Source organism: Cygnus atratus, chromosome 5 (assembly GCF_013377495.2).
Source record: "Cygnus atratus isolate AKBS03 ecotype Queensland, Australia chromosome 5, CAtr_DNAZoo_HiC_assembly, whole genome shotgun sequence".
In the NCBI taxonomy this organism is placed as follows: domain Eukaryota; kingdom Metazoa; phylum Chordata; class Aves; order Anseriformes; family Anatidae; genus Cygnus; species Cygnus atratus.
In genome coordinates, this window is record NC_066366.1 from 551,538 (window position 1) to 795,330 (window position 243,793).

The 243,793-nt window shown below is 40.0% G+C and overlaps 3 protein-coding genes across 13 annotated transcripts in view; all 3 read right to left on the reverse strand.

Moving 5' to 3' along the window:
• The window catches only part of TEAD1 (TEA domain transcription factor 1), a 168,425-nt gene extending 156,639 nt beyond the window's left edge, over positions 1-11,786 (reverse strand). For 8 of the 11 annotated variants that reach the window (XM_035550317.2, XM_035550314.2, XM_035550312.2 and 5 more), the window contains exons 1-2: positions 11,527-11,786; positions 10,776-10,913 (exon numbers count right to left, since the gene is read on the reverse strand). The gene's annotated coding sequence lies outside the window, so the exon portion shown is untranslated. Of the gene's footprint in view, positions 1-10,766; positions 10,914-11,526 lie in introns of all 11 variants that reach the window. The other 3 variants (XM_035550315.2, XM_035550306.2, XM_035550309.2) reach the window with 1 other exon arrangement.
• A 29,936-nt stretch (positions 11,787-41,722) lies between these two features.
• Positions 41,723-108,799, reverse strand: PARVA (parvin alpha). Its single transcript, XM_035550456.2, has 13 exons — positions 108,585-108,799; positions 66,762-66,851; positions 66,592-66,662; positions 65,852-65,954; positions 63,471-63,611; positions 61,386-61,501; positions 55,880-55,938; positions 54,822-54,841; positions 53,405-53,466; positions 52,662-52,730; positions 50,727-50,828; positions 49,861-49,933; positions 41,723-46,775 (listed from the first exon to the last, which is right to left on the reverse strand). Exons 2-13 carry the CDS (start codon positions 66,766-66,768, stop codon positions 46,699-46,701), a joined length of 900 nt encoding a protein of 299 aa, XP_035406349.2. The 5' UTR covers positions 66,769-66,851; positions 108,585-108,799; the 3' UTR covers positions 41,723-46,698.
• Positions 108,800-113,963: 5,164 nt separating this feature from the next.
• On the reverse strand, positions 113,964-238,662 carry MICAL2 (microtubule associated monooxygenase, calponin and LIM domain containing 2). Its single transcript, XM_050710802.1, is given in 36 exon segments — positions 113,964-117,292; positions 118,200-118,273; positions 119,165-119,264; positions 124,042-124,135; positions 126,008-126,100; positions 128,549-128,662; positions 130,229-130,446; positions 134,080-135,427; positions 137,645-137,742; positions 142,764-142,838; positions 144,816-144,988; positions 147,504-147,647; positions 148,612-148,759; positions 164,860-165,235; positions 165,471-165,559; positions 166,632-166,818; positions 168,777-168,884; positions 175,269-175,400; positions 176,017-176,118; positions 179,354-179,503; positions 180,085-180,156; positions 184,222-184,334; positions 184,734-184,933; positions 187,124-187,271; positions 187,364-187,454; positions 187,684-187,810; positions 189,014-189,129; positions 189,926-190,183; positions 191,812-191,850; positions 191,852-191,913; positions 192,792-192,947; positions 194,596-194,697; positions 195,809-195,925; positions 196,610-196,817; positions 215,555-215,911; positions 238,549-238,662. Coding segments are annotated over 35 exon segments (6,081 nt in total). The 5' UTR covers positions 215,819-215,911; positions 238,549-238,662; the 3' UTR covers positions 113,964-117,107.
• Positions 238,663-243,793: the final 5,131 nt, after the last annotated feature.

Sequence of the window (243,793 nt, forward strand, 5' to 3'; positions counted from 1 at the left end):
AAACACTGTGCCCATTTAAATGAAGAGCTCTGTATTTGTTTTTAACCAATACACTACTTATACAATTTAAGCAACATTGTCAAAACTCGCTTTCTAACGCATCATCTAACTAGTTCATTGCTCTCAATACTTGTGTTCCCAGTTTGTGAACAGAATTTTTTGGAGGAAGAACGAAAAGAATAGTTAAAGAAGACAGGTTTGGCTTTTAGGTACTGCTAGTTAATTAGAGAGTTAAATTAACCAAATAGTAAGTACAAGATACCAAACTATCTTTCATAATATTTAAGAAAAACATAAAGGACTGAATACTTTCCAGATGTAAGGCATTAAGATCAACATTGTACCAAACCTGAATCTGGCCTAGTTAGCACAAGAAGGTAAATAGTACATCCTCTTGAACAGATGTTGCAGAGCACAGGCACTCCACATTTAAAGAGACAGATTCTGCAGCCAACAATGCTTCACTGACATAGAGACAACCAATGTGTCCTTGATTATGAGGAGGCAAACAGTTTTCACTACAAAAAAGGAGACTGAAAAACAAATCATGTGTTTTTATTTTACAAGTTCCAAGCTTGGGTTGGTTTTTTTTCAAGCCCTTTTGGAGCGCTGAAACAGAATAAAAATAGTTTGTTTCACAAGCATAAAACAAAGTAGCTGCTAAATAAACATTTAAAATTTACTCCTATGTGTTCAGTTTTCATTGTCATTGCTATTCAGGAGTTGGATTATATCACTAAAATAACGTCACTTTTTCTGGTAAACTTATTAGATGGGTATTGTCAAAGAATTGTGCGACAGAGTGTTCCCTCTATTTCACATTCTGAATATCACTGATGGAAAATGTATTGCAGCACAGAATGTAGTATATGCCAATATATCCTGACATTCAAATCAAGAGCACAAATTACAAACAGTTTCAGCAAATTGACTTGAGTGCCTTTGTTCCTCAGACATACATCTTCCTATTGCTTACAAAAGCAGCATATACTAACCACTAACACTGCTATAGCCAGTACTGGGAAAGGAAGTTATTGAAGCCTGGATTTCCTGCTTTCAGTTGTAGCCAAGAACTGTGAGGCTTGTAGTGGTTTCAGGAACTGACTCATCTAATGATTCATGGAGAAGATACTGGTTTTAATATGCTTCTGATCATGAGACTCAAACTTCAAAAACATTGATGCTTAATTTTTATTTTAAAGCTTAAAAAGTACATAAATCAAGGAAACAAATATTGTCATGGGACACACTGGCTAATAATTATAAATGCATTTTACTATGCACTTTTTTTTTTTTTTTAAAAAAAGGATGTTAAAATTCCTGGAAATTCATTTCAAGAGAATGTTGACAATGAATTCAACCCACCGACAAAAGAACAACAAGCACTCCTGTTACAATCCTGATACACCTAAACTTTAAGTGGGAGACAGGTGAAATATCAATTGCATTTTTAGTTATATCTTTTGGTACACATGTATCTACTGCTATGTACTCATCAAGGAATCCTAGAGCTGCTATTGTTAATGTACCCGGTTTCCTTAACTATGTAAAAAAAAAAAGTATCATCAGAAGATCAGCTGCTAAGAATGCATCTGGATGTTTGAAACAAGAAAGTTTTGTTTCGGGGTGACTGGAGCTGTAGGGGTCAAGCTTAAAGCAATGACTAACACACCGGATCTTAAGCACTCAAACACCAGTGTTATTTTCTAATTCAGAATTCACAACCAGCCATTTTTACACATCTAGTTCTTCCAGAAGGAAGCATGCCCTCCAGTGCATCAAAACACTTTTTGCCCACAACACAAATCTCATCTGTATGCTGTAACTTGAACTGCCAGGCTCTTGTGCCTAAAAACGTAGCTTGAGATGGAAGCTTAATTCTGCTAAACTCACGTATGGAAAAGTACTGGTTTACTTTTTAATTTTTGAACTGCAATGTGCAGCTATTCACATGGTATGTGCAGTTTGCATGCTGCGGGGGTGTGAAACAGTCGCACTTCTATATTTCACCATGTGCACAACTAGTACAAAAAAAAAAGAAAACAAAATACATGTTGCTTGGAAAAAAATTAAAAAGAAGCAAAAAAGCAGTTAAAACAGTTGACAAGAAAAGGCCAAAGTGCGCTCAGTGGCTGGCAGTCATTTTATGGCTATAGTCCTACAGCAGATTTACTTAGATGACGTCAGTGGCTCCAATCCAGCTTTTCTTTGGTAGCATTTACCACTTGCCTCTTGAAGCCTCCACTATGCTACAGAGCAGTAGACCATAATCAAAATTCCCTTTGTGAAATAGAGTTTACCTCAGGGCACAGAGGCATTGCTAGCTGAATTGCAGGCTCTTCACCCTGTACTGCATGCCCAGAAATAAATAACCTACAATACTGTACTTTCCTTAATACAGAAGGACCATTAAAAGCAGCTTGCTACCTAAAAAAGGGTTCTTTAATTTGTTTCCTAAATCTCAGAGGCCAGAATATTAGTTGATTTTCCAAGCAACCAAAAACTATGATAATTCTATTATACTTTGGACTTCTTTGTATTGTTTTTAGAGATTTTAGAAGATCAAGGTCTTTATGGGTCATTGTTTCACCAACAAAAAATATTATTAACATTAAAATCTAAGTTGAATTGCTATAGGAAGCTGCTTATTTTAAATCTGTTTTTATAAATATGCCCCTTCAACTGCTTATCTACAAGTGCTCAGTAAGCATACAGTAAATATGCCAAGAAGCAGAGAAAGAAATTACTATGCATAAATAATAGTACATGTAAAGAAAAAAAATGCACATTATTTGGAGCTATGAATTTCCAGTCACAGAACAATGACAGGAACCAATGAAAGGCTAGGAAAGCAGAAATCAGCAAAAAACTTCACAGGCTCTGGAGTTTAACCAATATATTTATATATATTTTTATATATATATATAAAAGACATATGAAAGATGCACTTTACTGTATCAAATAGGTGTAAATTTGTTATGTTTTAATGGCCCCATCAGTCCAAAGATCTCCATACTCAGTAGGTATAGGTGATAACTAGATAATCTAGTGGGCTGAAAATTGCCTCTCACTGTTAAAACGTTTAGGAATAACTTACATGGAAGATGTGCAAATGCCTCACAGAGAACTGTAAGTCTCAATACCTCTCCTTTCCCTGCCTCTTTGCTTTCTCCCTCACCACCACCACCCCAAACACATTAAAGTGAAAAATTACAGGTCTAATCTGCAATAAGGCAGAAGACAAAAATATGCTACTATCATCCAACTGTCCCTGTGTATAAGACATACTGTGGACCTGAACTCTAAATCTGAATTTAAGAGAGATTTAAAATTTGAGGTGATCCCCAAACCAACTCTAAGTAGACAAATGCTAGCACATCCTGTCCTTGCAGAGTAACTACAAACCTCTGTTAGCAGCCTGAGATGCCAAGCCACAGGCAGAAAAGCTTTCTTGTTTTCTGCAGGTGACCATGGTGGTCGGGCAGGGACATAACCTCTTGCTTCATTGCCCATCTGGTTGGCCTCTGGATGCTGTTCCAGTTCCTGGCAGTTTCAGTGCAATTCACCTACAGCTGGATGCGCTTCAGTGTGGCATTAACGAACAGCCACGGTTCCAGACTGTCAAATTACTTGCTTCCAAAAGAATGGGAGAAAAATTTTCTTCTCTTTGACCTCCTTTCATTACCAAAAAGTGGTGTCAACAAACAGAGTCAGAAGATGACTGTAAACTTCTTTGAGAGACAGTCTGGCCCTCTTATTGGTCATCAAGGACCCCGGACATGAAAGTCATTATACAAGCACAAGTGGCTTTTTCTTTCTAATAGCCAGGGTGAGAAAGCAGCCTTGAGACTAGTATGGCCAAAGAGACGTGACAGCAAGACCATGTCCATGAGCAACAGCAAGAAGAGGAGCTGGCAAGATGGCTAGCAAAAGGAGGAGAACAAAGCTACCACAACCTGAAAGAAGGCAAGCATAATCTGGGGATGCCCAAAAGCATACTAACTAACTAATGTAACTAACTGCATACCCGAGAAAAGAGGGAAGTCCAGGCAACCAAAGACGGACTGTGGTGCCCTGTAAGGAACAGCAAGATGGAGCCTGTAGGGCAGACAAATAGGAATGTGCAGCAAGGTCAGAGAGCAACACAGACAGACCCAACCCTAAGGACATCGCTGTGGCATTGAACAGAAGACTGTATTTATGTTTTGAGATTTTTCTTGTAACAAAATAATTATGGCCAAAGGGAGGGGAGAAGAGGAAAGAAAAAAAAAATGAGGAACACCCATTCAGTCTTTGAGTTTTCTAAAAGGCTTTCAGTTGATTACAGAATAAATAGAGAAAAAAAAAAAAGATTAGCTGGCAACAGATACAGGTATACAATTCTTCTTAAAGACTAATACGTTGAAAGAATAAAGTAAAATTTTGGATGTGGAAAATGAAACTGTTTACAGAGTTTTGCCTTTTATCTTAAACCGTAAAGCAGCTCTAGGACAAGAAGTGCATATGCATGGTGGTAGATTAAATATGAGTAAGATTTCCTTTGTCATTAATAAATGTTTGTCTCCAAACACTATATATTTTAATTGAGATACACATAACAGAGACTTTAATCCATTAAACCTTTATGAATTTACCTTTTCTTCCAAAGCCTGTTCTGACATTTTCTCCCCTCAAAACCAAAATGTCATTCCTGAATTATAATCTCCCAACAGAAAGACAACCACGTAAAAAAACATGCCAGCTAATTGCAAAAATAAGCACTATTGTTCAGAGTACCATGAGGTGAATGAAAGGAAAGGGATTCCACCAAGGGAATAACTGTGATGTCTATAATGTTAAGGAATAACTTGGCACCAAAAATACCCAAGGCCATACTGGTTGGTGATTCAAACACGAAGCGTATCAAAACGCTACTGATAAGCTAAATTAACAGATAGTTTATCTGAAGCATATACCAGCCATATGGTGCCACAACTTCTGTTGCCTGTTGCTGGCATAACAATAGGCTACTGCAGTCTTAGACTGGAAGCACTATTTGACAAACTGTCAACAGCATTTTTTTTTTTCTGCAGAGCTCTAGGGCAATGGCGCACTCATCTATTTGCATTTTTTTTAAACAGGTGAACAAAGAGTAAACCAGATGTCAACTTTAGAAATCGAGCTGTCTGGTTTGGGAGATTTAACAGAGGCAGGCATACTGCTACAGCTCAAATCTAGACAATGAGCTTTTCTAAAACGCTCTGGCCTAGGGGAGTGGCTATTTAAAACACTTGGCTTCTTTTATTTCAGTACTATGGAAGTGAATTCTGCTCCTAAGTGCCAGCTCAGATGAAGTCATTTTGTTTCACTGGGGCTTTCTTCGCATTTTAGAAATGTAGCATGTACTGTAGTAAAAGAAAAAACAAGTATGAAAAAAAATCTGATTTTTTTTCAGCTAGAAGCTGGGTAACACAGGAAAGAAAAAAAAACTAACAATTTGAGAATACACCAAAAAAAAAAAGTGAAAGGATAATTCAAGTGCTAGTTAAGTTATTTTCCCTTCATTTAAAAATAGAAATAGAAACAACTTTCAAAAGCTTTAGAAAGAATGGGTATTTACATCCCCCTCAAACTCCATGAAGATAAGGTGTGAATACTGACAGATAAGGAAGATTTACAGCAGAGCTTTTAATACGTTACAGAAACACAATCGGTTAATACCAAAGGAATCATGAGAATTTTCTTCTTGCTTTATTTTAGAAAAAATGAAATCTTGGTTACTTACATAGTATTTGAGGAAAAGTCTCTTCATAACGATACAGTAATCTACTTAATTAATCATTTCAAAAATTGACAGAATACAAACTTCTGTCAATGGATATATAGTAGATCTTTCTATGATACTCAATTTTGCAAATGTGTTTTTAGTTGTGTTCTGCAGGAGTGTGAAAGACATAATGAGAAAAAATAGATAGTTCTAATAATCTGTTCTGCTTTGATAGGCAGTTATGGGAACATATTTATTTTCTGACTTATACCCAGCTAAGTATGTAGCATTTTTAGATTATCTTTTCAAATTGTTCTTGAACATTCTCAGTTAAAAAAAAAAAAACTCCTTTCATGTTAAGTTGAGATTGCACTTGAACTCCTTCCAAAAGCCAGAGCTGTACTGAATTATGATAATTAGAAAGCTGTGCACATAAAAGGCAGCACAGTCGATGCATTTAAAAAAGTTCATGCCAGAGAATATAAGTTCAATATGTTCTCACATAATTAACATTTCCCATCATTAGCAGCAGTTTTTCAGTTTACGTATCTGTAAAAACAACAGCACTCGTCATTGTTTTAGATTCCCAGTCAATAGCATTTTAATAGTTTTACACATAATCCTAAACTTGCCTTCCTTTCCCCCTTCCAGCACACTGTGATTTCACATTCTACCTTCTGACCTGCTAACAAATAAACTTGCATTTTGTGCTCATATGCTTCTGCTGCTGCACAGGCTGATTCAAAAGTTCGCTGAAGAACTAATACAAGCTAGAAATCTAAGAAGGCCATTTAGAAAGGTACAACGGGATGCAGAGGGAGTAATCACGCTGTTCAAGTAAACAGTTACTAGAAGACAAAGAAGAAAAAGTTGTAGGTGATACCTTCTACTGGACAGGCGCCAAATTAAAATGGGCTTCCTCCAAGGAACCCAGACACAAGCTGGAGACTGGGAAATGGGACTGCAGCCCTGCACCAACCAGGCAAGCATCTATAAACCCTTTACACACTCTGCGGATTTTCATCGCATTCTTGATGCTTGTACAAAAATTCATCTAACAAATAAGGGCATGTAGCACATGACGGGTTGCTTTCTGAGACATTCATAGGCTTCCTGTGCAAAATGAGTCAAATTAGTTGTTCAGAACCAGGTTTTGACACTGGCTTGTTACCTCCTTTCTCTCCCCTCCACTCTCTCATTCCCTGTGTTTTAAAATTAATATAATTCAGTTGGAACTTTACTAACCAGATACAGCATAAAAGTTGCTGAATCCGCATCAACAGAGAGAGGGATTTTGGCTGTACCAGCAATAAGACAAAACTCACGACAGCATCAGGTTTTCAAACAAAAAACCAAGAGGTTTGGGCTATTAAATTAGAAAAGTCCTAATTGAATTTTATGTGACAAATCTAAGCAGATTTGGAGTCAGTGCTTCAAAGGATTTAAGTCTGCAACTTTTCACTAGCTTATGTTTTGGAAATGAGTGATCTTTAAAACCAAACACAAAATTATTCCAGGAAATATTATTCCATCCTTGTTCCACTTGCAAAAATCAAAAGGAGTTTTGTGCAAGAACAGAGAGCAAGATATGGTCATAAAGTGGAAATTTATTGCAGAGATTTTTCTTCTAAAAATGTGTCTTCAGGGTGGCAGCTTAGAGCCAGCTGGCTTTATAATAAATAATGCCATTAATCCGTTCATATATCACAGGATACAATTTAAATTATACAGTACTCGTATAAACTGCCACAAAACCTCTAACAGCAGTTTCTTTCAGAGAGATGATTTACCTCTTGTAGGTTCTAAGATTTTGTTGAGACTCAATTTTATTTTTTTTAATTAGTAAATGAGTGTAATTTAGGAATATAAAGCATTCCTACCTGAGGCAAGCACTAATGGCAAGGTGCTTCACGGTGACAAAACAGGTAATTAAATCTCAAATCCCAGAAATAAGTAGCTACTATTTCTCTCATGGCTAAACCAGGTCACTCTGATGAGGGATTAAGATTTCAAAATCATGTTTAAGGGGCCAATATGCACCCTCATTGCAGCCAACTTCATACAGAAACACTCTATGAAGTCAATGGAATTAACCTGAACCTACAACATATTTAGAAAAAAGCAGTCAGCAGTCAGAATAAGAGCCCAAAACTGGAATGAGCGATCAACTTTTAATAGAAATTTGCCTCCAAGTTTTAGCTAGATCATAAGCAAAGCAGAAAGGAAGTCCACTTACAAAAATTTGAAAAAGCATGCATATCAAATATAATATTCTTTATAATCAAAGATGCAGAATAGTACCCACATACTTCTTTGGGCACCAAATGTCGTACTAAACATATATATAAAGCATATGCTGTAAATACCTTAGTATTTGATCCAGCAATGTTTATTCATATGAGTCATCCTAGTCACTTTAAACTGAGGATTGGATCTAGCAAATCTTTTCTTCTTAAGTGAAATCATTTCAGAAAGACAAGGTGAGTTTTTAAACCATCAGTATATGGGAAGATAAAATAAATATTAACTTCAAGAAAAAATAATAGATTAAAAAAAAGTGATATGCATGTGTGTATATGCAGTCAGAAACCATGCATCCAAAATGCGATGTTTGAAGATAATCTCACAGATAAACATCCAGAACTGTACAGAAGATCTTCAGTTTTGGAAAGAATCTTAGGCACCTTCCAATAAAGTCAGATTACTTCTACGAAAATTCTTCCAACAGTGTAACCATCATACTATATGGATTGCAAACTGACAGCTATGCCATGATACACAACTACATGTTTTTACCTTTCACTTTTTATAAAGTAAAATATGCCAGAATTTCTCTGTAGCTCAAGAAGTCTTTATTACACTAGATCTACTGTATCTTTAAAGTTTGCTTACAGTATTATCTACAAGGTTAGTTTAAAAAGGAAGAAGGAAGAATTCTTTATTCCTCTGCATGTGACTTAACTGAGCTTAACTTTTTCAGGCATGGACAAACAAAGCCTAAAAACCACTTCAGCAATATACAAAACCACTACACCATCCAGCAACAACAACAACAAAAAAAACGATAGTTACAAATTACACTAAACATGTTACACACATGCTCACAGGTCTCCACACATAACAATACACTATCATTTCTCAGCTGGAAACTCACGGCGGGTCTAGTTCCTAATTAAGTTTCTGTTGTTCTTTTTTATCTGTTTAATTAAACTCCTTTAAGCAGAGTCTGTCTCTACTAAGACTCATGTCAAATCAAAATTTTTCCTCTGCTTCACTGCTCGCATACATCCCCCACTCAGCACTACGAAACTGTACAGAATATAAAACCGTAATTCAAATCTCAAGAGCTGTTGCTACACTCACCTGGGTACAGAAGCTAATGATATTTACTTCACCAAAGCAGCCTATGTAAAATTGATGCTCAAAATACACCTAGCACATGTTTAGCAATAAAGTATTTTCCAAAGGTATTTTTAGATTACTAAGAAGAAAAACTGAAATAAGTCATTCGCATCCAAAATTTCTGCTTGGTCAACTGATAAAATCCTGCATTTCTTTGCTGTAGGTTTATCCTACTGGTACAGAAAACACATCATGACCCAAGTAAAAATCAGTGCAATGTGAAAAGACATGTTTTAGCACCAATATAAAAAATAAATACATCTCAAAAAAGTTTGCTTTTAATCAAAAATATTTCTAAAAGTTGATTTTAAAAAGTCACGAGTTTAAAATGTGACCCACTTATAAAACCTTCAGTTTCATGATTTAAGAACATTCACTGGATTAATCCCTGCCTTTCTATTCCCAAATAAAGTACGTGCACATATATACAGATACACTCACACACAAACATGCAAGCTCCCCTCTGCTCCCCGAGAAGTAATTTAATACACAGGTCTATGTCATTTTTGATAGCACCATCTTACCATCTACAATCTAATATCCCTGTAATGGTATTTCCCAACTATTTATAGAGACAGAATACATCATATGTTACAGACACACATTCCCACTCTAGGGTTATACGAAGAATCCTACATAATTTTAAATTAAGTCCTAATGTAATTATAATCACTTTTGTTTTCATATTCAACTGCAGGTAGCACTTTGTTATTTATATGAATTTTCCCATAAGAGGCATTCCCACAGAGATTTCCATATTAGATGTGCTGCATAATAATTGAACATTCGGCTAGAGAAAACAGGATTTTAATCGTACGGCTCCCAACTTTGCCATGATCTAGTTTAGATATCTCTGGAAAACCGCTAACTAGCAATACCATGTTTCCAAACTTTATCAGCATTGAGGGAAAGCAAACAGGCTTCTGTTAGACAGGAATACAGCCATATAGCTACATTTTTTCCCTGAGGCTCTGCCAATTCGGCTTACGTTTCTTATATATATAACGTTTTACGTCAGAAAATGCCAGTACAACCTGACATTTCTTGGCCTTTCTTTCCCAGATAGTGTTTGACAATGAACAGTTAAAAAATATTGGGAGCCATTTACGTTCAGGAAATGCAGAGCAGAACTATTCCCTAACTTTCCAGCACTTCTGGAGGTCACTTTTCATTTCTCCATATCAAAGGCAGGCACTTGTTTCTAATAAGTTAACAACTCTCCCGAGAAGCATGGGTGGCTGGCATTTCATTGTTTCATAAATATTTTTATACTGTAACACCGTTCAACTTAAAACAGATTTCAAGAGGAGAAAAATCATGACTAGGATTATGCCTAACTGAGGCAGGAGCACAAACTTTTCTACTTGGTGAGAACAGAGAGGTTTTCTCTCTCGTTTTATTTCTTTTAGTCGTTTTTGCTCAGCTGTTTGGAGGGGACTGTATTGTTTAATTTTTGCTACAAAAGCTGCCCTAACTTTTTCCCTCCCCCTTGAAAGTGTACTTCCTTTGAAACCGCTCCTTCTGTGAACAAAGGCTGCCACCGGCCCTCCGCATCAGCACTGTGGACATCTGTAGATTAGATCTCTGTAAAACGCTAGGGAAAAAGAAAAAAACCTACAGTTCCTACCGAATGGAAGTTTTCCACGGACAATCTCTTCGGTGGTGGTGTAACTGCGACTTTGTCTTTTTTGGATACAGTGTTTCTGGTGACTCCCGAAAATTTTCCACTTCAATGTGCAATTAACCACCAGCAGCAGCAGCAGCTCTGGAGAAGGAGAAGAAGCAGCGAAAAAGGACATTCCTTCCTTCATCTTTCAGCGGGAAACGAGAGAGGGGGAGGAAAGCGGAGCCCGGGGCAGCGCCGGGCGCGGGGCGCAGGCAGGCCGGGCCGCTCGGCAGCGCGCACCGCCGAGGGATGGCTCCGCGGGGCTGCGAGCGGCTCCGGCGAGCCTGGGGCTGCTCCCAACTTCGCGCTTCCCCGTGGCAAAAATGTGAAAAACGCCAGGGCTCGGTGCGTGTGCGCGCGTGTGTGAGGGAGTGCGGGCGGGCGTGAGGAGTGCGCGTGTGAGTGTGTGCGCGCCAGTGTGTGCGCGCCCGGCTGCAGCGCAGTGACTCAGGCAACTAAGTGCGAGCAGCGGCAGCGAGGGGGAGCGGAGCGGCGCGGGGCGGGCAGCGGCCGCCTGTTGCGGCTCCGGCCGCGGCCCCGCGGCGGCAGGAACTCCGCCGAACAACTTCTCCCCCCGCCGCGGCCCCTCGCCCGCCGGCCCCGGCACCTGCGGGGGCGCCGGCCTCTCGGGCCGACCCCTGCCGGGACCGGCCCCCGGCTCCCCTCCCCGCCACACAAAGCGCCGTCGTGCGCGCCCGCGGCCGCCTCTTACCTCCGCGCTGCGGCCCCCCCTCCGCGCACCGCCAGCGCTCCGCACTCTGACGGCAAACTTCGCCCGCCGCCCCCGGGCCGCCCCAGCTATTTACGGCCCCGCGCCTATTTTTAATCGGCCGCCCAACTATTTATACCGCGCCGGGAGCTTGCCGCAGGCCGGCGGACGGAGCCCTCGGAGGATGAGTTGCTGCCCGGCCGGCGGCGGGGCGGGCCGGGCTCCCGGCCGGGCTGCGCGGCGCCAGCGATGCGAGGAATGCGCGGAATGAGGGGAGGAATGAAATGAACGCGGGAGCGGGGCGGCCGCGGGGCGGAGCGCGGCCCGCCGCCCCCTGCGACCGCGGGCGGGCGGGCGGGACGGCGGGCGGGGCCTCCGCGCCGCGCTGACCTCATAGGGGAGCCCGCGGCGGGGGGGGTGCGGTAGCGGCCGGGCCGGGGGCCGCAGGCCTGCGCGGTGGGGGTTACCGCGCCGCGCACTGGGTTGGCAGGGGGTGTGCAACGTTGAGCGATGGCGCGTGCGGTGCTCTTTAACGGCTGCAGCGGGGTTTCCAGTGTTCAGCAGTGGGGCCGCAACGGGGGGCTCAGTGCTCTGCAGCAGAGTTGCAGTGGGGTGTTGCAATAAGGGCCTGCGATGAGCCGCGGGAGCTGGCCGTGCTCTGGGCCCCTGTGGGTGGGGGGCTCCCACGCACGGCCACGACTGCAGAGTCCCGCACGGCCAAACCCCTGCCAGTCCCTGGCAAGGCAGGCCTGTGCCAGACGGCCACCTGTGGCACCCCTGGGCCCATCAGAGCCCTGAGCAGGGGGAGAGCAGGAGAGCTTTGTACACATCACAATCCAAATCGATGTGGACACAGCATGGCCTGGGAGCCCAAAGGGCTTGACATTTCTCACAAAACTGGCCCCAGCTTAGGGTTTCATGCTGCAAGTTTTGCACCGCTTGAGTTGTGAGCCTAAGTGCTGTTAGCCTATTTTACCCTTCTTGCATCTGACAAACCATTCCGCAGAAACACTCCCGAGCATTATTACAGGGCACATCTCCTTCAGCTAACAATTTCTTACCTTATGGAAATAATCACAGTGCAGGCACAGCTGTTGTGCTTGTGAAAACTTGTATTTGCATAAGCAAAAGGGATAACTGGACATCTCAGTGCCTGTTCGTCAAATAAATTGCCTATTTTGATGTGCAAACATACATTTCTATCCACCTTTGAAAGTTTGCCCAGCAGGGCTCCCACTTTTGGAGATGTCAGGAAAATCACATTACAACCTCAGAAGCACCCTATGTTGGGTGCCTATCAGACAGCATTACACATCATGTGTAACCTCACAACACGTTTGGATGGGGGCTGGCAGAATTCACAATAAGTACCCTGTATATTGCTTGTGTATGACATTACGAAAAGATGCCAAGTGTGTCTCTGAAAATACTGGAAACATGCCCTTCTTTGTGCTTCCCCAGTACCAATCTCATAGGGTAGCCATCCTGATAACAGCCGCCATTTTAGCCCATGACTGACTGTTGAAAACAAGTCGCTTAAATCTCACGTTGCAGTTCACATAGAGGCTGCAATTGTTTTTGTTTTTTTTTTTCACCTTTGTGGACCAGGCACTGAGAGTGTGTGATGGGCAGTGCCCAGATGATGGAATGTCCCCACTGATCACACTAATGCTATCTAATCTATTCAAACTCAACCCTACACAAACAGCATGAAACAACTAATAATATCAAATTGAGCCAAAGTTTGAGAAAGAGTTGGCCAAAGGATTGGAAAAATGGGAGAAGGAATATATTTTAGGATATTTTTCCCTCCACCATTCCACACTGGCTGAAAAAATTTCTTTTTGAAAGCAGGCTACAAGGAACCCCCTCACACACACACAAATTTGTTTTTTTCTTCCCCTTCTCCTTTTCAAACTGCTCCAATACTATTGTCTAGTAAGTGTCTAAGTGCCTGCATAATTTGTGAAATTCAACCACTGTGCAGATGTCTATACTAAAGCCATAATCTTTTGAGTGCACCCAAAGTTTACCAACTCTTTTCCAATGCTGGAGCAGAAAAAAACAGGGAAAAACATTGCCTCCTGAGCTGTATACCATCGATTTTTAACTATATGTCAGTGGACTTAAAACTCATTCTACTATGTTCATTGTATGTACAGAAATGTGGAACCACTTTATGTGAATGGGGCATTTTTTTTCCATGAGGCTTGTAGAGAAAGTGCCAAGAATACCGACTCTAGTTTTTATGCCTGTGCAGGGCCCAAAAAGTATCATAGCTCTGTGCACAGGGAGGTAGAATGGCAACTTTTTGGACAATGAATAAATAGTTTGAAAACTTCTTACCTACAGTAGCTCTCACAAATGACAGAGATGAAAAAATTGTGGGATTATGCTCTCCTAATGGAAAAAAACAAAACAAAAAAAAACACTGTTTCTACACCCATGGTTGTGGATAAACATAAATGAAACTTAAACCAGTTTGTAGCTGTTTGCCTGTAACTGCAGACCAACAGCTCAGTACCTCTTTTGCCACTCAGACCTTTCAAGAAGAATAATTAAATTTACCTGCTGCCTGCACATTTTGTTAACTGCAAGCAGCAGGGAAAGCTCACAAAATTCTGATTATGTCTCAGACTCAAATTCTGTACACTGATATTCTTCACAGGCAGGGAGGTGCTCAGGGAAGACTAGGGGTCTTCCATTAACACAGTGTTCATCCACCATCCAGTTTCCAACTCAAGGCAGAAATCCTGTCCTGACAGCATTTTGCTCACAGGTAACTATGGTGATTAAACTACAAAAACTGAGGCCAAGGTGGACAGCAAAGTAATATGGTGACTAAATCATGACATTTGTTGAGCGTAGGCTCACTGTCAGCCAGTGAGCTCCAGAAAAAAAAAAAAAAAAAAAAAAAAAGGCTTCTGAAAACTGAGAAAGGGAAACTCTGACAAGTATTGATCTTTCTTGCAAGAGGCTCATATATCCTATGGGCTGTGATGTCATACCTTATCATACCATACCAGACTGACAAACTTAAAAAAATACAGTATTGTCCAGCCCCTGCCTTCGTGCAAGCGTAGGCTTCTTTGGAGGCTCTGTGGATGAAGGAGGAAGGGACACTGGAGGCACATTCACACACAGTGTGCTTGCTCTGATGAGCTGCCTGCTCGGTGTTTATTGATCAATGGCTTCATCAGGCACACAGGTGCGCTGAGAATTAGAAAAGCTGAAGTAAACAAAGGGACATGGGGACAAGTCTGGACAGGGGTTTTTCCTAAGGACAAATGCTTATCTCGGCTAGAAAGGAGAATTAAAAGTGTGGAATAGGGGAACATAGACTAAGACAGAGAAAGCATGAGATTCAAGAGGACACCAATCAAAAGACTTCAAGGAGAAAGGCTGAATAAAGAGAAGAGACACAGAAAAGATGAGAGAAGGGAGTGTGAGAGAAATATTTATTACTGAAGGAAGGCAGGAAGGATAAAAAGAAAGTAAAAATAAAAAGGATAAAATGGAGAAAGGGAAACCTGCAGAAATAAAGGAATAAATAGGACAGAAAGAACAGCTGAGGGGAAAGCCCTTGGAGAACAAGGCTGACTGTAGTTAGGAGAAGAAAAACAAGTAGCAGAAATAGGAGATGGCAGTGAGGAAATGGGAGTAGTTTAACAATGGACGGAATAAGGTAAGGAAGGGTAGAATATGCAATTAGAGAATAAAGGTCTGTAGTACTACCAAGTTTTGCAATTGTCAGTAAAATATTTGAGTGCAAGTCCTATTGAGAGTTGGGAGGAGACAAGTGTGAACATACTTAGAGATAAGATGGAGGCTACATTGCAGCATACATATAGGAACCACTTTTACTTCATTAATGAGACCACTGATAGTGGAGGTCATTAGGGAGCCTAACAGAAGAGTTGTAGTTCCCTTCCTCTTTGCCATTAGTTAGTTGTGCTGGGTTCAGGACATATAACTTACATTTCTCATCCCAGCCACCCAGATGATGCTTTTAAGTCTCCAAGAGATGAAATAGTATCCAAAGTTACAGGGTTAACAGAGTAGTTTACTTATTCCTGGAGTAATTAATTGGCAGGTGAAAACAAGATGGACTTTGCAAACATTGGATCCAAAGCCCATTTTGGACTTGGAATGAACATCAGAGTTTGACAATGCTTGGATACAGCATTTTGGTTACAAGCACTGAAATAATTTTAAAACTTTGTATTTGGATTGCAGTTCAGGTTAGGAAAACTGCTAATCTCAGGAAATGCTTAAAAGCAGCACATAGATTTGGGTTAATCTATAGTGTGCAAGGAATTAAATACCCAAGTCAGTGCGTTGTTGAACATGCCAACAAAAATACTATGGGTAAGCTGTAATGTAATGGAAAAGAGCTCTCCATATTACAAATCTAGCTGTTGAGCTTTGTAAAGCAGCACAGTGTAAAGAATGAAAACAAATAACAGTTTAATAATGAATTACAATAATTGAGTCAAGAGGAAGCCAGGACATGGACTACAGTTTCAGAGCCCAACTGAGTTAAAATAGTACAGAGAGTGGAAATATATAATTTCAGACAGTTCTGGTTGCTTATTTCTAAAGGTGAACTGAGACCTTTTTAAAATTGCATGACCAGAGTCCAGGGCTGTCTATTTCTTCCATTGATGAAATCACTAACATCAAAATGGTGTGGCTCTTGTCCTGCTTTAGAGCAAACAGTATAAGCACAGCAGCCTATTCCTTCTACTGATAGCAATAATTCTTAGCGCCACTGATTGAAACAAATTACTGTGAATACCAGTTGGGTGGCTGGGCTTTTAAAAAATAATTTGCACTACAAATTTTGTAGTGTTACAGGCATTTCCTGGTGGGGAAAAAGAGAAAAATCCTATTCAAATTCCCATGGAATCTCTTTTTCTTGATTCATCAAAATTTCAGGTTTCTGAGCACTTCTTAGCCTACTTAATATGTAAATGGCCTATTTTATTCCTTCTCTTGACCTTGCCCCAGGTTTCTAATGGTATTTAGATGCTTGAAGATAGGCGTAGGTGGTTTTTATCCTTCACTGTACCTAAGTGTCTAATTCCCTTTGATTTCAATGTTTTTAGGTGGGTAAATATTCTGGGAAATCTCAATACTTATCCAGACAACCTAAATAATACTAGTAATAGTAATAACAAAATAATAATAATAATGGTAATAACAACAACAATAAAAGGCACCTTAATATTTATCCTAACCACCTAAGTACTTTTAGAGGTTTCCTTTGGATGATGCTCAAAATCTACATCTAAGGAATATTTCAAAGCACTTAAAAGCACCACCTGCTGTGAGATAGCACAAGGCTATTCACAAACATTCGTTTATCTCACCAAAACGACTCCACAGGTGACTTCTACAGGGAGAGGAGGGAGCCAGACTTCCTTCTTTCAAAAATGAATGATTTCTAAGTAGGACTTCTCCCATCACCAAGATGGACACACAAACACCATTCCTGACAACAGTTTGTCCCACCACACCCCACGGCAGCCCAACCAGACCTTTCCTACCTGTGTATGGCTTGGAAGCTCCTTTCACAGACAGGACTTGCCCTTGTCCCCTGTGATGTTACTGCTTCCAAATTATCTCGTGGCCATCTTGCCATCAATTCAAAGGGTCCCACAGCTCCAGCTGCCATAGGTCTGGCCTGGGCATCTGTCCACGCTATTTGTATGGAAAGAAGCATGTTGTGTGATGGTATAGTTATTAGTCAGCCTGACATTTCCTATTATACTCATTTGAGTATAAGGTAATGCATTCCTTCTTGCAACTAATCCTTGAAGGCCAAGCTTACATGGCTTTTCAGTAAGAATTTTACAAAGAGTAATTCGTAGTTGGTTGGGTAATGAAAGAAAAAATTACCTAAAGCTGCTGGGAAATCATAAATGGTGCATGGGTACATAGTTAGATGAGAACTACTGAATGAAGTTTCTGGAATGGTCATTACAGAATTTGTAGTAGTAAATATCACCATGTAAATCCCGACCTTTCCTCATCCTTCCCAGGGGAACCACAAATACTTTTTATCTAGCCTGTATTTAGGAAGACAGTTTTGGAAACAGGAGAAGAAAAAGTCACCTGGAGATGAGGAGCCACTGAGGCTAGCGAGTGCTCTAGTCTGCTCAGAATAGCAACCCCATTGTTAATTTTAATAAAGGACAGTCTTTTCTCTCACTGCTTTTTCTCTACTGTGTTTCAGCAATGACAAACAGTAACTGAACTGACAGTGTTAGTTATCTGAAATTAAAACAACTGTTTAACACTTAAAATTCAGAGTTTTGCAGCTTTGCAAGGTCCAGCGGATGAACTGGCTGCCATGAAGCTTAATCCTGATTGCAAATGCTCTCTTTGTTCTGGGTTTTCTGCTCATATGCCCATGACGCATTATGTCCCACAGAGAGCCAGTCAGGAAGCATTGCCAGTGTCTGAAGTGCTCTGTGGAAATGGCAGACCACCTCACACAGTTGTCCTGCAAGAAGAGAAACGCCTTCCAAAGGTGGGGGAAAAAAAAGTGCACTAGTTTCATTTCATAACTGCACAGACTTAATAAATGGACAGTGACAACAGCAAGTCAGCCTAGTAGTCAGTGAATGCACAGCTTAGGGCTGTGTGCTGCACAACACACAGGGCACACACTCTGCCCATGGTGGGTGTGATAGGTAAGCAGGACATGCAAGTAAATCTGAAATGCAGGTCCTCTAAATGGCCACTAAATAATTGTGTAGAAGCATGTCAAACAATGAGATGATGTAATAGACAAATGCTTATCATCAATGTAGAGAATCCTAACCTCATTTCACATGTGATTTCATCTTAGGTGACTTCACAAATGTAATTACTCTACCACCTGCACAGCTTTGTATGTTTTATGTGCTTCTTTTACCCCCCAAATCCTGAAGAAATTAGCTAATTTGTTATTCTTCTTGATCAGTCCCAGGTGGATAGTGTCTGTCAGCATTTCCTGATTTACATAACACTTATCATGTTCAAGGCACTTTATAAACACTAAGCAGTTGATCTTCACACCACTGCTGTGTCCTAAGCATTAGTACTTCCTTTTTACTGACTGGAAATTGTTACAGGAAGTCAAAGCAATCCTCACAGTAGCTAAAGTAACACCAGAACTCAGTACCATCCATTATTTTAACTGCTCCTTACACCTCTAGCACATCATACTTTCCTGATGCAAACACATCTACCACACTACCCTTCACTATTTCTTTTTTTCTTTCCCAATGCATGGGAAAAGACAGGTACCTGAGATTAAGATTCACCACAGGAAAATTTGGGATATGTAGAACTAGCTAAAAGTGAAATCCTTAGGAAAGAGTTAGAGGTCTGCCCCATCAGCATGAAGACACTTTGTTTGGCATAGCAGGAGGTATCCTCCTCCTGCAATTCAAGCCCTGGTTACCTCCACAGAGGGTACTTCTGTTGCTGCTTTTCAAAGTTACAGCTGGCCTTCCTGCTTTACAGTGACTAGAGGAGGAAGGTAGCACTGCTGTTCATTGCCCTTCCCTAGTATAAAGGTATATAAGCTTTAGTGCTTCTCATCAAGGCTGAAGGAATTTGTGTTTAATGTCCTCCTCTGAGATAAACACACTCCTCCAAGTCCCACAGAGAAAGCACTGCCTAGCAGGAGGTGTCTCTGATGCAGAGAAGGGGATTCTCCTTCAGAAGTATTCATTGCATTTTACTGTACTCCTTACAGAAAAAAACATTGGGTCAGTTCTAGCTTTTCTGGGAAAGATGCTACTGGAGGTAGCCCGCAGAACTGGGAACTGAAACAGCACACAGTCTCTCATTCCCACAAGACCAGGAGCACGGACACCAGTATACCTTTTCAGAGAAGTGAGATTCATCATTTTTGTGGCCTCAGTGTAGCCCAAGCAAAATTTTTGTTGGCTTCATCTGAACTGGAATTAGCCATTAAGGCCTCTCTACCTTACAGCTCCTGCTCATTCTGCTCCTGTTTGCAATAAAAGAAATGAAAGCTGAAAATGGGCCAGAGGAAATGGGAAATATCTAAAGCCAGTTGGTAGGGCCACCTGCTCAGGAGTGTTCACTGACTTTTGTATCAGGCATGCAGGTTCCTTCTGACTATGCATTATAGCAAAATGATAGGGAAAATAAACTTGTGTGGGATCAAGTTTTTATTAACATACATATATTAACAACCTACATATATTAAATATTGTCCATACCTTTTTGGTTTTCTCTTCTCTGGGTGACTGTTGACTAACCTGTAGGTGTCTCAAGAAATCAGGTCAGTGGAAAACCACAAGTAAAAATGTTTGAGACATGGGTTTGTTCTGTTACCCACGTTTGAAGGGAATGAGATATTAGCTACATTTCATTCAATAATTAGCTCAGACGCACAAGCCAGATACAGTGACATAGCAACGCAATGCATATCAGCAGAACTATGACTGCTCAGTTATGTCAGAGCTCTTCATAGCATATATGTGAATCCTACATAAAGAAATAAGGCATCTAGGCTCCAATACTGAGAAGGAAGTTTACTCCTGCCTACCAAGCTTTTAATCTCCAGAAACATGAAAGGAGACATTATAATGTGACAAAGGAATGACTTCGTGGCACGTGTTGTGCTTCTATGGCACCACTATTAACAACTGATGGCTTAAGTTATTGGTCAGGAGAGTTAAACTATTAAAAGGCTAATTTACATCTCTTTCTTCACTGTGTGACTCAAACCAGTTTTGCAATCTGTTACAGGTTAACTAGCCAGGGTTAGGCAGGGTGGGGCCTGTAGCAGATTGCAAAACTGGTTTATTCAATTCACAGAGTGAGAAAAAAATCCCTAAAATAGGCATTCTAGAAGAAGACTGGATACCTTCCTGTCAATTATGGCACATCATGCAACAAAACAGATTTTCAGGCCCCTCAGCTTTTGCTGCTGCACAGAGTGAGACACCGCATGCAGGTCACATGCAGTCAAAGGCCACCCAGTATTGTGCTGCAGCTGAAGAGCATGCCTTTCTTTTAGCCTAGGGCAATGCTCAGAGGCACACCCTCACCTGCAGCCTCTCTCCTCACCTCCATAACTCTGTGCCAAGTGCAGCTGCTTAATAGATCACAGATCAGACCAACCAGCTGCTTCAAGCATATGGGGTCGTGGAGGAGGGGAGGCTGGAGGGCTGCTCTTCAAATGGGTGACATGCAGGCCTGGAGCTGTCCGGAGATCAACAAGTGATTTCAAGTCAGGAAGCAAAGGCAAAGAGCTGGACTGTTTTCAGCAAAAGAGAAAGGGAATGCAGTCTGCTGTCTCCTGCAGAGCTTTGCTCTTTTTGAGATGGTAGGATGAAATGCAGATGATGAGAGTTGCAGGCAAACCTCGTGGGGTAGGGCTTGTACAACTTCACCGTGGACATGTCACTACTAGACAAGGTGGTGACACGGGTGTATCTGAAAGCCCTCTTTAGATGGTAAGCTGCGGAAGGTGGAATACAGAAAGCACTGGAAAAAACTATTAAATTCTGTCAAAAGGCTATTTTATTAAACTGTTAAAACTTGACAGATGGTTTCAGAATCTTGTACCCTCTCTTGTCATCAGTGCACAATTCTTTTTATTGCTTCCAGATAATTCATATTTTGGCACTGTGCAGCACTATCAGAGAAGGGATGGAACATATGATCTACTTTTCTTTATGCAGCCTTTATCATCATTGTCCTTGAGAGTTTTCCTAGACTACAGCCATAGAAAGATCATCAGAAACCAAGTGCCTCACTTCAGCTTACATTAGTGGACCCTTCATATTGCTCTGGCAATATAAAAAGGTCTTAAAGTTTACGTTAAACCTAATGGGAATCTCACTTTAGCAACCCTTTATGTTGTCATGGCAGTGTAAATTTGTCCCTATATAAATGTAACAGAGCCATGTTCTGAATCTTTATGTTATTTTGCATTATACTGGTGAGACCAACTGGGGAGACACAGGAGCTTCCCTTCAGTGGAAGTTTTTGAGAAGCTAAGATAGACATGTCAGGGTGGTCTGGGAGTATTTGATCCTGCCTCAGTGCAGGGTTAGACTGAATGATCTTCTGAAAGCTCTCACAGTTCTGCAGTTCTAACGGGCTATGTTTCCTAAAGACATTTTCTTTGTGTGTCAGTCAGTGTAGTCTAGCCTTATCCCCAGAACATTACTCCAGCTCTTTGCAAAAGCTATCAGTTTACCCGTCATTGTAGTGAAAATTAAAAAACTACATTCCTGAAATTGGCCTGTTTCCCAACAACATACCAAAGAAAAGCAAACAGAAAAGGTATCATGGATGATTTAGTTAAGTTTGCTTCTTTTGTTTATGCTACAGTGTAAAAATATATTCCCTCCTTGTTCTTCCAAACTGAATTGTTAACTGTGACTCAAAGGACATTCAACTATTTTGCTTTTTAAAAACATAACTAAAATTGCCCTCTTTCATCTTTAAGTTCCTCCAAACTGTTTCATGTCCTGCTCTCTCTAGATGGAAGGCTATTTTTCCCCCCTCAAATACATCAGTTTTAAAATGAAGCTGCTACCCTGGTTTCTGAGCACAGTAGACCCTATTTGTTTCTCAGCAACAACAGTTGGGAAGGGACCTTCATGATTCCTCTCCCCGAACCTCCAGATTTAAGGGTTATAACATCTAGAACCAAAAGTAACGTTCATGTCAAGTCTTCATCCACAGCCCTCCTGTCCCTTTCTCCATGGAAGTGGCTAATTTCAAACCAAAATTCTTTGAATTTCTTCATTCTGCTCTACAGAATAGGCATGTGAATACCTTCACGGCAACCTACAGTGCAGCAGAGAGCCAAGAAAGCAATTTGGCTTGGGTAACAAAAGTCACTTCACTGTTGTTCCACAAAGCTGCTGCACTGCAGGGTAACTAGCCCATGTGGTATTTTGGATTGCTGTGGCTGGGCTGCCTGTGGTACTCAAACAAGCTCTGTCATCCCCTGCAAGCTTGGGTACCTCTACAGTGCCATTGTAGCCCTGCTACCAAGTTTGAGTGATGAAAAAGAAACTTCAGTTTGCATGTGCATTAATGGCATGCTTTTGTAGTGTCACATTCATGACAGGGACGACAGCCCCAAAGGAACTGGACTAGAGCTAGTATTTCCCTTTCCCAGAGTCAGTGAAACAGCTGTTGGTCAGAGCTGCGGTCTGGCTGACTGGTGTAACGAGGGCCTGCAGTCCATAATTTTGCACTGTGTATTTCCTCCCTAAGGAGTCGCATGGCTGGTTTAATGAAATCACACACAAAAAGGTCTTAGTGAATTTCTTAGTATATATCAGAAGAAAACTCAGATAACCTAATTGTGAAATATGCTACTGTGGCCTGCAGAAACCTGGGCTTTATTTCTGGCTTTTGACCAGTCCGAGGACTGACTTCAAACAAATCTTTTAACCCCTTTGTGTTTCAATTCCCCTCACCTGTACAAGAGGGATGCACACCCCTCCTTGCTAATACTATGTGCTGGTGCGGGCTGAGCACATTCTGGGAGCAAGGCTGGGCAAGCCTGTCCTGCTGCTGACCTCCAGCACCTGTTCTCTGGATAACTCTAGAGCTTCAGCTCCTGTGGCAGCCAACTAAGGACCTTTACCAGCACTCTACTCACTAAACAAACATGTCTTTTTATTATGTTGTTATTATTGCAGTTGGTTGACAGAAACCCCATAAAACTTGATGTTGTAAAAAATAATAAAAGCATTTAACATTACAGAAAAGTGATTTTGATACTAAGCACCAAGTTGGCCTGACCTAACAGCATAGCATCACACATAACAAAGCTACCAATGCTCCTTCCATTCAACAAGAGGCTTAGGACACTCTGGCCAGACTCCTTGGATCCCAACATCCCCTCGCCACACACCTTCCAGGAGAAACCCTCAGCGGACCGTTCATCTGCTTTCACTGGAGCTACTTCAGTAGCTTTAAAAGTGGCTCTGGGCTGTGCTGCTCAACTCCAAGTCAGAAGTTGCACTTGATATGGCAAGGGACTCTTTACTCCCTTCCACAAACTCATGCTCTGGACCACGAGAATACCTAGCGGCAACACGGATGTCCCCAGCCTCTGTCCCTATAATGGCTCTATCTGTTCAATCAGTGCAAGCCATTTTGCAAGCTGAGCTCCTAACTTTTAAAATGCTGTGTTGCGTTTGATCTGCAGTTATTTCTTACCTTGGGAAAATCTTTTATAGCATGTAAAATGTTTTGAAAATTAGCAATTTTGTGGGGCAATACAAATTTGCATTTGAGATACTTTAAAATAAATACTTAAGAAAAATATAAATGTTATGTAAAGTTTATTTTATCTTAACTTTTATGACTCTGGATGTCAGGACAGCTGTATTAACTGAATAAAATATATTTTTCAGGGTTAGAAATATATAGCCATCTGTTCAGCTCATAACATGTGTTAATGGGTATCTCAAATTTCAATTCAAGAAATAACCGTCTTAATAAATAACATAACAGCGGGAAACCTGGGTTAACTAATGGAGACCTAGCCATAATGGTACTACATCTGTGTAAGTTAGTCATTACAGAAATATTCAAGTACAAAGTACTTGGTTTAAATGGGATCTTTAGCTAAAAAAAAACATCAGAAAACTGCATTTCCTGGAAGTTTGGGACTATGACTAGGAAGACACCCTAGCCAAAAGATTTCCATCTTTATGCTGACACTCTGATACATTTTACAGAGATGAGATCTTTACTAACAATGTACACACCCAAGCCTCATAAATTTCTCCTAAGGACTTGGTGTGCCAGAGATGACCCTTACAGGTAACTTCAGACCTGCCTGGATTTGAAGTTCAGACTGCTAGCTCTAGAGAAGGAAAACCACCCATGCAAAATGCCTTAGTTAAGACCACCATTAAATTAATCTCCAGTTGTGCAGCCCTTGTAGGACAGCATCCTACTTAAACAGTCTCACTCCAGATAATGGTCAGCTCTGAATTTAATCTGAAAGGTGAGTTACTACTGGACGATAGTACGTTATATTTTCATGTTATCCATAAAGAAAGACAAATTACAAAATAAAGTAAAAGTTTGATCTTTTCATTTCCTTTCTGCTCCAAAATAACAGGCAGTGTAAAAGGCTGTAACTCTAGGTCTTTGCTTGCCAAGATGATGGAAATGTCACCCTCAAGCAGATGGTACTCCTGATGCAGAAGGTCACAGACTTGGAAATTCATTTAAACAGCCCAAAACAAAACCAAGGGAATGACAGGGATAGTCCATTATTATCTTCGAATATTCAAAGGAGGGATGAGGATGCATAGCAAAGAAAAAAAGAAAAAAAAATACCTGTTTTTCCTTGGGTTACCTATAGAAAATGCATTAGATTTTTTTTTTATTTTTTTTTTTAAACAAGAACTAGAGGGGAACATAAACCACCAAATGAAATCATGGTCAGATCCTTGGAATTGAGGAAGATGAGGATCTTATCTGAGTATGAGAAACCACAGAGGATGAAGCATTGCCATAATCAATGATCCTTCACTGGAAGGAAGGAAGGAAGGAAGGAAGGAAGGAAGGAAGGAAGGAAGGAAGGAAGGAAGGATGGATTTTCCACTGCAGGGACACATTCCACTCCCCCACCAACTAACTGGATGCTGGAGCATTCTAGTTGATACTGTTCCTGGTTCGGCCCTGAATTTAAAGACTGAGAAACACAGACACCACTTGATGTCCTCCTCTCCCATCTCCAGCTATCTTTCAACTGAAGGCTTTTAGCAGAATATTTAGAAGACTGGCTCTTCCAGCTCAGCAGACTCGTGAAATCTGATCCTTTGTGGCTATAAAGGGGCAGATGTCATATGCAGAAATTACAAGAGAAGGTTTTATTGTGTGTGTGTGTGTGAAAAGTTGTACTTCTCAGGAGTTAGAGGACTAACACTGCAGAAGTTATAAGAATATGACTGATTTCATAAAGAACATTCACAGGAACTAATTAGGGGGTAACTTATTAATCAAGAAACCTCCAAGTTATGAATGAACTGTCAGTTGCTGTGCCAAGTAACTTGTATCAACAATTATAGTCATAAATGTTCCGGTTAAGAGCACACTTAACAGGACCCTTTCACGGGCTGTGCAGTCTCTGTCACAGGAACAATTTAGTGTTTACTTTGTTTGTGCCAGCTACAGAAGGGCCTGGAAGATCTGTGATCTCTATTCAACTGTGACATGAACATGCACACACCCAATCTTTGCTATTCATTAATAAATTCCCTCCCCAACATTTTAGCTCTTAAGGCTGTGGACAAAATGTAATTCAAGCATATTTTGAAACAGCAAGATCTGAGTTTTCAGAGAGCCTAATAAAATGCTTGTGAAGTGCCCTATTCATATTAATCAGTACCTTCATGGGTCTCACAGTCATGGAACTGATAATTTTTCAACAACATTAAAATTCATTGAATTTTTCATTTGGGCTTTGCCACAGTCAGAAGATATTTTACTTTTTCTCTATATTCTGATGGAATCTCTCAGCAGCTACTTCTATCCCAGCACCCTTCCCTACAAGCAGGAAATCTGTGGGATTATGGTACATCACTCCCACTCTTTCCACTCAGGTAGCTGCATAACTCACCTTTGGCTCAGCCCCTGGTAGTGTGGCCATGCTGAAATTACACCAATAATCTGGATCCCACACCAAAGCTACATCCCCCAGCACCCACATTATGCCTGTGTGTCTTTAAGCTTGCTAATGTATTGGTATTATCACATGACAAATTGACAAACCATCTACCTATGAAAGGCAAAATCAATCAGTATGTTGTATTTTTTCATGAACTCCTTATCACTAGCACAACTCACGAATATCTAAGCAGCTTTAAACAGCTGCACACAAGAGCATGCAAATCTCAAATGCTTTCAAAAATGCACAGCTCCAAACACAGACATGATTCCTGCACAAATAGTCTTGCATAGATTATCAGCAGGATTTGATAATTCTTGCAGACAATAAAAAACATGGAATTGGACTGGAAAGAACAGCTTTCCACCTTAATTTTAAAATACAGTAAAAAGCATTTTTATCTTCCATTCTTGGCTCTCTTTCCCAGATTGCATTTTAAAACTGTACCTTGCTAGGAATCACAAGAAAATAAAAGAGAGGAGAGGAGAGGAGAGGAGAGGAGAGGAGAGGAGAGGAGAGGAGAGGAGAGGAGAGGAGAGGAGAGGAGAGGAGAGGAGACGGAGAGGAGAGGAGAGGAGACGGGAGGGGAGGGGAGGGGAGGGGAGGGGAGGGAAGGGCAGGGAAGGGCAGGGAAGGGCAGGGAAGGGCAGGGAAGGGAAGGGAAGGGAAGGGAAGGGAAGGGAAGGGAAGGGAAGGGAAGGGAAGGGAAGGGAAGGGAAGGGAAGGGAAGGGAAGGGGCATACACTCACCTTACGGCTTCCTAAAAAAATAAACTAGCTATTCATGTGATATTTCCTACATGGTAATATTCAAGGGCTTCCAAAACGTGATTAAAATATTATGAACTGCTTTTATGAGAGCTGAAGTCATGCAAGGAGATTTATACAGGCCATTGCAACCTTCCTATCAACTGTAACTTTGCTTAAGGCTACTGTTTATGCTTTCAGAAAATACTGGAGATATTTAAGGTCCACGGCACCAGAGAAAAAGCAAAGGGCAAAAGGCATCTGTCATGGTACATAGAAAATGAATCCTTCTGGCAAATCCTGCCCAGCCCCAGATTAATATGGATTTACAATTAACATCATCAGTGAATCAAGCAGCATTGTAATTGTTTTTGCAGCTATTCCAAAACTTTCTTCTGCACAGACATAACCTAATTCTAACTTAGTGTGACAGAACAGCTTGACACATTTGTTATCTAAAGACCACTTCAGCCAAAGAACATAATGAAAAAGCATGGGAACTTGACTCAGGAGCAAAGGCTCTTCTTTAATACTTGTTCAAAAAAAAAAAAAAAAAAAGCCTCTCCCCACTACATCCCTCATTATTTTTTATTCTTGAAACTCTAATTTTGCCCCAAGGACTGCTTCAAAAATACATTCTCTTTGATAGGATTGCTTAATACTGCTCTGTCAAGTAGGATTAGAGCCGTCTGAAGGAAAGAACATATTTCTTATTCATTTTCATGACTAATTAGTAAAAATGACTTTTGGAAACCTCAGCTGTAGAAGTATCACTCACCTCTTCTTAACAGTGGGGATTAATAAGCGGCGTGCACTGCTGCTTGATGACCAATGAAGCGGGGGGGGGGGGGGGGGGGGGGCAGCTATGGCTGCAGCCTTCATGCAGCAGCTCAGGTCCCACACGTGACAGGAGCAAAGCTGGCAGACTCTACTCAGCTCATTACTACAGTATCAAAGGCCTACTACAGTGAATAGCCTGCTACAGGAGAATAACCAAGAGTAACCCTGTTCTGGAGTCATTCTTTCAAGTAGTCTTTAGGGAGAAAGATTTGAGTGAATGTTCTGCTTATGTACCACTTGAGGGTGGTGAATAAACCTGTGCCCCAACTTCTGGAAGTAAAATGACAGGAAGATGAGCTGGAACAGAGTAGACATGGCAAAGATTCATGTCACAGAACAAATCTCATGTCCTTCCTTCTCCATGCTATGGCCAGGCAGAGCGAGTCTTATAAATATTCTGCTAAAAGCCTTTAAGTTTCTTCCCTTAAGCTCAATGAATTTGTAGAGACACACAAAGTAAACAGAATGTCCCTGAATCACAATAAGCACTTGGAAGTTGCTTCCATAGTTTGTTCAGTTATGGAGTTTAAGAAAAAACAACTATCACTAAGTGTGGTACAACATTCTCACTGTGTATTACACCATCAATACATGATGGTATTGCTGCTTGTAACCATTTCCAGTAAGGCTGACACAAGATAAAATCATAACCAAGGATCTATAGTCCTCACTAATCAAAAGCAGGATTGTTGTTGACATGCAAACAAAATAATGACTCAGACCTTAAAAATCCCCGATGTTCCTACATTTTTTATTTTATTTTTTTTTTAATGCACAAGACTTTATTTAGAGTTCTTTACATAGGTCCAAGAGTATGGATGGGACATTGCATTTGCTACAGTTGATTTGCTTGAGTGTTTTTATAGTCTGGTACCTAAAACTGTCTTCTCTTCTACATGATGTAGAAAAAACTGGCTTTGGGAAAGAACGTAAGATCAAACTGAAATGAACTTCCCAGCAAAGGCACAAGGGGGTTTTCTGCCAGCTGAGCCCTGCTGGAATGGCTGGGCTTCAAACAGCCTCCCAGATGTCCCACTGAGCCAAGAGGCCACAAACATTCTCCTGACTTCCTCTGAAAACTGCATCTCTAACTTCACAGTAGAGCAAGTAATAAAATCCACTCCTCTATGGCAAAATGGGACCTGATCATATATTTCTATTGTTTATTTCTCTTTTCTGAAGCTCTGTCCTGAAAAATGTCTTCTGAGCTTGATAATAATATTGGTTCTGCTTGATAATATTTCAGGACTTTTGCAAAAACCCCTCAACTAGAGCTGAGCTGTGAAAACCCTAATTTTTCCAAAAATGCAGCAGAGTATGATGTGCTGCCATGTCCACCAATTGTGAATAAGATTTTTCACCAGCTATACAGATTGATTTAATACTGCTGCAACTATGAGACTCTGAAAAGCACAATGGGACCTTCAGGACTCTGCAAGCCTCCATGATGCTTCAAGAGGAACACTCTATGTCCAGATTTCTCTCTTAGCACTAAATCCACCACAACAGGCCTAACAGAATCTGTGACAGCTTCAGAGCAATTCTGTTCCTGAACCAAAGTGCTGGCTCCAAGAAGGTGAGAGCTTGAACCACTGACAGGAAGGGGACAGGAGTTATTCCCTGATTTCAACATGCACAGCCATGACCACATCTGCAGACCAAGCATAGGGCAGAGCATCAGGCATAGATGCTACACATACCCCCATACCCAACGTGTTCAGCAGAAGAGTCCCTTCACCTGTCTTGCTTCATCAGTGTTTTGGAACAGCAGTGAGATGAGAAACACTGAGCTTGGGAGAGAGGTGGCTTTAAGGATATTTCTAGGCAGGCCTTTAAAGCCCTTTTCTTAGCCATGCCTCCGTGGATGTCAGTGAAGACTACTCTGAACAGTCAGTCATAATCATCCTTCCCAGGGTCAATTCAACAGATTGCAGGAAGAAGGGACTCAGCTCCAGATTCTTCTCAGAGCTGCACAAGTTTCCAAGGCTGAAAGGCAGCATTTTACCTTTCCCCAAAATACTGGAGCTACTCTGAAGAGGTTACTGCATAAACCCTTTGCTAACCTGCCAGCATAGAGCAAAAGAACATCCATCAAGGCCGATGTCAGTAACCTCATCTCATAGGGCTCTCTGGAAGAGCCAGCACCAGTGGAAATGTGGCTTGCTTTGCTCTGTTTGGTTGCACACTCACTGTGGATCACGCGAATGACTCTGACCTTACTGCTGTGGGAGCACAACTGGCTTCCTTCAAGCTCGCTGCTTAATTCCTCTGTATTAAGGCAGAGGGTAGCCCTCCCTCTTGACAGATATGCTGTTGTCATGAGGCTGCTGTGGTGCAGGATAGTTGTGCTGTCTAGGGGGCTGTTGGCAGGTCCTGGTTCTCCACGTGTGTATTAGACTAACACGGGTGCACGTGGAGGGTGATGAAAGGGCAAGGATTTTGCAGAACACCTTATGAATGTCATGAGGAGTTAAATGTTAGTTTGTGGAAATTCAGAGGGTTTGTAGTCCATAGATGCTAAAGGGACAATCTAGAGGTCTATGAAGGAATGAAGGCTTAGTCCTCCCCAATATTTGGGCACCTACAAACTTACTAGCAGGCATTAGGCCTTTGAGGATGTAGGACAACAGTTCAGATTCATTTAGTCCAGTGCCCACCACAGTCCTAATGCTTCAAGTTTCTGGTTGACTAAGCCCCAGAACAAGGCAGTAAGGAATGCCTCGCATTAGCAATCAGGTGGATGTACCTGACAAGTCCAAGTAAATTAACCATGGTCATTGTAGAAACAGAGTGATAATTTAAAGAAAAAAAGTCATCTTATTGCCACTGACATGGTTCAACGCCTTCACTATCATCTGTATTTCATTTCTGAAGTCACAAGTGGTCCTAACTGATGAACATAACCAATCAAATACTTCTCAGAATATTTCACTGATAATAATGTATCTGTCTGGTTTGTTGCTGCAGCCAGAAGCAGATCTGTATAAGACTAATAATACAATGAATGGGTGGTACCAAATAAAGTTACAATGGTAATTAAAGACACAGATAGATTTAGCTGTGTAGGTTTGGTTATTAATCTTCCAGGTAAGAGGCAGTTAAACTTCTGTATTTTGAATTTGATTTTGGTTTACAATGGAATGAATTTGAAAGTTCCATTGGTGGTGTTTATCAAAAAACTTCCAGTCTGAAGCACATGATTAGCATAGGGCAAATGTTCTACATTGATATGCATTTGTGATTACATCAAAGATTTTCTTTAAATCAAGATGCATTCATGCCCACACATTCTCTATCTAGCCAATGAGAACCAGTCCTGTGGAGTCAGGTAAGCCACTTTGAGCTATCACATAGCAGAAAAGTTTAATCTGCATTACAGCAAACTGCCAGGCTTTAGCAAAAAGCAGTTCTATCATGATGCATCCTGAACTACAGATACACCTCAGATGATCTCTACAGATGTCAAATCGCGAGTAGTCTTGATTCGGATATCCCATCTGTTCAAAAGTCTACCACATTTCTTCAGATCTTTGGGTCCATTAAAAAAAAAAATCTCTTTTGTTGCCTCTTTTCCCCTCCTCGTCCTTCTCCTCCAACATATCTCCTTTGGCATGTAATGCCCACAAATGAGTTTGGGACAGCTTTTACGAAGGAATCCAATACTGAATGCTGTTCTGACTCACCATAAAAATAATATTCCTCTCCCCTCCTTGCATGGTAGCGTGCACTCTTTATTTTGTAATGCAAAAGTCCTGAGCCAAATTCATCCCTAATGTAACTCTGCTGAAATAGATGAAATGATTCCAATGATTGGTTTGTCTCTCAGTTTGAATATCCAAAAAGCTCCTCATCCAGCATAAAGTAGAAACTTGGTATACACTTCAGTGTGTCAGGCAGCCTAGTTATTGCAGCACTGTATTTGCTTTTGAATAGGTTTATTAACCATATCCGTGTTACCTCAAATCTGGATATTGCATTTGCTATACCAAGAAAATTAGTTTTACTACTCGAGACAGTGAGTGCTGAGGCAGCTGAGGTTCAGCATATGATAATAGTATGACTGTCCTCATTTAAAGAGATAGTCAAACCTCTAATAAATTTTTTGTTTTTAAAAATTTCCTCTAGTAAAATACATGTAACTACCATGTACTATTGCCATCTAGTGGAAAGGTAAGTAAGAACACAGGTTTCCTTCAATTTAATAGTTCAGACTTGCTACCCATGATGATCATTGATGATTATTTTAGGTAACTTGTAAAACCTCTAGAAGGCATGCTGTAAAGTCCATACATCTCTCAATTCCCTGCTCTCAGGGAAATCAACAGCTTCCCATCTAATTTATCTCTTGGTATGGTAAAAAGAAGTGTTTGATTTCTGTTAACAATCTTACTGATACAGTATGTTTCTTCAGAAACAGAGGAAACTTAGTTTGTCTTCTTATCTTTGACTAAATATAACATTCACTAAATTGAAATATAGCATGATATAGCATGTTAGTGGATCGTATAATCATAAACATGTATTTCAGAGACAATTGCTGTGAAAGGGCAGCACAGCAGAAACAGAAATAATTCTGTATTAATGCATCTTCTCCTTGCCTTGTCTAAAACATAAAATTAACACAGCTTTTTGCAATTAAAAGCATATGCAAGATTTGGGCAGGCTGGCAGATTAAGCATTAAATTGAGGAGCCTCTACACAAAAACTCTGGTCAGGCTAAAAGACTTATTTCTTGTAGCCATTTGTTTAATGAGCTTACATCTGCTGTAACATTCAAAGAAGTCAGTAGAGCTCAAGTGTTTGACAGCTGCTCCTAAAAAAAAGAAAAAAGAGGATGCGCTTTGCTCATCTTCCTCACAGACTTTAGATAAGAATGAGAAATGTTGCAGAGATCCCCTGGAAAGCCTCAAAGGCAAAATACATGATATCTAGATTTACTAGATTCCTGATCATTTACAGTTCACCCTAAAACTCCCACACATTTGTTTCTTAATGTCCCTCATGCTTCGTTAAACCTCACTGCAGCAATGTTCCCATAGGAATGTGGCCACTTGCCAGACTCTCTCATGAACATTTCATTAATCTTCTTGGCTCTCATACAAACTACAAAACATTATTTGTTAGCAATTTAACTGTTTTGCTTCCAAATGTGCCAGAAATGTGATCTTTGCTATGCTTTCATTCAAGAAAACATGTGGATAATTATATAGTAAATGAAATGAATTTTTTTTTTTTTTTTTTTTTTTTTTTTACATTTAGCAAGACACAATGCCAAGAAAGGTAAGCTGATTATATCGTGTTTCTGGAATTAATTCTCATGCTATCCTAAACCTCCAAATCATTCTGAAATGTTAAGATCTAACTCACATTTAGTAAAATACATTTTATGTACAGGTTTCTTTTAATATATTACACTATGATCTCTGAACTCTTTAATTATCCAGACCACATAATCTGCGTACTTCAGATAATAACTTAAGAGAAAATGCCAAACATTTCTATTTTCTGGCAGTCTGGCCTGATCCAGGTCCAGTGATGTTGAGAAAAGACTATCACTAGCTTTGCAATAAATATGAAGAGTCAGCATGTAATGCTTTGAAATCACACAACTTACTAGGGAGTAGGAAAACAATGATTTATAGAAACACAACTTCATCCTCTGCAGAGCAGGGAGGACTTAATTCTAAATATACTGATACACAACTTTTATTTCACAAGAGAAAGCTTCTGAGCGGTGTCAGTGCCTAAAGCTGTCCTCAGGTGCATACAGCACTAATAGTAAAGAAGCAGATTTTATCAATCCATTTGGGCTTAAAAGAAAACAGCATCATATGGAGAGACATGCAGATGCAACTCAGCTTCATGTGAGACGTGCGATCTCTTCATTTTCCAATTTTGCAGCATATGCAAATAATAACCATAATTAATATATACCAATTCCATGTTGGTGGGTTTTGGCATCTAATCTTTAAATTCAGTCAAGTCCTCAAATCCCATTTTCACATTGCAACAATGTGATTATTTTCAACAATGTGCTTCCACGGCACTGTATGCAAAGTGGTATGCATGTGCAACTCTGGGCTGAAATGAAAAGTAAAGAGTGAATAACAACTGTAACAATTTAAAAGGAGAGGATCACAGAACTAAAGTGAGGGGAATGAACAACAGCACATTTAGAGGTCTTTCTGTTTTCTCTTCTGACTTCTGTAAATGCACAGAAGAAACCAAAACACTTGGGATGTATCCAAACTCAGGCACTTTTGAGGTTTTCCCAGCACTCTTCTGCACTCTTCTTCAGCACTCTTCTTAATATTGTTCTGCAATGTAATGGGCAGAGAAATGTTCTCCATATTGTGCAGTCACTAAATTGCAGTCTGGGTGAACAGACACGTATTTGACCAGCAATGAATGAAGCAATGGCCACAGGTTGTTTGCTGGGTCAAAATTTGTATTTTTTTTTCTTAGAACAACCCTTAGATGAGAGGAAAAGGTTTTGTAAATTTATATTGCAGAATATGCTGGATTCTGGCAAAACCTGACGGATAAAACCTCACTGATTGTGGCAAAACCTGACTTGATTCATTCAATCCTACCTTTTACAATCATAGCAGAGAAAGAGTGGGTCTGTGTTTCAAGTGTGTTCACAGAACATGAGGGTGAGAATAGAAATAAGATCTATCAGCTTTTGTGTGCAATAAGATAAATCATTCAAAGCTTTTAATATTGCTTGGAGAAAAGTAACAGGAATGACATGGTGCTTAAGATCATTTGGGAAATAGTTTTTTGGTGAAACAATGGCATGATTAGTTAGTTACATAATTTCAATAACTTGGATGCTGGGTTGATCAAAAACATAACCAGGAAGATGGAGCACCAAAAAGATGAGGTAGGTCATAAGGTATGGTCAGATGATGGAGGGTTTGGGAACTGGGCATTTCTGGAGGGTTAAAGTAGGTAGGAAAAAGTTGGTGGAAAGGCTCATATAAAATTTCATGACAGTCAGTGAAGGAGGAAATAACCAATGGAGGGTGCAAGACACCCAGGAAAGTATCTGTTGTTCTTTGACAGAGATGAGAGCTGATGCAGCTCTTCTAGCATTGGGCTGCACGCACTCAGCTACAGTGTTTCAAGAGTTAAAACTAGTTCAGAGACAAGCACATATGTAATTTGCCATTTGGAATGAGCATTCCCAATTTAGCTTTCAACTGGTGGCAAATCCGAGTCATAGAGTGAGATGCCAAATATTAATTTAGGCAAAGCTATACTACTATATAGTCTTGGAAGCTGTATGACTAGAAGTCAATAGAGTATAACTGACCTAATTTCTTATTTTCATTTCATAACTAAAAACAACTCAAGGGAACCCTGAACACAGAAACTTGCTCAACCCACACCATAATTGGACTGTTTGATTGAACTAGCTGGTTGGCTAAAATTGAATCCTAATTAAAATGTAAGACTTCTTTTCCAAGTGGCAAAGCTCTTCTCCCTGTAATTCTTGAGTCCATCCGAGAATTACAGTGTAAAGAGAAGACCAGACCATGCACAGTGTCAGATAGCCTCTGTTGTTCCCCCCAAGTTATAAATAAATATAGGATACTTACAATGCTCTGTACTAGACAAAGCCAAGATCAAGGTCAAGTGTCACAGTCCTCCCTGAAAAGAATTGCAGCATGCAACGTAATCCTACATACTCTAGCAATATGTAGTCTAAATAGAAACGAACCGGACAGCACTGGATTGCGGGTGGTGGAACTGTACCAGACACTGGGAATTTTATGTTAATTAAGAAATGCTGATTAATAGAGAATGGGAAGTTTTAATAAGCCAGCAATAAAAGAGAAATTGTGTTTAAATTACAGGCATGTCTTGATTCCCTGGAACAAATCTTATGATTTTTTATTGTGGGAATTCACCTAACGGAAAATTTTGCCAGACTTAAGCCAGCATGTTTTCTGTTGGTGTTACTCACTGTGGTTTAACTCCCTATTCCTGAGGTCTGTCTGGGTAGCTGGGCCATTGGGAAAGGGGACTAAAAAGTAGCAGAAGTTACAGTCTCAATGCCAAAACTACTGGGTAAAGTTGACTCATACTAGAGGACGGAAGAGAGGATCAGAAGACTTCTGGACCTTAAGTCTCAAGGTATGTGCAAAAGACCTAGCAACACAAGATAGTCGAGCTTATTTCCTGAAAGTGCTCAGAAGGACAGCCAAGGGTCTGCTAGCAAAGGGAATAATACTACAGGGGCTGGGACTATAGTGCCCAAGCGAGATCCATCCTGTTTCTTACATCAGGGTACAATTGCATTCAGCTTCTTCCTGCTTCCAGTAGTACAACTATACATAACTTCCTTAACCACAAAGTGAGGGAGAGTCCTGGATCTTTTCTGTTACTGAGTGCACACAGCAACAAGGATATCCTGAGATTTTCATGCAGGTTTCCTTGTAGGTATATTACCCAAAGGAGGTACACCTGACTGAGAGAAACTTGGCCATTATTATCCTATATTCACATTGTGCTCTGCATCCTGGTGGATCATACAAGACTTCGTCTACAAATTACATAAAGCAGCTCTGTTCAATGGGGGAACATTATTATATGCATAAAACAGCTATCCATCCAGTTTTGGTAACCGGACCTCAAACAATATGGACATAGAAAATCTACCATCTCCAATGAAGAATGAAAAGCAAGGTCTAGTTATCAGCAATGGAATTACAAAAATTAACACTCGAAACTTTCAACTGAGGAATATGTATGTTCTGAAAAGCAGGGTAACTGTTCAAAACATCAGTAGCCAAGTCTGTGCCCTAAATCTGCCTACTACCAACTTGGTAACTTCCCATAGTGATCTGAAAGTGTGTACTGTAGCAAATTTACTGCCAGACTGTCTTTCTTGCACAGGGTGAAAACATCCCTGCAAGACAGAAGAATCTCTGATCTGGACATAGAGCTCTGGCTAAATGAAACTGAGTCTGATACGTGCCTCAAATTTCTTTGCTTTGATGGAAGTCCTAATGTCACCACTTAGGCAATGAGAAGCCCGGTTAGGGCTTTATCAGGACTAACTGGCGGCAGGCAGAGTTGAAGGCATATCTTGATTAAGTGCTCTAAGCAACTGGAATTAAACTGTGAGACTGCAGAGTCTAGGAAGTAGTGGTCCACATGCCAAGTTTTCATTTCAGAGCCACTCGAACTAAGCCCCTTTTAAAAATCTGACTTTTTCCCTCCAGCTCTTTTCTTCATGCTACAAGTAAACCCATGGAACCTGCCAAAGTAGAAAACTAACTTAATAGTCACAGGACAGTTGGTAGCACATGGAGCATACTCCTGATTAATTTATCTGTCTAGGTTATCTTATGGCCAGCTGCCCCACCCTTATTGTGTTACATAAGGATTCTGCAAACTATAGTGTTCACACAAAGATATTTCTTTCTCTTCCCCTTACCCTCTGCTTTTATTCTGAGTTTACTTCTTTAGAGATAGATAGTGTTCTTGTGGGAAGGCTCCACCAGGTACCTGTGCGCCCGCTTCTCGTTTGCATTAAGAGTTCCTACAGTGACACGAAGAAGTTTAGTGTTAAGTAAGATTCAGGCCTTGATTTCTGTGAGGGTCAGACAGGCGTGGGCTATTGTTAATGTGATTTTTTTATTATTATTATTTCTTTAAAATTGCGTAAATACAGTTTGTACTGCTTCTGTTTTGACAGGCTGTACTCAGTAGGGGCTCAGATTACCCTCTCTGCAATTTACACATGAGAAGTTTATTTGGGTTTGGTATTGCTCTGTTAAGAGAAGGCACAGTGATTCAAATACAAGTACTGATAGGGATCCTGAGCTATTCAACCTTTACATTTGAGAGATAGAGGAAAAAAGTTCCCAGATAGCAAAATTATGAAAATCACAAAGGGAAATGCCATCTAATATTGCACTTTTGGGCTCCTCTGCTGAAAATACAACAACCACAAAAATGTTTTCCACTCATCAGAATCAAGACTAGGTCTAATTTTCCAATGTGTTAAAATTGTGCATTTCTTTTTTTTTTTTTTTGTTCTCTTATAGTTTACATGGTAAAAAAACAAACCAGATTAATTACAATATTTTAACAGTCTGTCAAATAAGGCACTTCTGTTGCTTATTTATTGACGTAATGCATTCATGGGCATCTCTTTCTGTAGTATTATCTCATAAAAATACACATGTAAGTTTAGTACAAACCATAAAAATGTATTGTAGACTTCAGCTAATCTGGTATCTTTCATTTGCAAGAAAGATTTGGGTGGAGGCCAAGTTAATTAAAACCAGAATAGAAATGTGTTCTATTCATGAGTCATATACCTCTGACTCACAATAGAGTCTGTGCAGCTAATGGGTTAATTTGTCCTGATAACACAGAAAAAATGAAGCTAGAGGTTATGACACTGTTTGAACTGAGTGCTGGTTTCAGGCAGTAGATGTAGAAGGTTTTTATGCAATTACAGATACAGATCTGCTCTAATGATGTTGTTTCTGTCTATTCAAGTGCCACTGCAAACTGTTCAGAAAGATCTGGAGGTCTGGAAGGCTTAGAAATCCAGGATTGACACCTTCCTTACTTTATTACTGTAACAATATACACGTTAAAGTGTTTGAGCTACTACCACATAGACAAAAGTCTAACTCACACATATGGAACTTGTAATGCTGTAAATCACCTCCTAGATGATGGCCCTGCAGTATTTTCATGGGCCAAATTCCTCCCCAAGCAACCTAACAAATGCACATACTTATTTGCTTCAGTGGCTTGATGCTGAGCACCTAGATATGTTTACCACATGCAGTGTGGTAATCTTTTAAGCCTTTGTAACACCTCTTGTCCCTTTTTTCCTAAGGACTGGCATTCCACACAAGCCTCATTAGTAACTTTCTAGCTCCCTGTTTTACACCACAACATAAAGACACACACTAGGTACTGAAAGAGGAACTTGATTCCTAATCCATACCTATCATAATCTTCTGTGTAAAGTACATTTATAGCTTTCCACCTCCCACATTCCTGCAAGACTGTGAGCTTTTCAAGTTGAGGACTCTATCACAGCATACGTTCACAGAACTGCTAGTGCAACAGACCCTGAAGGCATGGATATGAAACAAACAGCAAGCACACCTGAGTTATATCTGCCTAAAACTTAGTGCCAAGGTTGAAAGTAGACAGCAGCATTCTGCTACTCTGCAACAGATTTAGTTATCTGATCTCCAAGGGCCTCACAAGACAAGACATAAATTATCCTAGTTTTTCAACCCTCATGCAGGTGAAACTCTTAATGAATACAACACTGGACAAGAAGCATATATCTTTTATGAGCTAATTTACGAAGTGGCTGTCAGGGATCCTTTGAGGAAAGCAGGCCTTGAAGGTAATGGTTTTGAGGGGGTAATTACATAGGATAGTGCTTGGATGTGAAGACGATATAATGCAGGCCTTGGTGTAAATGAGACTGGGTCTTCCCACGGTGGTATGGATATTTACCCATTTCTAGGTAAAGCAGACTCGAAGAAACCACAGAGGACTTTTTTCACATATTTGAAGTTAATTCAGTATTTTCCTGAACTGGGGCTAAAGCCTTCAGCACCTTCCAAATTTCAGACTGTGCACAGGAATATAACATACTCACCCCTTACCTAGGTGTTGTCATCCAATACAAATAAATAAATGTTACATAAAAACAAACAAAAAAGGTTCTGGTCACAGTGATTTCACCCTACCCTTACCCCTTGGACATAATTTAATAGTTCTCATCTGTACGACTAATATAATAGTTATAAGTTTGGCATGTGATCCAATTGACTAATCATTCAGAGACATAACTACAGTCAGTACCATTCATTCCTCCCAGTATCACAAGTCCTAAGCACTGAATAGTGCTGATTAGTCACAGCTGAAGACTTTAGAGCCCCAACATGCTTGTTTAGTATTAATTATTTTCACTGAATTGGAATAGTGCAAACATCCAAGAAGAAGAAATAGTTAAAAGATGTTTTCAGGCTTGTACCCTATAAAATTAAACCGAACCAAGTAGGAAACAGTCTGTGCGGTCTGCCACAACATGGAGATCTCAGAAGGAAAGCAGAAGATGCTCTCCCTTGTTTCCTTCCCCAGTTAATGTAAGTGGCATGGCCCTAGGCAGATTTTCAGCTCCACACACAGAATACAGGCACCAAGGTTGCGATTCTGGAAAATCTATTCAAACACCACCTTCCCCTGAAGGCGTCTACATTTTTATTTGAAAATTTCCTAGCATTTTATGCTTGCACATGTTCAGAGCTGACCCAATCTCAATGGGACTGAGTAGTTCTAGTTTTAATCTAAATGGAATCCAAAAATGAGATGCAGCACTCAATACAATACTTGCATTCAGAGAAGGCCCAAGAAACCTTAACTGACTTGACAGACAAAATGCAGTCATGTCTGTCAATTTCCTTAAACACAGCTTGTAGATGAGGGAAGCAGGGGATGAAACTACTTGCTTTGGTGAGGAAATGCACACCTAACTCAGGCTGCAGGTTGTGCAGGGTAGCAGTATCTTCACTTGGGGCTGTTTTGCACACAAAATAACAGCAGAGTCTTGTATAAAAACTCAGCAGTAACTTTCCATTGAAACAGACATGACGTTAGTTCTGGTCCCTCTTCAGAATATTTCAGTATTCTAGCACCCTTTAATAGTTTAAAATACAGGGGTAAGCTTTAGAGGAGGCTCCGAAGATATATTCTTCCCTCAAAACCTTTTCCACCTTTTCAACATAACCACCAGTTATGCTCCTTCTTCTGCTCTTTTTCCCTCTTTCAGTTAATGTGGAATTATTTTATATATAAAGGTGCAACTGCAGCTTGGAAGTGAACAATGCCCTGCCAACAACACTAAAAAAAGTTTATCACCTTAAATTCATATTGCAGGTTACAGTACTCTTCTAAAGAGAAGAAATGACTCCCGTGGGTGCAGAAAGGCATTGAAATCCATGTCTTTCACTTTCTAGGTGATTAACAATGAAGAAATTGAGGTAGCTAGACCATCACCTTTTTATTGTACTGCAATATATGACTGCAAGTCTACTTGCTCTTCAGGACAAAACCCATAAAATTTGCAACAAAACTTGGGACAAAAGCTGGAAGTGCATATGGTGGGGCTTAAGACTGTGGATCCAAAGCAGATATACTTCTTTCCAGCTCTGAGTAATAGTGCTGGGATTGAAGAATGGCATTAAAACTCACCCTGTCCTTAGTGCTCCCTGTTGATTAGGCAGCTCTGCTTGGTAGTTTCAGCTTTACAAACAGACTAAAGATCAAACACCTGCTTCTGGATTCATTCCAGTAATTCAGTGGCTAAAAACGTTGATCTGTAACACTTTAGATGCCTATAGTTTTGACTGGTTCCAAGTTCTGCACTGAAGCTCCTGCATTAAAGGATCACAACAAAAACAAGTTTATAAAAAATTGATGTAAAATCTTCCTAGATGCAGTTATTTTTTGAAATGGGCAGTTTAATTTTGATAATTTTAACATTTCACTAACATTTTCTTAAATTTTAAATAACAAAACTACCCTGAAGAAAATTGTATTATAACCAGCTGAAAAATCCTCCCTAAGGAGCTCAACATAGCAATATTAAAGCAAAGGCATGCTTTGCCATTTTGAGTCAAATACAAAATTTTCCTGACCTGCTGCTGTTAATCATTTTGAGCATATGCTTACATGTCCGTTTCTGCCAACCCACTTTCAGCTGTCACCAGCCCCCACAGAAAATAATAAACACCGAGTACACCCACAAGGAAGTAACTGAGAATGGCTTAGATGCATAGAGAGGTCTGGAAGTTCTGAGAACATAAAACCATACGGCCTTCCTAGCTTTTTTCATATATGTCATACTTTGGCCCAACAACAACATACAGTGTTGAATTTCAGGTGCAAATTTTATTGTGGATCATAACAAAAGTTTCAGAAGAAAAAACAAAGGAAAAATCAGCAGTGGAGTGTCACTTACTTACAGAGTACGTAAAAGAGATTCTGTGAAAGCTACTAACTCTGGAGTTGAAAACAACAGCTTAATTTAAACTAAGCATTATTTTCAGATACACACCTTAAGAAGTGAATTTTGCAAATATTGTTTTTTCTTGAATTTGATCTTAAGATTTGGAAGCAAATATTTAAATGACACATTGCTGCTGTGTAGCACTGAACTATTAAACAGAAAAAAAATTCATTATTACTAAAAGAAATAGGCACACAGAAAATATTGTCAAAATACGTTAACATTAGCCCTAGTAAATGTCAAATGACTCAAAAAATCTTTGGAATATCTGTGGTTGTTGAGGTATGCAAAATTTTTTGGAATTTTGATGTTACTATCTCAATTTTTCCTGTGATACAATAAAAATCATACTTAAAACTAATTATAACTTCCTACAGTTGATTTCGTCTGCCTTTACTTGTACTTTAAAGAGAAAATCCACATTCATTCTCATAGTAAAATGGCAAAGGTAACACTACAGAAAATCCTGCAAGAGGTCTTTCAAGGCACTGTTCTCTTTTTGGGTGTTTGGCATACACACAGGCCATGCATGGTGGCTGTTATGCTGGGAAGACAAGAACAACATAACCTAGACCTAAAGCTAGTATATAGTGTATTAAATACCATAGGTATCTTTCTCTAATGAAATGAAACTCATCACTTCTAAAAGCCATTCTGCTTTACAATATTGTGAATTGCAGTAAGGTATCTGCAAAATTAAGCTAAGATAGGAATTTAAAAACATACTTCATGAAAATGAGTACGGAAAAAGGTCAACCAGGTATCATTTATGTCAATCAATATAGTTTGCCTGAATGCAAACCATTCCCAAATACTGTAACCCTCTGTAAAAAAGGAACAAATGCTCTCTTCATCTAATAGCACTGATTTACGTGCCAACAAGCAACTTGGTCCACTGTCAACAGAAATAGATGAGGACCTTATCCAGCACTTGCTGGTCCACTTGAGCTCCTTAACTATGTAGCTGCAAGAGCTACTGCTCCCCCTGTAATAGGGAAATATCTACTGACTAAGAGATGTGAAGAACTACATATCCTGCAGTCAGCTCATTCAATAGGAGACTCAGTGAGTCCATACTTCATCAGAAACACAGAGCACTACAATTGGGCCTGATGTGTGTGTCTCAGGTAAAATCAAAAGGATTTCTTTGATACCTTCTTCTAGGGCCTGTTCTTTATGGCAAATAAAAGCCAGTCAGCTTAGAAAGAAACATGGAAGGAGCTGATCTTAAGATATTAGGATTTTAGATAATTATTTTGACATCTTTTTGATATACTAAGAATCTGTAGCTCCTCTCTGAAAAACTAATTTCTGTGTGGTTGACAGAGCATAAAAGAATCCATCAATAGGGAGTTGTTGCCCGTCTCTAAACACAAAACAAACCCAGCTACCATACTACTGCGATGGCAAATAGATGGATTAGAAGTAAGGGAAACACAGAAAAATGTTCTTTTGGCAGTTTCATAATGCCCCATGAACAGAAATGTTTACTGTCTTTCAGTTCCTCATATCAGGCTAACAACTTCCTGGTTTTCAAGGGTCTCAGCAACCTGTGGGCCTTCAGATGACAGAACACTACAGACACAATGGCCAGGTGCATGAGACCCAGATACCACCATGAGATCTTAAAGGCAGCCCAAAGTGCTGAGATAGCACCCTCAAGATCAGTGGCTTCCTCTGGAGTCAGAGAAACAGGCTTCTCCAGGTGACTGTTCATATCTTACATGGGCTAAATCCATCGATTTGGATCTATTTAAGCATTTAAAGTCATTATAAATAAGACCAGGATTGACCTAAAACTTAAACAACTTCTATCCTAACATAAATTGTGAAAGCAATTCTGTAGTCATTTGTACATTGACATACATACTGTGTAATGACAATACAAGCATCATAGGTGTGAGCAGAATTTGGCCCAACTAATGTAACATTTTAGTTCCCTGCAGGAAGGCGCTGGCCTACACTGATTGCTGAAGAGCCAACTACCTACAGTAGTATTCTATATTTCTATAATATTCTGTATCAAAGCAATAAATATTAGATATAATCTGTATATTAGATTTCATATTTATTTGATAGCTATTTAAATCTATACTGTCAAAATATAAGCAGTGAGCCACTCCTACCTGGCAGCATACACTATTTGTGTGAATGTGTTAAAACTATCACATGGGCCTATATTTACACAGGGCACTCTTGATTATATAGCACTTATAATTTACGTAAATTCTTACTATAGGACAGATATTTGTGTAGCGGTTGGATGTTGTTTAAATGTTTCCATGATTCTGCATAATTGCATTTCAGCATGAGCATTTCACAATTCTGTGTTAGTTTTAAGTTTTTTACAGGTGGAAAATTGAGTCTAAGAGACTTCAAAATCTCCAATACTGTTACACCAATATAACACAGAAACACGTTTTCAAGTCCAAGCAAAAAACAGTTTCACTGTTCCTAACCTTTTTCTTTTGCATACATAAATCTCCTCTTTAAAGAAAGTGCACTCCTGGAAACCAGGACAATCAAAATATTTTGGCATTGCTAAGACTTTAAAGAGTGTTGTTTCAGCTGAGGAGGATCTGCAGAAAAAAACATCATATATTTGTTAATGAACTACTACAATTACTATAATCTAAGTCTGCAAATGGAAAACTTACATGTCAGACATTGAAATAGGCTGAAATTGCTGCTGGTATACATGAGAAGCTCCATCTCATTTTGCTCAAAAAATACTTGGTTAACTCCTATTGTGCAGCTTCTCAGAACGATCAGTAATATTAAAGATATAAAGCAAACGTTCATTTTGACAAAGGTCCAGTTATTTACCTATCATAAAAGGCAAATAATCATTTTCTGTACCTCTAACTTCAGAAACTCAGTTAAAAAAACATAGAGGTAAACAAATATTTTAATGAAAATATTTAGAAGGTATGTGACAGTAAGATATCAACTTCTGAGTTCAGAGAATATCCTGATATTATCCTTTGAATTAAGTAATGACTTTTCTTTGCAAAAGTTGGTATTTCCTTATTGAGATTTATTTATTTACAGAAAAATTTCTGTAGCCCTCCAGCAGAAGTCAATATCATCTTGATATTTAACATAGTTGATGTTCACCAAAGACAGAATGTAATTGCTTCTCTTCCCTTTATGCTAATGTTGCACTGGAAAGCACTAATTAAAAATAGAAGCCCTAAAAACTGAAAAATATGTTATGCTTTGTATGATAAGTAACATACAGCTGTTACATACTGTTCTTGCCAGCACTACATTTCTTCAGACCAACAGTCTTAAGAGCTGACAGACTTCCTTTCCCTTTCACCTATACTAGTTTTGCCATAATTGGATGACTATTGAAAAGTCTCTCTCCTGCACTAAGCAGTCCAAAGACTTCTAAACAGTAGGCCAATAATTTCTGCCTAAGGATTTTTTTCCTTACTCTGTAACCCACGATCCCAAGAATCTTTGATTGCATTGAAACGCTTCTCTTAAAAAGGTATCTAAAACTAACATTAAGACTTCTAACAAATGATTAATTTACTCCTCAGCTTATACCAGTGCGGGTTTTAATGATTTATACTCATGCCAGGCAGTCTCTACAGATTCTTCATGGAAACATAACTGGTGCTTGACAGCAGTCTAAGGGAAGAATCAATTCCCATTTGTCTTTTATGTCTGTTAAAAATAAAACTAAAACCAAACAGGTAACAGCTTACATTTGGTCATGATTAGAAAAAAATATTCTTTATAGCCATATAAAATGACCAAAAAAATCTTACACTGTAACAGAATCTTTGCAGATGGGAGTAGTTTTGACCTAAAAACAGTGCTTTTATATCTGAAAGGCTACAGGAATGTTTCTGGAAAATATATATTATTCTTTATGTTGGACATTAAGCAGCAAAATACATTAATCATAAATTCAATCAAAGGAACAGATTCTAAATCTTCTTTAGCAATAAATTTAGATTTAAAACCTGGGAATCCTGTGTTCCAACAATTAAAAGAAAAACAAGTCATTCTTTTACTTTCTAATACTATGCTAATAATACAAATAATATAGGGAAACTGTATTATACAGGTGTGCTATGCTGAAATGCGTACTTTAGGAAAAAAAAAAGAGAGGAAGAGAAAGATCTCTTCCTTGAACAAAACTAAGTGAACAAGCTGCAAAGTGTATTTGGTGGAATGTTCAATACATATTTAAAGCAGAGTATCACATTATAGTAAGTCTGAAAGAATAAGTAGCAACTTCAGTTTGTACCCATAAAATTCAAACCTAACTAAATAAATTAATCAGATTAAGTGCTTGAGAAAGTCTGTTCTTTTTAGCTGTGATGTGAACAGTATTTTACTGTTTCTCCCCATGCATATGTCTCATAATTAGAATGCAACCATCTTACCATGGAGAGTAAATATCCTTCCCCTCCCCAGATTAGAAAAGATATATGTAAAAACGTTAAAATAGATGCTTCATACAGAAACTTCCTATGTTTGACTTCAAAGTCTAACCTGAACTAAAGTTACTAAATCTTCTTTCATTGCTGTTCCACCTATTACAAAACAGTGTAATGATGCAGTTATTATTGAGACATAGATTCTCTGAGAAGATAACCAAGTACATTCCTTGAAACTTCTTTTCATAATTTGTATTAGTTTTACACAGCCTTAGCTTTAAACCTGCTATGAAAATAGATGTGTGAGAATAGTCAATTAAAGATTCTTCAGATAAATGGTTTAACTCCTTTTAGGACAAAGATACAGAGAAATACTGATGAAAAATATGCTAGTTATGACGCTTTCTTTGTTAAGACTCCTTTACGTCCCAAATTAATTCTTCACTCCACGTTCCTGTATTTGGTAAACAAGTTGTATAGTACTCTTAGTGTAGACTTCAAGTCACAATTTACAATATCTAGAAAAAAGACAAGGAAAAAACTATTAGTAACTTTATAAGCCAAAACATTTTCAGAAGAAGTGCCCCTTCTCTATTTCCTCTCTTTGCTCAGATTCATATCCATAAACATTAGAATCACAAAGATAGTAAAAAAGAGTAGAAATATAAGCAAATAACATGTAAACTGTCAACTCAAAAATAATTTTCTCAACCACTTTCAGTTAGGGAAATAAATGGCTAATGCTCATGATGTAGAAATGCAACCAAATTGTAAAGGCCCATGAGACAACTTTTACATAGTATCACATATACTGACGACTGAATCTTCCGTTAGTTGTAGCCAAAAAGTAACAACCTCAAAAATAAATAAATAAATAAAATAAATAAATAAAATAAAAAAAAAAACAGGCAAGAACAAATTGAACTTTTCTGTAGGGATTTTGCAGGTCTTGGCCCATACTGGGTTGCAACTTCCTTTATTAGGTCTAATTTTGGCAAGATAATTAGATGCAAGGTTAAAATCTGAAAATTTCCAAAGGATCTAAAAAGCTAGGTATACAAGTGCCCCTTGAAGACTTTTCTGAAAATGCTTTAGGTTAGCTGATGTACATGGCTGAATCAGTTGTTAGACGCTCAACATCTAAAGTAAATTATTTATGTGAAACAAAAAGCTAATGAATACCTGCTGTTTCCAAGGGAAGTTGTTGAGAAAGTCAATATTATTTCACAAGAAATCTATAAAACAAACTGACATGTACTACTATAGCAGTCTACATTAGTGCTTCAAGGGATATTCAACCTCAAATAGGAACTTAGAATTGCCCATCAGAAAGGCCCCATCTCTTTCTGTTGACTGTATAGGAACTCAATCTCCTAACTTTGGTCCTTGGGATTGGCCATGAAGGCAGAGGGCAGATGGTGTGCATACTCCCACTGTTCTCAAAGCCTCCAAGTAAACCTAGTAAATCGTGTATGTAATCACCAGGTGGTTTTGTCGGTTTTGCCATTATATTTATCTATACTGATGCTTCTCACAGATTGCAAAGGGGTTGTACTTTGAACAATACATCCAGTCACAGCTATGCATGGTGTCCTGAAGTATGCTAACTGAAGGGCTAAAGATATTAGCAACATGGCACACTGACACCTATGGACAAAGTGAAAACAACCAAACCTAGATTTAATGATTAAATTATGCATGAAACAATGGTTTTGTGACTCTTAATAAACCAGATCAAAAATGCTTACTATAAAATGAAGAGAAAATGTTAAAAGCTACAGGAAGGGCATGTTGCCCCACAACACCGTGTTACACTCTGTATGTAACACTGTATATATCTCAGGAAGTTTCCTCTGTGATGCCAACAGCAAGCTGCATAACACCTTCATTTACTAATACAGAACTTCAAATGAATGAAGAGAAATTGACAGGTATTTGCCAAGTCACCATAAAATTCCACCACCACAACAGAATTCCACAGAAAGGTCCACACTAAAAAGCAGTGTGCTCACAGAGGAAGATGAGTTATTTCCATTGCTAATTGTGTTTGACTAACATAAAACATTTTACTGGTTGAAATTTTCAAAGAGAGAAACTTAAGTTTGGCTTTGATGTACATGTTTCAAGAAGTAATCTGAAAAAGCTCAAACTGCAAAGGAATTTGTTATAGACTCAGTAGATTAATGTTCTGGCAATTTTTAAAGTAAAAGGTCATGGAAAGCTTTTTAAAACCCTTTCAATTATATTGCAAACAAGCCAAATAAACTGTTGACCCCATAAAAATCATTGGTTTTCATACTCATTTACTTAACCACATTCTTTTTTCCACTAAATATGTTTTTCATATTCTGAAGCACTTTTCAGCATTTTTTTTCCTCAAGAACCTCAAAGAAACAGTGTAGGAATTTAAAGAGTATTTAGTATACACTTCTGGGGTAAGATCCTTTTCAATACTCTTTTGCTCACTGGAAATTTTAAGTGTGGGCATTGTGCCCAATGTAACAACACATAAAACAGATGTGTTTTTCCATTCACATTGGGCAGGAAGTTTCATATTAAGTATTTCAGTAATTGCACAAGAAATGTCTTAAATATGCTGAAATATCCTTATGGCTTGATTTATACTGGAAAAATTAGCCGTCCCCTAGAGCAATAAATACCTGAAAAATTAAATGCCATAAGAATTTTAAACCTCCATGGGGAGTAAGGAATCACAAGTACTCTCTGTTTTACTTGGATCCCCAGATTTCACTATTTCCCCCTTCTCTTTTTGACTTTTTCAAACATAAAAATTTGTGAGACAGTCACCACTGGTGTAGTTAAGCATGATTGTGGATAAGAGTTCAAGCAATCAATAGAAGTGAAAAAATAGGCTGAGTAAGTCCAGATTAAATGCACAAGCAGCATAGGCTTACTCCTGAGACAATTTTTGTGTGCGCGTGCCTACTGCTGTTAAGATGGAACACATACAGTGAATCAAGAGTCTTATATCCAGCCTGAAAAGTTGGATTTAAACCTTGCATTTATATGACTGAGGAGGAGTGGAATCCTGGTCCTGCTAATGTCAGCAACAAAACCTTCACTGAAGACATGCTTTACTTTCAGTTTCTAGCTCTAAATCTGATTTAAAATATGCATGATTAGGTCCTGCACTCAAAGACAGTTAAATGAACATTTGAAATTTTTCTTCCACAACATCTATATCTTTTAAGAAAATCTTGTAAGTTACACTGGAATACTTGAAGTTTAGTATAAAGATGTGGGACAGGGGAAAATGGAGCAATTGGAGCAATTCATATTTGCAAGTGACACCGTTCACAATTACGTTCTTCTTCTTTCATTGCATATCTGAATACTACTGCATGTGTTTGGTCAAGCAAATCTTACCCTGGTCACTCAAGAAATCAAGCCTAGCAACATTTGAACAAGTGTATCTATCAGTCACATAAAATGCAGCACTACCTGAGCACTTCAAAATGCATATTGCCTCTCTCTCTTGTATTACCATTTGAACCTTAATTTATTCATATCACAACCTCATGAGAAAAGGTCTGGATCCAACTCAAAGTTTTAGAGAGATACCACGAAAAGTAGAATAGATACCTTCTGGTCTTGGCTTTGGTTTTTCCAATCCACTATCTTGCATTAGCTCAAATGCAAAGGATACATTGAGGACCTAGTAATGTAATATAAGAAGTCATTATGATGATCTATAAACAGTATACTATAAATGGTCCAAAAAAAAAAAAAAAGATGCTTGGAAGGGGAAAAAAATAAAAATCAGGGCTCCATATATCAATCCAGACAATCCATTGTTTTTTTGTTTGTTTGTTTGTTTGTTTTTTCCTGTGTGGTGATGGTGGTTTCAAAAATACAGAAATAATTGAAAAATAACATCTGAACTAATATTTCACATAGAAAAAAAAAAAACTTAAAATAAGAATAACCCAACTCCCCCAAGTTTAAAAATTAGAACGTGATGGCTCATGTAGTGCTTGTCTTGAACAGACATTGGAATTGCTTGGATAGCAACAGACACTGCAGTAACGGTTGGTCTTAAAATGATGCATAGTACATATATGCCTTCATGCTTCCAAAAAACATTAAACCTTTGAAATGTCAAATTCTTTGATTTTTAGACTCAAAAAATCAGTTCTGTCATCAATTCAAGTGTGTAATTCTTTACACAATTAATGGACAGTAAGTCTGGCTCAATGACAGCATCACACAATGGTTGCCAAAATTAGTTAATATTTGCTAGACACACCATCATTAATATAATTTTCCCTTTTATTCTGAATAAGCATTAACACAGAGATCTGAAAAATGCCTGGAAATGGTTACAAGTATAGCCCTCTTCTGATTTCAGCTATTTACATGAGGCCTATGCAGGAAAGTTTGTATTGTCCTTGTACTACTAGACATTTTTTTTTCCTGTTAAAAACAAAGAAATAAAGAAATATAATTACCTTTTGTTCAAAACTATCAGGAGTCAAGAAAAAGCTGTGGAGAGGAACAAAATAGCCTTCTAGGAGACCCATTAGCAGGACTAAATACACACCATCTGCAAACTGTAGAAAAGATATTTCTCAATATATTTTCTGAATACACATGCAGAATAAAGTTCCTGGAGAGAGCAGTGGTCAGTGGCTTTGATCTATGCCTTTGCTTTTCATTCTGCTGGTTCCAGGCTATCAGAAAAGACACCTCTCAAGCTATCAAATGGCACGCACTCCCTGTGCAGAAGGAAGCAGAATGAAGGTGCAATCTCATGACCACACAGAAATTCAGTTTGTTGAAGGAAATAAAGGAACAAAGAATCATCATCTATGTTTCGCAAGTTTGTGTGAATCTAATTTTCAGTGTATGCAATTACATATAGAAGATAACTAATTGATATGATACATGTTCATATCAATCTAAAAATTAGTAACATCTCTAAGACTTTGTTAAAGGCATCTCACTCTTAACCTTGTAGCATCAGGTCTATCAGTGCACTGAGATATTCTCATAATCAAAAAAAAAAAAGCACCCTTTAAAAAAAAAAAAGATGGAGAGCAACATTTTGCTCAGTCAGATAATGACAGGACAAGGGGGAATGGTTTTAAACAAGAGGGGTGATTTAGATTAGAGGTTAGGAGGAAATTCTTCACCCAGAGGGTGGTGAGGCACTGGAACAAGTTGCTCAGAGAAGCTGTGGATGCCCCATCCCTGGAGGGGTTCAAGGCCAGGTTGGATGGGGGCCTGGACAACCTGATTTATTGGGTGGCATCCCTGCCCATGGCAGGGGGGATGGAACTAGATGACCTTTAAGGTCCCTTCCAACACGAGTCATTCTGTGATTGGATAATTAGTGATGGACTTGGTGGTGTTATGCTGACAGTTGAACTTGATGATCTCAAGTGTCTTTTCCAACCTAAATGATTCTATGATTTGGCCTTCCTGAGGTAGCTCATTTTCTCTCAACTGATAGAAATAGTCTCTCATCTTAGAGAATGTTGCTTCGGATACACACTTAAGGTGTTTCTCAGCACATTTAAATAATACATTTTTTTTTCCAAAAATAGACAATGCAATATGCAGGCACAGTGACATCTTTCTGAAAGCCCTTACACATTCTTTCCATCTAAATCTCAATTTTACCTTTGAAAAAATCTCTATCAGAATGATAGCTATTCAAATTAACCCTGTTCATAATAACATGAAACATGACATAAAATAAACCCTGTCTTGAAAACACCATTTTTTCTGATAGTGTGGACAGCATCCTTCCTGTCTGACCTTGTAATTTTCTTATGGTAACTGCTGCAATTGTTCATATAGGAATTTTTTAAAACCACAGAATAAAATTTTTCTTTTAGCTTCTTTCCACCCAATTTAGCAGCTTAGAACAAGAAAGCAGACTGTGTACCACATTATTTCTGTGGTGCAATCAAGCCTGCAGACCAGCTGTACAGCTGCCTATACACTTGAGCAGCTTTAGTCTCAAGGATGTATCTCACTAAATAGTCATTGCAATCCTATGGGATTACTGGCTTGTGTAAAGGTAGGCAGGAAACAACCGTTCAGCTTGAAATTGTATCAAACCAAGCAGACAGAGCCTGACCAAAACAAGCACAGGTTCTCCTAACAGCACTTACCAGCACCCAAGAGGTAGCATCTGCTAAATAATTTTTATGCTAATGAAAGTAAAAAACCGCTCTAAGAGAAATTTAGCTGCCCTTATGATTTCTATGCTTAATTGTTGAGGGTTTTACTCATATGAACATATTTAAAATTGAAGGGCTTCCCAGTGAAGAGAGTCCTATCAATAACAGGTCAATGGAATTTGTGAATAAAGATGGAGTCATAGCGCATAACAGTGCAAGCATCCCTCCCCTTCAAAATAGGCTATAAAATCCTACCTGGGTCTCCAGTTCAGTGACCTCCAAATTCAATTTATTGAGATGCTTGTTCACAAATGTGATGAGAGTCTGAAATGTGAAAATAGTTTAGTGAAGGTCTATACAGTAGGGCAGCAGTTCCATGCATGGAATGAACTCCACTCAGAACAGAACTTGCATGAGCAAAGAGACTGCAATACAGTATTTTTTTAAGTTTTAAAACTGAAATACTACATTAAAAAAATCTGTTGTTGTTTTTTCTTGTTTTTTAAGAATGATGAACAGAAATAAAGCAAACATGATGTATATAAATAAAAAATTCACTGTTTTGTAACAGAGATGATAATAATTCAAAAAAACTTGTGGCAGAGTGTAGGGAAGTGGGTAATTGGACTCGACTCAAATCAGACAGCAACCAAAATACTCTAGGTCAGACCCCTGGCAGTTGTAAACTGTATAACTCTTTGGCATCAGTGAACTAAATCAACCCAGTTGAGTTTTAATCATCATATACTTTGTGAGAACTCCTTTTCGATGAAAACTTTGATAACTGTATCTTTTTCTGCATTCCAAAGTTAATTTCAGGCTGCTAAATATTTACAAAAACTAACATTATATTCATGAATTTGTATTTTTATTTTCAGCGTAAAGCTTAGTGGTATTTAATGTATACAAACTACGTCAATGTTATATGCACGCACATGCAACATATACTCACACAAGCATGCAGATACATATGTATTTTAAAAATAAATACTTCTAACCTTTTTTACTACATTGAGCTTGTCTGGAGCATGGTCAAATAAAGTGTCAAATGCATCTCTTTCTGAAAAAAAAATAATCAGAGATGTTAATGTACTTAGCAGCAGTTGTCCAGATGCAGGATAAACACTTACTAAAGCACATACTTATTTAAGACAAGAGTCAGCAAAATGTTTCAATATAGTCTCTTTGTATTCCAAGTACCATATATTTCGCATATTTCTCTCTTGCTCTAAGTTGCTATTATTTAGGGAAAGCATCGTTTTCAAGTATGACTCGGATTAGCTAACAACCTGTTTCTCAAAAATGAGCAAAGGGTGGAATACATATACATAAAACCCTGAACAGCCAGATACTGGGAGTTAGGTAACCAACTTATTTTGTTCAGAAGAACATGAGTTTACTTCTGGAGTCACATCTACAGAGGAAAATTTTCCACAGGGGCCACAATATGTATGTATCACTCAGCGGATTGCATTGTGGAGTGCTACGCTGTATTAACCACCTCAGGCAAGCTTACGATTATACAGCTGCAAAACAATCTTTCTTATAAATGTTTTTGGACCATTCTGATAATGCAATTTAGTACACGATTAGTAGGACAGGCAACCTAGGGCAGAATGACTGCAACAGTACTGCGGTTACCTTCTGAAGGTGAAAAAATTAAAAAAATAACCTTTTCAGAGAAATTTCCATTTGGACAATCTGAGTGATAGAGAACGACTCCAGAAAAAGCTGCATTCATATTCCTCAATGAAAACTGCTAAAGTACATCCAAAGGTTATTTGTAGAAGGATGACTTTAAAGGAAGTAAGACTGCACTGGGATATCATGGGAAAAATGTCATGCATGTAGCTTTTTAACTCAGCAGTAAAGCAATCGTTGAAACAATATAAGAAGCAAATGCTAAGTTCTTGGTGGGACTCCACTTAAACTCCTCATATGTGTTTTCTGTTGGCCAGGCGTTTGGCCAGTCTCAATACTAATCATGAAACATTCCAGGCAAAGGAACCTGCTGAATAACAACCCAAAGTCAGTAAAGTGTAAGTAGGTAACATATGCAAGAATGCCAACAAGCACAACAGTTGGTTTACCGTAAGACATCATTTCATATTACGCTGTGAGCTTATGACCATTAATACCATTACAGTAATGCTCTGGATGTTAAACCATAAAGCATCTGCAAATTAACATGTGCTGAAAAGTACTGAAATGCGTTTTAAAGATGGTCAGACTGATTTTAATGCTTTTCTCCCTTTGTTACCTGTCACAACAGTCTGTGGCACATATATTCATATATTTGCCAGGTCAGTTATAAATTCTCTACTTCCTTGCAGTTTGATCAAAATGACCACCCGCTGCAAAACTAATGTCTACTCTGGATGCCTTAAGAAAAAGTTAACAATCAAATGAACTTACCGTGCCTTCCTGAAAATGCCCTATGGAAAAAAAAAAGTTATATATATAATTCTCTTGCAGACATTGTCCTGCAAAATAAAACAGCATATGTGGCCAGATCTTCAGCTTGGTGAAAACTGGAGGAGATTCATGGAATTAAGAAAACCTTCATTAAGTTACTCCAGATGAGACTCCAGATTTAGTCTGGAGACCATCAGCATAATATCTCCTGGCTTCACAAAAGTTTCATGGAAAGGCCAGATCTCAGGTTTCCTACTGCCGAACCAAATCAGCACACCTTGCCAGTGAAGAATACTTTTTCATGTTAATTTTCTGAAAACTTTCCCTTTGCTTTAAAGATGCATTTGTCACATCAGCTGCAATACAAATTGCAGCCAGAACAATACTTGGACTACCTTATTAAGAAGTACAACATTTTGCTCTAGTTGATCCCTCATATAAATATTACACAAAAAATCCATAAAGGTTAATGAAATCATTAGTCTGGATTCTCTCCAATCTGTAAGAAACTAGGATATTCTATGATTGCTTTCTGTTGGTTTGGAATAACTTTTCTGTTACAAATGGCTTGATGAGATGACATGTACAGGGCTTACTACTGTCACTTTACATCCCCGAAGTCCAAACAACTAAAAAATAGTCATATTGCACTCCTTTTTGACAGAATCAAGTTGTTCTTTATCAAATAAATACCAACATAAAAGAGATATATCTTTCTTGTTTGTTTGAAGGCATTCTGAATACAATAATAAGAAATGCAATAAATGAAGAAATAAATAATAATAAATATAAAATATAGACATTTTGAATATCTTCACTCTGTCTTCTCTTTTATCCTGGTCTCCTGCTTTTAGTCCCCTAGCTCTGAATTTCCACATCCTTTTGTATTTTTAGATGCATGTTTGTAGCTCTTGCAAGGACTGAAATACAATCACTGGCTGATGCATCATCTTCCTTGGAACCCCAATACCAAAATCTAAATATCAGCAAATGGTTGAATTTCTGAGACACATCTGTGTTCAATTACTGAATTACTGGCAAAAGTGGTGTTGACATACTCAGTGTTACCAGTTATTTCCTCTTGGATTTGACGAGACTGGAGGATTCCTTCTCGTTTCTGGAAAAAATAAAAAAGTGACATTTTTCTCAGTAAAGTTTAATGCTTAGGGTACAGTAAAAATGTATTTGTGATATTTGATTTGTATAAACATAATTAGATATGAAATCTACAAAATAAGAACTTTTTAAAACAAACTTAGAGTAATGTATTATTTCTCCTTTCGAGTATTTCAAAAAACTCTCTTGTACAGTAACAAGAAACTTGAAACTCCACCTGTAGAAGGAAGTATTTCTTTTCCTTTCTTCATTGTTCTTAACTCACTTTTCTTTTAAGGGCCCCAATTCAGCAAGATATTTGAAACACCTAAACACATATGCAAGTCTTTTAGTAGATGTGTATCCTGGTGAGTTGAATTATTATTTCAACGAATATTGTGGCAGAGGGTGCCCATGCTTCATCTTTGGTGAAATCTTGCTCCTAGGCTACCCGTTCTTTCTGCCCTGTTCATACACTTTTTTTTTTAAAAAGGTTAGTGTTTTCCTTTTCTGACTTCTCTCAACACAAAGGGCTCTCTTTGCTTGTGATGGAAAACCAAAATGTAGGATAATCTGTTCACTGCATGCTCCAAACCCTGGCCATCTTTATGTTAACATATGCATTAGCTCCAATGCTCTTCCAATGCAAGAAGCCCTTCATACATGGTGGTTAGCAGCCTGTGCATAGAAGTTGTGCACAAAATGGCAGAAGCCAACTCAAATGGTTGCAATTTGAGTCACAAAACGAAGGAGTTGAAAAGTGTGACATTGTTTCCAGGATGAAGATTACAGTCATATGGTGGTGGTATACATACCACACATATGTTTTGCCTCACTTCGTGTTCTTTCTGTTAATTCTATTCACTGGAATTATTAAAATTTTGCAATACAAAAAGAAATGCCAAGCAAATGCTGACGGCTGCATATAAAGTCTAGACATTAGGCAATTATTCATGATTCTTCACTCCCTGTCACACAAGGAAATGAGAAAAATAAATTTATTGTGGTCCTAGACTTGCACTCCATGTAGAAAAGAGAAAAGCAGAATAGCATTTTGGAAGAGTCCTTCATGGCACGTGAACTGCAGCTACTGTTCTTCCCTGCTTTGGAGAAGATAATACATCCCTCACCAGAGGCAGTCCTGGGCGTATGAAGCGCTGAGAATTTGGCCAGGCTTGTGTCAATTACTTCAAAACTGCATTAATAAAATATATATAAGGATCAAGCTTACTTTCAGCAAGAAAGTCACACATAGCATCCTCTCAGTTACTTCAGAGTGGCACTTAGAACAATCCGAATTGTCCTTTTAGACAGATGACAGTTTCAGGGGGGTTTCTTGATATTTTTTAAAGCCCTGTTACTAATTATCTTGCATATAGTTAAAACACTTTCAGGGAGAAGCTCTAAACATTATAAAGACAGAGTGGTGTCCTGTGTGTTACATACTGAACAGAGCATAGATCAGCTGCTGATGCCCCTTCTGCCATATGTCTTGAAAGTCTGAAGAAAATTTGCATCATTTAGGGCTATCTTCATCTCCAGGTTGTACAGACAATAAATAAGCATTTGTACTTGAAGTTAGTGTCTAGTTCAAGTTAAAATTACACTCTGGCTTTTTTTTTTTTTCCCCTCTTAGCTGCGGGGTGAAGGGAAGATTTTATTCCTTGATGGTGATTCTGATGTGCCAATAATGCATTCTGGAGCAAAAGCCCTATCACTCCACTCTCCTAGAGGGGCTGAGCATCACAGCAATGGCAATTGTATTTCTCAGTGCTCAGTCTGCTGATACAGGGAAGAAAAAGGCTTCTAATACTCTACCTTCACTCTGCAAATGTGCAACATGGCCTAAAACATTCTCTAGTATCAACATAAAACATATTTCACTTTTTGATAAACTGATATTAATATGAATAGGAATTCTGAACCTCTATCCTGTTGTTGACAAAAATGGAATTTCCACATTACCCAAACACAACATGCATCTGCTGGACACCAGCATGTGTCAAGACAGGCTTTCCTATGCTTTGTACTTGTAAGATGACTGGTGAAAATGTCCCAACAACATGAATCAAGCTCAGAAATACTAGTCTAAGTACCTTCTCTATGCAGGCTGCTTCCCATACATCTTTTTCACTTTTTAAAACTCTTAAACTCAAAATTGACCCTAACACTGATGTCACTTGTTGTGAAGTTGTTTTAAACTTGACAGAGAATGACACGATATTCCCCAAAATAAAAAGAAATGCTAGTGAGGAGTGAAAGACTGCTCAGCAAAGTTCCATAAAGATAAAAGGGGCTAGAACTGAAATAACAAATGATAAAAATGAACAACTACTATTTGAAACATACTGAGAAATAAGGCATGAATTCAAAGATTCCCTGTTAAATGGAAAACCTGGACACACATTCCAGTGACCACAGAAGACTTTATTTGGATAGGCTTAGCATTTTGCTCCCTCATAGCTGAAAGACTGCACTAAAGGCCAAGATCGTCCTAATCACTTATTTTAATTTGGCAACTATTCCTAGAATGACAAAAAGAAAAAGAAAAATCTGAAAGCTGGGTAGCATGTCTAGACATGGAAAGGGTCTCTTCACCTCTGTTTGCATCAACTGTACATCATCAGTTTTCTATAACTGAAGGCCAACTGCTTAGTTTCCCACACAAAGTCCCACTTGGAAAATCTTCCCGATGTTTGAACGGGTTTTCCCTCTGTACTGTTGCTATGCATTTAATCTGGTGGACCGTGTTTTATAACTGCCCCACCAAGACGAAATGCAGAACCATTCTGGAGCCTGACACCATTTGTCATAGGTTCAAAAAAAGATTTCCTGGGAACCTGCAGGCTGAGTCTGAATCATTTCTGAGCATTTTCAGAGAGGCTGTGGGACCAATGCTATCAGATTAAGCTTGTAAAATAGACCTTCCTCTGCTCCCATTATTTTCCTAGCTTTCCTTTACAGTGGTTTGTGCACCCAAGAACTGATTTCCCCAATATTCAGAATATATTGAAGCCACCCTGACTGCTCCGCCATTGCAACTTTACATTCTCTGACTTAGAGCTCTTGCACAAAATCTGTCATTTAACCATTTGAGGATGGCAAAATAGAAAATGAAGAATAAAAGCGACAAAAATGACAGCAAGATCCAGCTCTCCACAGAAACCCTCTCTTGTTTCAGTAGAAAAGACCAAACAAAGCCTGGGCTTTGCTCAAACTTATTCATTCTATCAGTATGGAAGGAAAGAAAAGCAATGTAGCAAAACAGCTACAAAAGGTCCAAGTACCACAATTTTTCTTAAACAGCTTAACACACAGATTTCATAGTACTCTCATCGCTAACAGCTTTTGTACAAAACAGCCAAAGAAAACAAGCTTTCATAAGAACTGTGCTGATCACCTGTTGGGCATCAGCACATTTTTTATTTCAGAAATATCTTTGTATTTCAGTAAACTACGCTCAGCCAACACAGCAAACATTTTTGGCATTTCTAGACCTAACAAAATCATAATATAAATTAAGGCAGACTTCCTTAAAGAATTCCTCAAAATTATTTCTTCTGTTACTTTTCTTTCTCTACCACTCCCTTTCTCAACTGTATAGAACAGAATTTAAAACCAGCTACCAGAGTCTGTTGAGCTTCCCTAGGCATGACCTTACTTTACAGAATGGGTGAGGGTTTAAAACATCAGGTGTGAAAGTTTGAACACTAAATTAGGCTTTAGGTTTTTGACTAAAAGTTTCATTGAGATCAAAGGGTATACGATGAATAATAAAGAACCAATCCCACAGGATATGAAAGACGGATTTAAAAAAATAAAAATAAAAAAATACCCTTCATTAAAAAAATGAAAAATGTCTTAAGTACAATTATAGCAAGAATACTAGCCCTCACCCTTTGTTAATGGGAATCAGCATAGCCTTGGAGTTCCACTGATTGGCTTTCATCACGGACTGGGTCTGCAGGGCGAAATCTTCAACAACATAACTTGGATTTTATTCTGGTACAACTGCTTTCTCTGCAATCCACTGGCGCCTGAGCTACAGCTGTGTAGCTAAGAGGCAAAGCACTGAGCCAGATTCTCCCACTACTTATTGTTTTTAAATTGGTTTATCTCTACTGACTTCAGTGGATTTGCTGTTGAACTACATTAGCCTATTAAACAAGAGGAGAATTACGTCCATTGATTTCAATGGGAATTTTGTCTGGACATATAGAGAGAGAGCAGAATGCAAGATCTGGTTCTTTATTTAAGGACTGTGTTATTGTCCTTTTTTAGTTTCTTATTCCGAAGATGCCCTGACTGCTGCCCCCTTTCTTTCTTAAGCTGGTTTTGGTAGAACTTTGACATAAACCAGTGTAATTAATAATTAAAAATATCTAAAGGAAACTGTTTGAGAATTATGTTCCTCTATAGTCTTAGAGGCATAACTGCAGATATTCTGGGGTTATCTCTCATGCTCTGAAACCCACGAAGTAAAATATGACAGTCAGTGAATTGATTATCAGATGTCACTGATACATGTACCAGAAACTCTCCTTCAAATTTCTCCCCAAATTACAAAACTCGTCTGCTGTGAATGCAGTAAGAAGTGGTTACTTTCTCAGATCTTGCCCACATTTTCAGTCACGCAAAAATTGAGTAACAGCTCTTTGCACAAGATACTTAGGGATAACATCAGTTAAAAATATAAATAGTGACAGTTACAGGGTGAAACAGAAAAGCAAAATTAGTTGGAGAAAAAGAAAAGCAAATTAATTGGGAAGAGGCCAAACAAGATAGAGCAAGCACAAGTCCAACAAAGTAATATAATAAACAGAGTAACATGAAGAATTTGGATGGACGTGGCTCTAATAAGGAGACTCACTGACAAAAAAATTTAGTTGTAGGGGTTTTTTGCATGCTTATGAGAAAGCTAACACTGTAATCAGAATAAATTAGCATGCACAAGGCTGAAAAAGAATATTTAGTCACCTAACGTGAATCTGAATGTAATAAACAGTGACAATTCATCATTCAGTGCCAAGAATGATTTGAATCTCTACACAAGTGAGAAGACTGTCAAAAATGGGAAAAATAGTAACTCAAGAGATGTATTGAGAGATAAGAAAATGCATTCCAACAATAATAATGCTTCATATATTTTTCATGTCACAGTCTGGACACTTCACAATCAAAATATGATATTCTGAACCACAGCTCAATCTGGCAAAGCATTTCTGCCTTTTTCTGGTTGTAGCATTGTCAGCAGAGAAGACGCACGTGTGTTTCTTGTCAGCCAAGGAGAGAGACACCTGTGTGTCCAGACAGAAACTCTAGAAGTCTTTTTCAAAAAAAAACCAACAAAACCAACAACAAAAAAACACCAACACCCAAAACAAAACAAACAAACAAAAAACCCACCATCAACAAAAAACCTCAGTCAATTTCTCAACGCTGCCAGAAGCTGTTTAATAACTCTCTTACCTGCACAACAACAACCTGAATGGACACGTGATCTGGGAGTCTGATTGGTGCTCGAAAATACTGTGATAATGCAACCAGAAGATGAAGTATTGCTACAAGACTTTTAGCATGAACAGCTGAAATAGATATTAAAAGCACAAGTTACAAACTGCAAGCAACTAGGGCACATATTTTTACTTTTTAGATTGTAGGGATTATACGACTCTCCTCCTCTTGCCACCTGGAGCCAGGGGCACTTTTAAGGCACCTCTCCTTTATTTGTCTCCTCCTGCTCAACAGGCCACGTGATAGCTGCCCAGTCAGTAATATACATCAGCACCAAAACACTAGTTTTTGCAATATATCTGGATGCCACAGGCTTCATGGAAACCTACAGTTAAACCAAAAGCCAGATTTCGTGTACAACAGCTTAAGTGATGTCTATGCATTTTCCTTGCCTTTCTTTTTATTCCCTTTATTTCAATAAGGATTTATGGACTATCAGAAAGATATTTTTGTATTCATAGCATGCACTTATTCATTTTTAAGTTTCACAAAGTCTGCAGGATGATAAACGAGCCTGTTTTGGCAGAAGCCTTACGCAATAACTTACTAAACTCAATGACTCAAACATTCCTCATGAAGTTGTTATAGTTCTTGTTATTGAAGCCTTTTCACAGCAGGTTTCATATGGGTAGTTAACACTAACACGACTTACAAGATATCAAAAGCTGTACTGTAGGAAATTTTTAATCAAGTATCAAACTACTGGCATCAAAATGAATCCTAATTCTAATTCTTATTACTTTTTTTCTTTTTTTTTGATTTTGCACTCATAGCCTTCCGCAGAGTAGTATTCCAAAACAACCTTTGATAGCTACAGTACAGCGAATTTTACGTATGAACTAACCAATAACAACTACCTTACTTCACTGTACAGCAGAATCAGATTCACTAACATATCCTTCCTCGTTATCGTCCACTGCAAGCCTCGACTATGCAGTAGAGATTTCTCCACCTATCCATACATATAAAATGTGACATCACTGTCAAATTTTTCTGGGGTGCCACTGGTAGGAAAGGAGGTGCCTTAACAGAATGCTAAAAAGATGTCTGTCTGCCTAGCATCAATGTGCGCTACAGCTGGCTCCAGCTGCTGCAGCCTATCTTTACTTTAGCTCTAAAAAACGTGCAAAACATTAAATGAAAACTAGAAGTTAAATTATCAGGCTGCTCCAAACACCCTGCATCCAGCTGTGTAACAGAAAATGAAAAAAAAAAAAAAAAAGGGGGGGGTGGGGGGGAGGTTGGAGAGAGAAGGATGCAGGAAACTCAGTGGGGCCATACAAAAGCAAAAGTCAGTGATGCCTAATGTTCATTCTCCCTCCCTGGAACTATTTTTATCCCTATCGTAGATTTGTTGTGGACAGAACATAAGACACAAAACAGCTCAGCTCAGGACAGGTATAGGAACTGCTATATACTGTTCCAGGTATTCACCAGGGCAAAATGATTCTAGATACCAAACTTAAAACAGATCAAGAGGCCTGATTTTCTATAACTGTTGATAACCTGCTTTCTGCAACACATATCCATTAAAATGTCTTGTGCTGGTCATTTCTATGTAGATATTATGATGTTCATTTCTAATGAAATAGAACAGGAGGGGACAGTCCTAATCTTGATGAGGGTTTTGTAATCAAAATCAGTGGCTCAGATTTAGTCTTAAACAATCAGAAATATTAATATCTATGTTGTACATCTTAAACAAATGCAGAGTCCGTGAACCTAACTCTCCTTCAGCCTAGCTACTACATTTATGTACGTACTTACCCCTTTCAGGAAACCAATTTATTAACAGAAAACTTAAGCTGTTTTGCATATGGACTTAAAAGTTTATTTAAATTGGAGATTGAGCAGCAGGAAAAAGGGCAGAGTGTACTGTATGTGTTCACCCTTTTCTTTACCTCCTACTGAAGAGCAGCTCCTACCATAAATACTAGGTTTCAGCTCTCCCATAGCATCGGATATTTCCATATTCCAGATTGCAACTACAAACTCTCAGCTGCCAACTAATGGGAACAGCATACAAAACAAGCAACTTACAGTCAACGTTCCACTTAATGCTTCTTGGCGGGAGTTTAAGGGTTTCATTGATCTTCTCAAGCACTGTCTGTAGCTTCTGTTTCTGAGCAATTTCAGATTGAGTAACTTCAGCAACATTCAGCTTCTCACTTTCAAGTTTCTCTGAAGTGATAATAGAAGTAAAAACAGCTAGTCCATGAGGGACATCCATGAGGAACACAAAAACATTGCATGCAGCCAGTTGTACATTCAAGAGATATCAGACTTCCTGTTTTTAAAATAGAAAGCTTTTGCTTCCAGAACCACTTTCCTGTGCTCTTCTGAACTTCTAAAGACACAGTCCTTTATTTCCTCATTGCCAAGGGGAAGGCCAAATATTAATTAATTCCACAATACAGGCTAATAAAAGTTTGTTGCAAATCCCTTTACAGAACATCAGACTGAGAGGTAAGACCCATTACTTCTATTGTTACCGGATAAAGAGTATTCTGTGTGTAACTGACTTGCACAGCAGACAATTAAACCTAGGAGAGACAGATACCAACTTTAAGAAGATCTGTGTCATCAGTCCAAGCCTCATTGGCTTTTCGAGATGTACAAAATTTACCTGGCTCACTTGTGATAGAATTGAACTGGCACCATACTCACAGAGGTGAAAGAAGCAATCAAGAAATCTGAAGAAATATTTCTGGAGGAATGAAAGCAACTAAAACCTTGAGCAATTGATTTCTATGTAATCATAGCCCTTTTCTGCACTCAAAATTTGCAGTAAGTTTTGAATTATTTTACAAATTTTTTGTTAATAATTAGTAGAGATTGCTAGGCTTATATAAACTCAGCCTAGATTGCTTTAACCAGATTTCAGAAAAATCGATAAAAGTCTGGCGTGAACTGTATCTACACAGTAGCATGTAATGGTTTAGATAGATCAATTGAAAAGTAGATCTTTTTTAAACTACAGAAAATGTGAGCATGAAAAAGGTTTCAGTTAACTGAAGACAGATTCAGATGTGCAACAAGAAAACACGTAACCTATTTGCACACAGAAAGGGAAGTATGTGATGTTTGCAATGACTCAGGAGGACACACCCTGCTCCATGGATTTAACAGAGGTGTAAGAAGAGAAACAAGCTCCATTATAAAGAGTATAAAAGACATTGCCACTGTTCCGTAAAACTGTCAGGAAACTCATAACCATTAATTAGGAAATAACGAAAATTTGGTGATAAAAGTTTCCTCACAACAACACAGAGACAAAATGCTTGGTCACCTATCAATTTTCTTCTAGAAAATAATATATTATCAAGTTTGGTAAAAGTTGACCTTGCTCTCACTGATGTCAACTGAATTATCTTCCCAAAGACAGTGACTCTGGGCTATCAGTCTATGTATCTTGCCTAAAAAGCTGTTATTTCTATGGATTTCTTGCGTCTCCACAGAATTCAGTCTGTGCAGTCTCACAAGACCAAAGCCTTACATATCATAGACCCGATCCATAAGAAATTAAGGATAATGGAAAGGATTCCACTGAAATTAGTAAGTGCTGGATCAGTATATACATATTTAGAGTCAGGCTGTATCAGCTATGCATTGGGGTGGGGGTGGGGAGGGGGGTGTTAGGTGAAGTCACCGAAGGTCTGCCTACGGGAATCAAATTCCTTCATTCCACCACCATATATCCAATAGCTTAACCATTCATAGAAGGGAATAGTCTACGTAGTCTTTATTAGAAGTGCTCACATGATGTTTCAAGATTCATTTAAGATACTGAAAAGAAATTTACTGGAGACTTTACGAGCTGTAATAACTAAGAAAGTGGCTTCTAAGCCAACAGTTAAAAAACCACATGCCAGCTCTGCATTAGTAGTTTCTTTTCTCTGTTTCTCAACTGAAGTTCAGTCTGTGGTCCATTGGGTATCATTACCTCAGTAATGTTAAAAGACAGACATCAAATCAGAAAGAAATTCCAACTTTCCAGAGGAACTCCAAGATGTGAATAAACTACAGTATGGAACCAGCACAGATTAAAAACATCCACCATTGTACTGAAAATACCCTTGCTTTTAAACTTACTTTCCACTTGTAACATGGTTAAGTTTTGTACAGCACATATGCAGATAATAAAATCAGAGTGAATGTTGTTGCCAAGACAAGAACCCCAGCACTCTCTAGCACCCCAGGTAGGCTTTATGCTGTTCTCATCAACTACAGAGCACCACACATTGCACTGTGGCTATAAGGACTGTGCATACAGCCTATTGCTCAAGGGTCTCGTAATACAATGCTATTTTTATATCACTTAGTGGCATAACTGTAAGATGATACCAAGGCTCCTAAGTAGGAACAAGTGAACCACTTACTGACAAAGTGTCCCGACACCATGCATATATATTTTTTCTTACCAAATAATTTCTGCAATACTTGTCCATCATACAGGTCTTCAGCTAAGTCTTTCACAATAATCCTCTCTCCTACCAACACATCATTAATCCAGTCAATTAATACCTATACAGGAAACATAAATTTGGCAGAATTATACACTATTCATTTGCAATTTAAAACACGTCATTTTGTACAATGCTGAAAATATTTAGCAGAAGGAATACCGAAGCTGCAATGCCTCAAAATACAATCAGTCTGAAATCCCATCAGAAGAAAATAAGGAGGACTCAGGAAGGACTTGTCTGAGGTGGCTGCATCTATATACCACAAGGTCTAGACGAATGTAAGATTGAAGCATTGCTTTCTGAGGTGAAATCTGTCATTTGATTTCAGTGGTATTTTAACATTTTATTGCGTAGCTAAAGGTTTTGAAGCTGATTCTAATGAAGCTTCCTCCTGTAAGTTGTAACCCCAAGAATTACAAAGACTATGAAGGAGGTCAATGTGATTTTACACTGCAGGGTGCGATAGGAATAAGAATCAGAACTCAGGATTTTAATTCAAATCATTAGTTTTTTTGTGCCTTGTCTAGAGAAAGAGACCCCAAAAACTGACCGGCACAGTTCACTGGGATATATGCACCACGTAGTTTCATTTAATTAATATCTAAACAAAGCTTTGAAGCATGCAAATGAAAGAGGCAGGGACAGCATTAAAAATAGTTTCACTTTCAAAAAAGTGTTTACATGCTTTCCATTACCTTCATTAGTTCTTGTAATTTTGGGTCATTTCTTGAATTTGGATCAACCATTGTTCGGACTTCATTTTCCTCTGGAAGGTTTAAAAGGAAGATATTAGAAGCTATTACAGGCATGACACTTTATTTTACATCGAGCTTTTATGTTGAGATGTAAAATTGTTGTGAATTACCTAGCATAGTGTCCTCAGGGTCTAGTTCGAATGGAATCGGACTGAGAGGTAAGTTAATGGCATTTATTCCTTCTTCCTGTAATTCAGATACTAGGAAATAAAAAAGAAGAGCTTGGTCAAATTTCAATTCAATTTTACTTTTACTATTTCACTAAAAGTAGTATTAATTGTATTAATTTCTTTATGAGAACATGAGTCTATTAGATAAGCCACTGGGTGTAATTACAGCAATAAAATACAGCTAACAAAAATGGGAGGCCCAGACAACAAAACTTCACTTGTTCAAGCAGCATGGATAATGGTACTGGAATCAATGTAATTTCCTCAAAGCTTTTTCAGGAAAAGGCCCACTGTCCTCAAATTTTAAATGCCTCGCTTGCATTTTAATGGCCCTGACATTTTAACACTAATGAATCATTTTAGATGAGGGAAATGATTATTGCTCTCAGCTATGTCACCCTTGCTCTGAAGGTGCTTCAAGTTTAGCTACTTAAGAAGAGCCAGGTCTGGCTATATATCCACACGTGAGCTGCCAGGCTGAATATCTATTTAGGACTGAAGGTGCAGTCACAGCTCGTTGCTCCAGGCACACAGCTCCCTCCATTGCTCAGGTCAGAGACCAACTAGAGCAAACTTGTGCCCTCAGGCTTTCTTTTGCAGAAACCACAGCAACAGGACACAGGGGGAAGATGATGAACCCTCAATAGTACTGCCTTAGTGTGGAGTCCAGACACAGGTTGGGAAAGAACCTGGACCTAGGAACGAGGAAGTAAACCAAAATCCCAGTTTGGACACCGCCCACAACTGCCAGGAAATATGGATGAGTTCTTATGCAGCCAAACTCCCTTAATGCTGCAAAAATCAATGCCTTCATGATGCATGCTCTGAGGACATAGGAACAGAGAGATCCAGAGAAGTAATCCTACCACTAGTTCTTCACTGTAATCTGTTTTGGACCTGGTACAGTTCAGAGCAACTTCATTCATGCCTCTCGGTGACCCAATCTTTAACGGGTTTCAAAAAAAACATTCCTTCACTACCCAAAAATGTCTCTAGAACAGAAGATAGTAAAATCAAACAAGTCAATACCCTGATCCAATACACTGCATAGCACCACTCATGGAGGGTGCCCACTTTGGTGATCAGTCAAGATTGCTTCTACTTTGTAACCAAGGAGTCAGTGCAAATTTGACTTACAGAACCAGGAAAGAGGTTCACTGTCTTCTGAATGACACATAACTCAAGTTGCTTTGACCACTCATTTTGCAGTATACAGGTCTCTTCAATAGAACTGGTTGCTAGTATAGCTGATTCAGTCTGAGTTTAAACTTCCTACATGTGTCCTAAAGATTCAGGTGGCTGTACAACCGCCTCTTGACATGAACTAAAATACACTATTAATGTGCAGATGAAGATTCACTAACATTTCAGTTTTGAAAATGACACACACACACACAAAGGTTTGGAGAAAACAGAAAAGTAGAAAATAACAGTAGAGATCCTATGTTTTGTTCCTGGCCCCAAGACTGCCTAATAAGTAAGCTTTTGGAAAATGGATTTACCTCTCTGCCTTAACATCTTGTGTGCAATAAGTATAGATAAATTTCACATGAATGTTGCAATAATTAGTTAGATGGTGTGATAACAGTACTTAAAACTTTCCAAATTTTTTCTACACTTTGTGAAATGTTTTGTGCTCTGCCAGATGAAATGCCTATGTGCACTTCAGGAGTCTCTGCAGCTGTATTCAGGCATCTGTGTAAGACTCATAGCAGTAATGGCTGTTAGAATGCTTATTACTTTTAATAATATGAAAATAACAAAAAAATCCACTACCTTCAAAACTAAGACAGTTGCTTCACACATTCACCCTGCTTGTGCATATCTAAAATGCAAATACTGAGCAGCTCTAAGAAGTAATAAAATAATGTTGACAATAATAGTCCCCTAGATTGTTGTATATCCTCTAAAACTGAAGGCTGAGAGCAATGGACCAAATTAATCCTTCGTGTAACTCCATAGAGTTCTGAAGAGCTATAGCAAGGATGAATTTGGTCTAACATGTACAATCTCAGAACTGTTTACACTTCATGGCAATTTTTTGAAGTACTAGCACTCCTTGGAGAAAAACATGATTGGTTTTATTAACTACTTTGATTTTTTTTTTCATTTTGGTTCAAAATTGTTAGGTACATAAGAACATCAGTAGATAGAAAACCTCCAGGTGGAGGTCTTTCTGTTCTGAAATGTTTAGTTCATGAAGGACAACTGCACAAAGGTTCCCTAGGCAGAAAGCTTTTTTTCACATTGATCCCCAGAGGGAGCATAGTAAATAAAAGCCTTTCAAGCCAGCTGGCTCCACAGAGTTCTCCTATCCCAAATGGCTGGATGCTCTCCTTGGGCAAGAGCCTGGAGGAAGGAGACATGTTTTCCTGGTGCAGGACTGTGGAGGAAGTTTGTGGCCCCTCTCTCCAGGAGAAGAACCACTGGCACAGCTCACTGGCACTTCTCCAAGGAGACTGAGCAGACCTTTCAGGGCTGAATGTTTTGTAAGGCATTCTTTACAAGGTGATCACCCACTGAAAGCCCCTATTTTTGTCCTCCAACATGTACAACTACTACATTCTACTTCTAATAACGTGACCTTCGTCATATAATCAGAGTTTCTGATAATAAACAAAAAACCCCATGTCTTTGCATGAAAAGGGAATATAAAATACAAATAAAATTGTAATAAATACATAGGGGACTCTAATACATTGATCTGTTCTAGAATGCATTGCAAGTGCTGCACGTATGGTACATACAAGTACTGCTTCGCAGTACACAGGGATGCACAATTGGTGGACTTGTTCCCCTGAGATGCTCACCCTGATTGCAAATTTCTTGTGCCTGCCTGTGCTATATGCAGAACCTACCCAACCCAGTGCCAGATGATGAAAGATCCCAGGTAGATTGTTTGCCAAACAAACAGGACAGTGATACTCCCAGCTCTTCTCCTCAGACGCTGCCTTCTGCAGTGCACAACACATGCCCGAGGCTGCCATTAGTGCTGCAAGAAAGACCCCTCCTGCCCTCCCACCCCGTGCAAGCAGAAAACATGATGGAGAAACTCCGACCCCAAGAGCATCTTTTTGATTTCTTCCCCAATACTGAAAAGACTTACCACAGATTAAGAGCACTACTAAAAGAAGCAGGTAAGAACGCATGCGTTATATTAAGTTGTACGTAATGGGAGAGAAAAAGTATTATGTAACGCAACCTTTCTTTCTAAGAATTTCCATCAAAAAATTCCATGACAAACCACTATTATACACTTAGGTGTTTATAGAGGAACCACAAAAATGCAACTAAGGTTACAAGATTGCATAACGCAGTTTCAGCAGAAGAATCAAATTTTCAGCTGTTTTTCATTAGTTTTAATTATTTTCATCAAAATCACTTAATTTACTATTTTAATCATCTCATTTTTTGAAATACTTTGACAAGTACTTAGAGCCTCAGCAAGACTTCCTCTCTGAGTCTTACAGCGCAAAGACTCAGACCCAGAAGGGAGGAGGGGACACAGCTACAGTGGTTCATCTTGACCACACCAGTCACCAGGAGCCAAACCAGCACAGGGGGACATGGGGCAGCTCTTCTGAAGGAGAGCACCCACAGGGCTGTCCACTTGACATCAGGTCTGCTTGGCCACCACATGACCCCAGCAATCAGGGGTGACAGTGCTCTTCTGTTCTCACTTGCCCTGCGGCCCACATGCAGCCCAGTGCATCAGCTACCTTGGGACCAGCTGTGCTACTTAGACTGGCATGATTAGGGGCTTTATATTTGTGGACCTGAGAGGAAAATCCACTCTTTCTTTTCTTTTTTTTTTTTTTTTTTTTTTAAATGACAGTGCTCAGTGGTTGTACTTTTAAAGCAAGACCCTTAAAAGCAAGGGATTACTCAAGGCTCAGACAAATCTCTGTGGACTGGCAATGGTGAAGGTCCCAGTTTTAACTCTGGATAAGGAATGGACACTTTTCTTCTAAGACTTCTGATTAACTTCCACGTGCCAAATCTGTTATGATGTAATCAAGCACAACTCCACTGCTATCAGCTGTCAACAGACTTCCTCATGTCATGCCAGCACCAAATTTGGCCCCAGAGCTGGGGAGCCCACAAGCTTATATCAACAGCAACTACAGCAGCTATTTTAAGCTGGATAGAGTTCTTACTGTTTTAGATGCGCTAGGATTACAAGGTCATAAACCTATGCTATCAAATCCACACGGGTGCTCTGAGCCAGACTTTGCCCTTTGATGCATGCATCCAACTGCCATTGAAACCCTTGGAAGCTGAGCACATCTGAAAGTGGAGTACTGCCCATATGGTTTAAATTGGCTTAATTCCTCTAGTACATGCAGCCTGTTGCTCCACATTGCATTTATTAGACAGTTTCATTTGGGTTTTTTACTTGTTTATTTTGTGTGCTGAAGGCTTTTTGCTGCCCTGTTTAGTATTCAGGGCTTAATGTTATTCTGATTTGAATAAAAAACGTATTATTTAACTGAGCTCAGAAATGCCACATCACCCAATGCACTCTGTGGTTTAGATGTATTTTAGCATATCTGCCCAAAGAATCATAAAATAAATACAGCAAGATGTACTGTTAAATGGCTGAAGCACTTGGAGGAGAGACCATGTCTTTCTCGTTAATTGATTCCGTACTTGTAAAACTAAAATTACTCAAGTTCTGCAACACTAACGGATCGATTCTGAAAGTTTGGGATTACCTAGAATTGAACACTAATGTTGAGGGAGCCCAGTGCCATAGGACTTCTAACCTCAATCTTTAAAAATAACAAAAAAAGAGATTTAAATATATGCATATACACCACATAACTACATTAATCCCCACTTCTGCAGATCTTTAATTGCCTTTTTTTTTTTTTTTTTTAATATAAAGGTTTTCCATTCAAGGTCTTGTCTGCCATTTTTAAGATTGTAAATAGTTTTTTTCTTTTTTTTTTTTGTTTGGGGGGGGGGGGGGGTGGAGCTGAGGTTTGTTGGCATTCACATTACTCCAGGAATATAAGTTTCACATAAAAAGTCAAAGGACAAACTACCTGATGTCGTAAACTACTATGGCAGACTAACTATAAGTGCAGTGTCTCTATCTTAAGCCACTTTTTGCTGGAACAAGCACAACTTGGAAGGCCAGCTACAGACATCACATTGCCAGAGTAACACTGGATATTTGTATATATACACCCACATTCAAACATGCATGCACATGCTACATACATTTATGTGGCCAGAAATAACAGCCAGTTTAGAAACATGCTGATTTGCAATAGGAATTATCTTTGCTGCTCTTGTTCAGAGTGATCTGCTCAATTATAGTTGAGCAAAATTTAGATGAATTGGTTTTGGTTTCATATTCTCTTCACTGGGTACAAGTTTCTGATAAATGCTCATGACCTTGATGCCCTGCTTTTGTAACCACTTGTGCGGAAGAGCAGATTTACTTCTACTGACTTGAGAGTCTGCAACACAGACCTGTGTAAAAGAGTTTATCTGCACAAATTTCCATGGATTTATCCTTTTTACACTAACTCACTGGCTCAGTGTGATTCCTATTCCCCCTCAACATACTCCACTTTTATACCCTGATATAATTCCAACAGAGTAATTCTGACTCTGTACAGGTAAATATGAGAAGAGATCCAAATTACCTGAGATGGTCAGAGAGAAAAAAAGACAGTGACAACATTTTCAGAAAGTCCAAGTTTAAGCTTTTACAGAATGATACTGTTTTTTCAAGCAAACTTATGCAATTGCTTTCTGGACCATCCGAAATGTTATTTTCTAATGTCTGTGTGTGTGCATCTTATAAATCCACAAAGGGAAAAGAAAATATTAATCTAAAATGGTACTGCCTAATTTTCTTGAATACATAATTCATCCAATATGGATTTTGGCAGCTCAGCTTTAACTCCGAAACAAAAGAAATCCACACAAAAGACGATAAATCTGCATTACACATGGTACTAAAATGATCCAATTGATTTATAGATGTTTACAAGTTTGCAGAGTGTGACACAACGTCCACCAGAAATTCAATATTCACAGCACAAAACATCATAAACATATGTCTGCAACTACAAAGGGACCTTTTTATGTGGGGATCATTGTTAAAATTGTCTTCAGAACATAAACCTTAAGTTGTAAATGCTACTCCCCATTTATTCTCCAAGACATAACAAATGAGGAAAGAAAAGCAGAGATATGTTTGTAATTGAAAATGTTTCTCAGGAAATGATCTGTACAGGAACATCATTCTCATTCCATTAACTGCTGACTCCAAGCCAACCATTTGTAAAAGTAAATAAATATGCAAACTGGCTGACAACAATGTGCCTGCCTTTAATGTTACTGCATTAGTACCCCATCTCCAAAAAAGAATCTATTTTCTTTTCTCATTTCTCCATTAAACCAAACACAGAATATACACAAAAAGAATGGGAGAAATGCTCTTCACAAAAAAGAATGGGAGAAATGATACAATTTAATTTTCATGTGTGCAACACAAATTAAATGCTTATTGCCCTGAACTTCCCTGAAAGTCCAAAGCAGCTCCAAAGTACTTCAGTGCCTACTTTGCTACACCTTTCTTTTTTCCAATTAGCAGGAAAAACACCCTCCATAGACTGACAGATCTCTGGTCTGAGTAGGTAAAAAAACAACAGAATAGGGAGTTAACCCAATCCTTTTAAAGAGTACATGTGATTTTCTGTGCTTCGTCACAAGTAGCTTCCTCAAGCCTTACGTGCTTTCATATTTCATTTAGGATGAAAGTTCTTTCTCAGAATTTTCCTGCAGTTTCTAACAAGTGGTGTGGTGTTAAGCTAAAGCAGATGCCGGTCATTCCATTCATTCCTTCAACACATCCTCACAAAACATCTTTTAAAATACATAAGCAGCATCTGCAGATGTTTTGTAACGACTCTCCCCCTATAGAAGTGTTTTAAATAGGGCTGAAAAAAAACCACAAGACTGCACTGCGAACAAAGGCAGACAGGAGTTCAAATAACTCTGCTTTTCCCCCACTGAAGAATAAACCATGCCTATGAGAAACGCTGCGACTGTTCCAAGCTCTTAGCAGTACATGCTGTGCTAGATCTGATCCCTGCCTGAAAACTCCTAAACAGTCTCAGATACATTTGTAGGGTCCTTGATACCTGCAAGTTGTTACCTGGTCTGCACCCTGTAACCCTAAATACATTTTTTTAAATTGAAACAAGTCCTTTGACACCTATGACTTCCAATTTATTGAGATACTGCACATCTCAAAACTATACAAGGTGGTTGGGGTTATATAAAGACAGAAGGGAGCATGTTTGTACCCTCCACACCAAGTCAAGTCATTGGTCTATCTTGAGTTATAATAAATCTGCAGCTAGCAACATCCAGAAAAGAGTCAGAGTCCCCCTAACCAAAGGGAGGGTATTGTTCATCCTGTAAATTCACCAGCTTGCTGCAACAGTTTTTTCAAACTATGGTGGAGCAGAGAAACTGATTTTATAGGACTGACTGTTGCCTCGTTCTCTCAATCACCAACCAGCTAATAGAGTAGCTCTTCCAACATCAACAAGAGGCGCTCATGCAGAAAAGACAAAACCAAAGATCTGTTCCAAGAAGTCTTTCCCAGCTCGACAAGTTCTAGCTATTCCTAAGAGAAAACCCAAAAATAGTCCTTAGGAATGTAAGGGCACACTAGTACCAAGCTGAGGATTTCCTGAATTTCTTCTTGTGTGTGTAAGCCTCGTTTTTGAGGGAGAAAAAAGTGTCAGACCCATAGCATCTCAATAACCTAGATGACTACTTTTTCTTGGAAGAATTAAAAAAAAAAAAAAAAAAAAAAGACTACATTCACTGGAAAGTTGAAGTTCCTTTTCAAGGACTGAGAGCTAGTTTACTTATCACACATAGCCATAATTTTCAAGCTGTAATTCCTACAACTGCTTGCATTTTAATATAAACATCTGGTCATCTTCAATGAATGACTTTGTGACAAAGGATCAAAATATTTGTAGTAAGTGGCCAGGTATTTCTATATCACAGAATGAAAACAAAACAAAACACACACACCTTGATTTCTTCTAAGAGTTTCTTGTGCTTCGCAATCTTTCTTCAGTGTCAAATTCAAAGGTAAAGTTTGAGCGTGATACCAAGGCAGGACAAGTAGAAGCAAACACAAAGAAGATGGGATAAGAGTGACCCAAAGAAATTAAAATTTTAATGGATACTAAAATGTAGATTTATTACATTTTTGTGTAATTTGTAGCTTGCAGTCCATGCTTGGCTACCTTCTGCATCAATCCTGAACATCTAATGGTGGTTCTCAGATTCAGTGCAAATGAGAATTGAAGTGTGGGATCTAATTCATTTCCTCCATTCTAAAAGTTTTCAATTTTCTGCTATATTTAATATTTGTGCCTAATGCACAGATGGTTTCTAAAAGTCTATGCAGCGTGTCCTAGGAAATTCAAGTTTCTTGTCAAGGACAGAATCAGGATCTAATTTGGGAATAGGGCTCTAAAGACAGGCCTTCAATGTGAAAATAGTAAGCTGTAGCTTTGACTGAATCAACAGAAATACTGCTACATTCATAAAAAAAATGGACTGGATTTGATGGAGTGCAGAAAAATGAAACCTTAAAATGAAACCTTAAAATGACAGAATTATATCTGATAGCATATACTGAAGAGTGAAGCGCCTCTTGGGGTTCTCTCGACCAGTGTGGAGGTTGGTGTGCATTGACAGCAGAAAAACTTTAGGCTTGGACTGCTACAGAAAAGACTACAGAAAAGGTAAAGTTGTTTCTGCATCCTTATTTCATTTCAGTGTACATCATCAAGATTGGATCCTTCAGGTGATCCCTTTGACATGCAGCAGCTCTGATGTCTTGACAGTCCCTGAGAAGGCGGAAGTCCTTTGACGACCTTGGTCAGCTTGCCAAGCATTTCACCTGACTGCATTTTAAGAGAATACCACAGCCAACAGTGGTGTGATCAATAGCATGGTTGTGGCATTCTCCTAAAATGTAGATACACAAAAGTGCAAGATAATGATGCAAGACAAGATTTTGGTAGCACAAACTGGAAGTTACATTTGGCTTAGGAAAGCACACGTAGTTAGTTCTCCATTTGCACAGGAAATCAACCAACTCCCACAGTCTAGGTTCAATTCCCTTACTCTGAATTAATCAGCTGAATATCCCACCAAGAGAGGAAAATAGCATTATTCCTATTGTACAGCGTGGAAAGCAATGCACTTCTAGATTAAGGGATACACGTCTCCTTTCTAAAGGCACAAATTGCACTCGTAAAATGGAAGCTAGGCACTTAGAAACACAGCCTTAAAAACCCGTCTATAATGTTACAGGAGGCCAGAAGCAGAATGGACACTAATACCCACACCTCTTGATTCCCAAAGCCATGCTGTAGCAATGAAGTCATCCTTCCTTTCATAAAACCAGCAGTAATGATTTTCATCCAGCCTCGGCCTTGCCCTTCAAGGGCACTGCCTGGTACCCTCCTGTGCATTCCTGATCCTGCTCATTTCCTTATAAAACTCAAACAGCTGCTCCAACTTCCAAAAGCTCCATCTTAAAACAAAAACAAAAAGCAAAACCTTACTGACCTACTCATCTAATTATGGTGTTCACATGTTTCTTATCACAAAATGAGATGCAAGAGATGTAAGCACCAGCACTGCAAGGGTAAACCCACAGCTTTGAACTGCACATGCAGTGAAATCATCTACTTGCTACCACCTGTCAAGCACTGGCAGACAAGAGAAACACATCTATGTAGTGTTCCTACCTGTGAAATGTATTCCATGGATCCCTGGCACTACCAGGTTATCAAATTTCAACATGCAAAACCTTCATACCAGTAGTAGCTCTGGCACAGCATTTCCCATGTTGCATGTGAACACAGGAAAAAAATGCAATTCAGGTACCCAAATAACCTTATATGGATTTTCCTTTATAGCACCAACACATTTCCCATAAATACCGTGCAGCCTTCAGTTGTTGATGTCATAAATGATCTTATGTTACTATCCCTATTAAGAAGTGTTTATTTTTTTATGAAAATAAAATTTTCAGTTTTATGAAAATAAAATTTTCATTTTACTAAGCATGAATATTAAACTCACCTAGTGCATGGCACAGCCCATTTGAAAATTCCTATCTCAAACATGCTTTCGACTACAAATGACAATTTTCCCTGGGTGGAAATTCAGCTGATAAAAATCACTATTTTCACACTGAATCCAGTAATACTTAAGGACTGAATTTGTACCAAACTGAATAGAAATGCATATTCACATAAAATACCACTAGGATGAAAGAGTTAATTAAATTACTCTCATATTGCAGAAATATTTTCAGAGAATAGCATTCAAAATGAACAAAACACTATTTTCTTCCTATACTACCCAGGAAAAGCGAAGTCTGACAAGGGCAAGAAGATGATAAACTCACAGTCGTCTATTCAAAATATTACAAAACATAAACAACTATCATTAGCAAAAATACAAAGTCAGAAGTAATACTCCCTACGTATCACAGAAACAAAGAAAAAATAATTAACTGAGTCGGGTCTAGTCTCCTACCTTTAGGGCAAAATGCTCCACAGCCCATCCTAGGGCTGCCAGGCCACCCTCATAGTGCATCAGAAGGAGAACTGCAGTCTTTCAGGTGTTTGAAGCCCCTTGCTCTGCAGGCCCCTTTGCTGCTGCTCTTCAGAGAAGCTGTTTTAGCTTTAGAGACTGTTTTCTAACAGAATGGTCCAAGCAAATCACAACTCTCAGCTCAGAGCATCGCTTCAGAACAAGTGGCTGACTGCCTATATAATTTAATATGATGCCACATGAGACTCATAGACCATCTGCAAAAGAAGCTAAATCTGCTTTTTGCAGCTTGGTAAGTTGCATTCTGAGTGCTGGGATGCAGCTCTGTGTGCTTTTGTTATCTATCATATAACTGAACAAAATGATCAAATGGCATGTATAAAGCACACGTTTTTACCAATCTCGTAGTCAGCTTCTACTGTAGATAACTCGTTATTTACAATTCCCCTTAAAGCACAGGAAAGGTCTGGGCACACAGATGACAATATTGGAAGTGATTTATTTATTTTTTTGAAACAAAGGCTGGTTGAAGACTGAATTCAACAAGAGGTACAGAATCCCTGAAGCCTGTTGTTAGAATTGAGATACGTGCATGAGGTGAGCAAATTTGGGTCCCGATCACAGTACTCTTTTCTCTATAAATACTTCCCTACTAAACACCAAATGATTGGGAGAACTCAAATGGAAGGAGATTAAGCTCTAAAACGGACAAAAACATATGAAAGAACTGGAGGAAAGGATAAGCACAAGCTATTGAAAGAATAATAAACTACTGGTAAGAGATGAACTCGTTTATGGGCTATGAATCCTTCCAAAGAGGGACAACAATCAAAAGACAATCTAGAGCAATTACTTACTGAGGATAAAAATCAAATTGCTATGAAGTGGTCTACAAACTAAAACTTTTCGGAAGCTGTGAAATGGTTAAGTGTCTGTTTCAAACTAGAGCCTAGATGAGGAAAGTGACACATCCTGGCTCACTTGTAAACAGCAGAAAGTGGTTACCTTTCTAGTTGCCCGCTTCACTTAAAATACCAGTTGCAAAAGGCAAGTATGGAGAATCATGAGATACTTAATCATCCAGGGTTATTCAGCTGTGCTAGACAACAATGCTTCCCCTGGTTTCATTTCACACATGATCCCCCGAAAGAAAAAAAAATAAAATAAAAAAAAGATACTGAGCTCTCATCAGGGTCCTGAAACCCCACTCACTGCCAGTTCTGGAGAGTCTCCAATACACATTGATCTGCAGTTACCGGGTCACTCCTAAAAGTGACTTTCCCTCGCCAACAGCCCTATTTTATGTTGTAGTAGTTATGTACTACTCACAAGTAGTAATGGGGCTTCCCACTCCGACTCCTGGAGTCCCATTGCTTTTCAGCACTGGGAAACTGGATTGCTGAACTGCTGAATAACAACAGCATTCAATTACAGGACAATACAGAGCTGGCAGTTCTTTACCAAGCTTTTCTTCTCCTAATTTCTGAATAGAATCCTAAGTATCCCACATGCCTCCCAGGCAGGATTGCCATAATAAAGTAAGTACAGTAAGGAAAAGCAAGTTCCACTTGAAACCATCAAGAAGGATGCTGAAGATATTAATATCTGTGTAAAAAAAATCACAGACTCTGAACCAACAGCAACCTGCATCATCTATTAAACCTATTTCATAAGTGACTAATTATAAAGTGACACTTTTTTGCATCCACAAAAATAGCTATTTTTTCAAAAATAGTAAATGAAAGTTGTCTTTTTTACAAAGAGTTTTTGTACCTACAGTAGTAGCCAAAATACCATGCCCATGTAACTTGTTTTAATAGGTATAGTTTCAATAGGGTAAGAAAGCTCTGAATTAGCTAAAGGAAAGCTGCTTTCTCAAAGGTCATAACCTGGTGAGAAGTTGACAATAGCAGGTCTGAAGCGCACAGTTTGGGGACAGGAACACTGAGGAGAGGGATTTCTGATCACACTCTCCACAATCCATTTTCACTTGCCACAAAACATAAATCCAAGTGGGACTTAATTTCTAACTCCCATAATCTAACGATAACAACAGCAGCAACACAATCATCATTCCGAAAGTCTGTGCCTCCCCATTCCCTTAGCAGAGATCACTGCAGAGAAAAACAGCACATTGGTAAGATGCTTTGGGCCTAGCATTTCCCAAACTGCTCCTAAGGGTTCACTTTCAACCCCACAATTTTCAGCCTTGTAAAACCAGAAGTATAGCCAGGGAGGACTGAAGTCTTTTTCAAGTGGTTTTGGCCATCAATACAGGAAACAATTCAAAGGCAACATGACACTGATAGCTTAATTTGTGAAAATGGATAAATACCATATCTGCCACATAGCACATTAACCCATGTAACAAATAAATACAGAAATAGCACTGCAATGCTTGGTTAAAAGGTTTTGGTTCACAGAGGAGGAAATTTAATTAAAGCATGTAATGTCAATTACTGTCGTTTGTAATTTTATTTTGCTTCCCTAGAAACAATACAGATGCAGGATTCTAAAGCTACCTGAATGTTTGATGCAAATGGGATAAAATTATCTAGCTTCTGAGAAAATCCAGACAGTAGTAGGAAAAAAATGCATTTTTACCTAACCTCATTCATGTATCTTCTTCAAAGTGTTGATTACATGAGGACTGACATGCCTCCAATTTAAACATATAAGCCAACAACCCTGACTGAAACAAGACTTATGTCTAAAAAATTGTGTTAAGTCATCAGAAAGGTTGGGAGGGAAGCGGTGGCCTAATTCTCAGCTCCTGTAAATGGGCACAGCCTTACTGAAGCCAACAGAAGAGCATTGATTGATATCAGAAGAGAATTTGTCTTACTGTTTTTACTGATTGATTTTAATAGGAAAATTACAAGAACAGATCCTTAATGCTTGTGTCTCTTTCACTCTGCTCTGTGCAAAAGTGACAGAGACCTAGGAGCTATGTAGATGACTCCAAGTATCTCACCACCACAGTAATAAACATTGCCAAACCTCTTCTCAGTCCCTTTTCTCCTTTGCCATACGCAATGTGCTGAAGTGTCAGCATCCACTTCTGTTTTTATACAAGCTGCTTTTCAGCAGTAAAGCTCAGGGCTACACAGCAGTATGTTACCTATACCATATTCTCTTGAAGTTAGGAAAAAGTATGAGAAAAGGATGAATGAAACTTACTGTTGGTGAAACATTAGATTTATTTCGACCTTGCAGAATATCATCTGAGCTACCACTAGCATCAGCAGGAGAATATCCACTGTAAAGACCTCCAAGCCATTTTCCTTTAAGTAGTACCACATCTAAATATGGCAAGCATGCCACCATTCAAAATCCTAGTTTCCTCAATAGTGTAGTACTACAGTAAAATGGTGATTAGAATTACAGGAAAGAGCTAACAAAAGAAAGAGGAAAGCAATCAGATACTTTAATATGTCTCCAAATGATACACATAAATTGTGTCTATCAGGTTTCCCCAGGCTATTTTAGGAGCACGCAGAACACAAAATGATGCAGATTCATTACAAAAGTCTAAATCTAATCTACTTGAATTTAAAATGCCAGGAATCACGTACACGAAGGATGAGAAGGCAGAACTCATATGTATAACAACATAAGCAGAAAGAAGAGTCCTACAAACTGGGCGTCACATAAAACGCTCAGTTACCGAGAAATTATGGTTCAGATCTCTTGCAGTGCCAAACTCTATCAGTGTGTAACTCCAGCGAGGGAAATGATGTCTCCAAACAGGCTTTCTGCCTTCCCCAGTCCTCACTAAGATGATATCAGGCTGGCACCTGGGACTTCGGGGGTGGCTTTGGGGTATGAGTGACACTGTTTTGTCATTGAAGGTCTCTAAGGTCTGCTACGATGTTTGAAATCCAGCTACTGAACTCTCTGAAATATTCTTTGATTTTCACAATCCACTTACATGAGGACACATACGATATAAAACTTTTTGCATGCTAGGTCGATGTTTCACTATGCTGAGGAAATCCTCTGCTGTTCCAACAGGCCTGGTTTAAGGTCCCTCCACATCACTTTCACAACCAGCACAAAACCCTACAAAACAAAGCCAAGAAGCTGCCCTAGGACAAACAGCCCTCTTTACCAGGGCTAAAATCCAGAAATGATTCTCTCCAAAACAGACTGTGTAATGCAGAGGGGTGTGGAGGGTGAGGGGGTAAATATCTGAGTTGTATCTTTAGATGTGCAAATTATCAAACCTGTGTTCCTCCCAGATAACATATGGGAACACCAGAAAATGTCTTTCAAAAGGGCCAAGTCCAGCTAGACCTAGGTGACAACTGCAAAAAATTAGACTATTGATAAAAACAAAATACCATTGACATGACACAGTTCACCTATATTATAACTAATAAACAGATTAAAATATTCTGACAAGATCCCTGTGGGATAACAGCTCCCCCAGTATGTTACCATTATTTATAATGCACCTTTGCCTGGTGAGTGTTAGTAAGATTTTTTCTTTAACACACTGGAAAAAGAGAATGATGTTATAGCTATAAATATAGACATTTCTTTATACCTTGTATCATAAACAAAACCCTTACTACAAATGTGTGCAAAGAAAATCTGATTATTTGGAAGGCTCAGTAAGACAGCCTCTCTAAGAGGTTTCATTCCCTGCCATCAAATCAGGTTTTACTCAGGTCTAAAACTTTCACCTGGAGCCAGACTCGCTAACTGTTATATGCTCACATTTTAAACCAAATGCTGGAATTACTTTCCTTTCATTTTCTGTGTAAATTATGCTGGATTGAAATTTGAACTCAACAACGCTACTGAAAACAGAGAAAAGACTTCAAAGTCAGCAAAATTTCAGCACACAAAGCTCTTATGTAAATCATAACTCCTGCTGACTTCTCTCATGACACAAAAATATTACTCAGCAAGAGTAAAGGCAGCAGAATTAGCTACTGAATAGTTTGCTCAGTGTTACAATATAGCGTTCCCAGTGAAAAACTAGTGAACTGATTTACAAGGATGTCCAAAATCAGCTCAAAACTTGTGCCAGAGCACGGAAAAAAATCCTTATTTATAGACCTGCATATTAACGACCCACTTTCTTTCTCTTGTCTCTGCCTTCCATTTAAGTCTTCACATTACTTGAGTTGGATTTCCTTTAGGTCTGGGTCCTGTTCACTAAACTGCATTAATACACCAATTCCATTTCGTGATCTCCTTTTCTAGAACGTTGCCAAGCTGGCAATGTTTCCTGTGAGACTACTTTCCCTGACATGCAGTAAGCTATTTATTGACACACCACTGTTCCCATGCTGTTCTGCACCTAAGCAGTGAACTGGATAGCAGTTCCATATGTTGGAGCTGTTACACTTCTATAGAAAATTGTATTACTTTGGGTAAATAAAAAGCTAGGAGCAGCAGGAAAAATATAAAAATGAAGCCGAATTTGTTTCATCCTGCCTCCATCAGCAAATTTGGTCTATGACCTCTGCACATGAGTCATGCAAGCACTTTAAAACTTGCAGTGATTTATCTTTTCAGGATAGGAAGTTCAAGGCTTACATTTCTATTCCCCAACCATACATTATTTTTCTCCATACACAATTTCTTGATAATTATCTATGAACTAAAATACATAGGCATCTTTTTTGCCTAATTTGTGGTGCAAATTAACCCAAACCATTCATCTCAATAACCAGTCTCTGTGTTCTTGGCAGAATATAGCTGATGTGTAGGTTATTCCTGGAACCATACTAGATAGATGCTGTCATCATAGTTTTAGCCATGGAAACAGGCTTCTACCAGGCATTGTTTGTGAAAAAGGAAATTCCCGGCATATCTATCAGAAACAACTAGTAGTACAGTACACCACTTTATAAATAAAAGTATCTAAATTTTATGCAGCGCTCATAATTTTTAATACAGACCACAGATGTTCTACAAATCAAGTAACGCTTGTTTGAGCACAGGGCTCTTGTCCCACTGCAAAAGCACATTCTCTATTCAGTCCCTCTGCAGCATGGCTCCTCTCCTCCAGTCCTACATTCATAAACAGATGAAGAGCAACAAGTCAAAATACCATATAGGCACCAGCAAAACAAAGATCTCCTCATCCATCACATGCATATAAACTACTGAATTTCACTCTCAGTACCCTAACTTTCAATTAGCTTTGCAGATGAGTGTATCTTGTTAGCATATACCCCACCATTTGGTACTGTCCTGGCAGTCAACACCACTGCCTCACTTCACTGAGACAATCCCAGATCAAGCAGAATTGTTTCTGGACTTCTGCAGGCCATTACAGAACTGCATGAAGGCATTTGTGAGATGTCTCCAAGAATTCACAGTGCTTCCATTATGTGGGCATACTCTGGAACGGTGAGATAAAAGGTAACTCTACAGCCCACTGTCAGAACTTGGTATTTCTTATACGTATTTGAAATCTGAATTTTAATCCAAGAATGTCAGTGTTCAAAGCACACGGTCCATTTGAGGAGCAATGTGACAGTCAGCACTTGGGAGACACTTCCCTGTGTGGTCTTACTGGGCTCCTACTTGAATTCATAGTCTGCTTTGAAGAGACTACTTTTCAGTTTCTGTACACATTATCAGTTGGGGTGTCAGGTCCACAAACCTGTGTTTTCTGTGTTCTATTTGACCTCTACCATAACACTTGAAAAACAAGATTAAGAGGAAGACCTCATAGTAAAGGATAAAAATCAAGCTACTATATCAAGATCTGTCATGTTGACTGTGACCTCTTCTTTTAGATTACCCTCTAGGGACCATGTTAGGAATTACTGTAGTGGTTATAGCTGCAACTGACTAAGCACTCATTGCTTCCTGAAAAATTTAACAAATAATCTCTTCAGTGAGAGAAGATATTAAAAATAAATAAATAAAATCTATCACTACAGCTAAATTCTATAGGGGCTATATGTTCTCAGCATATGCCCCTAGGATATTTTATGACAACAAAATCAAACTGTCTACCATCTAAGTCCTGACTGTATGGGGTGCCACTGTTCTTCCCTTGTTCTCTCTTCAGATGGCCCTGCCTACATAACAAGAACGTTTCCCATCTTACTTCTCCAGAGTACTAACAGCGATCAATATTTCTGGTTTATCTAATGGGCAGTCTCTGGGCTCTTGCAAACCACTTGTTGGCAGCTTAATCTAGATGGAAATCTGTGTTCATCCTCAGTCTTGCTTTAAAACTCCTTTCTGAAATGTACAGACTTTAACCATCTGAGTATTTCTTTCTAGTCTGAATGAGTTAAAATGCAGGTGAGAATCCCCTGCTGAATCAATGATCAGCTCAAGCACAAAACCTAATCCCTCTGACAGATCTGGACTCAGTTTTAGAACTCTACTACAAAATATTACATCTGTGAACGAATTAATCTTAGTTTTCTTCTGTTAGCTCTCCGGATATAACCAGGGAACTGAAAGCTTCTGTTTTTCTTCAAATATGTCCATTTTCATTAGTACTACAGAGCATGTCAGGCAAACGCTGCCCTTCATTACTTGTGCAGACCAACTGCAATTAACAAGTATGTTATAGTAGCCAGGATGGTGTCTAAAGCCTTTTTCCATAGCTGTGCTTGCTCTGTAGCGTTAACAGGAAGAAGGTAAAAACCTTGCATTTGTCACAGAGGTAAGCATCTGTTGACTCCAGGCACAAACAAGGGTCAACAAATCTCTGCTGTTAAAGAACTACAGTGGCATTACAAGCCTCATGATATCACTCTCACATAGATAATGGTCATTATCACTGTTTTATGGATAACAAAACAGACAGAAACGAGAATTTGCCTGCACCCTCAGAACAGAACCAGGATCAGCACTCCAGGGCTGCTGGCTCCCAAACACAAACTTAGTCCACTTCAGCACCAGTCAGCCCCCGCCCCTGCCTGAATAAGCTTCACCAACATGCCATGGCACCACTTTCATCTCACCCCCTTTACCCTGATGCAAGCTGGATGCCTCCTGAACACGCCTGTCACCTTGTCCATCTGTCCATCGCCCCCACCCCTTGTTTGTTGTCACCTTTCCACTTTCCCACCCCAGTGCTGCTGCTGCCACTTCCTCCCCACCTGCGCTTTTGTGGCTCGCCCTTCTCCACCATACAACCAAAGGCACAGAGCCAGAACTGGTATGTCCAACAAATCTCCTTTTCCAGAAGGTCCCACAGGGAGCAGAACCAGAAATTAAAGAGCAAAAAACAGTGCCCTGTGCTGCCAATTCAATTTATCGGATTTTGAATGTAGGTATTAAAAAATATTAAAAGGGCTATTAAGTCTCTCATGCCCCACTTAGTGGCACCTTAAATTGAACAAACTTCCTGCCTTAGAAGCCTATTTACTCCTCAAAAGGAAGACACGGTGACCACTGACTTTACGTTAGCAATGACACAGGTTGTGTGGTCCTCAGTGTAATCTCAAGCTTCCTGTGATTCCTCTAAAATATCTTTTCCTGACCATTTTTTTTTTAAAGTATTAAAAAAAAGTATTCAAAAGACAACTTGCTTAGTCTATGCTTCTAGAAACCAGTGCTGTCAGAATTAGGTTCAAAAGCACTGCACTGGCAAGAGAAATACACTTAGATTGATCAAGGCTTCAATGAAGGCTTCTCGTAATAAAGTGAAGATGTCACCTTTAACAGTAAGAGCAATCTACCATTTTGTTGAAGAGTACCCCCAGTTAGCCCATTTTCATGAACAAACAGGAGATTTCCAGTTTCTGGGCCCTCACACAGTAAACCTGTTGGTTTATAATTACTACTCTCTTTGCTTTGCCAGGGCAGGGGGAAAAGGGCAGGTGAGATGTTGTGCGCTACCACAGTAGCACCTGCATGCAAATGCAGAGATATCAGCTTAGGGTCTCCGAAGGGAGCCACTTGCTCTAAGTAAATGCTGTTTGACAGCAGCTCCTAATAAGAGGAAGGAAATGAGGGAGAGAAAGACAACTGATAGGAGACAAAAGGACTTTACAAAACAGGGCTTTATTGCTTTTTGTTTGTAGCATTTTCTCTTTGTTCTGTGTAAGCGCTGAACCTTCCAATTCCAGATACTGCACGAAAGAGATACCTGTCTAAGAAAGTTTATTTCAATCTGGAACTGTCTTGCAAGATGCCTCACAGACTCAGCAGTCCATTATTAGGAGTAACAATGAACTACCTCTAATTAATTTGGCACAGCCTTTGCTTCTGATAACAATCAAATCAATATTAATGGGGAGTTTGTGCTCTCTCATTACAGCTCAAAATGGGTACCAATCTTCTCAGGAAGATTTTTGGACAGTAAACTGTGTTTGAGGTCAGTGTAGTTGGCTTCTTCCCACCCACCCCCTATTTTTTAAACAGGGTGGAAAAAATATATAATGATGTGCTATTTAGTACCTGGATAAAAATCTACATTCAGGCTGCCTACAATGAAAAACTGAAACCAGTTCAATAGGAAGAAATCTCAGGCTAAGAAAATAAAGATTTTAGTAGCTCACAGAGCTCAAATTAAACACTTAAATAGGTAACACTAGATATTTCTCATGCTGCCTCACATTTCTCTATTTATTTTTATCTGCAGGATCAGGCATGTTAGAGAGGGAGGCCTGGTAAGAATTGCCTCAGCCATCATTCTTGGTTACTTACATCTGTGGTCAATTTTCCACACTTTCTTCCATAAAAGGTAAACGAGGCACTGTACTTGCAACAGGATAATCTAAACAATATGAACAATGTTACTGTTAAAGACCATCTGGCTCATCAAGCACAGCTCCAGACTTTTAACTCCTTGAATAAAGTGTGGAACCCTGCAGTGTATTTTTCTTTTTTTTTTTTTTTATCTAAAAATCATTTTTAAAACAATAAAAGTAGAGCTCCTGCAGACACATGGGATCCGGAGCTCAGGGAAAATTTATTTTCTTTTTTTTATCCCTCTTGTATCCTACATATGCTGCAATCCAGGCTAGAGACAAACATTCGGATATCACATTTTTCTACAAAAAAAGCTCTCTTAAGTTTTCTGCAAGAAACTTCTGTGTCTAGCTGGTATGTGTGGGGTTGCATTTCAGATGGGAGACAAGAGGGTTAAGTATTTCATAATTCACTTCAACTTAATGGCCTGATCCTGCCACTTCTTAAAAGGTAACAAAAGTCAAAGAAGGGTCACCAGAAATTAAAAGAAAGAAAAAAAAAATGTGGGAGGGGTAAGGGCGAATGCAACCAAAGAAGGCTTTTAATTGTGCACAATTTCTTATCTGGTAGATAAATTAACAAGTGGCTGGTCCTGGGGAAAAAAAAATGTTAAAGCAATGCAGGAACAAAATATCCTGGAAGAAGGCAAGCTGGCAGAGAGAAAACTTAGTCCTCCACAAAGACTAAAGCACAGAGAAAGCAGGGGCAAGGAAGTGCTGGAGCTGACTGTACACAGGGTACCAGGAAGCTGGGTCATGGCTGTGTGCCTCAGTTTCACCCAGCCCAGGAGGGCACTGCCAGGACTCACTTCAGCTCTGGGAAGCACCCTGAAACATCGAGAAGCCACGTGCCCGGTGCCTTGGAGCAGAACAGCTCCACAGACACATAGGAGTTAAATATCCATACACATTTAAAAGTCTACACACTTCAAAATGCACTTTTTCAAACTGAACAACAGCTGGAATTAAATTTTGTCATCAGTCTTTGTTCAGTTTTCTCTCAGCTCTAGCTCTGCAATTACCGTGCATGGGGTGGGTTAAACAGCTCTGCAGCCCCCCATTGCTGGGCTCTAACAGAGGGCAGGGCTTTGGCCCTCAAGAGTTTTTTTCCCCTTCCAAAGAAGTTTTAGTGGCTTTATTAAAACAAAAATTAAAACATAACTGTTTTCTTGAAATACTTTAATGCTTTTTATTTGATTTCTAAAAATATCTTTAGAAGGCAAAACAAAGAGAATGAAATAGAGCATAGTTGTTTTCCTTTTAGGGTAAACGACACAAAAATTAATTTTCATATTCATTGGTTCCTTGCTTTAAATTCTGCATCTTGCTTTAACCAGAAACATGACCCTATCTGGTTTCTAGGTAAAGCGCCCACATGACTGAACCTTCCCCTACAGTCAAAGTTCTTCCAGCCACTCCCAGAAACATGTGCCCACAACCTTTTTTCAGTCAGAGTACTCTAATTTGGATCTAATTTTCATTGAAGCTATTTTATCATAAGCCCCCTGCAATATGTACTGACATACATATGCTAAATTCTTAGCTTAAAAAATGTTTTTAAAATGCAGTCAGAGCTTTTTCTTTTTTTATTCTTAAAGAAAACGTATTTAAAATATGATCATGACTCATCATTTAAAAAAAAATCTTTGTTACAGTAAGCAAGATAGGTCAGGCAGTTTTATGATTAATAGGGTCAAAAAGCTAGAATTCATATTTAAAACTTCAGCTGCTTATACTGAAACAATTAACCCTCTAGTAAGCACCAACTATACACCAACCAAAAAAACAAAAGTAAAATTTCAGAGAGAAGCAGATTTATACAGCAAAACAGTTACTCTGGTTCCCTAAAAAAAAAAAAAAAAAAAGAAAGTGAAAAAAAATCTCTTTATTGATCAAGAGGTTTTCTGGGCATAACTTTTCCAAAATAAACCTTGCTTTTAAGCGTGATATGTTAGAGTGCAACATGGATATAAGACATGTCTTAATGGCTATTCTGCTGCAAAACTGCCTGTTTTCTTTTGTACCAACTCTAAAACCCTTTCTCACTACTAAAGCTAATACTAGGATTTCAAAAAAAAGAAAACAGAACTCATTTGATCAACAAGGAATCTCCTGTCAAAACCTCCGTATGTCAGTGATAACATCAGTTACAAAAGCATCTACCAATTATACACTACCTCTGAGGAAAAAAAAAAACATTTTAAAATTCTTTTTCTGCTAACTTGACTGAGAACTCATGATAGTAAGCATGAAATGCAGCTCATGATAGTAAGCATGAAATGCACTGTAACTAACTACTGGACTTTAATTAGGAGCATTCCACAGGAATACTACTAACACGTGCTGCGTGGTAAGCGTATATGTGCTAACACTGTTCTGCAAAGCCTTAAATTACAAACTTCAATGCATTAAGTTTAAATCTAGTAGATACTGGCACCAATTGCTGGGATTACAACTTTCAACTAAATCTAGAAGTAGATTACTGGATTTCGAACCATTTCTTTAAGCCACACCTGTCTGCTAATCCTCCCACCACATTCACACTCAAGCCTTAAAATTTTTCATCTAGAAAGCTCACATGGACTTTCAAATGGAATTCTCAGCATCGCTCCTTTTCACCTATCTGGAAACTGAGGCACACCACAATCAAGTATCCAAATCTAATGCAGAAACTTGTGCCATTAAATGACCACTGTTTTGAAAGAGGTAATCAAACCTTGTTCCCAAACTTGTTGCTCATTCTCACTCCCACATGCTCATCATTTCTTGCACAAGCATTCACAGGTCCTTATGGCAAATTACATCAGGAAAGAGTTTCAGATTAAAACTAGCCAACCAATCAAGAAAAAAGGTTACTTTTAACTTACGTCAGTTCCCTGATCCCAGTCATTCCAGTCACACAAACACCTGAGTTGGAGCAAGGCAGGGGACATCTCAGGATCTACAATCAGACAGGGAGACTCCATCTTTCAGTCTGAGTGTAAGATTAATGTAACTATAACAGGATGAAAGTGGTCCTGCTTTCTAATGTCCTGCTGTGCACATGAAATCACACATCCTCAGGACCCTCAGGATCCTTCAGTAGAGAAGGTGAACAGGGAATGAGCACTTGAAAAACAATATTCAAAAAGATTACAACCAACATCAACAGATGGATCTTCAAAAAGCTCATGGTAAAACTGAGAAACTCCTTACGCAGCCCACTGAAGGTGTCAAAAACTTCATGCAGTTAAATGCCAGTTGGGAAAATTCACCCAAGAAAAGTATTTGGAGAGAGTTTTAGTAAATGTACATACAAAGAGTTGCCAATGACAAATTGTTGGAGGCTGGCAAAGCATTCTGAAGAGCCATCACGTGTTTCCCCTCTGCTCATACTCCTCTCCAGCTCTACCTCTCTGAACAGTAAGTGCTGAGCTACTTTGGCCTTTGTTAACCCATTTTTATGTTAACTACAGAGACAATTGTTATTTTTAAAAAATCCTAATTAAGTGAAATATTAAATTAACAAAAGGAATCAAAATCTAACATTTCTATTTAGATGACAGCCATCAGAAAAGTGCCAGATAATTATACTCATTGGTGTAATTCAGCTTTTCTTTCGAGACCTGGAACAGTAAGATTTCTCTGGAGCCTTTTCCTTCTCTAATGGAACACCCCAGCGGTATACCTGCCTTCTGGTCAGAGGGAATAGAAACCATTCTGGGTCCATACATGTGAATTAATACAGTTGAGTCTGTAGCCATTATTTAGGAGCATGCTCTAGGTGGGCACATCTCAGGTAGGGATTTTCAGAGCCAAATAGTATACTTAGCAGCAGAATGTTTGAGTAAGTGCAGCAAAATTCTCTAGTTGGCTTTCAAATATCTGTCATAATGTTTGCACCTAATTGAAGAAGAAAGAAAGAAGGAAAAAAAAAAGAAAAAAAAACAGAAATTGTTTCCTCCACATCCAGGTCTATTCTCTATTTGAAAAAGCGGGTAATTGCTGTTCTGAATTATGTTAAGCTTACTCATACTAAATCTCACCAAGAAACATCTGACCAACTTTGTATGAATTTTATATGGTAGTATACGCAAGTTTTCGTAAAACCTTATTCCCATGCTCCAGGCCAAGCCAGTGCTGAAGAGCTGCATGGCTGCTCTGCAAGGTGGAAATGCAGTGGAGACAAAGGGAGAACTTAGACGTGCGCTTTTACACCTGGAGTACTGTGTCCCGTCCTGGGCCTCCCAGTACAAGAGAGAGCCCAGCAAAGGGCCACTAAGATGAAGAATAGCCTGGAGCACCTCTCATATGAAGAAAGGCTGAGGGAACTGGGACTGTTTAGCCTAGAAAAGAGAAGGCTCAGGGGAAACATCTGAAGGCATACTGTAATAAGGTTCGAGCCAAACTCTTCTCAGTGGTGTTCACTGGCAGGACAAGAAGCAGTGGGTGCAAACACGGAAGGTGTTCTGTCTGAACATAACGAAATGCTTGTCTACTGTGAGGGTGACCAAGCACTGGCATAGGTTGTCCAGAGGAGTTGTGAAGGCTCCATCAAAAGCCATGGAGACCTGATCCTGGACAGTCTCTTCCAACCTCACCCATTCTGTGTTTCTGTGACTTCAAGTACACAGTAGCTCAGCAGGGATGCTGGCATGAACAATTGCGAATGAACGGAGACATCACCTACCTCCTGTTACACTGCCTGTATAAGCCCAAAGTCCCAAGGCCCACAGTGATTCTCCAACTCTGAAATGCTCATGTGGTTCAGCTACTGATAGAAATTGGAGAGCAGTACAGTCACTGCAGGAATAAAGAACTGAGCAAAGAATTCACCAGGCTATCCATGCCCTCAGCCATTATTTACATGAACAGACATCAAGTAAAATATCTCACATTAAGGAAATCTAAGCCATATACAAGAACACTTTTTTGTTTCTTGAATTCCTACAAAGAGTTAGATTCATTTAGAATCCTGTTACTAAGTAAGAGTGGTGTTGCACAAATATGGTCTGGGCATATTTGTTACATGGTGACAAAATATAGAGCACAATAATATGGAGCACAAATATGCTCTGGGAATATGATTTGTTAAAAATAGAAACTATTAAAATTATTTCTTTTTCTCTTTCCTCTTACCTAATGTTTGATATATTTCGTTAAGCATGTGAAAATCCTTATACACACCACAAAGTAAATGACATGGCTCCTTTAAGAAGAAAGCATGAAACTAACATAGATCACTTCCGAATAAGAAGCAATCCTCTCCTTTTGTGGAGATTGAAGTTACAAAAACGAGTGGCCCACACTCTATAGTAACTGCTGTGAAGCAAAAAATAAAAATGCTCATGTTGCTGCTTCCTCTGCAAAGGTGTCAATGATGGTAACGACAATGCACACGACACTTCTAAAGCCTGGTAAACTAAAAGACAAGAAGGACTCTGCTAAACATAGAATCCACTATAGTGTCTGGATGAAACAAATGAAGAAAGCTTCTGTAGCTGATTGTGCTGTCTCTAGATTTTGGCATTCATTATTTAAGTTCAATGGAAACAGTTCAGCCTTGATGTAGACTGACTCATCCACTTTAACTTCCAATTTCCTGCAAACGATCCATTAGTTTTTGGCAAGTTTCAAACCGCACAGTACTTCCATGAAAATGGCAGTTCTCAAACTCCTCTGGTTTCTACAATGCCTTTTGTAGAGTTTTAATAAAGGCAGAATTTGAAGATACTCATGTCCTTACAAAACAGAATGTTATTCTTACCTGAAGGTGTCCAGCACACTATCATCAAGGGCAAATTAATAACTTTGTTCCTAAATGTTCTCTTCAAATGTACTTGTTGGGACAAATCCTACTGGGCTATGCTATACTCTGCGTAGGAAACAGTGGGCATTTATTAGAGATCAGAAGCTGGGTTTAAATGTGTTAAATTTTATCTGACCAAGAAAACCTAAAAATACTCGCTTACCTTCACTTCTTCAAAAAGTGCAGTGTGTACTCTTGCACTTCTCTGGGTTTACAATGGCTGAAGTGAGCCACATAATAAGCAAATGTTACTTTCGTTGTATGCAACTTCAACTGTTTTTAAGTTTACCATTCCCTCCAAGAATTTTGTCACCAAGTGGTATCTGAACTATCTCAGTAATTCAAAATGGAAAATAACTGTGGTATCTCCAATGCCACCATTTGGTAATCATAGATGAATGTGGTCTAGTAAATGGTGACTAGTGAAATTCTTCTTCTTCTATCCCCAGGATATAATTATTTAAAAATGAGAAAGGAGAGTAAATCATTAATGTATATATGTGAAAACAGCTTTCAAAGTACTCAGTAGGATTCCAAATCCGTAGGTGCTCTGTTTCAGCTGATATAGTAGAAAAGCTTTTCCCCCTAAAATTGTTTTACTGAATTTGTACACCTTGCAGCGTGTCGGGCTGGAGTTTTGTGTTTATCCATGCTCTAAGGATGCTACAGCAAACAGCAGCACGGATTTCCTCACCTCAGCATATCGTATCTTGATCTACACATGGCAATCATAAACAGGTTGCAGTTTCCATGTTCATTCAGTTCCCTAGCCCTCTCTCCTGGGACTGTCAGCAAGCGCAGATAATTAACTGATATTTGCAAGATAAGATATCTTCAAGACAAGATATCTTCATAAGAACTATCCTGATCTCATGCACAAAATTTTACTTAAGTGATACAGCCATCACATATGAATGGATTTTTGGCTGCTATGGGAATGTTCAGATGCGACAAACCAGGCAAGATGGTCTACTAGCAAAAAAGTTTTACAGAATACAAGAAAGCTCCAGAATGTTTTGAAAAGCTTGTTTTTACATGTTTAAAAGTACCTTGGCATTAGACTAGCTGGGGATTGTGGGAACATAAGTATCTTTTTAGGCACCTAGATCCAGTATGCATTTGGGTGTTCAGAAGATACCTACCAGCTCTACAGGTGCCTGTATCTCAGCTCGTAAAGTCCACCAGACATCTAATTCCCTAGTGCTGGACGTGAAGACAGCTACTGAATTCAGACAGACAAACCTGTTTCAGAAAACAGGTGTTTGTTTGCTGGCCTTCTATCTCAAGCTAGTCTTTGCACAAGTATTTCCACTGTAAACAAGGCATGCAAAGAAGATGACAGACCAAAATTAAAATAATTACTACCTACTGCAGAGGGTTTCCTTACTTTCTGCACAAGCAAGGTGGTACTGGATATTTCAGAGCAATGCTAGTTTTCCTTATTTTCCTAGTACGCAGGTTACTATTGTTCAGTTCAGAAAGACCTCTCTACTATCTTGCTGAAATCACTGGGAAGCATCCCCAAAGACTTGTTAAATACTCAAACAACTAACATAACCTAACCCCTTCCTTCCTTTTGGGGGGTGGTGGAGGTAGACTCTAATTTACATATTTTGAAAACATCTCATTTCTTGCAGCTATGCTTAAGGTTCATTGTATCTGACGGATCACCTTCACTCTTTGTACGACATTTTCAAGCCTTCATGTAGCATGTACCTGTCCTTAAGCTCTGTGCTCTCTGGGTTGATCCATATATGCACCTCTTTAAGCACATGAATAGTTTCTTATCTGCTTGACTTGTCTACTTGAACACTTATTGTTAAGCAATGAATTAAGTGGTTTATCAGACTGATCCCAAGTGCTTAACAACTGAACAGCATGAATTTTTACTTGGTTGAGTAAAAACTTTTCCCAGAGCTTCATCTCTATCCATGCTAGCTGCCTACACAGCAATCTACTTTCCTGACAAAAGAATAAAATACAGACGTTCTTATCTCTCTGATAACTCTTTTTGTTAATGATACTGGAGGCCACTGGTTTGAACTGGGGATCAAAATGAAACAGAGCTGGTATACTAGTCATCTAGGGGTTAAGCTAATTTGTTAGTGCCCTTGCTGTTTCTTGCCATCAGCCACTGTGCATCCACTCTTCAAATTCTGAAAAGAACACCAACCTTTAATCTGTGGTATTAGTTCCTTTGACAAAATGGAAGATTATGTCTTTTTCCCACAAGCCTGCATGCAAAGCTTAGCCAGCTTCCATCTGGTCTGGCTAATTAAATGTAAGTTAACATTAAGTTAAGAGCCAGCTCCAGCCCACAGACCTTCTATTCTGTGACTGCAGATTTATTAATTGGCCAAACTATCTGAGTATTTAATTCCAATTTTTGATTGCTTCTATTTTCTTTACTGTCTCATGAAAACAGGGAAATGTTTTTGAAGCCATATTTGCATAATTTCAACTCAGAAACACAAAACACGAAGACATGCTAATAAGATTCTGAGCAGCCATAAAATTGTCATTTTTTTTCTCCTCTATTTGACATGTTAATAAAGCACTGTCATAACAGTGTGAAGGATCTGCCTATTATGCACAAGACCTGGAATCACTGGAGCTGTACACTTTTAAGCTGGCTGTGACCCACAATCTGGCCCTATATGTACTAAAACTAGGGGTAGTTGTTGTATTCCTTATTCAGTCAAAGCCTTCTTTGACCCTACGGGGCGTTCTGACTGAATGAAGAACACGGGTTTAGATCTAGTACGGGGAGTTACTAATTGTATTCATGCCCACAGTTAACTTTTAGTAAAATTAATTTGGAAAATTGAAAACACAGAGAAACTAGTAATTCAAAATGATGTTTTGCACTATCTTATTTTTAATATTAACTCTAGGTAGTAAAAGTAATTCTAGGTAACCTCTGTTGGTGTATTTAACATCAGGTTTTAGAGAGGAAAACTACAAACTTTAAAACTTTTAAAATAAATAATACAGCAAAGTTAGATTCACGAATTTGTTTTAAGACCTGACATTACTTCAAGAAAGATTGTTTTTAAGTAAAACAGCTTAAACCTCTTAACCAAATCCTCCTCCTTTTTAATAGAGGCAAGAAGCTAATTATAAAGCAACTTTTTTTTATATATTAATCTAATATAATGCCTGCTGCAGCAATATATAAAGCAAATTAATATATATATAACCCAGAAATCTCCTGCCTAGTTCACACAAAAAAAAACTTATACACAAGATGAGCTTGTTTTAAAAAAGAAAAAGATACACTTAAAATTTCAGTTTTGTATAAAAATCTAACCATATCAAGACATGCAATTGAGACTTAAAAAACAACACTATAAAAACAAACAAACAAAACTAAAACTAACCACTGAAACTGGGAGGGAAGACTGCTCTGTTTCCATTTCTTAACCTGCAGAATATCACATAAGCAAATCGACTCACTTAATCTTTTCCTGCCTCAGTTTCTCCATGCAGACAAGCAGGGATAAAACAAGCATTTCCTCCTTCCTGTTGTCATTCAAAAATTCTCCACTGTTTAGAAAGGCTCAGACAAAAACATTCTATATAAGTACAGACTGTCAGGAGCTATTATTATGCTGGAAACAAAAATGGCAAAATAATTCACTTCTAAGAGACTCTGAAAACAAAAATGCTGTTGTTACAGAATGCAACACCAACAAGGGACATAAGATATTTTTGATTAAGTTTGGTCATAATATGGGATTTCTAATCAACTTATTCTGCTCTCTCCCTCACCCATCAGATTTTAATGACCTGCTTGCTAAGAATCTCTCTCATGAAGCTTTGAATCTCTGCTTTATCCTCTGCCTAGCTTATTTTACATTTCTGTTCCACAACTGTACACACCAGCTCTCTTTTCTCTGTAGTTCAGCCCTGGAACAATGGTCTTTACATCATTGTTGTTACCTTTTACTCGGACAAAAGCACCTTAGCTCAAAATGGCTGATAAAGTCCACTGGTTTAACTAGTTCAAAAATGAAATACGAGAAGGAAAATGCAATCTAAATTCAGTAGTCCTACCCTAGGGCTAGACACGGTCTTCTTCCAAAGACCCGTTAAGATTCAGATCATATACAAAACAGCAGACCTGCAGTACAGCGAAATGCTGAGCTCGGTCCTGCCCCTTGGAGCTGGCTGCTATGAACCATTCGCAGCAGTTACTCGCTCGCGCCAGCTTTCCTCGTGAACTGGAGCCACCTTGTGCCCTGCAGCGCACCTGCACCCTGATGTCCGCCTAGGAAAATGCTTATTTACAAAACATGCTGGCATCCTGTGCATGAGACAACTCTCCAAGAATATTCATTCAGATTCTATATAAATTGTTTCATTTGGAGGTAACTGCTTCAAGTCAGTTAAACATCAACAAAATAATAAAGATGTAAATCAGCTGCATGCTATTTTTTTTTTCCAATCCAACACTGCAATAAGTTTTTAAGAAGTCTGCAAGACAGTAAGTCACCTTAAACACTCAGGGTATAAAGAGGACCACCACCACTATCTTCCAGTTTATTATCCGTTTTTACCTATAATTCAGAATTACAACAAAGCGGTGACAAGAATCTGAGACCTTGAACTGTTTTGTTGCGTTTTATTTTGCAGTAAAACTATAAACTCTCATCCTCCACAGTAATGAATTTGAGTATCTGAGTGCACAGCATACAGCCTTTAAATGCTTACAAGTACTACAGTTCAGATTTGGCCTCTAGCCAGAAAATTCAAATCCAGCTTTGAAACATCCCCAAAACTCGCAGTTGATTTTTTTTTTTTTTATCTACAAAATAGGGATCCCATGCATCAAATAGATCTGGCCTTATTTCCAGAGGCTACTGGGACTGCATTCTGACTCGAGGCCAAATCTACCATATTCACGTTCTTATATTCTACTTCTAATAGGATCAATATCAAAAATGTTGAGGGTATGAGAGTACTAAGATGATACATATTTCCTTCCCTTCTTAAAGTGAGGATAAGTTTTCCTATTCCGAGTGGGGAGGACGGACGTGATCACACCTTCTTGTAAAATTAATACACATCATTTAAATGCCTGAGATCTGACATTTCTTCTTAAGCCTGAAAGCAAAGGCCACACAAAAGCCTGAACTACATAGTTACAACAAAAACTGTTCTTTTACCATTCTTCTTCTTCAGGCACTCTGACGACAAGTTAGGCATATCATCTTTCGAATCCAGTACTGCAATACATTATACTGCATTTACGCTGAGCACTCTGACATTATCATTATCTTCTTTTGTGCCCAACAGCAACTGCAGCTCCTGTAATGCCATTATTGTAATTAAGAACAATCTGAACCATTGACAGCATTGCCTCGTTTGCTCTAGAATCCCCTGCGCATTAGTGTTCTTCTAAACCAATATTTCACTATTAATAGTTTGCTGCTTTAGAACCGCCTACGGTTACAAGAAAAAAAAATTATTACGCCTTAGCCTAACTCAATGGTTGAAGAAGAAGCTTGTTAAGAAAAGATAAATGAAAGGCTCTACGCTGGCAAACTGTTACGCTTTTCTTTACACACATTGAAAATGGATTCACACCCTGCCAACCTATTCAGGCTGTTACCCAGGTGAGGAAGCTTATTTTGGCTTGCTTCAAAAGGGCCACCTGTACAAATACAAAAGAAAACATCTCTCTCTTCTCCTGCTAAATGTACCCAAAGTACTTCTCTGCCTAAACTCTCCCTTTCATTAATCCAGCTCACAGTTGGGTAAGTAGGGCACAGCAATTTAGACATTCTTGTCTGAGTAATTCTGCCCTTAACACCCACATTTGCTGCACACGCGGTCTGTAGGCTGCCTGTACTCTTGTCCACCTATTAGCCAAGTGTGACGCCTGCTTGTTTGCTGAGCCCCAAGGTGGTCTACCATGGCCCTCTGATTGTTCAGTACTCAAGTCTTAGCCTGTGTACAATTCCAGGGAAACAATCAGTCGTGAGCTCAAGTAGTGCAGACATAACTGGCAGCACCATGCTGGCACAACGACATGCAACTGTTAGGAGCTAGGGTCGGGAAGCCTATGGCCAGGCATCGAGAAGCACCTCATATTGCTCCTCTGGGGTAAATGAGAAGCTGGAGCATGAAGTCTTGGCATAAAAGAAACCAGCAGTCATTACCTGCACACTATCTAAGGTGTACCACTATAAGAGGTCTGTGTTGAAGTCTATCTATTGAACATCACTGGTAACATGGAGCTCCACAGATTTTTATTAGACCTGAACACAGGAAAGCACTAGCTGCTATCTCCAAAGGAGAAAAACACACACAAAAGTATTTCACAGCTCCCTTTCTCCATCCCATTCCTAGCATAGTTAACTACACCTGTATTAAGTGTTTGCTTGTGCACTGGTGCAGACACGGAAGCCAGGAGGCCAGCTCTAATTAGAGCACTTAGAAGTTCTCTTACCCCCCTGGCAGGCAAAAGAGATACAAGTACTGTATGCTACTTCAGTACAAATACCAGAGCTGTGGGGATTAATTTTTCGGATTGTGAGTATGCATTCTACTAACAAGTAAAAGCACCCTGTACTTAAGAAACATTCAAGAAACAATAATATTTAGACTACATTTAGGATTTGGGATGCTTTCAAAGCTTTTGCACCACCAGATTCTCTTTTTGTGTCTGGGAAATCTTTACCGGTCAGGAGATGGGCAGCTACTCCTCACTCTGTACTCTGTTCAGTCTCTGTTCAGAGCCTTTGAGGGGAAGCACCGGTCACTGACAGTTTCTGCACCCCCTCTCAATTCCCTTTTTCCAGGTGGAACTTCGCAGGTTTCACTACAAGGGAAGGTTAATCTCACCCACCCCTGGGTCAGTGCCACAGACCACTCTGCCAGGCCACACAAAGGGGAGAAGACAGAACCAGCTCTAAGCTAAGCAGAAATCAGAGAAGCCAAAAGGACTTAAACATGGCTACAACTACCAAGAATGGCTCGCAGAAATATTCTAGGAATTTTCCGTTGCAAAAATAATCTAGAAAAACAGTATCAGCAGGATATTTGTCAATAATATGTTGGTTAATACAAACAGTAATAAGGAGTTGTAAAGAGAAATGAAAAGACAAAGAAAAGCAATATTGCTAGCTTATAACCACCATGTTCTCCTGAATTTTATATTAATTCCACATATACGATAAGAATGTTTTACGGCACCACATGAAATTATTTCACATGGACTACTACAAAACTAGAAGGAAAGCAGAACATTTGGGAGACTATTGAGCCTTCTTACTTAACCCTGCAAATCTTTAATATTTTGAGTAAGATCATCACTTGGTTGAACAGTGGCACAGCCTAGAGCCAGGTGCAGGATTAGGGTGAACAGATGGTGGCTAATCTTCGTAATACAGCTCTGCCAATACAACTCACTTTTGACCAGTCACATCCCTGTTTTTCTTTTTCTTTTTTTTTTTTTTTTCTGGTCCTTGGTTTTCTCTGGCCTGAGCACAGGTTGTCAAGGGATAGTTGCATGGTAGGCTAAGGATTCGCATAAGGCTGCTGATTTGATTTTGCTGTTGGTCCAAGACATCTTTTGTTTGTATTTCAGTCCAGTCACCAATGTGAATTAACTCACTGGCTCACTCAACACAACATACACGCCCAATCCCAAGAGGGCTAAGGATATTAAAACCAAGAAATGTTATCTATTAAGAAGAATTAGCACAGCAAACATAAAATGTATGACAATACTTACAAAGGGAAGGGCTCTAAGAGCCTTTCATAGAGCTACATAGCGAAGAGCAGCAGGTTAGAAGTCTTTCACTCCCTTATGCAGCAACATACTCAAAGAAGCACGGGAGCTTATACAAGCTGGAGAAGGCACAAGGAATACACAGAGAGCACTCTAAGTCTCAGCCCCACCCCATCCTGCATTTAGAAGAACTGTGTGTGAAGCTGGAAAGTACTGCAAAATAGCCTGCCTTCCAGCTCATCCTCTCTCATGCAAAATGGCATCACACTGCTTCCAGCACAAGGGAAAGCAACAGTGCTTTAGCTACACCTCAAACATTGCTTTTGTAAAGACTCACTTTATAAGGAACCGTGCCCCTACATCTACTTCAATCTTTTTTACCTTTCATCTAGATAATTGGCATGCATCTAGTCAACTACAGCAGAGACTGAAAAGAACTGACAGAGGATGCTGTCACCATGCCTTTGCCACACCTGGCCAGTTAGAGGCACCAGCTTGGTGAACCAGACCAGTCCCACTTCACTCAGTTTAGATCCTGAACCATCCAATATCCAATACCATCCTGAATCTTTAGACGATCTCCAGAGATCCCTTCCAGCCTCAACCATTTAGTGAGGCTGCAGCCTCTATGCCAGCATGGTCCAACTGGCAGCTCGTGGCCCACCACCCCTTCTCCACAGATGGGAAGCAGCTGCTGCAGAAATAAGCACTGCCAACACACTGAGCACCCCCTGCCATACCTGCTCACAGCACCCTGAAGAGCTCAGCAGTGACTGCTGCTGCGACCACAGCAGTGCAAGGCGAAGGGGGTGCCAAAGAAAGGAGGGGAATGGAGAGGCACAGCCACAGGGGCAGATCCTCTCCCTCCCGCTGCCCTGTGGCCCCATCCCTCTTCTCAGCCCCGCATCAGCCTGGTGCTCCCAGCAGAGAGCAGCTGCTTTCCTCAGCCAGTCCCTGATCTGCTCCCCTCAACAACCCCCATCCTCTAACCTCTTAAGTGCAGATTTAGTTTTATCCTGTATGAAACCTACAGAATTGCAGAGAATTAAGAAACTGCTGAAATGGAGAAAATAAAGGAAATGCAAGGCGTATTTCTGTAGCAGCTAACTCACCCACATAATCTAAGTCAAATGCAAATAGAGAGTTCAGTAGCTGGATGCCCACGTGCAGGTATTCCGAGAACAACTCAATTAGTGGCCATACTGGGTCAGCACAGCAGATCAAAACCCAGGGTCCTGGTCCCTGGCAGTTGCCAGAAAGGGATTCTAAACAACACAAACAGGAAAAGGCAAACCAACAGACCTTTCCGTTGGTATACCTTCCTGATATTCAGGGATTTTATGATTAGGTTTTAACGATTTCTGAATCTGAAATGTCTACCATGGCCCATGTGATTTGCATGTAGGCCAGTGCAGACATTTTTTTCTTTTGTTTAGAATCCACCTAATACCATTTCTGTCCCTCCCTACCCCCCAAAAAATATACATTTCTGGCATCCAAACCATCCTGACAAAGTGAGTTCAAGAGTCACACACGGCATAAGCAAAAATCCTGTGTCACTTTAGTTATTTCAAAAGCAGCTGGCACAACTTAATGATTGAGGGTGCAACAGGCAGGAGAGCCAGGCTCTGCATCCTCTTCACGCACACACACGCACGTCACCTGCTGCATGCACAGGTCCTCCCAGCTCCAGCCGGACACTGCCAGGTTGGTGGTGCTGTGTCAGTCTCAGCACTGTCAGTGCATTTTACATAGCCGATGTTTTGCAGACCTTTGTGATCTAACCCCTTCACTGATGTTTGCACTTGCTAGGGAATACTCGCCTACGGATAAGCTCAGTTCTGCCAGGATAGCAATGCCTCTGGACATAGACTCAATAACCTCTCTAGCAAAAATGCAGGTATCTGGGGGACACAAATTCATACTTTGAAAGCTGTAGGTGATGCATATGGATCAAGCATAATTGGATTGGGCCCTACACGAATATCTGGTTAAAGCAATGACATTTTTTAGAACAACTTGGGGATTATCTGTCACTTCCGAATGCGTTTCTGAATCTCAGAGGTAATATTTCCACATCTTTCTCTGAACCTCCCATAGCCTATTAAAAAAAAAAAAAAAAAAAAAAAAAAAAAAATCCGAGTCTCTTGAAACCAAAACCAAAGAAAAAGCCCTAGATAAAACAAAATTCCCAGTGAAATCACGACAAGTCCTTGCACAACTGAAATGCCAGAACTGTTGAGATGCAGATTATAAGAGGAAAAAAGCTAGAAAAATATGCAAGATATACAGATAAAGAACTCTAGGTCGTAAATTATTGTGCATAAGGGCTCTTTCCACAGATTGTAGAAGTATAGTGCCTGAAATAATAAGACCTGGCCGTCAATTTAGCCACGTATGAACAGTAACAAATGCTTGACAGTGTCTTACAGATAACAACTAACTGTGCTGATTAGTTTCTGTTTCTTGCAGAGAGCAGTGCTTGTGGAAAGAGGAGGCCTAAGAGGCAGGAAGGCAAGAGAGAGGCAGACCCAAAAGGTACCAGAGGCTACTGCAGTTGCTCTTGCACCTGCACAAACCCAGCAGAGTCCTGTGTGGCTGGTGACAAACAGCTTCCAGCGTGTCAGGGCTGTCACACATACAGGCCCATCTGGAGGGCTACTACTATGGCAGCACAAGTAACAGTTGGGTTTTCTGTCTACACTGACAGAGGCGTTTCAGAGGTCGCTGACCTTCCTTTCTACCGAGCAAGCCCTTCAGCCATCAGAGCAGAGGCCTCCCAGATAGCCCCTGACAATCTGGTTTCAAAAGATGGAAACAAACACCCAGTGCTCTCCTCCTGAGTAGTTTCTTCCTTTCTTTCTTTTTCTTTCTGAGTACTGCGGATGTGCTTTGAAACGCTCACAGCAATGGAACGACAACCAACAAGCCGGTCAGTCTTCCCTCCATTTTTCTTTCTGCTCCCTATGTTCCTCCCACTTAATAAAAATATTTCATCTGCTTTACAAAATTTGTTCCAAGGCAATAATTATTTCAAGGGCGGTACTAATAGGTTTGTCCAGAATCAGCTACACAGCTGGCTACCATGCCTGTGGCAGTACAGCCAAGGACGCAGAAATATGTAGCACAGTGTAAGGGGAAAGAAGATTATAAGCACATTTCAGTTGCTATGCACTAAGGTTGGAAGTAAAAGCACATTATGTCAGACATCAAAAACAACAGCTATTCTGATGGCACAAGAAAGACTAGGGTTGGTGTACTGATATGCTGCAGTAAAAATGGGAAGTTCAAAAGTACTGATAGAAGAGTGATGATAAAGCCTTCCCCGTGCCATTTCTTCCTCAAAGAAAATACTACATGCCTCTCTGAAGCAGCAGGATGAAATTAGCACACAGTAGCCCATTTTCTTTATTTGTGCTATTCATATCAATTTATATCAATTTTCTTTATTTGTGCTATTTCTATCAATTAATATTGATATTAACAAGCATGACAGTACAACATATCAGTTCTTCCAATCTGCAATTTAAATACAGAATCAAATGAGAGCAGCAGCAAAGAAACACCTACAAAGCACTTAAACTCTCTCTCAAAGCATCTCTCACACAAGAAACAAAGAGATGAGCAAAAGAAGTTTACTGATATAAAAGTACCAGTACTACTCAAAAGAAGTCACTAAAACAGGTCCAAAGAAAATAATTCAAATATCTCCGTTAAAATTCTGCAGAATACTTCTTGTGTGCTAGGAAATAGATTTATTTGATATTTAAGCACCCATAGCTAGATCAAGGCATGACCTCTTTGTTAGCAAGTCACAAGGCATTTTAATCATGGATTCCAGAAAGACAAAATTTTTACTTAGAGTACCTCTAAAGCTCTAACACCCTATGCCTAGTCTTAATTTGCATGTTTAATTTGTTCAAATTTTGTATTATTCTTTAAAACAAAGATTAAGAAATTGAAGAATACTATCAAGAAATAGCAAAGGCTACAGTATTTTTACACCGTTAACATACTTGTCCCCTAGGCACACAGAAAAATACAGACTACTGTGACCTCACATACCAAAATGAAATCAAAACAAAACATACAAAAGAAGAAATATCCTAAGTGGAAGCTAGAAGAAAATTCATTCCTTCTCCTGCCCATCAATGCCAAATAAACTAGGAAGAAGAGCAGTAAAATTACTGAAATTGATGTCATATCAATTGGAAAATTGACTGAGCCCATACAATAAGCAGTAATTGCTCTCTCTGTACGCAATTCATGGGCCCAAGCTGTCTGTTTCCCATCTGCTCCTATGCAATTTAAGCAATTCTGAACTTTGCTCTCCATTCCTGAATGTATCACGGATTTATTAGCATGTCAGGGGCCAATTCTTAAGATTCTCTACTAAGGTAAGCTATTATAAAGAGTGAAATTTCTGCGCCTGTAATTGCCAAACCAGGAAAATTCAGGGAGGACAATCACACATGACCTCACTGAACCTGTCATGTAAAATTCATAAGATAACATAACACACACCTGCACATCTAAAAAATTAGGTCATTCTGTTCTCTCCTTGCAACTGTACAAAGATACGCTTAATACACAATACAAACTACTATACGGGGCTTACAAAAAATTGTAATTTGTGGTTGGTTCTGGCTAACACAGTGAGCTCCATCCCACACCTTACCTCCTGCTAGGTAAGGACTGGGATCCTTCAGAGGTCTGTACGATGTGGCTCAGTCTTCAAATGTTTTTCAGGAATGAAAGGGACAGAATCTCACTATAAACTACAAACCATTTTTGCATACAACAGTTCAGCTGTAAACAGGTCATCAAACATTGCAGTAGTATCTCAGCAATTTTTCATAAGACAAAAATCATTAAAATTCCAAACACAGTTAATCATTTGTAATTTTCATTACTTAAACAAAATTTAAATACATTCTAAAGTTGCAGCTGCTCACACTCTTACAGGAAAGACTGAGCTACAATGTTCTCATTCTTGAATTACAGCAGTGGAGATGAGATACTGTAAATGAAAGTCAAGCTAAGACCTTAGAAGGCAAGATGATATGAGCAAATGTAACCTCCAAATTTTAGATTTTATTAAATATTCTATAATGTTTAATTAAAATGCACTTTATTTTACATCTTAATGTACAACTAACATCTGCTTATATCATCTGTGGTATCTCAAGTAGTGGTATCTCAGGTTTTGGTCAACAACTTGTACTGCGTTATCAGAGAATTTATTTCACTTGTCTAGAATATGTTCATCTCTGACATTGGTGAAATACTTACCACTGCCAAGAACTTTGAAGTTCATAAAGAAATGCTTGCTATATAAAGAAATACTACTACAGAAAATCCTTTTTATATTGCATTATTACCTACTTTGCTACATTTGAAACTATGCAGACTTTGCTCTCTATAGTCTGCATTACTCCTCACCATGTCACTTCAGATCTTAATGGATTTGATTCAGTGAAGCATTTCAGGCACTCTCTCTGTTGTTGCAAAATATAAAAAATATGATTTTGACAGTGATTAAAAAGCCTGTTGATGGCACAAATGCAAAAACTATATACCTATCATATATCATCTACAACAATTAACTACATATATAGCACAGATAGTGCTAAAATGTATTAGTATACTCCCTACAACAGATAAAACATTTTTGCATTTTTTTTTTTCCAAATGTCTACAACTTTAATATTTTTTAATACATTGTGTGTGTTAACAGCTTAATAACCACATATGTGCCTGTGACCAAGACCTGCCTCTGTGGCGAGCCAGTCATTAGAAAGTTCAATTAAAGCAGGAAAACCAAAGAATGTTGTCTAGATCAACAAGCAATCTGACCTCCTATATGAAGTCCACGGTTTGACTTCAAAGGCACCTGAAGCCCTACAAACTGTGGCAGCACAACTTAAAATGGAACCCATGTGTGTCATAGCCTACAAGAAATGAGGGGGTCTCATGAACAGTTTGCAAATCTGTATTTAATTCTAGTGGAGGAAAAGTTAGGAAGCATGAATAGGACAAGCTTCTCAGGAACGATTCAAAGCCATCTGAATCTACTAAAAGCAAACAAACAAAAAAAAAAGGACAATAGCATGGTATCAATCTCACTAGTATATGTGCTTCCACTGAAGAAATGAGACAATTAAATATATGTGGAAATAAAACAGATATTATTAAATTATAAAATACTTTTTCTTCCATCAGCAAATAAACTCCTCACAAAGTTAAAAAAATAATTTTCCAAACTACTGTTAGCTTCGAATAAACGTTAGAAAATTGTGAAACACAAACGACAAGGACAACACCAATGTCATTCCAACTTTTTAAAAGGGCAAATATTAACACAATGAGATAATAAAATAGCAAGTGCAGGTTTTAATCTATAAATTTAATATGGACAGAGAACTTCTGAGAAGAAATACAATTTCACATAATACATCTTTTTTGTAAGATTACAAGACTGTGGATAAAAGTAACTGTGATGTCTCTAACAACTTCCTGGAAAGATATAACTTAATGCTATCTTTCACTGAGGAAAGAGCCTTGTTTAATATTAATACCACGTATACAAAATTAACTACAAATAGGCTAAATTAAAGATCTCTAAACATACCTACAATATGGCCTCACCACAGATTTTCTTCTATTTCAGTGCCACTAATATTCATCAACACTAAAAGGATAACATAAGAAAGTGGACAGCTAATGTAGTTTGCCACCATTTACCATTTTATCAACTTAGTCCATCCACAAAAAACAGAAAAAGCCAAATAATGTGAACAGTCATGCAAAATGCATCTCAGAGGGAAGACACGGTAGTTGCAGAGTAAGGGGCTGTACTGTCCACAGAGGTATCATCCTTGTCTGCAGCATAGGTGCTGCTCTGAAATACCGTGCCTGAAGCAAGGATCTGTTGAGCATAACACCCTGCTCGCTTGCAAGCGAGGAACTTGCAAACTTGAATAACTGTTTAGAAGCGACTGCTACTTTGGTATCTTATTTAAATTAACATCAGCTGTGAAAATGATGGATGAGTAACACTAAATTCCAATTCTCTGTCTCATGGGATTTTAAACAGGCAGATTCAGAAGGGGGTGGATATTAATTCACATGTATTAATTCACAAATAACCAAACCAGTTGCTCAGTGTTCTTCAGAGCTCCACGATGGTAAGGCAGAGATTTTCAGCACAGCATAGTAATTATCAGATCTAATTTTAACCTTTAAAGGAATGAGTACTATTACATGCTGTGTCTGTTACACTGTTTTCAGAGCAGCATGTTTAGAGCATGCTGTACGCCAACATAAACCAACACCTTGCAAGTCACTGACGGTACACACATCAAGTTTTGGGTGTTTTTTGCACAACTTATAAAGCACGTACTCCCGGCGGGCCCCGAGGCGTGCAGCGTCCACAATCAGGTCAAGCCCCAGGCCCGCAGGCCCTGCAGGCCGCCATGGCCCTCGCCCCGCCGCCGCGCTTCACCCACGGCGGGGAAACGCTCCGCTCCTCCAGCCCGGGCACCCCCGGCCGCTCTGCCCTGCCCCTGTCCCGCGCTACGAGCTCGACACTGCCGGCGCTCGTTGGGACCGAGCCCCGCAGCCCCCCGAGCCCTCCCAGCCCGCAGCGGGAGGAAGGGAGGCGTCAGCCGGCCGGCGCCCGCCCGCGCTCCCGCGGCTCCCCTCCGTGACGCGCTGGCACTGGGACTCGGCCCCGGGGCCTCCGCCCGGTCGCGGCGGAGCCTGGGGGCGAGGCGCGCTCCTCCCTTCGCCGCCCGCCTAGCCCCCCCGTGTCCTCCCCCAGTCAGCCCCTTCCTCCCGCTCCCCGGAGTTCTTTCCTCTCCCCCCGTCTCCTCCCCCCCCCCCCCATTTTAAGGTAACTCCCAGGAAACGTGCACGCCCGTGATTTTTACCTTCTTTAGCTTTTTTCCTCCTCGCCAGCGTGCCGCCGAGCTTGCCAGGAAGGAGTCATCTTTCTTTCGGGACGGGGGCGATTTCGGAGTGGGGGACTTAGGGGAAGAAGGGGACTTCTGGGGGGAAGCTGCCATGACGGCCCGGCCAGTGCTCGGGGATGAAGGAGACGGGTCCAAGGCCCCGATGCCGTGGGAGGCTGCTCCCGGCTCTGAACGGAAGCGGAATTATTTCAAGCATTTGAGGCAGCTCCTGCTCCGCTCTCCCGCTCCTGCCCTGCCTCCCGCCCGCCCTCCCGCTCGCTCGCTCGGCGCCCGTCGGGGAGGGCCCGCTCCCCTCACACGGCGCCCGCCGACAACCGCCTGAGCGCAACGGCCGCTCGCGCCCAAAGAGCCCTGGCGCCCCACGGCCGCCCGCGCCCAGAGATGACCCCGGGCCCTCTCGCCCTTAGCGGTCCCACTCGGGGGGTTCAGGCCTGGCGACCTCATTTTACCAGCCTGTTGGGGATGGCCAGGGGTACACTGAGGTGTGGGACAGGGCCTCTCCCCACAGTCCAAACTGTCCTCACACCACCTCGCAGACGAGTTGGTCACCAACTTAGGCTGCTCTGGCAAACGCACCCATGTATGTGACCTCACATGTGGAAACCATGGGTTAGCATGGATGCCAAAAGTTAAGCGCAAGTGCAGATGTTTCCACACTGTGTGATCAACACTGATGGAGAAGAACTCATGAAGGAATCAAGTGCCACCAAATGGTTTTGTGCAACTTCAAGCTAACACATGCAGTTCAGTCTTGAGCACATGCTGCAAAGCAGGCTGTAGGTTACCACTACATCTGTCATCAGAGGAAGAAGACATGATGATGTCCATTTCTACACAGAAAAACAACAACAACAAACAGTTGTAGTGAGACCATTAAAGAAAGCAGTGGGAAAGAAAGATGACCTAGCACAACAGATTGCCTATACCAATCCTTTTATTTGCAGATGGGTAGCTTAAGAGAGAGGCATCTTTAAAACAGGTAATTTGCTCCAACTGGTAGCTAGTTCATGAGGCATCCAGGAACAGCATTAATGTCATCTGGATGCACTACTTTCCCTTACCACTTAATCACTCGATTAACAATTCAGGCAAAAAGCCACACACACTTCATGCAAATATCTAGCTATCCATTAGGCATAATAAGTGAAATGAAATTATCGTGAGGATATTTCTAAATCAGCTAATAATTGTTGTGTTTTTACAAGCTGGTAACATTGGTTAGCTGATGAGGGGTAGACATCAATGAGTATTTGTTGTATGCAGTTAGTATATGCCTTGGGGAAAAACTTTATTCGTCTGTACAGACATCAGTTAAAAGCAGGAATGAACCCAAGCCACTACCACTCTCATGTTTCCTTGCATTTGCACTGGCTCAAAGCAATGACTGCATCTCTGGACTGTTGTCTCTAGAACACTCACCGAATTTCACACATTACTCTCTTTTTACAGATATGCTACTCACATACTGTATGGATTAGGATATGAACAGTTTTGAACATTTTTAAAGAAAATAATATAAATAAAAAGATTTTTAAGAATATGTTAAAAGAAAGAGAAACCAACATGTCAAGTAATTTGTTAGATGCATGTGAATCTGTCGCATTTACAAATAGAGATAAAAAAACAAATCTCCATTTGGACCCAAATGAATACACACAAATGTCAATATAGGGTTTTGTGGACACAGCAGGAGAGAGAGCATTTTGGCAAGCATGAGTGTGCTTGCTTTTGTACCACTAAATTTTGTGTTAAAGACAGAAAGAACAAACCAGACACACATGAACAGGAACGGGAGCTGGGCTGCACAGCACAGGAAGGTCAGAATTCAACATGAGCTTGCCAGGTCTCACACAAAATAAAAAGACCTAACATCTTTCTTTTACTGTTTCCTATTTCATTACTCTCGGCATATGTAAATTAGATGTCAAATGCAATACTACTTATTTAATAGCCCCATGAGCTATGGGTAAATGCTTGGCATCACAAGGAGAAAGTACATTTCAAATGAAATTTAATGTTTAAAATCAACTCTATCAGATCTGGAAACATGAACACTGCATGCCTTAAGTAATAATGCTAAGGGATCAGAAAAAGAGACAGCCCTAAGTTTACTTTTTTTTTTTTTTAATGGGTTCCTTTCTGAGTTTATTTGCAGTTCTCTTAGATATAATATTGCAAGGTTTTTCCACTTACGATGATTCTCTTTGAGGACAGTTACAACATTTTTTTTTAATGTATCTTTAATTTAGAACTACATATGATACTTTTTCTTTTGATCTGGGAATATATGTGGACATATAATCTTCAATTAATATTGCATTCAGCACAAAGGTTCTTATAGATATGCATGAAGTCTAACTTATGGCAGACATGGGAATGTTGATTTTAAATATCCAACTCATCTTTAAATAGTATTTTAACCACAAATAAAAGCTGCAGTAATATGAATTTAGTGGGGATTTTCGTTTGGCTAGGTTTTTGTTCTGCTTCCCATGTGGCAGTTGGATACTTTCATAACCATGCTCTGTGATACCATGCATAGGACACGACAGCATCAGGCTGCCATTCAGGCTGGCCCTGCTGCATCTGGCACATAGGAATCTGGAGCAGACCACAAGGGCTCTCACCGTGCTCCCTGTCAGCACCTCATTCTTACAGATGAGCCAGCCAGTAGCTTAAATTAATTGTATTCTGATCACATACATGCTATTTCCAGACAATAAAAGAAGGCTAAATCACTATACTTTAAATGCATTTTAATTCACCTGCATATCTGTCTATGTACACCTGTTTTTTATTTCTTTCACTACAGGACTCAGAATGATCAGGAACAGAATCTTGTTTCTGACTGAGGTGGAAGAGACAGGATACATAATAAAAATACCCACGATGGGCTAGGTGGCTAGGACAAGAAAAAGCACTGTGTCAGCTGAAAGGATACTATACACTCATCATCTGAAATGGCTGTCTCACAGGAGAGAGGTCAGCGCTGATGTTGTATGTGGTTTTTGAAAGTACTCGTCTTTTTTTTTTTTTAAATAATGAACACACAGGCTTAAGCCAAGCTGGTTAAGGCCATGCAGTAAATTGTTTGTTTGTCTTGGAGTTCAACATTTGTCTCCTAAGTGTACGTCCGCACTAACCTTTTAACTGCTTGGTCATTTTTGGTCATTTCAACAGTGGAAGTGGTATTTTCAAAAATGCTCTAGTGACCTAATACTCTTCCTCTAATTGCTTACAGCCAAACTCTTCACTGACTTCAGGAAGAACAGAACTAGACCAAAGTCTACCCTTTTTATTTTTTTTACATAGTAAAAATTCCGGCTATCTACTGACCTGCCAATTCTACACAGTTAACTACTGAACATGCCCACCCTCCCCCTCGGCCCTGAGTAATAGTTAACAGCATTTTAAAAGAGGCTGCTTAGAAGCATAACAAAAGATACTGTATTATATACAACTATGGAGATTAATTATTTGTAAAGTTTCAAAGGAAATAAAGTGGTTTTGAAACTTCTCAGCAAGATAAGAATATCATCCTGGCATTTAATGCTTCTGGCAACCTCTGGTTCTGTCAATCAGTTACCTATAAATACAAGTCCAAGTTTATATGCACTTACATCTGACCTTGTTGAGACAGTTTTAGAAAAAATCAGTATCATGAATTTTTCTTAATGAGCATCACTTGTACCACACACTTGTGCCTGTAATTTTGTACATCTGTTACAGAAATATTCCAGCAAGAACATTGCTGGCATGCAGTGCCACCACATCTCTTTCAGTAGTTGATTGGAACCAGCAGAAGAAACTACCTGGAAAAAAAAAAAAAAAAAAAAAGTTCATAAATTCTGGGGGCAAAAAGAAATCCAGTAAATATCCTACACATTACAAGGTATTTGCAAAGATGTAGGTTCATGAGATGCAGCTGCTGTGAAGACTGAGGGGATAGCACTCCCCAGCTAACATGATAAATCCATTGTGCTGGGCTATGTAAATAACTGTATGATCCATGCAATACTCAGCAGAGAAAGCCTTGGGCCTTCTTAACAGTAACAAAACTTTAAAAGATATACAGAATCTCCAATCTACTAAACCACATCCTGGTATGTGCTTAAGCGGAAAATAAAACAGTATTTCTCTGGAAAAAGACTGCTAAACTAAAGTGAAAATTTTATTGGAAATCACATAATCCTTAAGCTAAAAAGCAAAGATTTCAAGGCACAAGTCCTCAAAGTTTGTTGCATGGGCCCAGAGAAAGCTGTCCAAATAGCCCAAAAATGTGAGGCATTCCTTTACCTTGAGAGCAAACAGATTGATCTTGAGGCAAATAATGGCTTACAAAATCATTTCCCTGAACTTCCTGTCCAATTAGCTTTCTTTAGACCTATAATCTTTTGAAGAGGGGACAGAGGGAGATGAATATCAGTAAATTCCTTTACTGAGGGCATTTCTACCCACTTCCTGCTCTGGGCCAGCAGGGCCCCCCAGCTGATGACCTGCTGACTGAAAAGTCAATGTGTCTGTAAGGTTTTAAACACAGATAAAAGTTTGATGTATTATTTCCAATAACCCAGCAAGTAGGTAATTCCTGTGCAGTCCTGAGAACTTACAAGTGGTATCATCAGAGGAGTGACTGCCATACCTGTCTGCCTCTCAGGCACACAGGATTGAAGGGAAAGGACGTGACAAAAGAAGAAAAACCTCAGTTCAAATGTGCCAAAAATTACCTTGAGCTCTGAAGAGAAGCTGCCATCTGTCTGTCATCTTACGAGGAGGGAACTATCTATCAGTTCAGAGTCACTGAGCAGAGGACAACAGTACAGATGCCAATATAAGCTGAACTCTTGCCTATCTGCTTCTCTCATCTCGAGCAACACACTGTCTTGCTCTGTAAGGCTCTCCCACTGGCAGAAAGCAACAGAACAAGAAGACCTAACATAAGTAAAGTTAAGATTTAAGTTAAGATTTTGATCACCAATTCTCAGTGATCCAGTCAGGGCCACTTTTCCTTCAAGTCTTCATAGGCTGTTATTGTTTGTATGTCATACCTTAAGAAATTAGGTTGTCAATTCCTGTGGAAGAATGTAAGGAAGTCATTGATCTTATGGATTTCACACCTTGTGTTAGAGTTGAATACTGTCTAGCTTCAGGGTGTCATTATTTCTAAACTATAAAACGCATCTGTGAACTGCAAGACAGTGTAATTTACTTACCAGTATATGAATTAAGAAACTGATACTTCTTCTTACCCACAGATTTTTCTTAGACACACGTTATTACACTGTAAATACCAAGGGAGGGAAATTACTATGGAAATGACTCAGGGACTTCAGAGAGTGAGATACAATTTTATTTCTTCAAATACAAAATTGCTCACATCTAGTCCATTTAGACACGGCCAATACGTTCCAGCACATCACATTATACCCAACAATGACAGTGCCAAGGACTGAAAAAAAAAATCCATAAATCCATTATACGTTAGTGAGTCAATTTAAAGAAAAGATTGAGCAGCAAGAGCACTCATAACCAAACACTCTTAAATACATTTGTAATACAAGTCAGCCATATTAAATTGACCTGTGAACAGTGCACATAACTTCTTTTTCTTTTTCCTCCTTTACTCTCACAGTACATGAAGATCTGCTTTAAGTTGCTGAAGAGGTTTGTTTTTTTTTTTGTTTGTTTGTTTTTTGTTTTTTGTTTTTTTTAAATCGCCTGCATAGTTAATTTTTGGATCTAATCTTGTGAGGTACATGGTATCAGTCAGGGTAATGGTAGCCTGGCAGGTTTTTACACGCAGGAGCAGATACACGAGACTTGCAGTTGTGGGTGGAGCGTGTTATGGCATGCAGAAAAGTAACTTTTTAGTAAATAATATTTTTGAGGTCCATAAAATGCTGATGGCTCTCAGCTCCTGTTGACTTTAATATTCTCAACTCTCAATGGCCAAACAAGGATCTGCTATAAGGTGAAGTCACAGGGCCTGTCTACAACGTGGAGTGGCCTGAACCTGGGCACTTGCAGTGTGGCACCTTACCTGGGCGAGAGGATCAGACTTTGGCAGAGGATCTGCCCCTCAGGACAAGGTGCTTCATGTTCCTCTGAGGCTGCCCTTCCTCCTGCTTTCTGTACAGCAGCAACAGGAGGATGAATGGGCTTTTCTGAGAGTAACAGTGAGGTGAAAAAAATAATCCTTGATTGAAAAAACTGAGGGCTTCTGTGCTGAATTACCATCCTGTGCAAAGCACTAAGAAAAATGTTTGCTTTAAAACTTTAAAAAATTATGTTGAAAGTACTATGACTCTCAGTTTTCTACAGAGAACAACGATGGATGATCTAGACAGTATTAATCTACTGGACTACATGAGGCTTCTGGGAACAGTGATAAAATCCAGAAATTTTCTCCACAAAACTGGAAATGCTAGCAGATTTCAACAGAGAAAATTTAAATATTTATTGCTGTCCTTCTTGCTTCTACTTTGCGTCAATCTTAAGTAATAGAGTTGGTTTAAAAATCACTCACTGCAATCCATCTCAACAAAAAAATGTAACCTGAAGATCAAAGTATGCTCAGCATATGAATGACAGAAGGAAAAAAAAACTGATAGTAATTTTGAAATATATTCAGGGATTCTGCTATTTCTTTCCAATATGAAAGACCAATTATATTGCTAAGGTCCTATAAGTTATATTGTAAGGGTATCCCACTAAGATATTGCTGTTTAAATCTTAATTCATATTTTATACTAATAATTACCAAATTGATAAAGCTATCTAGTCTACTATGCAGACCTTTACCTATAAATAACTGTTAGAAATACACTTTTATTTATGGAAATTGCAGACAACATCCAAACTAGAAAATGTAATGAGATGCTTGTCCTCATTAAACCAGCTAATAAATAAGTATAAATACATAAATATTGCAGAACAATAGTATGTTCCTTGCACCAATAGAGGTATATTGTAAATCTGTGGTCAATAGTAAAATCTTTCTTTTAATTTTAAAAAGGATATTTTAAATTTCTTACAACACAGAAAAAAAAAAATCATTCATAAATTATTGTGACAGGATTCAGTGTGTCTGTTACCCTACAAGTAGCTACCAAGAGTTTTTTTTAGCTTTTTTTTTTTTTTGTAACAAGAATGCTTGTAGCTTTGGCTGCAAGACAGAAAACTCTTGCAAATAAGCACCATTTGTGAAATAATGAGAACACCAAATCTTAGTCAAAGCATAAGGTAAAATGATATTCAAGAATAAACAGACTTTCAGTTTCTCCTTGTGTTTTTTTTTTCAGTTTGAAAATGTAGTGCATCATACATACAGTTGGGAATGTTACCAATCTTAAATGGCACAATTATCTCAGATTTAAGAAAGTACTTAAAAGTATGCTGAATACTAATGAGAATTTCTGCACATTTGCTATGCCAATGTCTATACATGCATGTACAAAAAAAGATAGCAGATACCTCCTTTAAGCAAAAAATCTCCATGTATACTTTCGAGCAGCAATATAAATGTAATTTAAATATACTCACAGCATTTTCTATTAAATGTTTCCATTACAAAACAATATTTTTTGTAAATGTTTTGATGAATTATTCTAAGGGAGATTTGTAACTGCTACACTACTCATGACACCCTATGATACTATTTGTGATATATTTTATGAAACAACTGTAAAATCTACCCTATAGATGCTAATCAGGTCTGGATTTTAAAATTATCATTCAGCATATTTTAGAAAAGATCTTTATCTGTGCCATATAAAAGCTATTTTGAGCCTATAACAGTTTTAAGGATAAGTCACCCATTTGATGATCCCTTACCATTTTACAAAATGCAGGGATTTAATATTGTTTCAACATCTTGTTCAAAAATACACAGTATTCTAAAAGTTAGAAATACCTGGAAAATTAATTTCTGACATTGCATTTACAATAGTTTTAATGAGTGCTTATACGTAGTTATTAGTCAGAAGACCCTTCCTCCACCAGAAATAAAAACTAATTATTTATTATTAAACGTAATTTTATACAAGAAGCTTGCTTTTTGGCCTTTAAATAGTTCATCATTGCTTGGCTGTGCCAAAATATTCCCAAAACCACATACAGAGTCAGACAAACAGATGGAAAGTAATGCCATCTCAAAAATACTGGATGATGTCATCATGTTTCTCAGGAACTCTATTCTCAGCATTAAAATAAAATTCCAAGAAAACATCAGAGCTCTGATTTCCCTTTTACAGACCATGATGCCCATCACACAGGTAAATCCAGTCCCATTCTTTATTCTTGCGACCCTTGAAGCTGACAGTGAAGTGACTCACTCTAGTGTAAGCAAAGAAACTGCTTAAGATAACAAGATGACTTTTCCCAAATAAGCTGACTTCAAATTTGAATTCCCTCATAATTCACAAGATAGTACCTCTGTGATTATGAATATTGCTGAAATCATGTTTATTTACATATGGCTGTTTAAATCCCACTCAGCTGATAGCCTCTAGATAAGATAATACTTTCAAAGTGCCGATCTTCTGCTTTTTCTTTCACTCTCTGCTCCTCTAAGGCAGACACAAGTTTGTCCCTTTCTTCAACCACTTTCATCATCTCAGTAAAAATTTCATCCTCCTCATTTAGATCCATCTCATCTTTAAGGCTGTCTAAAAGATCACAAAACAAGAGGTTAGAATCTAGATCACTATGTTGATATGCTTTGCATTTTAACTGTTGGTGTGCAGCATGAGTTAATATTAGTCATCAAGAAATGAAGACAATGGCAGTTAATATTTTCCATGTTTGGGTTCAGGGAAAATTTATCCTGCATTTGGGCCATTTAAGGTTGCCCACTAAGGCTCCTAAATTCTATAGTAGAACTTTTAGCAAAGCTTAGGCTGTGGAATTAGTAGTAAGAGCACTACATACTTACAAAAACATTTATAAATGTTGCCTAAACATTACACCATAATTAAAATGTTATATGGCAGAAAGCACCTTACTATATCAGGAAATAAACTGTAAGGTAACATTTATGTTGGATTTTAAATTGAATTTATAAAATTTTAAAAGCTCAATTGCGAAATGCAGAATCTGTAAGAAAATTTAAAGCCTTCTGCCTGCATTCCTACTCCCCACACTCCATTTTCTAATAGTGAATGAAAGGACAAACCCAAACTGTAATCCAAAGTACATAAAAGCAGTTCCAAAGTACTGCAGTAACTGGTAGCATCACAGTTAACTTAACCTCTCTTGCATTTAGGTGGTTGAAGAAATTACTTTCTGTAGCTGCCCGTCATCATGTTAGCTGGATGCTGCTGCAGGCACAGCACAATCAGGGGCGTTAGGTGTGCTTCTGATGCAATCCAGTGTAAAATTGGGCAGGTTAGCTCAGCTGTCTTCATTCTAAGTCAGGTGAGAAGATCTTACAAGTTGGATGTTGCTGGCTGAGCTGCACTCGTAGAAGAGCACAGGAGGAAGAACATCAGCCACTCTGCTCCTCAGAGCAAGGAGGCACTCACATGGACACAGTCTATGGCTGTAGGCTGGAACATGCTCCCTGCTTTGACTTACCATCAACAGCCATCTTCTCTCTCAGCTTTTGTTCCAGCCTGCTTTGGTGGTCTTCCAGTTCTAGTTCTTGGGCTCTGGATACAATAAAAATTACATTAAAGAATATATATATATATATTTACTAAAGACATATGTGTATTAGTATTATTTCAACCAAGACTGTGTATTGTTTATCCAGTAAGTTTCTCCTAATTGGCAGTCAAAGCTAAAAGCTTAGTCTCTGCACAGCAATGCCAGAAGCACCAATACCACCTTTTGTATTATGTATTGGATTAAGCTTCCTCTTACATCACAACACCTGGGGCTTTGACCAGCTGTGCCTTGTTGGTGGCACTCACAACAAGATTCTGGACGGGCCTGAACCCTCCCATAAACTAAGAGCCCTGCCAGAAGTGAGTAACGACTGTTGCAGCTCTAATCACCTTCCCACATTGACCAGAGATAGTGGAGAAAATATCTGGGAGTCAGCTAGGCCTATCTGCTGAGCCTGTTTCAGACAAAGCAAGGTGAGACAACTACAACCACAAACAGTGGCACTTGAGACAGCTCTTTACTGTCTTGGTGTATATACTTTTTCATCTCTGTAGTGAATTCCTTGATCTTTTCTCCTATGTCCAATGAAAACTAAGATAAGCTTGTCAGACTATTTTTCTTCCACAGGACGAAGTGCCCAAGTGTTCATTAGGCCTACATAATTAGACCCACACTACATAAAGGCAGAACACCCATTTGCTGTAGTGGTTTAGAGTATCCTATAGGATTGAAATAATTGAACCACTGTGTGAGGGAACGACGAGGAGGGCTCAGCTGAAAATCTGTGATCAAAACAGACTGCAGCTACTGCGGATACATTTATTCTATGACAGTTTCAAACTCCATCACACGGAAGGGTGGGTAGATGTCATGTGAGTACAAGTTCCTGTCTCCCCATTGCTTCTGTAGTACTAATGCTCATTCTTACTTACACAATCAAAAGCTCAGACTCGTAACGCATTAATTTATTCTTCTCCAGGACCAGCTCAAACCACTCATGTAGCATCTGAGTTTCATCCTGCGTACCTGAATCTGTTAAAAATAGGAGAGTTGAATATGCATTACTGAGTTTCCTTCCAATGCTTTTGCCACTTAAGGTCACTTTAAATAGTCCTCATTTATAAGGCTAGGTGAGCTCAAATGCAGATTTTTTTCTTCTCTGTGCAACTAATAACAGTAACATCAAACATAACATTCCTGTTTATGTTGTTATGCTGTAGTTTATTGCAGTTAAAGATGCATTAGCTTTAAAAGCACTATTGCTTTGGAAGTTAGCTTTTTTTCTTTCAAATATATATATATGTATATATATATTTTTTAAATATAGTCACTCACTCTCTTTTAGTTCTGCCTTTGAAAACATAGTTTCTTTGTTGACAGTGGACTCCAGAACTATATTTAGAAATGGATATCCCACTAACACAGTCAGATTTGGGATATACTTGCTGCAGATATCAGCCTAGTCCCTGCTTCCAGTGGGCGTCACATGCACAATCTAATCCACTAGAGATGTACATTCCTTTGCCAACTGGCCTCTAAATCTGTATTTGTTTTAATCGGCAGGAAAGGTTGTGGTACGCAAAAAATCTATTATTTTGGGGTAGCTTTGGAACAACTGGGGTTAGGGCATCACTGCTAGACATTGTACAGATACATAATGAGATGGTTTCTCTCCCAAAGAGTTCACAGCCTGAGTCCATTTTGCTAAAGAGAAGGACGAATTCCTCTTTCACCAGGTAAGGGCCTTTATTGCTCTAAAACAGAGCCTGTACAAAATCTTTGGCAATGAAGAACCCCTGGGTGTTTTTCAGTGGCAGGTCAGAGTGTGTTAAAGGGTTTGTGCCCTTTCACATGACCCTTCCCAAACATCCTCGTTCAGGTCCATCCCATATGCTTGCAGTGAGTGTTTGTTGCATCAACAGGATGTAGTTACTGGAGTGACTTCCCTACCTACCTTAATCAAAAATGGATTCTTGATTACATATTGCTCTACTTTTCTTTTGCAAACCTGTGAATGTGTAAGCTCGTTTTACCAGCTGTATTCCTCAATCAAGCTAGTCAAGAGAATATCTAAGCCCAATGATATTCCTAAACAAGTTGAAGCTGTCCACTTTCTCAAGTGGACACAGTTATGGATTTTTCTCACAGTTTTTAACATGCAACTTACTTCATGCTTTCCATCATTTTTTTTCACAAAACAAAAGCACTCAGCCACCCTTCAATGTGACCCCAGTACTGATGCAGAATTACAGTCAGGCACTGTCATCTCAGAGAGCCCAGGTCTCCTCCTGCCAGCAATAGAAGTGCGTGGGCCCCTGAGCCGAGGACGGGAGTCATGGTGACTTGTACACTGTTTGGTGATTTCCCATTGGGATTTGCTTTGTTACTGTGAAACAGGAGGGTAAAGCAGCAGGAGACAAAAAGAGCAAAGAAATCTTGGTCTTATTTCTGAATGATTCCAATAAAGCTTGGCCGTAAGGGATGTGTTCCTAAGGGATCTTACAGGTCAGCAAGTGGTGATAAAAATGTCTTCTCAAAGTGACTGCGAGAGCACATCTGGCTGGGACGTGTCAATGGTAGCTTGTCACAGATTCAGCACAGGGATATAGCGGTAGTATTCAGAGCCTTTGGTCTTCACATGTCGTCATCAGAAATTATCATCTGGAACTGATTTGTCATAGAGTCATTAAAAAATTTGCTATTGCAGGAATGTGCATGTCCTGCACATACAGAGGTGACTATTCCCTGTTTGCTGTTGTCTTGATTAGGCAAAAAAAATATATAATTTTTAAACATTTCCTCTTTACACTTTAAAACCTCTCTCTCTCTAATAAAAGACAGTGTATCGTAACTTGACTGAGGTACACAAACAGGAATGTGCTTGGCAAAAATGTCACTCAGTGGAAGCTGAAATAAAGATAGCCTTTGTTTTCTTACTTGTTCATCTCACAGAACACTCCCCTAGTGTTCCCAGGGGCATTTTTCCTTGAGCTTTTCAAATGTGTCATAATAACACTGTTAATAGTTATTTGAGTCTGATGGACTGCTTTATGCCTTCCAAGGGCAAAACAAGCCACTGAAGCGTTTGGCGTAAGGTAGTAAGACAAATATTTTTTAAATATTAAAGGAAAAACCATTTGAGAGTCTGTTTTGTGAGCTATGCTGGCTTTTTGTTACAGCATTACTAAAGCAAAACTTTCCTTCTGGTTGGCCCAAATCTCTTGTAACCAAAATCCCACTTGAAAGTTCAATGTTCTAATTACATCATAGCTATTTCTATATTAATCACTTCTGAGGGAAAGACAGGCTGTAATGAGCTTTCACTGTCAAACTTTCATTCCACAGAGCAACGCTATGCTATCCCTATGTACAGCAGTTACACAGTAAGGGGGACCCTGAGAGTTTGCTCCGCCTTAGGAACTTCTAAACCTCATGTTCCTTATTCATGAAAGTTGTCAGCTGTCATCTTTGGACTCCGTCGGAAATTCTGAGAAACCCTGCATATGATGCTTATAAATCAAAAACTACCCACAAGATGTACAGAAGTTTGTTCACCTTCCAAAACACACACGTGTATACTTATTTTGTTCTCTCAACACAGAGTTTCTTCTTCACCACTATTCTTCATGATTTGTTTAGTCAACTGATAGGTTATGCTAATTTCAGTGGAAAACACCTTAGGAGATTTTTATTTCTGTATCTTCTTGTAGGCATATCATCTCTATAAGCCTCCACAAAAGTCAATGGAAAACAAAGCAGTTGTACATTAATGATTTATTATTTGGTATTTAGAATCAAAATAAAGGGCCATGAAAAAATATTCATAGAACTGATATTATTTCTTTTTTTTTTTTTCCAAATGCATTAATTGTTGTCACTACAATTAGAAGATCATCAAAGCCTCATTTTGCTCATCAGTCTTCATGGCAGTTGTTTCACACCCATGCACGTTCTCTTCTAATTCAGCTGAGGAGCTAATGAATAATTCCCCCTAACAAAGGGGCCATTCATCCCCTGCTTACAGAATTATTAGAGGAGAGTTGCGCAAATGTCACTGAAGACTAGTGTTTGCAGGCCTGTCTCTAAATTTGGTTATTCACAACCTTTCCAGCTCAATATTATTGCTGAACCATGATCGTTTTCTAATTACCTTAATAATACCTATTAAACCACTTGAATTACATAAGCACAGACCTACTTAAATACAACTTAACCTAATAAACACTGGTCATTCATTAAACAATAACACCCATTATTTTTAAGAAGGTTGAATGGAACATTATACTCACTGATTCTTGCATTATTACATGTGTGTTGTTACAAGCAACAAAGCACACATGTTTTGTTTGGGAAACTTACGGCTTCATGCTTTTGCACCATAAGAGTTATTGAGACACAGTAACATCCTACATTTCAGTAGCTGCCCTATTTGTAACTGGCCACCTACATGCAAACAATCAACAGGGAGAAAAAATAGTACTTTCACCTTAATGAGGACAATCCAATTACTAAGGATGGGAAGAGAATGAGAAGCATCAATCTCTTGGCAGACAGCCTTCTTTAGGAAATGCGATTGTCAAAACAGCAAAAACAAGAAGTAGCTCTAGACCATTTATCCTGGTATTCTGCATCTATCCCATGAACTAGAAATCTCTTGCCCCCCATATTTTTCATGTCTTCATAAACCAGCCACCTGTAAAGAAAAAAGCTAAAACACCAGATCCTCAGTCTCTTTAGGACACTTTCTCATAGGTGGTAAAGTGGGTGTTATTTGATAAATCATGTTTTCATTTAAGGAAAAAAAAATGATGCTAGCCTTTTAAATAACATTTGAAATACATTACTGCTATTAGTTATAGGAAATCTGTTAATAAACGTAGAAGGTTGGACAAACACTCTGTTGTTAAACTGGTTAGTTTGGTGTTAGAATAAGAGTGATAACTGCTAAGAAATATGGCATTAAAACAGCCAGCATGTAGAGATTTTGCTGGGTTGCCTAGCTAAGATGACAAGATCAGGTGCCAAAACATGCCTATGTTTGCAGTGTTGTGCAACTGCCTGTCTCAAAAGCACGAGGTTCAGCTTTCTAAAGCAGGGGTAAATAAAGAGACATTTGCAATAGGTCTGTTGGTTCCCCAGAACCCTTTTGGCACGGAAACATATGCTCCTCTGAAGTCCCTCACACACACAGGCCTTTCCCTCACCCCCTTTGTCCTGTTCCATCCTGCTGCAGGAGGTCTCCCCAGCTTCACCCCACCAGCACTGGGAGGACGCTGTGAACCAGGGTGTTGGCACAGTTGGTTCAGGTGAGTGAAAGCTTTGTCCCAATTTGCAGCCAGGACAACATCCCTGCTCCATTCCACCCATCCAGGCGGTGGGAATGCAGGCTGCTATTGCTATATCATGGCCATCACCCTAATCAGATTAATAGCATTTCACACACTGGGAGAAGTCATTAAGGACTCTGTTACTAGGCATGGTAACTGAAACACAGCTCCTGGGAACCGTATTGGTTCCCTCCCAAAGATGAAATTAAGCTCAATTTTTAAAAAATGGGGTGTGGGGGAGAGAAATGCAGATTCAATAGCATGGCAACTACTTCCAAATCTGTGACAATCAACAGAATTTTATAATGTTCAGCCTAAGGGTTCTTGAACTAACAGAGTTTGAGGAAAAGGGTAAACAAGGATTTTTGTCGTTCCAATCACTTTTTCATTTCACATTTTGCACTGAACTCTTTCTATGACAATGATAAAACTCCTCTTATTAAAAAACAAAAACCACCACCAACAAGCACTGTGTCATCTACCTGATTCTCCTCTGAGTTCCCTCTCCAGTTTAACACCAAAAATCTCCAGTGCTCTCTGTCTTTCCTCCAGTTCTTCTAGTTGCCGCTGGACTGCCTGAAAAATTATAAGGTTATAAAAGCTGCAGACATAGTTTAAAAATTCAGCGACAAAAGATGGCCTCAGTGGTTAGAGAAAGAGCTTGAAAAGGTCTCTGAGGAGTCAAGAGATCTGCAAACTCATTGAGTGTATTAGGCACATAAGCAATTTAATAATTCTACTAGGTATCTATCCACATTTTTGTGTGGATAAGATCTCAGGTACTAAAAGAATGTCAATTTTTCTGAACTCTAGTCTTCCCACTATTGAATGGGAGATAATACCATTTCTGTGTCTTGCAAGGTGTGAAAACTGAACACCTTACACTTCCAGAGGTGCATATTCTAAGACGCTACAAGAATAAACCTCACATAAATATTCAAGGCTTACAGCTAGAAATCTTTGCTAGCTATTTTTTTTGCCCATAGGTTTTTGCTGTTTGTTGTGCTCTTATATTTCACAAGCTTTTGACACAGGCAGGAAAGGGTCCAGTAACTAAGAAGTGACAATCCAGTGGCACAGAAACGACATCTAGATTCAGTGACTCATTCCCTTTGGCATAAGATTTTTTAGAAGTGCCTTATAGATAATGGGCATGAAATGCCTTTAGAAGATTGAATCATCAAATGTAGATGCTCAGCAGTTTCCACTTCAGGCTGTGGTAGGGCATTCCTAATCATACCTTCAGAACAGCCTAACAGACAAGAAAGATTGTTCAAAAAGTTTGGATTTGATTGTTTCCACAAAGCAGTAAAAGAAGAGAATTTTACATCATTTACATTGCTCAGAATAAAAACAAAAATGTTAAGTGTTTTTTTTCTTTGGATTAGGTACACGTTTTTTTCTGTCACTGATTTTATAGAAATTGCTAGATATTAGCATTTCTACTGTCTGGTTCAAACAAAAAGTTCTATCCTTTTCAGTAATATATTTTGCCAAAGGAGTGATGTCTACATAAACAGATATTTCAATTTCACATCTGAAAAACAACTCAATAGCTTTCTTTTTTAAATTTAGTATTAGTACAGAAATAGCAAATAGAAGCTCCATCCAAAACTATCCACCTGCCATAGTAATACAACAGAGGATGATGGACAACTTTGCCTTCAAAAAACATTTATTAGCCAAAAATACCCTTGCTATTTATTTTATTGCACGGGAAAACACACACAAAGTTAAACATCACATTGGAAACAGTGCAGACAACCCAAAATCATCAGTTGATTTCTTTGGAAAGACAAAACTCTACTCTGCAGTCCCTATGGCATTCATGCTGCAATGCAGAGACTGAGCTAGTTCTGATCACATTAGCTCAGGTATTATTAGCAGCTGAGAAGGAACAAGACAGAAATCAGTATGGGGTAAATTTTTTCTTGGGTTCAGATCAAGATGCTCTTTCAGGATTTTTCAAGGATCAGGGCCCTACATAAAGTGAAGTGACTTTGCAACATTGAAAAACAAAATGGTTCACTTTCACTTTTATGGCAGAGAGGACAAAAGCCATCATTCTATTTTGCCAGTGTCCTGTAGTACACAGGGGTGATAGCACAGCTTCTTGCATTCTCAGGGGATGATATTTCCCTTTTCTCTCTCTTTCCCTAATGATCAATGTGTTCTACTGCTATTGTCAGTCACTACTTCTCTTGGTCTTGCGTTTATGCATAATTACAAAATTGTGACTATCTACTGGGGCACACTTGGATTTGTCACACACAAAGATGCAAGGCCCTGCCACAAGCATCTTACTGCACCTGACATTTTGGGTGGATTTTAATGAAGAAGTCAGTGAGTCCCAGTGAGGAATGAGGGTGCAGGGGCCACATTCACTACCCCTCTCCTCACCAGGCACTCCTGGGAGACAAATGGGACATTTGCAAGCTACATAGTCACCTGTGCTTTGTGAAGCCTCTTCAGCTCCTCTTGTTTAATCATTTGCTTTGTCTCCTTCTCCAGCTTCCTTCTCCTTCTAAGAGACATTTTTGCCTACCAAAAAAAAGAAAAAAAGGAAAAAAACAGCAATCAATGTACATGTATGATATTAAACGTTTCCACAAGTCTTCCCCAGAACGACAGAATCATTCAGGTTGGAACAGATCTATGGAGACTGTTTAATCCAACTCCCCTGCACAAAGCAAGGTGAGCTGCTGCATGCTGCTTTAGACAACCTCACTGAAATGAAAATATTCATGTAAGAATGTTTTCACACATTAACCTGCGTTGACTTTGAATCATTACAAGGTCTACTGAAATACTAAGTAAACGTGAACCATCTCTATCAATAAAAAGGTCACCAAACCAGTTTAGGAAAACTTAACTCATTACTATTGCTGTAGCTGGTGGAGTAAAATAAAATTGCTTGAATTGTGAATAATTTCTTTGATGTTTAAAATGGGTATTATCCATAGATATTGGTCTTCCAAAAACTAGTTGGTTTGATCATAATGCACACCCGCGCAGTCTGGCTGAGGGCGGGAAGGAAGAGTAGCTGGCATCAGTTGTAGTTCCAGCTCAGCATCACCCGGCCTGGCTTCAGGAGAGCCCTTCTTCCCTTCTGCCTGCTCCAGCTGAGGTCCACCCCCACTTCCAGCAGCAGCTCATCTGGGCTGCTTGTATTATGGGAAAACGGATATATCTGAAAGAAATGGCCACCAAGCACCACTGCCAGGAACAGCAAGAAGCATGTGCTGCGGGGCTGACTGGGGAATCTTTTCATCTAGCTCTTGACCTAAACTCTCTGGAAGTGTTGCAAGGCTGTGGTTTTCCCACTCATGAAGAGACAGATTATATGAGTACAGTAGACAAGATGATTGAAAACCGACAAGCCAGGAAGCCACTAGATCTTTTCCCACCCAGTTTTGCCAGTGAACAACAGTGGTAATGGCAAAAAAAGAGGTACTCAGAGATAGCCAAGAGAGAGACAAGGGGGAAGAATGCATCAAAAAATGAGCCACTGTAGACACCATGTGTGTCAGCCCACCCTTTTTCTCACCCCTGTCCCAGCAGCGCTGCCTGTCTCTGCAGCTGGGCTGCACAATGGGCAGTTGCTCCTCTTCAGCTTTCTCCTGTCTCTCATCTCTCCCTTTTCTCTGCCTTTTTTTAAAAAAAATGTAATTCACTGTAATACTAACTTATTATAGACCACCTTTCCTGTAACACTTCCACAGTTAACAAAAAGTCTGTTGTTTTTTTTGAATCTTTTGAGCTTGAAAGGACCTAAATATTGATTACTCTATTTTCTCCCACAATTTCAAGCAACTGTATTTCAAACAATACATTTTTTAAAGCTTATTATTTGTAGGGTATTGTCCAAAATGGCTAAGCAGATGAAAGACATTTGGCTACGTGGTGGATAGAAGAGAACTAAAAATGCCAATGTGCAATGAAAGCTTTCTCCTCTGGAACCCTTTTCTTAAAAATAAACTAAAAATGCTCCAGGGTAATGAAAAGATTAAATGATGGTTGCTTCCACACTTGTTGATAACTTTTCCAAAAGTGCTGCAACTGCTCTGCCCCAGAAGGCTTCTGCAACTTCAGCACGTCCTTAGCCAGCAGGGCTGGCAGGACATGCAGCCACATGTTGCTGCACTTCCCTTCTTGGTGCTTCACTTGGTCTGGAGCTGCACAACTGCATTTCCATTCAAAGCCCCACTTAGCTCTCAGCTTGGTTTTTTATAGTGTACTGGGCAGTCTCTTGCCTTCCCCCACCCAGCCTCCCAAAGCAACAAATCAAAAGGCCACCTTGTACTATTAATTCCACTTACTGATATTCCCTTTATGGGTAAAAGGTAAACGTATTTCTGATGAGCTATTCAGGCAATAAAAGCTCTTCAATTCTCTTCAAATCAGATGGGTATCAAGAGTTCACTGGTGATTTAAACCCACTGCTCCAGTGAGACACAAGAGCTGAGTTAGGGCTTGGAAATGTCGGTGTGCAGCAGGCCCTTCCAATGTATGTGATCTGGGTGCGACTTCAAAGCTCATGCAGCCATGCTGATTAGGGTAAACACAGCGTTTTCCATGCAATCTGCTTGTAGTACCTCACAAATGAAGTTGTATTTCCCCATGGGAAATCTGCATCTGTTTGGTTTAATTTTTTCAATGGTTTGCTTGTTGGGCTACATATTAAATCCACTTATGAATTCTGCTTCAGAGTGGTTTCTGTACAACATGTCTATTTGTCCAATTAAGACCTCCTCTGTCAACACTGGTGCAACCAGGGGGAATTACTGATCCAAAGAGGAAAAAGAAATTTTGATGTTCATCCGTCATAGTTTTAATCCATTTTTCTATCCAAGACACTTAACCTCTACTGAAAAAAATGTTCCAGTCCCCACTTTGAGAAATCATGGTGTGTTTTAGATCAAAGTTTATGATGAATCTTAAATATAGTCCAACTGTGAAAATGTATTTTTGCTTCAGACTAAATGTTACCTTATGTGTTAACGAAGGCTTCAATTCAAATTCATTATCAGAGGAAGAAGTAGAATACTCGGCAGCCTCTTTTCTGACAGTTGGATGTTCACATCCTAAAATGAAGGAACAAAACTATCAGAGGAAAAAAAAAACAACTGTTCCTTAACATATACAGACTCTTTGCACCTGCCCTGAGTTCCACGTTGCAGCACCCGGAGCAATTTGGAAATTTGGTCAACTGTGTTAATTAAATTTTGGTCACTGTCAAAAACTCTGCCTGCATATAATTGATTTTTTTTTTCAGGCATTATGGACAAATAAATTAATTCCTTGAGCCCTCTTCATGTAGCATGGTGTTCTGAACGCATTCAACATTCATTAAAATGTATATCTGAAGTTAGCCATATTACCCAAATGATTGTATAAGGCTCACTATACAGTGTAATTGAATGTAAAAAGTCTGAGCCAGCTCTTAAACAAATTACCCTTATGTGGCTTGTAGCATCTGGCACCCATTTTTACTACATGACATCTGCTCAGTGTAAAATAGTTGGCGTCAGAATGTCTGGTCATATAAAAAAATCACAAATGTAATCAGAAGCAAATGGACTAAAAGAACAAGGCTTTATCACACAGCCTCATGCAACATAAATATTTCATTAATTATGTCTAAACAAACGTCACTTATTTTTCTGCTTTAGGAATATTATCACATCATTGAACTGTTGATTAAAATGCCATAATAAGTCAGGAAAATCCATACATCACAACAATGCACTCCATAAGGAAAACTCAAAGACTGCCTTTGGAAGGAGCATGTTTTCAGAATTATAAATTAAATTACATTTAATTGCAGCAATTTCATCATGCCTGTTTTCCCAGCATCTTGTTTCAACTGTGTGTAAATATTTGAATTTCTTCTTAATTTGTCTAATTCATAGATTCATTCTCTTTATTTAAGAAAATAAAACTGCCTATGGCACATCTGTCTCTATACTTCAACCTGCTACAGGGTTAATGATTAACAGCTGGGCAACATCTTGGAATTGTACATTATTTAAAGCTAACAATGCCATTTTTCTTTGTAACTGCTAGGTAATGTTTGGCTTTCTATGTGCAAGTTGTATTCAGATTAAAATCACTTCCCATTCTTTCAGTGTAAATGTTTCTTCGTTTCCTTGTACTGGATTGCAGCCCTGAAACAAGACTTCTGTCTTAAATTCTAATTTAAAACCTGGATCCAGGAAACATGTTTATTCCAGGGGGTAAAGCAATGAAAGCAAAATGAAAGTAATTTGAGGCAAAAAAATCTGGTTTTAGAAGCACCCAGCCCTCATGCTCAGCGAAGCTGCAAGCTCAGAGTCTTTTTGCGGGATAAGCAGGGACAGCCAGACTCAAAGCCTTTGCCAGTGCACAAGATGGAGGAAGGCCTGCGGGGGTATCACAGTCACTATTTCTTTTGAGGATTAAACTTACCTGCCTTGTTTCTCCCCACGCAACCAAACATTTACGGTAAGTACCCTGCGGTCACACCACCGGTGAAATCAAATTCCATAATATGCAGTCTGCAAACCTTCCAGGGAGCCCCAGCAGGGCTGGCCACACAAGCAATTACACGCTCCTGTTCTTCTCTCAGCTCTGGGAATAAGCGATTGCTTCCCTGTGTCCTCCTCTTTGAGCAATATCAATAATTTAAACAGCATTACAAGGTCTAGAAGAAAAGCAGCCTGCTGTAACACGAGGGCACCTGCCTCCTCCTTGGGACTGCAACTCAGGAGCTGTGTTCCTTTCGGGAACTGAGAGAAGGCCACTGACTTCGCCAAGGACTTCCAACAAGACCCATCTCACGAGCATGAGGAAGCCAATGTCAGGGCATGGAATTGAGTTATGTCCACAGACCTGCCAGTGCCTATTGGCTATGGAGAACTAAGCGTTAGCCCCTTGTTCTGCAGAGAAAAGCCATTTAAATTGCTCCAAAACAGCTCAACAGCCTGTTAAGGGATGCTGCACACACGTTTCCAGCATACCTGACTTACAGCTGTCAAATCACAGGGAACTGAACATTGGTATTGAATCTGACAGCATTACAGAATACATTTCAAAGTAGAAAATTGGAAGAAACCTCCAATTCTTGATATTGGGGCTTGGTATCTTCACATACGTATGTCATATAAGATAAATTGCATCTGTAAACTACAGTTCCTCACACCTTGGTAATCTAAGGGTGGGTCTCAAAGACACTTTGCCTTGGCCTAATAGCCTTGGCACTGAATGCCATCAGCAGTAAAACCCTCACTGCATTCTGTAGGAACAACTGGACCAAAGTCCAGTGCTTTTGCAAATCCTTTTCAACATATAAATCCAGGCTACTGGTTTTGCTAGGAAACTTGAGATCCTCTGAACAGAGAAGGAGGTGTCATAAGGAAAGGTGTATAAGGTCACAGCTTCTGTTGGAGGGAAAAGCACTCCTGATTGTCCTGGAGATTTATAAGAAAAAAACACCTCTGGTGAAACTCTGTACATCACAGCTCACCTCTGCTTCCTGGAGTGGTTTTGTGTTGCAGTAATGACTGCAGTCTAAATACACAGAAATTCTTGGAACAGGAACTATTTTTATAACAGCATTTTTATAACATGATGTTACATTAATCTGTTGACTTCATCTGTAAGTGTCCAGGATTGCATATTTTTATAAGGTTGTTGGAGTTAATCATTGCCTCTCTGAGTACTTCAGTGTTTTACAGAAAAGAAAGGCTAAAGGACACATCTCTTAGGGCACTGGTGTCCCAAAACAGACAAGAATTTGCATGAAGTAGGAGGTGGAAAGAAAGGCCTGAAGAAATCAATTGGCTATTTGGTTCCACATCTCCGCTTTTCCACAGATTTTTCACGTGGTCTTAGGCATGCAATTTAATCTTGTATTGTTTCAGATCCCTAAAATATAAAATCACTGAAATAAGAGTGTCCTAGATGACATGAATACTGCAGTCACAAAGACTTTCAATGGTACAAAGATGCAGTAATGGGAACCATGTACAAACCTAAAATATTTGTAAGTAATCCCTAAAAGTGCACAAAACCAGCAAAGCGAGATCATAGAACATTTGATTTTCTTGTCATCTAAACTGGTAATTCTGCTTAATAAAATGAGCCATGTAAACAACCGCAGTCATAAATCGTCATAACAACTCTCATCTACTCTAAGGGACAATTCTAAAAATGTATTCATGTGAATTCAGCTCAGTCAGTGACAAAAAATATTCCCTCTGTTTCTTCATGACTGTCAAAAAGCAAACCCTGAGTCACAAACAGCTACCAATAAACCACCACCTTTGTGAAACCACCACCTTCAGAAGGTCTGTCTGTGAGTCAAAGCTAACCTAAACCCTGGATCTACTACTGCGGCTCGTTGCAGATGTACCTTACAGCTGGCTACCACGTACACACAACACTAAGAGAAGGCAGACACTAAGCTGACCGCAACTCTCTCATGCAACCTGGTTTGGTTCTCTTTAAACTGTTTTTTTTCTGTGGTATTAAAGATTTTTAGTACTTGTAAGTAAGACAGCTCTTTGGCATTTTTTTTTTAATTTCAAAAGGGCAAGATGGCTTAAGTGAGATCAGTTAGTCATCCAATTGATCAATTTTATTGATTTTTTATTTTTTCATTTTTAACTGCAGATTGGAACCCAAAGGTGGAATCAAGCAACAACAACAACAAAGCCTCAATGATAGTTCTGCAGCAAATCAAAAATCCAGTATTGCACCTACAAACCTCTGTATGGCTGTTTGGGAACACCTGTGTATTCTACAGGCAAACTTACATAGGATTGTTTTCAAATCAATCTCTCACTGAAATCAGTGCATGAACCCCCACTGCTTCAGTAAGAATTGTCCTAGGTCCTGCACAGGCAGATCTCTGCACAGCCCCAAATTTCTAAGCAGTGCTGAGCAAAAGCCAAGCATGGGCAAATGACTAGATCAAAGCTGTATTTTTTAATTTTGCACAGACTTTGCAATGTCCATATTCAATAACTATAGTAACTTAATAATTCCTCTTTTGGCTTGCACAGCAGAGGAATGCAGCACATTATTAAATCATCCTTTGTTCAAAATTTTTAAAATCTAAATAAAGTATAGTATTATTCAAACCGAAGAACATTTTCCATTTTAGTAGGAACAAAACATATCAGTTATTGTAACACATTTACTTAATAGCAAGTCAACTTGGCTTAGTCTACGGGTGATGACTTTTATAGACTCAGAAAAAGCCTTTCGTTTGAGACCATAGTGCGAAAAGTGTGAACACTAGCAACTCTCTGTGGCTTCAGAGCAGTCCTTCACATCTTCTGGCTCAATAGGAAAGCCTGGTTTTGCAAGTTGTTGGATAAAGGAGGCTCCAAGAACCTGATGCAAAAGTTCAGGAATGAGAGTGGGAGTTATTCTATTTATTTCAATGAGGTTCACATCAAGTTCTGAAGCAGAAAGGTTACAAAAAGGATCTGGCAGCTCAAGGAGAGCATTTCAGCGACTTTGCTTACGCTCCATTCCTTGTACATGCATTATTTTACACACAAATTGTTATTTTAATGCTGAGTTTGGGTCATAATTTAATAAAGTAAGGCACAAATGGGTATGCCAATAAAATTCAATAGGTTATTGAGTTAAAAAACTGTGACTTTCTGTAGTGGGCTTTTGGAAAGATGGATTATAGAGAAAGACAGGTGGGTATCTCTCTCATACCTCATATTTTATACCTTAAACTGTGCTGCACTTAATTCTTTCTGAGCCTCTGCTCAGATTAATTTGGTTGCTCTTTGTATGACATGAATATTTCTTAGACTCATCTGCAACTTTAATATTAAGCTTGCTCTTGCAAGCAAATATGAAAATCAATACCTTTTAATCACTGCCCAAACAGACTCTCAAATTGGCTAGAGCAGGTCGGTAAGGTGCTAATTCCTTGCAAACAAAAGAACAAGGGGATATCAGTGACACCACATAGCTCCCAAAAGCATGCCTATAGTTCAGTCACTACGGCAGCAGGCAGAACTGAAGAGACACCTGCTGAGAAAGCAGATACACAAAGCAAAGTTTCTTCCTACTGCAGCTTTATTTCTACAATATCTGAACTTGTCATGGAGGGGATAGCAAACATACTCCACATGGCACTGAAGCTTCCGGTGCTCATCCTTCCACTTGCCTGCTTTTCTCCCCTTTTCACAATGCACTCAGAGTCACAGAAGCAACTGCTCTGCATCTCTTTCTGCCCCATTGCTCCTTCTACGTCAGCAAGTATGTTTTCCTGTCCCGAACACATTTGAACATTAGTGAACAGCAGACCAAACTTGGGTCCAACATGCTGTCTGTGCTCTGCTCTGACATCTTTAATTCCTAATCCTTAACCAAAGATACATTTATTAAATCTTCATATGTAGACAGTAACTCTAAGTAAAACATAAAATACAACAGAAATGGGGTTGCATGATAGCACATCGATCTTTTAAATGTTAAATGCTTGCAATAAACAATTCCATTCAGGTCCTCACCTGCAGAAGGAAAATGTAGCCTGTCTTCTGCAGAACGGTCCCTCACGAAAGGCAGAGATGACACAAGAAGATTCCCTTCTCTTTCACGAACCTTACTTCTCAGTCTATCAAAAAGTGACCCAAGACTACTACTCTGTATGGAATCATCCAGATTGTCCCTGGGAGTGTTCTTGGATTCCCGAGATGAAGCAAGGAGGTACTTCTCGTTACAGGTAAATACATCATCCCTGGGAGCCACTGGAGGAGTGTCTTTAAAGGTAAACTTTTCTAGGAGTCCTGGGACATCCTCCATCCTAGTGCAAGGTGATTTATGAGGTATACCAGTGGTCCTGGAAGGCCTGCTGTGTGGACTGTAGACAGGGAAGAATAGCTCCTTGGTGTATTCACTTGGAGATATCTCTTCAGAGCTGACAGAAAAATTAGATGGAGTTGAGAGAGAATTGCAAGTAATTCCTAAATATTCTCCAGCCTGCTTCCCAATTTTAAGCTCCTGTGGCTGACTGTTATTTGCTCTGTTGTTATTACTGTTCCTTTGGCTTAGGGAATAGCCAGGAGTACTGGGGAAGCTGAAGTAAGCTAGTTCTGAAGAGGCTTTGGATTTGCTGTCTGAGTCCTGCTTTAGTCCTTCTGTAGATAAGGTTAGAGGCTCCAAAATGGACCTCTTGATTGCATTGGCAATGAGCCTCAGCGGTGATTTTGGCTGGCCAGCTGTAGGCGCCTTGGCAGCTGTGTCTGGATTCTTCAGAGCACCTTTCATGTCAACTGGCAAAGCCGGTGGTACATCATCTGCAAATAAGAGAGGCAAATGACGAGATTGTTTGAACACACCTTTTCTCCAGTCAGTATTCTTCTCCTCTGAAATACCCAGCACTCCTTTGTTTTGATGCTGCAGCCTGGTTCCACCTAAGTCTACCCCATTTGACTCATACAACATAGGATGCTGTTCTGTGCAAAGCACCAGCCTCTTTTTTGCCTCCTTTAATTCTTGCTCAAACTTTTCTTCTGGGTGCCTTGTATTTTTCTCATCTTTTTCTTTCAAACGGAGAGATGGCAGCACTTTGGCATTCCTGTTAAAACCTTGTGATTCAGAGGTGTAATTCTGTTTGTTTTCATTCCAGCTCTGGCCTGTACATGTCCCAGTGTCACAATCTACATCTTCAGGCTCCAAAAACTCATCAGCCAGCGTCCCATTACCACAAGGGATCCGTGGAGAACCTCTGGCCCTGCTCTGAAATGGACAATGAGGCACGTAGAGATGGACATCTTCACTTATCTCTCTGACTTTTTCTTTTCTTTGAGATACTGAGCTGTAGGTTTGGACATGTCCTCTTGTAACTTCTGGTGGTTTCTTGTAAGAAGTCAACCGTCAAGTGTAAGAAAAAAGATAATTGTGGTGTTAGAAAAATATAGTTTACTGTATCTTTTATTTTATGTAGTATTTTAATCAATTTCAATCTTAACATGATACTAATAATCATATTTTTTTATATATAGATACACACACATACATACATAGATGACAATACAATAAGAAAAAAAAGAAAGCTTTTCTCCCTAAAGGGATATTTACCTAGGAAAGGAGATCTAATATTCTACGGGAAGTTTTAATAGTCTGCAAATAATGTAATTCATGCTAAGAATCTGTCATATCTTTATGAATCACCTTTAATGTTTTCCTTGGAAAGAAAGAGTCCTATCTACAGGAAAATACACAAAAGTCGATCTGCTCTATTCTGCTGTGTACATTTCAGTTGCATCATGTTACAGTTTACAGCAAGCACAAGAGGCCATAATCCATCCTCTCCAACCGCTCTTATAATATTGTATGCTCACATGGTGCAGGTACAAATGAATGAAGTGACCCAGAAATAATTGTAAAATGCAAGATGGTAGTTTAAACAATTCAATTAGTTCTCTTTTATGATTATTTTTCCTTTGGTGAAGATTTAAATTAATTACTCCAACCACTGAAACATTCTGCTGTAGACAGTAACAAGAATAAGTGCCCACATTACCTAGCCAACAGACCAAAACTACAGGTTTTTTCCTTCTTAAAAGGGGGCATTTTATCCTCAATGCTATGAGATAACAGATGGCTAGAAGATTTAATTCCTGTTTCCACTTCTATGCCAGATTCCCAAATTCAAATGGGTAAAGCCATTAATCTGACTTCTCATTTCCTAGATGCATAGGAAGTCGCATAGGAAGTAAGGTAATAATGATTACTCTCTGCTTTGTAGTTGTATTTGATGACTGAAATTAACACTGGCCAGGATCTCAGATAAAAACATGAGAAACACCAATAAATGAATAAACACCCACTTAATGTTTCTTTAGAGTAAGAGAAAGGCCACCAAGCGATGTGTGTCAAGTGGAAATCGCAGCACGGCCTCATCTCTCCTTGTGTGCAGCACAGCCAGGCAGCATTGTGCTGCTCTGCTCTCCGGGGACGCTTCCTTCCTGGCCCTATTGTCCTGGACCGGATTTCAGCTAGCACCATGGATGTTGAAGACTTGATTTTTTTGGAACGCAGACCCTGAGGTCAAGCAATTTTAATCACTTTAACCCAAGGGCGAGGACAGCAGGCTAGGACAGAGAGGACTTGGCCTGGCTCCAAAGTCAGGGGGACGGACTGTGCTCTGCTCAGGACTGTTGGTCATGACTTCTGCACAGTGTCATGCTTGCAACAGGCCCACCCTTCCTCATCCTTAAAAAGCAGAAACTACAAAAGGAAGCCTAGGACTTGTAGGAACCTGAAGATGCTCCTGAGCTGTGGGAGGTGTAGAGTCAAGAGCTTGCTGTGAATTAGGAAAAGAAGTCTTCTGCCCATTGGATGCTAGTGGTAAACATCAGACAGGGGCACACGTACATCTAAGGGCACTAGCACCCTAAAATCTCCCTGTCTCCTTTGCTAGGTTTCCTCTGGCCAGTGCTATGCAACTGCTTACTTGACACCTCACCTCAGCTCTCAGATCTGCTCTCCAAGACCAGTGCTGGCACTTGCCTCTCGTCCCACAGCTAAGCACAGCAACGGAGGCAGCATTTAAGCCATCTGGATGTGATACCCTCTTACTGCCCCAGTGCTGACATGTGTCCTTGCCCAACACACACCACCTGAAGACCCACCTCCCATCCAGACCTATGAGCATATGGTTAGACCAACAGCTAGCTTGGGAGCACCAAGAGCCAGAGATCTGGGGTTTGCTCTCCTTGAGAAAAAAACTGTGGCACAAAGCAAATGCCAGTGGCAACTAAGCCTGTGCTGTGAAGGAAGTCTACATATTGGCTGACACAAGAGGTTAGTGTCCAAATCTCAGCATGATCAAAGTCTTAGTCTCACAGAATGCAAATGTGACTTAGCCATGTGATTTGGGAATGGTTATACCAATCAGAGCATCAAAGTCTCTTTCCTATGTATAACACAGGCATAACTCCATCTTTTGCTGGTTACTGAGAGGACCAAAACTATTTAAAAGAGCAGAGGATGCTCAGACAAGCCTGCTGCAAGCAGACAAGTCCCAACAGTAGTAGTGCTTGTGCTACTCTGATCAATTCTCCTTCATACCTGTGTTTGGAACTGATCCTCTCCGAGATCACTTTGACAGCTGGCTGAGCTCTCCTTCCAGTGTAGCCCAGGTTTCTTGTTAGAAAGCAGAGAGAAATCTGCCCAAAAACACCACCACCACATTTTTACTATCATATTCACATTATTATCTTAAATAAAATTCACAATTAAAGAACGACAATAAAAGTTAGAGAGTCATCTGGATACAGTTTTACCCCGAAGAGCTGACCTACAGTAATGAAGTTTATAGCCCCACTTACATATGTATGCACACTATACAAAACGCATGCTGACATTTTCAGCAGTGAACCTGAATTTATTCTACTTTTTGTCTAAATGAAGTGAAGCATCTTGTGAGTTACAGGAAACTTTCTGGAAAAAAAAAAAAAGCCTCTTTAAAGCGCTTTCAGACCTTAAAATAGAGACAGTAAAAACAACCATCTATTTCTGAAGCCTTAGTTCTGAAAAATGAAGAAAAGCGTATTCTGAGAGGGCTGGCTAAAGAGAAAGAAATGAGAAATGCAACCATCTACATGCAGTAAAAACAGAATTAATTGCCTTCTCTTAAATTGGGCTAAGGGGCACCATGCTGTAGGATCTTCAAGGATGAGGCAAGGTAATTCATTACTACAGGCCTTGAACCAAAACTTAGTTGCTGGAAGAAAAAACAGGTGGATAACTTGCACCCGAATGGAGTCAGCGGAACTCTCTAATATTTGTGTGTGAGAGAATTGGACATAATAAATAGTATTTGGATGAAAGAAAAGTACACCTCAGCCAAGATATTACCACAACAACTTTTGACATGAGAAGTCTATTTATAGCTGAATTATCAACTCCAAAACCCAATTAACAGTTCTGAAACCCACAAAGGTTCCCAGTGCAAACTCTGCTTCTTCTATACAGAGATAAAAGCTCCAACGGGACAAAAGCAACACACCGGAAAGATAGAATTCATCTCCTACACATAGACTTCAGAAAAGGGAAGCCAGGGAAAGGATCCTATTTTCCTTTCCTCTCACCCTTTTGTTCCCAATCTTGATGCAATTTGTTACTCTCAGTCGAGAATTGAGGGAAACGATAAGCTGGAGTTCATTAAAGCACTCCTGTAGGAACCAGCACTGAGGGGTTGAACTGAAACAAAGCCAGCTTTGTCACTCAGTTAAAAAGGACACCACAACTCTGATCTGCTGCTGGTCTTGCTTTCTTTATCTTTTGGCAATGAGTTTTCAGGGAGAGAGTGAGAAAGAGAGCGAGAAAGAAAAAGCACCCTTCAAATCATTTCAGGCACATTGAGAAAGTCCAGTAATGGTCCTCTAAGAAAACGTCATCAAACTTGAGCTCCTCCATCTTCACTTTCACAGTGTACCTCACCCTCCCCCAGTTCTCACTCCCAGTACCAACACAACTCCTCTCCCACTGCCACATGCCCCAGGCTGCCTGCAGAGCTGTGACATTCCCACCCCATCCCCAGATCACCTGGCTAACATGGGAGGACTCTGATCCAGCCGAAGTTTCTGACGTTTTCTGCAATTCCAGAAACAACTATCTCATAGTTCCTCTTTTGCTGTGATACCTCTGCGGTGCACAGTGTGCCGATGGAGATCCTCCTGCAGGTCCTGGGGTTGCTCCATCCAGGGGCTGCCCTCAGACCACAGGGGTCATCCCTCCCACCTCCCACCCCCCATCCCCAGGCACCTGGTAGTGAGACTGGTGGGAGAAGCAGCATCCCAGCATGGCCTTTCCATTACCACATGTAACAGAGGAAATTACTTTTTTCCTCTATGCAGCCCCAGCGGTCTGTGGGACAGCAGCACACACCGCAGCAGCTCACAGGGGTGCATTACTGCACAAGGACAGGGCAGCACAAGTGAGAGCAGCACTTAGCACAAAGTCCCAGCTTGTTGCCTTGCACAGAGATGATTGACTTATTCCAGTTGAGGCTCTGAAGCTATATTTGCAGCTTCACGTTAAAAACATGTTATTAGGAAAAACAAACCAAACCAAAACAAAAAAAAATCCTTAGGGCATTACCAAAATCTGCTTGGCCTAAAAGCTCCGCGTGGTGACCAAGACAACAAATAAGAGCATGGCGCTGTCTGTGGCTGCAAGACAGGAATTACAGATTTTGAAAGGCAATATCCTGCCCTGAATCTTTCAGCCAATATAGAAATGACACCAATTTCCTTTCCTTGGCTGCATACCTCGTGCTGTTTATGAAACATATGTGTTTTGAGAAATAAGTTTGAAAAGGAGACAGATTTTTCTTCAATGTGACTGATGATTATATGAATTCTTTTAACTAAGTATTAAGTGGATTAAATACAGAAACTAAGACTTACAGTGTTCCTCCAGAGAGTAAAAAATGCCTTTATTCTGTTCCCAGTATATGCTGAATGTACTCTACACCTCATTTTAAAAGTGTACTTGAGGTTCAGACACATTCATGTAGCATGTTGCTTTCCTCTCAAAGACTTCTAGCTCCCTCTAGAGCCCTTCGGAGGCTTTAATAAAATGATGAGAAAATTAATTGGCAAACAATTAAGTAATACACTTGCTGAGAACAAGCTGAAAATTAATCGAAATTACAAGTTACCCCTGGTCTTTCCTTCTTTCCTTTCACAGTCTGTCCTTTTTCCCCCTCACACCTGGAATAAGCACCATTTTTGTTAGATTTTTTAAGAACTGAGATCAACTAAGGAACAATTTTAAATCTAAGCTTTCAGTAAATTCAACATTTGATGTATAAGCCAATTCCCACAGTGTTTCACAGTGCTCAAAGACAGCCCTGAGGCTGACAGATGCCACAAGATTTTTTGAGAGCACCCTGCCCTGCTGGCCCATCCTGGGCAGAAGACAGCCCTCCTCTGGGGTAGGATGCCCACCTAGCTGCTCCAGGGAGGTCCTGCAGAGAGCGGCGAGTCCTCTGCACCTTGGAGGTACAGCCAGTCCCAGGGAATGTCGCCCCATCAAGGCCTTTCTGCCTGTCCATCTGCCACAGCTGCCTCTCCGAGGACAGACTTTGGGGTGTGATGGTTTGCTGAAGTCCAATGTGGTGGGAGCATCTTCTACAGACCATTAAATACCCCCATGTGTCCTCTACTGATGTTTAGTGAGTTATCCCAGACGTGGCAACAGAAGCCTTCAAGGGACCATGAAGTCCATAGTGAAAGTGCTCGTGTGCAGCTAAGGGCATCTGACATAGTTGTAAGGCTGGTGCCAAGACAGAGGGATGCATCTTGCCCCCTTTTTTGAGATATAAAAAAAAAATCTTCCTATAACGGATACTTGCAAATAATCTTGAAGATTCTTTCTGCAGTCAAACCAAGCAAGTCAAGATACCTCTGCTTGAACATTGGTCCCATAATTAGCACAGGCATCCTATGAGCTCTGCTCCCGAAACAAGAAACTTCTCCAAAGGCAGCTGAGACTCTGAGCAGCTGCAGAAATCCCCCACAGAGGGCAGAGTTGCAGAGGGAAGCTGAGGGCTGAGGTGGAGCAACTCTCACCACCAGTTCCCAAAAGCCAGGCGTCTGCACGCCTAGAGACTGTGGCACTCAGTCACATGCACAAACCCCTTCTTTCCACCGCTATGTATTTATGCTTTATACTTATGGGCTGTCAACAGCCCAGTGTAACAGATACAACTGTTTCTAAACAAGTTTTGGGAGGACTTGAGGTGCTGGTAAATGCACCCAGCTCCACACCAGTATCAATAATCCTGCAAGTACCAGTGAGTCCCAGGGGACTCAGGAGAGGCGCAGCATGCAGCTGCGGAGGGGCTGTGCTGAGGCGGGCGGGCAGCCCTGCTACAAGCAGCAGAGGTGTGACTGGGAACACATCTGGCTCATCTCGGGGACACAGCTCAGGAGGAAGATCACTGACACCGCCCTGGCTGCGAGGAGTGACCACCCTGTGTTTTGCAAGTGAATCGCGCACAGACCTGATCACTATTGAGCTCAGTACATTCCTGTTTGAGTTCCTTGGGCAGAGATGGGTCAGCCTAAATCAAGTGAAACTGTCAGAGGAGAAGAACCAGTAATGCTCATTTTGGGAGGGCTGTTAGTACTCCTTCCTCTTCAGTAAACAAAAACATCACCTGTTTTTCAGCAAATGGTAGAGGATATGCAAATAGGCACCTCCAGAAGCACGTCTGGTATGTAGTGCTCAAAATATTAGACCTATTGATATACTGAACCAAAAGCAATCAGTGCACGTAGGTCTAAGGGCAGAATAGACACTCTGTGATATAAGCACACCTTATTGGCTGAGAAATTAGAGCTTAGCATACACAGTTATTGCAGACATAACTTGCCAGCACTACTCCTTTTGCAGATGCCTATGCAGGGCCACAACCAAGAGCACATTCACGCAAGGCCCGAGCTGCTGCCTTTCACAGCTCCCGTTGTGTGAAAGAGAATTGAAACGCCACTTCTGAAACCCCACCAGTGCTGAGGTCATCCAACACACGCGCACAGATAGCACCCACACTGGAGAGGGAACAGGAGCACTCGGCACCCCTAGCTCCTGCAGCCCCAGGCTCCAGCCTCCCAGAAGACAGCTGCTGGGGATGAGGTGCCTCCACTCACCACCTGCCTCTCCTCGCCCACTCTGTGTGGCCCACAGGCTTCAGACTGGTTTGGGGCAGGTGCGCTGAAATGGCAGTGTTTGCATAAAAGCACACATGGACATATATACAGTATTGTGAGGTTTTGTCTCTCCTGTACAAAAGCCTGGATTACATAGAGTTGTTAACTTGTCATAGAGTCATTGGTGGATTTACTTAATGGTTTATTCTCTGGTAGCTACGGTGGTAAAAGAGTAGGAGATATAATAGGAATTAGATATGGACAGATAGATGATGTATGGATTACCTTATTAGTCACAAAGATAGGTAATAACCTACGAAGCAATCACATGAAAAGGAATTTGATCCTTTCAGGACAAGAAAGTGAAAAAAAAGAAAGATTTGTTGTGTTTTAGCTCTCTTGTCTCCTTACCTCATGAGTCAAAATCACAAAAACTTTTAAAGAAAAGGACAGGGAGAAATTGACATTTAAGGGAAAAAACAGGAGACAGTGCAAGTGGAAGATGCAATCTCATCTTGGGCTGTACTCACTCGTTTGGATTTTTCTTCTCCAATTCTGATACTTATTTAATGCAGTGGAGTGAAAGCTGTTGGCTCTCTGTAGTGCTAAACAGAAACAGGAGAGAGATGTCGTTAGCTAGCACAGCACAAGCCAGAGAACAAAACCATAGCTCCCCATTCCCTGCCAGGCTGCGCAGCGCCCAAGCACCATGGCAGCACCAGAGCAGCCCCAGGAGAGGCTCCCCTCATGCTGGTGCTGTTTTCCTATGTGCCTGCCCGCTGCACCTCATGTCAGCAAAAGCAGGACAGGAGAAAGCCAGGGCTGGGTTGCAGCAGTTCAAAAGTAGCGCTCCAGACAGATGTTCCAAGGGGAAGCCTGCCTCTGCCTTTGAAACAAGGCCTTTTTATTCAGGAGTCCATTTAAATCGCCTTGTAAAACCCCCCTCTTTTCTGTTCCGATTAGAAATGCATATATGGGCATGGGGGTAGTGAGGGACTTGAAGAAATGAATGCTGATGGCTCTTCATTGCAGCAAAATCATTTCTCAGCTCTTCCATCACAGAGGCACAGCCTGGCAGAAGGCTCCTTGTGCAAGGAAAGAAGCCAGATCCTTACAGCAGCCCTTTCAGTGCTGCCCAAACCTCATGCCAAGGCACTTTGGGTGATGATGAATCAAAGGACTTGGACATTTTAGCACCACATAGACCTCTTGTATAAAAATCTGCCAGGAATGCCTAGAACATTGTGGTGTTTAACATCACCCGTTTATTTTAAATATGAGATTAAGTCAGTATACCACATTGAAATCCAGGAACTCTATTCATGTCTAACAGGCTTTGGAAACTCACCCCTGTTCAGGCACCAATGAGATCTGAAATAAAAGCTGGTTTCGACAAAGCCTTTTCCACACAGAGAGGAGTGATAACACCAAATGTAATTAACAAATGCAAAATACTGTCAAGTTTCTCAGGGTCCAGCCATAAGCTGTCAGCGTGTGGGAGGATCTGAGAATGCAGACATAAATCAATGCTGCACATAAGGCTGCAGGCAGAGAGCTTTTGGGGGGAGAACCCCAAAAAACAGTTTTGCACATCTGCACACACCATCCAGACAGCTGCTCCCTTGCTCCACCTGCATTTTGTAACAGCATGACTGCTCTTGCCCAAAAGTGCAGAGCAGCTTTAGTGCAGGTCTGTGCCTGTAGCACCACAGCTGCCAGCTCAGGAGGCGCATGCTGGCCCATGCTGCTCTGCCTGGGGGAGAAACCCAGCAGAGCATGAGCCTGGCAAAGCTCTGGGGATGCTTTCTGAAGCAGAAGGTCCACCATAGCTTCAACATGTCACCATGTAGTCCTAAAACGTGGCAGTCCTCACTTCCTGCAGATGGACGTCTTTGGTTGTTTTTAGTCCACCTTTTAGGCCTGACTTCCAGCTCCAGAAAGGAGTTTCCAGTTGAAGGCAGACTGCTCCTAAACCTCTTGCTGCCTCCCTACCAGCTATATCCTTTCCTCAGTGTGCTTTCTGTAGACACAAATAGCTCAAGCAGCTACTGATATAAATATAAACTGAACAGAGCAAAGCACTCCAGTGCTTCCAAAAATTGCCCTTAGCCAACGTCACAGATATTGCACAGGCTGCTAATAACAGTCCAATGTTTTACTGGTGGGAAAGCACCCACCTGGCACTGCAAGCTGGGCAGGAAGCACAGCTCCTCCAGGTCCCCGTGCACCACGACACCACTGCATCAGCCAAGGTGGGCAGAGCAAGGCGCTGCTCCGGCAGCTGCCCATGCCACAGGAGCAAACCACCCAGCAGTGCCTCTGAGCAAACTTTCACTCTGAGCATTTTAGTGCCACCTGCTGCATAAGTGTTTAAGATTCAACCAGTGAGTAAAGAAGAAAGGAGCTTGTAAAATACTGTTACATCATCCAAAAGGCAGAAATCCCCCCAAATGAAGACACTTAAGAGGTAAAACCTGGCCACATTGCTGGCAGCAGCCTCCAGTTCAAAACTTCCCCCTCAATGCTGACTTCAGCCCCCAGGAGAGGCCATGGGCCTTCCCCTGGGCAGAGATACTGCTTACCATCAGCAACTTTGGATGTTTTGTGGCTTTCCTCTGGCACCACAGGGCTCCTGGAGAGTGATGCCCACCACCGGGGGGGGCTCGGACAGGCAGGGCGCTCCAGCAGCGAGGTCTCTCCTTCACCCACCTCAGAGTTGGAGGAATCACCATTAAAATCAGACTCCAGCTCAGAGCTACGGGGAAAAGAAGGAGAGATGGGACATTTCAGAAGGCACACGTTCCTGTAAGATTTCTGCTACCCAGATTCATACCCATGATCACTGTGTTCAGCACAAAACCTGAAGTCAACCTGCCACAAAGAGAGCCCTGGCTTGAAACACAGCAGTGAGCCACTGGGACAGCTCCTTGCACAGCAAGTACAAGGAGGGACCATAGATCACCAAAGAGGCAAGTTTTGGACTCTCCTTCCTTAAATGTAATTAAAAGCATGCCACAAAAACACATACTCAGAGTAACACACGTTGTGACCTTGCCTCTGGGTGGGAGAATAACCTTTGCAGGTGGTTATTAGTCCTTTTTTTTACGATAATAAGGGGATTTCTTTAAAGGCCAAACTGTAAGGAACATGCACTTTTAGGCCTTCTGGTGTGACTGCATTCCCAGTGTCATAAACAAGTCTGCCACCATATGACTTGGCCCATTTTTAATGAAAACAATACTGCTAAACCAATTCATAGATTTATTGTGATGATTAATAGCTCTACTTTGAAAAGAGGAGCTTATGCTATGAGTAGTCCTGTTGGTGTGGCAGGAGAAAGCTGTGTCACATTTACATAGTGCTGCCTTGTAGAAAGTAAAGATTCATTGTAACAGCCACAAGACAGAGACACACAGGAGGAAAAAGCGCTAAAGGAAAGGCGGTGTTTGGGTACTGCTGCCTGCCAGAAGGGGCTGGAATAAAATCTCTCAGGTTAGGCAACAAATTTCTGACGTCTTGATTTTGTGCCTGGAGCAGGGAGTAACCCTTGACCAGATCAGATGTTGGCTGCAGACAGTATAAAGCTAGTGCACATGCCATACACATAGCGCTGACCAGTCCTGTACCTCTGCTTCACCCAGCTCAAACTGGTACTGGGAGACCTTGGACTTAGTTAGTCCTCTGGTTGTGGTATATATACATTTATATTTATATATATATATATATATATATATGAAGCCTGTGATAGTTGAGATCACTTCTGGATTGTGATCACACTGAGGTTGGGCAGAGTGCCACACAAAAGAAAAAGACATGCCATTAATACTGATAGACACATTTCTGTTTTAAAAGAGCAAATGTTTATTTCCCTTGGCTGGCAAGGATGTAAGTGCTGTAGGATGAGGCTTGTCCTCTGATCGCTGCTTGATAGGCGGTCATTATTCACAAGTACCTAAAGCATGAATTGAAAAGCTATTTTACCGAGCTAATCATTTTTCCTGCCCCATGCTCACTCAGACCTTGCAATATCACTTGCTATTTCACTCATCCCCCCCTTGTTAGGCGATGGCTCACCAGCAGGAGCAGCACAAGCACATGGTCCCCAAACGAAGGCAGTGAGAGAGGCTGGCACAGGCTATCCTGGTGACAGCGGCAGTGTCAGCTGGGACAGGAACCAGGGGCCTCTCTGTGAACACGGGACTGTCACAGCTGGAGGAAATGGATCTGATCCCTCAGATCAGGGGGATGAGCTGGCTCCCATCTCTGCACGCTGCCCAAGTGCAACAGGCATGAAGAGCCTCAGGGCATTAGTGTCGGTAGGAGCAGGCACTCTGCAGCAAGCCACTATATGGCAGTGAGATCTCTCTGACAGACAGGAAACATTTCCCCCAAGCTCTCCTTTCCTTGCAGGAAGGAAGGATCCCCAGCAGAGAGTGATCCTGTCCCCAAAGAATATCCAAACACATGCGGCGGAGCACAAATGTTACTTAAAACCTCCCACAGGGAACAGTATAAAGTTTAATTTCCAAAAGTGTTACCTTCCACAACCTATACACAACACCATGAATAGGTGTTTGAAGGGCTTCAAGACTTTAAGTGAGTTTCCTCACATAGTAATAGCTCTGTTTGCAACAGCTGGCTTTGGGTTGGCTTTTTTTTTTTTTTTTTTTTTTTTTTAATTCTCAGTAAGGAAAACTACTTTACTTGAAAGACACCAGTCTAATCATTATTATGGCTGGAATGAACTCCCACAGAATCCCACCCAGAAAACTAATATATTCTAAATTTACACAGAGATCAGACGTCCTTGGACAGCTCTCCAAGAGTCACAGGATTTTGGATGTCTTTGGGATGGGCAGGCTATCAAACATCCATAGAGGCACTTGGGTTGTGGAGCTGCCCCGTGGTACCCAGGTAGCAGGCAACCACACCACAGGATGCACCTTTGCCACAACACACCCACTGCCCCAATCCCTGAACTGACATTTTTTGGAAAACAAATAGCTGAACCTGGGTTGATTGGGGTAAGTGTTTTTCTCTCTGACTCAGGCCCCTGTGTAGGATGCAAACGTTTGAAGATTTCCTGCAAAATGAGTCATATGTCTTGGGGGATTTATGGTTGTGGTAAAGAACAATTGTTTTTTTCTGAGAGGTTTTCCTTTTTTCTCTTCCCTCCCTCAGCTGTATGTGCTATACTTTTCATCAGTGCTGCAGAGAAAAAAAAAATCAGGCTTTTTTGTTTTTAAAGGCCTATTTGTAATTTCAACTACCTGCTTGCATCACTGGTGACTATGACTCGAATAGCAAGGAGGTTGTGCTCTGTCATTTCCTCCTCAGGGATGACCCTCACAGTGGTCCACTCTGGAGAAGGTGACCAGTTTTTCCAAGTTGTGGCGCTCCAGGATGCTCTTTGCCTTCTTCAGAGAGGTGGGCTCATCGGCCACGGGCTGGCAGCAGCCTAGGAAAAGTACAAAGGTGACAGCAGCGCATTAGGGGTGAGCCAAAGTCAGGAAGCCCATGGGGAAAGACGTTGGCCTCTCCTTTGGGTGGTCCTTGGCCACTGGCAGTGGTTTCTGGGAGCACCAGCAGCCCTGCAGGGTGAGACCAGGTCTGAAAATTGGGCTTTGTGGTACGACCCTGCTGGTGTTCACCAGCTGGGACACAGATAGAAATGGAAGCAGCACGGGAGGCTTGGAGCAGTGATTTCCCACCCATCACTGCAGCTCTCCCTGGCCTGCTTTGGGGCAGACGCATTGCAGCCACACATCCTACAGTGCACCCGCTTTGACCTTGGCCAGGTCGCTTGGCCTGTCCCTCGCTGTCCCCTCCCTCCGCTGAGCTGTGACACCAGGTCTCCAAAACAGGCTGTGGCAGCAGGGCTACACCTTGACTTCGCACAATTCAAGCAGCCACCAGTCTGTCCTGCCTCCCCCCACCGCCAAAAAGAAAACTGGTGTACTTAGCTTCTGCATTTCTTCTCTTTTTTTTTTTTTTTTGTGCTAGCCCCCTTCTATATACAAAAATAACCACCAGCACCAGAAGCCCAGCTGCTGGTGGTGAGGATGTCTGCTGTACAAGTACAGGTCTTGTTGTGGCTGGCTGAAATTCCCTTGCTTGTGCTCACAGAATGAGCAAAATGGCTTTGCAGTGTTGTTTTTTTTTTTATATTACTGTTTTACTGACTATGCTTCTCCCAAGCGCCACAGAGCACTGCACTTTTCAAAAGGCTGTGGTGAGCTCTGGTTTTTCATGCTTCATAAAAGCCAATGTACTTTCTTGGCTTGAAAACTCCTCAAGACTTCACTGCTCACAGGAGGCTCTCTTTAATTCCCCTACTGCTGCGTGGGAGCAGCCAGGCAGGCAAGAGGAGCAGCTCACCGCTGCACCATGATGAGAGGCTCCTGCGCCAAGCCCCCGGGGTGCAGGGGAGCTGCCCCAGAGCTGCTCTCCAGGAAGAGATCCTGCCAGGCAATTTGTAAAATACAGGCCTCCGCACGGCTCAGGGTAACCTTCTCCCTAAAAGCTGCTGCGTTAATGTGAAAATCAGAGCAAACAAAACCTAACAAAAGCTTGCCAGCTGTACCCATTATCGCAATAAGCAGTGCCAGAGGTCGAGGTCACAGCAAGTGTCAATGGAGAGGTTTCTCTGTTCCTTCAGCACCCCTAGGCTGTTCAATGAACTGCCTGCCAAGAAACCTCTTGCCATTTGCTTGTAGGCTCAGCGGGTGTTCCCTCCCCATCCCCTGTATTAACGGTTTTCCCCCACCACAGTACCAGGAAAGAGGATAAAACATTTTTATGACTAACACGCACAGCTGTAGAACACCAAAACCCATGGACAGACAGACAGACTACCCAAACCAATTACCAGCACAGTTCCTGAATACATACACATTCCAAGTTAACCAGTCCCTTTGCAACAGCCTGCCACACACCCACATTGTAAGTGACAAGCACAACGGACATGGCTGGTGCAGGACCTCAGGACATTGCCTGGGCCAGCTGTGCCTCAGGCACCATCAAATGGGAACCGTCTGCTGAGGGAGGCACATTTCTGTGCCACCTCTTCTAAGGCACCGCAGTGCTCTCCAGTTTGAATTGTACAGCAGAAGCTGGTTTTCTCAGGCATCTGCTAAATGGCTGAGTCCTTTGTGAACACAATCTTACATTTGTAGCTGTACTAATCAGATTTAAGATTAGCATCCTGTCTTAAGAAGCAAAACCACTCCTTACTAATTTATTTAGTCAATGTTTGCACTGTGACATATGAAGCTGAATAAACTAGGTTGCAGTCAACCCCATAAACCTGGGCTGTCTCAGCACTTCTGTGAACAGGACATCCACTTGTGCGCGTTAACCCAAACACTGGGTTACAAACCCCATGGGACATTTGAAGCAATGGGAGCTACTGCTGCAGTTTCACACAGCAGGACTGCTCCTTGGGTAACCGGCTTGTATGAAGGCAAAGGGGCCCTAAATGTCCAAGGTTCGGGGGCTTTGTAGGTTCTGATGGCACTACACAATTTTACTGGGCTCTCCTAAAACATAGCGCTTGGGCCCTGAACCTTGCCATGACAAAACGCAGCTGCATGGAGTGCTTGGAGCTCTTGCACAGGGCAGATTTCAGTCCTAGAGAACAAAAAGGAACTGAGTACAAGCGCCAGCAACAAGCTGTTGGTGGATTCGTGTAAACACCACAGAGGGAGAGCAGTGGCCAATTCAAACAAAAGCCTGGACACTGCACAGACCTGAACCCACATGTTAATTATTACCAGCACTGCCACAGTAACACAAACAAATCAAATGCGGCATCAGCTCCACCACTGAGGAGCTATTGCTGTCATTAATTTTAAAGGTAATTTTAAAGGAGTATCATAAAGAAGATGAAAATTATCTGATACAAATGAGAAATTTAAAAATAAATCTGGAACTTCTTTAAAACACTTTTTTTTTTTTTTGGGGTGTGGGGGGGAAGTGGAAGGTCTGTGTGAACAAATTTCTCCCATCAGCGCAAAGGCTGAGTATTTACACAAAGGTGAGGCACACACTTGTGCTCCTGAGCAGATGCAAGGTTAGCAGCAGCAGCCCTCCTTGTGGAGCCTCATGGGAGGTTAGCTGTGCTCACTCGGGAGATCAGCTGAATTGTTCAGCACTTCTGGGCACGCAGCAGCCCCCCTCGTGCTCTGGGGAAACTCCAGCTCTTGCAGAAGGACTGAGCTGGACATTCAGCTCCCAATTCCAAAATGAAAATTCCCACGTAAGCCCCTGGATACCTGAATTTGCTAGTGCTTAAGTCCTCTCAGAGACCCACGCCTGTACATGCCACGCTATCCCACTTCTTCACTAGAAGAGATTAAAACGGCCTTACTGCTGTTCCCAAATGGAAAGGGGCATGGGGGCAGACTAAGCCCTGTGCCTGGGGCAACTGGTGAGGCTGTGGGACCCTGTGAGCTGCCAGTGCTCCTGCTCAGGTCAGGTTTCCTCCCCAGGACAGGAGACTTTCTACTTGCAGCTAAAAAACTGAGTCAGAAGAATTGAACTTTATAAGATAAACACACGCAATGCAAAAGCTAAAGGGGCATCCGGTCTCCAGGACGGAAAAGGGCACAGCCCCCACTCTCCTGCCAATGTCAACTGGTGCCATGCCACTGACCTCCATTGGCTGCACTAGATGTTAGAGAGACAAGTCGTCAGGGAACAGACTCTCAAAATAGCATTCACATCAGATCTGACTTCACTTCCATCACACTTACTTTAGATTTCCCAACATCCTTCCTACTATCTTCTGTTTCAGTGTGGCAAAGACCTCTAGCAGTGACCACGCATTCTCCACAGTCACAGTTTAAGCTGTAGTCCTTACTAATCCTTTGTCAAAATGTTTAATTAATTTATCCAGGGGGTTACAGGCAAGCTATGCACGTGGAAGATGTTAATCTTGTGCTAGCAGACACCAAAGCAAATGTATCACATGCAGGGACAGACAGGGCCACACCATGACTGGCCAGTTACAAGTGGAATTGTCCTACTGATTCATGTTAGAGTACTTTAGGTGGTCAAATTCCTTAAATTAGCCAGTGCAAGCAAGCCAAGGAGCTAATGTGCTAATCTCCAGCCCCTCACATGCCCTTCAGTGTTTTTCTGTGAAGGGGCACAGACAGGCAAGCAAGCGGGACAGTGCTCCTGCCTCCGCTCAGCGAACAGCAGCAGGTGCTCTGCAGCATGCACGGCTGGGTGCTTGGACTGTTTGATGCCCTTGCACAACAGTAACTTGCTGCCTGAAGGGCTGCTGGCATTGAGAGAATTTAAGTTTTCCATTCCTTATGCTACTGGCATCCAGACAGCGCTGTCCTGGCACTCTGTTTTGTGACACCACCACCCTTGTCATTAACAAGGGCAATGGTACTCAGCTGTGCAGTTTCGGAGGCATGGGACACCTTGCTGGCTTGACAGCCGGTGGTACAGCAGGGACCTGGCCCAAAGCAAGGGCTTAGAAGGGCTTTGCTTGCCACAGCAATGAGAGCAGCTCTGTGGTATCATGAAACCGGCCCACTCACACTTTCCTTTTTTTTTTTTTTTTTTTTTTTAAAACAGCAAGATGAAACCATATGCCCCAAGTCGAGAGTGGAGCCAGCCTTGGCTGAAGCACTCAGGCTGATGGCTGCAGTTTGCCACCAGCCCACAGCAAACACAGAAGATGAGGCTGTTCTCACCATTTACTGAGGGAATCAACTACTCTATGTGCTGTGGATGGCAATCTACTGGGAAATGTGTTGCCCACCCGGACAAAGACTGGAATGGGTTTATTCACTTCAGTACCAAACTGAAGCCCAGCAGAACAAAAGCAATTTTTTCCCACTTCAGGAAAAACCTGACGCTATGCTCAGGTGATGTGGATTCAGTTTCTCAGTTTTCAACTTTTCTAAACAAAACAAAAAAAGTTATTTTAGAGGAATTTTCCAAAAGATACAGAAGCCCAAGTCCAACTCAAAACAGTAAAACATCTATTTTAACTTCTCTATCCACTGCTGTCCCTGTTCACGACAACAATCCTCCTTTCCCTGCTTTTCCATGGTTGCCAGCACAGAAGGCAACTGGAGGCTTTGGGAAGTAGTCCTTTATGCTGAGTTACAACTAGAAAAAACAATGCATTGATCTAAAGCCTGTCTATATGGAAAAGATTTTGCAATGCATTTTATAATGCAGAACAACACTCAAAACACTGGCATATTAACTTCAGCAGTAAGAGCTCCATTCAGATAATAATCCCCACACAGAATTGGCCAATTTTAGCAGCTTTGTGTCCTGGGAGCAGCAGCATCTCCACACACAAGCTCTACCGTTGGTGTCCTCAGTGCAAGTGTCTCTCCTCAGTCAAAGCTTTTCTGATCAGAGATCCTGACTGACTTGCATTGAGAGTAAATAACATGGCTGTAGCGCTGTTGTTGTTTTAAATACAAATGATGGAGACTAGCTGCCTTCAGTTATTTAAACAATAGTAATACAGTCAGCAACCGAAACAGAACAATTCTACATTCATCTGACCCTCCCACTCCAACAGGATGAAAAAATTGGATCAACAATTTCTCCGTTGTCTGTACTTCAAAACCATCCCCACACTGGGAGAGAAACAAGTGTTTTCCTTACAGTGAAAGGATTTAGCTAAATTGCATGGTAAGTGAGCCATGTCCCCACAGCTTGCTCTGAGGGCTCACAGCCAGATCAGTGCTCACTGGAAGGTCAGGGGTGTTTAAAACAGGCTTGGCCAAACAGTCCATGCAGACCCTATGGACAGATTCAGATCTCTTTCCAGAAAACAAACAAAAAAACCACTTCTACTCTCCATTAAGCGTCATGCCAGGTTTTCTCAATTCCATGTTTTTCCAGTCAGCCAAAGGACCAGCTCACTCTTGCATTTCAAACAGCCCCATCAGTCTCAAATGGGTCTGAAGTACAGCCGGTGAAGGATGAAGACATCTCTGCAACATTGGAAGGTTTACAAAACGTGGATAGAGGCTTGACTTTAGCTCCACAGGAGTCAAAGGATCAAGGAGTACAAATACTTATTTTCTCGCAGCACCAGTAATCCAAACACCACAACCATTTACTAAATGAGGGTAAATTAGTGATAACGTTTTGACAGTATGACTGACCTTCAGAGCTAGTTCAGCCAGCTACTGGCTCCAGGGTGGTGGATTTGCAAGAATTCACCTGTCAGACCATAGCGACTGTGGCTGAGCAGTCAGTAGGGCTGGTTCTTTGGTAATGGCCTGTTTCTAGCTGGTTATCAAATCTGAGGAACAAACTACAGCTTGCTTATTTCTCAGCAATAATTACGTTCCTCTAATCAGGAACATAATGAAGCTTTTGGAGGTCCCCATATGCAGCAGCACTGAGGAGAGCCATCCCGCCATGCCACAGGAGCGACCTCCCTGCATGCATCACCACAAGATCACTGTAACTGTGATTCTCCCCACTACAGGCCTAAAATATTCAGATGCTTACAGAACAACATCCAGTGATGATGCCAGCACCACATCCTAAGAAACATTTTTGCCTTTTTCAGTTGCTTTTTGTAACAGCGTCCCCAGTGGCCTGGAGGGTTTTTGAAAACTCAAATTTCAGAGCTGCTTACTGCTATTCTGTGACAACAAAAAAACTGAGAGTGGTCCACTCAGGCAATCTCCCCTCTGCTACTGTAAAACAGGTGAACGAGTCACTGTGTTTCTCTTCCCAGTCACAAAGGCTGTGCCGACACAGCAGCGATTTCCGTGTGGTGGGGGTACTGAGTTATGTACTGGTGTCTCAACCACGTTGCATCAGCTCAGCTCTGCGGAGAGGCACAGACAATTGTTGCCATTTTATGCCAACTAATGGTGCATCTGCAGTCAGTTTTGCTTACCTGAGGGAAACACATCAGTCCTGTGACAGGCACACATACAGAGCCCCTGCAGAAACCTATTGGGAACTATGTGCCACCACACACGGGGCAGAGGAGAGGCCCCTTCCAGAGGGGCTATCATTTATTATCATTTATTAAGGTGTTAATCACTCCAACATCTGAGTGTCCCCACCAATAAAGCTGGGGCCAACAGACAGGCAGCAGCAGCAGTTATTCACAGTAGCATGTCCCATCTGACAAGGCAGCCTGGCTCTCTGCATGGGCTGTTGCTCCTGAGCCACCTGTCAAACTAGCAGCAGGCAGAACACATTACTGCGACCTGACAAGGAGATGACAGGGGCTCAGGATCCAGCCAAATTTGGGCAGAGCCAAGCACCCGCTGTAGGTAGCTGGGCTGAACAGGCCATTCCCTCTCCCTAGGGACAGAGGGCACATACGTGTGCCGCTCACAGTGGCACAAAGCCCAAATAACAACCTCCTCCCCACAGACAGCACAGGGCCAGCCTCCTCAGCCACCAGCTGGCTGCTAAGTTTTATCGGCTTTGCTTCAGAGCTGCTGCTTTGCATGTGCCTCCGCCTGTGTTGGACAAAAATGGTCAGATGCCCCACTGAACCCACCTGAAAAAAAATCCAAACCAAGCCAGCTGCAGCAGCCAGCAAATTGAGTCAATGCTTTTGTGCCATAAGCAACTGAAAGCGTTCATGTTTATCCGCCCTCCTCATCTTCAACTGGTCTTAAATTGTGAGAGGGAAATTCATTTTTAAGCAAGATATGGTGGTATTTCTCAGCTAAGACAAGTCAGACCAAATGAGAGTCATGCACAAGCAGAAAGGGGGAGTAAGCCTTGCTGAGCTAACCGAAGTATAAATATGTCAACTAATACAAACTTGGGAAACATTCCCTGAAGGCAGATAAAAAACAAAATACAGAAACAGAGACCAAAAAACTTTTAAATGGTATCAACCTCTCCTCTAGGGGCACAAAACTCCCAGTATGCTGGCGGCCAGCAAACAAGCTCCTACAGGGAGCCTTGTCCAGAAAACACCTCGTGATTGCCCTGACTGCTCACATCCAGAGCAGTGATATCTTAGAGCCCTGCCCATGTTGTGAATCTGCGTGAGAGCCTTGTTTGGGGAGAGGAAGGAGGAAACCTACTGGAATCAGGCGTCACAACCTGTATTTGGGATATGATGTATTGGCACCTCTGACACATCACGCGTTTGTGACTCACTGAAGCCTGTGGAACAGGAGCAGTACTTACCCAGAGCTGTCACAGCAATTCAGCAGTGGCAAAGGGCTTTCAAACCTTCAGATGAAAGGCACCAAAATCCCAGGTGCTGCTGCTGTTATTGTGCTGAAAAGCACGAGCTACTGCTGCACTCCTGTGACAGGGACAAGGTTTGGGCAAGCTCGGCTGTGTCACCTCGCCACCTGGCTGCCAGCCCTCCCAAAGCCAGGGCAGTAGTGCTCAGGGAATAGACCTTTCTCTCACTGAAGCATAAAGCTAACAGATAAAACCCTTCATTGAAGAAGTAACCTGCACTTGCGCTCCCCTCCTGCAAAAAACACCAAATCTCAGCTTGCTCAGCGCCCCCCCCCCCCCCATAGGACCTCAGCCTAGCTTGCTGGCAATCCTGAGGCTTTTAGCCTGCCATTAAACTGTGTCAACCTATAATTCATTCACAGGATGAGAGGACTCTGCCTGGCCTTGTATGGAACTGCTGACTAAGGCAATGACATGAATAAATAATTTTGAAGCGGAGTTACTCATAAACATACGCAGCTCTGATGGTGAAAGCAAATACCAGTTGGCAACAAAACCTGACATTAAGAAATTCAGTCAGCAGACCGCAAATTGATTTGTAGCACACCCAACACACATTACTGCCTCTCTAGCTTCTTACTGTATAATATACCCCCCAAAATCATTTATGGGTCCTGCTTAGAGTACATCAGTGCTTTAAGCAAGCCGCAGGGGCAAAAGGAAGGTGTCTTCAGTACTGTGGAAGCACAGTTGAAATGAACCAAGCGAGCACAGGGATGAGATACAGAGAAAAAAGTAGTCACCAGGGAAGCCCAGCCCATGTGGGACTGTGAGATGGGAACACAATGAACTATGACACCTTCAGCTTGCTTAGGCCTTCGTCTTGCTGTAATACGCTGGCTACCAGCCCACAATGGAACAAAACCCCAGCTCAAGCCTATTATAACCTCAGCTGAGCCCTGTTGCCTCCGCTTCAAAACATGCAAGGCTGAATGAGAGCATTGCCTGCATTAGAGCTCAAAACCAGACACATCCCATTGAGGTATTTCAGATCCACCCTAGAGGGCTACAGGGCTTCTAACAGGATTCCCAGACTCATGTCCTGTATTTATCAAACTTCGATTTTTCATCACACCCGAGAAACCACCAGTTAGACTGCTGTCCTTGAAAAAGGACTTCAGTAAGAGATATGTTTGACATTTCACAGGTTTCAGTTCTTCCCACCTGTCTATTCCTTTTTACTTGTGCTTGTTTCATTTGTCTATAGAATTCAATTCCATGTTATGGCGTCTAACAAAAGGCAAAAAACAAAGCCAGCCTGCTCTCCTGTTTCTGTGGAGGGGTACACTGCCCTCAGTGGAAACGGGACCAGATTACCTGCCTGGCTTCCAACCACTGCTACCTGCAAATGCTTTTGTGCTGCCCCTTCTTCCCCAGGGCCTGGGGATGGGCTTTTCCACCACCCTCTCCTCCTGTCCCCACACCAGCAGCGCATCTTCTCTTCCCCTGTGGACCCAGGCCAGAACCTACGCACGTTCTTCAGCAGCAAAGCACTTTTTCAAAGCATCCATTACTTACTTGATGAACAGACACTTCTGAATTCAGGAACAAAATATAACCAGGGAGCTTGAAGTACAAAGCAAGACAGAGCCCAAAGAACACAAATGTTTGAATGCATCCAGGACGGTGCATGTTAACACTAATACAAACTATGCAAAAATTAATACAGAGATAAAGGAAAAAGCGACTAACTGAAAACCTCTTAGATATACTGAATTTTTATATTTATGGAAATCTGCTTCTCAAAAAAAAAACACACAACAACACTACTGTGATAAGATTTTCTATAAATTTTAGAGCAATTGTATATTTTATCAGAGCAATCTGTGTTAGTCTGGTATATTAATGCATATAATAATTGCAAATTCAGACTGCAGCCTCAATGGTGTAAGTCTCTGGAGTGATCAGCAATTTAATACCTGCTAAAATAATACTTTTCTTTACACAAAGATTCCAAGCACCAAAACCCTTAAGATAAAATATGAATTAATTCCTGCAGAACAAATGCTGAAAGAACAAATGGAAGAACACAGTAGCATGCAAATTTCTTTGTAATTTCACATTTCAGAAGAACATATTGGAAATTCCAGCCATTTCAAATGAGTTTGGAGCCCACCACCTAATGAGATGAGATCAAAGCTCCTGTTCTTTTTATGTTAACACAGATCATGAAGAAAAGGAAAGAGGCTTGCGGAAATATTTATATGACTAATATGTATACTTGGATCAAGCCTTAATACATAATGTCTTCTGATCTTCAGTGACATGATCTTCCAGGAAAAAAAAAATTCAAATCATCTGCAAACATGTCATACTTCAAAAATCATAAATATTGATGCAGAATTCAGGGCATTTCAGAACTCATTGTTTTGATTGAAATGTGAGGAATGAGTGAGCAAGAAGTGAATTAAAGCCAATTATGGTAACTAATTGCCATAATGTTGTGGGAAAACACAGACTGTAGCCCTTCCTTGAGGTTGGAATACATAGAGAAGCAGCTTTCACTGGCCTTTTATTACTGCAGCAGTCTAGAAGAAACTAAGAGGAACAGAAATTATTCTTCTTGGTAGAGTTAATGAAAGACTGACATCTGAGTCCAAGCCATTTTAAGAAGTTTTGTCTGTACTTTTTCTCAAATAAAGTTATGTTTAAAACAGCAAATCTTTTTCATTACAAGGTATTAGCATAATTATAATAAAGGATATTTTACATAATATCCTTTACATAACTCTGGCATGTTTGCTTTTCATTAACTGATATCTAGGCAGGTAATGCTGTGATACTCTATGAATGATTAGTCTGGCTTTTTAAAAAAAGAAAAAAGCACACTTGTGCATTTATTTCCAAATCAAATGGCCCTAGTGGCAACAGAAAAGTTCAGAACTGATTTGAACCAGTATAAAGAGGAAAGAGTGCACAATTCCTGAAGCTGCCAGATACAGCAAACATCATCTCTGCAGTTTTAGCACTACAACAGTATCTATAACAAGTAGCTGTCAAATCTTAGCAAGCATTGACTATGTCAAGAGGCATCAGTATCACCTGCTCCAGACCCATGGTTTTTGGAAAGGACCCAGTTCAGTGGCAGCTCGAGATCAGAGGAGCAGCCCGTTTGCCCTTCCGCTAGGCACGGCTGCCAATTTCAGCTACACACCAGGGCACAGCATTACTGCGTTGGGGGTGTGTCTACAACAGCATGTGCTTGCTGGAGACTGGAAGCACCAGAGCTTTTGGAGAGCTCAGCAGAGGGGTAGTAGGAGGAACCAACCCTCCCATTCACAGGGATGAATGGCTGGAGGAGCAGGGGACTCCCCAGGAATACACAAATCTTGAACTAGGTTTGTTAAATTTGCTCACAATTTAATCTACCAGCCCCTTCCTCTAGCAGCATTACTAGGAGCAAACCAAAGAATACTTAGTTTTATTGTGTAATGATTTTGACTGAGAATGAAGGAACTAACAGGAGCTTGATTCCCTCACCCTGCTCATTTTGTGAGCTTTATTCCTTTTCCATACACTGTGTCCTGTCCTGTCTGCTAGTGCTTCAGGGCATGGACTGTTTACGACTAAGCATATTCCTCTATAGATGGGATTTGTTAGTGATTTGACTTTTCCGGCCTTCACCACCACCACAAAAAAAACACAGTTACAACAGATCTAGACTCTAATGTTACCCCGATTTCAAGTTATTGTTCTGTTATTTTAGCAGGAATAAGTGAAACAGTTTATGAGCACAGCTTGAACATCTGATGCCTCTCAAAACTTCAATGCCAAACAAGTCATCAACTTTTGCAGACATAAAAACCTCTTCTGATGTTTCCATGCCACTGCCTCTGCCCAAGATTATCAAGATGGAAAAAAAGAACCTGCCTGCCGTGAGACTGTAATTTGTATGAATAGTATATTTACTTTTATCTGAATTGCTTTGCCCATTGCAATGAAGGAAGTGCCAAGTACTGCCTTAAATGACATTCAACCTGCACTGTGTTTTCATTATGCAAATAATCTCCCACTGGGACAGCAAACTTTCTACTGTGCATGGTGGCTTTTTCTTTGGCAGGACAGAATAGTTCATTGGGAATAACATTTGTTGTTCTTTTGCAATGTTGTCTCTACCAACACTTTCAAAAAAATTCATTCTTATTATTCAAACAAATCTAGTGAGGCTCAGTTTAAATTGACTTAAAAAAAAACCACAACACAATCTTTCCATTAAATAATTGGGACTATTCTTTCTGTCATTTATTTCTCCCTTGAAATACAAAGGCAGAAATGCTAACTTAAGAACTGCAGGGTGAGCAAACGAAAGAAGATGATAGGGAGCAAAAGCTTAGAAAAGCTGTTTTGGAGAACCTGCTGTTTAAAAAGTAGAACACCAGCTTTAAAAACAATAAAATTAAAAAAATAAAAAAAATGACAGAACAAAGGAAAGAAAACTAAGTAAATTAAATAAATAAAGCAAGGCCACTGTTATCAAATAATAAGTCACCATTAGCTGCAGCTTCCAGGGCTCCAGAAGATAAAGGGAACTTGCAAGCAGCACTCCAGAGTCAGTAACAAAAATGGAGTTTTTACCTCCAGTTATTAATTGCTTTTCCTGTATGTGATACAAGATTCCAAGTGAATTTAACTTATTAACAAATGCCATAAAAGTCATGCTATGTAAAATCAAAACTTAAGGGAAAAGTAACATAAGGAGAAGTAATAGAAGTCAAAGAGAAGAGGACTAGTGTTGTTCGTGTATGCAATACAAGCAGCCTCCACGTCAGCAACACCGACTTATCATTCCCAGGAAGGATAAACCCCAGTACCAGGCACCTCCTGGTCTCAAGCGGAATAACTAGTGCAGAATATCATAGTCAAGGAACCCAGTGTGAAGGAACACACACGAGATTATAAAATCACAGTAAGACCCCCTGGCCTTTGGGTCAGACCAATGCAAAGGTACCACAACAGCATCCACCAGAAGAGGAATTCGTAAAACAAGCATGAAGTCACCAGGAAACATTTTTAAAAGGAAGAGATGAAACAAGGAGACTTATAAAGAACTACATTTATTTTTGTTTACAGCAAATACCATAAATAAAGCTAAAACAATTTTCACTGTGTGCAAAATACAGAATTTCCATGTGAAAATTTAAATACAGCATTAAAAACTTTAATAAAAATATTCCATTAAGATTGTAAAGTGAAGTCAAGACAGAAGATTTAGGAGGAGAAGGACAGAATCCTCACTGGCCAGGAAGAGCTAGGAAGACTCTGCAACAGACAGTAAAAAAACACAGCAATGGAAAGTGGTTTGAAATGGCAGACCTCTACATTACGACCTTCAACTCAAAGCACGCTGAGCTTAGCAATAAAACACCATAGCATAAAACATATGAAATCTGCAGGAAGCCATGTCCTAACCATTTTTCCAGGAAGTGATGCTTAGAATAGAGATGCTTCTGCGTGGGCACAGCAAGGAGACTTTCAAAGTCATCAAGACATTTTAGGTTACCCACACAAAGAGATGCTTTAGTTGTGCAAGCATACAGGTCAGCAAGATAAGGAGCGTGGGGCTCTTGACCCTGCAGCTCTTCTGCATTCCTGACTGACGTGTGTGAAATAGGACAAGTGGCACAGGACGTCTAGCCCTTCCTGCAAGTTGCTGCTTAAGACAGTTCCCAATCACCCTTCCCTTTGAAGGGCATCCTCATCAGGAAAGGCTGCCATGGGTCATGACCATATCAAACAAAACCACAGAGCTCTTGCTTTTCAGACTAAGCCCTTGGTTCTTCTTTGGATGCATTTCTCCTTTTAGATTACCATGTAGTTACACATACTGGATCTTATATGCAAAAACATACAAAATAACTGCACAAATTTATCATGGAGAGCATTGGCAGCCTCTCATGCAGCAAGACAAATACATTAATCAAAGGGCAAATGGGGCCTCATTAGAGATTATATTAATCAACAAAGCAGCTCAAACCAAAACACTTTGGTTATGTAAACTTGGCATTTTGACATTGAGGACTAAAAATAGCATACATCTATTTCTGTTAGCCCTGCCCAGTATGTTATTTGGGATGGAGGAATGGAACTTGTGTTGCTCTGGCTGCTTTGTTCAACAGAACCCTTTTATATCATAATTTTCCTTTATGAAAGCAAAGGAGTGCTTAGAGCCACCCTACTTAAACATTGCTCGCTCACTGAATATTTGAGCTCAATGGAAATTTGCTCATTGAGTGTTTGAGCACAATGGAAGAAGGTGTTCATGCTAACCAGGAGAATCAGCTAGCTCTTCTCCTGACCTTATTTTAAATCTTTCCTTGAAAGAAATAAGGCTTTAACTGGTTCTTTCGAGAATGAATTTACTTGCCTAAGTCGCCTGAAAGGCACAAGAAAGTACGTGCACAGACACAGAGAGGAAAAACATTCTCTACAGAGAGAACAGACATTATGTTTTTTAGAACTATGAACTCAGCAACAGGTTAAATGATCATGCCAAGCTCACATCCATTAATATACCAGACACACACAGTTTGCTCTAACATGGTCTTAAAATAATACAACAAAACCCAACACAATGAAATGCTGTCAAACAACAGTGTTAGTTGCACAATTTGGGAACTGGCAAGCAGAAAAATCACCTGAGAGCAGAAAGGCTTCAGCCAGTGAGCGGGTACAACACCGGAATGATGAATTGGACTAAAAGTAATGAGGGAGATTGACAGAGAGCAGAAAAAAAAACAGAACTTAGCTTGGTTATATAGAAAAGCATCAGAAAGATCACAAAGAAGAATTAGCCAAAATGAAATTGCTTTTTAAATTAAATCATGAATAAGGACAAATAGCTATGAATCTTTCTAACAGAATATTAAGATAAAGAGATTACAGACACATCTAACAATTAGATTGTTATATTCAAAAATCACCTGCAAAATTCCAGTGGAATATGTAGTATAATTAAGATCCTTCAAGAAAATGGTTTCATTTTGCATATCTTTTTCTGAATTCTGCTGTGGGAATTTAGGGATTTTTTTCTCCCCGTTATATAAATCTCTATATAACCATTGCCATCTTTGAAAAAGAAAAAAGAAAAAGCTTTCTACTAGTAAGATTCACTTGCTTCAAATTCCTAGGATAACACAGATTTTCAAGGTTTTTTTTTTTTTTTTTTCCTGTGTCACCACTTTCTTTAAGTTTACTATTATGCTCATTCTGCTGAAAAGCAGAAAATTTCCTGTAGTGAACAGCAGGAGAAAACTTCAGGAAAAAATGTTCTATGAGACTGTGCTATTGACAAACTGAAATTAAAATTGATGGTGAGTCTAACTTTATCAGTTAGCAGTTTGTTGTGTTGCAGGAGTAACACAGTAAATCACACTGCAATTTTTTTTTTCTTTTTTAGAGTGAAACAACTACTGTCTTTAGCAAATAATTAAAAAGTATAGTGTTCCAAAGTAGAAATTTTAAAATGCTATAAAAGAGGTACAAATAAATTTCCTTAAATATATATAGATGCTTACCATGTTACTATAATGTTCACTGTGTCCAGTCTAGCAAAGTTTTATTACATGTTTGAGCATTAATGGCAATTGATTTCAAACAAATGCTACCTTATAACTAAACAATTCTTCCAAGCTTTTTTTTTCAAGTTCTGTACACATACTTCACAATTTTTCCCCAGACAATATAAGGACTATAAAATGTGAAAAGCTTTATCCTTGTAATTGAAAAAAATAAGTCAAAGTATCTAGAGGAAAAATCCAGTTGTCATTTATTTTAAACAGAACACATTTCATTTTAATACCTATGGAAAACAGCTTTCAACTGTCTTTTCCCACATTGTGTTAAAACAACCAACCAAAAAAAAAGAAAAAAAGAAAAAAAAAGCATCCTGCCAGCTCGTAAGTAGCACAGTTATTTAAGACCACTAAAAGGTCATCCTCAAACTTTGGTACAAACTCAATGTAAAATTATTTCCTATTATTTAAGCCATATTACTTTGGCTAAAAGTACATACTACAGATGCTTTTCATTTTAGGCTATTCATATTGTCATATTTACGTATTTATCTATTTCCTGGTTAACATCTGAACTTAAAAGGACTTGTTAGTGTTAGGCCAGAGATTGGACTAGGTGATCATGGAGGTCTCTTCCAACCTAGATGATTCTGTAAACATTCAAGTATTTTTGAGGCATGGAGCCTGCTTACCTCACTGGCTAACCAGGCTGAGAAAGCAATCAGAATTTGGGATGTTCTCAGTGTCTCCTTGCTGTTAAATAAATGTACTTAACCTGCCCCTGATATCTTTTGATGAAGGTAGACCTTGATAAGAGATACCTGAAAAACTTACTTAACAACTGCTCCAGATAACAGACTTTAATCTTTTTGCCATCAGCTTTACACATTGAAATGAATTAAATACTTGATTAAGAAGTAATATCCTTAAAGTAAGTTTGTAGGTTTTTGTAGTTTGTTCAAAAGTTGTATTCTTAAAGAATTCCAAATACAATAGGACCAGTGCCTGTCTGGAGGCACGATAACCATGATTTCAGTAACATATGAGTATTCCACAACTTGATATTCCTCGAATCAGCTACCTAATGAGAAAGCCTTGAATTGAGGTGTAAGTCATGTCTAGTTATACTACCAGTTCCTTTGGCATGCAGTTTCAATCAAGCTTTCACTCAACTGAGACTTGCTCTTCAGATTTATTTCAAAATGTTAAATAAATTAGTATTACAGATTATACCCACTATCAACAAAGGGTATCTATCGCATGTGAGAAATGTAAAAGGCATGACTAGGAGCAATATGAATTAAGTACATGGTTTTCTTTTCTTTTCTTTTTTTTTTTTTTTGAAACATCCATGCAAGTTATAAACCTCATAACCCAGAGCAAAGATGAAAACAAGAAAAAAAGGGATGTGCCATATTCAGGTTTCAAAACCCAGTCATTTTTTTCCATAAATATTCCCCAAATATCTGAAAGAACAAACATTCTTTCTTAGTCCAACAAAAAAAAGAAAGGGGGGGAGGCAGGGAGAAGTGGACGAGAAAGGTTTTAAAAACGTACCTGCCCGCAATGGTCTTATCACAAACAGGACAAAACAGGAAAAGAAAATCTACAAAATATCCTTCATCCGTCTCTGTGTTCTGGAAATGTGTCTGGACACTGCCCTTCACGCTCTAACACACAGTACATTTTATATTGAAAACTTTGATTGCACCTAGCTTGTATCAGAAGGAATCTATTGTTTGTTTTAGTCGCACATTAAATTGCAAGAAAAGTAAAAAAAAAAAAAAAACAACAACAACAAAAAAAAAACCGAAAAACCTCAGGAAAATAGTGAGGCTGTTAATTTTGAAAATCTGAAAGGCACAACTGGGCACAACACACAGAAAAATTTAAACCCTATAGAATTTTTTTGCCCATTCAAGCACATTTTCAAGTGATAGCTCTGCTTCCCGGTACATATGAGTAAGTACCTCTAGAAGAGCACAGAGGAATGGCACACCAAGGCTCAAGAGTTCATACAAGTAGGTATAGTTATATGCATTGTCCCTGAAATGAAGATTGGTAGCGTGCAGAAAACCATGCATCCAGTTAGACAGGCGTCTGGGAATGTCAAGCAGATCCCTTGTCACCCGAAGGGGCCAACTTAGAGTGCCCCTAAAGAAGGAAGTCAGGATACCTGGGGACCTGTCCTCTGGACTGCTAGCAGTAGTTAAAGTGGTGGTCTCTGTAGATTTGGGTTCTTCTTTCTTCCGTGTGTCTGTTGCCTCCTTATAGAAAGCATTAAAAATATATTAAATATACTTCTAAAAAAGTGGAAAATTCAGTTTGTTATTGTCTTCAAGTTTTTATATATATTTTCATTTCCAATTATTCTCAAGTTCAACTTTATTTTACAGAGGAAGACCTCGTTTCATTTGAAAACCAGACTATACACGTATTGTACCCTGCTCCAGATAAAGCTGCCTCAGTATTTCTTGCATTAGTAACATAACCCATACATACCTTTCCCTGGACCTGTAATGTCGCTCTTCTCTTTCTGTGTTTATTACTCATTTTGCAGTGTGCAAAATGAGGTTTACAGTAAAATTTACCTAAAAGAAAAAAAGTAAACAATGTGACTTTTTACATTTAAAACCACACACTGAAAACCCACTATCTTGTCTATTAAAGATGAAATCAGGATGTTTAATAGTTGGCCAGCAAAAGGAATAGAAAACTGGCCACTGGCTCTGCACATTGCCTACAGCTTTGAATGGGTTTCTTTTACAGCACGCAGATTTGCACATTTGTTAAATAAGGTAAGGCCTTTTATTCATCTACCAAACAGGTTTAGGATTAATATATAGCACAAGAGCAAAGTTCTATGAATACCAAGCCATAAACCAATGAAAGACATTAAGCAGCAAAGTCAAATAACCAGTTCAAGTCAGTCTTTGCTGAAGACTCTCTGGACTGCAAAAGAACCATCTTTGGCCTTGAGATGTTAATCCTTCTGTGGAAGGAGATCAGGCTGATACTCAGATATACTCAAATCATTTAGAAATAGCAAGGGAATTTAAGTACAGTAATAATTTCCCTCTAAATAAAAAAAGCAACCAAACAAAACCAAATAATCCCCCGTCCACAAGCCCTAGGCCACAAGCCCAAGATCTGAACCTCCCGTCCTACAGCTGACTGGAATAAATGGCACTGCTGCTTGGCCACTACTACTGCTTTCACCTCCTGAGCCAGAACATCTTGAAAGAAAGAATATTCACCCATCTAAGTTTGCTACTGCTCTGACTTGTCCTTATCAAGTCACTTTATTTAATGGCCAGTATTAAGTGAGAGATGAGGATAGCCCTGTATTGTTGGCAGTCAGAGAAAAAACACCTTTCCACCCCTACCCCCTGATTTTGACCTGTAATTGGACAAACTGTATTTTTGTTCCTTGACTTACTTTCCACTGCTGATTTCTTCATTTAAAGCTCAGGTCTGTCCCAGCCGACTTCTTTTGAAAGACTAGAACTGCAAGTACAAGGCCTCAAAAGATCGGCATGGACACAACATACTTGGCAGACCTCCTCCAGACTGAACTACGTGGCCAGGCCTTTTGCCTCCTGTTCCATTAAAAGCATCAATACTCAGACATTTTAAAATATTCTTAAATAGTTCCTGTATTACCTTCTTCAACATCAAAGGCATAAATCCCTAAACGGAGTGTTGTAGAACATATTTCACACTTAAAGCATTCCCTGTGAAAGAAGTGGCCTTCTGCACTCAGCCGCTCCATAACATACACCCGTTTTTTGCAGAAATAACAAATGTCACTCCCCCCAATAGACTGAGGGAATTCTTTTCGCAGAGATCCCTGTTAAAAAATAAAAATAGAAATGCATATGAAGCCATTGCACGATGCCCAGATAGAAATTCTTATTAAAGTGGGCAGCTGCTTTAGCTGCTTGAAGTTTTACGCAGCCCCCCACCACACATACAATTAAAATAAGCATCAGTCAGCTTTTTTATTTATTTATTACTTTCTGGCTGCAATTCCGTAGGTTTGCGCAGCAACTCATAAATCAGACATCACAAGGACTTGAAGGGGTGAGCTTGCAACTGGACTTGCACCTCATGTTTACTCAGGTCCAAGAACAGCATCAGCCCCACACACTCACTCAGCAACCTGTGCCACACCATCCCAGGCACTTCCCCTCATGGCTGCAGGCAGCAGTGCTTCTCAGACAAGGGCAAAGGCAGACCTTGCTGGTCTTGAACAGAGATTCGTTTGAAGCTAAGGAAGCCCTGAAGGCTCAGTTCAGCTCAGTAGTACTGAGCTCATACCCCTGAGGAAAACGTAGGCTTGTACTTTAAAAGTCAAGAACGAAAAACGTGACAGTCTTTGATTCTGGTGTCTGAACCACCACCATGTCCATCACCTGCAGATGGGCTTCCCCCTCTCAGCCATGCTTCTTTTGAGACAACAGCCCAAGCTAGGGCTTAGTTTATTTTAAAAATCAGCTTCATTCCTACCGTGGACTTTCAGCATACTATAAATACATTGGATTTTAAAATATGACCCGTATCAACAACATGAAATATTTTCAAAGTTTTTGTTGAATTTAGTCAGTTAACTTGATTTTCTTTTTTTTTTTTATTGCCACAAACCTTATCTTTTGTGGATAATAATACATGCAAAAGACACAGAAAAATGAATTAAATAGACTAGACACCATTGAGCTTCCCCTTTCTTATTAGAGACAGGTATGAAGAAGTTATTTTGCAATTATGTATTCTGCTTGGGTATAGGTCAGTACAGATGAGCATCCTGGCTCTACCACAGCTGCCACCACCTCCCCTTCTTCTCCTCACCTTGTGAGGGGTGCCATGCTTGGGACAGTGGAGGTGCAAGCTTGGCAGAGCCCACTCACGTACAGATACCAGCATGCAGCCCACACAACTCACCTTCAATCTGCCAGCAAAAGAAGGCCTCAGAACAATTTTTTAATGTTAAGTGTAAGTCACAATTATCACTGTCATGAGTCACACTCTTATGCTTAAAAGCTGAGAATCCTAAACCAAAACTACCTTCAGTAATCTCATTTTGGTGTGCTGGATCATTCTGGAGCATGAACTACACAAAACTTTCCAAATCAACAACCATGCAAGTGAAAAAGCATAGAAATGCATTTTTCAAAATATGATGTTAACAGAACAGGTCAAATAGTTACAGTAAAGTGGAAGCAATCAAGAGCTTAATGCTGGCTAATACGTAATTATCATCACTGCAACACACCACCTTACTTAGCTTCCCAATACCTGACATCTCTGAGCAGTGGATGCAGGAGATGGAGAATAGGGAATCGGGCAAGAACCTGAGGCTCTGTCCAGAGACTGCTTCTGAATTCAACACAGGATAGTGTCAGAATATAAAAATAGCTTTCTTCAAAATGAAGCATGGTGATTTACCATTTGTATGTTAAAAATAATTGCATAAACATGCACTGTACAAACCTTTCTTTTAGAAGCCACCTTGATTAATAGCTACCTTCTATTACTAATTGTACCAGTAATTACATTTAATAAACGTCTCCTGAAGATTTATTTCATACAGACAAGTAATAAAAATATAAATAGAATATATTGTGAGCAACAATTCCAGCATATCCGCACATCAGCATGTTTTGTCAATATGCATTTGATTTCTTAATAAGTGTTAGACTAAGATATAATGCTTGAGGGGCTCCACAACCAGGGTCTTAAGTCAGGATAACACTCTGGAAAACACTGCTTTTAAGTCAAGTCGTTGTTTCTTTGTGGGTTTAGCCTTACCAGTTCAAGGGGGGGAATTTGTGGCTTAGGTCTGTGATCATTCACATACAGATTGACAAGAACTTCTGCCATAGCTCCAATTGCATATGAAACCTTTCCTACAGTCATCTAACCAGAAAAAGGAAGAAGATGAAGAATTGAAGGAAGAGCTTGGTTATTCAAGAATTTAATGAGAAGAAGAGGAGAATAAGTTGAAAACATGCAAATGAATGCAAGCAACAATAGAGACAGGCTCTGAGAAAGAGCAGAGGCAAGTCCAGCAGAGCACAAGCATGTTCATGCACGATCAGCACGGTCCAGCTGGTGGCCATGGGAGACTTCCAGGCAGCCCATGCACTTCCCCTTGCAGATGATGGAGAAATAAGCTACTAGGAGCCAGTGCTGCTCCCACAGCACAAGGCTTCCTGCTGTGTCTGCAAAAGGCATACAGCAGCTGAGCTGGGAGCTACTGCCTGGCTATCAGGGATGGACTATTGTGTTAAATTAAAAAACAAATGAAACCACCACCACCACTTTGAATTTTTAGACCTTTGGTATTATAATTCAGAAAGTGAGGTGGACTCAACTTCATAATGACAGACTTCAAACTGACATTTCAGGAAACATTCTACAAACTTCTAGTTCCTCGCAGAAACAGTTTGCTGATGCTCAGACAGGAATCTTTCTCCTCTTCAGTGACTCCTCTTAGCGCCGAGGAAAACTTCAGAAACTGTGCTCATGCAGGGAAGACATCTCTTTTAACCTGTTTCATCATACCATTGCAGCCACTATTAAGTTAGGCTGTTTCTAACCAAATTTAACAAACGGGTCTGCAGGAAGATAGCAGTTCCTTATGCTGTGGCTCCAAACACTTCTCAGACAGATCACTGACTGTATGGGCCAGGTTTTCTAGCCACAAATATGCCTGGGGGCTGGAAAAGGAGAAAGCTATGTACATGCGTGTGTGTGGCAGGTGGGTACTCTAGTTCTCTGTTCATGAAGAAGAGACTGTGAAGATTTCATAGACTTACATTAAGATTTGCTACTCTAATTCAAGTTTCCTGTAGTGATTTTGATTTTAGTTTTTTAATCAATATCCCACAATCCCTCTGGAAACCCAAAGGCAGCAAGAGCCATCCTGGTATGGCCAGGGATCTGATACTCTGCTTCTAAAGCCAGGACATTTTCCTTCCTAGAGGACCCATGATCTCACATCTTACACTCCACTTGCCTCCCACTGAGCCAAACTTTAAGTCTCATGCTTCTCAGTGAAATGAGTTTTCTTCTGCCACCACAGTCTTGCTAATGGAAGGTTTTTAAAATATCATAAAGTCACTCTGAAGAAAGGAGAAAAATATAAAATGCAAAGAAATGTAAATGCAACTGTATTCATGACACTTTTTATTAAGCTTAAAAACAACACTGTGGGTGTTTTTTCAAAAATTATGGTTAATAAAAATATTCGTGCTAATAAAAAATTTAAGTGCAGGGACTTGGGAACATGTCCAGCCCCTTACAGCTCCCCTTATCTTTTGAGTGGTGTATCATAATTATATTTGTCTTAATATCCAGGCAGACATAAAGGATGTATGTGAAGACAACAAAAGCCATTTAAAGGACAAATTTCTGTACTGTTTGGTTTTGCTTAATATAAAAAACCTATTAAAATATTATTTAATACCTGCACAACTTGTAGGAAAGTGGCAGAAAAGTAAACTGTTTAGTATATACCCTAACTCTGTCTTAAGTGGTATATTAATTTAAAAACAGATACTAGAAGTGACATTACTTGCTACTGTAGGAAAACTAAGTTCTTTTTTATTATTTGAGATCATAGAAGACAAAAATTTCCTCTCTAAAATATGCACCTCTGACCAACCTTTAGGCCACATACAACTTATTACCACAAGCTCCTAGGAAAAAGAAACCATTCAAAGTCTGTTGAAGCAGAAAGATTACCTTGAAATAGTGAAATGCTGCAGCATTCATCAGTTAAACACTAGGGCTACACTTAAAGTGCAAGTACTTGAATTTCAGGAAAAGTATCCTGGAGCCTGAACTACACCTTACAATTCGTCAGGTTGGCTGATTTCTGTTCTCCACCCATTGGAGCAATCTGTGTCGACATTAAGGCAGTCAAAACAAGAAAATTGCATGTTTATACATACTTCTAAAAACGTTATTAAAAGGAAATGTTCATGTAATGACTGTGAGTTCACATTCCATGTAAAAACAAATGGGTTTTTAGTTCAATCTAGAAAGATTGCTGGCTGCTCGTCTCTTAATCAACAACCACCAACATGAAGATTGTTGGTGCTGACCAGAAGGAAGGGCAGGAAGCAAACGGACTTGAGGACTGATTACATCTCACTTTAGAGAAACTGGTTAATAAGGACACATTACTGGGAGAAGATTGCTACTGGTTTTCCTTAATGAATCAGAGAAGTGGGTAGAGGAGAGGAGATCAATTTGCAACAGTTGCAGCACTGCACCTTTTAAAATAGCATTCAATCAGGAAATAAAAATAGCAGGGCAGGGCAAGGCAAGAATCTATAGGGGCAGCCCTGCGAGCACCTGCCATGAGCAGAAACCCACAGAGAAGCACAAGGTCAGGGAGCACGAGAGCAGTGCTGCCTTGCAAGGCTCATCATCAGCCCTTATATGACAAAAGCACCACCACCAAGCCACCCCGCATCTTCTCTCAACCTCATCCAGCTTATGGACAAGGACTTTGATGACATCCTCTCCCCTTCAATCACCCAAGTGTAAGAACTCCAATTGCAGAAGAGAGTCTGACCTCACATCTACACACCAGAGGCACATTCCTTTAGAGAACTTGTCAACTCTTACACAGCTTAGCTTTCTTCAACTTTCCCTGTTAACTCATAATTCTATATGAAATATGACAGCTCATTAAACTTAGAAGGGACTAAGCATATACTGCCATACAGAACTTAATTCTTAGTAGGTTCAAATGACTGCGTATGTTATGGTGCATGTCTTTAAAAGAAACTGGAAGAAACAGCATGCATCCATAGAATTCACTTTCAAATGCTCCTTTCAGGATTGAGGCTTAACAACGTGTCTCTGTAATAAGATTAATATTAAGTCTTAAATAGTAAGTCTCCTCAGACACCATACTTAATACTATGCCAATAAAAATTCAACAGATAAAAAGGATTGTCTTGTCTGGTAACAATCATCTCAGTACTCACTTGAAATTGAGATGACACTACTATTTAAATGACAGGAAGGTGCTGGTATTTACAGGTCATATCTTATGAAGTCTTACCAAAATCAAACTTCTATTATCTCCTGTTCTTCTGCTGGGAAAAATAAGAAAGGCAGCAACACATGGGAACTCTTCCTGCTGGTTTACCAGTCCTGAGGTCCCTTTCCATACTGAAGTCTACACTTACCTAGTGATATCTCTCAGAACAGATATCAAATACAAATTCAGAGTCCTACAAACCCATCCTCAAGGTAACATGAACACAGACAATTACTAATATATAGTCACATCAGAGAGGTCCAAACACATTATTAAACTAGCACGCACACTATTTGAAAGTGCAAGCTGTGCACCTGAAATATTATCTTTTATATACATAATTTTATATATACACACACATCTATGTATATATAATACTGCACATTTAGCTATTGTTTTAAAAAGCACAAGACAACTTTCACGCTCTGAAAACTGTGCATTCTTAACATACAAAATGCAGGGACATCAACTTAATCATGGAAGAGTACATACAGATTGCCTGTTATGAAATCAAGACAGCAGCAGGCATTCCTTGAAGATTTCATACTCTTACAGGAAAAATAACAGTAATAAATCTGCTTCTTCAAAATATTTTGCTTTAGAATTAACAAAAGGTAAGCCAAAATGTGGCCTGTGTAACTCAGAGACACAGAGCTGAAGTTAAATTGCCAAAGAGAGGTAAAACTAAAGTAATGGGGTATCACAGGACTGAATTAGTTTCATAGCAAACAAAGAAGATGAAGAACAACAGCTGGGCACATCCATAAACATCATCACCAGCACATCACTAACACAAAACCACAGTCATGGACATAGGCCCAAAGGACTACTGAGTCCCTCCCCTGTCCTCAGGACAGGATCAACTTTTACTTGTTTAGTGCGAATGCACATTGGCATAACTTGCTCTGAAAGTTGTCCTCCAGCACCCTGCTCCTTACCATTCAAGGGTCCCTTATCCGAACACCCAAGCCTGACCCCAATCTCACTTTTCATGGTGACCCTTTATCATACCTAGCACAGGCACGAAACACAGGTACCCGCTCCTTACCTGCGGAAGCCTTGCCCAGCATCAGGGCTGACTGATCTGTGCACCCTTCCCGCCACTTTAGTAACCCCTATAGCAAGGGCAAGACCAGCAACACCACTTGTGTTCACTGGCAACCTTGGAAAAAAACCTCAAGGGTTGGCATTTTGTTGCTGCTGTTGTTGTTGTTAAATTACTACCTTTCCCACTAAAATATTTACAACAACCCATCATCAGTTGGGGTTCATTTGGATCAGTTTTCTATTATCACATCTGCCTCAGAGTGGGGGAAAGTAAATGCTAGCCTGTTAATTACCAGGCTACTTGAAAATTCTCAACTATGCTGTGCTGAATACACTATATTTAGACATGTGCAGAGCATACAGTATACAGGAGGACCCGAGACTGTACAAGCCTGTGGAGCAATAAACTAAGCATCAGCATGTCCATGTGCGTAGGTATACTAAAGACTAAATGTAGTCCTACCTAACCAAGCAACAATGTACCAAATAAGATGAAGGTACATGTACTGTGCTGGTGACAGAACAAGCTTTTCTAGCCTCAAATGTGCTTCACCCTGCCAAAAGCAGGGTTATAAGCAAAAGTATTGCTTATAACGAAATTAAGAGCCTAGTTCTCATTTGCTAAAGACTAGTTCACATTGATTTTTACTCTTTTTGTAGCACCACAATTTTACTCCAAAACAAAAGAGCAAGAGACCCTAATATTTTGAAAACCATTACTTTGCTTTAAGTCCATCAAATGTTATACCTCCTAGGTCATAAAAAGTAAGAGGTGAATCTAGGCAAAGGAATGATTTTGAGGCTGAAGGGGATTAGAGGATTATAGGAGTTAGGCACCTGCTGGGCTTGCAATGTCCTTGAAGGGCTCGTAGCCTATATTTTCCTGGGGAATGAGGGAGGAAGAGAGTCTTTTTGATATACCTCCTAGCATCAACAATATGGTGGAAAACAACCAAACTAACACACCAAACACACAAAAAACCCACAAAATCCTAAAGTGATCTAGACTAATTCCACTAAATAATCCTGCTGAATACCCATTAGACAGGAAATCACCTTCAGCCTTGACTTTCCTGAAGTTGGGTAATACTCATGAATATTTCATAAAACTACTGTTATTTAAACACAAGAGCAGGCAGAATGCTTTGGCCTTTCTCCCAGTAAATGGAGACAGTACCCGATTTTGCTGAACAGCACTTCTTTTGTGTGTCAGACAGCAGGGCCACCAGCTCCAGCAGTGCCTACGCTGGGTCACAGCAGCCACCTCCAATGCTTCTAGAAACTTGATGTTTCCACCCTGATGTCCACTCCAAGTCTATTCAATACTGCAGTGTTACCAGCCTGCTGCTACATAATCTGGGTGAAGTAAAGGGAACCTGGGCCTTTACTGGCCCTGAAAAGCTGTAAATTATCCAACTTTCCTCAATTAAAATCCTGAAACAGAGGAGTTAGAAGCCAATGCCATCTCATCTTTCACACACAAAAGCAACACTGGCGTAAGTAGTAAGAGCTGAATACCTCTGATTTAAGTATTATCTAATTGCTTTCATTAAGCATATGCATGTTTCCTCTGTGTGAAGCCTGCTGTTACAAGGAACTATGTTCTGGCAATTAATCCTCAGAAGCAAATTTAAAGTACAAATAAGCAAACAAAGAAAACAACATTAAAGTCTGCCTGCGCCAACAAGTGCTCATACAATTCTAACACACATCCTCCATTTAAAATAAACAGTATGATCCAGGTTCTTCCCTGCAGGCCCAACTGATAGTATTATGAAAAGAAAAATAACCCACAGCACAATTAACCAATCCCATAACATCCAGTTATATACACACAACATGGAACTCACTCTCTCCTAGGCATATCTGTGGTATTATCCAACAACAGATAATTACTGTTTATAATTTTAACATTAAAATAAGCAGTGATGCAAAAATTTCTGAATTTAAGTAAAAGTTTTCTCAAGTATTTACTCTGTTCTTCAGCTTTATACCCAAGCTACTTTTAGTGTTGACTTTCCTCTTACAAACATGCAAAATTAACAACAGCGAAGAAAGTAAAGTTTAGTTTGTACTTCACATACAAATTATCCAATAGATCCACCGTGCAAAGGCAGCACCTTCCATACAAGCTATTTCTCAAGCAACTTTAGCACAAGTTTGGATTTTACAGGAAAAATCTGTTAATAGAGTACCTGTCTAGAAGGAAGCGCAGGGGAAGTTGAACCTACAGATGACGGAGGACAGCCAGCAGCTGAATCATGAGGTAGAAGGCAAGAGGGAGTTGGGGGCTGAGAATGGGATAAGCCTTTAGTAGGTAGCTTACTCTGTGTAGAGCAGAAACAGAGGAGAGTTATCCAACAGAGAGTGACATTAGCACAGGTTAAGAGAGTAATTTCACAGTCATGCACCAAAAAAAAAAAAAATAGATAATGACTATGATTTTCCACCGTTCTTTACTTCTTCATAGTGAGGAGCCATGGAAATCATCGTGGCAAAACCTTCACATCAAATAGTATTACTGTACTCAATTTTCTTGCAAAATTGATTGCAGCGGGCACCAAGGTAACACAGCACTGGGAGAAAGCATAACAAAACTCTAAATGCCAAATTTTGCTGACTGAGAGCTACTGCTTACCAGTTCCTTAGAAACTACAAGCTACCTGTGTACACTTAATGCAACACGCAGTGTATTTTAAGACATTTCCCTTATACAAAAGTACTCTGACTAGTTTTATGATTTAGATTATGTTTTACCTCAATTAAATTATGCAATAATATTTAAAGCTTTTCAGCAGTTTCAATAGAATCCAAATGACTCTTCAGATCTACCCAGGATGAAAAGAAAATTAAAAACAAAACCATGGCAATCTTTTTCCCCCATGAATTCTCAGATATGTCTTCTAACTCAGCAATTCTGCAGGTGCAAAACCTAATATTCACCTTTGGAAACTCCATGTATCCAAACATTGAGGCAAGATGTGCTGCCTTCTCTTTAATGTTCTTTTTATGGAATTCTCTATTTGCTATGGTCTGAGCTCTTTTCTGCAGTAAGAGCCAGGAAAGAAAAGCCAAGGAGAGGAAAGCCAAGGAGAAGGAGAAAGCGAATGAGAAAGCAAAGAGAGAGAGAGAGAGAGAGAGAGAGAGAGATTTCAGTCAATGTTATACATCTCATCAGAATACAGCAAGTATGCAAGAAGTGTTTTTATTGTCTTAATATAACCTAAAATCAACAGAGAAAATGCCAGCATATCCAGGGAAAATACAGTATACAGATTAATATATGTGGTTAAGAGAGAGAAAGGAAAAGAATTTGCTTGTCACCTGCTTCATTTTTTCCTCCAGGTTCTGAAGACGCTTAAGCACTCCAGAGAGTACAAATGCAGCGGAACAGGCAGATGCAAGATTTTCAGAGGTTTCTGACAGACTGGGCTGGGTATCTGTTTTTTCTACAGTCTTTGGTCTCCTGGCCATATGATCAGAACCATTTAAAGACTGTTTGGGTTCCCTGACCTCGTGTTCAGTTCTAGCTACCACCTGAAACTGGGAAACACTTGAAGTGAGAAAAAAATCTGCTTTCTGCACTACCATGCAATATATTCAGCTTTTAAGGATGTTTCCAAAAGCGCAGCACAGTCATGCACGGAACAAGAAATGAAATGTTCTCCTGGATCTCGCAGCACTCTCTCCACACTATCTACTGCAAGTGTACTACTCATGTCCATGCACTGAAATACATTGGTGCTACATAACTTACGAAGGTCTTCACGTCCTTCTTGAGTTTTGCCTCAGTTTTTAATGAATAACCCCAGACAGCATTAGTGGAGAAGAACGTGACAATGTCTCATTCTAGGGTTTTGTTTGTTTTTATAGCAAACTTCTGTTTTAGCATCACATCTACCTGAAACTAGTCAAATTGTAAAAATACCAACAGTAGTCCCTGGCATAATCCTTGATCTAGTGTGGCATGAGTTGAGATATAATGCTTTTCAGATTTGAAGCACTTTCTGAGGAGCTCAGAATGGGTCTCTGAATTTCTATCTTTATACGAAATAGTTTTTGAAGTAAATAAAACAGCCGGACCAGTTCAGCTTTGTTAAATTCAGTCTTAAAAACGACCTTCCAGTTGTTTTTTTCATGACAGTTTTCTACTTCATCCCATTGGTCCAATTCAAATCAATACAAACTTTCCAAAATCTTCAGAATTAAAATTAAGAAAAACTAATTCCAATCAACTTGCAGTGTGCTCTTGACGTTACAGAACAGCACATCTGCCTTTAAAATAATAATTCTCAAACAGTTCATGAATATGCAGTTTTCATCAAGCTGACCTGGAGATTTCCACATGCAATACAGATGCAAGAGTAGTCTGCGGCAAAATGAGAAGACCACTACAGAATATTTACTGCAATTGAAAATTTTAATTTAAAGTGATTATCAACATTATTTGATACAAGATTGCTTGCTTTAGAAATGCTAAGAGAAAATTTAAACCAAGTACTCCAAAATTTTGTCCCAAGTATATGATGCTGCACAATGAAGTAGAAAACCTGGGCATTAATACGAGATTTTTCAATGCTCAAGCCTTTAGCTTAGACATTTTGCCAGTCTTCTCACAGTGGAAAACTCCCTTTGCCTTATCATTCATTACAACAGCAAAAAGCATCAAGTACATGCACAGAAAATTGTTAGCTATTGCTGTACTTCTCCTGCATGCTAAACACAATTTGGATACTAGATGTGATAACATGGAGATCAACACCTCTAGGTTTTTATGGTTCTTTCCATACAGCTACTGATTCTTGCAAATATTTTTCTCACCTGGTTAAGCAGGTATAAACCAATGTTAAGCTTTAATGCGATTTTCACAATTCTCAGCTAAATGTATCTGTTAACTCTGCAGATTATATTCAATTATCATTTTATAGATTCTGTAGTTACACAATAACATCGATTTCCCAGCAGTAAGAGGAATGATATGATTGTGAGGTGTTATCTACATGAGTTCCTACCTGCCTTTTTGGTTGAGGTAGAAGAAGATTTGGATCCTTAGGTTTAGCAAAGCGAGGATTAACAGGAGAGTCAGAAGAGACCAGGGCTGGTCTATCTATTTGCTCCTTGTAAAGCATTTTTAAATTATGAAGACAGAGTGGGAAAAAAAGAAAGACAGTAAATAGAATTCTAAGATCTTCTGAGGCAGAAAGAAATAAAAGTTGCTTTTAAAGAAACAGTATTATAGAGCTTAATCAACATGCTTTGCAGATTTTTGTCCCCTACTCATTTTATCAACTCTTTTAACATCAAAGATGTACCTAAAATTCAAAAAAATTCAGTGTTCATAGAGAGGCTATGATCAGAAGGTAATAATGCGACAAGGTTTCCTTGAACATAGACAAGCAAAGTTCTGCTCAGTTATGACACGCAGAAACCTCAGATCACAGACAAGTAGCTGGAAAGAGTGCAAACAGCAACGGTTCCTAGACTGGGAAAGTCACTTGACATCTATAAAGCCTACACTTTTTGAGGACTTGAGTATGTAAACAAACAAATGCATACAAGCACAAAGAATTAAGAAAGCCACCAACCTTGACAAAACTTTGACACCTTGCATATCCTTCCTTCAGATCTTTCAGATGACAGATCTGAATTTGTTTGACTTACTAAGCCACCCCATTGGCTAAAGTGTGATTTGGGGATTATCACTGTTACCATGACAGCACAGGATTATTTTAAAACAGCGCCAGCATTAACAACAAACTATGAAAGTGCTGTGAAATGTTCAGACATATTCTACTATGCCTTCCTTAGGAATGAAAATAAAAGCTGGACATATCTTCAAAAAGATTAGGTTCCCTTCCTATGCTTTCTTTAAATGTTCCACAAAGAAAGAGTCCGCAGGGTATTTAGTTACCTTTACTCACAAAGTACAGGAAAAAAAAAAGTTATTCTGCAATACCACATACAGCCAGACTCCTACACAAAGGAGAAATCCTACAGACTGGTTTACAAGAGATTTTCAGTCTCTGCAATTCCACACAATATTAATATGCACTATAATATAGCATATTGAAATGCAATGATCTATATATTATTTAGTTATATTTGTTCCCACAAAATTAAGAGGAATACCCTTTAATTTGCATAAAGAATTAAAAACAAGGAAAGAAAACCCTATCCAAACATCGAACAGATCCACTTTTTTCCCCCTGAGATCTGCATCACGTTCACAAGGAGAGACTACTGTTTAATTTCAGAAATGACATGTTCATCTATCACCCACCTGCCTCCGAAAAATTGTATTTGGAGCGTTTTCTTCAAACTTGGCCAACAGCTGAGTTGCCATTGATTTAACTTTATTCTGGTTCACTCCTTCTTTGCTATCATTCTGTTCTTTCCCAGCACTTGTCGCTTGGCTTGAAAAGCCTGAAGCCTGCAAGAAAACAACAGGCTATGGTTTTCCTCAAGTTTACCTATGAGGCTCGTAAAGAGAGAAAGTGACATCCTTACAAGCCAATGATGAGAGGAAATATAGTCCATAGCATATTAAAAATGACACTGCTTAGCATGCAAAATTCACTGAAAAATTATTTTCTTTGGTCCCAGAGCACAGTAAAAAGGGAACATGCATCAGTACTAGGGATGACAAAGCAGAGTCAAAAAGGTAACTAAATCAGAGAGAGTGGACAGAAAATACAAGCTCTTCAAACAGAAATTGTTCAAATAACTGAGTTGGGAGGAATAAAACAAAGAAACACACCTATACCTTAAACATTCTTGGGTCAGAAGAAAAACTGGTGTGATTTACATAATGCTCTTATCTCTGCCAAATTATTTCAGTATGTTTAGCTTGTTTTCCACACACAGAACAGAGCATTCAAAGTTTGAAGGTGACAGGCTTTTTGTTCCTACCAAGCACAAAAGGCCAAGTCCCAGCCCCCCAACTTCCGCTGCCTCCTCAGCTCTGGTGCTTATCAAAGAACCGGGTACGTGTCGACACTGCTCAGCACTAACCTCCTCAAAGACACCAAAAAGACCTTTTCGACGTCTTTTGTTAGTCTCATTTTCTTCTGTTTTCCCTTCAACCTGAAACAGTAAAGCAAAACTAAGTATATGCATTACTATAACAGCTACCAAATTTATTCAATCTGTTCTTCCCCAGGCATTAGATCCACAACCAGGTAAGTGTGGTCTTGTGGTCTGGCCTCTGTTAAATACCATGACTATGGGTGAGCAGTGCCAGTGCACCCCTCGTTAGGCCCCCCCAGCTCAGCAGGATTGCTCCTTGCACAAGAAGCCCTGCTGGCAGTAGTCATGTACGTAACAGCAGCCCTAACTGGGAGCTCCTACTGGGCTCTGCTGGGGAAAAACCTACACTTTGTTCAACAGAGGACCTGCAAGCCTTGTGTTTGCCTATTCCTCCTTAAGTACTGATGACTTCGTAATTCATAAAGCATTAGCACACTCTTGAAGAAAAAGGCATCTGAGCATCAGTTATTCTGTGAATTTTAATCTACACTACATTGGTTTCCAGATAAATATGACAATCCAAGAAAACTCACTCTTCCACTATAGCTCTGCATCTCTTTCAACTCAGATATCTGCATGCAGACCACATTTTCATAGTGCAAACATGTCCCTTTTTTTGGAGCAATTGTTGTCTGCCTCAAACGTCCATCTCCCTTGCAGGGTTCCCCTTCCCAACTCTGGTTTTACACAGTAGTACTTAAGCAAGCAACCAGCCTATTTTGTGCTCAAGCTATGCATGTATGCCGTCATTTTACTGGAAATTACACAAACAAACAATATTTCACACTCAGTTTGCATGAACTCGCAAAATAGTCAATACTTAAAAATTTGTGTCTTTTCTTATTAAATTCAGTCTTTAAGAGATGGCACAATTTATGTAGTTATGACATGGGGGCTTTTTGTCTTGTAAATGTCATGTTAGTTTATATTTTATGAACAATAAACCACATTCCACTTATTTGCATTTGCCCACACTGCAACTCAATGACTGCTCAACTAATTAAAACAACAACAAAAAAGGAATAAGGAGACAAAGATCAAAGAATACAGGCTTTCTTTTTACATATACACTGTTTATAATAAATAATTATGCAGTGAATAGAAGTAATCTCAAACATCTTCTGGGCACATACCGAAAGAATCAGAGGACAATATTTTGATTACTTCACATGCTTTGGTACACTGTCTTTCAAGCACCACCTCTCAGTAATCCAGTTTTACACTACCTATAATCATTAGTCTACCAAGAAAAAGTGAACAGCATAACAGCACAATGTATTCTGCATAATAATCTGTACCACATAAAAGCAGAATTTGTCTAAGTGAATGAAGTAAACAAGATGTTGCCTTTCAGAAGCAACATAAAGGACTTTTATTAACTTATTTACAAAGTGAAAAACAAAGCAATTTAATTGCCTAGCAAAACTCCAAGAAAGAGGATTGTGCCCTTTGTTGTGCAAACAGCTCGATTCATTTCTTAGTCTGGAGCACAGGAAATCTCAGTTCCTTGCAAACTCTGCTGACACTGGTAGGAAAATGGAAAACATTACCGAGACCTGCAGAGGCTGCCAGGGCAGCTACTGCCACACCAGCTCCAGCCTCCACTTCCTGGTCTCTCACCAGTCACACCCAGATAAGGATCCCCTGTCTAGCCAGATAAAAGAACAAACTGGATGGTGCAAAGAGTTCAGGAAGCGGCACACGACACTACGTTACCCCAGGTGGGTTTGGACTTTCTGTGATACACAAGTGCTCTCCTACTGTCCTACCTGGATAGTGCTCAACACCACTCTGTGCAGGGCAAAGAACCACAGCAGTGAAGCCACAGCCACAATTTAACTCAAGCAGTTGCTTTCCAAGGAGCCTCATTTCCCAGATAGTTTCTGACGGTTATGGCCTTTGCAAATCTCTGTCCCAACTTGATCAGTGTACTTCTTGCCAAGCTTCACATCCCGCCCATGACAAGGCTGCAAAGCCTCATATAAAGTAAGCGGCCTTGATAGTCTCACTCCCCAAGCTGATTTGCAAAATATTGCTTCCCTTTCTCCTTTCAAACAAGCCCCTGTGGTGTGAAACCAAAGCGGCCCATCAGGAAAATTACCTCATGCTTTCATGTAGTGCCAACAACTACACCTCCTGTTATGAGACAAGGCATATTTCATGACAGGAGGTTAGTCGGAGGGCTGTATGCCTTAGTAATGGAAAGCTTTCCCCACTACCAAAAGTCTATTTACTTCTGCAAATAACTCAGAGAAAAATAATAATATTGTGGTCATGAAAAAAAAGTTTTTCTTCTAAAGAAGTCACCCACAAGAAAAGGCAATGTTTATTTTGCCTATTTAGTTTCTGACTGCTTGGTTAGCTGGGAAATGTGTCACTTTGTTTTGTGTGTATGTAGGTGGCAGGGAAAAGTTATTTCTTCACAAGGATATATGAGGTTACTGGGCAGCTGACTGTCCATTGGTTTTGAAAGTATGTTTGGGGATGGAAAAAATTTGAGATGTAAGTTAACTCTAGGAAATATCTGGAAATTCTCAAGTAGTTTTTCAGACAATTGAGAAGAACAAAAAAAAAATCAATCCACATTTCTACTGCAACTGAAAAGGTAAGATAGCAACAAATTTAAAAAGCAACATATTAAAAACATTGAGACATGTAGTACATACATTTACACCTGTAAGGACACCAAACACAAAAACAAGTAGGAAAAGTGTACTTTTGCAGGCAAAAATTAAGAGTATTTGCACTGGCAAATACTGAATGAAGGAAACAAAGATAAAAAACAACAACAAAAAAAAACAACACAACAACTAACTTAATTTCTACATATCCCAGGAAACTCGAAACCTGGAACAGTTTTGCATTAAGCTGTATTTCAGAAAACACAAGTTAAATTCATTCTGGTGGAGGAGTATGGGCTGCTGTCTAACTCGTGTTGGTTAATCTGCATCAGTTGGATTAGAGCAGTCTCAGAGAGACACTGCTGCCTCAGAGCCAAGTTTTGCAGACACTCCCCATTTAAAATGGAGTTAAAATGAACGTAGGTTTGGCTGTGAAAGCAAAGCCCCTCCTTAAGGTCTCCCTTCAGCAGAGGCCCAAGTTAATGAATAGACAGAGGGTGAAAGTTTATTACTGAATAATTTCATTACGGTAACTTTTAAATTAAATCATACAAAACTTTTGAAGTTATAATCCATTCAGAAATACAAAAACAATACTCCCACTGCACACAATCCTATGTCAAAGTATTAATTCCAGTCTCCATACCCCTTCAAAGCCCTGTAATCTTTAATTGCAACATGTACAGGCATGGATGCGTTTCATACAGGGACATAAACAGGGCATGTCAATAAGTTTTCATTAATATGTGACAGGGAGAGAAAAGTATATGGGTATGTATGAATAGATCATTATCTCAGTCATGTTAGTCAGTCTTGCCCACTGTTTGTCACCCTTGCAGGCTTTATATTTATATATCTAGAAGGGTTTGAAGGGCTCTCAATAGCCATACCCAGGGAAATTGCAGACTTTCTTTCAAAACAACAACCAAAAAAAACCACCCACACAAAAAAATATAAACTTAGCATCTAGCATTACACAAAACCTCCTAAAATGCCTTTTGAAAAAATTCCAGAAAGAAAATACAAGAGACAATACAGGTAAGAGAGCCAAGATCTCCAACATTTTAAGTTGGAAACCGCAATTTATAAACACACCAAATAGAACATCCTCCTCCCCTTCCCTTTATCTTCGCTGAAGAAGATTGACATGGAGAATTAATACAATTTCTCCCCAAGTACACACAAATTCTCACTGAGATTAAGAAACTTGCATTTACAGAGAATGCTTAGCTGTGTTTATTACTAATGCTTCAGCAATTTGACACTGACAATAATTCAGTTTTATCATTACAAACACCATAAGGACTGAGTATTTGCATGTGTGTTATTTTAGTTTACTCTGGAATCTTATTTTACTTTTTTTAATGTGAGCACAAAATATCCTTCTACAGGTCTTTTAATACTAGGATATATAAAACCCCCTTGTTTCTGAACCTGAAAGTTTATTTTCATCTCTTTAAAAGAGAAAAAGATACAGGGCAAGCCTTTCTTCACAGCTTACCTTCGGTACTCGTTTTCTTGGTAAAGTTAAATTGATGTAATTATTAAAGATGAAGTTTGATGATTTTGCTGAAGAAAGATCATTATTTTCTCCATTTCGCTTGTCCCCAGCATCTGTTCAGAAAAAAAAAATCATACAAGGTATGGGGTGACTTTTTAAAAGAGGAGGAGAAACACCAAGGAATGGACATGACTTAGGCTGTCATCCTTACAAGAGGATGACCTGATACATTAACTTAATGATTTCAAGCAACAGTTATCCAACTGCTTCTGTTCTCTGAAACCACCAACGGCCTCCAAAACCCTGGTCTCCCATCAAGTTTTTCCCCTCTTTCCTTTTCTAGGGGCAAGGTAACTATTACAGACACGTTCACGTGCCAGAATCACTCAGCTGGGAAGGGGCTCTTGGCTCAGAAGCAGTGCCTGTGAGCAGCCTCTATGAAGTGCTCCCATTCCCCATACCTGGGAGACCCCATACCTGGGAGAACTCGGAGCCGTCTGGATTCAGCTTACCTACTGCCTGCAGAGGTGTGCCCCTGAACAGCTCGTAAAACTTGGAGAGGTACATGACCATACTGAGCTTGTCGGGCTCCCCGGCTGATCCCACCTCCTTCCCTGTAGTCACAGGGGGGATCCCAAATTCCCGCTCAGCAACATCAAATGCCAGTTGGTTGTTTTTGACAATGTCTTCTTCATTCAGAGCATCAAAATCTCTGTAGGGAAAACACACCGTCATCAGTGGCCGTTTGCTGCCTGCTGACCTTAGAAACACACAGCACTTCCTTGCGTGTTAGAGGGGTGCAGGAAAGCACCACGAGAGAGGGCATGTGCGTTTCACCAGGTCAAAGCTACAGAGTCTAAAAGTAAGAGCATCAATATGAGTTTTCTTATGAAAAAGCCTAGCTTTGCCAGAAGTGTCATTTAAAAGCTATTTCACAGGACAGGATTTTGACGTAGTCTCAGAAAAAAGGATTCCCTTATTTATGAAAAACACAATTCCTCCTCTGAAGTGCTAATAAACCTCTTTACTCTCCAAATACAGCTGTGCTACTACAAATTTCACCTGTTAGCAATTGGTTCTTCAGTTTTTATTAGTTCTATAAAGCACCAAAAGCCACGAGTAGTAAATTTACACTAGCATTTTAGAAAACAAACGTGATATACGTGTGTGCATGCACACACACGCAGGCACTACATTTCTTTTTAAGGCGTTACACACACAGTTTGAATGAGGAGCTCCTGTCTACGTCAACCAGATTTATTAGTGCACTAAATAAGTATCACACATCTGGAACTGCATTACCCATTCTCTAATCCATTTTCTACGGGACTTATTTTAAGACTCCAATCCCTTGAATGGCTTCCAAAATTCATGATTAAAATGAACACGTGAATAAAGTACAAAGCTCCATGCAGGGTAGTTTCTCTCTCCTCATAAGGAGTGTGAGCTTTTGAACCCCCCAAAGAATCTCTCTCTTCCCACCACCCCTCAGGCCTGCTTCTGGAGCCAGGGGGTGCAGGCAGCCCTCTGCCCCAGCGCTGCCTCCTGCTGGGCTTGCCTGGCTCTCATCTGGCCATGTCCTTCAGCAGTCCTGTTTAACACAAAAAGCCAATGAGACCAAACACAATGTTAATAAAACAGCAGGATGTCTGTTAGCTCAGGAAGATAAATCTATCAGCTTTCTAGAGAGCAGTGTTTAAGAGGCATACTTTCCACACACAAAGATCAATTTGCTTTCTACACTCTGTCTTCTGTGGCAACAAAACTATTCGTAACCCTCATTTTTTAAAAATAACCTGAGGAAAAAAAAATAAAAAAAAACAACCAAGAAAATTTTCTTACAAGGCTAGCATGTCCGCACGTCCTCAGGCAAAGCTATACAAAGAAGTACCCTGGGCATCATTCCTTTTTTTTTTTTTTTTTTCCATCCCACACACTATCACACCTCATAAAAAAGTTCAATAATTTCTTTCATTTATCCACTGTAAAGGGAGGCTGACAATAATTCATCCACAAGTCCTAAATCTGTGGGTGACTAACCCATATAGGAAGGCAAGAAAATGCATCCAGTGCATTTTGGAGACCCAGGACAGGACAGAAGAGTGGCCTCGCTATAGATATCATCAAGCAGGCCCAGTAACCCACTGCCAGCAATGGCCATTCCTGCCATCTGTTACACACCAAACCTCCTGTATCTAACTGAAAAACCTTGTAAAATATTCATATATAAGAAGTCAGGCCTTGTACAGTGAGGACCCCTGAATCACAGTATAAGGGCAGATGCTGGCACAGGTTCAATCCCTAAAGCAGTTAATTTTCAAGGGCCGTCCCTTGTTGCACAGCACTCTTCTGGACAGAGCTGTGCAAAGCTGCCATTTCCCACGGCACCTCTGCGGCCCAAGGTTTGTCTACACTACTATTGTCGCAACCACTACAGCTCGTCGAGGACAACTCATTTAAGACTCATCCAGGTATTTTTGGAACTCATGACAGTGCCATTATGGCTGTGGTTTTAAGCATACCCTAAAAAACAGTCTTCAGGGACCTAGGAATACAATTCTCACATTCTGCAAGCATTGCAATTTTTGTTTTAAATAGCCATGTGACTCCCACAAACATGATCAAAAGTCATAAGGTTCAAAGCCTTCCTGGTTTTTTAAAAGCCTATATATTTTGTTTTAAATGGCATGCAAGGACATGCACAGAAAAAAAAAAGGCAAAACAAAACCAACCCCATTTTCCTGTCCCCCCAAGGCCAGTCATGGTGTGCATTCCCTTGCAAAAAAAACAAGCAACTGAAGGAAACTGTAGACTGTCATTGTTATTCTGGCTGTTCTTACACTATACTTCGTTGAATACTTAATATACACTACACTTAACAAAATCTACAGGTGCCACTTACATGAGGTCAGGTCTGAAGCGATGGATAATTGCACACAGTGCAAGGCCACTTTTCCAGGAGGTAGTCAGGTCTGTGACGCTAACATTACGGTACCCTTCTGTCTGTTTCTGACACCAGGTCAACAGCTTGTTAGGCCGAATATCCGACTCTGCAGTTAGTCGAGATCAAACATTTCAATCAGTTTTTTTATGTTCAGAAAACTCCAAATATTAAGCCACACAAACACGAGATGTCACATACCATGTCTTGAGAGATTCACAGATCTTCTAATGGAGCTTACTCTTTCAAGAGGACATTGCTGTAACTCATTGGTAACAAATAACTGTCTCACCTACAAATAAAAGTGATTTGTAACACAACATCAGAATTGCTTGGAGGAAAAAAAAAGATAATTTCTTTCTAGGTTAACTTTATCAACAGATGGATCTGAACTAAGGAATCTCCTGAAGATCTTGTTTATGCACTACTTGTGGCTGTATATGTCCTGGGAAAAACAAAAACAAAAACAAACAAAAGAACAGGCATCTGTGATTTTACAAACAAGCCTTTTAAGCACTGACCTGGTGAGGTCGAACACAGCTTGAGTTCAAGTTCGGGTATCTTGTTCCTGGGTCAATGGTATACTGGTCAAAGTTCTTGTTAATATTTTCAGGTGTAGTCTGAGGCAAGAGTCGATAAATGCTTTCTCTTATAAAGAAAAAAAGATGCAAAAGATAGTGATTATAACATATTTATTATTTTATGAGTATCTTATTTTTTTGCAGTTACCTGAACCTTTATTTTGATTCTGCCAGGACAAGTGTCATGTAATACACTTATAATGCATCCACACCATTTCTTATCCCTGCTCAGCAAGAGAAGGATGCCAGACAGAAAAAGGACAACAAAAAGACAGACTTAGAACTTATACCCATATTTTCCTGAGGCAGGAAGAGAGCAAGAAGAAGAGAAAGAAGAAAAATTTAAAAGGAGGTTACATCATACAGTCATCTGCTTTTGCTTTAACCTCCACCCAAGGAGTAACTTCTTTACCACATAACAGCACTAAATCCCATCATTCTACAATTCCTATAACCACCACAGCCTTTTCTATTATGCTGTTCAATTTTCCATTTGGGACTATGCCGTGTTTGAGTCATCCCACAGGCTTCTATCTTAAAACTCCTCAAAGAACTGTACTTAGTAATGCTCCTACTTGCATTACCACAACCATGACTATTTCTACTGCGTATCTGCCCCTAAAACAGCAGTGCAGCTGCTGTAAGGACCCAAGTCAGCAACTTCAACCACTGACCATGGCCACACCAGGATTACTGGTGTAGTTAACAACAGGATTTTGCTCTGTTCAAAAAGACATTACACAGAGAAGCTTATGATTTGGCATTAAAGCAATTCATCTTTGCCACATATTTATCAATCAAAATAAAGAGGCTGCCAATTGCTAAAATGTAAAGTTAAAATGACAGATACCATTTATGAAGGTCATTGGTTTTAAAGTATTTGTTTATACATGTTTCTGGAAAAAACATTTTTTTCTAATTAAAAATACAGGTGCTGAGATGGTTGACGGATTAGTGCTTGACAAATAGCTTGATTTTTTCCATTCAAGTATTATACTTGATTCTAGTCATTCACAATTTAAATTAGTGATTTAGGCCCACATCACACACGTTGCTCAATCTGTATCAGTGTTCAGGAGCTTACAAAACAACAGCCTAGAGCCATTGTAAATTGTTAGTAACCTAAAAGAAAAGGTAATTTCAATCCTATACCATTGCAGGGAAGCAAAATATTTCTCCTATTGGCATTTCATCTTCCACTGCCTTCTATCAACACTACAGCTCCTTAAAATGCTTTGAAAGCAACAGAGAAGACAAAAGCAGTACTCACCGTTCAGCAAGGATTTCTAACGGGGGTTTTCCTTGAGCCCAGCTCCGCACCATCCATACGGTATCAAAAGCAGCTAAGAAGCCTCTTGCACAGCCAGTACCCATTGGCCAGAAGGGCTGTAAGAAGCATTTACATTTTAGTTCCTTGTATTTCTTGACGTCTTATTGCAAAAGTAACTTGCCATGTGAATTTGGAGCCTAGGGTTTCATACTGTCTTAGAAAAGCAGCCCAGAAGGAGTTAAAATAAAATCTAACCAACTCTTTTAGTTTTTAGAGGTTTCTCTCCTCCATGTCTTGTTTAAGAAAATACTTTAAAAAATATGCTATATTTAAAAACAAATTTCTTAACTTGATAAGGTAAAGGCTGGGGAAAAAAAAAAGACTGAATAATCAAAAATCAGTTAAGCTAAAAAAAGGGGGGGGGGAAGGAAGGGAGAATACCTTTCTTTTCATCTCCTAATTTTGATTTTAACTGATCTTTTCAAACACTTCAGGCTGTCACCATGAGTAAAAGAAATATATATACATTAGCTGTAACATACACTTTTCACTTCAGAAAGAGAACGTATTGAGGCAAAAAGACTGCAGTAAAATTTGGATTAAGTTTTTCCCTCTTATTGAAGTCAGGAGAGTTATGCCATGCACCCAAGCTGAGGACACACAGCTCATAGTTTTCAGACAGAAATAAAACTTGGATAAAGCAAAAAAATCTCAGCCAGAGACTGCCAGCCAAACATTAGTTATGACATGAACTACGGCAAAGAGAAGAGAGAAAATCCTATTCCAAAGAAGGTAGCATTGTTTCAGAACATGTAAGAGAAAATAAAGTTTATTTTGCAAGACAGACAGAATGGCTAGATTTTAAAAACAGACAAAGAAAAAACACTATTTGGAAGATATCCCTAAATATACCTCAAGTAAACTATCTCCAACAAGTGCCACCAGGAGCTGATGTCTGTGCCTCTCTCTCACCAGTGCAGCATTCTCAGATGCGTACATAGAGGTAAAATCAAACATTGCTACGTCTGGTTGCCCATAGTGATTAATTGCAAAATCCAAGGATGGCAGCTGGTAGTTGGTTGCAAAGTCAGCAGCTTCTCGGGCATAGGACAGCAAATTGCTCTGGTTCACATTTTCTCCACAGAGGAGCAATTCAGTATCAATATAGTCCTGCAAAACAGAGGCATGCTGAATTAGATACTCCAACTATCCTCTCTGAATTGCAGCATCGAAGTCTCGTAGCATCAGAGTGGCAACTCTACATCTCCTGGTATAGAGAACCAAGGAAAATTTGTTATCATCTCTGAGAAGTTAGTACACAAACACAGGTTATTGTACTACCCCTAACAGGAACTCTCTATGCCAATACTGAAAAGCACCTTTATTTACAATAAAAGACGATAGAACCTCCCAGCTCCTCGACTACGAGTTATTTTCATAACTTCTGTGCTATCAAAAGATGTTATCACCATCACCACAGTGCTTTTTCCTATGTGTGTGCACCCCACATATGAAATCACATGGGAGCAGAAATACCTACATACTGATGTAATAACATGTTGGTCTGAGCCTGAAGGCTTGACTTAATATTTCAGTAACACCAAATTTTAACATGGACTATGCAAATTTTTCTGCTCTTCTGTTTGGGGCTGTTGGTTTTTGTTTTGTTTTGTTTTTTTTCCAGACAGTGTGGTAAAGGACCCTGCCTTTACAGGTCATTCTACTTAAAGCCAACAATTATTAATAAGGCAGTTTCTATTTACAGCTTAATTGTGGATGAGACCCTAATCACAGGGATGATGCCACAGAACTGCTATTACCCCAGCTGTCTTTAGGCAGATTGTTTTCTTCACTCAGACATGAGTGGCTCAGGGAAACAACTTGCAAGGCCACTGCCCTTCCTCCCCAAACTCCTCACAGCTCTCATGATGCTGTGCCTACCTACAGGCACCAGCCCCTCAACCCCAGAGGCCACCCTACTGCTCTTCCATCACCTCTGGGGTGGCCGTCCTTCACCTCTCCCAGCCTGGCTGCTCTATCCTGGAAGCTGGCATCCTCCAAAAATACTGAAAATTGTGGCACCGAGTTAAGTGGTCCCATCAGAAAGAAACCTTTTGATAGCTCCCTACAAACACTTCCTCTGGGAAATTATACTTGACTGTTTTGGCAACATCTTACTTTGCAAGAAAAATTGACTACTACTACATTTCCTGGAAGAGAAATTTAAAACAGTGCCAAAACGCTTTCTAGAAACAAAAGAGAACAACCTCCCCATCTTAGAGAAGGGAAAAAAAATAAAAGGAAAAAAAATGCTTTTCAAAAGGCCTCAGAAATTCCCAAGTACTTTTGAAAGTTCAGAACATTATATTTATGGACTCTATGATGTTTCATCAACTTTGGAGAATTGGCATTTTAGCCTTGTGTGGATCTTAACACTTCCTTGTTTGCCTCATGAAAACTGGACACAGCTGTGCTAGGTTAACCTTTAAATAAATGAGTTTTTTATTTTCTGGTGTGATGACCACACCATGCATTTCCAAGATCCCATTTCAGTCCGTTTCAGAACTGACAAATTTAGGAAGTATCACTTTCAGTTCTCTACAGAAACTTTGTGCTGCCTGAGGGGAAAAAAAAAAATGTCACTCAACGGAGTAAGATCTAAGTGATCTGAGCTTTAATTAAGTGGCCTAGTAAGTCTATAAACACATTCTACAACACGCAGCAACATTTATGCAGATGTTCACACTTAGTCTGTGCCAAGTAACTAAAGTGAGGTTTTACCCAGGATTTTTACGTACGTTAATAATCACTCCTTTGTCCAGAAGACTCTGTTTTTTTTGCTGTCATCACAAAATAATGAGTGCTATCTTTGTAGTAAACAATATTCTCTAGGTCAATTCCTGAAAGATAACACATTTGTTATGAAGTACAATGCATTTTCTGTGACATTTACTAACAATGTGACCGATGCCCACAAATTCCTTCTTGGGATACATTCATTTTCCCAAGGATATTGGTCTTAACCCCCAAGGAGTTTATCCCCACATAATTTAAAGGTATTTGGCATCCTACTAAGAAATAGTTAACTGCAGCCTTACTAATCTTCTGAGGTAGAAAAGGAGAGTAAAGGAAACAACATGCTTTGTAGGTTGCTAGAGCTTTGGCATTGGCTCTAACCAGGAGTTTGAGTGTCAGTTATAACAACAAAACTAACAAATCAGTTGTAAATCAAGAATGGAGTTGCTTGTACTGCCAGTAGGTACATCTGTTCTGAAACCCCTTTTCATACAGGTATATTTCACAGTTTATATTTTAAGTATCTATGGCAGACTCCCATCTAGTTCTTTCCAGTTTATCAGATTTACACATCAAAAAGCAAGAACAAACTCCTCCCAGACGGGCAAAGCCCTTTTCACAGGGTTTAAGCTGTTCAGTATGTGAACAGATACAAACAAAACAAACTATGTCTTAAGGGAAAACTGTGGTCACTGAAAATGCTCTTCTAAATTTGGACATCGCTGACATTTTTACAGTTGAGAAGAATTTAAACATTATAACAAGCTATGATGTGGCAATACCCAAGCTAAAAAAATGCTACTGTACCATAAATGGACACCTCCCTTGGCAGCATTCTGACATCATTAGCATTTTATTACTCGCTTTTAAATAAAAGATATCCAAATTAATGTTAATAGGAATGGGAGGGTGGGCCTGCAGATAAAGACTTCCTCTATTGTCTCTTGTATTTATTTGTCAAAAAAAATGAGGATCCACCCACCCGTTTCCTCTTTAAGGTCCTGGAAGAACTTCTGATTGAAGATGAAAGCGACACCACTAATTTCTTCTACCTTGGCTTCTGCAGTTGTATTTCTGTTTATAAAATTGGCAGTGATAGCTATAGCCAGCTTTCCACGAAACTCCTTTCTCCTAAAACCTGGTAAGAAAAGAAAATAACTAAAAACACTGGAAACTTCACATCAGACTTTGAGGCAGCATCAGTTGAAGGCAACTCAGTCTACTCCAACACTTAATCAAACAACATACAATCAGCACATTTTGTTTTTCCTCCAAAATTCCCTTGAATGCAAAGTCTTTTCTCCCCAACCCCAGCTGCAAAAGTAGAGCTGTACCGTATTCAAGATAGTCTTGTTTAAAAAACAAACAAACAAAAAACAACCACTGAGGTTGGGAGGGGAACTATAGAAAGAAGTTGAACATAAGAAGTTAAGTACAAATGATGACTAAAAAACCAAACAAACTGGAAATAGTGAAGTAAATTTAATGGGGGGGAACATTTTTACATGCTAAATAACAAGTGGATTTTTTGTTAGATGGGTGGTAAACAGTGTATGAAAAAACATGCAAGAAACCAGTAGTTAAAAGCAGCAGAGAAAAATCTGGAAAAATAGAAACCTCTATAACAGTGCTTAGCTGCACATGCTACTAACTAATCTGGCTTTTCAAAGATTGAGGGTTGAAAAGTATTCAGTGCTTTAACTTTTATTTCTAACGCGAGCAGTTCAATGTGAAATTACGTGCATTCTCACTCCATCCTAGTTAGCTTCTCTTCCCAAAAATGCCTGCTAAGCAGTAATCTTGCAATTTCACATTCAGTTTTTCCCTCTGTGTATTCTCCTTATCCTTAAGTAAATTGTGAAGTAGAACAGGGGGTCCTTAAGAGTATTTTTAGCCAATTGCAGATGGCTTTTCAGAGAATATGTACATTTTCTAATAAGAAATCAATCACCTATAAAATTTTTTCTTTGTGCTTTTTGGTAGGTTTTTGTTATTTCATTGGGATAAATTTAACATGAAAATACCGGCTTCTGTATGTAAACAATCTTTAGTGCACCAAATAGTATATTGTGTTTGGCAGACATAAGAATAAACAGACAAACTATGAAACTAACAAAAAGGGGAAATGGTGTATTTAGTGACCTGAAACTAACATGGATATAATTAAAGCTACAAGGAAGGTATATAATTAGATAAACAGGTTTGTTCATGTGATACAAGAGCAGCTTAACCAGTGTCTCACTAACAAAGACAGCTCAGGCGGTCCAAATTCTCAGCAATGGCTCAAGCTCATGGAGGACATGGTTTTGTTTTTTTTTCCCCTTACAGTAATTTATTATCTTTGCAAATTGTTTCCAAAGTAGCTGCTTCTGAGGTTAAATCATCTTTACACAAGACTAATACCTGTGATGCCTTCATTAAAGCTGTCACCTTTTGGTCTTTAGATCGAACATGTAGTGGAAATGTATGGCACAATAGTAAAGCTAATGCATTTTGTCAGCCCCCTTCAAGTTAAATCATCATGTAATTACTTAACATTGAAGCAAGGCAATGGCATCATGATATATTTTCAAGGCAATACAAATACAGATGGTTTTGAGGATCAGTAATGATATTTAGGTGATTATTCTGAAGGTAAGTAGAAGGTAGCACATTAAAAACTAGTTTTCACAGATATTGGTGTATTGAAAGGCAGCCTGTTACTTTTCGTTCTCGTCTGACTTTCAGGTCTTCCAATGTACCCTACAAGAAAAAATTAGTATAGCTAAAAGCACACATTCACATACCCTCTAATGTGTTCCTGCGGCCATCTGCACCAATAACAACATCAAATTCATACTCTGACAAAGGGTGATCCACAGGGAGAAATTCAGCCCTCCAACCTATCTCTGAAAACATAAAGAATAATATTTATTCATTCTTCAGGAATACAGTAGGGAAGTGTTTTCAGAGTTTGAAGAATGGGCATCAGGATAAATGGTCCATTTCTATTCAAACGGACTCGTGTTCTGCCTCAGAACAGTGCAGGGAAGTTCTGCGGCAGTCAAAGCTATGTTCATGCTGTATTAAGCAAGGTGTCAAGCTCATAAGCTGACAACAAAAAAGAAGCCTTTATTTGGATCACCTAACGCACTAAACTTCCTTTAAAACTGATATTACCAGACTATACATAAAACACTTAATTCTCACAGAATGTCCCCCACCAATGACCCTATTAGGACTGTAAACATGTATAATAACAGGAAGAACTGGGCTTTAAAAGAAGAAAAAGAGCATCCTATTCTTAATAATTTTAATTCTGTCTTCTAAATGCAAATTAACAGAAACATACTAATGCAGCTAAATTTAATCTTTGCATTAACACAAAACATTGTCTGAAAATGTTTGTATTGCCCTATTTAAAAAAAGCTATATAATATGCTTTAACTACTTATAACATTTTGTTTGTTCTACCATTGCTACATGAACATTTACAGAGAAATAGCATAGTATTTTAATGAAGCAATTAAAAAAATAAATCTGTTGCTACTACTCCCTAAATTCTAATTGAGAGAGATTTTTCTTTATTTCTTAAAAAAAAAATCTGCATAAGATGACTGATAAGACTCTGTGCTCCAGTGGGACTATATTGAACGTGAAAGCAAAATGAGACCCTGAGAACTTAATCCATTTTCAATAATTATATTATCATTCAAGAATTGTTTTTGTAAGAAGATACCAGAAAACCAGACCAGACTCCCTACAAAGCCTCAAACACCTGCCAGAAGGCGTAGTGCAAAACCTCAACTTTTCAAGTTGGATCGTATTTTAAGAATTATCAGAGCACTGTCACAATGATACTTATCATGCCTACAATTGCATGTAGCAAACTTCGCTAAATAAGAAGGGCAAAAGATTCCCATTTCTTTATGCAGAATTCAACTATCTTGAGTGATTTCACATGAGACCTGACATAAAAAGAAGTTACTGTGTACAGAATCACATTATGATAAACAATACTTTGATTTTCTTGATCTTCAGGAGGTTCCAGGACTTTCACAAATTCTAGATTCACATGAATTTCAACTCCTAAAATAAGTGCAACTTTGAAGAGGATAAGTTGAAGTTGTCGAATACCTGCAAACAGTGAGAAGCAAAGATGTATTTAATATATAAGCAAGCACAGCTCATCAAGTTGATATTCATTGTTAAGAAAAGTATATAGCATTATTATTTCCTATATTGTGATGAATTCAAGTATAGCGATTGCCACAGGATGTTCTCTTCTGTCTCAGTTTCCTCTTCCAACACAGTCTCATAGGTAATAAAACTCACTTCTGTGATTTTCATAAGCTTTTTTTGTTTAGAGCTTGCCTTCTTAATGATATTTAAAGGATCTGCATACCCAATACATTGACCATTTTAAGACTGAAAATTTTTACAGCACATAAAAATATTTCCCTGTAAAATAATCACACTTCTTTCCTCATTAGATTAAGGGGTGCATCTATCTTTAACATACCAGAATGAATATCAAGATTCTTCATACAGTGGTAATAAAAACCTACTGTTTAGCAATTCCAGTCTAACGAGCTGCTCCATAAGATTGTCATTTGTCCAACTGCCATTTTGCTTGAGACTTTTTTACTTTAATGAGACTTGTTTTTTTTAAAAAAAGTCTCCTTTTTTTTTCGCTCCTCTTTTCTCAATGTGCATACATGTTTAAGGCAGATGAGCTTTCCGCCAAGTCATGAAAGTTTCCATTAATCTGATCTCTGTGCTTCTCTTATCTGAACGGGGTCCATGCCCTCGAATACTTACTGATGTGATCAATAGATCCTGCACAGAATTTCCCATAAAATTTCTTTGCTCCCAGTCCCCGGAGGTCATGGATTGTAAATGGCCAGAGATGCAACACATTGTTTCTTGAAAAAGTGTCCCGCTTCTCCACGACGACAACTTTGGCTCCAAGGAAGGCAAGTTCTATGGCAGTCCGCAAGCCACATGGGCCACCTCCAATAATTAAACACTACCAAAGAAAAGAGGGAGTTTTACACAAAGTTTAGTACTGATTTCCAAATAACTTCTAACTTATTTTATTCATATGACTTGGTATTCAGTTGGACTCATGCTACCAAGAGTGTCTTCAAGTCAACTATTTAAATCAATAAATATCCAAATTTGTTCACGAGATGTGCAGACAGTTTATAAAAGAGGATAAACTGTTCTTCACGCAGACACAAGATCATCCAACTAAAAGGTATAACAAATGACACTACAGAAAGCCAAACTCCTTTTAGCATCTGCTTGTACATTTCTAACTCAGATTTAGCATTTCAAAAGTACTTGCAGTAAACAGGATTACACCTACATAAAAGGGAACGGAAATAAGTGATCTTGGTGCAGGCTTTATTTTATTATTATTTTTAAATAGGGAATTGGCGCACAATTGCTAGAGTTGCTAGATAAGCCAGCAGTTTTATGTCATTAGTTACTCTCTCCTTAGAGCGAGGGAGCATCCTGAATGTAAGAGCTTAGTTCAGCCACTGCTGTAATGCAGGACATGTCAAGAGAAGTCAGCAGACTTCACCAGAAGCGAAGAACTCAGCATGCCTTACTCCATTTTACACAGTGGATCCTTACCTTCAGGAAGATCGTGTTTGTTTTAGGAGTTTAAGTCTAAGTTTGGGCATCCTCAGAAGAGCAACTTAAACTACTACAGAGAATTCTCACTTAAGTTTTAGCTGAGAACTGTAACTTTTCACTGATTAATAAGCAAAGGATTTCCAGAAAGCAACTAATTTAAATCCAAACATATCTAATGTTTCAATTTTCCTGACTGATCACTAAAAATTTAGTGGAAACAGTCTTAGAAGATGGACAACACCCGCTCCCCCTCCCCCTCCCCCACCCCACTCCCCATAAAGCACACAGGCTACACAAAACCTACACCCGTTCCAGTAACAGGCTTGGGCCAGGGAGAGACGAGGTGGGCACAAGCTGAGGGGTGAGCTCTGGCTACGAGGCTGAGCCGTGCTGCGTTGCAAATCTGAGGCCGTTATCTCAGAGCCCAGACACGCTCCTGTGCACCCAGCACACAAAGCCAGACAACGATTACAGTTTCCAAGCAAGCACAGACTGTACCTGGAGGCTCGTTAGATACAAGTCTGGTTCCCATTACATTTCTTTGATAAAATGGCATCATTTATTTATACTGGTTTGTTCATTTGTTTTCAAGTTTAATATCTTAAAAATTATCTGGTACTGACTTTTGTCCAACCAAATTGTAAAAGCCTTGAATTAAAAATGTTTTTTAATTCAATAATGTAAAGAACTCAAGTTCCTGATGAAAGAAAAGCTTCTGCAAGGTGCTTTTGTTGTGCTTTAAGCAAGTGTTTTGTTAACTAGTTATTTAATAAGTCAAAGCTAGGTTGTCGCATTAGCCATGTCCTTGGCTTTCTTCCTCTTAAAAGAGCGTATTTGATTCATAATTCCAGAAGACTTCTCACTGCATGCTAAGTAGTAAGGAAACATCAACAGATGCAACTATATAGAGGAAGAAAATAGAGTGCAAATGTTACCCTGATTGAAGAAGAGGATTGCTGGTGGAGCCTGCTTCCTTCTGAACATACTTGTTGTGACTAACATGGGAACTTCGAGTTCTGACAAGCGACTGCCTTCACAGCTACACAAATTTCCAGCAATGTTTAGCAAGCACTTGGAAACATTTTAAAAATAAAGACCATACATGGTTTGATAAGGGCTTTTTTTTTTTCCTGACTTTTTTTTTTTCCTTTTTTTTGGCCAACGAAGTGTATTACATATAAATAAATGCAACTTATTTTCTTTAAAGCAGTCTTTTGAGATTAAGTCATAGTGGATCTTGCCAAGTAATAAAACCCACACAGAAAGTATTGCTCGTTCCTCCTGGTAATCTACATCATGGTATGTTAAAATTTAAGGAGGATTCTGCCCTCTCCCCTCCTCCTATCATCATTGACAAAATACCTTCCTAATTGCCTAGAAACACTGTGAAAAATGGTTGTATATTTGCCATCACATCCATGGTTACCTACCATAAACATCTTTATCTGTATCTCAGAAATACTTGTTCTTTATTAGGGATGCTTCCTGCTGATGTAGAGCTTACATTTGGCACTTCGTGATTTTTCTTGAAGCTTTTGGGGTCAAAGCCAGAAGAAAACTGTTGTAAAGGTAATGCCTACTGTGCTCATGCACCTACCTTTATTGCATAGAGAGAGGGGCCATACCACCAGCCAGTCCCTGCCCTTCCTCTCCAGCTCTCCACTTGCAAATGAAGTCACAGTTTCTCTGTCCTGTCTTGTAATCAGCCTAGAATGAACCTTGAATAGCTTTGTATTTTCAGCTCCTGTTTCCCCAGTCTCCAGTTCATCAGGGGCTGCTTTTGAAATTAAATTCTTGCAATTTAACACAGAACAATCTCCTTCCTGACAAGTGACATCAGGTAAGCAAGTCTGGAATGATCAATCCTGACATCTAACAAACACAATGAAACAAATACCAACAGTTTCTTGACATTCCTATCACCATTTGCAGGTCAGCTGTCTTTTAATGGTGCCAGATCACCTCCTAAAAAGGTAAAGGTTAACTTGACTTTTCAAACTGTCTTCTGCAAATTAATCAAAGTAACAGTGGCTGAAGGGAACTGATGAGGAGCTTTTGTATAATTTGTGTTCATACTGGAAACAAAGAGAGAAAGACTTGTATAGATTACAGGGCATCTTTTCCCAGAATGAGATCACAACCAGACTTCTGTGACCTGCCTGAAAAATCAGTATCGCATTGGATGTTAAATACTGCTTTACTGCTGAGAGTATGTCATGTAGTACAAGGTAACATTAGTAGCAGAAGACCTATATACTATGAAGTTTCAGTGAGAAAAGTGTGATTTTCTGCTTGCAAATGTATGGAAATACTCCCTGTCAAATGAGAAGCTTCATTAAATTTAACATCTTCCCCAAGAACAGGGCTTACATTAGAAGACAAGAGCAGGTGAAGGTACAGAAAGAATAAATAAGAAGGGAGAAAACAACATGGTTACTCATTATGCAACAGATTAAAGTACTGATTTAAAAATGCCTAGTTTCCTCCTTTATCCTGTATGAAAACAATGTATCCTTTGCACATATTTCTCTCAGAGATCTGATAAATGTTTAAAATATTGAACACAGCCTCTTGAAGAGGAAATGCACGCACTGAGAAAGGGAGCCAGCCGTGACAAACACCCCAGCCTTGCCGCAGCCCAGCACCGTGCCCAGGGGTTCCCAGCCCAAGGGAGGAAAGGTGAGCACCACACAAACCCTGCGCGCACTGCATCAGTGGCTCCCCCCGTGCAGTCACCCCAGCACCTTTTCTGCAGAAGGAGCAGGTAGAGTTACGCGTATTGGATTCCCTGCACCAGCTGTCTAGTCCAGGCACACGGTAGCTGTCTGCATGGAGCAGACTACCCATAAGCACTAACTCCTGAAGGCAGCCATCAACACGATCGCTTTTCATGACAATTTAATGTGAGCTAAACTCACCTACGCTTCTTACAAATATCCTGGGTACAAATTATACAGATTACTGATACGACAAATGCAACAATGAACATTTTACGATTATGATATGAATTATCAAACCAGCATGCCCATTTACTTACGAGTTAAATTTCTACTAGAGCATTTCTAGAATATTGGTTACAAAATTCCCACTGAAGAGCTCTAATACAAATTTACAGACCAGTAACAGCTGCCTGGTGACAAACTTAGGCCTATTTCAGTTTAAAATTATAAATTTTAAGTAAGCCATGGAAATTCTTGTATTTAATAATGAAACACTAGTAAGCACATGTTTATTTCATAAAACTTGACTACGTAAGCTGCTGAGTTTCTATAGTACTGTTAAAAAGTACTGCACTTTTCTGTAAAGCATAAAGCATGGATTGTTTTCCAGGCTCAATTAAAAGGTATCAGAAAGTTTCCCGTATAATATAAACGCATACGGGATGTGCTAAGTCTCAAGTTTGATTCTCCTCAAAGAAGGTCAGTCTGACAATTAGGGATGCTGCTTGCTCTCTCTCAGTGTGTTTTAGGATGACAGTACCTGGAAAGCCTCCAACAAATGTTTCAACACTGTGTAAGAGCACATAGTGCTGAGCCTAATGACAGCATGAGTTACCTCTTCAAAGGCAGAATGACTTGTGTGCCAGGCACAGGTTTTTAGTATGATCTCCCATATATTACGTACAAAATAATGACTTATGAAATGGGAGGGGAGGAAAAGGAAAGAGGAAGGATGAGGAGTAGGGGCCTCTTGCAGCCCCTCCCATCCGCCACTACTAAATCCTCTGCCTGAGAATCCAGGCACCTATATCCCATTCTGGAAAAACCATATGCAGCTCAACAGCTGAGAATTTGCAGAATGCCTCCCTCCATCGGTTTTCACGCAGTAAAGTGAGCTTAAAGAAACAACAGAGATTTTGAGAGAAAGGAGGGAGAGAGCAAGAATAGTAATGTTATGTTCAAAAACAAAAACTACACCAACAGTTCAGAGTGAGCTATCCAGTCACAAAAATCTCCCCCACATCAATCTACATAGTTCACAGTCAAGGAATCTACCAGTTGGTAGCAGTATGTGGGTGGGGGAACACAACCAAACAGCATCTCTTTGCACAGTTAAGAACAGACAGAACCCATTGTAGCTCAACACATTACATTCATATTATCCAACTCCAAATCCCTCATTCCTCTCCTGCCTGAGGTACCCAAACATTAAATTAGTTCTGGAAAATAAACCAGTGCTTCATTATAACCCCTCTCCCACCCTTCCTGAACGTATTCCTGAGAAGAAGATGGAAGTTACAGTCACCCCAGGAACTCAGGATTTTCTCATTTCTACCTTCCAGCTGGTCAGAGGTGAAAAAGAAGAGATTAATTTGGGCCTGAGTTCAACTGCAGCTTGATAGACACAGAGAGTCCTTTTGTTCCAAGACACACCAGTCAGAAGCACCACTTCCACTCTTCAGTAGAAATGTACACATATGCTAGCGAGAAACTAGTGAAAATCTTCCACCTAAATTATTTAACTTCTTTTAACTTATCTGTAATATTTACCCAAATCACCATTTGGAAAGCAAAACCCCTAGGGAAAGACCTTGCTGCTAGAAATGGGCACCAAGGGGGGCCTTTCCCCACACACCTTGAAGCCACTGGCTGGTGCCACAGGTGCCCCCAGCAGCCACGGCCCCCACGCAGTGAATGGAGGCTCTGCCCGTCCCCAGTGGGGTCTCAGGTGTGTTCACTGCTGCCGAGGGCAGGTCTGAGACCTCACATGGCCTCAGCCTTCATGCAACATCAAAGATGCCAGGGATGTATCGAGGATTACTTTGACTGACTCCCCAGGATTACATGCTACACGGATTTGAGCAAGTGTTTATTCATGATAGAGCTAAATACGATGCAACACGAGATAGCCATGAAATTTAATGAAAACAGATTTTCTGGATCAGCAATGACTGTTTCCTTGGAAAGGCTCCAAAGAAAAACAGCTGCATAAGCATCTAAAGCGCTTGGCTACCAGGGAGCTGCAGCAGGAAGCTCTCCCCACCACAACACTTTTCACTTCATCCCCTTTACTAGATAGGAAAACACTTCAGGCAAAAATAGGCCTTCTCAGTAGGACATTTCTGACTTACAGTTCATCTCACATTTGTAGTCTCAGATTTTATCACATAAATTTGTTGACAGCCACTGGATACAAAAGTGCACTCAAACATACCCTGAATCTACTGAATAGTCAATAGAGTTTTTAAAATTTGAGACATTATAATTCAAGTCCCTTAAAATTTTATATACCACTTAGACAACATTAAGAGTCAAGAACTAAAGCTTTATGAAAAACAAACAGGTTAAGCTCACTTAGGTATGATGCATATAGGCATGATGTGTTTTGTCAGTCTAAACCATTGAGCCTAGTCTCACTGCAGCCCCGGTCAACCAAAGCATTTCAAAATGTGGTTGCTCCCCTAAATCCAACAACCCTATTCAGTTACTCACTGCTTCTCTAGACAAAGACCCCCAGACAAAATGCTTGCCATCTCCCTTTCTACATGCCAGCCCAGACACCGGCACCAGCAAAGGCCACGCTGCTGTAGAAGCTCAGGTACCAGGCAAGTTACAGCGATGCAAGCGTGGAGCTCTCAGCAGTCCCATGCCCTGCATTGCCTGAGATGCTTGCACTCATTGCCTGTTGCCCAACTTGTGGAACACTGCCATACCTATACAACTGATTTTACTAAAAGGCAACAGAACGTGACTCTATCAATAACAGCAATGATAACTGTAGATAAAGATGGCTGATTTGGAACGCGTAGATTGGACTAGATATATAGCATATAGTCCTATATATAGAAGATGACAGCACAACGATAAAATAATTATTTTCTTTGTTTTTTTGAGAAACAGGACAGATATCAAACCCCAAATTTCTGTGATTTACAGATCTATACTACATGCAAACATTAAAGGAAAAAAAAAAATCACTCTTCCATCAAAGTAAATGGGGGGAAGAAGCGTAGGAGCTAATTAAACCTGCCCTACAAAAATTAACATTAACCTTACTAATGTTATAAGGAGCTCGTAAAACATAGCATGATAGAGGAAAATATGCTTTTAAAGACTTTAAAATATGCTTTTAAAGACTTTTTAATGACAAAATAAATTTAATTGACAAAAATTTAATTTTAATTAATTGACAAAAAATAATATTTTAATATAATATAATATTTTAATACTTTAATTGACAAAAATAATATTTAGTTACATGTACTTTAATGACAGGTCCTAATTCTCCAAAGGGTTATATGAGCACTATATTTAAATGCACTACAGATATTTCCAAAATCTACCTTAAAATACTGTTAAGACTAGCTGGATCTTGCTGAACAGACGTTTTTGGACACCACAGAAATACCACTGTTGGGGTAGTTCAAAGGCAGCTGGGAACAGCAAGGCTTGTGCACCTCTGATTGCAGCCAACTGCAGCAACAAAACCCTGGCCCGGCCCAGGAAGCCCAACGTCGCTATCCATTTCTGCTTTCAATCCCCCCAGTATTTTATTCTCTCTACCCTCAGCTGAGCACTTCATAAATACACAGTGCTGTCTACTCCTGCCAAAAGCACTTGTATCAGTCAGTAACTGGCAAAAATGGAGATGCTGCTATCTTTTTCCTTAAAAGACTGTGATGTGGATTGGAAGCTACCTGATCAAGGCTGATTTGGGGCAGAGCTCTTTCCCTCAGTGCTGCGCCCTGCAGTTGCTGCACTTGCAGTTGGACACGGTGCAGCCCAGGGATCAGAGGAACTATCTTGATTGCTCAACATTTTTCCTTGGACAAAATGCCAGACATGAAACATTAGAACATTTATTGCATTCATTTGGCTCATCTTTATGAGGATTTTTGAAAGATAAGCTTCTGCATGGAAAAAAACACATGCCTTCATTTTTCCTGGACGAATTCAGACATGCTTGTCCATCCACCCTCTCTGTCTCTAGGATATACGTACTAATATTAGATTTGTGCATAAAAATCTTTTCATAGTTTGAAATTAAAACAATGGTATGAAAGACATCTGAAACTTATAGCCTGCTATGCAACACACTACTGAGAGTCTACATGCATTCAGTTTACTGGAATTTCAAAAGTTGCTTCACTGATGCATCAAAGCTGACAGGACTTTGTTTTATGGAGCTATTCTGAAGAGCTCTCTCAGGAGGCCTTGGTTGTATTTAAGTATCTTGACTTTATCTCAGAGCTTTTATAACAATTTACAAAAAATAAATTAAAAAACAAACGCAGCTGTTGACATGACACAAAAAAGTATCTCTAGAAACTTTCACTTCCCCACCAAGACACTTAGAGTTTCTGAAGAAAACCTGAATATCATCTGACAAGAAACCTTATACTGTTTTTAATAAAAGGATTACATACCTAAGTCAGGCAAGTGTTTTAATCCAAAAATCTCCTCAGATTTTTGCACAAAATAAACCCCTAACATCCTTTGGAATTAAGAGTGTATTTGCTGTTTTCTCACCTGTATTTCTCTGTAATCAAAACAGGGGAAAAAAGGAAAAAAAAAATAAAAAAAAGAGGAAGAGGTGGCTTTCCTTTCTTTTCTGGCAACTTTGGCTAGTTGCTTAAACAGTCAGAATGAAAACAAGATAAACCTTGCAGAAAGAACATGGTCTGACTATCCTGGACACGAATATAGTTCACAGCATTTACATACCTTGCCATTTTTGTAGGTTTACGCTTGTCACATTGAGATAATACTTTAAGGCTACCTTTAAAAATGTCAGAAAAAAATATGAAACCAGAAACAGAGAACTGGAGAACACAGATAAGAAGTGGAGTCACCAACAGCCTCACTCCTGTGCACAGCAAAGACTTCAGCAGAGACCAACTCTTCGAGTCCTGCAAGCCTTGTGAGCACAGACACTAGTGAGATTGATAGCAAAAGAACAAGATGAATCCTTTACATGGTTTCAGAGTTGGGGCTTAATGAACCGTACTGACCAGCCACTAGATGACTTGTCTACAGACCCAGAGGAATGGACTTCTCATGCTTGAGGGCATCCAAAGCATGCACACAAGTTGGTCAGCAACCATGTAGCTTTGCTGCAGGATGAAGTTGGCAATATACTTAAAAGACAAACAAAAAAGACAAACAAAAAAGACAAACAAAAAAGACAAACAAAAAAGACAAACAAAAAAGACAAACAAAAAAGACAAACAAAAAAGACAAACAAAAAAGACAAACAAAAAAGACAAACAAAAAAGACAAACAAAAAAGACAAACAAAAAAGACAAACAAAAAAGACAAACAAAAAAGACAAACAAAAAAGACAAACAAAAAAGACAAACAAAAAAGACAAACGCTAGTCTCATTTGTCTACAGAGCTGAAATATTACACTGAACCTGTACATATATTTTTTTTAACTAAACAACAACTGCAACAATCTATGAAATCAGCTAAGCTTCAGCTTCAAAAATGGCTTTTTGATGCAAGTGGTAAGCCAAGTTATTTCACAGAATATTTTAAAATATGTTCTAAAATTCATTTTTATATTAGGCAAGTTATTAACCAAAACCCAATTAAGACCTGGCTTTCAGAAGCCAGGACTGGGTAAATAAGCTCACAAATGAACCATTAGGTCTGGGTCAGAATCCACATTTATTTACTTATTTTTAAAGGGCTGAATCATTTAATTCCATCATTTCTAACTTTCCTAAGCAGAATGACTGTACAGCAGTGTATGGCAGCTCCAGGCAAGCACAAAATGTAAAACTCTAAAAGTAGCCAGCAATTCTGGGTTCCTAGAGCCTATTTTCTTTCAAGTCATCATCATGCAGTCTTCAAAGACCTTCACTTTCCAGTGCTAGCACTCACAGCCACTTAATTAGTAAAGCTAAATACTGCTTTAACCGGTCACTTGCACATGCCAATTTATCATAGGTAAACAATGCTTTTTTATGTTTTTATTTACAATTTGCAAACACTAGGAACTGATCAACCACCAGCAATGCTTAGCACTGTATTATCTGATGGTGTCGACAAGGCAGATGGACTGGAACAGTTTGCGGAATTAGAAAATGCATCCTTACCGTAACAACTTTTAGGAGAGTTTCCAATAGCACAGAACATTGACAGCACTCACACAGAAGCTACGAACCACCCTGGTGGCAGGATATACACCACAAAAATTAGGTTTTGCCACCCCTAGTTTTTATTTCCAGAACGTCTTTAGCTGAAACCGAAGGCCCATAACAGGGCTTATTACTGAAGGAAGGAGCCTTGAAATATAAAATATTAAAAAGGTGAAAAAATATGAACAGGTATAGGCCTTGAAGCGAGGGGCAGAGTCGAAGACACGACACTTGGCAGCAAATGGCACCTCATGAGGTATAAAAGTCTGTTTTACACCAGCAGCCAGTAAAACAGAAGGGGGGAACAACACGCAGAGCAGACTGGTGTTTGTTTACACAGCTACTTGTTAATAACTGTTTTCACACTCGAGTCCAGGTGATGTGCAGACAGCAGCACCTGCCTGACCAGCACCGGCTTCACTTGTTCCGCTGCTCCTGGTGCTGCCCAGCCACGGCCTGCCTGCGCCAGCCACCACAGCAGCCCGCACTTGTTAGGAAAGGCTTTCCACCACGCGCAGCTATTTCCCATCCCACTGCAAACAGATAAACCAAAAATGACCTGCGAGAAACGCCTTTGCCTTCTACCCAGCACTCACTGATCAGCATAACTTGTTATGAATGGTTTGGGTGTGGAGCCCTGGGCAGGAAGTTCACTGCCATCCCCTGCCATGTTTTCTAATTTCAGCTCAGTTTCCCACGGGGCGTTGTTTTATCTGCACTGTAAATCCAGCAGGGGTGGCAGGGAGCACAGGCAGGAAGGACAGTGGGCACTGCCCATAGAGGGGAGCATTTGCTGTTGCACAGGTCCTTTTAGAGCTGCTTTTGTAACCCATTCAGAGAGGCAGTGGCAGTCAGCAGCATGACACTAATTCTAAGTGTGGCATAACCACGTTTCCTTCTAAATTTGGATCTTAGTCAAATGAACAAATCCAGAGAGTGATGCAAGATGAGCCAGGCAGTATCTCTTGGTCAGTTTCTTTGGCAGAAACAGGCATGACCTTGGGAAACACAAACTGTTCTCCAGTACTGAAATAGGAGCAGCAAACATCCAGGGCAAAACGCAAGTTTTGCAAAACCAATCGGAATTGATCTAGAAGCATTAGCTGGACTATTAGAGAAGGTGAGTCACGTAACACTTCGGTTGTGCCCTAAGTAACTGTAGCAGCATGCTTCGGGTCTTCTTTAACACAGGTAAGTGAAGGTAGCTAAGCTTCTCCCCAGGCCACGTCCTCTAAGCTCGAACTGTTCCTGCTCTAGTTTATCTGCCTCTTGCATACAACATGTACTCCAAATTGGGCAAAATATTTTAGCTGGGGGTCGACCTGCACCACCTAGAGGGGAAGGAAACCAGCCTAGCTCCCGACATGCCACTGGCACCCAAGGTCAGCTCTTGTGTTGGCACTACCCGACGGACCAGCCTTGGTGTGGTACTGTAAGCAGCAGGTCCTTTTCTGCCCCATACACCCACCTTCAGCTGGCTGTTCCCTTCCTTTCCTAGTAGGGTCAGAGTTCTACAGTGGCTTTTAGAAATTGTATCCACCTGATCACAGATAATTTCAACTTTTCAAACTCTTAAAATTCTGATCCTGCCTTTCAAAGCACCTACAGCTCATTCCAGCTTGGCCACATCAGCACCCCCTCAATCCAGCACCGAAATTTTTATTAAGTAAGACTAATACTGGTCAAAAACAGGAATCATTGAAATGACCCTTAATGCATTTCCCCAGCCTGGCAGCAAACTCTTGCTAGCACTGGTGTAAAACTGGTTCTCCGAACAGACATGGGAACCTCAGAAAGGACCTGAACTGCAGGAGACATGAAATTGCTTTATTGTCTGAGATCTGGGTTTTAGCAGCCAAGTGTTTAATCACTTCCTGGTAGCAAAAGTTATGCATTTCCTCACTTATCGGTACACAAACATTGCCAGAGCAGAGCTGGAAGCGTTGCTAACAACAAACCCGTAACGACCAAATCTGGCACCCAGGGCCCTCTCCGGAGCCAGGAGTTTCTGGGGCCTGACCCAGCGCGGAGGGGCTTGGGGGGCTGTGTGGGAGCACCCCTCGCCCGGCACACAGCTCTGCCTGGTGGGCACACACGATGCAGCTGTTTCACACATGCAGATCCAAAAGCACTACAAAGCCCCAGCTGTGGGAACACGCCCTGCCATTCTGCCATAACCTTTTGTTTCATTCAAACTTAATTAAGCCACTTGCGGTGACAACAGCACCAGCCGTGTTTTGTGTGAAAGTAACTGGGTGCCACTCCCAGTGGGAATCTTTACAAAATATCTAGGAAATCAGGTCAGGGTGGGACAGTTCCTTCTGCCGATTCCTTGCAAAACCATTAGCAAGTGACAGAGGAATAGCATGCTGCTGTTAAGGAACAGATGTAAAGCTACTGTTATCCTGCAAGCAAAAAATCTTATTTAGGCAGTCTGACTATGTTACTTTGGCCAGAGTTCACTGTTTTTCATGACTGATTAATCTGAAAAACCGTGTGTTTGTGGAAGTGTCTGTAGGATAATAAAACTAAAGTGATTTCATTACCAAATCACATGCCAAACATTTGCCTTTGCTGACGCAATTTAGCCCAATCTGACAGTTTAAAACACTGCTCAAGAAGTCAAATATTTTGGTTTGTTTCCAAAGAATGCTGTCTGCTGTGTCCTCACCCGAGCTTCCCCGTCCCCTCTCTAAAAATCCTCAGAGAAACAAAGAATGTGTAGACAGTGTTCAACAACTGTGGTTTTGCTGGACAGCCAAAGGTAGTTTTCTGATTTTAACCCCCACCTCAAACCAGTCTTCCTTACCTCTTATTCACATTACTCCTGTATCTTCCACCACTTTGAAATATCTGTAAAAGTTGCTTGTTAAAATTTCTAAAAATAAATTTACACTGGAGATCCAGTGCTAAACTTTAGGTGCCCTGTCCTAAAAGCCAAAAAGCAAAGAAGCACAATTACCAAAAGAAGCAGCTTATCTTAGTATACCAAAGACCTGAGTGCCACTTCAAGGCAGCAGAATATGTGGCACTTAATATCCCCAACTGCTCAATATTCCTGGATTCTACTCTCTAAGCACTATACATTTATATCCTGGTAAGGTTTAATACAGAAAAATCAAAATAACAACTGCCAGGAGACATAAGGCATAAAGGCGAGGAGGTTGCAGCTGAATGTGGTTTTGTGATAAATCACAAACTTTCATTCACTAAACTTCCTATAAATATGGTACTCAACTTCTAGTTTCAAGTTCTATGACCTTCAGAGGAATGCATTTTTATTATGATAAGAGAGTTAGCGATGCTACCTAATAAATCTTAGATAAGTTTGGTGTGTTCATTATGAACCCTGATTATCAGGTTTGGAAATCTCCCCATTTAAATTATTATTCTGAAGAGACTAGTATGTACAGCAAAAGGGATGTACCATCTGGATCTTTGTTCTTTGAAGAATAAACAGGTTGAAGTTTTCATTATAATACGGATATTTTTGAGTTGGAGCACAGCTGGCACTCCCTTCTTTCATCTTACAGTTCAACTACGCTTTTCAGAAAAAAAAATATTTGTTGCAAGGGCCACAATCACAATGTTTGAACACACAACCTCATTGGATTCTGTACCACTATGTACAGCACAGGAGAAACCTGGCTGAAAATGCGAGTTACCTCTGAAGGATTAACAAATGCCCGTGCTTCAGAAAAAAATGTAGGAAGCCACACTACCAGCAGCTTTACACATGCTGGATGATTTGATTAATGAAGAGACAAGTATTTGTTTAGCACTTCAGAAGAAGGTGGAGAGAGGGGAGAGGAAGACATCCAGAAGCCAACCTGGTTCATTCACTACCAGGAGCAAGACTACCAATTAGGATGTTTGTAAACTGAGGACTGACAGGAAGCCAACTTCTACTTAATAACAAGGAGAGAACCTGGTATCCACTCCCCATCCTGCTGCTTAGCCTACGGCTATGTAACACAGCAGCACCCAGCACAGCTCGGGCTTACTTTTTGCTTTCTCAACTCTGTGGGAAGGAAAACACCAGATGAAGTAGGTTTTATTAACTCCCAAAGCATTCATTTGACAGTCTTTGGAAATGAGAACAATATGAAAAGGAACAGAAGGGGTTTGGCAGATAAAGACAATCCCATTTTATCATTTGCGGGTGCACCAGTGTGGTTAGTACAGGGAGACAAGGCTCTGAGCTAGTGCTGAGTCAGGCATGAAACCTCCGGTCTCCATCCCCATTTCTGCCCCGAGCTCCTTCTCAGCTGACTCACACCCTGGCCCCCAACTCCCCTCCAGCCACAAGCTCTCCTCTCTTACACCTCCTCACTAAACCAGCACCCCACCAGAGGAGCCCACAGAACCTTCCTGCTGCACAGCAGAGCTGCCAACACCACTGAGGCTGGGAAGGACTGACAGCACATGGCACTACCTGAGAAGAGCCACTGTGGTTTTATGCAAGCCCTGGAATTGTAGTCATAAATAATTTTTGAGTCATTCTCTTGCAGTAAGTTTCCCAACAACATATTTTGGACAGGAACACAATCTATTATAAAACAAGATTTGAAAGACCACATCCAGGAACAAGGGAAACTACTGAAGCCAGCAGGGACTGAGTTCAAGATTGTTCCATCTACTTTGCAGGAATCTGCGTGCTATCTAAACACGTATCCACACGTATACTTTTAAATGCACATACATACATATTTATATACACAACACTTAAAAGTTCCTAGCTCAGTTTTATTTACTTGCTTTATGCTAACATTGCCTACTTAGGCCTTAAAACCAGCAGCTCGAATTGTACTGTGCTCTGCCCAGATAGTGCCCAACGTGGGGTCTGCAGCGCTCAGGAGCCCAAAGCTGCACACAGGAGCCTGCTGCTACCCCATCCACATCCACCACCACCCAAAACTGGGTTCACCCAGAGACAAATGCTAGAACCTACCGAGCCAACTGATAATTAAACAATAGCTCCTTAAACAAGCCTTAGTTCTCCTTGAGTGCAAGCATCTGTTTTGAAAAAACAAAACAAAAAACAGCATATGTACTTGGAGCAGAGGAAAAAAAAGACATCACCACATCCGCATGCTTTAGAGAATCAACACCTCCCTTCAGTGCAAGTCTGGGATGTTTTCACATGCAGTGATCTTGGCTCTTCTCAAGCACAAATCTGCAGTCATGGGAGAGCCAGAATTTCAGGTGCACAGCATAAGCCAGGTCCTGCCCTCTGATACGTATGCATACATATCTAAAACATCAGTTGAGGGCCTGCTTTATATGCAGATGTTCATGTCTGTATCATTTACACAGGTAAACTGCCAGTATATCAAGTGTTTGAAGTAAAGAACCTCCTCCATACAGAGACATTCAAAATCAATGTTTAGAGCCCATGTTAAAAGTCATATGACTTGAAAAAGCTAGTGAATACACTCTGCAACTAGCTGGATGAACTCTTGCTTCTTACCGTTTCACGTCTTACCATATCATGTTGTGTACGTTAAAAAATTGAGACATTCAAACTTCTAGAACAGTGAACAACATTTTTTTTTCCAATTGTCTAGCTATGTTCTACTTCACAAAGAAAGAAATAATAATTACAGATTCTGAATGCATTCCTCTGAATTTACTAGTAAAAGATGAAAATGATGGAGAAACTTTACCAGGAGAATAAATTTATGCTCTTTTTCCAGATAGACTTGAAAAAGCACAGAAGGATTTCTAGTTTTGGCTAACTAGTGCAGATTTCTCTTTTCCAGTAATATTGGTGAACTGTGCAAATGCCAAGTCCAGAAACAGCAATTCAGAACAGTATCAATTCCCATTCTACATGTTTGTCATGGAAGGAAGTAGATTTATGTCTGTTAAATGTTTATCAAACAGAAGGATTCCTACAGCCTCAAAAAAAAAGTTCCTTTTTGCCACAATTTTCAGCATGCTTTTCTGCATTGCTTTGTTTTGGTTTCTTCTACAAAGAAAGAAAGGAAAAATTAAAGTCCACAATAAGTCAACTCTGAAATAGCAGTGGGTTTGAACTTCTTGAAAATGGTTCAACTGTTTTTACTCATCCAGCTTAAAATCATATCGTAGAAACTCTGAAAACTGTATTTGGCAGTGTTCTTCAAGAGCAGTTAAGACAACGGGTTCTTGTTATTTAGTTGGAGTGGAACATTCTGTATGTAGGAAACTTGTGTATATTGTTACTCTAATGAGAGTAACCTAAGTGTAGCTGAAGAGTTTACAAGCACAAAAATCAGGAAGTACAGCATTTTGCTCTTGAATACTGTGCAAAAAGTGACAAGCTACTGGGTAAGGCAGTAGGTTCTTGTTTTCTGATTTAAAACAAACAAAAGACAGCAGACACACACCACAAGGAGTAGTTTACATTCTGATTGTATTCTGATATCTCCTTCAAAGATGGGGAAGATTGTAAGAAGTCAGACTGCAGAACCGTAGCTGAGAACTGTGAGCTGCACAATCAGCTACAGCACTCCTGGCCCAACCTCATATAAAGCCTTCAAGTAATTTTTTAATTTTTAAATGATGACTATTAGCTTGGCTCTGTTTACAGAACTGCAATTGCAAAGAGCTTATTTTGTGATGCTGCTTTAACAATAAAGATTTTTACTCCAGCTGATCACTTCAAACAGATCCCAGCAACTCCACTGGTGAGGTGAGCACTGGGCCCAGCTGCCAGGATTTTATCTGCTAAATTCTTGTTTGCCTGCTCCTCTACTAAAAATGGTAGCTGGCATAAAATGCAAGAAAAAAAAAACTGAAAATCCCCAGCTGCACCAAAGGAAAATCGTACTGTGCATACTGTAGCCTAATGTCTTTGCACTGCTTTTTCGGTTGGGTCTACCAGCATTTCTGAGAATTCCTTATCTGCAAGTGGAGCTGTCAGTGGACATCACAGCAACGTTCAGGGAGTCTGCTGCCTTCTTGCAACGTGTCTCCTCTCATTCATGTTGCATAGATAGGCTTTCACAGCAGACTGTGATTCACGTGCGAGGAATGTTTGCTAGATATCCCCACAGAGCCCACAGACTGTGGTTACTGCTTTCATTTGCAGCAATCTGAAGATTCGTGTTTCTCTCATTAAATCAGTGATGACACATTGAAGTGCAGGTCCAGGCACAGACCACGTTCACAACGAACATCTAGGTATTTCACAGAACATCTATATGCATACTGTTCATACACAGACATTCTATATTCATTTGCAATTTGATCATATGTACAGCATAGATATGTCCATTAATTTCTGCAAATATTTACACCATGCCACTAAAAATAAATCTTTACTCTCAAAGAGCAGAAATACCATACTTTCAACACTGCTGGACGTGTTGATTAGCCTCTTACCTGACAACCTTGTAAAGCTTTATACAGGCTGTATTTTATGCACCATGACTTCCGTGAGTCTTCTCACCATATATAGAAATTAATCACTTGGCTGAAGGACTTTGCAGAATCAGGCCCTGGCTTTGTGATGTCACACTTGATTGAGCAGGGTTTCATTTTATACTTCACATGGATCTTAAAACTGCTTTGCGTTGCAAATACTTCCTCAAGCTAACCATGGAAATTTGGACTTGGGACTGTATATGCAGGTGAGGTGTATGTGGATTATCTCCTATAATTTGTTAAACATCATACACATTCTCATTCCTCCCCTTTCCTGTCTGTTTTTAATCACACAGATGCTCAATGACATGTTAAAGCCTTTTCAAAAGATCAGAAAGGGAGGGAGGAAGCACAGGTCAAAAAGGGAAGTGATGGGAAAAAGGAAAGGAAAAAAACAGAGACAGTCAGGAAAGCAGTGCAAACAGATGTAATGGCATACTTTGTTTTCTAAAGAAACATGCTGTACAGATATTACATTATAAAAAGTTAATAATAGATTATTAAAAATGAAATATATAAAAACAGAGGCCTCTGTATGTACAGAAAGTAACACGGTATGCTTCTCCCTGATGCTTTTGGGAAGTCTCAATTCAATGACTCAAACAAGAGAAATCTCCATCGCTGTCTACTGATTCCATAAAATAATACTTCAGTGATAGTTCAAACTAAAAAGTCCTCCACTGGTTGGTGTCTAGGTACCCCCCAGGGTGCCCTTCCTTTCTCTTCTACTGCAATACAGTCAAGTAACTTCTTAAAACCAGACCTTCTTAGAGCAACTTTTAGCTATCATTAGATACTAAATAAGTGAACTGCTCTCAGACAAAGCTATTAAGAATGATCAGTCACAGAATAGATGGAGTAAGATGGCATGAGCTAAAGTATTTTGTTCCGTTTTAACAAGAGTTATACCAACTTTCAGTGGTCCCCCCTATCAAAATACAGTATTTTCATGCTCTGCTGAAGAGAAGATCATTTCCTGTCCCTTTCACCACCAAGCAGACCACCTCTTTCAGTAACTACCAAGTACCAATCATCCACACTGTGTTTGCTAAAAAGCATTTACATGCAAGTGTTTAAATCCTTAAATAATGCAGGATTTTCTTTTCCTGTTATTTAGCAACTAGAACCAATGCTAGGTGACAAAGACAGATCTCCCAAAACTCCATGAAGCAGTTTCCAAAGAACAGTTTAGTGCTGTTGAAACACATTTGACCAGCTCTGGTGTCTTACAGCATGCACCAAGCAGCAAATGGGGGAGCCTGCTGACTATGTCGTGACTGGCACCTTGCAAAACTCTGTTTAAATGACGCAAGTAGTTCTTGTGAGCCTGAAATGAATGTACGCTACTGACTTATGGGCTTACATCTCATGGCTGATCGACGCTGATGTCTGAAGAGGCACAGAAAACTTGTCTGCTGTGACTGAGGTAGACTGTAAAACAGGGTGCTTTTAGGACTGCTCTGACATGCTGTACGTTTCCAGAATAAAAATATCTGAAAGCCTGACAACATTGTTTGGTATCGGTCACAGTTTCAACAAGTATATTAAGGGGAAACCTTGCTTTTGTAGATAATCAAGTTTAAAAGGTTCTAAATTATGAAATCCAGAAACGACCTTTTCCACTTACCTTAGGGTTCATACAAGATTTTCCACGTTTGTACTCTTTGTGACTTGCTCTTTTATCAAGCTTGTTCCACAAAGCTTTGGCCTTCCATGTGGTTACTCTTGACTTCAGTTTGGTGTAAAAGTTTTTATTGTCCAAAGGATCTAATTCAAGTTGGCGAGTGAGAATATTAAAAGCCTGAATGGTACCTTTGCATGTTGATGCTTGGACAAAGTTTTCAAATATCTGTCCAGCTTGACTGTATTTTTCATCATCGTTTTCCCCCATGTTCTGGAAGAAGTGTTGAAAAGGATTAAGCTGGAGCTCTCGTGCTAGGGTACAGGTAACCAACACTAGCAGGTACTTCCAAGCATGTTATGCCTAGAAAATACAAACATAGGTCACGTTAAAGCAGGTTCTATGAAAAATTAAGCCCATAAATTGCATATCCAATGCGGATATAACACAGCATATGACTGTTGGACGACAAGGTACAAAAGGTTAGCAAGGGTACTTAAGATGTGCTACAAATAAACCTACTTTCACTGTCATGACAAGTACTTCATGAAGACTGTTACAAAACTCCTACACACAAGTCTATTTCAAAATCAACCTGCTTCACCCGAAGTCTGAGAATTACCTTAATTTTTATTCAGTGATAAATGCTAGCTAATGGATTAAGAAAAAACAAATGGTCAGATGCTTTTCCTAATCAGAATTTAATCCACAGCAAGTACATCTCTAGCAACATTTTGGTCTTTAGAATCCTTAGAAATCTGAAGCCAAAAGTCAATGCTATTTTAGGGAATTTTCTCCTGTTGTACAAGCTAGTGGCAAGAGCACAGCTCAGCCAGAGCAATTCAGAACTGGCCCAATCACTTACCACAAGCAAATGCACACAACAGGCTAAGCAGAAACATTATCACAAGGTACATCAGAACTGATGAAACAGTATACAAGTAAACACAGAGAACTCCCCTTTTTCTAACTCTTGCCAAAATGAGAAATGGTTTGGTGCTGTACTGCATGGAAAGGAATTTTATCTCCACACACTAAAAACTGAAGTTATGTGTTTGGAGTCTTACCCTGTCATGTGCTAATGATATGAAGTAATGATGTTTGGCCCACTAAGTTCCACTGGCTTTTCCGAGTAATATGATCACTGTCAAACTGTGCCTCATAGTCCAGATAAATACCCTTACACTCTGTAAAAGCAAAGCTATTCTAAATTAACATAAGTTTGCAAGAACTAAAATACTTTCATTAGGGTACTCCCTTATCCTTCCTTAACCTTGCTCTCAAGTCTCTAATGGGGAGTGTCTTAGAGTCAGCCACAGTCCAAAGAAAATATCCAAGTGGATTTCACATTTTCCAAGAGAATTATTACAGGTTATGTATAAACTTGTTCTCAGAATAGGGTCTACCTGAATTCAAATCCTGAGATTTAAGTCATATATTCTTTTTCTTGCTATTAAAGAATTATCTACCAGCCCAAGCAATCAAAAACTAAATCAATGCTTGCCTAACCTCCCACATAATTAGTTATTTTGCTTGGAACATCATCTGTTGGCTGATAGTTTTAGAACAAATAGTTAGAAGTGCCTTTGAAGTTACACTTTTTAACACTGTTCACAAACTATTCATTCTCTGCTCGCATTTCCTTCAAAGAAGAAAAGAGAAAATATAACCAGTATATTTAAGTAACGCAGAGACCTACCGCGTCCATCTTACAATCCTCTAATACAGAAAAATACCATGCAACATATTAAAGAGATTCCATGGGGAGATATAAGGAAGCATTTGGAACACTCACATTCCCTGGCTATGCTCAAAATAAATAACCTTTGTGTGCACATCAGTCTGCTGTTGGTTTGTGGGTAAAATAAATTGGCAATGTTAAGAGTTTGTACATTTTCTTAGAACAAATGTCATGATTAAATATGTAGTGCCAAGAATAAGTCAGGAAATTTTTGTTTTCCCCTCTGAATACTTCATTTATAGTATGCTCCGTGCCCTTTTCTGAAGGGTTTCATGAAGTAAAAGTAGAAACATTTTGTATGCCCCAACTTCCAGAAGGTTTAATTTTTCAAGAAACTGAGTGCTATGAATTCCCATTGACTAGAGAGGAGTCGAGGATGTCCAGCACCTCTCCAGGTTCAATGCCTTGATTAATGAGCACAATCCTCCAACAACTGCATGCTGGCAGGAGGCAGCCTGGCCACCAGGACACATGGGCAAGGGGGTCTGGGTGAGACACTCACCAGTGCTTGGGAAGGCAGAGATACACAGTGGCTTTTGGGTATACAGGTACCTCAGGATTTTAGAACAATTAAAAAAAAGATAAAACACTTATTTTATGTATTTTCCATATCTGCTGGAGAGATTTTTAACAGAAAGCCAAAGCATTTTTCTTATCACTTCAAATAGTTACAAAGAGCTTCTTGGTGACTGTGGAAGTGTCAGTGAAATGCTGCACTATGGACAGTTCAGCCAAGCGTGTGGCAGCCAGATTAGCTTTTCTTCGTGGCTTTAAACTTGCATCATTATTGCCTCAGCACTACAAGACTTTGACCTAACAGCCATAAAACAATACTTCCTCCCCACTGTTTTCAATAGCTCACCACAAGATTGTTACCATGCTCATGTAACACAAATATCTTTAAAACCCAGCATAATTGATAAGAGTTCAATCACAACCTCTCAAATTTAATTTCTTTTCTGCACACAGGAAGGAGACTTACAGCCTCAGCTGTTTCCACCCAGCAAGGAAAGGGCCGGGGGGAGCAGGAAGAGAAAAAGCTAAAAAGTAGAGCCATATCTGAAGCAACCTAAAAGGAAAAACAGCAAGTGCCAGGGCTGGTGAAGAGGAGAGCGCCAGCAGGAGCCACTGTGGGCAAAGTGAAGGGTAGGGAAACATTTCTAGCTCGATGCAAGCTAGTGGAAGCATGTGGTGCATAAGCACACAAATGCACACAGCAGGCCTGGGCTTCCCCTGCCTTTCCTCTGGGGGAAGAGAGCAGCCAAGAGACCTTCCCCAGGCTTAAAACTTTCCTCCTTCAACACTGCAAAGCCATGACTGAGGCTGTTTTTGATGGGCATGAAATTTTCTCCACGTGAATTTCCAAAAGGCTCCCATCTTGTCCACACTGAGAAGCAGCAACTCAGCAGACATTTGCTCACCAGCTGAGCATTTCTCCTTGCTGCGTCACAGGTCATGTTCTCCAAAAAAGCCTGTTTGTGGTCAGAAAGGCCAGATGACACAGGAGACTCTGGTTACTGGAGTTTCTGGTTTGCTGGAAATACCACTTTTTTTTTTTTTTTTTTTTTTTTGCATTAAGACTGTGTTGACAGAATGACAGAGAGGAAAACGGTGCTGTGAGGATATGCAACTCATGGAAAGTATATGCTTTCTTCTGAGGAGTCAGCGGTATTTCACTGCAGTACTGTGCATAACTCATTAAAATAATGCAATGAGGACCAGAAGTTGAATGGAGTAATTAACTACGGTAAGTTTTGTGTTCCGTAATCAACTCAAACACTTAAAATGTAATACATAAGCTGTTTACCTGTAGTGGGAAAAAAGCCAAAGAAAGAAACAAATAAAAGTGTTTGAGGAAAATACAGGAGTTCTTAGAGGACCATCATTCACCCTTTTTCCTCCCTCACCATATAGATCATTCATGTGATGAAATACAGGTCTGAAAATCTCATCAAGGTGAGTATTGAGGCTGAAACCACAACTTACACTTGTCAAAGTGTCTGTTGAACTTCTTCTGGAAACACAAACCAAAAATATAGTGAAGTTAATTTGAAATTTTACTCAAGTACTGCAATAAAAAATTAGACCACAGAAAAGAAGAGAATTAGAGAGCAGGAAAAAGAACTGTTTGTCCAGACTATTAAGTCAGGACTGAAGCATCCACATGTTTTGGTAGTTTTGGGTTAGATTCCCAGCTAACAATAGGTCCCATGCATGATGCATTAAGTGCATATGAGAATTTGGCTTTCTACAGAGCTTCCCATGCTATTAGGAAGCTCTGGAAGGCTCCCAGACACGAGCTGCAGATACTGGGAAGCAGAAGGGTTGCATTTTTATGATAAGTTATCCCTTTCTGCCTCCAGTCAGGGAGGAAACAGGAACATGACATGAGAGAACTTGACAATTGCTGTTCATCCCTGGTGGCTACCCAAGGAGAAAGTTTGAAAAACTGGAGAAAGGACAGAAAGAAAGTGGAAATTAAAACAATGGTGCATGTACAGACATATACGTATGAAAGCAAATGCCTGCAGTCTTGGCTAATGCTTCCTTTTTGTGGAACAAGCTCTATTGCTACAGCTAATTTTGAGAGTAGCAAACAAAATGTTAGGATAATTTCATGAATTAATCACTCCCTAAATTGATGTACAGAGCTAGTTCGCACCTGCACATGAAACCCTTCAGCATAATACAGCAAACAAAGTTGACATACAGGAGTCATTAAATGAAAACAACTAACTTTTGACAATAATACCATGGTGAAGCACTTGTCAACAGTGTTTTGAGGCAGTATGCTCTCAAGCTTTGGTTTTTTTTGGAGGCTTAGTTGTCCCATTGGAGAGATAAAGACCACTAATTTTAATTCAAACTTGCTGCACATTCAAGTCCTTCTTTAGTCTCCTAGTGCTCTTTTTCTAATGCTTGAGAACAAGTTCCTCAGGGAGATTGGAAAGGAATTAAATTCCTAGCATTTCAATACTACTAATCCCAATTCTGTTTTCAATACAGCCCTAATTCTGCTATGTTTACCAAGAGCAAATTCTTTTAAGACTTCAGTTTAGCATGCAGGCTACAATATATTTACTGTTTGCTTAAGGTTAAAAACATCAACAGGAATGAAAGAGTGGATTCTGCAGCATCTGTAGTAATTGTTTACTTTGGCGCTTCTTCATCATCAGTAAAAACTGCAGTATTTCTGCTCTCTTCCCTAACACAAATGTCTAAAATCTCAGCATCATTATGGTAAGTGACATTTGCACGTGAAACTGACTGCATTATGGACCATGTAGGCTTTTCCACTTAGTTTCTACTCACACTAGACACTTTGCTTTCATGGTGGCCATTTTAAATACAAATATTTCTATCTGGAGGAAACACAGCTTTTTGGTGGTTTGGTTTCTTCGCATGTTTTCCTGGAATTGACATTATGTGATTCTGGTAACAACTGAACCTCCCTTGTTTTGCTTATAAAAGCAGTTAAAACACAAAAGTACATTTGCCTAAAATACTCATTTTTTATTGGTGACAAAGAGAAAACACATTTCTTGAGATACACAACCCTCACAGAAACATCAATGAACAGAAATTGCTTCTGAACATAGCCTCATGAACAGCCTTTCTATATAAACAGCTAAATTCTTTTTCTGTATTTTTATAAAGAGCTGACTTCCACAGAACTCCTGCAAAATAACTTCTCAGGCCAAGTATGGAATTCAAAACAGTTCCTACCGAGACTCTGTGCCTGTGAACTTACAAGGTTACCATACACGCTATCAGCTTGTTTTGCCGAAGTCATACGAGACGTTTCAGCCTTCCAAACGTGTGCTGCTGTGCTGATTTAACCTGCTACATCTGGAATCAACCCAGAATATAAAACAGAGCTGGAAGCACTTGCACAAGCACACTAACACTTCGCTGTGAATATTTTTGATGCATACACAGGAAGAATAAAACTAGCTGATCGACCAGTAGGATTTGATCTGCCACACAGATTAAGTCACACTGCACACATTTTAAAGTTGAAGACTTTAAAAATACTCCAGTTTATTCCTTGATGTTACTGGTCTGAAGTTTCCAGTTTTACAGTGGGAATATGCTAAATCATTGACAGAAAAATGAGATCAATCCCTTGAGCCTGCAGCTTGCACGTGCCTCCATTCATGCAAACATACAGCATTGGCATGGACAAGGCACGGGATGCTGCCCAAGGCCTGCACATGTAATCCCAGAGACGGAAGCTCAAACATCTGCACCTGCACCTGCTGGTGGGGCCAAAGCCACCCTGCATTTGCTCTGCCATACAGCCACTCTTGCAATGCAGAATTCAGACAAAATTAAACAGAAAACTTGCAATTGTGTGGGTTTCACCATTCTGCCGCCTGCACGAGAAGTCCTGTCCTGGGAGCATCACTGAAACCCCCTGGGTGCTCATTTTGCAGAACACGGGCACAAGTGTTTCAAATGAACGACAGTGCATATTTTTTCAGGTATCAGTAGTTTGAGTACGTGCTGCATACAGATCAGAAATATGGATATATGTAAAACTCACTCCTCAGAAAATAATTTCATTTTTTTTCCTAGCAATGGTGTTATACTACCTATGCCACCAGAAACTGCAACTCTAAACTTTTAAGTTAAATGGTTTTGAGGGAAAAAGATTCTCTAGCCCAATTATTATTCTTTGGTGTTAGCATAATGAAGATAGTATATTTATTTTACACAGATTCTGACTTAAATATATTTAAGTGCTGCTTATACCTTTATTATCTGGTTTTAATTCATGTTTTACTCAAAATACAGAACAAAACTATGCAATGTAAGTTTTTACCATTACAGTAACTTTAAACAAATGTTTTATGATCAATTCTGTTTCCTTGATATTACTGTTTCATATGGTAAACACCTGCAAAACATCCAAGTTCTGTCCTTCAGCATCTGTTTTATAAACCTTTTTAACTAGAAAAAGAGGCATGTTGAAGCACAACAAAAACTCAGCATATGTGGACGGATCATCTTAAGGCTATTTCAGGCATGCTGCCCATATACAATTACTGAGATCTGAACCAAACAGTAACCTAAGGAGGTTAAAGAATCCTAAAGAATAGACTAAGGAGGCTTAAAGAATCTAAATTTCCTCAAGTAGGAAAGATGTGTGTCCCTGCTGCAAGCTGTGTGGTAACAGTCATTAGCACAAACCTGCTAAAACAAGGGCTGGCTTCTTCCATGGATCTCCAGAAACACCAAGCTTTTGTAACCGCCTTACTGGGACCATCAGAAATTACAACAGAGCCTGAAACATGATGATGGGAACACTGTTGCTGCTCTTTGGGCACCATTATGGGGCAGGGGTTAAGGTGAGGTCCCCACTGTACAGGCTAGTAGGTGCTCTTTGCTGGAAGAATTTGTTATTTTTATCCGCCCAGAGCTTGTTCGTCTGATATAGGTTCACAGGCTATGCCTTGAGGTAGGAAAGCAGAAACTCACATCTCACATCATTTTGGGAAGGATTTAAAAACAAACAAACAACAAAGCAGAACAAAAAACCCCTTGAGCCTGGGTGCATTAAACCTTGGATGTATTTATCTAGCAAGAGCATCCCCATGCATGTGTTTATACATAAGTGGAGTGCATTCAGATATACTCAAGGTTTTTACAAATCGTTACAGCTGAAATCAGCTAAACTTTAGCCTCACAGTCATCCGGGCTTGCCACATACCCTAAAGCTTTCAGGCAGGTGGGTGGACTGGAGAAAAATGTGAACAAGTACACAGTGATGATATTTATCATGAGCAATAATTTATTGCTGATTCCTTATGATGAGTCATTTTCCGTTACACTACATGTGTGCAAGAAAGAACTTCAATGGCTAGTAAACCAGGAACATACACGCAGGTCACTTCATGTATGCATGAGCTGCACTCAAACATGCAACGTCATTCATTGACTTAGTTTCTTTGCCTAAAAATTATGCTTTCCTAAATAGAGTTAATAAGCAGGATGGACAGATAATATTTCATGAAACAAAAGTACCAATTACAGGACAGATTGATTTTGCAAGAATTGTTCATTGATCAAAATCAGGTAAAAACCTAATGCTCAGGATCTGATTCTGTTTTCTTCATACCATCCCCTGCATACCTTGTTATTTTCATATGCACCAGTCTCCTCTGTAAGGCACAGTGAAGATTACCAGAATTTTAACAGTCACAGAGAACCATAACATTTGGATGAATATACATTTCAGAGAATTTAGTTCGCCAAGATTAATGCACACCTAAGGGTCACACATTGCCTCATGAGTTTTCTAGATAGACAGTTAAACACAAAAAAAGCATTCAGCTTGATGGGTTTTTGTTGTTGCTGTTTTGTTTGCTTGTTTTTAAGACAGCAGCTTACAGTGAGTATTTAAAAACTGTTATTTCTAACGGAGTGGTAAAAGGTCTATTAAAGGGTCCCAAGTTTCCATATAGTAAATATCTTCACAGAAAACTTTAGGTGATTAAGCCACATTCATTAGAGGGTTAATGTTATACATAAACAAGATACTAAAACCTCACTCTTGTTTAGACTGGTTACAAGAAAGAACATTTTTCAGCACTGCTGTAGTAGATTAGAAACACAATATAAACAACAGTAGAAAGTTTATGCTGATGTTTTTCCCAGGTCGGGATCACAAGAGAGAAAGAAGCATGCCATAAGGAATTTAACATCAGCCAGCAAGCAAGCACACCTCTCAAGAAAAGGCGCCTGTTATTCAAGTTAAATGATGTTATGAGAGAACTGCCAGTGAAAACAGTTAAGTGGACAAACTTTAAGCTCTTTGCAAATCCTGCCTTGTTTTTCCCATGATGACACAATTTCGAGCTCACACACTAGAACAGCTGAGGTATAACAACTTAGCACAGAACAGACAGCGGGTTGGATGGTTAATCAGCACAAGATTTTCCACTTTCGGTAGGATGCTAGGACAGGGGTCTGACAGCTTCAGACAGCGAGTAAGTTTACCGTTCAACTACTGTAGTCACATTCAGCAGGGAGGCGGCAGAGCCAAGTGTGCTGAGCAGGGGTGCAGGGGATGCAGAGGGAGCTCCCATGCCACTCAGTGCTGCACAGCCGCTGCACCGCACTCCCACTCGCAGCCCCGCGTCCTCCTCTCTGCTCCTCACCTCCAAGCCACAGGGAAAACTCTGATAGCACAACTGTGTCTGAGAAGCATGAAAAAAAACGCATACCCACCAGCTGACAGAGCCAGGTCAGCAAAATCCCTGGCAGCTATACCAACAAAATTGAGCCACATTTAGCAGCAGTGGTTCCTCTAATAGAGCTTTCCGTTTGTACGCAAGGAGACATAATTATGGAGGTAAATACACCATGAAAAAAAGAACAAACGCATGGACCAGGAAGAAGCAGACTCTTAGTCAGCAGTCATGGAAGTCATCTCACTTTGAGAACAGGGATAATCCAGAAGGACGGGGCAGGGAGATGGGCTGTGAGCTCACACAGCAGTGCCCGAGGTGGTGCTGCCGCATGTCCAGCACTTCTCCCAAGCAGAGAGTGTGGGGCGAAGGGGCCACCAGCCTCCACAACTTACTGCTTGCTCCTGTGGGAGCCCCACGTGCCCAGACACAGCTGCCCCCTTCCTGGGGCCACTCTCAGCCCAGGGGACTACAGGGTAGACAAAGGCAATCAGCACTGCTGCTCAGACTGAATTGCCCAAAGACATTCTCTGGAGAGACCAAGTGCCTTGCAGTGAGGGAGCAGAGAGCAGGGGATATCAAAGTGAGACTGTCTTTTGCTTCCTCTTGGGATTTCTGTGAGAAAGGAAATAACCGGTTGTTTTGTTTTTTTTTTTTTTAAACCGAAACCATGAAGTGATAGCTATGCTGAAGCAAACTGCCCAGGGTTTGTCTGGGGGAAAAGAGGGAGGAAAAAGAAAGGCACCAACAGAATACCTTCAAAAAACTCTCAGGAGTACATTGCAGAGTGTGGATCTCTGGTTCATGTGTCTTCTCACAACTGGGGCTGCGGCAATTACCCAGGAGCTGAACGGGGGAAGAAACAGTGCAAGAGCTGCAAGACACCAAGGGCTGCAGGCCTCAGTAATTCATTTGGCAGAGCTGCCCTCATCTGTAGGCATCAGACTTTCAGATCAGTAACCAGAATTAATCCACTGAAAACATAGATGGTACTGCACTGCCAATCATCAAAGAAATAAAACATTCTGAGCAATATTTTCATACGTATATATACACTCACTTTTAGGAACCATGTTCAGCTGTTATCATTTGTAAATGCAAGCTAGCACACACTACTTCCTATAGCTTATAAGGGTATTAAGATTATCTGTTGTTCTGAAATCTATGGGAACTGCAATTAAGCTAGAGAAATAAAGAAATAACAATAGCAAACTAGTTTTGAGTTGCAGCTGATAGGCTCCTTGGCTAGAATACTGTCAGGTCACCACCAAATACCAGCCACTGATCAACACTGGAAACTGTGAAGAAGCACCCAGAGAAGTCAGCCAGAGGGTGGTGGAAAACCAGAAAGTTTAGGTTGGACACCAAACTATGCTCTAGGGGACATTTACATGAGAAGACAAAAAAAGAAAATTTACTTGGATCACTTAATGAATGTTTTCTTTTTCTGGTCCTTGTAAGCTGGACCTACAGTTACCAAAATAGATTAGAAAAGACATTGCTTCTCAAAGTAGAAGCAATATTTTTGGAAGAAAATACGAAGTACAATTTCTACCATCTCCCAAAAACTGAAGAAAAACAAAGTACAAACAAACTGACAAAAAAAAAAACAGATCCCAAGAGTTAAAAAAACATCATCCATTTCTGCTGCAGAAAAACCTTCTCACAAAATACATCTCAAAACATTATTTGGGAGGAAATCCATCAGGAAAAAAAATAACAATGGTAATAAAACGTTAGAAAGCAATCCCTTCAAAAAAGCTTTGAGGGCAGAATATAATTAAGCAATATCAGAAGAGATGACGAATATATCATTGTTTTCACAAGGCAAGCTGAGAAATGGTCAGTTAGAATTAAATTAGGATTCATCTTCTCCAGTGCAGAAAAGTATAACTAGAACATGTGAAACACCAAAAGAGCATTTAATAGTAATTGTTCATCATATACATTGTAAAGACCTGTTCCAAAGGTCTGAGGTTTAAACTTTGTCCTGTGAACGGTAGTGAAGATCAACAACGGTGGATGCATCTTCTTAGGCTTAAATATGTAGAAGATGACTAATGAAGAGTCTGACGATAACATTCATTATTACAGTTCTTTCATATATAGCTCAAACTACTTTAATATTGCCCAACTTTTAGCGACTAATCAAGAAAAGAGAGAACCGACTGTCAGATAAGAGAGGCAGAGAAACAATTTTGGATATAACATACAAAGGAAATACGGTGAAGTTCTTAACTTTACAAATATGATTAAAAACACACACACACAAACATATTCAGTACTGAGACTGCAACATTCATTGGCTTGGACTTGTATCTGGTTACACATCAGCATAGATTTCTCCCTCTCTTCTGCATACAGGTAAGCAGTATGGCTTTTATTTCACCAAAATGCACAAACAGATCTTTATCTAACCTCAAGGTATCATGCTTTAGTTCACTGGGAATAGAGCTAGCTAATGCCCTGATACAGCAGGTGTCTTACTATTGGGGTTGAGTATTAACACAACCAGCGCCCCAAGAGCAATATTGCACAACCCAGCATGGACTTCGTTGCAGCATCTTTCAAAAGGACATCACTACACAGGGCTCCGAGTGCTCATAAACCCAGGAGAACAGCACAGACAGCCTTCACTTGTGCTGCACTTTCTTAGCCTTTTAATTACAGACTGCAGTGATCGGTGTTTGGCATCTCACTCTGCCACTGCCATACCAAGCCTGCCTTCTGGACTCAGGATCAGCACACAGGTGGCTGATGATGGAGAGGTGCAGACAGAACAGGGTGGATCCATGTTTGGAGCAGCCCCAATTCTGTTGTCCCTTCCTTCACAGCACAGCGATGGATGCTGGTGAGGATGGGCAGCTGAAGGACCCCATTTAACACTACTCACTTCACTACTCTGCTGCAAAGAAAACCCACACTGACAGAAAAACCCCTAAAGATCATTTACCACTTTGTGAAGCATTGATGGACTGGGGGGGATGATATATACAAATAACAAGAGAACTTTAGAGGTACTGTCAGACACTTTTTGCTTTCCAGCTTAGACTTTAAAAAAAAACACCACAGATACACAAAATGTTTTGTTTCAAACAGTTGCTTGGCACTGCTACTTGGATTACTAAAGGCAATGAGCAAGTGATAAACAGCATAAAGTGAAGATGCCCTCTGAAGTAAAAGCTGAACCATGACGAAATGTAAAATTGCAGCATTTCCCCTTTCAGTTTTGAACTGAAGTTAAAAACAGGTTTTTCAGTATACACTGCACCCAAAGGCACGTGATCACAATTCTGGTTCAGGTATTGTGCACTTACTGCATGGGGAGCAGGGGAGCACACGTAGTTGGCACACCAGGACCAAATGGTATAATTTGCACAGTATGAGCTCACTCCCCTCAAAAGAGAGTAAGCATACAAGCTAAACCTCAAATTAAATCGTCTGTAAGGAAGAAGTATAGGACAAGTTTAAAATGAGCTTATATCAGCTCTGAAAGCAGTATGTTCAAGGAACGGTGCTTCCTTTTGGATGTAAGTCACACTACAGCGGAATACTATCTGAACAAAAACTCTCAAACCAGTAGCCAAAGGAGAAAAATAAAATTTGAAAAACACAGTAGTATGAAAAAAGCTTATATAGAAGTCAAGAGACTTCCATAATGCATTTCTACATCGGAAGCCCTTGCAAAAAGCAGCCAGGAAGTGACTGCAACAGTCACAAATCCATTTCTTTAAGGTATAGCATGCAAGTTTTCACCCTTGCCCTCCTTCCTGCCCAGCACAGATCGGCATCAACTCCATTAAGTTCAAATGCTCCAGCTCCCCTATGCACAGATTAACACAGCAAAGGCTTTGAACATCAGTGCCTCCTTGGTGGTGTTTCCGGCAGCTAGGAGGATGAGAGGGTTTTCAGACCTCATGTTTCTATCAAAGCTAGACTGAGCTCAAATTCTTCACTGATGCTATCAACTTCAGGGAGTTCCTTTCAGACGAGGTCTATCAGACATACTGCCGTCTGCATCAAGGGAAAACTGGCTCCTTTCTAGCCAGATTAACCCGCTACCTTTAACTGCCACATTTAAAACTACATACCTGCACACCCAAGGATATTTTACAGTGCTTGTGAGTGCACATCCCAGGGCTCCTGCTGTCACTAATGATGTGAAGCCTTTCAGGAAACTTGTTTGTCGTATTTCGCACGATGGTGTGTATGTGCTCCGTGACCCAAGGTCCTCCCACTGCATCACCTATAGTTGGGGCTCTCTCATCTCTGCCCATTGCTGACCACCAGTCCTGGCTGTGACCCGCGCACTGCTTCTGGGGGAGCAGCACAAGCACTCCAAGAAAAAATTCAAAACAACCAAGTGCTTGCTTATCAGATGCCCTAAGGCAGCAAGTCAGTGTTGTACAGAACAGTTTATTCCTAGTTTTCTGTGATGGACATAGAGAACTTTTCAGTTATTTGTATCAGTGGGAAAAATAAGCTTAAGATGCTATACATTTGCGTTAAGTAAAGAGACTAAAGGAAACTATAAAGAAGTTACAGATGCTAAGTTACTTCAGTGGCCACTACAATCTCTCCTGTTGTTGCCCATAGAATGTGCACATGAAACGCTGCTTTGAATACATAAAGCTGGTCTAAGAGAATATTGGGGGGAAAAAAGTGCAGAAGGCACTTCATTGGCTTCCTAACATACAGTGTATAAAATAATCGTGAATCAACTTCTATAGAACGTATTTCTCCGAGGCATCTTGGCAGTGTACAGCAAGGCACAGACAACTCACCTTGGTATTTTCAGATCAGATTGTATTCTACATAGGTCAGTACATAAAACAGGCAAAAAGCACCCTTTCTTCCTAAAATCAGGAGTTTTGTGCAGGCCCCCGGCAGCCCAACTGCCAGCAGCTGGGGCAGCTGCGCTTATTTGATTACCCCTTTACCTTAGGGCAGACCTGTACCGGCAGGGCTGCTCCAGAGCTGCCATGTCTCACAGCACTCTGGCAAAGGTCTATTAATTAAAGGTCTTAACCAGCAGGTTAAAAGGTCAGGTTTGACGACTGGTAAATCTGCTTACAGCACACACCCAACAGGCAGGGCCAGCAATCTTACCCAAGGACCTTCAGCACAGCCACTACTAACCTGCCTCCAGTTCTCTGGATCTACAAAACACCCTAGCAGGCGGGAGAAGTGCACCGTGCTTGCAGGTGCTGCCTTTACAGAGGAGTCCCTCAGCCCCTGACAGCCTGCCGTACCCTAATAGGCACAAATACTTCCCATGGTAAGAGGCATAAAAAACCCAGCATGCTTCCAGTTCCCCACAGAAAACCCAGATTGTTAGCAACAGGTACCAACACAACTATAACAGGAGTTCCCAAATGAATTTCACCACATTTTTGCCTACAAACTATTTTTTGATCCCTACAAGGTTGCTCATCCACATATCTCATGGCATAAGGCTGAAATATTACTGCTGGAATTTTTATCCCAAGTGGTAGGAATATAATCTAGAATATAGACTTAGAGGAGAAAAAATAATGGGAAGAGGAACAGGTAAAGGCAAAAGATCTGAATGAGCAAGTAAAATACAATTTTGGTGGAAGAAAAATATCTTTGGTGCAAGTCTCGCTGCCACTTCCTTGCTTACAGAAAGTCCCTACAGCTGCTGTAACTGACACTGATGAAAATCTTCAGGTCAAAGCACCTTGAGTAAAATTTTTAAACATGTTCTACAAGAAGAAAGTTCAGCTGTTTCCACCACCCCTTAGCATTGGAAAGGTTATCATTACACTGTGCCACTGCTATAAAACGAATGCAGTCACCTACAGTTGCACCAGAGATGGCTCTGCTGAAAACAGGGGAGGGACTGCACCTGCTGGGGCGTGCCAGGTGAAACTTATCGGCATCACAGCATATGACTAAGCACGTATTCTGGTACATCAGTACTCAACCACCACTGTGAAAATAAAAGGTAATTTCGTCTTATCTCACCCCCGCCCCTAAAATACAACAAAAAAAGTTATCTGTATGAAAAGAGACAGAACACTGCAAATGATGTTTAAGAAAACTTAATAGGAAAAAAAACAACCACCACCACTCTACTTTGTAGAAGTTCCAGTAACTCTCTCTTTCTCACATGCACTTTCAATAAATTTTGCATGGGGGTTAACATACTGGCTATAGGATAGACAGGTAGGTAGATAGACAAGGAAAGTCTTCACATTCTTTGTTTATCCATACGTTACTTCAGTAGAGTCAATAAAACTGAAAAGAAGTCATCCACAGGCTTTGTGATCTAGGAGAGTGAGAAGTTTGTCACAGACCAATATTTACTTCTTGTATGCAAATGCAGACCTGCTGCACTATGTATGACATTCATTTATTTACCTTAGAAATCAGTGAACTAACAGTGACACTTAAATCATTATATAGCTATTTTCCAGATTATATTGGTAGTTATATTAGCTTGAGGTTTCAAATGAGCCGAATCACCTTAGGCACAAGTATCCTCTTAAGTCTACATCAGTCATCTCCCACTGAATGTTTTACTTGTCAAAGAACCCACATCTTTACCTCAAAGAGCAAAAGAGTTTCATATCAACATGGTTTTGTAAAACTACCTGCTTTACCTGGCCACCTGAAGGATGCATATAAATCCGTTAGAAAAAGCTGAGTCAAGAAGCTATCAAACAGTGCTAATTCATTTGTGTACTTTGCTGCCAGATTGAACATTGGAGGTACCTTATATAACAACACACAGAGGTGTCTCACCCTCCTCTGAAATAGCTGTGCAATTCCTTTTGTTCCGTACCAATGCATGATGAATACAGTAAATGGGAGACAAACATTTTGACTCCATAACTGAGATTGGAGATGCTCCTACACACAAGTTACTAATCATTAAGTCAGGTAGTAGCTGAAGAAGCAGCTATACGTACGTTCAGTGGTGTGTACTTAAATGCATGCATAAAAAAGCCTTAAGATATGACCAAGCTTCTGCATTTGTCATGAAAAACATTAAAAACATTACTGGATCCTCTACACTCATGTATTAAGGAAATAACCACAGCTCCTTCCTCAGCAAAAAAGAAAATGCAAAGAAAATAATATTCCACTTTGCATTTTTACATAGACAAGTATAAGCTGAAGACCTTGCAGATCTCCTTTCCAACATAAATACAGAGAAGAAAACTCTCCATTGTAGAGTTCCATCCCCAGACCAGAAGTAAACCCTGACAGCAGCCTTCTGTCCAAGCAAGGGGCCAGCACCCACCTCTGCTGCCTACACCCAGGCCTCTGCCAAGCTCTCGGGTACACCACGGCTCCCCTCTCCCATTCCAGCACCTGCTGCTTTGCATCTCCCACAGCCCCCTTCCTCTTAGGACTGCCATCGGGCTCAGGACACCATAATTCAGCATCAAAGAGTGCCCAACTGCCTGCGGTCAGCTTCCTGCTGAGTCCACCTGCAGGGGAGAAGCGGTGCTCCTGACAGTACAAAGCCACCCCCCTCTGCATGCTATTCCATGTTTATCTTCACAACTGAGATGTGAAGTAGTCATTAAAATTACTCCCCAGAGAATATTAAAGGTGATTCTCTGCTCCTCAGCAGGCACAAAGGCAGGTTGGCCTAGAGTATATTAACCTATTTTCCTGTCTCCTTATCTAAGTATCAAAGTCACAAACAAAACGCAGCTGAGCTGTAGCACTCGTTGTGTCCTGCTGTGCTGTGCAGAGCAGCTCTGCAGTATGTGTGGGGGATATTACTCACCACCCCACTGCTGCAGTTTCATCTCAGATACCTACTCCTAAATATATACCAGGTACACAGGACAAGGCCCAGCACTTCATTAAATATTTGGCACATTGTCTCAAATTACCTTTGACACACAGGGTTATTTATACATCAAGGCACACTGCATGCCTCTGTGACAAGATAGCATCACATAATACTGTATGCCAGGAATGCAAGCAACAGATTTAAGCCAATCCCCGCTTCAAGACACTTTTACTAGGAAGCCCGTCACAAACTGAGTAATATCCGTTTTTATACACTGAAAAACGTATGCTATTCATTTCCAGGAAATAAAGTCAACCACCCTAATCCTTCCCCCCTCTTATATACATCCCCATCAGAACAACAGAAAGACGTTTCTTCTGTCTTAATAGGCTCGTTATTGGGACATACTGAGTCCTTTACACAAGTCTTATTCTTCCTAATGCATTTGCTAGGACACCTAATGTTGACTCGGTGCAAGGGCAATGTTTCAAAGAGTAATTACAGCAAGAGGTATTTGGTTACACACACTCACTATTGGCTTTGAATATGCACCAATAGTTCATATTTACGGAGCTTGTTTCCAAGCCTTAAATGTGCACATTTCTGATATTCATTCAACCACATTAATGTTCTGAATACAAATACCAAACAGAGGAGTGTCAGCTGCTTTTTTTTTTTTTAATCCATAGATAGAAATGGAAGGAGCCTACGTTTTGCATTCATCTTATGAAGCAACACCATGAAATCTGAAAAATGGCCCCATAATTCAGTATCTGCTATCCCTACAGCTGTGCAATTATCTAAACAATTTTCTAAAGTGATAGCAATAAAGCACATGTGACAACCACAGGAATTCGTAGCACTCTCTGAAAGGGGAAAACCTAACACAGAGAGAAGGCTATGAGTTTGGATCTGAGAGAACACTCATTCACATATATTCACAAATCTTCTCCTACTCTGTTCAGACTGCAACTTAAAATTATTCCCCATCTCAGCACAAGGTGACACAGCATGAAGAAAATCCATAATAAAAAGCCTGACAACAAGCACATACAATAGATACAATAAATGACCCTCTACAAAAGGAAGCCGATATCATGAGTAAGAAGAAAACAAAAACTACCTACTATCTTGTAAAGTTCATTAAGGGTAATGTTTAACCAGAGGGGCTTTTTTTCAGCTGAAAAGAGTGTCAGCAAAGACTGCATTACATTGCATGATGAACTTCTAGCTTGCATTTAGCGACTGCCTTCAGAGACCGCATTTGTTTCTCTAAATCCATCTGTGCTGATCCCTGTGCACACAGGTCTAAAGGACAAGACTACTGCACATCCCTAACGCTGCTAACAGATGGGACTCACCTCAGCCAGTAACATGGATTACAGTTACTGCAATATACTCAATCTTTTAGATACAGTAAGAATTTCACTATCTGCCAAACACAAGTCTTCTCAAAGATAGGGGGGAAAACAAGCATCTCCTGCTCCAGCTTTTGTTATTATTATTTTTTTTGAATGGTTAATGATTTGTAGCTGGACTCCTTCATATTTGATTTGAAGATGGTGGATTACAAAGGAATGTCTTAGAAGATTTAAAAACCTTCCAACTGGTTATTGGAATTGACTATTCAAGTAAGACAACAGCAAAATATGTTACCTAAACTAAGGAGCACTTTGATGCACTCAGTCTTTCAAAAGTAACACAATACTTAAAAACAACCCTCTGTCTTCTTCAAATTTTATGGATGTGATACAATTACAGTAAGACTATTTAAAGTTGGTTAAAAACATACCCTCGTATTCCCAACAAAAAAAAAAAAAATCACATGGCTTTGGAAATTCTATTTTGATGCTTGGCTATGTCAGTTACACAGAAGGATAAACTGCAACACCCCCCTAGGCATTACTGCAGTCTACACAGGCAATAAGCTGCAAGCTTAAAAGGTCTGAGAAGGGTTTACCATGGACTAACAGATCCGAAGAACCTGCTTTTAAAGAAGCCAAAACTCTGTAACACACATTTAGAGTCATTTTAAAATCTGTATCAGTGAAAGCCGCTTGACTGAATGTAGCGAGTAAAGTAACCACTGGCATTATTTGTCCAAACCAATGCTAATGTTGGTGATAAGAACAAAAATTTAAATCTAATCCTAATATTCCCAACACAATTCAATTAAACCATCTGTCTGAAGGAGTCAGACCCAAAATAGCTAGCTTTTGAAGACCAATTAACAAAACGTAGCAAGGTTCCAGGTGTAGGAAAAGTGTAGCAAAGAGCCAGGTAGGTCATCTCTGAAGACATGGGTTGTCTTCAGAATGATTCCCTTCTCACAAGGTCTTACCATTACATCTCTAAGATGGGAAAAAAAAAAATAAATAAATGAACACAAGTTCAGACTTTCCTCCTAGTTACATCTGAGTTACTGGGACACTGAAATAAACACAATCAGAACTTGAACTGAACATGAGCCAGGGCAGTAATGTCCATCATAATTTGTGTTGTGGTAGCATCCACCTTTCTGACAAGGAACTGGACTTCCTCCCCCTGCCTCACACATTAGATTGCCCCAGAACATTTAGAGGAGAAAACAAAACAAAATCCCTCACTGAACAGCAGTCTGGAGCAGGAAAAGGGCTTGATAGCATACACAGCTCAGATTTAAACCCAAGGCAGATTTTTTTTCCTTTCATGGAACTAAGAGTCTAAATATGACTAAAGATCATTTTAGGGATGTTTTCACTTGCTTGTAAATGCAACTATGCACAGATGAAAGAATTATTCTTAGTCATCTTCTCCACGTCAAAAATAAACCCAGCAATTTCCAGAATGTGTCACAATACAATATTAACTGGGTATCTGCAGTCGCTGAACCAGTGGATGCTTAATAGCCTTAATTCAGAATATCTCTATTTTCTGGAAACAGGCTAGTGTATGGTGCTGGAATACCCCGAACTACTAATACCACTTCTGAAGGAGTCAATCTGGCAGCATAAACACCTCTAAAACTGGTCCTAGTGACAAGCAAACCAAACAGCATGCCCTCCCTTAGCAGCCAGGGTGCCAGACGCAGAGCAGAGGCTGCATTTTTCAAATTCATGGCAAGTACACGAGGACTCTTCAAAAAGAAAGCTTGAAAAGCTGCATCAAAGAAACAATTTGCTCACATATGCTGTAAATGTATATTATACAAGTACACGTGTATTATACATATATATGCGTGCCAGGCTGCCTGTACAGACACAGAGCAACCCCTCAGCCTTCCTGTAGCTCACTCACCCTGGATGCAAGACACAAGCAAGCTGACAAAACAGAAGTACCATACAGGAAGGCAGACCTCAATTTCAGCCACCTGACAATGATACCATTTTTAAGGGAAACAAAATACATCATGCTCCTCAGAAACAAAGCCTCTTCCACTAGAAAGCTAGTTTTCCTGCTGACACCAGGGGAATCAGACAGAGGAAGGACTCCTGAGGAACAGATACACGTTACCAAGGACTCACAACAAATGTTACAGCCACGTGAAAGAGTCCCAGTGGGAAATATATAGCATTTGAAAGTTTTCCCTTGAGTTTTCAAGATACTAATTATAAAATACCAGAGCAGTGAGACAGCTGGAGCAGATGCAAGGTACATGCTAAAAGAGGTGAAAGACGTAGAGCATATTCGCAGAGAAACTGGATAGCAATCACCTCTCATTTTATGGTTTCTTACACTTAAGAACATCCAGCCAAAAAATAGCCTCTCTGATCTCCACAAGGAATGGGGCATGGACACCAGACAAGAAAAACTCTGCTTCAGAGTACCTTAGAAAAATAAAATCTTTTTAGGCAATACCTACTTCTAGATCCTTGACAAAACCAAAGGAAATCTGAACTCCTCACAAACAGCAGTGCAACCACCACCCAGCACTGAGCTTACCACACTGCTGTACATCTTTAGGGCAACAGTAAGACAATTAAGAACAAAAAAAAAAAAAAAAAAATTCAGTTTAAAACAGAGGTGACTTCTCATTTCTGAGCACTTAACAAGCCAGTAAAGAACTTGTCCACTTTCACAGATAAACCAGAAGTCAGGCCACTTGCTGCTGGCCATATGGCAAGAGGCATTTGACTGCAGCATCCTTCAGTTTTCCACTGGAATTTCATTTCTCAGCTGCACATTATAAGCCGCACCTTCAATACCTTCTTCAAGTAATACGAAGATAAGAGCAGCCGCCAATATCAAGCAGCATTTTAAAGCTTTTATTTATTCATCAGGTATTAACTCGATAGGTTTATTTAATGTGGGGGATAATACATGTTTTGCTAAACAGCAGGACTGAATAAAATGCACCAGCTGAATGTCATAGAACAGCCTGACAGCACGCAGTCTTGCTGTGTGAAGAAGATGCAGGAAAAGGCCCCAAAATTTCTAAACCTGAGGCTTTAGATGAAAAGAGACCTTTACACCTGTGCGACACAAAGGTGCACACTCACAACACTCACAGGTGACACTCACAACAGCTGATTTAGAGAATATTCATGTCCTGTGGCATGTGCTGCTGGTGACCCCAGCCCTGCATTACTGCCACTGCAGGCTCTGCTATCTGCCCGAGGGGGGAGGCAGCAGCGATAAGGAGGAGGTGGGGTAAGATTCAAGTCAGGGGAGTAAGTGGCTCATTACTACTCTGGGCAGCAAGTGAAATGGTTACAGAGATAAAAACAGCACTTGTATTTTAAAGACAACTTCTATTTTCAAACAGAGAATGGTAAAATTATTGTACATTTTTTTCAGATTTTAAAGAAGTGAAACATGACAAAAAACAAGACGGAACATAAGATTCGGTCTAAGTAAGACTCAGATCAAGGATACATGGACGGTGAAGTGAGTGAGTATAATTTCAATTCTCAAAGCTTTAACTAGCCTCATAACATGCAGAGAAAAAAAAATAAAAAATATGCTATCTCCAGAGCCAGGAGAGAAGTTTGCTGATACTTCAGTACAATTCTTTACAACTGAAGTTTCCATACAATCTGTTCTCTGGAAATGATAAAAACTGTTGTGTTTAGTGAAATAGCCAGATCCTTCAAAGTAATCATACACGGACAAACACTTAGAGTGCTTGTGTAAATGATAAGAGACATGAATTCCAGTTTGGTCGTTGGATAATCTGTTTTCCACCCACGTAATATGTTTAGCAACCAACACAGAATGGCGAAATGAGGGAAGCAAGATGCCCTCTTTTCTCCCAGATGAAGGTACTTCAGTGAACACCAATTAGATGTTAATATCCCTGGGAGGCAAGTGTGACAAGTCCTATTAGGCCAGTTTAAAGATTAGGACACTGAGTCACATAGTGAGATTAAGAACTTCCTCAAAACCAACAGCAGAGCCAGAAAGGGGGCAGCTACACCCCAGCTGGGCATGGCAGCAGGAGACTGCTGTGCTCTGCCTTATTACAAGATCTGGAGTCTTTAGAGAGAAAAGAAAAAAAGGGAAATTAAAAGAAAAAAACCTGCTTATATGAAGTTTCCTGGCCATGCCAACATGCCTCAGTTTTGACCTGCAGGGACCATCTTTAGATGCAAGAATGCAGTTCGGTTTCCATGCTCGGATCACATTTTGGCTGAAAGTGCCAGCAAGGTTGCCAATTGTAAACGGTTTTTAAAGTCGGCAGAGACCTCCAGATCTTTCCCGATAAGCTAGTTAAAGAGAGAACTGAAAACTTTTTGATACTGGTTCAACCGTGTAAGCCTAGGGGCAAATAAATCTACACTCGCCAGTCTTCAAACCAACCCTTTGCCAGCTATCTGCATTCAAGTCACATGTTGGACTTACACACAAAAAACCAGAGCGAACACGACAAGACAATTAGTCTCGTAGATTAAGACATACTTCAAAGCATAAACAAAAGCCCAGCAGATGCCACGTTCAATTAGCCCGGAAGGTGAGCAGAGCAGGGTGTCACGCTCATTAACACGCTCATTAAGACGCGTCCGACCTAATGGCCCCCTTCGGTGTTGCAGGGCGTTCTCTCGGGGCGCTAGCAGGGACTCTCGAAGCCGAGGGCTCTCGCTCCTTTTCCTACCTCGCCCTAAGCCCCCCGCCTGGCCACGGCCCCGGGCCGGCACCGCCGGGGGAGCGCCGCGGCCCCGGTCAGGGAGCACAGCGGCCCCGGCCCGCCCAGCGCCGCCCTCGCCCACAGCCCCTGCCAAGGGACAGGGACACGGACAGGGACCGGGACCGGGACGGCCCCGACCCCAGCCCCGCTCCCGCCGCACCTGCTCCGCCCGCAGCAGCGCGACCCTACCGGTGGCGGCGACAGCGGCGCTCCGCATGCTGCCCGCGGCTCGGCACGGCGCGGCTGGGCACGGCGCTGCTCGGGGCGGGGCCGGCGGCCGGGGCGGGCCGGGGCGGGCAGCCCGGCTGCCCCAGCCCCATGCGAGCCACCGCCTGGCGCCCGGGGGCTGGCAGCAAGGTGCGCGGCCCCGCCGAGCGGCTCTTCTCTGCGCCCCCTCGCGGCCTGGGGCGGGCACGGGGATGGGGTGAGTCCTGCCGGTGCTCCCGGGAGCTCCCCCGGCGGCGCTGCCCCCCGCGGCTCCCCTCAGAGGCATCGGCGAGGCCGCCACCTGCGCAGCACCGCGCAGCGGCACGTCTGTCACCGCGTCTGTCACGGAGCGAAACGGGCAACGCGGACACGGCTTCGGCTGGCTTAGGTGGGGTATTTGGGCAAGCTGAGAGTTGTCGTGTACGCAGAAAGGTTAGGGCGGCGAGTAAGTAGAAGGCTACTGGGAAGAAAGTTCAAGAACGGTAACAGAGCTGTGCTTGCACTACATTGCTTGACTTTCATTAGCAACAACACCTTGCTGATGGTGGAGGCGAGGTTTTACGAAAAAGAAAGAACACAAACAAGTAGCACTCACTTGAACTGCTGCAACAGGAGGATAAAATGCTCTGCGGCCAGAGCATCTGCTATCTATGTATCTACTAACCTAACACTTTAAAAACCTCAGCAGGCCTACCATTTCTTTAAGTGACTGAAAACAGTCAGAAATATTTTGACATGTGCCACACACACTATACCTTAAGTGACCTTGAAGAAGCCTGTGGGAGCAGGACCCTTGTCTCCCATGCCATGAGCTACCTGACCTTTTTCACATTTGTCTGCTCTGAGCCAAATTTAAAGCTGCTTTGTATAGCATGGAGAGAAAGCAGGTGTGAATGCAGCCCTACTTATCCACACGCAGCTGAATGTAACACAGTCTCTAAGGAGCCAAGCATTTCACCACTTCTCTGAAATTTGTCAGCGTCAACAACAATAATTTGTCAACAATTGTCCACATTTAATTGCGGACAATACCTCTCATCTGGGTCGAAATTTGTCTTCTAGCTTCTTGGGTCTTGCTTAGCTGAACCTAACTTTTATTTGGTCATTAACTTTTGAGTTGCAGTATGTTTATCTGCTTACTTAACTTTGGGAGAGTAAGAGTACTTTTTTCCTCAAAGTGATAAAAGCTAGAATAAAAAAAAAGGCGCATACCATTTTCCTACTATCAAAAAGATAATGCAGCCTTGAGGAACACAAGAACAAGGAATGAGAAAACTCTCTTAGCAAAAGTAATCTGGAGTTAGCAAAGGGGCAAGTGCATAGTAAAGAAATAATATCAATGTGATTGAACAAAGTCTTGCTAGTTTCAGTCCAGCATTAAAAGTCCCATGAAGGCAAGATTCCTCCACAGATGGCCCAGAAAATACAAAGACAAAATTAATTGAACCTTTCCTGGGCAATATTCCCAAACTCCCTCCTTTAGGAAAGATGCTCTTTCTTAGTTAGGAAAGATGCTTACAACTTTACCAGGTGTCCTCTTCCCTTCGCTCCTCTCAGAAAAAGTTAGTAAGTCTCTAAAAAGATAACCCTCCCCTGCCAAATCCTTCTGGAATTTTAAAGCACTCCCTGTAAAAAGGGAGGCATGTCAAGGCATGTCAAGGGCTGCAGAAAGACTACCAGGGACCTTGCTATTCTAATGACTCCGATTAGTATGTTTACTGATTGTCCCTAAACACATGACCTTTGCCAATGGTCAGAAGATAAATGTATATTTCATACTCCCTAATCTTAACTCTTATCATAACCATCTTTTAAAATTATGTTTCATTAGATGTTACTTAACCGGAATTAAGAAATTCTTTATCACAGTCACACCTACCTCTTTCCAAAGGAAAACACGGCTTAGACACGATCTAATCTCTCTGGGGTAAAATGAATACACTTCACTAAAGATTAGTTTGATAAATACTAATCAAGAACTACAAATTTGGCATTACATGTAGTTCTGTTGGCTACTGTAGCCCACCCTCCCTTATGTCAAGTGTGGGACACACAACCATGAAATAAAACAGTGACTTCCTTCAGTGCTGCAGAGCTTCCCCTTCCATAACGCATTATTTTTGACAGTGCCGCTGCTTGTAATTTATTTATTTATTTATTTATTTTGTCAGTCCTAGGCTGTTCTCCCCCTTTTAAAGGACTTGAGAAAGGAATTAGAATAGACCTTATGAAAAATAGTCCAGCCCTATCAACTCGCATAAAGTCACGCCTGTAACGCTGCCGTAGGGTGTTCATCCTCTCACTGTGGCTGACGATATAAAGCACTCTCCTTCCTGACATGTGCAAGCCTATTTATTCAAATTTTGGTAAATGTAATACTATCTACATATCCAGCACAATAAAATACCTTCTTATGGTATTTAAATGATCTGTCTGATCTTTTCTTATTAATTGTGGATTTCTTCAGATTAACTCGACTTTTTCATACAAGAGATGCTCTGGTTGTTAGTGTTGCAGCCTGGGTCTCAGGAGACCAGGCTGAACTCCCTCCTCCACCACTCACCTTCTTTATGCCTTTGTGCAAGTCATACATGTATCGAGTGTATTGGTTTGTGATCTATAGGGTGAATGAAGTAAGTCTTCTCTTCCTCGTGGGGTCTTATGAGGGTGAAACCTTTGTATGAAGGTAAGAACCTTGACATTCTACTACATCCCATGATAGGCCACAGGTATTTTCCAGCTTATGGTTTGAAGTTTGTCATCATATTCATGTCTGCTGACAATCAGTTAAATACAATTTTATTTTTCTTTTTAATGAGCAATAAGCCATTAGAGAGGTTCTTTTAAAGGAATTTTGCTTTATAGATTGTGGAAAAGAAAATAGATCAAAGGAAAGGAAGCTGATTTCTTTATGTGGGAGCATGTAATTTTCCAGGAGCCTGTAATAGCTGGATTTTCTTACCACATGTTCAGGAAATAGCCCTTCCTACCCAATCCTGAATGTATCAGATAATACCCTTGTCATATAATGAAATTACTCTAGTGTGAGACACTTTATAAGAAATATTTCTGTTCAAGTTTCTAAACACATTAATGAATTTATACATGTCTGCTGAGGAACAGTTCAAAACATTTTGGTTCTCTGGTAAACAACAAATATTTGTTTCTTGATTAAAAAAACAGAGAAGTATCAACAAAACACACCTACCTTATTTTCTAGCCCTCTTCCCACAGACAACTGTTTGGGAAGTTTGGGGATAGGTGCCTCATCACCCCACCTTCCTCATATTAGCCACACACAGCTTCTGCTGCAGTAACAGTAGTAGGGCTCCCCTACTTCCCCACCCCAGCACAGAAGTACCAGGATTTTTATTGTTGCCTATATCCTTTAAGAGGGTGACTTCTAAGAAACTATCCCTCAGCACACCCAGCCAGTAAAACATTTCCAGGCTGGTAACATTAGTCCTTTTTAGGTCTGGGGCATGAACTGGGGTGGGTTGGTGGTTTCTTTGTTTGTTTTGGTTTATTCTTTTGTTTTCATATGTGAATGTTTTTGCTGTTATTTTGACAGAAAGGGGACAGAGCTTATCTGAAACAAGTTACAGACACAAGTATAGGAAATTTTACTTTTTCGATCACATCTGCTTGCTGGTTAATCTCCCTGAAGCTAAAATGGGTTTCATTAATACAAAAATATTAATCATACACCAAATCTGAGCACAGGATAATATCTTGCTTCCACTATCATTGTATATTAATTGATCCATTTCCTAAGACACTTTGACAACTGCTATCTCATATAGACAGTATTCAGCTTGTCAGCACTGGCCTCTTCAAAATCCAAAACTTCCTTCTTTGAAAGCAGAAGAATGAGCCTAGAACTCTCTAAGATAGTTCTCATTTTAGTAAGGCATAGAATTATCATCCCATATTTATTCCTACAACAAAGTCTCATTTTATAATGTCATTTCATTTCATGTAAAGGATAATGGCACCTTTGGTAATGCTGTTTTAATCACAAATCATAAAAACATTTCTCAAGTTCTGAAAAACAACAACCAGAACCTTGAGAAGTTTGAAATTTCTTTTGGGACACATATCATGTTGTAAGATATATTTGAATTTTGAGAAGATTTTACAGATAATCAAATAGGTGGACATAATGAAAGGTACAACAAATCGTTATTCAAAAGAATTAAATTTTATTTTCCTTTTTCTGTCCTTGGTGAGGTCAGTGCTTTTAAAAGATTTGGTTGTCCAAAGGAAAGAGGTATATTTGGATACTTTTCCTAAGGAATATGATAATTATTGCATTAAGAGTCTTCATTTTATTAATGCCAAATCCTCAGTGCCTTAAGGGCATATTCCACAGATATTTTATATTTTCATTTCTCACATTTGGGTTTGTGTGCTGAGATACAGTTTTGATTCTGCTTTGATTTGCAGAAATCACTACTCTGAGAAATGCATATCAAAGAATATCAAAGGCATAGACGTATTTCTCCTCCTGTTGAAATAACATCTCACTGTTGGTAACATCTCACCGACTTCAGAGAGGAAAGGATCAAGTAATTAACATTGTTTTGCATGGATTCCAAAGGGCTTTGGATCAGGCCTCATTTTCCTAGCCAGTCCTTTGCAGCTGCGTTGCCTTCGATTCTGCTGACAAACGACTCCCCATAAAACTAACCAACCAAGCTCAACAAAGCTGATAAGATTTCCTTCCTGCAGTGCTGTGCTAACACCTTCCCTGAAAATGTACTCTGTTTGGTCATACTCGATTTCAGATTAAGACTTTGCAGAGCAAAGTGAAACTTAAATGTCAGCTAAAGTGATAAAGAAATTTAAGTTAATACACAGTCTTTCAAGCCAAATAATTCCAGGCCATGTACAGCTGGTAAACAGATTCTGCTTTGGTAGGGTGCTAAAACATCTGCCAAAGCTGGTAACTGTCAGCTTCTTAGGGGATGTCACATTGTAAAATAGCCAACTAGGTTGTTTCAGACTATGTCAGGAGAAAATATAGTGATCTGTGATAAAGATTTGGGGGGAAAATAAAACAAACAAGCAAGCAAGCAAACAAACAAACAAAAATACAGAAGGCTTGAGTGTTTAGCACACACCCAAATGAAAATAGTTCCTAGAACGTGACTGTCAGCGAATAAAAGGAATCTTTGTAAACACATGCTTAACCATTCTGTATGTCATCAGCAAGTACCTGAGATTA

Bases quoted from the DNA above. Each gene is read 5' to 3' on its own strand.
- PARVA (XM_035550456.2), bottom strand. The intron at 53,467-54,821 runs GTAAGTTCATTT...TTTTTTTTTCAG, and splicing joins GGCATTTTCAGGAAGGCACG to AAAGAGATGCATTTGACACT. The intron at 52,731-53,404 runs GTTAGAAGTATT...TTCACATTTCAG, and splicing joins AGCTCAATGTAGTAAAAAAG to ACTCTCATCACATTTGTGAA.